Source organism: Bufo bufo, chromosome 3 (genome assembly GCF_905171765.1).
Source record: "Bufo bufo chromosome 3, aBufBuf1.1, whole genome shotgun sequence".
Taxonomy (NCBI): domain Eukaryota; kingdom Metazoa; phylum Chordata; class Amphibia; order Anura; family Bufonidae; genus Bufo; species Bufo bufo.
The window spans coordinates 123,680,484-123,968,841 of NC_053391.1; the positions used below are offsets into that span (position 1 = coordinate 123,680,484).

Consider the following 288,358-nt stretch of genomic DNA (forward strand, 5'->3'; position numbering starts at 1 on the left):
CCCTCAATAAAACATTCCTGTTTGACTTTCAAGACGGAGCTTGGTCTCATTTGTGGAGGGATTTATTATTGGGACAGCGCTTTCGTATATTGCTAGCTGTGGAAGGAGTTCGACTGAATTGCTGATCGGGAGTTGCCACTTCGTATGCTCCATTCGGGAGTTTGACGATCGGCTGGATTAAAAACTGCATTTCTGGAGAAAGGGGCTTATTCACTAAACGGCGGCTTCATCTACCTGGCGGTGGGTGTCGTAACAATTGGTGGCAGCAGTGGGATGAATCCCACCGCCCAGAAGGCCAGCTACAAATCCCAGGGTGGAAATGCAGTATGAGGAATTAAGGCGTGCTACCCTTAAAGATATATTGGAACGCAGAGGACGATCAGCGAGTAATCTCAAGAAGAGAGAGATTATTTCTATATTATTGGAGATGGATGCAGCACAGGGAACGGAGAGAGCTAATGTGCCTGGCATACTGGATTTAACACCCGAGGAGGTACAATTTAACCGGGCAGTCCAGATAAGGCTGGCACACTTTGTCCCCAACCCTGCAGCAGATATTGTGGTCCAGGTGCAAGCAGTAGTAGCAGCACAACAGGCGCTCCAGGGAAGAGGAGCTGCAGCAGTAGAGGTACCCCATAATAATAATGGAAGGAGAAAGGTACCTTTTGCTGCATTTAGACATTTTGTGGAAACGGAGGGAGAGATTGACTGGTTCCTGGCCGATTTTGAAAGGCAGTGTGCCTTACACCAGGTACCCGCAGAGGAATGGGTCACTATCCTCTCTGGGAAATTATCCGGCCGGGCCAGTGAGGCTTTTCGGGCCATCCCAGAGGAGGAAATTACAAGTTACCGGGCAGTAAAAGATGCCCTTTTGGCCAGATACGCTGTCACCCCTGAGGCGTACCGGCGGCGATTCCGGGACACTAACAAGCAGGCTGGCGATTCTTATGTGGAGTGGGCATGCAGGGTACACCGCACCGCAGCCCACTGGATGGCAGGGTGTCAAGCGGTAACTGGGGAAGAGGTGCTGCAAGTATTTTTGTTGGAGCACTGCTTTGATCGGTTACCTGCAGGAGTCAGAGAGTGGGTTAGGGACCGCAAACCCGCTACCTTACCTGAAGCTGCTCGTCTGGCCGATAAATACACAGATGCGCGAAGGCTAGACCAGACAGCAGCCAAGGTCCCTACCCGAGTGGAGTACAAACCGGCAGCACCTCCAACCACTACTGTGTATCACCCCCCAGCGCAACGCAACCCCACAATACCACCAGCAAACAATTATGTTCAGCCAGCTCGGTTCAACGCCCGGGATTACTCTCAGCCTATCCGGTGCTATGGGTGCAAACAGTTGGGGCACAAGAGACCGGAGTGCCCATTGAACAATACCAACCAAGCGCAGTCGTGGAGAAAACCAGCCGGCGGACATCAGCAGCCACCCCTGCCTTCCGCTCAATGTCTTGAGCAGGAGGAATTTTGGGATATACTACATGAGGCGGATCCAGTACAAGCAGCCCAGCAGGATAACCGGCAGCAGCACAGGCAGACCGTTAGACTAAATAGCAAAGTGGTCACTGGTCTGAGAGACACCGGAGCCACTATGACCCTGCTCCAAAAGAACCTTGTTTCGTAACACCAACACACTGGAAATACTGTGGCAGTGAGGGTAGCAGGAGGCGCCGTGTTCCGTCTACCTGTTGCCCGGGTTCATTTGGATTGGGGAGTGGGCTCTGGACATGTGAATGTGGGGGTTATGAAAGACTTGCCTGCTGATGTCTTGCTCGGGAATGACCTGGCCCCTTTGGTTTCTGCTTATGCTCCAATGGGACCTGCTGATGTCAACCCAGTGACTACCCAGGCCCAGACCCGTGCTGCTGGAACCAGCCCACCTGCTGCTGAGACCCAGGTAAGACCCGATTCCCCGACTGATACCCTAGGACATACCTTTGCTAGCTGGGATTCCCCAGAGGAGTTTGGGAGGGAAACTCAGGCAGATCCGACTCTCCAGAAGTATAGAGACAGAGCAGATACTGGAGAGGTAGGAGTAGATGGGGAGCGGTATGAATGGGTGGGGGACAGGTTATATAGGATCCCTAAACCGTCCCAGAAAAGGGTTGCCCATCCGCCGAATTGACAGCTGGTGGTGCCCGCAAAATACCGGCAGGAGATTCTGCGGATAGGGCATGATGTTCCATTAGCCGGACATCTAGGGTCCCGCCGCACAGCCTATAGGATCATGCAGAACTTCTTTTGGCCAAATTTTAATCAGGCTGTGCGGATATATTGTAGTACGTGTGACACTTGTCAACGGGTAGGAAAGCGGGGGGACCACCCAAGAGCTAGGCTTATGTCTATGCCTATCATTGGGGAGCCCTTTGCCCGCATAGCCGTTGACATTGTGGGTCCACTGGCCAGGGCTAGTCCATCCGGTAAGAAGTATATTCTCACCGTGGTGGACTATGCCACTCGCTATCCAGAGGCAGTAGCGCTGTCTAATATAGAGGCAGAGACAGTTGCTGATGCCCTGGTTAGAATTTTTACTAGGGTCGGGTTCCCTAAGGAGATTCTCTCTGACCAGGGAACCCAATTTACCGCTGTACTCACCCAGCAACTGTGGAGGGTGTGCGGCATTAAACCGATACTTAGTTCCCCGTACCATCCACAGACTAACGGCCTCTGCGAGCGATTTAATGGCCCCCTTAAACAGATGTTGAGGACCTTTTCTGACACTTGCAGAGACTGGGAGCGATTCCTGCCTCATCTGTTGTTTTCTTACAGAGAGGTGCCCCAGGAATCTACTGGGTTCTCCCCCTTTGAGTTGCTCTATGGGAGGAGGGTCCGCGGACCCCTAGATCTCATTAGAGGCCACTGGGAGGGGGAGACAGAGCAGGAAGGGACCCCCATAGTACCGTATGTCCTGGAACTCTAGGACCGCATGGAGAAACTGTCCCTGATGGTAAGAGAAAATCTCCAGGTGGCCCAGGGGAGACAGAAGAGGTGGTACGATCGGGGTGCCCGGCAGCGAGTCTTCCAGGTTGGGCAGAAAGTGCTAGTGCTCAAACCTGTGAAGGCGAACAAGATGCAAGCATCTTGGCAGGGCCCGTATAAGGTGGTAGCTCAGGTGTGTGATACTACCTACCTCATAGCCAGCTGTTCAGATGAAAGGATCCAGCGATCCTTTCATGTGAACATGCTAAAGGAGTATCAGGAGAGACCGGAGGATGTCGCTGCAGTATGTGCCCCTGCTGCAGACGATACAGAGAGTTTACCCTTACCCGATTTGTTAGAGAGGGACTCCCAGACTGACCTTACTAGTCTTGTACAGCTAGGGGATAGATTAAGCCCCACAGAGAAGGGACAGGCAAGACAGCTTCTGTGGGAGAAGCAGGCAACGTTCTCCCAAGAGCCTGGCTACACTACCCTAACTGTACATAAGGTAGAGACCCCTGGACAGAACCCCCTGCGACAGCCCCCTTACCGTATCCCTGAAGCAGTCCGAGAAGGAATGCGGAAGGAGATACAGGAGATGACCCAGCTTGGGGTCATCGAACACTCCGATAGCCCTTGGGCTTCGCCTGTAGTCCTGGTGCCTAAGAAAGATGGGACCACGCGGTTCTGTGTAGACTACAGGCGGCTCAACGAGCGGACCACCACTGACGCCTACCCGATGCCCCGGGTAGACGAATTATTAGATCGTATTGCCAGGGGACGCTAACTGACCACCATAGACCTGTGTAAAGGCTATTGGCAGATTCCCCTGGCCGAGAATGCTATCCCCAAGTCGGCCTTCGTCACCCCATTTGGCTTGTACCAATTTAAGGTCATGCCATTTGGGATGAAGAATGCCCCGGCTACCTTTCAGCGTATGGTGGATAGACTTCTCGATGGATTCCAGGAATTTGCGTGTGCATACCTGGATGACATTGCGATCTACAGTGGGTCCTGGGAGGAACACCTAGTACATGTAGGGGTAGTTTTGGACAAAATTCGGGCTGCTGGCCTGACATGGAAGCCAGAGAAGTGCCATCTAGGCATGGCTGAAGTGCAATACCTGGGTCACAGAGTGGGGTGTGGGAGCCAGAGACCGGAGCCGGCTAAGATAGAGGCAGTAGCTAACTGGCCCACACCTATCACTAAGACCCAGGTGTTAGCCTTCCTAGGGACAGCAGGGTATTACAGACGCTTTGTCCCAGACTACAGCACTATTGCTAAGCCCCTGACTGACCTGACTAAGAAAAATCTCCCTAAGCAGGTCCTGTGGTCTCCGGCTTGTGAAGCTGCGTTTCAAGCACTCAAACAGGCTCTTGTAAATGCCCCTGTCCTGGCTGCCCCAGTCCCTAACAAACGTTTTCTCGTCCATACAGATGCTTCCATGTATGGACTGGGGGCTGTGCTGAGCCAGGTCGGGGAAGATGGAGGAGAGCACCCTGTCGCATATCTCAGTAGAAAGCTGTTACCCCGAGAAGGGAGTTATGCGGCAGTGGAGAAGGAATGCTTGGCCCTGGTCTGGGCATTGAAAAAGTTAAGCCCTTATTTGTATGGACAGGAATTTTCCCTTGTGACGGACCACAATCCCCTTGTCTGGCTTAACCGGGTCTCAGGAGACAATGGTAGACTGCTGCGGTGGAGTTTAGCTTTACAATCGTATAACTTCACCATCAGCTACCGACCCGGTAAGCAGAATGGGAATGCAGATGGATTGTCCCGGCAAACCGACGTTCTTGCTACCTCCTAGTCCGGTCATCCCCAAGTTGACCCGCTAAAGGGTCAAGCCGGGTCTGCCGCAGTGTCCCACAAGGGGGGAGCCGTGTGACAGATCCATCTGTATAGACCTATATTGCTGGTTCGTCTGTTTGCCTTCATTTCGCTGGATTTCCTGTCCGTATGCCCCTGTTCGTGTGTTTCCCCAAATACCGATTGGAACTACTGAACGGACGGCCACCCAGGAGAGGAGTGTGCTGCTAGTTAACCTAAATGGCCTCATTGTTCACAAAGGACTCGAACTAACTTGAACTCCTGGTCTAATGCGTGCCATTTTGGGATGTTAAATGTCTGTGTATTGAAAAGGGTTGTGACATTGTATGTTTAAATGGTGATGTCTGTTCTGTTGTCCCCACATGTGTATTGTGGTTTCCCTCTGTCTTGAGAGATAATGGGATTACTCCTCGGGTGTCTCCAGGGCAGAGAGAAGGAGACCATGATGCATTGTGGGGATGTATTGTCTCTGTAGTGCTGCATGTCTGTCCTGTGTCAGTCTCCATTCTGGTCCCCTAGGGGCGTGTCCACCAGATGGAGACCTGCATAAATACGGGCGGGTAGCCCTCAATAAAACATTCCTGTTTGACTTTCAAGACGGAGCTTGGTCTAGTTTGTGGAGGGATTTATTATTGGGACAGCGCTTTCGTATATTGCTAGCTGTGGAAGGAGTTCGACTGAATTGCTGATCGGGAGTTGCCACTTCGTATGCTCCATTCGGGAGTTTGACGATCGGCTGGATTAAAAACTGCATTTCTGGAGAAAGGGGCTTATTCACTAAACGGCGGCTTCATCTACCTGGCGGTGAGTGTCGTAACAGAGTCTAAAAAGGAAAAGACGTCGGAGCGTGAAGAAGAAAATCTTTTTTATTTTCCAAAAAAGAAAGCCTCTGTGTTTCCTAGTCACCCTATATTGAATTCCATTATGTGTAAAGAATGGGAGCAGCCAGTTGAAAAGATAAATCTGGGATCCAGATTTAGGGCGGCATACAAGACAGATCCTGCTGAATCCACCAGCTGGGAAGCCCCAGCAAGAGTAGACACTGCTGTTACCCGTTTGGCTAAGAAGTCTCTTTTCCCTAGTGATGACTCCTCCTTGCTGAAGGAGCCTATGGAGAAGAAAGCGGATGGGCTCCTAAAGAGGCTTCATACCTACCTGGCCTCCTTAAGCAAGGCTGCTATGGCAACAGTCCCTGCAGCTCGGGCTCTCAGGGTATGGCTAAGCCAACTCGGTAGGGATATAGAGGATGGAGTGTCAAGAGAGGAATTGCTGCAGCAACTGCCAACATTGAAGATGGCGGCGGAGTTCCTTTGTGACTTTCCTGTGGATACCATAAGATTGACGGCAAAGAACATGGCCCTGTCAAACTCAGAAGAGCATTCTGGTTGAAGCTATGGTCCGGAGATCCTTCTTCTAAGAGTAATCTCTGCTCCTTACCATTTGAGCCTGGGAGACTTTTCGGCTCCCAGCTGGATAAGCTTCTGGAGGCTAACATGGAAGAGAAGACGTAGAGAGAAACGAAAGTTTTTTAGTCCCTATAGAGGACAGGATTATAGGAGGTCAAGTTTTAGGGGACGCTCAACCAGAGGAAGATCTGACCAAAGATTCAGACCAGCTTCTGAGAAGCCAGGAAAGAAACCAGATGATTCTAAACAACCAAATGCGGAGTTCTGACACCACAGGTCAGGAAGTGGGAGGCCGCCTTTCAAATTTGAGGCCTCAGGCGATACTAATAGCGCCATTCTGGCCGAGAAGGTCATGGTTTCCCCTTCTTCTCCAGCTGTCCAAGGGGGAATTCTGGAAGCTCCCTCTAGTTCCGGATCTTTTACTTCAAGAGGGTCTGTATCATCAGCATCTGGACAGACTACACCTCACAGCCCGGAGGCTGAAAGATCTGCGCTAGAAGAAAGAGGACTCTCAGACTCAGTAATTACTACGCTTCTCTGCTCACGTAAGGAATCAACCAATAAGAAGTATGCCAAGATCTGGAATAAATTCTCAGAGTGGCTCTGTGAGTCGAATTGTTCAGTCATTAATATTTCTTCTATACTACAGTTCCTTCAAGACGGTTTTCAAAAGGGTCTTAAGCCCAACACATTAAGGGCACATATGACGGCGATCAATGCCATGACCGAAAACAAATTCATTCATCACCCCCTCAATGTCAGGTTCTTTAAAGCAGTAAAAAAGTTAAGACCTACTTTCCGAGAACCCATAACAGTCTGGGACCTGTCTGTGGTACTCAGAAGATTAACAGCCTCTCCATTCGAGCCTCTCCAGCAAGCTGATTTCAAATGGCTTACCTATAAGGTGTCTTTTCTAATTGCAATTACGTCTGCAAAGCGGTTGGGGGAGCTACGAGCCCTTTCCTCTAAACATCCGTACCTAAGAATTCTTCCAGATGGAGTGCTACTTCGTACCATGCCATTCTTTCAACCTAAAGTCTCATCTTCATCTAACATTAACAGAGAGTCTTTCCTTCCAGCGTTCTTTCCTGATCCTTCTGATGAACAACAGAGTGCCCTACACACACTTGATGTTAAGAGGGCGATTGAGATCTATCTTCTCAGAACCAAGGAGTTCAGAAAGGCAGAGAACCTCCTCCTGTTGTATGCTGGCTCAAGAAGAGGTCAATGTCCATCCAAAGATACCATTGCAAGATGGATTAAAGCTACGATTATAGAAGCATATGCACTTGAGGGGATCTCCCCTCCGTTTCCAATCAAAGCACACTCTACAAGAGCCACAGCAGTATCATGGGCAGAACAAGCGCAAATATCTCTAGAAGACATCTGCAACGCAGCATCTTGGTCTTCAACACTGACCTTTGCAAATCACTACCGCCTGGACATCTATACTAAGAGCTCAGCCTTCGGCACTGGGGTATTAAGTGCAGTACTAGATGCGGAAACCCCCCCTTTGGGATCTATGCAAATCCCGTGATGTGCTGCCGGAGTACGAAAAGGGAAAGGAAAAATACGTACCCGGGATAGTACGGAGGCAGCACATAGATACCCTCCCTAATAAATATTTGTTAAGGAATTTTGTGTCTGGATCTATTTTTTTAACACAAGGAGGCATGTGGGTAGCTGCCTTATATTGGGAGCTAATTGACTAATTGATTATTCTGATTTATCTAGGTGGGGGGTCCTACAAACTGAAGGGAATGGGATTAACCCGTGATGTGCTGCCTCCGTACTCAAGGAAAGTAAAATCCCAGGTACGTATTTTTCCTCTCCAGGGCTTCCCGAGAGAAGGCTTGTACGATGACCTTCATGTGCTTGTGCTGGCTGTCATGCAGATTGAAGAGGCAGTCGGCCCCCAGGAAGGTACGGATTGATTCTGGCCAGTGCACGGACACCAGCTTGTGCTCCCCCAGGATCTTCTGCACATTTTCAGCTCCCATGATGCGCAAGGTCCGGATTCCAAACAGATGCGTCTTGTAGATGAGTCCGTACTTTCTGCGCTTCACTTGCAGCATTTTACGTCTCTGTAGCACCATGGTATGGAGGGGAGCCACTGTCACTTAGCCACTACCATGGAGCTGTACACCCTGGTCACCAGGGCCCTGTGCACCCTGGTGCTGCCAGTCTTGCTGCTGCTCACAGCAGTCAAGCTGTGGGAGCTGTACTGTTACAGCTGCAGAGACCCCGGCTGCCAGTACCCGCTGCCCCCTGGCACTATGGTGCTGCCTTTCTTTGGAGAAACCTTGCAGATTGTGTTACAGAGACATAAATTCCTGGAACTGAAGCTCAGAAAGTATGGACACATCTACAAGATGCATCTTTTTGGAACCCGGACTGTGCGCATCATGGGCGCTAAAAACATGCGGCAGATCCTCCTGGGGGAGCACAAGCTGGTGTCCGTGCACTGGCCGTAATCAGTCCGTACCATCCTGGGGGGCGACTACCTACCTCTTCAATCTGCATGACAGCCAGCACAAGCACATGAAGAAACACATATATACATGTATATATTTATTAAAATTTACAGGGGCTCTGTAAATTATGGCCAGGGGATCCGCTCCTACTAGGCTCCCCGCTCCAAACTCTGACAGGAATAAGCTGTACGGACAGAACAAGCATAGTTGGAGCAGGGAGCGTGCCAGTGGCAGACTGGGCATGCGCTGCTCTTAGGCAGATGAGGAAAAGCAGTGCATGCGCAGTTACACTACAGGCATGGACAAGCTTTCTCTATAGCTCCTCCATGTCGCGTGCAGCCATGGATGAATTCGGCTGCAGGGCAGAGCGGGCTACGGGAGTGTGGCTTCAGATAATAGAAAATACAGGCAGATCTGCTTAATGACATATATTAGGAAATTTACTTTTTCCCTGCCTCCCACACAGTAGTAGCAAATTCATGGAGAGTGACCAACCTTCAAATAGCTATGGAAGCACGGGAACTCCGCCAAGATCCAAACACCAGCCATCCACAACCAGGCTGAAACTATACACCACACAGCGTGGTGGGAAAAGTCACAATAAATAGGGAAGGTTAAATGACCACATAAGCAACACCTGAGGCAAGTTGTGTGGCCATTACCTGAAACAACACAGACACAAACTGATCCACAAGGAACCTCTCAGATCAAACCACGTGTTGCCAATCTCGCTGATCCCCTGGCACCTGTCACAGGAACATTCATGACAATATCATGTAATATTTTTATAGATCAGGTTGTTACGGATGCAACAATCCCTAATATGTCTATTTTTTTATTTTTGTTAAAGGGGTTGGCCACCCTAAGTATCAAAAATCCAAAAAGCCCCAGACAATAGCCAAAACCATGAAGTATTTCTATCATGTGAAATGTACTGGCTATATGTCATTTTTCTAACCTGTTCACCATGGCACACTTCCCTGGAGGAGCTCCTGAGACTGGATGTGTGGGAGGAGCAGCTGTAAAGTGAAAGTAAAAATCCCAGCATGCACTGCAGCAAGTATCTTCAGAGGAGCAGTCACATGACATCCCCGCCCACCTGTGTTCCCATGGAGACAAGAGCCCCTCCGACATTATAAATATCTCAGTCATCAGTGAATAACTGCAGACATAGTAATAGCAAGAACACCCCAGTCCCAGCGATAAAGAGAGGTCACTACCCGTCCCACGCAGTCACTACCATGCATCACACATTTGTTGTTGGGGGAGTTACCCTGTTCATAAACTTGCTGTGGGGCCTAGTAATTTCTAGTTGTGCCACTGGATGTAAGCCATGAACAGAATGAATAGAAGGGGAGATTTATCATTTGCCTTGTTTCTGAAATGTGGCGTTAAAAAGTTGCAAACTATGTGTTTGTGACTTTTCAACTGTGCCTTTAAAAAAAAAAGGGGGGGGGGGCATGACAATGGCCAGGAGGGGGCGTGACCAGTCGCCTCAACAAATTCATGTTCATTTTCGCCAGTTTTCTGACTCAAATGAAGCCAGAAGTACAAATTGATCTGCTGACATAGCGAGGAGCATCCTGTCTATCATCACACAGCCTAGAAATCATCTATGAGTATATGATTACCCTTCACCTGGGGAAAAAGAGAAATGAGTCTAGTCCGACATCTCTGTATACAGTGTACAGGGGGGTCACACATCTGTATATACAGTATAAAGGGGATCCCAAATTACCAGTGTACACTGGTACCTTATAAACAGTATATAGTTGTATGTGTCCTACCTGTACGCTGTATATAGAGACATCCCCTTCCCTGTACACTGTGTATTATGATAATAATGAGATCCTCCGGTGCAGGGGACACACATCTCTATATATAGAGTGTACAATGGTGGTGGGGTGGGGGTCACATATCACTGCATACAGTATACAGAGGGTCACACATCTATATACAGTATACAGTGGTGGTGATGGGAGTGGGGGGTCACATATCACTGCAAGCAGTATACAGAGGGTCACACATCTCTATATACAGTATACAGTGGTGGTAGGGGTCATATATCACTGCATACAGTATATAGAGGGTGGCACATCTATATACAGTATACAGTGGTGGTAGGGGTCATATATCACTGCATACAGTATATAGAGGGTGACATCTCTATATACAGTATACAGTGGTGGTAGGGGTCATATATCACTGCATACAGTATACACAGGGTGACCCATCTCTGTATACAGTGGTGGGGTGGGGGTCACATATCACTGCATACAGTATACAGAGGGTCACACATCTATATACAGTATACAGTGGTGGTGATGGGAGTGGGGGGTCACATATCTGCAAGCAGTATACAGAGGGTCACACATCTCTATATACAGTATACAGTGGTGGTAGGGGTCATATATCACTGCATACAGTATATAGAGGGTGACACATCTATATACAGTATACAGTGGTGGTAGGGGTCATATATCACTGCATACAGTATATAGAGGGTGACACATCTATATACAGTATACAGTGGTGGTAGGGGTCATATATCACTGCATACAGTATACACAGGGTGACCCATCTCTGTATACAGTGGTGGGGGTCACATATCACTGCATACAGTATACAGAGGGTCACACATCTATATACAGTATACAGTGGTGGTGATGGGAGTGGGGGGTCACATATCTGCAAGCAGTATACAGAGGGTCACACATCTCTATATACAGTATACAGTGGTGGTAGGGGTCATATATCACTGCACACAGTATACACAGGGTGACCCATCTCTATATACAGTATACAGTGGTGGGGTGGGGGTCACATATCACTGTATACAGAGGGTCACATATCTCTGTATACAGTGGTGGGGGGTCACATATCACTGCATACAGTATACAGAGAGTCAAACATCTCTATATACAGTATACAGTGGTAGGGGTCACATATCAATGTATGGGGGGGGGGGGGGGTCACATATCACTATATACGGTGTGCAGGAAGGAGAGGGCACACATTTACAGATGAGACCAATGACTGCTGCTGATATCACTGACCTCAGCCATATTGACAGCTCAGAAGGGGTTAAACTCTTGGTCTGGCTGTAATAAACATGTCTATGATAAGATCACAGAGCAGAGGGGCCATAAACAGGACAGACACTGGGATTGCTCACAGTTTGTGTTCCACAGCACCTTCCTGGCTCTGCTACATCCTCACATACAGCAGTAGCCTCTCAGTACAGGAGACAGAGTGGATGGAGACTACAGACAATCAGCTTCCATCAGCCATCACAGCTTCTCCTCAGTCTCCCTTTCTCCTGCAAAAGTTTCTTTATTTCTGCTTGAATCTTCCTGCTAAGCCCCTCCAGCCCTGCACAGCCAGGAGTGCCAGTCACAGGAGGAAAGCACATCTGATACAAGCAGGGTGCTTTAGGACCCAGGGAGCAGCACACTCCTTCAGGCATGGACGAGTTTGCTCCTCCATGGCATGTGCAGCTATGGACAAGACAGGCAGCTGTGAGAGCAGGACAGGAGGGGGCGTGGTGAGAGCAGGACAGGAGGGGGCGTGGTGAGAGCAGGACAGGAGGGGGCGTGGTGAGAGCAGGACAGGAGGGGGCGTGGTGAAAGCAGGACAGGAGGGGGCGTGGTGAGAGCAGGACAGGAGGGGGCGTGGTGAGAGCAGGACAGGAGGGGGCGTGGTGAGAGCAGGACAGGAGGGGGCGTGGTGAGAGCAGGACAGGAGGGGGCGTGGTGAGAGCAGGACAGGAGGGGGCGTGGTGAGAGCAGGACAGGAGGGGGCGTGGTGAGAGCAGGACAGGAGGGGGCGTGGTGAAAGCAGGACAGGAGGGGGCGTGGTGAGAGCAGGACAGGAGGGGGCGTGGTGAGAGCAGGACAGGAGGGGGCGTGGTGAAAGCAGGACAGGAGGGGGCGTGGTGAAAGCAGGACAGGAGGGGGCGTGGTGAGAGCAGGACAGGAGGGGGCGTGGTGAGAGCAGGACAGGAGGGGGCGTGGTGAAAGCAGGACAGGAGGGGGCGTGGTGAGAGCAGGACAGGAGGGGGCGTGGCTTCCAATAGCAGGAAAACCAGGCAGATCTCCTTCAGAAGATATATTAGTAAGTGTAATATCTCCCTACTTTCTTTACAGTTGTAATAAGTTATAACAAAGTGGCCAACCCCTTTAAGTTTTACACAGTAAAAGCATTTTTGAAAAGAAAAAAGTCTTGTTTTTCTGTTGCCATTTTCTGAGAGCCATATATATTTTTTTATTTTATTTTTTTGAGCTTTGTCTTATGCAGATTTTTTTTCGGGATGAGATGACTTGATGAAATGGTTTAATTGGTACAATTTTGGGGTACATATGACTTTTTGATCACTTGGTATTACACTTTTTGCGAGGCAAGGTGAGCGAAAAATTTATGTTTTGGCACGGTTTTTTTTTTTGGTTTTTTTTTACGGCATTCACCTGACGGGGTGTATCATGTGATATTTTTATAGAGTCAGTCGATACAGACACGGCTATACCGAAAATGTCTATTTTAATTTTTTTTTTACAATTTTATATGACTTTTTTTTCTTGGAGCTTTTTTTTTTTATTATGTAAAACTATTTTTTTTGTCCCATTGTGGGACTTCAACTTTTGGGGGTCTGATCTTCTCTACAATGCATTATATGTGTATTGTAATGCATTGGATCTCAAAGGCTTCCGTAGCAGTGCAGCCTGATGGAATGGACTGGGCTGTCTTCCCAGCCATCAGGTCCCCGTCACCGCAGCACGGGGACCCGATGGGGAGGGAGCCCCCTCCCTCCACCAACCCTGCACATGCCTCGGTCAGTGCCGACAGCTGTATACAGGGGGTTAAAGCAAATAATCACTGATGCCGGCGTGAACAGCAGGGTCTCGGCTGTCAGTGACTGCTGGGGCCCCGACCGCTGATCAGGCGGGTGCAGTTCCTGCACCCACCTAATCAGCGTGCAATACCTGTACAGCGCTGGCATTTAAGTCACGTGTACGGCACCGGTCAGAAAGGGGTTAAGAGGACCTGTCACCATGAACTTTCAGTGCAATCTGCAGCCGGTATCTTATAGAGCAGGAGTCAGCATTAGTCCTCCTGCACACGAATGTATTCGTTTTGCAGTCCGCAAATTGCGGATCCACAAAATCCGGATGAGGTCTGCGTGTATCCTACATTTTTTGCAGCCCCCATTGTAAAAATGCCTATTCTTGTCCGCAAAGCAGACAAGAATAGGACAGGTTCTATCATTTGTGGATGCGGACAGTGCATGGATGACATCCCTTTGCTGTCTGCATTTTTTTAGGCCCATAGAAATGAAAATTTACTGCAAACGTTTTTTAAAAAAGTATACAGTTTTTTTTTTTACATTGGAACTCTATGGTGAACGGATGCTATTGTATGGCATCAGTCTGAGGCATCCGTTATACGTGAACCATGCCAAACTTTAAGAAAAACTTTAGCTATGTCATAGAGGAATATCAAAAGTTTTGGTTGGTGTGGGTCTGAGTGCTGAGACCTGCACTGATTGCTAGAATGAAGAGACTGCACCAGGGGCGTACAAGGATCTCACAAAACTTAGTATGGGCCCCCTGCCCCAAGTTTACCAGTACACATGCATCAAATAGGCAACATGGAACATAAAGTGTGACTACCCAGATTTTTGACATTTACATTAATTTTTTTTTTTTTTTATTAAGGGCACTTTCACACTAGCGTTTTTGTTTTCTGGTATTGAGTTCCGTCACATGAGCTCAATACCGGCAAAAAACTGATCAGCTTTAGGGCTCATTCAGACGGCCGTATGCTGTCCGCAAAAATACTGAATGCTATCCGTTTTTTTGCGGATCCGCAAAAAAACGGATCTGCAAAAAAACGGATAGCATTCAGTATTTTTGCGGACCCATAGACTTCAATAGGGCCATGTCCTGATTTTCACGGACAAGTATAGGACATGTTTCATTTTTTTTGCGGATCCGCAAAAAAACGGATAGCATTCAGTATTTTTGCGGACAGCATACGGCCGTCTGAATGAGCCCTTATCCTAATGCATTCTGAATGGAGAGCAATCCGTTCAGGATGCATCAGTTCAGTCCCTCTTACGTTTTTTTGGACGGAGAAACTACCGCAGCATGATGCAGTTTTCTCTCCGGCCGAAAATACTAACCACTTGCCAGAATGCCGGATCCGGCATTAATTTACATTGAAGTGTATTAGTGCCGGATCCGGCATTAAGTGTTCTGGCAAAAAACAGAACCGGCTTTCCGGTCTGCGTAAGCACAGACCTTGAAAAATGCAAAAAAAATAATACCGGATCCATTTTTCCGGATGGCGGATCCGGTATTGCAATGCATTTGTGAGACGGATCCACATCCGGATCCATCTCATAAATGCATCCGTTTGCATTCAAATTTTTCAGCTGAGCTGCTCCTAGGCCATGTGACCGATGAATGTGATGTCACTGGCCTAGCAAGAGGCCGCAGTTTTCACCGGAGCACTGCGGTCTCTTTAAACACCTGATTGGCAGGAGTGCTGGGAGTTAGACCGCCACCAATGTGATACTCATGACCTATCCTGAGGACTCTGTACTCTATTTTTGGCAGTTGCATAGAGCATAAATCAAGCGGATTGGCACATGCTCAGCCAGGCGCTCCATTCATTTTGGGGTACAGGGCCCGCATTTATTTATTTATTTTCCTTTATTCATAAAGAAAATAAAACAAAATGTACAATGAAAGTACAAAAAACACAACCAAAGAAACAAAGGTCCCAAGAAACATTGACATAGACCTAGCCAATGTTGCATATTTCATGGTGAGTGACAACGAAAACTGGGCCCCTGTTCTTGTGATCAGTGATAGTCCAAGCGGTCGGACTCCACCTCGTAGTGATCTCCTATCTGCAGGATCATTGCTATAAGATCGCACCTCCTGAGAGTCTGATATGACTAAAAATGCAATTGTGAAACCATTCTCCTTTAACATAGCACTACAATGGTGTCGGACAGTTCAGTCTCTGTGGAGTACCACAGCCCCATAGTCTGGGGTCCAAGGTCATAAACCCCACTGTAGTTGGTCTGTATTGTTAATGGCTACATGGTATTGTGGATGCCGAGAGGCCATTAACAATGCAGACCAACTAATCATGAGGTCCAAATCAGTTTAATTAGAGCCCATTGTGGCTTGTACGGCTACGAGGTGCTTAAGGCTGGGTTCACACTTGAGCGTTTTACAGCGCGTTCAAACGCGCTGTAAAATGCTCAACACATGAAAACCAATGCTTCCCTATGGCCCTGGTTCTCACTTGAGCGTTTTACAGCGCTGAAAAACGCGCTGTAAAATGCCCTACGCTCAAACAAGTACTTGAGCTTCTTTGGGGCGTTTTGACGCGCGTTTGTGGCCATAGGACATTGCAGTCAATCACACAAACGCGCGTCAAACGCGCGTTTACTATTGCAAAAAACGCTCGTCAAAAACGCGCGTTAAACGCGCATATCAAAGACGCTCAGGTCTGAACCCAGCCTAAAGGTTTTCTACCACCAGAAATACTGTTATGTAGCTGACTGATATAGCGATGCGCTAATGTCAGCACTACATAACAGTGTGTTTTTTACCTTTCTACCTGCAGCCGTTTTGGTTAAAAAAAAGCACTTTTATAATATGCTAATGAGCCTCTAGATGCTATGTGGGCGTAAAATCAGCACCTAGAGGCTCTGTCCACTCACCCATTAACCCGCCCAGGTCCAGTGTTCTGCCCGCCCCGCTCCTCTTCATTGATGCCACTGTTCCCTGCATCGTTGGCGAAATCCCGCGCCTGCGCCGTTCACTTCTGTCTTCGGCGCAGTGAGTGAATGATGCGATCCTGGTGCCGGATTCCTCACTGCGCCTGCGCCGACTACGTCACAGTGAGGAAGCCGGCATCAGGAGAGCGGCCTTCACTCACTGCGCCTGTGCCGAAGTGAACGGCGCAGGCGCAGGATTTCGCTAACGATGCAGGGAACAGTGGCATCAATCAGGAGGAGCAGAACACTGGACCTGGGCGGGATAAAGGGTGAGTAGACGGAGCCTCTAGGTGCTGATTTTACACCCACATAGCACCTAGAGGCTCATTAGCATATTATAAAAGTGCTTTTTTTTTTAACAAAAACGGCTGCAGGGACTAATGTTAGAAACATACTGTTATGTAGTGCTGACATTAGCGCATCTAAGGGGGTCACTGGATATGCGAAATTGCTACATGATGATGTGTTTCCCTCTTTATGCACTGAAGCTGGCACGTTCCCTTAGTTTTTCCAGCAAGATGGTGCACCACCACATTATGGGTGTCAGGTCCGAGCATTCCTAGATGAACAGTTTCCTGGAAAGTGGATTGGTCATCGTGGGCCAGTTGAATGGCCCCAAGGTCTCCCGATCTGACCCCCTTAGACTTTTATCTTTGGGGTCATCTGAAGGCAATTGTCTATGCTGTGAAGATATGAAATGTGCAGCACCTGAAACTACGGATACTGGAAGCCTGTGCTAGCATTTCTCCTGCAGTGTTGCTATCAGTGTGTGAAGAGTGGGAGAAGAGGGTTGCATTGACAATCCAACACAATGGGCAGCACATTGAACACATTTTATAAGTGGTCAGAAACTTGTAAATAACTCATGAAAGAATAAAGTTACGTTAAAACCAAGCACACCATTGTTTTTCTTGTGAAATTCCCAATAAGTTTGATGTGTCACATGACCCTCTTCCTATTGAAAAAACAAAAGTTGGATTCAAAATGGTCGACTTCAAAATGGCCGCCATGGTCACCACCCATCTTGAAAAGTTTCCCCCCTCACATATAGTAATATTCCACAAACAGGAAGTTAATATCACCAACCATTCCCATTTTATTAAGGTGTATCCATATAAATGTCCCACCCTGTAGAATAGTCCCTATTAGACTTGGCTGCTGCTCCCCCTCTTAACCCTTTCATTTTTTTGTCTGGGAGAGTTGAGCCCTTTTCTTTCCATAGCACATTATTTAGGTGACTCATATTGTAGGTTATGTCCTGCATATGTGATGTTCGCTGATTTCATGCCTCTGCAGACTATATTTGACGTTATCCATTTATATCGGAGGCCTATGTTCATTTCTTACGTATTCCCCCTCGTTTTGTAAATTTCTCTTCTTTTTTTGCTATTATACCAATAAATACGCTTTGAAACATAAATATGTAATGCCGACACATATACGCCGGGCCTATGGAAATGTTATGGTATGTGCCGGCAGCTTTTCTCAGCGCACACATTAGGCTAGGTGCACAGATGCAGCGTGCGGACCTCCCAACCGTCCCGGATCCTGCAGAACAGTCCCAGATTTTGGCCACAGTCCCGGGACGGCTGAGGTATGTCCCCACTTTCAACGCAGATACAGTTGAATTATACAATGGTGAAACTGAGATCCAGTCACCTTCTCCAGCCTGTGCGTTCCCTGGCGGCAGGCGTGATGCGATGACATCACAGCACAAGCTGGGAAGGATGTGCCCTGTTCGTCGGGGGAGCAGGGCTAGGTGATGGAGCACTTTTCTAAGGGGACAGCTCCTTGGTATAGGGCACTTTTGTAAACGGTGGGACACAAAGGGGATTGGGTCCAGTTTAAAGGGGTGGCTTAGCCAACCCCCCTTATAATGGGGAGGTATGGCAGTGTGCACTGTACAGATATCTTCTACACTGCAGTCCATGAGGCCGGACTACCAGCTCCTCACTAGAATGTACAAGGTTCACTGTGCTGCTCAGAGGTGTCAGGCCCGTCACTAGAGCACCATGGCGGCCTCTCAGGCTGTCTCCTAGTGATATCACGTCATTGTTATAGTGTTCTCCGGCATAGACGCCCCTACAAACAGAGCGCTGAGTCTATGGCCGCTTCTCATCCTCCGCGCACAACTCCCCCCCCAGCCACCTACAAGAACCTCAAGGCCGAGCCTCCTTTGCTCCCTTATAAGGGCCGCCATTTAAAGGCCACGCCCTGGTTCTTGCTGACGCAAGAAGCTCCTAGACACGCCCTCTCCTGCCGCGCCTGCTGCTGTTGCTAGGGAGCTGTTGCTATAGTGTTGAGCGATTGTCCGCGTGCGCAGGCGGAAGTTCCCGGATCAAGGAGCCGCCATCTTTCCCGGGCTCAGCTAGAGAGAGACAGAAGCGCTGGGAGACGGAGAGAGATACAATCGGCTTCCATCCGCCCAGTAGATCACCTCTAATCCCCGCTAGCTACAGCCATGGAAGAGCGAGAGGATCTAGTGTACCAAGCTAAGCTGGCTGAGCAAGCTGAACGATATGACGGTAAGAGGAATGTGCGGCTTTTCCCATAGGTCGGCGGGCGGAGAGAATGGAGGCGAGACAAAATGGCGGCTGGGCTGGAGAAGGGAGGATAGGACAAAGGAGAAGCGCCTAGTCTTCCGCGGGTCTAGGGAGCTGCTCTGGAAGGGCGAGGGGCGCCGCTGGTCGGGAATAGCGGGGGGTCCGGGCCGGAGGGGGCGAGGGATGCCACGGAGAGGTGGGAGGGCGGCGGGCAGGAAGGGAGACGGCTGCAAAATGGCGACCGCCGAGTAGGGCGAGACCCCGGGGAGGTGGCGGGGCAGGAGCGGCTGTCAGCGGCGGGGGGAGCGGGTTACTCGGGGCGGTACCGGGGCGGCTGTCACGTAGCCGGTCACCGGAGCGGCTGTCACGTAGCCGGTCACCGGAGCCCATCACCCGGCTCATTCATTGGCAGCCCCGGGGGGCCCCGCCGCCGCCATTACAGGGGGTTCCTCCTCCATTCGGCCTTGTCACAGTGATGGAGGACGTGCGGCACCGCAGCCTCCGCCCGGGCTCATTCATTCTGTGATGGCGCACAGGCGCCGCGACATTTCCCGTGCAGAGGGCGCGTCCTCCTTTGTTGGGCGGAGGCGCCGGGAGCCCCCTCCATGGGCGGCCGAGCCCCGCCGCCTGCATTGTCCTCTGTTATCAGCCTGGGGGCGCCCCCTGCAGTACCACAAGGATGGGGCGCATCGGGCTGGCCTGGCTGTGCTCCAGAGACGGGTCTGACCAGCAGAGCTCACAATCTACATTCCCTATCAGTGGACACAGACCCCATGGATTCGAACTCAGCACCCCATCCGCTTGGGCGGCTCTCAGCGCAGTTGTCACAGATGGGACCGCCCACAGGACTCCTAGGTTATAAGAGGGCGGCGGTGCCGACGCCCTTCCCTCAGCGCGGCGTCCGTCCGCTCCTCCTGCTGATCCCCAGTTTCATTAAAGGGGTTCTGCAGTTTGTTTAAACTGATGATCTGTCCTCTGGAGAGATCATCAGCATCTGATCGGCGGGGGTCCGACACCCGGGACCCCTGCCGATCGGCCTTCTCACTGTTTACCGCTGTCCCAGTGACATCACGACTAGTATCAACTGGGCGGGGCTAAGCTCCATTCACGTAAACGGTAAATGACTGTGGGGCGGCGTTGTCTTCCAGTGATCTGCAAATGAGAACAATACTGTGGGGGGCCGACCTCTGGCGCCGGTCGCGTGGACGGAGCGGTGGTCACACGTGCTCTGCTATGGCCCTAGGATCGGTGTTGAGGTGGGACAACCCCTCTGAAGAGGACCTGCTGCCTCTCCTGAAAACTCGTGGCATCCCAATCTCGGAGCATCTGTTCTTATGACTGTGCCGCTCCTCTGTTACTCCTTCTAGAAGTTTATGAATGAATTGCTAGCAGTTTGCAGTGACCGTCGAGATGGGTGTTACCAGTTGGGGTGTGTCCCTATAGAGTCTAACACTATCCAATCGGTGCTCCCAGTGGACCCTCCCCAACTGGTCACACCCATCTGGACCTTCAATGCAAACTGCTAACAATTCAATTGTAAACTTTTAGTAGGAATAAGGCTAGGTCTACAGGACGACATTTGTCATAATGGCAGTCTATGGTGTCGTAGTGCAGCGCGGCAGTCGCAGAAAAATCCACCTCGAATGGATTTTATGCGACAGTCGCAGCGTGTTGCAGTGCGACACCATAGACTGCCATTATAAACATGTCGTGGCGTAGACCTGGCCGGATAGTGGAATGACACGACCGTTAGGATAGATGTTCCAGAATGATGACATTACTACAGCAGACCTGTCAGGAGAGGGGGCGGCTCCTCTAGAACTACCTCTTGGACCGTTCCATCAGTCAGTATAGCAAATGTCTAGGTGCGTCGGCCACCTACCTGCTGGGGCTGATGTGGGGGCACCTGCAGTAGCTGACTCCTGAAACGGTTGGGATTGTAAGGCCTCATGCACACGACCTTGTCCGTATTGCAATCTGCAAACCACGGACCCCCGAAATACAGACTCCTTCTGTGTTAAATCCGAATTTTCCTCACTCCCTTTACTAGAAAGAACTATTCTTTCTGCAGTGCGGACAGGAATAGGACATGTTCTATAATTTGCAAAATGGACAGCACATGGATGGCGTTTTTTTTTGTGTGGCCCCATAGAAATGAATGGATCCATGTGCAATCTGCAAAATACCGTATGCGGATCAGCCACGGATACGAAACTCTATCATATCCGTGAGGCCTGAGGAAAGCGTGTAAAGAGGACCTATGGGATTTTTGCATTCCCAATCAAAACAATGTTGGGTCAACATTTCTTAGAGCTGTAGATTGTGCTGTTCCTCTGTAATTCCTCCTAGAAATACATGCCTGAACTGGGCTTTACCATTGAGGGTCTGTTCCTACACGCTAACATTGTCCATGCAGAGCTGAGCGCGCCACAACCTTTGCTAATCAGGGGCCACATTGTCAGACTGAACCAGTCCCAAGGGCCAAAAAGAAAACCCGAAGGGTTATTACCTCCTAAAATACGTTTGGCAACGTGTATATTATAAATGTCTGGTTGCATTTCCAGGACTCCCATCCGATGGAGACAGACAGCTCGGCCACACACACCGGCATTGAGGGCTGCAGGTTGGGCACTTCTCTCTGCATCCACTGCTGTTTGGTTATACGTTTCCAGAAGGAATAATAGAGGAACTTCACAAGGTAGTTTTGAGACTAGGTGCTTTGAGGTTATTTCTCAGGGAATTCAATGATCTGAACCAGACAGGTCCGGAATGGTGGCAGGTCGGCTGATCTGTTTGCATAGTTGATCGTAGTAGTAATAGAGTTCAGCAGAAGAAATCGGAGGTCAGTCCGTCTAGAGCTTCGTGTATGTGGCCCTTAGAAATCCTCCAGTTCAGAAATCAGACTGGTTGGGTGGTATGTAGGGATGGCGGTCTGTGGGCAGAGCTTGTAGCTTCACCAGCTGATGGGGGGGGGGGGGGGGGGGGGGGTGCCTTTAGTAACAATTCTTCTCTCCTATACATATTTAGTAAGCGGTTTGTGCCACTATTTTGATGACATGCCCAAAATTTGTGTTAAGATTTGACTCGCCAATTTTGAGAGCTTTATGGGTGTGTTTTTGCGTATTCCAACATGCTTGCCCTGTTTTTTTTTATTCATTTTCTTCCAGTGTGCCTCAATTTAAAGGGGGTGTCCCAGCCCATGGATACTGATGACCTGACCTCAGGATAGGTCCAGCTGGGTGCTGCCAGTTTGGGGTGTGCCCCTGCACAGTCCCACACTGTCCAATCAGAAATGTCACGGTCCCAACTGGTAACTGCATGCTCAACCAGAAGTGGGAATGAACTCAGCTTGCTGGTGGCATAAATGCGTATGTGATAGGTGGGCACCCATTCTAAAAAAAAGTCCCAAAACTTGCATTAGATTAAAGGAGTTGTCTGGGTTCGGAGCTGATCCCGGACATACCTCCATTTTCACCCAGGCAGCCCCCTGACTTGAGCATTGGAGCAGTTCATGCTCTGATGCTCTCCTTTGCCCTGCGCTAAATCGCGCAGGGCAAAGGCATTTTTAGGAGTTCGTGACGTACCGGGCTCTCCATGGGGCTGCCAGGAATCCCAGTGACGTCACCGGCTCTGATGGGCGGGATTTAGAGCAGCGCTAGAGCCGGTGACATCACCGAACACACTGCCGGGCTTGTGTTGTGATAAACAAAAGAGCCCTTGCCCTGCATGATTTAGCGCTGGGCAAGGGAGCGCATCGGAGCACGAGATGCTCCAATGCTGGCCTCGGGGGCTGCGGGGTTCAAATTCTGGTTATGTCCGGCTTCAGCTCTGAACCCGGACAACTCCTTTAAGAGTGGGGTTGAGTCATTGTAGCTGGAAGCACTGCAGTCCTCTACTGGGTTAGGGGGCCGCTCAGTGCAGACACCGGTGGACCTCGTGAACAAGAGCCCTACTGAAGAAGCAGCCTCCCCTGGAATAGCCATATCTACAGGAATACACCGGTGGAGCCACAATCAGAATTCTTATGTTTTGGGGGTAAACTGGCCAAAAACAGGTCCCGATCCTGGCTGCGCAGAAGGTAGGGTCTTCTAGGTCAAGGTGGAGCTCTACACGTGCTCCCAGTTTACAATGTTATAGTATTTGTCCTGTGAGAGGAAATATTTTAATATGTAATGTGGCCATACACGGTGGAGTAGATGGCGATATGATGAGCGACCCGGTGGTTGGTGTGGAAAGGTTGCACTGTGTGACGGCATTGAGCGAGCCCTGACAATGGCAGACTGATCGGGGGAGGGGGCCGTGGATGAGCTCACAATAGGAGCCGGATTCATATTGGTCATGAATTGCTCTCTTATGCCGGTGGCTGAACCCAATCTCTGAAGACTCAGAAGCCCACCTGCTGGACTTTTCCTAAAAAAAATTCTTGCTTACAGTCAGTGTGCGGCACAATCTGCGCTGGGTTTTTCATCCGACTGGAATTGCTACTCTATGGTCATCTAGTCTGTGTGAGAGGCAGGGAGAGGGGAGGTTTCCGCTATATTCAAGGGGTTGTCCAGGCTCCAGATATTGATGACCTCCGCACAATAGGTCGTTAATATTCGGTCAATGAGGGTCCAGCGCCCCCCACTGATCAGCTGCTGGCTGCCGCCTCTGGTGCTGGATCTAGTACTGTGAATAGAACAGGAAGACAGCGCCGTTCAACGTTTAGTGGCCGTACCCGGGTACTGCTGCTCAGCTCCCATTTGTTTGGGCATAATTAATGACCTATCCTGAGGATGAATCGTCAATAAAAGGAGCCTGGAAAAAAAAAAAATAACTTTAATGCTGCTTGTATTGATTGCATTTTTCTTGCCAAAAATCTTGAAGATACCGTCACAGGAAAGGTTTCCAGGATCTGTTCCTGTTTAATGCACTTAATACCGGCTCCGTACACAGAGGTGATTGCATTGGCGCAGGATAGGGCTGGACTTGGGTGTCTTTCCTGGGAAGTGGATCGCCTCTGCCTAGACTGCATCATGGTTCCCGTTCACAAGGAAAGCCAGTGCTCTGCCAGATCCATTGTACATCCACTCACAGCAGCATGTAATGGCCCACATGGACATTATGATGGTAAGAATAGTTCTCCACGGTGCGTTATTCTTGCCGTCCCATGTGGCATCTGCTGGCCATGTCCTATGGGCTCCATACTGAGTGCCCATCTACAGTACTGTCACTTCTGACACCATGCATTGCTGTTCTTGTCATTATGCTCAGAATGCTGTTAGACCCCCCCCCCCCCTCCCCATTGTAAGTCCGCAGGGTCCAGCACAACGCCGTAGCATCGGATATCATCAGATGTGACCAGCTCCTTAGAGGTTGTATTTTATATTGTAGCAGCTCCCCGCTGTTCGGAAGCATTGGGGAATAGAGCAGCAGGACCCAGGACAGGTGAGTGGCGGTTGTTACTTAAAGGGAACCTGTCACCGGGATTTTGGGTATAGAGCTGAGGACATGGGTTGCTAGATGGTCGCTAGCACATCCGTAATACCCAGTCCCCATAGCTCTGTGTCCTTTATTGTGTAAAAAAAAAACCACTATTTTATATATGTAAATGAGGCTACTTGCATTTCTGGAGCCCAGCCACACCCACTGTGGAGCCCAGCACCGCCCCGCATCCTCCGAATCTCCTCTTTGCTCCCCGATGTCACAAAGCTAGAGTGCCGTAATCTCGCGATGTGCGAGCTAGCGCATGCACAGTGTGGACATAGTGTTCCTTCTCTGCTGGCATCGGCCTCGGGGGATAAACTGCGCATGCGCCAGCTTGCGCATCGCGAGATTACGGCACTCTAGCTTTCTGACGTCTGGGAGCAAGGAGGAGATGCGGGCGGTGCTAGGCTCCTTCACAGTGGTCGTGGCTTGGTTCCGGAAACGTAAATAGCCTCATTTACATATATAATCGTTTTTTGACAGAATAAAAGCACACAGAGCTATGGGGACTGGGTAATGCGGGTGTGCTAGTGGCCATCTAGCAACCCATGTCCTCAGCTCTATACACAAAATCCAGGTGACAGGTTCCCTTTAAGGGGCAGGGCTTGGAGACAGGACAACCCCTTTTTAAACTTATTTTTTTTAGTCCCTCATCTGGAAGACTTTCTTCCCTTTCTGTGGGTGGGCAGCAGCTCATGAAGCGCCTGCATCTCCCTCACAGCCCCAGAGGTACAGATGGTTTGTTGTGCACCCCCAATTTCCTTCTCCGCGGTCTAGAGGGTCGTATAATTCTAGGAATTTGGAAGGCTGAATGAATAGTGTCTGGACAGGTTCACCTTTATTAATGAGATCAGTACGTCAGCAGTGGGGGAGGGGAGCAGGGAAGTCACCGAGCATGCTAATCCTCCACTGAATGTAGGAGGAGGGAGAATAAACAGCAGGGGGCGCTACATAAAACACCAATAATATTAATATTGCAGTAATTCATTTTCTATGCCCTATTCATTGCATAGTGATGCTTTTCATGGGATAACCCCTTTGAAGGAGGCTTAGGTGGAGTTTCTGAATCAAGCTTCCATAATACGGCCGTCTTTCTGCTTTCCACTTGCCATGTCTACAACTCGACAGGCCGTGTGCGCTCTGTTCTTTCTGCAGATCGTTAGTCCTTTTGTAACTGATTCAGCATTTTCTGCTGCCGAATCCACATTGCAGACTTGGAACAGTTTCCCATCGACTTCAACCTAAAGAACGTGATTTGGAAAAACTTTGTGACCTAATGTTTCTTTGAAGCGGATTTAATAATTTCTATAGAGCCAACATATTCCGCAGCGCTTTACCATCGGGGGTTTCATGTACAAACAGTCATAAATAAGGCTACTTTCACACTGGCGTTTTTTTTGCGGATCAGTCATGGATCTGCAAAAACGCTTCGATTACAATAATGCAACCGCATGCATCCATCATGAGCGGATCCGGTTGTATTATGTCTTCTATAGCCATGACGGATCCGTCCTGAACACCATTGGTCAATGGGAGACGGATCTGTTTTCCATTGTGTCAAAGAAAACGTATCCATCCCTATTGACTTACATTGTGTGTCAGGACGGATCAGTCTTGCTCCGCACCACATGGCGGACAGAAAAACGCTGCAGGCAGCGTTTTGGTGTCCGCCTTCAGAGCGGAATGGTGACGGATCGGAGGCAAATTGATGCATTCTGAGCGGATCCTTTTCCATTCAGAATGCATTGGGGCAAAACTGATCTGTTTTGGACCGCTTGTGAGAGACCTGAACGGATCCCAGAAACGGAAACCAAAACGCCAGTGTGAAAGTAGCCTAACCTAGCAAGAGACAAACCTCAAGTAGAAAAATGTCATGAAGGTCACAGGTTGTTCTTTAAGCTTGTCTGCAGCACTCTGTGGTGGCTGCGCAGGGTTTTGTCTCCACCAGAGCGCTGCAGCTCCCTGCGCGGTGAGTGACGGGCCAGTATTGTGCAGGGAAGTACTGAAGTTCGCTTCATTCTGAATATCTGCAGTAGGAATACCTGTCCTTGGGTTCACATAGCTCGTGCATGTAGCCTTAGGGTCCATTTTCACGTCTGCAAAATGGGTCCGCATCGTTCCGCAATTTTGCGGAACAGGTGCGGACCCATTCATTTTCAATGGGGCCGTAATGTGCTGTCTGCATTTTTGTTCAGCAAGAAAATAGAAAATGCCTTTTTTCATCCGCAATTGCAGACAATAGGACATGTTCTATGAGAGTGGCGGCGATGTGCGGTCCGCAAAATGCGGAACGCACATTGGCGGTGTCTGTTTTTTCGGATCCGCAAAAACATACGGATGTGTGAATGGACCCTAAAGGAGAGAAAATAAAAGGCCTCTTTCACACAAGTGAGTTTTCAGTCTGGACACGCTGCGTGTTGTGAACGGACAGCAATCTCCAGCAATCAGCAGTGAAAAAGCCTCTGCAGCCGGATGTCGAGTGGTGTTCTTCAGTTTTTCTTCACTCCCATGAAAAATGCATCAAAACTGATTGCATCTATGTTTTTCCTGAACAGACCCCAACTCATTCCATATCTAAGGCCTCTGACACGTGCTGATTGCACTTTCCATGGACAGTACACTCATCTATTGACTTTTAATGTCTGTTCACCTATCAGTAGTATCATTACTTTTTTTTGTAACTAAATTTTGTGAGCAAAATAAAGTAGATCGGAGACATGCACTACTTTGGTCCGTGATGTGGACCAAACGCCAATTATAGTCTATGGGTCAACGAAAAAACGTGCGGATGGTATCTGTATTGCATCCGTGTTTGGTTTACTTCTCACCGACCACTGATAGTAGATGCTTATACGGATGACGCATGGAGGGCAAAAGATGGACACATGGATTCTTCACAGATGAAGTATGGACTTTTTTATTTTTTTCTCCACGAACGTCAAACGGACACGGGAATGTGAGCGAGGTCCAACAGTGCCACTGAGCGCTTGATGAACGGACAAAGACTCATTGGGTGAAAGTATCTTTGATATGGCCCCCAAAACCATCAATTCTGTGATGCAAGAATGGACCGTTCTTGTGGGCTGGGGCTTAGTATGTCAGGAGCGACATGTGACCATGTTATGGGCTTCGATGGTTTAGGGCAGGGGTCAGCAGCCTTCGGCACACCAACTGTTGTGAAACTACAATTCCCAGCATGCTCCATTCATTTCTATGGGAGTTCTGAGAAGAGCAGAGCAATTATGCATGCTGGGAGCTGTAGTTTCACAACAGCTGGAGGTTAGGATGTCTCATCTGTTTTGGGAGGGGGGGATACATTTGGTGGTCTGAGACCACCCTGAAAAGGGTCTGTTTGCTGTTTCACGATTTCCTGCTCCTGACCAGTCTCTACATGGCATGGTGCTTTGCGGTTTTGAAGGTGCCGCGAGATGGTTGACCTCTTCAGACAATCTCCATGTTAATGAGCTGCCAGTAGTCTGCTTTTACTAGAAAGGCTTAGAATATAGGATGATGATTAATAAATTAGCAAAATGGCGAGTAATATCAGATTTTATAGTTACCTCCTTTGCAATGCCTGTTTGCTTTGCATATACCGGTAATCTATCCTTGTCAAATGGTAATCAAAATGCACTTGTTTCTTGCAGGCTCCAGATATTGATAACCTATCTTAAGAATAGATCCTCAATATCTGACCTGTGGTGGAGTGGCCCCATCCTGTACCCCCGCCGATTAGCTGTGTTCAGGGTACTAGTGGCCATGTCGGCGGGCTGCAGTAACCTGGCATGGCTGCTACACTTCAAGGAACAGCTGATCGTGGGGGCGCCGGGTGTCAAACACCCACCGATCTGATATTGAGCTATCCTGAGGAGCCTGGAGAACACCCATAAGGCTCTTAAGATAATTAGTATCCTCGTTACGTATACCTGTCAATCAGAATGCATCATAGATCTTCCATTGCAGCCGGAAATGTGATGACTAAAAGGGCAATTGTGCCACAATTTTTTTTATCACCAGTCTTGAGTTAGACTATTCTGTTCTCCAGAGCTGTATTTATAGTTCTGCTGGCTGTTACCCTGTCAGTGGAGGTTGATGGCAGCTATTTTAATGGCCATAGAAACTTGTGAAACCTGCATTGTAATAGCACTTGCATGTTGCATCACTGGCCCTCTTACCCCACAATGGGACGTTATAGGATTCATCCTAAAAGGCTGTATTAGATTCTACCTTGTAGCTTATTGCATCATCTGACCCCGGTAACTAATGTCCTGAAGGGCACCCCTGTGAAAGTAATTTAAAAGGGTTGTCTGGTATTTTACAAGTGATAAGCTATCAATGCCTGATACCCCACACGCCCTGCTGATTGGCCGTTTCGGGACTGCACCAGAATTACATGACTGTCCGTTTAGTAGAGGATAGAGCTAGTTATTGCTGCAAGGCTCCCCTTCAATTAAATGGGTTGTCGGAGATGATTCAAAACCTCACACAACCCTTACACCTCATTCACACGTCAGTGTTCGGTCAGTGATTTCCATCAGTGACTGTGAGCCAAAACCAGGAGCGGATCTAAACACCGAACAGGTGCAGATCTTTCCCTTATACCTTATTTCTGTCTAGGCTCCAGTCCGGGTTTTGGCTCACAATCACTGATGTGTGAATAAGGCCTCATGCACACAGCCGTTGGGCGGCCTTGGCCGTATTGTGGCGCGCAAACAGCGGGTCGGAAATCCACGGCCACCAGCTATGTGCACCCCGCATTGCGGATGTGGACCCATTCACTTGATTGGGTCCGCAATTCCGGAGATGCGGAACACCTGAAGCACTACGGAGTGCTTCTGTGGTGTTTCTTTCTGTGGTTCTGCACCGCAAAAATACCACGGAATGGGTCCGGCTGGCTGCACGGATGTTTCCAGTGCATTGGGGACCGTAATTGCGGTCCCCAATGCAGGGAACGGCCGTGTGCATGAGGCCTAAGGCTTTACGGACTGTTAGAATAAAAAAAATTTATATACTCGCCCCTTAGGCTTGTATTAGACCAGAGGATGTCTTGCTGAGAACGATTATAGATTTTGCGACTCATTAGTGACCGCAATTGTACTAATTACATAGAGCAATGTTAGTTTGTACTTTCGCTCGTTAATCGTTCCACGTACCACGCCTCTGTGATCTATAAGCGAGTGGACGACTCCATATTATACAAACAGATCTGTGACAGGAGGAGCGATAATTATTTAGCAGGATGAAAGATCACGATTGGCGATAAACCAATGTACTGTGATCGTCCATATTGCTTCCTTTGCTGGCAGGATTCATTTTTTCATCACATTATACATTGCTCGTTTCCATAGTTACGACCACCCAGCAATCCAGCAGCAGTTGCTGGGACCGTAGGCGCGCACATAGGCCGGTGCTTTTTCCTGTAGTATGCATGCATGACCACTGCTGCTGGATTGCAGGGTGGTCATAACCATGGAAACGAGCCATGTATAATGCAAAGGAAGCAATATGGACAATCACAGTACATTAGTAAGTGGCTTGTATTAACGTTATCTACATAATAAATGCTATTTGCTGATGTGAGACAGCCCCTTTAAGATGAGTAGAAGTCCTGGGACAGAATTGGCTGCCATGACCTGGGGGTGGTGATGTGGAAATGAGTGGATGAGTATGTAATGTGCGGAGGTGATTATGTGGCACGTGTAAATGCTGTGAGGCTATGGCCACGTGGACTGGGATTTCTGCGCTGATTTTCCCAGTGTTTTGACCCAATGTGTTGCAAAAAGCGAAATCTGCAGTGAATTTCTGCAACATAAATTGGCATGCATCTGATATTAATTCCGCACCGCGAGTCAGTTTGCGCTGTGCTTATGCTTCAGGTGGACAAAGGGGTTTTCTGGGAATAAAATATGATCAATCGGTCACATGGCCTATATGCAGCTCAATCCCATTTCAAAAGAATGGGCCTGGGCTGCATTACCAAACAAAGCCACAATACAATGTACAGCGCTGTGCTTGGTAAGCTGTGGGGAGGCCGCGGTACTCACCCGAAATGCAGGAGTCCGACCTTCACCAATCTGGTATTGATCAGTTGTGCAGTGTTCATACAGGGTTTTGCACTCTGAATACGGTGCTGGTTTGCAGCGAATGGTAGATCGGCACCCAGTGTGTCCTCCCTAGAGTTGCCGCGGTAAATTTGGCCTCCGCAAGTGTTACTTGATTTGATCGGATGCGAGCTGCTCTTTGCTTCCAGCCCGCATGTGAACGATGCTCTGTTTACTCTGGCAAGAAGTCTAACGCCGGCCATTGAGCGTTTGTACTACCTGTGTAGTGGATAAACTGCTTCCAAATGGGCGAAGGTACATTTTTTTAAAGGGGTTGTGCTAAGTTTTGAAGTCGGTACTTTGGGATATTCCCATAGAGAATGACAGAGTGGCAGGGCGGCATGCTCAACCTGCAGCTTCATCAGATCAGGACCAGCGGTTGGACCCCCACCAATCAGTTATCCCCTATCCTGTGCATATAACCCCTGTAAAGAAGACTTTTCTGCTCTCCTGACTTGTCTTAGTAAAGAATTGTTTTCCCAATGAATAACAATTCTGAAGCACCTTTTCTAGAACCCTTCAATGTTCTGTTCCTCTCTTATTCCTCTTAGAAATGTTTTGCAGAAAGGACAGCTGGGGGTTTGGGGTGCATCCAGACAGTGCCATCCTCGTTAGACCATGAGGAGAGTGGTAACACCCATTGTCAATGGCTTTGTACATTTTTGGAAAGCATAATCGGGGTATTTAGTCACAGACCTGACAGGTGACAGCTCCTCTTTAAAGCCTATTATATGAAGACATTTATAGAATGACATGGCCAGGCTTTCAGCTGTGCATGCCATAATTGGCAACTTTGAGTTTCTCGCCACTTCAGAAAGGGCGTGGGGCTCATCACAGCTCTCCTCCAGATTTACTATGTCTTACACCAGCCCCTGACTTGCATAGTTTTGCGTTTCTGTCGCTCGAGGTGCCAGAGATGCGCCTGATTTATTAAGAGTATGGGATTACCAGTCTTTATAAATGGGAGTGCTGATTGTATAATGACGTGTATATTAAAAAAAAAAATTCTACTTCTTCCCACTCTTAGAAATGGTTGAGTCAATGAAGAAGGTGGCCGGGATGGACGTGGAATTGACAGTAGAAGAAAGGAACTTGCTGTCTGTCGCATATAAGAATGTGATTGGAGCTAGAAGAGCGTCCTGGAGGATAATCAGCAGCATTGAACAGAAAGAGGAGAACAAAGGCGGAGAAGATAAACTCAAAATGATCAAGGATTATCGGACAACGGTGAGCCCTCTTGTCTTCGTAGTTGTGATTAGGTTGTGGCTTTAGAAGGTTGGAGTGATTTTATATTATTTTTTTTAAATAACCTGGCAGGTTTGTTGCAGAAATTTTTGCAGCTTTTCCCATTTGTTTGCTGCTTGCAAAGATCCATGTGCATTCTGCTGAAACAGCCAGTGCTGTGGCTTCCATCCATATCGTATAAGAAGTGATTACGTTCCATATCAGCCCATGTGATTGCTGTAGCCAATCGGTGACCTCTGTGGCCCCGTGCCTTTTGTGCACACATCACCTCTGAGACCTTTGGCTGCAGTGGTTCCATGAGCTGATACAGAATGTCCTTACTTCCAGTATGGTGGAGACGGGCGCATCGTGCTGCTGGACTTTAAGATTTTCAAAAGGTTAGTGAGGGAGGTTTTTTTCCCCCCCCCCCCCCCCAAACCCTTTCCACCCTCTCCTTTTTCGTGTATGTCTGACAGCACCTAAAATATGGCCCATTAAGTACATGGTGCACTACCTGCTTGTGAACGTCCATCTTTGGCTGCAGTTCTTGCTCTGCTACTGGTTCTGGAAGGGGTTATGCCATGTGAGTGACTAAGTATGGAAAGAATGAGGTGCCGAAAAGGGAACAGTCTTCCAGGAAATCAATGACAGATGTGCCTGTTCTCGTGCACACGCAACCCATTCAGCAGTAACTCTCCAGGATTTTTAGAGGAGCGAGTGTCACCCGATGTAAATGTAGATTGTGTGATATGGCGGGTGACGTTTTGTGATACCTTTTTTGTCTTGTAGGTTGAGACGGAACTGAAATCTATCTGTAATGACATTCTGGATGTACTGGATAAGCACCTCATTCCAGCTGCAAACAGTGGGGAGTCTAAGGTTTTTTACTATAAAATGTAAGTAAAGCGCTCGTGGCTCCTGCTCATACAGAGCTGTTCTGATGGGTGTTATCCTTCTGATGGGTGTTACCCTTCAGTTGTCATGTGTGGGTGAAAAGGGGGTACAGTTCCATACAAAGGGACAATGCACCTTGGTTGAAAGCTGTGTAGGTTATTACTTTGTGTGTCACATTCATCTTGACTCCCTTTTTGTATCTTTAGGAAAGGAGACTACCACCGATATCTGGCAGAGTTTGCCATAGGCAATGACCGAAAGGAGGCTGCAGAGAACAGCTTGGTAGCCTATAAAGCTGCAAGTGATATTGCAATGACAGAACTTCCTCCAACACATCCCATTCGTTTAGGTCTCGCTCTCAATTTCTCTGTGTTCTATTATGAAATTCTTAATTCTCCTGACCGTGCGTGCAGGTAGGTTTTTTAGCAGCTCAGGTACTTACCTGTTACTGATGTCAAGCAACTAACGCTTTGTGTATTGGTTTAGGTTGTACTGCTGTGGTAGATTTGTCATATAGGAACTCCATTGGGGCCATTTTTAACATTTCATTTTACTCATTTTGGGCTAAAAATCATATTGTCAATTGGTCTTTATTGAAACATTTTCAGCAGGGTTTGTTCTATAGCCTTCCCTTCCAGTGAATCTGCAGACTGGGTGGTTGTTTCACATTGAAGCTGTCACTCACAGCTCTGTGTTAGGCCTCATGCACACGGCCGTTGTTTGGGTCCGCATCCGAGCCGCCAAAACGGCAGCTCGGATGCGAACCCATTCACTTAAATGGGGAGGCAAAAGATGCGGTCCGCATCCGTTGCTCCGTTCTGTGGCCCCGCAAAAAAAATATATAACTTGTCCTATTCTTGTCCGCTCTTTGCGGACAAGAATAGGCATTTATATTGAAGACGGTCTGTGCCGTTCTGCAAATTGCGGAATGCGCACGGACGTCATCTGTGTTTAGCGGATCCGCGATTTGCGGACCGCAAAACACACCACACGGTCGTGTGCATGGGGCCTTACTTTGATCTCCTGACACTCATTTAAGCCATATTCTTGCCAAACTGATAAGATTTAACATGAGTGTTAATGAGCTGTCAGGAGGGCAGAGATGAGAGCTGTTCTCTGAGGGATTCACTGTAAAGGGAGAGCCGGACAGTCTGCCGATACACAGAAACAGCTGTACAGGAAAAGATATTGAAATTTTTTAGTTTTTTTGTAATGACTGATTAAAAATAGATTTTTAGCCCAAGAAGTCTGACCACTTTGGCTCCTATTGATCTGGGAAACGGGCATCCGTATTCCCCTTTTGTATGCATACATGTCTGCCACTCTGTTCAAATCTCTGGAGTTGCTAGAGGTAGCCAAGTACAAGCGTTTGGCGGAGTCCGGCATGGCCACCACCTCATTGAAACGAGAGAGCACGGGGCCCTTTCTCTTGGTTGGACCCCAGCCGATCAGACACTAAAAGGGGTTCTGCACTTTGTTTAAACTGATGATCTATCCTCTGGATAGATTATCAGCTTCTGATAGGTGTGGGTCCAACAAACAAAGTGCAGAACCCCTTTAATCCCCGTATTCACAGGATAGGTGATAAGTTGTCATGATCGTGTTGTCCCAGAATGACTACTGTCTGCTTTTCAATCAAATGGGGAACATGGGGCTCCAGTTTTTTGTGATGGGTAGTGGACTAAACTGCCTTACCCCACCGATTAGGAACGTATCACCCATCTTTTGGATAGGTAATATGTTGCCTCTGACAACCCTGTTAAAAGTGTTATCCTATGATTAATGTAAAAATTTAAAATTGTACATAATATATTATATGACAATCTCTAACAAAGCCCTGTACCTCACATGGATCCAGAGATCTCCCCATTCATTGCTCCAATTACTCTGCTAGATTTATTACAAGGCAGTTCAGGGGGCTGTCTCTGGGACTGTACATGTACATCCACCTCAGGTTGACAGAGAAATTAGAAAAAGCAAACAGCAGGTGGCGGTATACAGATACATTTTATTGAATAACCCAGTGCTTATACTAAATTGTGAATTGCATTCCATTAAATTATTGAGATCCAGGTGCAGGCTTGAGAACTGTAGAACATTTTTCGTGGGGCAACCTCTTTAAGGTACAGAGATCTGACATTTAAAAGGGTTTTAGGATAGGTCATCAGTATCTGACCGGTGGGGGTCCAACTCCTGGGACCCCTGCCAATCAGCTGTTTGAGAAGGTACTGGTGCTTTTGTGAGCGCTGCGGTTTTTTCGCAGCTCACCAAGCACAGTGCCATACATTGTAGAACGGCTGTACTTGGTATTGCAGCTTAGCCCCTTTGGAGTGAATGGGCCTGAATGCGATACCACGCACAGCCGCTATACTATGTATTATGGTACTGTGCTTGGTAGCACTGCAGCCTTCTTGCAGGTTCACAGGCGCACCAGTGCCTTCTCAAACAGCTGATCAGTGCAGGTCCTGGGTGTCGGACCCCCACTGATCAGATAGATATTGAGAATAGGTCATCTGTATCAAAATCTCTGAAACCGCCTTTAAGTTGCCCATTCTGTATGAAAGATCTGAATTGTAAGTCAAGCTATGTGTTTGCTATTGTAGATTACACTTGAGATGAGGAGGGACAACTTAAATTTTCTAGTTAAGAATTAATAGAGATAAATAGAAAGTAACGTAAGAAGTTAGTGTTGGTAGAAAACTTCATTGCACGTTGGTCACCTGTTAAGACTTTCTAGAATTCTTGTAGATGCCTCCTAAAGGATAGTGAAGCATCTCCGTATTTGAATTTGGTCCGGTTATACTGTTAGAAACAGGCTGTTACATGATTAGTGGTGTGCAGTAAGTGTTCTCCTGCAGACCTGATGGGAACGTCTTGACGAACAACGCTCCTCCTCTTTCAGGTTGGCAAAAGCAGCATTTGATGATGCTATTGCAGAACTGGATACACTGAGCGAAGAAAGTTACAAGGACTCCACGCTTATCATGCAATTGTTACGTGATAATCTGACACTATGGACTTCAGATATGCAAGGTGATGGTAAGTACAAACATTGAGTACCTTTTAATAAAAGCGGATTGCCCTTTGTCATTTAATAGATGACCATTCAGCTGGAATATTTACCCCCCTCTAGTTCTAGAAAAATCCTTGTATCCCTTAGGCCAGGCACACACGAGAGAGTTCAGTGCAAGAAACTCGCAGCGTGTCAGTGTGAGGTACCGTTCTGACCCTCTGCTCTTCTGACATGATTGCACAGCATTGGGCTCTGTTCACATAACCGTATTTTTGGTCCGATCTGCATTATGAGTGGATCGGATGCAGACTAATTTGTCAATCGGACTGCAGAAAATGCAGACTACACACTGTGTGATGCTGTCTGCATCATATGTCCGTTCCACAGTCCCTTAAAAAAGATAGACAAGAGTAGACATTGTTGCAATGGGTCCGCAAAAAACAAACAAACACAGATACAACATGGACGTTACATGCATTTACGGTTATGTGAATCCACCCTTATAATGATACCTCACACTGACACGCTGCGAGTTTCTCTCATTGAATTCCGTCGTGTGTGTGTCTGGCCTTACTTGTCTGCCGCTTTCCTGGCACAGACTGGGAAACTGGCCAGTACTAGAACAGTTGGCTGGAGAATGTTCACTCTCTGTAGCATCTTTATGGCATAGCGTGTGCTTCTCCAATAGTTTCGGGTTAACCCTTACTATACTAGATGCACAGACTAACGGCAGATATTTGTATGTAGACAGTTTATCGCATACTGTGTCTTACAGATATTACATTCAAAGCCTATCTCTCTCTACTACATCAATCACGCGGCTGATTCCTCCCTTTCATGCTTTTAACATCACTGTCACTACATGATCCTGTTCTTCCCTTTCTTGTATAGATTCCTAAAGGAAACCCACGTGTCCCTTTCCTAAATATTCTTTGTAAGTTGCTGTCTGGATTGCCTGACAAAGCAGGCTTGTGTTTTCCATCATAACCTCTGCATCTGTTTGCTCGGCGTGACCCATCTACTAGTTTTATACCGTGTGTGGAGCACCGAGTAGCAGATCTGGATTGTGCTAAATGTTTTGGCATGGACTCACCTCTAAGGGCACTTTCACACTAGCGTTTTTCTTTTCCAGTACCGTCCTAGGGGCTCTATACCGGAAAAGAACTGATCAGTTTTATCCTAATGCATTCTGAAAGGAGAGCAATCTGTTCAGGATGTCTTCAGTTCAGTCTTTGACTTTTCAGGACGGAGATAATACCGCAGCATGCTACGGTTTTATCTCCGGCCAAAAAAACGGAACACTTGCCTGAATGCCGGATTTTTTTTTCCCCATAGGAATGTGTTAGTATTCGGAATACCGGATCCATCATGAGCAGACCGAAAAAAAAAAAAATGACTGATCCAGTATTTCAATGCATTTGTAAGACGCATAGGGGTCCTGATCAGTCTTACAAAGGCCATTAGTTTGCATATGTTTTGCCGGATCACTTTGCCGCAAGTGTGAAAGTAGCCTAATGTTGTGTTAAATGTTTCTTGTTGATGCGAAATCCACATGTTCTGTGAAAGTGCCTTTTCCTGGGAGATCTTTCCTTCATCGGATAACCTTTGTAAGAGGGGCCAGCAGTGATGCAACTTTTGAGGAGACTAGAGCGATTGTCTAGGACAAGGATCAGCAACTTCCAGCGCTCCAGCTGTTCTAAAACTACAACTCCCACAATCCTATTTTCAGTTCTTGGCACTCCCATCGAACAGACAAGTGGGCATGCTGGGAGTTGTAGTTTCGCCGCAGCTGGAGTGCTGAAGGTTGCTGACTGCTGGTCTAGGAAATTCACTTTGGTTATTTCCCCCTGAGATTAGTCGGCATATAGTTGTCTCCCGGTGCCACTGACATGAGTTCCTCACTCCCGCCAGCCACATATTGGCAGCGATGTAGTTCAGTACGTGGCGTATGCTGCGCTGTGGAAATATATAGGGCAAGGGGCAATGCGTTTCTCCCTCTAAATGGTAGCCGGAACCTTGTCGTTTCTTCTGTCGTCAGTCTCTTAGACGTTTTTCTGCTTGTCCAGAAGGGACATGGAAGTACAATGTACAGTAAAATGAGTGCTGGATTATCACACGTCCTGGATGATTGGACAGTAAGAAGCGTGCAGAATGATTTGTCCTGGGATAGTGCGCCATCATGAAATGCTATTCTGGTTTTGTGAAATTCCAGATTGCGGTTTTGACCCAGATAATAATGTTGACTTATCATAATTTTTGACAATGTTACGTTGAATTAAATGGGTTGTCCCATCTCGCCGTTACCAAAGCTAGGCGAGACGGTCCTGACCGCCGGCTGGGAAACAGCGGAGTGAGCTGGTGCTCGCTCTTTTTGTGGCTCACATTGTGGTGCATGGGAGCTAATGAAACGGGAAGTGTCGGAGCAGTCTTTTCTTTCCCGATTAGTTGGTGTTCAGGACTGTCTTTCATCTCGCCTTAGTGACGCAGAGATCGGACAACCTTCTTTTCTTGATCCTATCTGGGACCTGCATTATGTGGATTCTAAATACTTTCACACTAGCGTTTCTATTTTCCGGTATTGAGATTTGTCATAGGGTCTCAATACCGGAAAAAAACTCTTCCATTTTGTCCGCATTCATTGTCAATGGGGACAAAATGTAACTGAACAGAACGAGTGCTCCAAAATGCATTCCGTTCCATTCTCATACAGGAGAGCAAACTGCAGCATGCTGCAGTTTGTTTTCCGTCCTGGAGTGCAAAGCAAGACGGATCCCTTGTGACACACAATGCAAGTCAATAGGGACGGATCAGTTTAACTCTGACACAATAGAAAACGGATCCGTCCCCCATTGACTTTCAGTGGAGTTAATGACGGATCCATCTTGGCAATGTTAAAGATAATACAACCGGATCCGTTCATAACAGATGCAGACAGTTGTATTATCAGTAATGGAAGCGTATTTGCTGAGCCCTGCCAGATCCCCCCTCCTCAAAAGCATTGTTTTTTAGCATACAATACAGTACAGTTTTTCATGTTGAAATGTGTTGTGTGCATGAGGCTTCACAAAATGGTTGTCAGTTTTGCGTATTTAGGTTCCAAAAATTGCACAGAAGTGGTGCTGCACTTTAAAGTAAGGTGATCGCATAACTTGTGCCAGTAGTGTTGCAGTCCTTTGTGTATTTGTTCTGTGGATTGACTTGTGTGTTGTTTCACTAACATTACTAATATGAAGTTTTAAATAAAAAAGTGACTAAAGCTTTTTGAAGTTAACTACATCTTTCCTCTTCCATCTACTAAACTTTAACATAGGATTTGTCTACTAAACTGTTGCATGTTGGACACAGGTGTTCGTAACCAAAACGGAGGTTTTTTTGTTGCTTTGAGTATCTGTAAATGACGTAGCTGCTTTTATTTTTTTTAAGAATGTTTTATCTAAAGGTTAGTTGTCTGGACCTAGTAAATTGTTTCCCATAACCAAAAATCTGTGTGCCACAGTGAGGGGATACTTCTGTTCTTAGGCTCCATTCACACGTCCGCATCCGTTCCGCAATTTTGCGAAACAGGTGTGGACCCATTCATTCTCTATGGGGACGGAATGGATGCGGACAGCACAGTGTGCTGTCCGCGGAGCGTGGCCCAGATCTTTCTATAGGGGGTGCCGGCCGGGTGTGTTGCGGGTCCGCAACACACCACGGATGTGTGAATGGACCCTTATAGGTGCTACGTTTAGAGCTTGGTGGTTTGAGGCCTCCAGGAGAACCTAGGGCACGGTTTTTCATGACCCCTGACACAACTGTCCAATCGGCACGCGCTCTTTCTCTTCCTGCTCGCTACTGTATGTCTATGGGATAGCATTAGCGGACAAGATCAGCTCAAACAGCTGATCGGCCAGTGTCGGACCCCCGCCCATCTGATATTGATGCTGACCCACAGAATAAGGTTGTCATGTCGCTTTTGGCTCACAGTAAACACCAGTAAAACGCACAAAAATGGTGCAATTACTTTTATATAGTTCTGAGTGGATTTTGATGACATCCCAGCATAAGTGTGTTTACATCCCAGCATAAGACCCACAGGGAGGATCTGTAGCATCAGATCTCTGCCTCTTTTCCCCTCCCAGCTTTTTTAGTAATAGTATCCACTTAAGTAAATACTAATGGGTATGAGCGAACTTGTGTTTTATGACCACAGGCCTTAATGGAATTATAATAAAACCCAAACTTGTAAAACACAAGTTTGCTCATCCAATACTAATGAAGCGGTGTTGGATGTGGATTGGGAGAGTGGTCCTCTTTCAGCAGATTTTTACTAAAGATATTCTTACAGGTCTTTAGTGTATAACAGGCAGAAAAGTTACTATCGCACTACAGACCTGCTCTGTTTTATAGGATGAGTTTTCTATGCTTAAAGGGGTTATCCAATACTAAATACACCAATGGCAGGCGGGGACGAGCCTCCCTAGCATCACCCGCGATGCCAGGGAGGCTCCCCCCAGACTGTTTCATCTGTGCACAGGAAAAAGCGGCGGCGCGGGGTAAGTATATTCCCTGTGAGAGGCCCGACATATTGGGGGGGGCGGGCAGTTTTTAGTATTGGATAAATAAAGGGCTAAGCAGTGTAATTACAAGCTGTCCCATTTACTTCAATGAGATGACTCGACTCGTTCCCATGCAAGTGTTTAGGAACGAGCTGTCCCATAGAAGTGAATGGGATGGCTTGTAATTACACTGCTCACCGCTACAATGTGGTTGGCCTGTAGACAGGATTTTTTTTCCCATCCTGCATAACGCAAACCAGATAGTTCCGGTAGGCATACCCATAGACCTCTATTATGACGGATCAAAACGGAATGCTTTTAAAGTCCGTCTTATGAATTCCGTTATTTTCAGTTATGACAGAAAGCAATAACGGAATTCATAACATTGATGTGAACCTGCCCTAAGCCACATTCTTAGCAGTAATATAAGAACTGAGCTATGAGTGTTTAGGAGGTCAGAGATAAGGAGCCTTCAGCTGAGCTGCCTGACGGGAAATAGTAAACATACAGAGCAAGCTATTAGAGAATCTCAAGGCTGTACACAGAAAGGGGCCCAAAATTTTTAATAACTACCAATTGAAAAAATTCTTTTTAGTGTGACTAGAGATTTTGAATAATTAGATTTAGATGGTCTTGACTATGAGGTAGTATTATCAGGAGGATGTTGAAGTGTTGGTAGGCAGTGTACAGTTGCATGAATTGTTTAAAAAATTCCAAGTAACGATGACCAATTTTCAATCTTTACAGGTGAAGAACAGAATAAAGAAGCACTGCAGGATGTGGAAGATGAAAATCAGTGAGACCTTAAAAGCCAAGAAGAGACCCTCTCTAACCAACTGCCCCTTCCCTCCAAATATCCCGTCTCACTCTGAGGACCATCAAAATTTGACTTTTACACTGGTTCTCAGGATTTAGGTTCCTGCCCAGTTGGGTGTATCATTTTTACACAGTTTAAGAATTCTTAAAGGCAAGAGTGAATGACTGTGGATTTTGCTGCTGCTGCTGCCAGCCATCTTAGGTTCTTTAAGACACTAACAGGACTGCATAGAGGCTTTTTCAGCATTAGATATGTCTCCGTGCCATCCAGCACTATAACCTCTTAGAAACACATAGAACGGGCAAAAGACGTTACTCCTTAGGGCAGACCAGAGTCAATCGCACTGTAGAATTTGTGTGGTGGCTTTTTTTTTTTGTTTGTTTGTTTATTATTTTTGTTTTTTATTTTTTATAAATGTTTGAAACTGAATTTAATTGTTTGAGATGTGGTTAGAGCTTGACGTCGCAGATTGCTTCAGAATGTCCTTGTAGTGGTTTTGCTGTACAAGTGTTTTCAAACTGTGCAAAAAAAAAATAATAATGTTGCTGAAAACTCTGGTGCTGGTATCACGTCAGCAGTCCGTGTTTATTCATTCTTGCCTCCTTTTTACTTTCCCTCCTCAGAGCAGGTTAGCATTGGAGCTGGTGTTGAAAAGCCTGCATGCGTGTTTAAAAATTTTCGTTTTTCTATCTTCTCCCTCCCTACCTCCGCCCCTTCTTTCTCTTGCTCAACCTATCTTTCGTTCAGTATGTGTAACTTGAAGCTAATTTGTACTACTGGATATCTGACTGGAGCCACAGATACAGAATCTGTCATTGTTCTTACTGAAACACAGCATGGAATTAACATTAAACTTAAATAAACAAAACCTAAATTAAAAATGCCAAATATTACCGTTACTTGACCTCTTCTTGTCTGTGTAAGGATATTCTATCGGTAGTCAAAGTAGCCTTTAAGGACCAGCTTTTCCCTTCCTTCTACCAGTTTTACACAAGGAGTCGTATTCTCTCCGATACGTAAATTGCCATTAAATCGTCCCGGTTGCCTGAATTACACGGTGGAAGCAGCAATTTTGTGGGTGAAGCCATTGCTAAGCAGGGCATTGATGTCACTAGCACTTTAGCGCAAGGTTGCCGTGTTATAATGGACCTCCACTGCATGCGGGAGCCGGGTCTACGTCCGCAATCCCATTCAGAAACCTAGTCTCGTGTGTGGCTGTGTTATTGGCTAAGCATAAACTGGAGGTACATGCTCTGCTTGCTTCTATGGGTATTTAAAACTTTCATGAGAATTTGCCAAAACTTGTCAATTTATTGAAGTTTTGAGTTTGTTGGAATGGGGTACTATTGATCAGTATAGTAATGGTTTCGCTTTTAGTCTCAATGGTGTGTTTTTATTTTAGTTTTTTCCATTTTTGTCTTTTTTTTTTTTTTTTTGTTTTTTTTTGTTTCCAAGATAAAATGTTGCCCAAGTGTAATTAGCTTCATTAAAATAAAGGCATCCATATAAAGCGAACATTTTACCTTTTCATTTTGTCGGAACAACAGCTACAACTTGGCTAATACACCCTCACTGCACACGTATTTGTTTCATTCAGCTTTATGTACAAAAGACCATTGAGGACTATTGATGGCGCTATAGATCTTTCCCTATTTTATTTAAAGCCTTTGCTTGTCAACCTAGGGCTACTTTCACACTGGTGTTTTGGCTTTCCATTTGCGAGATCCGTTTCAGGGCTCTCACAAGCGGTCCAAAACGGATCCGTTTTGCCCTAATGCATTCCGAATGGAAAAGGATCGATTTAGAATGCATTAGTTCAGTCTCCATTCCGCTCTGGACACAGACGGCAAAACGTTTTGGTGTCCGTCTGACGAAACTGAGCCAAACGGATCCGTCCTGGCACACAATGTAAGTCAATGGGGACGGATCAGTTTTCTATGACACAATCTGGCAAAATAGAAAACTGATCCGTCCTCCATTGACTTTGAATGGTGGTCAAGACGGATCCATCTTGGCTGTTATATACACTGCTCAAAAAAATAAAGGGAACATAAAAATAACATCCTAGATCTGAATTAATTAAATATTCTTCTGAAATACTTTGTTCTTTACATAGTTGAATGTGCTGACAACAAAATCACACCAAAAGAAAAAATGGAAATAAAATTTTTTAACCCATGGAGGTCTGCATTTGGAGTCACCCTCAAAATTAAAGTGGAAAAACACACTACAGGCTGATCCAACTTTGATGTAATGTCCTTAAAACAAGTCAAAATGAGGCTCAGTAGTGTGTGTGGCCTCCACGTGCCTGTATGACCTCCCTACAACGCCTGTGCATGCTCCTGATGAGGTGGTCTCCTGAGGGATCTCCTCCCAGACCTGGACTAAAGCATCTGCCAACTCCTGGACAGTCTGTGGTGCAACGTGACGTTGGTGGATAGAGCGAGACGTGATGTCCCAGATGTGCTCAATTGGATTCAGGTCTGGGGAACGGGCGGGCCAGTCCATAGCAACAATGCCTTCGTCTTGCAGGAACTGCTGACACACTTCAGCCACATGAGGTCTAGCATTGTCTTGCATTAGGAGGAACCCAGGGCCAACCGCACCAGCATATGGTCTCACAAGGGGTCTGAGTATCTCATCTCGGTACCTAATGGCAGTCGAGCTACCTCTGGCGAGCACATGGAGGGCTGTGCGGCCCTCCAAAGAAATGCCACCCCACACCATTACTGACCTAATGCCAAACCGGTCATGCTGGAGGATGTTGCAGGCAGCAGAACGTTCTCCACGGCGTCTCCAGACTCTGTCACGTGCTCAGTGTGAACCTGCTTTCATCTGTGAAGAGCACAGGGCGCCAGTGGCAAATTTGCCAATCTTGGTGTTTTCTGGCAAATGCCAAACGTCCTGCACGGTGTTGGGCTGTAAGCACAACCCCCACCTGTGGACGTTGGGCCCTCATATCACCCTCATGGAGTCTGTTTCTGACCGTTTGAGCAGACACATGCACATTTGTGGCCTGCTGGAGGTCATTTTGCAGGGCTCTGGCAGTGCTCCTCCTGTTCTTCCTTGCACAAAGGCGGAGGTAGCGGTCCTGCTGCTGGGTTTTTGCCCTCCTACAGCCTCCTCCACGTCTTCTGATGTACTGGCCTGTCTCCTGGTAGCGCCTCCATGCTCTGGACACTACGCTGACAGACACAGCAAACCTTCTTGCCACAGCTTGCATTGATGTGCCATCCTGGATAAGCTGCACTACCTGAGCCACTTGTGTGGGTTGTAGACTCTGTCTCATGCTACCACTAGAGTGAAAGCACCGGCAGCATTCAAAAGTGACCAAAACATCAGCCAGGAAGCATAGGAACTGAGAAGTGGTCAGGTCACCACCTGCAGAACCACTCCTTTATTGGGGGTGTCTTGCTAATTGCCTATTATTTCCACCTGTTGTCTATCCCATTTGCACAACAGCATGTGAAATTGATTGTCACTCAGTGTTGCTTCCTAAGTGGACAGTTTGATTTCACAGAAGTGTGATTGACTTGGAGTTACATTGTGTTGTTTAAGTGTTCCCTTTATTTTTTTGAGCAGTGTATAATACAAACGGATCAGTTCTTACGGTTGTATTATCTGAACGGATCCGTCTGTACAGATCCGCACCAAACGCGAGTGTGAAAGTAGCCTAAGCCCTAGTTTTCTATGTCCCCACTCTTTACCCTGGCTTTTTTTTTTCTTTCTTGTCAAATTTCATTAACCTTCTCTCAGTATCTCTTTAAGGCAGGGCCTAATGTGCATGTCAGACGTGAAATTCCTCACTATTAAAGGCCTTTTCTGAGACTTTTATACTGATGACCTGTCCTGGATAGGTCATTAGTTTCTGATCAGCTGGGGGTCCAACACCCAGGATCCTCACTGATCAGCTGTTTGAAACCTCACCGGCTTGCATTAGCACCATGGCCTTCTCTCAGCTCACCAAGCACAGTGGCTTGTACCCATTCATTTCAATAGATTAAGCTGCGCTACTACAAGCATCGGTGCCTTCTCAAACAGTTGATTGGTGGGGGTCCCGGGTGTTGGACCTCCACTGATCAGATACTGATGAAGTGCCAAGTCAGCTGTATACCCAAGCAGCAAAAAAGGATCCAAATCAATAAATAGGACTGGTTCTGCATAGTATCACGAAGTGTATAAAGTATATGCAAAAATGTATTAAGTTGCCAAAAGTATAAATAGCACATATATATCATGATCGAATATTAAGTGGTAGAGGTATTCAAACAATAAAATATCACAAATTGATACATAAGTCAATAAACATCTCACCTATATGACTATTGTTTGTATAATAGATTAAATGTTTGCAGATATTGCACTAGAACAGTTTTGCTACTATATAAATTGGTGCTACGCTGGTATCTGGATCACCACAACGCTCTCACGCACTCCCATAGAAATTAACGGAGCTTCAAGGCACTTTTCCAACCAGCTTCTTCGTTTCAGGGGGTCTCCAGAGCCCCTATCCTGTGCATGGGGGCTAATGTTCTATAACCACCAGCATATCCCTTTAGGCCCCTTTCACACGAGTATTACAGGTTCTCTCAGGATGCATTCAGTGAAACTCGCACGATTTCGAAAGCACGCCCAGTCAGTTTTGTCTGTGATTGCATTCAGTGTTTCTTTTTCCGCCCGGGTGCAATCGGTTTTAATGCGTTTTTCACACGTGTGGGGAAAAAATAATAATAAGAAGAATTACAAGCATCTAGCAACCATCTGTAAAAAACAAAACTAAAAAAACCCCTCTGCATTCAGGTTACTTCCAGATGCAATGTTTTTCACTGAAGCCCTATTCACCTTTATGTGGCCTGGGCTGCTGGAAAAACCCAAAATATAGTCATTTGTGGAAAACAATGGTCATGTGCACAGATGCACTGAAATGAATGGGTCAGGATTAAGTAAGGGCGCTACGCGTTCACTTCACGCATTGCATCCACCCAGAAAACTCACTTGTGTGAAAGGGGCCTTAAAGCGCTTCCTACCCCAGTCCTGGACAGTGTTGAGTACATTCAGAGTTTGAGATCTGCTTGTAGTTTGGCTTTACCTGCATACATGAGTTGGGCTACTTTCACACCAGCGTGTTTGCTGGATCCGTTATGGATCAGCAAAACGCTTCCGTTGCTGATAATACAACTGTCTGCAGCCGTCATGAACTGATCCGGTTGTATTATCTTTAACATAGCCAAAATGGAGCCGTCATGAACTCCTTTGAAAGTCATTGACTTAGCTTGTGAGTTATGACGAATGCGTCTTGCTCCGCACCACATCGCGGACAGAAAAATGCTCTTCTATCTGTGATGGGGATGCAATGGAATGCATTCTGTTTCATTCAGTTTTGTCCCCATTGACAATGAATGTGGACGAAACTGAAGCGTTCCCCCACCCCACTATTGATTTTATGACGGATCTCAGTGGAAAGGGAAAGCGCGGATGTGAAAGTAGCCTTAAACTGGACCGCCAATGGCTTGCTATAGAAGCGATATAGTTGTTATTCAAATACTGCCCTATCCACTTTCAGACATGTTTTGGGGCCTACTTTTCCTTCCACAGTGGCAAAATTCTGATATCAGATCTGTTGTGCAATGTCTGCTAATCATACTTTTGGTAACTTAATAAATGTTTGTATACCTCGTACACTTTTTTTAATATATTACTTGCAGAGCCAGAACTATTTATTGATTTGAAGTCGTGAAATACAGTAAAGCAAGCTTCTGTGTAACATTTCCAGAATTGTTGGGCATGATCCATACAAGCCCCTCTTATGCCTCCATTTAGAACCCCAGGTCTGGATGCCGTATAGTGAAGAGATGTTTTAAGATTTGTTAATTCTGCATCCTTCAAAGTGCGGCAAAATCTGCAGCTTCCGCCCATTGTTTTTTCCCCCCCAAGTATTTCTTTTATTGAACAGCACAGAAGATACCAGCAAAATAGTCAGTATGACAGGATAAAGGCAAAGACACAAATGTAGGATTGGCTTCCTAAATACAGGAAACGGCCGCCAGCAACAATGGGCCTCATTTAGCAAGACTTAGAGAAAAGCTGCCCAGAGCTTGAACAGGTTTTCAATTTTTATAAACAAGACCCAATGGAATGGAAAATGGGGACAACACACTGCCCAGAAACAATATCTATAAAATAGCAAAAAGGCAGCACTCCACATCAAATATCTATAGTTCTGCAAACAGTAAGGTAGAGTAGACACTGAACAATATACTAACAAATGAGGCTAATCGGGAAGACTCATCTTCTTTGCATGTTAAAACGTGTGGGTGGTCCGACATACACTGGAGAAGTGAAAGACCACTAGGGACACAGGAATATTGCACACCCAAATGTCTGTCTCTTCTCCCTGACCCTTTGGCGCTACAAGTTTCCACTGGGATCACTGTGAGATTGGTTTCCAGTTTTTCCATAGGGTAATTAATGTGAATGGGGCCAATTCTTTAAGGCCTCATGCACACAACCATATATATTTTTTTTTTGTCTGTCAGCACTTTTTGCGTATTGCACTCAAACCCATTTATTTCTATAGTGACAGCGCACCAATGTCATCAGTGTGCGGTCTTGCCACAAATTATAGAACACGTCCTGTCCTTTTCTGTTTTACGGACAAGAAACCGTGTTCTTTTCCGTTTTGCGCACAAGAATAGGCATTTCTATATTAGGGACTAAGGAAAGTGCAGGATGCACACGGCCGCTATCCGTATTTTGCGTATCAGTGGTTTGTGGACTGCAAAATGGATACAGTTGTGTGCAGGAGAACTAAAGTAGATAAATTCTCTGAAACAAAAACTGTACATACAGCATTTATAGAAGACATGAAACCTGGGCTGCCCAAATGCATTGTTTTTCTGCCCTACCTGGCACTACCAGGTGGTGGGAAGATCACATGTACTATGGTGACATCTACTCTTTAATGTAACTGGAATACCCTGGTAGTTAAAGAGGACCTTTCATATTCTTTTTTTTAGTTTGGATAAATACCACTGATGTTGCCATCCTGCCTGTTTTTTTTCAAATATCGCTCCTACGTCCCGCTGTGCCCCCCCCTGCAGTTTTCCCGCTCAGTATGTTAATAGGGTTTCTCAATGGATGTCTCCTCCCTGGCTGTGCCGCGATCCAATCACAGCACAGCGTCACAGCCAGGGAGAAAAGAAAGCTCTCCTTTTAGACCACAATTTGTGCAATGCAAAAATGGCTACGGCCGCGTGCATGGGGCCTAACCACTCTACCATGAGAAGATGTCAACTGATCTCAGGCTTGTGTGTGGTTGCTTAAACATGGAAAAAACTCTGAATTCCTGACAAAACTTCTATCAACATCCAAGAATCAACTATGGGCACCATTTTCACATGCATTATTTCTAGTTAATGTCATTGGGGGACACAGCACCATGGGTATATGCCCAGCTACCACTAGGAGGCGACACTTTTTCGGCCACTTCATAAATCGAGGCCCCGGCTTTTCCTCCATCTAGACCGCATTCTTCTCCCGCCCCCCCAACCCGCTTCCCGGGCTTTTTTCCGGACCCGTCTCAGCAGCTCATGTGAGGGGTCCCCTGCCATTCCTATTACAGTCAAGAGTGGGGCTTTGCCTGGGGGGGTGGAGTTTTTGCTTCTCTGCTCCTGGGCCCTCTATTTTGGAGGTACTCTTCCAGTACTCTGGGGATCTCCTGGTATCTCTCCTGCAAGCTTCCTGCATGTTCTGTGGCTGCCGCAGCAGCTCTTCGGGGGGACAGCACCTGGGCTCCAGTAGGGCAGCCTCTGGCTGGCAACTTTTTTTCTTTTCAGACTTCCCCTCAGCCTCCATGTCATCTTCCTGAGTAGACTGTCCGTCCCAGCCTTTCCCCGGGGTCTCCACGTACTTACGTGCGTCCCGTTACAATAGGAGGTTGATATGCGGTTAGCCTTCCCCTCTTTATACGCAGTGCCTTGTCCCCAGGCTCCCTCAGGGCTCCCCCCTTCTGCGTAGGTCTTTCCTGAATGGACCCCTTCCCTGTCCCGGGCCATAGGGAATCTAACCCTAACCTCCCAATCCATGGTGGAGTTATTGGACCGCTTGCCTGCCCAATTGCGGCCGCCTCTGGCCCCCCAGAGACTCCTCTGCTGACGGGGTACGCTCACGCTCAGACACCATGTTCAGTAATCGACCTAGGCTTGTCTCAACTAGATCCTGCGCCTCTTCTGTGTCCTCGGGTCACTTCCAGGACAGAAATCCTGCTCTCATATGGCAACATCCGGTCCTTTGCTTCCTGCCTCGGTCCATATCAGGGGGCAGAGTCCAATAGCGGCCTAGGTTCTTCCCTCATAGGTCCCGCTCACCCACTGCATCCTGGCTTCCTCCCAGGACGGGACTAGCACTGAGGGAAATGCCTCAGGTTTCTCCTGCCTCATCGGGGGACTCCTCTGAACCGATTCTGACTCGGAACAGAGCATTAGGCGGTCTTCCACCATACAGAATCTCTCTGGGTGGTCAAAGACAAATGTCCACTGAGGAACCTCTCCTCTCCAGGGTTGGTATCCTCTTTTGTGGATTTTCAGATGGCGCTCCCATGGTTGCACAGGTAATTATCCATACAGGTAAGTCAGCTTGCCGCCTCTCCACTAGGTGGTGCTTTACCCGCCACCGTGTTCAGCACACCTATGTGGTGTCCCTGGTATGTAAGCCTTCCCCTTTACAGGGGGGTACTTGTACCACTGCCAAATGCTGTATCCGGCAGACTTTCCTGGTTCCAATGTATCTCCTTTTCAACTGGAGTAATTTTGCTATTACCAGGGGCTTTTTTCAACACACCCTCCTAGTCGGAGAGTGTTCCAGGCCACAGTATTACTTCTCCAGACGCTGTAGCAAATACACCATCCTGGTGCTAGTGTGCACCACGCAACCAAATTACTCCCTTATTAAGCGGAGTACCTGTACCATCTTCAGATGCTATAGCTATTTCACCTGTCTGGTTCTAATGCGCCCCATGCACCATATTACTCCATTATTCGGTGGGGTACCTGTACCATCTCCAGACACACAGCTATAGCCATTATACCTGTCTGGTTCTAGTGTGCACCATGCAGCCGTACTTCTCTCTTATCAGGCGAAGTACAGATGCCATCTTCAGATGCTGTAGCCATTGCACCTATCTGGTTCTAGTGTGCACCATGCAGCCACATTGCTCCTTTCTTAGGTGGAGTACCTGTACCATATCCAGATGCTGTGGCCATTACACCTGTCTGGTTTTAGTCTGCACTACACAGCCGTATTACTCCTTTATTAGGTAGAGTACCTGTACCATCTCCAAATGCTGTAGCCATTACACCTGTCCGGTTCTAGTGTGCATCACGCAGTCATATTATTCCTTTATCAAGCGGAGTACCTATACCATTTCCAGATGCTGTAGCCATGTCTCCACTCTCATTATAGTGTGCACCATGCAGCCAGATTACTCCCATTCTCAAGCGGAGTATTTGTAGTATCTCCAAGTGCTGTGCCCTATTGGTACAATCTGTGGCCCATACGGCTCCTGTATTGCCCTTCCCTGGCTCTAATGTGTGCTAGGCAATCATGTGGCCCCTCTTTATGCGGAGTGATGGCACCATCCCCAGATGCTGTATTCATCACTTTTCTGGTTCTAGTATGCATCTGGCACCCATTACCGTCGTCCTCGGCAGTGTACTTGTACTATCTCAAGGCGCTGTATCCGACAAATCATCCTGGTTGTAGTATGCACCTGGTAACCATAGTATGCACCTTGGGCAGAGTAGAGTTGCAATTGTTAGATCCAGTATATGGCTGGCCTGTTCAGATCTGACACACGGTGCAGTACCTCCTGAACCAGGCCCTCTGAGTGCACCAAGTCTTCTAATTGCCCCTGTACTAGGCATGATTTTTACTTTATTGCTTGATGCACTATTTAACATGACTTCTCAGTCCTGTTATGCACTAGACAACCACACTCCCTCCGCCATGGGCAGGTTGTTGGCTATCATGCTAGGTTTGTTCTTTGTCAACCCTATAAAGTGCTACTGTATTCCGCACAGCCGCATTACCCCCATTTCATGGATGGAGTACTCGCGTTGTTGTTACTGCCTCTCTGCTTTGTTTTCACAGAGTTACATGGCTCAGTCCTGGCAGAGTACCTGGATCACCACTGGATTGTTCTATCCTGCAGGGTTACGAAGCATTGTGACCACCAGCTGCCACTGCAGTTTCTGGGTCATCGCTGGACGTCCTCTCTGATATGACTGTGACAGGACTAGTGAGCGCCACACACCTACTTGGTGGGTGAGATTTTACACTGCTCACTCTGGTATCGGACATGGTCCCGTAGTTCTTCCATGGTCCGGGCGTTCTTGGTACTCCCTTATGTTCTCTGATTAGTTGTGCTACATGACAGAAGTGCCGTTCCCTTGGGCCATGTCATTGTCTGACCCCTGTCGGTTTCTTCCCCCTTCCTTGGGGGTTTCATTGTGCTCTGCTGGTAGCTGGTTTCTACATGTCAGTGTAGTCTCTCCCGGCTTCCCCTGGCGAAATCTGCATCCTTTTCTGACATATGGATGTTTGGCGTTTCTTTTACAAAATCCAGGGTGCTGTACTTGCCCTTTCCAGTAGGTTAGTCACTACACTTGGGATGTTTGGTTAACCATGGCTGATGTTTTTTGTCCCTATGGTTGCTACATTATATTTTTCCTTTGATAATCTGGCTATTATTGTCCTCATGTGGTCCAGTTCTGTGGACCCTTCTTGAGCCTCTGACTGGGTAATCCTGCTTGGAGTCCCTGCCCCAATGATTCTTAGACCATCTAGCTGGCCAGTTCCCTCTGGGGAAGCTACTCATGGCATCTCTGACCACACATGCTCTGTATGACAACTGCTTCTTTAGGCCCGGTTTGGTTTGTTTCCCTCCTGGGTCCCCATAGGCTTGTTTCCCTCTTAAGATTCAAACCTCTCTTCCTGTCTCCCCAGGTTCAGGTCCTGGTACCTGGGAGTTTGTTGCTCCAGTTTGCAAGTTACATTCGTATTGGCCACTTCTGGGATGGAGCTTTCCCTCGATTTGAGAACTGTTCCTCCTTAGGCTGTTTGGAGTCCTCTCTCTTCTACTCCGATATCTCTCAGACGAGTGTGTCTCCACTTGTATTACCAGGACCTGTGACTGGTTCCTTTTTTCCTGAGACTTCATGTGGCCAGGGATGTCTCTGGTCTTCCATTTCACAGTGATATTTCGTTCCAGTTTTTCTGAGGCTCGATTCTCGCCTCCTTTGTATGGGAAGCATGTCATTACATTCCCTTCTCCTGGCCATTACCAAGGACCCCCTTCTCCCCCAGAGGTTGGCTGCTTTCTCTGGCATGGGGGATGTTTTTGGTCTAAGACAATTTAGAGTTTTTTCCTTGGTGCATCCTCTTACTGGTATGGTTCCTTTGCTTCCAGGCCTTATGGAATCGCCTTCCTTTTGCCGAGGGGTGGTCCACAGGTTCTTCCTTTAGCTTGTCTTGTGGAAATTTTATTATGCGGACATTTTACTTTAGGATGTGGGTGTGTTTTATAGATTGTCATCTGTCTCCCTGTGTCTGATTTAGCCAGAGAGCGCTCTAGCAGAGGGTACTTTGGCTGAATTGAGACCAGTGGTAAAACAGTGAGTATGAAAACCTTCTCATGGGCTTGGAGACATATCTGCTTTTAAGACATGCATATCTGCCTTGTCGGTATACTAGTACCGTATACTGACAATAGCCGTAGAAATGTCTCGCAGATAATTTCAAACCTATGGGAACCAGTAGAATGATCTTTATTAGATACTGATCACCTTTGAGCAATATTGAATGAGGTCCATGCTGACAGTGATGGGGGGTGGGCGGCCACCTGGCTGATCAGACAATGGACATGACTCATCCTTCCTTATACAGGGATGGGGAGTGTGCATTGTCTGCCTAGCCACATTGATTGCCCCGCCCTGTCCTTTGACATCACTTCCTGCATGTTATAACTTCCTGTATCCTTGTCTTGGGCCAGCCCCTTTTACACCTTTTGTTAGTAAATAAAGGTGAGCAGACTGAGCAGGGCGGAGGGAGTTGCTCAGAATTTTCAATCAAGATGGTAACACCTGGGTTTGTCTCTGACTGGGGCTGAGAGAAGGGATTCACCTTTTTCCTTACACAAATTTTGATGCGAACGGATTACAACTATTAATATTTACCACAACACTTTTCTCCAGGAAGTTTTTTCCTTGGTTCAGGACTCCTCTTGTCCTTTTCCCAGGCATTTTCTCTCCTGCCAGGTTCCCTCAGTCTAATTTTATTTGTTGGGTCTGTCCTCTTATAGATCCTCCTCCTGGAGCATCCTTCTATATGCAGAGCACTAGGCCATTACCAACAGACGCCTTCCGGTTGTGCTGCTCTCCTGTTCTTCAGGGGGAGCCCTGGCTCTTCCAGATCCTTCCTCAGACTCTCTAGTGCACACTTGTTCAACTCTTGGTTCTTGCGCAGGACATCTAGCCCTGCTCTCTATTCTCTGGCTTCTTATTTTTCCCACCTTGGGTGGAGCTGGGTGTTTCCCTTTGTTCCTTTCTTGCATATGGCCTTTTTTCCCAGGCACTTGTCCTTGGGATCCTGGCGGTCTCCCATCATTTTTTTCTTTGGACTCTTTCTGACCCTGGAGCCTCTCGGCTCATTTCCTTAGTTTTCTATCTACCATTTCATGCTATGGCCTCTCCTGGTCCTGTTGGGCCACATGGTCCTCCTGCACCTGTGCGCCCAACTTTTGCATGAGATTTCCTTTCCACGGTGCTGTGTCCCCCAATGATATTAATGAGAAAATTGATTTTTGTACTCACCGTAAAATCCGTTTCTCGTTCAATTCATTGGGGGACACAGTTCCCACACTTTGTTTTAATTTCTCTTTCTGTCACCGGGCTGCTGTTCTTCTTCCTTTCCCGCTCCAGGACATGTTGGTTCTTTGCTTTTGTTTCTCTCTCCTACTGCTATTGGTACAAACTGATTAGCCTAGTGTCTGTGGAGAGGGTATAGCCCACCTGGACGGAGCCAAACTTTTTTATATCTAGTGTCGCCTCCTAGTGGTAGCTGGGCGTATACCCACGGTGCTGTGTCCCCCAATGAATTGAACGAGAAACAGATTTTTCGGTAAGTACAAAAATCCAATTATTTTGTATACCTACCTCTTTACTGCTGAGTTACAATTACACTTAAAGTGTACCTTTTTACAAGAAATATTTTTTATACTGTTAAAATAAAACATTTTGTAATATACTTTATTGATTTTTATTGTTCTACAAGCAAAAGTTGCCCCGAAGATCAGGCCTTCCTAAAGCGCTCTTCGTGGCAGTGCATACAGACTCCATACACCATAGCCATGTATGCGGTGTATGTATTCTGATTTCTACAATATGCTCTGCAGTGATCTGGCAAGTGCCTGCCTGTGCCCTGAGATGCGCTATGTCAGGCTTTAGCGGAGCTGAGCGAGGACAGGCAGGAGCAGTGATGTGCTATGCAGAGCTCCCCCCCTGTCCTCACTCTGCTCTGAGCGTACAGGTTCTGTATGTGCTGCAGTGAAGAACTCTTCAGGACAGCATCAACTTTGGGGCCTTTTTTGCTAATAAAACGTTTAATAAATAAGTATGCTATAAAAATTATTAGGATATTTCAGTTTCAATTTCTTGAATGTTTAGGTACACTTTAATAAAAACACTTAGGATGAAAAACACTTAGGATGAATTCATACCAGGTTTGTTGCAGAAAGTTGTGTGACAGAAAATAGTTATCTGCAAGACCCATTCAAATTAATAGCAAAATGGCAGACGCTTCTGCCTACATTTCTGTTAACCTTTCTCATTGAAGTAGACAATCATTCATCATTCAAGATCTTTCCATTTCCTAAACTCAAAAATCACATTTTCAAATGCAAATGATAGGTATTAGGATTGAGCGAATTGAGCTTTGGATCATAGATCCGAAGTCAATTCATTAAAAAACTTTGTTATGCTGTTTCCGTGTACAGCATTAAAATGTATGGGTTCGATGTAGGAAAACTTTGCGGCCGAAGTTGCGCGAGACTTGGGTAAATGACTTCAGTATTCCTATCTGCGCATTTAAAAACATTTTAAAATAGGAATTCAAAGTCGACTTCGGTACCGAGGTACCCACCACTACTGAACCCGATTTCGGATTTATATTTTAAAATGTTTTTACATACGCAGATAGGAATACTGAAATCATTTACCGAAGTCTCGTGCAACGTTGGCTGAGACAAGACAGGTCTCTTTATCAGGCATGGTATCACAAAGTATCTGAAGATTCACATATTTATTCGCACAGGAATAGATGGCAGATGAGACCAGTGATGTAAAGCAGATCAGTATGAGTGGAGGAGTGAACAAACTGCCGTGGCAGTAAAATGTTGTAGCAGTTATAGATAAGCAGTGTAGTATAGAGCTGTAGTCCATGAATGTAGACATCTGTTCTGGAGTGTTTGCCCCTTATACAGAGTAGGATTCTAGTTGGCTTATTGTGATACCCTGAATGCAGCTTAGTCAGGGTACCGAGATGGATATCTCCCTGAGAGATACCTCTTTGCATATATTTTTCCCATGGATCATTGCCAATAAGTCTTTCTACCCTGGAGCACTCCTAAAAAGTGTCCGCTGGTCTCTTTAAAGGCTATGTACACCTCCAGAGGGATTTAAAAAAAAAAATATTTAATTCTGCTCATTTTGGGCTAAAAATCATGTTTTGAATTGGTCTTTGTGACAGAACAGCTCAATATGTTTAATAAAGGGTTACCTTAACTGTTTTTCTGGCTTTCACTTTCCCAGGTCATCTGATAACCCTTATCTGTAATTTCCTAAGAGGTCATAAACACTTATTTAAGCCACATTCTCATCAGTAAGATAAGAACTGAGCTATAATGAGTGTCTATAAGGTCAGAAAGCAGAGATAAGGAGCCCCTCAGATTAGGCTACTTTCACACTTGAGTTCCGTATGCCGTATGCCAACTGATGGCATTATTATAGACTGATCAGGGATCCTGATCAGTCTTAAAAATGCCTGATCAGTCAAAAAAAATGCAGCGCGATGCCTTCCTTAGGCAAAAAAACATGATTTTTTTTGTTTAAAAAATGAAATCATTGTGTAAAACTTACATAAAAAAAATTGTATACATATTGGGTATCGCCGCGTCAGTGACAACCTGGTCTATAAAAATACCACATAATCTAACCTGTCAGATGAATGTTGTAAATAACAAAAAATAAAAACGGTGCCAAAACAGCTATTTCTTGTTACCTTGCCTCACAAAAAGTGTAATATAGAGCAACCAAAAATCATATGTACCCTAAACTAGTACCAACAAAACTGCCACCCTATCTCGTAGTTTCTAAAATGTGGTCACTTTTTTTGGAGTTTCTACTCTAGGGGTGCATCAGGGGGGCTTCAAATGGGACATGGTATCAAAAAACCAGTCCAGCAAAATCTGCCTTCCAGAAACTGTATGGCATTCCTTTCCTTCTGCGCCCTGCTGTATGCCTGTACAGCAGTTTACAACCACATATGGGGTGTTTCTGTAAACTACAGAATCAGAGCCATAAATATTGAGTTTTGTTTGGCTGTTAACCCTTGCTTTGTAACTGGAAAAAAATTATTAAAATGGAAAATCTGCCAAAAAAGTGAAATTTTGAAATTGTATCTTTATTTTCCATTAATTCTTGTGGAACACCTAAAGGGTTAACAAAGTTTGTAAAATCAGTTTTGAATACCTTGAGGGGTGTAGTTTCTATAATGGGGTCATTTTTGGGTGGTTTCTATTATGTAAGCCTCACAAAGTGACTTCAGACCTGAACTTAAAAAGTGGGTTTTTGAAAATTTCTGAGAAATTTCAAGATTTGCTTCTAAACTTCTAAGCCTTGTAACGTCCCCCAAAAATAAAATGTCATTCCCAAAATTCTCCTAACATGAAGTAGACATATGGGGAATGTAAAGTAATAACTATTTTTGTAGGTAATACTATGTATTATAGAAGTAGAGAAATTGAAACTTGGAAATTTGCTAATTTTTAAAAAATTTGGGCAAATTTGGTATTTTTTTATGAATAAAAATGATTTTATTTTACTCCATTTTACCAGTGTCATGAAGTACAATATGTGACGAAAAAACAATCTCAGAATGGCCTGGATAAGGCAAAGCGTTTTAAAGTTATCACCACATAAAGTGACACTGGTCAGATTTGCAAAAAATGGCCTGGTCCTAAGGTGAAAATGAGCCCGGTCCTTAAGAAGTTAAGGAGGTCAGCATGCTGCCTAAGCTATTGCTACCGTAATATATACAAAAGCCCTAAATCCCTAGGGCCTATGCTATTGCCTACAATTCTAAGTATCCCTTACAATGCACAAAACAGCTATGGCTAACCCCCTATACCTTTGAACTTTTGGCGGGACCAAATAAAATGATATTTATCAGTATGTGGAAAAATTTAGTAAGGAGGTGATTGTTTAACCTTTTCAAGGGCTTATACTGTACAACTTAGATAAGCTTAGATTTTTTTCATAGCTTCTTGCCCAGGGGCAGTGAAAAGAATGTAAGAACACGCTTTACTTATAATGGTATTTAAAAAGAACCATTGTTTTGTTGCTAGTAGGTTTCAAAGATGGAATTCAAAAGTAATTAAACATAATAAATTCCTTTGTTGAGATCTTATGAGTGGGAAAAAATTAAATATCTTTAAATGAACCAAAGCTTAAACAAATGGCTGATCCATTTGAAAAGAATTCAGCTTAAAAGAGGATATGTTACGGTGACATGTCTGTTTTAGTAACTACCGTCTTTCCCCGAAAATAAGACATCCCCCGAAAATAAGACCTCTCTCTAGTTTTGCCTATCGCTGTAATATAAGGCATCCCCCCGAAAATAAGGCCTCCCCGATAATAAAGCATCCCCCCGAAAATAAGGCCTCCCCGATTATAAAGCATCGGCCGAACATAATGCCTCCCCGATTATAATGCAAGCCACCCCAGAATGTAAGGAGCTCACTGATTGGCCGCAGCCGCCGCCAGGACAAGCTGCCGCCTTCTTCCGCCCGCTGCTCGCTCTGCCCTGATGGAGTCTCACAACTTGGCTGGCACGGACACACAGGGTACGGGGTGACAGGTAGGGGGGGGAATATCTGATGGACGGTGGGGGATGTCTGGTGAAGATGGGGGGGAGAGACTAAAAACGGTAATTAAAATGACACAGGGTGATCAGAGGGGGGGAATCAAAATGACACAGGGTGATCAGGGTGGGGAGGGGGATCATTTAAAATGACACAGGGGGATCAGAGGGGGGAATCAAAATGACACAGGAGGATCAGAAGGGGGTACTAAAATGCTATAGTAATCCCCCCCTCTGATTCTCCTGTACCATTTTGATTCCCCCTTCGTCATTTTAAGTGATCCCCCTCCCCACCCTGATCACCCTGTGTCATTTTAAGTGATCCCCCTCCCCACCCTGATCACCCTGTGTCATTTTGCTTCCCTTCTCTGATCACCCTGTGCCATTTTAAGTGATCCCCCTCCCCACCCTGAATTCCTTTTTTTTTGTTCAACAATAAATGTGTACCGTATTTTTCTTCATAGAAAAATAAGACATCCCCTGAAAATAAGACCTAGCGCATCTTTTGGAGCAAAAATTAATATAAAACACTGTCTTATTTTCGGGGAAACAGGGTACTTACATTCCTCATGTAATAATAATTCTGGAGGATCTATTCTTATAACCCTATGATGTGTCATTCCTTTATTATTCCTACTAGAAGTCATGAATTAATTACTAGCAGCTTGCAATCAAGGTCTATATGGGTTTTATCATTTGGGAGGAGGGGGGGTGTCCCAGCGCAGTCTGACACTGCAGCGCTGATTGCAGGGACACACCCTCAACCGGTAACACTCACCTAGACCTTCATTGCAGACAGCCAGGAATTCATTGGAATCTTCCATAGACTCATTTATAGTCGGTATTGTACCACTTTTATGTAAAATGACCCCCGTTTCTTAGCTCTATTGTTTGTATGTATAATGGTGTGCAGACATTTTCTTTTTATAATGATGCTTGCTTCATGGATATGGACCTGTGATTTCTGAAGGTTCTAGTCTAAATTTCCTTGTAGTGTTATTACAAAGAGACACATATCGATAGGAGATGGCATACATATATCATAGGTGTAGGTCCCAACTCTGGGACCCACTCCTATCTGAAGAATGGGGCCTACTGCTGTGGGACTTCTAAAAACAGCCAATCAAGGGCGATTGTATTCTTTGGATAGATCATCAATATGCTGGCCCTAAAAATCCCCTTTGACCCCTTTGTGACGTTCACCATTGGGTCTTTAAAGATGGCACCCACTCAGGAGCTGATATCTGCTGTCTTAGGCCCCATTCACACAACGTATGTATTTTGCGTATACGCAAAATACAAATGATGTCCATGAGGCATCAATTTTTTTTTTACAGAGCTATTGTAACAATGCCTATTCTTGTCCACAAGGGGTGTGAAACGGACAGAACAGGTCGGCTATTTTCAGCAGTCCCATAGAAATGAAAAGAGGGCCGCTATACATGTGCGGTGCGCCCTTCCAGCACTTTGCAGGCTCCATTCTAAGTATATGTGTGTGGGTCCCAGGGGTGGGACCCGCACCTATCAGACATTGTGGGCATATCTTAGTGATATTCCCCCGATGTCCAAGATGGGACAACCCCTTTAAGTCACCTCTTTAGGAATATTAGTCCTATTATGCTGTAGCTACCAGTTCCAGGCTAAGGGATACAGATGTGGCTATGGATACAGCCCAGATATTAGTATGTGTCTTCCTGTCAGCACAGAACTGTAAGCTGTACTATGGCGGCTGCTTCAAATATGTTTTAATAGGAACTGGATGGTGACAGGTGTCACTGCCATATTTTATGATCTAAATATGTGGTGTGGTGATGGTTTATGAAGGAAGGCCTGTGTGACTGAAACCTCGCCTGTTTATGTTCTTTTCTCAAATGGAACAATAAAGTTTCTTCCATTTTACATTTCTGGGAATGCTTTAGGCTAGGGCTACACGGCGACACTGGTCGCGGCCAGGATCGCTCGCTGAGCAGCGTTGATCCCATAGAAATGAATGGGATAGCCGCAGCAGTCGCAAGAAATCCAACATTTCAATGGGATCACGGCTGCTCAGCGATCCTGGCCGCGACAGGTCTGTAGCCCTAGCCTTAGGTTTATACAAATTCAGTAATGTGGAAAGTGAAGTGCTCCTTTCTCTGCTATAAATGGCATAGGAGTTTTAGGGTGTTCAGTATTGTGGCCTACCATCAGCATAGGTCATTAAAATCTGATTGGTGGGGTCCAGCACCCGGGACCCCTGCCAATTAGCTGTCTGAAGAGGCTCCTCACAGCACTGTCCACTGTATAGTGGCCGTGTTTGGAATTGCAGCACAGGCCCATTTACTTGAATGAGATTGAGCTGCAAACAGACCGTGTGACGGATGAATGTCATTCGTGTTCAATCTTAGGCCTCATGCACACGACCGTGCCGCTTTTTGCGGTCCGCAAACCGCGGATCCGCAAAAAACGGAAGCTGCCCGTGTGCCCTCTGCAATTTGCGTAACGGAATGGCTATTCTTGTCCGCAAAACGGACAAGAATAGGACATGCTATATTTTTTTGCGGGGCCACGGAACGGTGCAACGGATGCGGACAGCACGCGGAGTGCTGTCCGCATCTTTTGCGGCCCCATTGAAGTGAATGGGTCTGCACCCGAGCCGCAAGAAATCCGGCTCGAATGCGGACCACAACAACGGTCGTATGCTTGAGGCCTTATACTGCCAGAAAATGCTTTTAGGCCTCTTTCACACGAGCGAGTTTTCCGCGCGGGTGCAATGAGTGACGTGAACGCATAGCACCTGCACTGAATCCTGACACATTTATTTCAATGGGTCTGTGTACATGAGCGTTTTTTTTTCACGCATCAGTTCTGCATTGCGTGAAAAACGCAGCATGTTCTATATTTTGGAGCTTCAGTGAAAAACGCAAGCATCTGGAAGCAAGTGCGGATGCAATACGTTTTTCACTGATGGTTGCTAGGAGATGTTATTTATAAACCTTCAGTTTTTTTATCAAGCGCGTGAAAAACCCATCAAAACGCACTGCACCATCGCGGAAAAAACTGAACAACTGAACGCAATTGCAGACAAAACTGACTGAACTTGCTTGCAAACTGGTGCGAGTTTCATTGAATGCACCCTGAACGCATCCGGAGCCAATCCGCCACGCTCGGGTGAAAGAGGCCTTAGGCTAACTGAACATGTTGTTTATTTGTGTGCAGAAAATCTGCAGCAAAACACATAAATCCGCACTATCTATTGTGGTTTTTTTATGTGGTTTTTGTTGCAGATTTTGATTGAAGTCTATGGGAAAAAACAACTCGGCAGAATCACACAATTTACATGCTGTGGAATTTAAAATCCGCACAGCTGGTCCATTTCCATACTTAAAAAATATGCAAAGTGTACATGAGATATGGTGAGATATCCCATGGTAAAATGGTTTATTAGAATGTCACACTCTTAGGTTACTCAAATTTATGAATTTAATTGCAGTAGCACTACAGATTGTCTCAGTTATTGGGATTTATTGTGCTTTATATTTCCCATGTTTCTATGATCTGCTAACCTGTGTCCAGTTTTTATTTATTTCCATATGCATTCAGACTGCCTATGTAAACTGGTTAGCAGCAGTAGTTCACTCCTGGTATCACTAAGGGCATGTAGCTTGTCTAAAAGGTGTCAACGCCGTATCAGGGTGCTGTCTCCTCATATGTGTGTATTGCTGTGAGTACAGTTGCAAGAAAAGTATGTGAACCCTTTGGAATGATATGGATTTCTGCACAAATTGATATATTGTTTACTGAGTATGCCTTATTATTCTTAAGTTAAGATTTAACTTTTATTTCTATCATTTAAAATAAAGTGAGATGATGGAGTAAAGTAAACTCCTGCACTTATTGATTAGAGGGGGAGAAAAGGGTCTGGGTGCCACTGCCACATGATCGAAACGGGCGCAGAGCCACTGCCTCCAGCGCCTGGACATCCTTTCTCCCTGAAGAGCCATACCTGGCGAAACACGTCGGAGGATGACACAGGACATCAATCTTAGAGAGGTAAGAGCATAGGGATCTTTAGTACAGGGCCGAGGTTCCTGAGGCTGGAGGTCGTCCTTTTAAAGACGAGTGCCCCGACTACAGCCATTTAGGTAATCACACTGACTAGACTAGGTCAAGTAGGGTAAGTGTATAGGGAGATTTAGAAAACTCAACTAGGCTCCTCCCCTATACATTTGACCCGCCTACCATACGGGAACACTGCTAAAGCCCACTACTTTGCACCCAGACCCTTTTCTCCCCCTCTAACCAATAAGTGCAGGAGTTTACTTTACTCCATCGTCTCACTTTATTTTAAATGATAGAAATAAAAGTTAAATCTTAACTTAAGAATAATAAGGCATACTCAGTAAACAATATATAATTTTGAGACCACTGAGAGTATTTAATAGTGGGTCTACTGTACTTAGACACCGACTATAAACGTCTGCAAAAATTGGTCATAAAATGTGATCTGATCTTCATCTAAGTCACAACAATAGACAATCACAGTCTACTTAAACTAATAACACACAAAGAATTAAATGTTACCATGTTTTTATTGAACACACCATGTAAACATTCACAGTGCAGGTGGAAAAAGTATGTGAACCCTTGGATTTAATAACTGGTTGAACCTCCTTTCGCAGCAATAACTTCAACCAAACGTTTCCTGTAGCTGCAGATCAGACGTGCACAACGGTCAGGAGTAATTCTTGACCATTCCTTTTTACAGAACTGTTTCAGTTCAGCAATATTCTTGGGATGTCTGGTGTGAATCGCTTTCTTGAGGTCATGCCACAGCATCTCAATCGGGTTGAGGTCAGGACTCTGACTGGGCCACTCCAGAAGGCGTATTTTCTTCTGTTTAAGCCATTCTGTTGTTGATTTACTTCTATGCTTTGGGTCGTTGTCCTGTTGCAACACCCATCTTCTGTTGAGCTTCAGCTGGTGGACAGATGGCCTTAAGTTCTCCTGCAAAATGTCTTGATAAACTAGGGAATTCATTTTTCCTTCGATGATAGCAATCCTACCAGGCCCTGACGCAGCAAAGCAGCCCCAAAACCATGATGCCCCCACCACCATACTTCACAGTTGGGATGAGGTTTTGATGTTGGGGTGCTGTGCCTCTTTTTCTCCACACATAGTGTTGTGTGTTTCTTCCAAACAACTCAACTTTGGTTTCATCTGTCCACAGAATATTTTGCCAGTACTGCTGTGGAACATCCAGGTGCTCTTGTGCAAACTGTAAACGTGCAGCAATGTATTTTTTTGGACAGCAGTGGCTTCCTCTTTGGTATCCTCCCATTAAATCCATTCTTGTTTAGTGTTTTCCGTATCGTAGATTCGCTAACAGGGATGTTAGCATATGCCAGAGACTTATGTAAGTCTTTTGCTGACACTCTAGGATTCTTCTTCACCTCATTGAGCAGTCTGCGCTGTGCTCTTGCAGTCATCTTTACAGGACGGCCGCTCCTAGGGAGAGTAGCAGCAGTGCTGAACTTTCTCCATTTATAGACAATTTATCTTACCGTGGACTGATGAACAGCAAGGCTTTTGGAGATACTTTTCTAACCCTTTCCAGCTTTATGCAAGTCAACAATTCTTAATCGTAGGTCTTCTGAGAGCTCTTTTGTGCGAGGCATCATTCACATCAGGCAATGTATCTTGTGAAAAGCAAACCCAGAACTGGTGTGTGTTTTGTATAGGGCAGGGCAGCTGTAACCAACACCTCCAATCTCATCTCATTGATTGGACTCCAGTTGGCTGACACTTCACTCCAATTAGCTCTTGGAGATGTCATTAGTCTAGGGGTTCACATACTTTTTACACCTGCACTGTGAATGTTTACATGGTGTGTTCAATAAAAACATGATAACATTTAATTCTTTGTGTGTTATTAGTTTAAGCAGACTGTGATGGTCTATTGTTGTGACAGATGAAGATCAGATCACATTTTATGACCAATTTGTACAGAAATCCATATCATTCCAAAGGGTTCACATACTTTTTCTGTATAATGATCTTCGATAAAGATGTATTTAGATTTTAAATCAATGCTGGATCCACCCCTTGGTTGTACATAAGATATGTCAAATTTCATTCAATTGCGTTGTCATATGGTCACATGACACAAGGGGAGCAGGTCAGGGCTGCAGCAGCGTCAAACCAGAAGTCTACATCTTGGGACCCGAGCGGAGTAGCGTAGGCCAGTGTCGGAAAGCAGGATAAGGCTACTTTCACACTGGCATTTTGGCTTTCCGTTTCTGAGATCCGTTCAGGGCTCTCACAAGCGGTCCAAAACGGATCAGTTTTGTCCTAATGCATTCTGAATGGAAAAGGATCCACTCAGAATGCATCAGTTTGCCTCCGTTCCATCTCCATTCCGCTCTGGAGGCTGACACCAAAACGCCGCTTGCAGCGTTTTGGTGTCCGCCTGACGAAGCGGAGCCAAACGGATCCTTCCTGACACACAATGTTAGTTAACAGGGACGGATCTGTTTTCTCTGACATAATCAAGCACAAAAGAAAACGGATCCGTCCCCCATTGACTTTCAATTGTGTTCAAGACGAATCCGTGATGGCTATAGAAGACATAATACAACCGTATCCATTCATGACGGATGCATGCGGTTGTATTATTGTGACGGATCCGCAAAAAACGCTAGTGTGAAAGTAGCCTAAGTATGCTTCCATTCGCAAGTCTGCACAGGAGGAGTGTTTGTAAAATAAATGGCACAACCACTTTAAGATGCTGTCCTATGTGAGGGCCAATCATGGAGCAAAGCGGTTCCTGGCATTTGCCCATTTTGGGTCTATCCAGAGCAGGGGTGTAGCTATAGTGGATGCAGGGGAAGCGACTGCTATGGGGCCCGTCCAGGAGGAAGACTAAAAGATTTTATTGTCAGTGCCCCTCAACAGTATTATACAATGACATTTTATACAGTGACATGACATACAGTATATACATGTAGGAAACAGACAGAGCCGCTGCCGGGCCTGGTCTGAGAGAGTGATCTTGACTAGCTACAGGAGTGAGGGTGGAACAGGAGGTGGTGGATGCAAAGGAATTGCTGGAGGGAGGCGTTAAAATGTTTTCCCTGAGCTCCTTTTCACCTTAAGGACCAGGCCATTTTTTGCAAATCTGACCAGTGTCACTTTATGTGGTGATAACTTTAAAACGCTGAGATTGTTTTTTCGTCACATATTGTACTTCATGACACTGGTAAAATGGAGTAAAAAAAATTCATTTCTATTTATAAAAATTTACCAAATTTACCAATAATATGCAAATTTCCATACCCAACTACCTCGAATGTTTGTTGGCGATGCCTATCAGCCACTGGAAGCTTACTGCACATCTGGTGGACTTGTCCCACTGTTCACCGTTTCTGGTCCAACATATTGTCACTTGTGGATGCTGTAATTGGGGTGGCACTCCCATTCTCCCCGGAAATAGCTTTGCTCTCCTTGGGGCTGGAATGTTTAAGTATAGCAGACCTTACTGTTGCTTTTCATATACTAACGGTAACGAGAGTTGCAATAGCTAAGAGGTGGAGGAGCAGGGAACTCCCAGCCATACCAGAAATTATTGCTAAAGTCCACTATAATTATGGCATGGAACTACTGATTGCGAAAAAACTATGCCGGTTGTCTTGTGTCAGCGTCAGGTGGCAAAAATGGGCATCTTACATATCCAGAAACTATCCTTCTTTTCTGGATCTGCAATTGTAGGAGTTAGATATTTCATTTCTACTAATTGATGTTAAATGTGGTTCAGTTTTAATTACTGTTTGTTGGCCGTCTCTTCACGGCCTTGTTTCTTCTTATATAAATGTAAACTCCTCATCCAATGTCTTCTATTTTATGAGTCTGTACTGTGATGCGCAAATTATATTGTATTTCATTGTACTGTGACACTATGGAAGATGTTGTATGCTCTGATTTTCTAATAATAAAAAATTTGTGAGTAATAATATGCAAATTTCCAAGTTTCAATTTCTTTACTTCTATAATGCATAGTAATACCTACAAAAATAGTTATTACTTTACATTCCCCATATGTCTACTTCATGTTTGGATCATTTTGGGGATGTTACAAGGCTTAGAAGTTTAGAAGCAAATTTTTTCTGAAATTTTCAAAAACCCACTTTTTAAAGACCAGTTCAGGTCTGAAGTCACTTTGTGAGGCTTACATAATAGAAACCACCCAAAAATGACCCCATTATAGAAACTACACCTCTCAAGGTATTCAAAACTGATTTTGCAAACTTTGTTAACCCTTTAGGTGTTCCACAAGAATTAATGGAAAATAGAGATACAATTTCCGAATTTCACTTTTTTGGCAGATTTTCCATTTTAATAATTTTTTTCCAGTTACAAAGCAAGGGTTAATAGCCAAACAAAACTCAATATTTATGGCTCTGACTCTGTAGTTTACAGAAACACCACATATGTGGTCGTAAACCACTGTACAGGCACACGGTCGGGCGCAGAATGAAAGGAATGCCATTCGGTTATTGGAAGGCAGATTTTGCTGGACTGCTTTTTTGACACCATGTCCCATTTGAAGCCCCCCTGATGCACCCCTAGAGTAGAAACTCCAAAAAAGTAACCCATTTTAGAAACTACGGGATAGGGTGGCAGTTTTGTTGGTACTAGTTTAGGGTACATATGATTTTTGGTTGCTCTATATTACACTTTTTGTGAGGCAAGGTAACAAGAAATAGCTGTTTTGGCACCGTTTTAATTTTTTATTATTTACAACATTCATCTGACAGGTTAGATCATGTGGTATTTTTATAGACCAGGTTGTCACGGACGCGGCGATACCTAATATGTATACAATTTTTTTATTTATGTAAGTTTTACACAATGATTTAATTTTTGAAGCAAAAATAAATAAATCATGTTTTAGTGTTTCCATCCATAGTCTAAGAGCCATAGTTTTTTCAGTTTTTAGGCGATTATCTTGGGTAGTAAATGATTTTTGCGGCATGAGATGATGGTTTGATTGGCACCATTTTGGGGTGCGTATGACTTTTTGATCGCTTGCTATTACACTTTTTGTGATGTAAGGTGACAAAAAATTGCTTTATTTTTTACACATTTTTTTTTTTTTTTTACAGTATTCACCTGAGGGGTTAGGTCATGTGATATTTTTATAGAGCAGGTTATTACAGATACGATGATACCTAATATATATACTTTTTTTGAATTTACTGAGGTTTTACACAATAACAGCTTTTGTAAAACAAAAAAAATGATGTTTTAGTGTCTCCACATTCTGAGCCATAGTTTTCTTTATTTTTTGGGCAATTGCTTTAAGTAGGGGCTCATTTTTTGCAGGATGAGGTGACAGTTAGATTGGTACTATTTTGGTGGGCATACGCCTTTTTGATCGCCTGCTGTTGTACTTTTTGTGATGTAAGGTGACAAAAGAATTGTTTATTTAGCACGGTTTTTATTTTTAATTTTTTACGGTGTTCATCTGAGGGGTTAGGTCATGTGATATGCTTATAGAGCCGGTCGATACGGACGCGACTTTACCTAATATGTCTACTAATTTTTACCAATTTTTTTATTTTTACTTTATTTGGGGAAAATTACGTTTTTGTTTATTTTTACTTGAAACTTTTAATTTTTTGGGGGGAAAACTTCATTTTTTTCAACTTTTTTTTTCACTTTATTTTTTGTCCCACTTTGGGACTTCAACTTTTGGGGGTCTAATCCCCTTTACAATGCATTCCAATACTTCTGTATTGGAATGCATTAGCTGTATGAGTAATACAGTGTGTATTACTCATACAGGTTCCTGCCTGTGAGATCCAGGGGGCTAGATCTCACAGGCTCGTCACCGGAAGGCATCACGCTGCCTTCCATGCCATCGGGTCCCCCTTACAGCCGCACGGGGACCTGATGGCAACGCCGACCGCCGCCGCAGCAACCTGTTAAAGCCGCAAACCGCAGGTCTGAATTGACCTGCGGTTTGTGGCGATCGCATGGTCCCCAGGTGCCTGCTCAATGATTTGAGCAGGCACCTTGTTCTGATCACCGGCGGCGGTGATCGGAACTACCCATGACGTACTGGTACGTCGTGTGTCCTTAAGTACTGGGACATCATGCTGTACTGGTACGTCATGTGTCCGCAACAGGTTATAAAATAAAAAATAAAAAAAGCATAGCCATTTGATTGTATATTTCACTGATGCACATTGCATATTGTATAAGGCCTCTTTCCCATATGCGTTTCTCGTTTCCGGTATTGAGATCCGGCAGAGGATCTAAATACAGGAGAAAAACGCTTCCGGTTTGACCCCACTCCTTATCAATGGGGACAAAACTGAACTGAACAGAACGGAATGCTCCAAAATGCATTCCGTTCCGTTTGGTTGCGTTCCCATACCAGACAGAAAACCGTTGCAAGCTGCGGTGTTATGTCCGACATGGGATGCGGAGCAAAATGGATCCAGCATGATACACAATGCAGGTCAATGGGATCGGATCCGTTTTCTCAGACACAATAGAAAAACGTATCCAGCACCCATTAACTTACAATGGTTTTAGTGGATCCATCATGGCTATTTTAAAGCTAATACAACCGGATCCATTCATAACGAATGAAGTCGGCTGTATTATCAGTAACGGAAGCGTTTTTGCTTATTCCTGCCGAATCAGGCAAAAACGCTAGTGTAAAAGTAGCCTTACAAGAACATAGAAGGCAAACATTCTCTTGTACGTGTCAAGAGATAGACAGAGCTAGAAACCAAGCCCAGTAAATGCTTTTCAATCATTTTTTTGTGCCTGATCTTATTTTAGACTTTCACGCCTTGTGATTTTCTTATTTCTAATTCTGACCTATTTTAGGACACTTTAGTCCTATTTTTACCCATTCCCCTTTTCTCAGTGTACCATAGTGTATCCTTTCACACACTGCTTGCATTGATACTAACGGCCCTTATCCTCACCCGACCTGCCTTATTTTACAAGCTCTCTCTCTAAATGTCTGCCCTGCTCTCCTGTTTAGATGTGTAATAGCCAATGTCTCCAGGAATGTTCTGTGGGAATTAAATCTTGCAATACTGAATCCAACCAAATTTAAACCCATTTGACTAAGAACATCTTCAAGGCCTCATTCACACATCCATGTCTGTGATGACACCCGTGACAAGAGGGTTAGTGGCTCATCCGTGAAGATGTCCTTGAGTGAACTAATGGCCCGAGAAAGTTACAGACCATACACGGATGGCATCCGTGTTGTGTTGTGGTTCTCATGGACCCGTATATACAGCGTCCCACAGCCGAATAAACAGGGATTGATCATCACTAAGGGATTATTCACACAAGTGATTTTAAACTTACATTCTGACATTTTTTTTATGTTTTACTTTAGTCTTTCTGCATTTCTGTTATGTTTTTAGTTTTTTTTGGCTTGGGTGTCATTTTTTCATGCACGTGAGAAAAAAAAATGGAAGAATAAGGCCTCATGCACACGTTTTTTTTTTGCGGTCCGCAAAACGGATTTCCGTTGTTCCGTGATCCTTTTTTCTTCCGTGGGTCTTCCTTGATTTTTGGAGGATCCACGGACATGAAAAAAAAGTCGTTTTGGTGTCCGCCTGGCCGTGCGGAGCCAAACGGATCCGTCCTGACTTACAATGCAAGTCAATGCGGAAGGATCCGTTTGACGTTGACACAATATGGTGCAATTGCAAACGGATCCGTCCCCCATTGACTTTCAATGTAAAGTCAGGAGTCCCTATTAATATACCATCAGATCGGACTTTTCTCTAATCCGATGGTATATTTTAACTTGAAGCGTCCCCATCACCATGGGAACGCCTCTATGTTAGAATATACCATCGGATTTGAGTTAGATTGTGAAACTCAGATCCGACAGTATATTCTAACACAGAGGCGTTCCCATGGTGATGGGGACGCTTCAGGTTAGAATATACTAAAAGAACTGTGTACATGACTGCCCCCTGCTGCCTGTGTGGCCGGACCCCCCTCCCTCCCTTGTATTTAACACATTGGTGGCTAGTGCGGCCGGCCCCCCCTCCCTCCCATGTATTTAACACATTGGTGGCCAGTGCGGCCGGCCCCCCCTCCCTCCCTTGTATTTAACACATTGGTGGCCAGTGCGGCCGGCCCCCCCTCCCTCCCTTGTATTTAACACATTGGTGGCCAGTGCGGCCGGCCCCCCCTCCCTCCCTTGTATTTAACACATTGGTGGCCAGTGCGGCCGGCCTCCCCTCCCTCCCTTGTATTTAACACATTGGTGGCCAGTGTGGCCAGCCCCCCTCCCTCCCTTGTATTTAACACATTGGTGGCCAGTGCGGCCGCCCCCCCCCTCCCTTGTTTTTAACACATTGGTGGCCAGTGCGGCCGGAAACCCCTCCCTCCCTCCCTTGTATTTAACACATTGGTGGCCAGTGCAGCCGCCCCCCCCCTCCCTCCCTTGTATTTAACACATTGGTGGCCAGTGCGGCCGGCCCCCCCCCCCCCCCCCCCCAATTAAAATGACCGACCCCTTATCATTGGTGGCAGCGGAGAGTTCCGATCGGAGTCCCAGTTTAATCGCTGGGACTCCGATCGGTAACCATGGCAACCAGGACGCTACTGCAGTCCTGGCTGCCATGGTTACTTAGCAATTTTAGAAGCATTATACTTACCTGTGATGTCTGTGACCGGCCGGGCGCTCCTCCTACTGGTAAGTGAAAGGTCTGTGCTATAAGCAATGCACCGCACAGACCTTTCACTTACCAGTAGGAGGAGCGCCCGGCCGGTCACAGACATCGCAGGTAAGTATAATGCTTCTAAAATTGCTAAGTAACCATGGCAGCCAGGACTGCAGTAGCGTCTTGGCCACCATGGTAACCGATCAGAGCCTCAGCGATTAAACTGGGACTCCGATCGGAACTCTCCGCTGCCACCAATGATGGGGGGTCGGTCATTTTAATTAGGGGGGGAGGGAGGGGGGGCCGGCCGCACTGGCCACCAATGTGTTAAATACAAGGGAAGGGGGCGGGGGCTTTGGCCGCACTGGCCACCAATGTGTTAAATACAAGGGAGGGGGGGCCAGCTGCACTGGCCACCAATGAGTAAAATACAGGGGAGGGAAGGGGGGCTGCACTGGCCACCAATGAGTTAAATACAGGGGGGGAGGTCTGCTGCCTGGCAGCACCTGCCAGGCAGCAGGTGGCAGTCATGTACACAGTTCTTTTAGTATATTCTAACCTGAAGCGTCCCCATCACCATGGGAACGCCTCTGTGTTATAGAATATACTGTCGGATCTGAGTTTTCACGAAGTGAAAAATCAGATCTAAAAAGCTTTTATGCAGACGGATCAGCGGATCAGTCTGTGTGAAAGTAGCCTACGGACAAGGATGACGGACGCGGATGGCAATCTTGTGTGCATCCATGTTTTTTCACGGACCCTTTGACTTGGGGTCTCTGGGTCCCCTCAGGCTCCTGGGCCCGGTAAGGCCTCATGCACACGACCGTTGTGTGCATCTGCGGCCGTTGTTCAGTTTCCCGTTTTTTTTCGCGGACCCATTGACTTTCAATGGGTCCGTGGAAAAATCGGAAATATGACCTGTCCTATTTTTTTGACGGACAATGGTTCAGGACAAGTGCTTCAGTTTTTTCCCACTGACCCATTTCCTTCTTGGCATGCCCTGCCTTTGGTTTCATTTTTCATGCAGATCCATTCATTTCTATGGAGTCCTTTTTGCGTTAAAAACAGTAAAGACAGAAGATGCTGCATTTTTTTTAATCCAGAGCAATCTTGCATGAGGAAATTTTTTTGCATAAACCCATTGATATTAATGGATTGCTTACTTGGTTTGAAATGTGGGTGCTGTCTGTTTTAAACATGGACAGCACCCATGCATGAAGCTCGCTCCTGTGCTTGAGCCCTAAAGCTCCAGACTTTGTTCAAAAATAGGTAAACCCAGGGGTGTAGCTTTAGGGGGTGCAGAGGTCGCAGTCACTACCGGGCCCAGGAGCCTGAGGGGACCCAAAGACCCTTGTCCCGCAAAAGAAGACACCGGTATTATAGAAATGCTTGTCAAGTTACACCTCTGGCTGGAGAGAAGGGGTCAGGTCAAGAATTTAGCATTAGCAAGGGGGGGGTGACGTTTCAAGGGGGGCTGAACTATTGCTCCAGGGCCCATGAGCCTTTAGCTACGCCTCTGGGTAAACCCTTTAGACTCATTAACTCCTAAGCTCCCTAAAGGGGTTGTCCTATCCTCAGGATAGGTCCTCAATATCAGATCAGTGAAGGTCCAACTCTTGGTACCCCTGCCGATCAGCTGTTTGAAGGAGCCACAGCACTTGAACAGCAGCCTGTTCAGAGTATACCAAACACAGCACCGTACATTGGATAACAGCTGTGCTTGGTATTACACCTCAATCCCATTCACTTGAATAGGACTGAGCTGCAAAAAGGCTATGTAAGGCTAGTTTCACTCTAAGTGTACTAATATTCAGTGGCTCACTCACCTACTCCCCAAACGGACCCGGTGCTCACTCCACGGATTCACCCAAATCCGGTAAGGAAAATGCAAAAGGAATAAGTAGTTGGAGGGTACTCAATTATCTTAAAACATCCAGCAGGATATCAATAAACCTATTTATTGCACATAAAATCGCAGCAATGATCACATATGTTATTCACATAAAATATTCGTATAAAATTTTCGCATAAGAACACACACAATCTATAAAACCAGTTGGACCCTAATATACATCTCATACAATAATCGATGCACAAATGTCCATATATCCAATGGATGGACTAGATCCTGATATAGGCAGTCCGAATCAGGCTAAAGTATTATGCGATCTATTCACCACACTTGACCATGTGTGGCATATAGCGTGTATAATCGCAAATTGTAGCGTATGTGAATACAAAGATGTATCAATATAGCACATAAATAAATAAAGTACATTACCCCTCTTGTGTTTGCGTAGGTAAGTCCTTACTTACCTACCAATTCGACTCACACCGGCGTCCCGTGTGGTCTGAAGGTCTCAAACGCGGCGTCCCACGTGACCTAGGCTGCGTCCCACGTGATGAACACTGCTCTTTTGGGAGACTGTTAAGTAGGTTCGGTCCTAGAGTCCGGACTGTATGATTGTTGTTCGCACAAACGAACCACTTGACAGGGGTCCAGGGGGCTGCCTTTTAATATCGGCACCTTGGGATTCCGTTAAAGACTTTAGCTGTCATGAACCGGACGCGTTTCGGGGATCAAGCCCCTTCCTCAGCGGTGATGAATCCCTCCCCACAATCAGATATTGATGACCTATCCTGAGTATAGGTCATCAATACTTAAATCCTAGACAACCCCTTAAAAATACTAGTACTAATACTAGTAGTGGGAGCCAGAAACTTCCTAATCCAAAGTAAATCCTAAACAATGTAATGAACGCCTGTCAGTTCGAAAAGAACGGGCATTTCCAACTCAGATATCTAGTGACTATGGGCATATTCCTGCCCTAGGATTATCCCCCCGGAGGTTTACGATCCTCCAGTATTTACACCACCATTTTGAGTTCCTTAGAGAGCTTACTCCACAGTTCTTTTGGGGATTATAGATGAACTCATACAAGGGACCTATTTTTTAATATATTTTTTAACTCTTTAAAACTCCTTTATTGTGGTAGTCCATAGATTCTCCAGCTGTGTCTCACTGGGTTAAACTGGTCAATAACTATGTTCCAATATCTAAAAGTTTATAGCTAAATAGGAAATAACCCTATAAATTTGATAAGGTGTGGTAGTGGTGGATAGAGAGACAGAGGACATGGCTTTGTAATAAGATGATAACCATGATATTAGGCCGCTGTGCTCCTGTTTATTGTGCTCCCATGACAGGGATGGGGGGAGGGTGTGCATTGGAACATGAGTGAAGTTTGTGTGGGACGTGGCAGTGTGGGATTTCATGTTGTACATGACTTGAGAATTTATCCGGCGCCTTTCATTCTCCTCCAGACTATGAAGGAATGACTCTGTATTCTGTTATGGTTGTTTTGTATAACAGCTGTATTTAGGCCTTATGTTATATTGTTCCTTTTCATGTCAAAATTAGCTTAGGCAGGATACTATCTCCTTAAAGAGACCAGCCCTGAGTGGAGACATACTGGAAATGCTCCATGGTCTGGAGACTTATTGGCCAAGCTCCAAACAATATGCAAAGAAGTATTTTCTGAGAAAAGAGAACCATCTCGCCAATACCACTTTTTAACAAGTCTTGGGGTCTGACAAGGGAATATAGCCAGGCCAGATATCCATCCGTAGACAGATGTTTTGTGGTGCTTGCCCCTCACCAGTACAGAGTAAGATTCTGGCTTGCTGGGCATAATACCTTGGAAGCAGCTTAGACAAGGTACTGGCTCTCCTTATAGAGACCAGTACTGAGTGGATACTTACCAGAAGTGCTCCATGAAGACTTCAACAATTTTTTGTGATTTTAAAAAAAGTCTCAGTTGATAAGTTCGTCTTACCTCAGCTCGACAGGCTTAACCATGCCCACCATCCCACCTACATTTTAAAACTGGAGTGACTAGTGGAAAAATGCAAACTGTTGCAATTTGTCCACAGATACAGCCAAAAGTAACTTATTTTATAATGGAAACCAAGACTGAGTGTCACGGGATGATATCACCAGCTCTGAGCGGACACCACTGACTGATAACGAGCTCCGTCAGCGCTATATGTCAAATCTGACAACTGTTAATCCCTCCTCATACTATGCTCCTCATTATTACTCTTCATAACTACGCCTTTGCTTGCTGGATAGCTCGTGTAAAATACTTTGGCATCCAGCTGTTTGTTGAAGGCAGTATAAATAGACGTCTATGTTGGAGCAGAATAGTGAAGTATCTGAGACCAGCTTTAAATAACATCACGGTATCCTTAAATATCCCAGATTTACTCATCCTCTCATGGGAAAGTGCCCAGTAGGCCATGCAGCTATTCTGTTTATACAAGATCTTTTTAGATTTTATGATAAAAAATGTCAGAAAATGTGGGAAATGTACATCCAAGGCCATCCTCTTTATGGACAGCATTTTAAAGGAAATCTGTCAGCAGGAACAAACCAGGCACAATAGGGGAGATGCCATAAAAATAAAAGCTTGAGATGTTGCATTAATGTGTTTCTATGACGTGTTTGGTAGCACCAGAAGAATTAGCTTGTTTTTTTAAAGAAATATATAAAAAAATGCTCTGAAACGCGTGTTTTCATTTTTCTGGAGGTGCGTCCGATATTACAGAAAAATGGTGTGGACAGGAAGTCAGTTTCTCTATTCAATCCTGTGAGACTGCCATTGAGTTTCTCGCAGGAATGAACAGATGAACTGACTTCCTGTCCACACATAAGACACTATGGGGGTCACTTACTAATCTGAAAAACACCTAAATCAGGCAAATTTCAGGTGCAGATGGTGCAACGGTTATTTGAGCCGCTATCTGCGATTTCTCCCCGCTCACGCCAGGTCTAAAATAGCGGGTGGGGAAGGGGACAGGACGGCAGGCCTGTCTCATTCATCATTTTCTACACCTCTTTTAGGCGTAGGAAATGGTCTAAAATGTAAGACAGCGAGGAAGCTGTCTTACATTTAGAACTGGCGCTGGATGCGCCAAAGTTATGGAAAGGCCGGCGCCTCTTCATAGCTTTGGCGGATCCACCGCCACTGCACGGCCTTTATTCAGGCCGGTGTCTAAAATGAAGGTCTTAATAAGTGTGCCCCTATATGTAGTGCACTCAGTCTACTGTGTTATGTGCCACTTGAGCAGTGGGTGGAAGACCAGGGGCCCACCAGAGGATTCATTTGTACTCCTGTGGGGCAGTCCGAGCCTGGGTCCCACTGACTTAAGCCTCATTCACTCATCAGTGTTTCACAGACGTGTGCTGTACGTGTTCTCCCCGGACAGCACGCGTCCACATTCATTTTAATGTGTGTATCCACACATCAGTATTTTGCCACGGTCCGTGGGTCTGTGTTTTTAGCACGGGTGCATGCTCTATTTTGTCCGTGTTCACGGATCCATCACGACTATTATAGTCTATGGGTCCGCGAAAGCCAAGGATGCCATCCATGTTTAATGGATCATTAAGAAGAGATGCTTTGAAAATTATTTTTCAGCTGTGCAGGGTCAGTGAAACACAGATGGCACACGGACACAGGGGCATTGCTAGGGTCTCAAACGATCCAGGGCCCAAGCCCCAATGAATATTGCCCAATTCTCGAAGTCAACCAATCGCCCCCTCCCCAACCCCTCCCCCTGCAAACACTAGCACTGAAGACATTTTACTGTACTTGCTATACAGCTATAACAGCAGCACGTACCTTTCACATCCAGTGCCTCCCAGGTGATGTCTCCTCTGATGTAGATCTTCTCTGACATCATCTTTTCCATTCAGTCCGGACAGCTACTCTCAGCCGTGCCTCGTCTCTGCAGAGTGTGAAACACAGACATCTTAGCTTCCTCACTTTTCTCTACCCCAAATACTATCCTGAAGGAAAATGAGTGCCCCCCATAGTAATAGTGCTCCTCATAGTCCCACCAATAGTAATTCCCTTCTAGAATGCCCTCATTAGTAATACTGCCCCCTACAGTGCCCCCAACAGTGATAGTGCTCCCTAAGAGTGCCTCCATTAGTAGAAGAGCCCTCCAGTATTAATAATGTCCTTACAGACAGGGATGGCCAGTTCGCATTGTTCGCCCGCGAACAAATGCAGGCTGCCATCTTAACTCACAAGTCCGGCGAGGCACAGGTAAGCCCTTACCTGGGCCTGCGCCGCGAGCCGGTCTGAAATAAATGCGGTCAGTTCCAAGAACAGCCCGATAAAGGCCCCCGGCGGCTGTTCTTGGAACTGCCTGCTCCCGGTGACCGCATTTGTTTCAGAGCGGCTCGCGGCGCAGGCACAGGTAAGGGCTTACCTGTGCCTCGCTGGACTTGTGAGTTAAGATGGCAGCCCGCATGTGTTCGCGGGCGAAAAATGCGAACTGGCCATCACTGCTTACAGAGTCCCTAGTAGAAATAAGGCCCCCTATTGTTATCCCAGTGGTAATAAAGATCTCTATAGACCCCTCAGTAGTAATAAGGCCCCCCATAATGCTCTTAATAGAAATAAATGTGGATCTATAAGTACCTCCTATAGAGCCCCCAGTAGTAATAAGAACTATTAATGTCCCCTGGATTTAAAATGTGCCCACAGTGCCCCCAGTATTTATAATACCCCCTACTGTTATAACGCTCACCCTGAAGTGCCCCAGTATTTATATCGCCCCCTACTGTTATAATGGCTGCACAGTGCCCCCAGTATTTATATTGCCCCCTACTGTTATAATGCTCACCTTGAAGCGCCCCCAGTGTTTATATTGCCCCCTGCAGTGACCACTGTAGTTATATTCCTCTGTTTACTGTCCTCAGAAATTATAATTCCTCAGCCCCTCCACCATACAGTCCCATGTAAATAATATTATTTCCCTCTTCCGCCAGAGTCCCATGTAAATACCATCACACCATCTCTCCAGCCCCTCCAATATACAGTCCCATGTAAATAACATCCCTCTCTATCTACAGCCCCCCCAAAAATACAGTCCCACGTAAATAATATCACCCCCTCCCCAGCCACCTTCAACATACAGTCCCATGTAAATATCACCCCTCAATATTCAGTCCCATGTAAATAACATCACTCCACCCCACTGTCCACGTAAATAACTTCAGCCCTAACATACAGTCCCAGTTAAATAACTACAACTCCCAACATTGCTCTGCCTCTCACACTGAGTAATCTACCCCTTCACTTACCTCTCCTCATGTAGCAGACCTCACCACAGCTTCTTACCAGGACTTCTCTTCACTGCTGAGCCTCCTCTCCTGCACTGGTCACATGATGGTGACATCATCGCAGGTCCTTTTCAGCTACTGCATTTAGAACTGATCACATGGACTGTGATGTCATCAGAGGTCCTTCAGCTCTTGCAAGGCATTAGATTCAATTGTATTGCCGTCCTGAGGATGGCAATACAGTTGGATCTATCTGGCAGCCAGTACATTCGGGCCTGGGACAAAACATCAGGGGCCCAGGCCCCGAATGTTTTAACCTAGCAACGCCCCTGCACGGACAGCAAAAAACGTATATACGGACCCAACATGAATCCATCATGGATTTTCATGGAGGCATCACTGACCACCTTTTCACGGATTTAACCAAGGGCACAGACGTGTGAATGAGGCTTTAGAGGGCCGAAATGCACATGACACTAATATTCAAAATGGTACATAAGTTAAGACCATGTCAAAAACTATGCAGTAGTTACACCTTTGAACTTTATCAGTCAAGCAACATTTCTTATGTAACAAGCAACAGGAACCTGCTTAACCCATTAGTGACCACTAATGTTCCTTTTTTATGGTGGTCATCCAGGCTTCTGATCTCCAGTCTGAGGTGTCTAACTCTAATAAAGACTGCAGCATCTGAGTGGCTTCAGAGGGGGCTCGGTCTGTCATCCAGCAGCACATCTGTGAATGCAATCACACAGTGCAGCTGCCTTTATATGGCAGCCAGGGTTCTAGTGAAGGCCCCCCAGGTATGCCTAAGTAGTGCAGTGTAGGACTACAAAATGTTACAAATATTTTCCCTGGAAAAAAAAATGTTGTTTTTTTTTTTTCATGGAAAAAATTATAAAATAAAAACCCTCCACATAATTGTTTTTGCTGTATTTGTAACTACTGAAACTATACAGTTATTACATTATTTATCCTGCATGAGCAGTACACCAGAAGAGGGTACTTGCAAATTGTTTATTTTCAAAGGCAACCTGTCATGTTGAACATAATGAACTGCAGTTGCCATGTTATAGAGCAGGAGGAGCGGAGCAGATTGTTATATAGTTTTAGAGGAAAAGATTCATAAAACATGCATTTCATCCATTTATATTCTTGTTAATTCTGGGCTTAGAAGTTCAGGCGGCAATCCTATCAGTGATTGACAACCTTCCCTCTCTGACTCTGTATACACAGATAGCTGCAGGGACGGTGCAAGAATTTTTGCCAACACAAGCGAAGCTACATTTTGGTGCCCTCCCCCTCACAACTCACCTGGCCCTGGTCCCGTCTGCAGCAGCTGGCTTCTCCTCTGTGTGGTCCTGGTATCTTCTCTCTGCTTCAGACAATCGCTGGTTTGAGGACCGTATTTTTCGCCCTCTAAGATGCACCTAGGTTTTAGAGGAGGATAATAATAAAAAAAAAAAATTCCATTACACCTCAGGTGAGACCAGCAATCAGACCCCCAATGTTAATCAGACCTCAGATTAGACCCCCAATGCCTCAGATCAGACCCCCATGTCAGACATCAGCCCCCATCCATCAGCCCCCATGTCACATTTCTCCCCCTCCATGTCAAATCACCCATGTCACATCAGCCCTGCATGTCACATTTCTCCCCTCCTTTTTGCACAATCCCCTCTGTCACATCACCCCCATGTCACATTTCACCCCCTCCATGCCACATTTCTCCCCCTCGTTGTCACATTTCTCCCCCTCCAAACCATGTCACATCACCCCCTCCTTTTTAGTTTACATCACCCCCTTCGTGTCACACCATGATCACATCATTACCCCCTATTGTGTCACATTCCCCCCCCCCCCGACACATCACCCCCCCCTTCCCCAGGCCGGCCCTGGCCCCATCCCCATGTCACAGACTACAGACATTGTGCCCCCCCTCCCATCATGTCACGGTCACCATCTCCCCTCCCATTTATGATTGTTGTTTGTGTAATAATTTTTTTAAAACACATTTATGCCGTGTACTCTGGCGCTAGTGCGCTCATCAGTGATCACCTACCCACCTGTATCTGGCTGTGTGAGAGTCAGACTCACAGACACAGTCAGCTCCAGTCCCTGCTGCCGTCCGCCGCCGCTGTGCCAGTCACACCCCCCTGGCCTGACCCCGTGACCGTGTTGCCAGGCCCGTGCCGCTCTGTGAGTTAGGGCCGGGGCAGCTTGGTGCACGTAGGCTGGGGCGGGCGGCCAGCGGCGCAACTCACAAGTGATAAAAAAAAAAAAAAAAGGTTCATTTTTCCGCCCTCCCCCAGGGTGCGCCCTAACGCAGCCGCTTGGTCTGCCTTATGGTAGAGCCGGCCCTAGAGAGCTGTCAGTCACTGATAGGACCGCCTCCTTGATTTCAAAGCCCAGAACGAGCACAGATATAAATTAATAAATAGTGACTATTTTTCCCATAAAACTACACATCAATCTGCTCAGCTCCTCCTGCTCTATAACCTGCTGTCTGTAGCTTATATTACATTTTCATTGTGACAGGGTCCTTCAATGTATATATGGATTAGTCAGGGGTTAACAATCCTGATTCTGCCCCTGTAGGAAGCTAGAAGAGGGACTTAGGTCTGCCCCTTGTTCAGTCACCTAGTCGTTGTGGCAGGTAAGTGGTGGTTGTTCCGGTGCATGTCGTTTGCGCTGGGCTCTTACCACAACGACTGGGTGGAACAACTACAGCTTGCTGACTTGTGGTTCACCCCTCCGGCAAATCATGGAGCCCACTTCTGCAGGAACAGACAGACAGACGGGAAATGTCAAACAACCATGCTGGACTACAAACACCAAATAGACCAGACATGGAACACCAAATGACATACAACAAACACCCTGTACATAAACCCACACCAAACATCATAAACAGGTGAGGAAGGGTAAGGGGACACGGGGAAACATCGGAATAACATTGCCAAAGACCTTGATGTTCCACAAGGAGGCCCTCACAGACAGGTGACACATCCAGAGAGGAGCAAAGCTCCTACTCATACAAAGGCAGACATACAACTCACCTGACGCTCACAACTCCAGTATAAAAAGAGCCAAGAGGCCACACCCAGCTCCACTTTGCACACTCCTTTAACCCTAAACAAACCAAAATGGGAAGGAACACCAGCCTTAAAGGGGAAGTGTAAAATCATGCCAACAACACGTTGCCACCAGCAACAAGCATGCAAGGCAAAAGTGGCACGGTCCCCTACCACCAGACCGTGACAGCTATTTGGGAAGATTTGCATTCTTTGGCATGTACTACAACTCCCATTCTGCACTGTAGTAAAGAGAGACTTACTGACTACAGCACTATTCGCCGACATCTCCGACCTTGCACCCATACAACACCAATGACACTGCAACTACCATCGCCAGGAGCCCCACATCAGGGGGTTCCTTGAGGGAAGAAAGGGTGTGCCCTCCTGTCTCTGCCTGGCCCTAGGGAGCATCGAACGTAAAGATTGCCACTGTGAATAACTGTTGCAGCCAGAGCTAATACCACTCTTCTCCTCTGCTCCTCCGGGGCTTGCAGGACATGGTGAGTATCATAAAATAAAATAAAAAAATCTGAACTGCTGTTTTTCCTATATAAAAATAAAATAAAACCCTCACACAGCTCGGTAGAAAAAAATATAAGAAAGTCATGGGTATTACAAACCTAACAAATACTTGAAGGCTATGACTTTGTTGAGTTTATCTTGCAGCGGTTATTTGCACAGACGGACCAAACACATCAGGGCAACTTATGCGTACAGGTGCAATTACCTACATTTTTATTTCATTCCGTGGAACAGGTATTGAGTGCCGATCGATTTTTTCTACTTTTATTATTATATTCTGCTGATCTAGCCCTACAAGATATCTAGCCCTACAAGGCTGGTTTAATAGCGAATCTCCTGGTGACAGATTCACTTTAAAAAGTAAAACAAACTGTGGAATTGCTATTTTATTTTCAAATCCCCCCAGAAACTGTTTAAAGTTACAGCTCTCAACTGTATCAGCATCCTCAGGGATAGCAGCAAGAGCAGTTTGGGATAAGCCAGGGAGGCAGGGGCGGACTGGGAACTTAAAGTGGCCCTGGAAAAAATACTAAAAGTGGCCCCATTTTGTAGTCAGATCAAAATTGATGGAAGACAGAGCCAGCAATACCATATTGTGGCACATTATATCTCCCCAACAGAGCCAAATACCAGAGTCCATCATAAAATACTGCCCCAGCAGAAACAAAATGCATCCCCAAAAACTTCCACTGGCTGGCCGTGAGGAAGGCCCAGTGCGACTGCCGGTCTTGTTCTTCACGAATAGCCCTAGGAGTAGTGACAGGGTCTGAGACCACTGGTTCCTTCCCAGATGAACAAACCAACGTCTCCCTGAGGCCTAGTAAACAACGAGTAAATTGGAACATCAAAATATGAAGGGAAGTACACTTATCTTCAATAGAAAATGGATGAGCAGGAACTCTGATGAGGACCACACACCAGCACTTCCAACTCCAGGCAGATAATATCAACCGCATGGTATGAAGTGTGAGTCCAGACTAAATAGGGGAGCAGTAATAACCACAAGCTACACCTGAGACAACAGGTGTAATCATTACCAACAACAACATTGCAACAAGTGAAAACAGATAGGCTGTCAGATATCCTAACGTGCAGATCCTAACGTGCAGCCAGTCTCTCAGATCTTCTAACCTCTGTCACAGGAGGGACCGTGACAATGAGCTCACAATTTTGCACAAGGAAGCCTTGTGTATGTCATATCTCAACTATTTCAGGAGGTGGAAATCATTTTACAATTGATTATCTTCAAGGGATTGTTCATAGTGCATCTTCACTTCTTCTTAGAAACATCTGATGGTAAACTGATCAGCGACCCCCAAAGTGATCAGATGTAATCAGTGTGGGAACCTGGCAGAAAGTGCTCAGTTCTTCTATAGTGTTGCCTCCGGATAAATGAAATATTACACAGTTTCCATTGACTTCAATGGGCCATTTATGTAATGTATGGATGAGAGAGGGGGGATGCTCTTTGTAGCCACTCCCTGGTATGATTAATAGATAGGGGGCCTGAATATAGGGATCCTTTTATAACTCAGAATTTCATCATAGGTATATTTTTCTAAACCAGACAACATATTCATTTTGTTTGCTCTTCTTTCATATTAACCACTTGTTTATAAAATTCACGTAGCGGGTATTCCCTATACAGCACATTTGAAAGAATATGGTATATTTATTGACAGCACCAGCTGTATAACTACATTCTTGTATAGAGACATCATCATACACTATCAACTCTGCATAGCTACATATCTGATAGATTACGCATCATGTCATTTCCACAATATGCCCCCATCTTCATTGTAATATGGCGAATAGTCTTCTGACAAGCTCATTTTATCTATCTTGTCAAGGCAATGATGAAAGCATTAACAACCAAGTTACCATGGTGATAGCCCATTATATTCCACACTATTGAAAGTGATGTGTAGGCCCTGAAAGCTTCCTTTTACATTTGGAAAGTTGTCTGTCTTTCCCAGAAAACCCCTTTAAAGAGGACCTGTCACCATTCCGGACATGTCTGTTATTTTAAAGTCAATGATGCATACACTTTTTTTTTTAAGTGCATCTGTCAGCAGATTTGTACCTATGGGATCGGCTGACCTGTTACTTGTGCACTTGAAGACATCTGTGTTGGTCCCATGTTCGTATCTGCCTAGTTGGGGGGGTCTCTGCACGGTCTGACATTGTCCAACCAGTGCTGCCAGTGACAGACTCTGCAGGGACAAACCCCAAAGTGGCAATGCTCAATTGGCAATTAATTTCCAAACTTCTAGCTGGAATAAAAGAAGGATGGCACAACAGAGTCGTAGGAATAGATGCTCCAGAATTGCTATTGCATGGAGAATGCAAGCACTTACTAAAACAGACATGTCAGGAATGGTCCGCTTTAAAGGGGTTGTCTAGGAAGGACAAACAATTTACCAAAAACCAAGGGCAGCTTCCAAGGCCTATACATTTTCTCTGTAGTGATGAAGCAAGGCAAATGAGTCATAACACGTCACACTTTGAAATCAATGAGTGACAATTCACTCGTTGTAGTGGCTCTCCGCTCTAATAGGGCTTACGTCATGAGAATGGTAGGACTGTTGTGACTCATTTCACAGTACTGGACCCACTAAATCACACTAGATCTATCTAATCAATCTATTTCACCTATCTATCTATCTTACCTATTCTATCCTTTTTATCTATCTATCTATCTATCTATCTATCTATCTATCTAATCTAACCTTATCTGTCTCATTTATCTATATAATCTAATCTAACCTATCCTATCTATCTATGTAATCTATCCATCCATCCATCTATAGAAACAAAATAACCACAGCACAAGTCAAAGTCGATCAGTATGGGTGCAATCCCTGGGTTCTAAGGCGATATGTACTAAAACAAAAGATATGGCAGCATTCCAAATAAGGTGAAGAAGTTTGGGGTGAATAAAGCGGTCCACAACTTCTTCACCTTATTTGGAGTGCTGCCATATCTTTTGTTTTAGTATCCATCTATCTAATGTATCATAGAAGTGGACAGCATAGTCCTTTTATTCTTTTCTTTCAGTTTACTTATTCTTCTCCTTGAGGCAAAAGAGCAAAGTAAGTGGAGAAAGGAATTAAAAGTGTGAAAAAGGTTTGCGATTATGGAAATATGACACATTTAAGTGTCGTTCCATTTCTAACAAAATCTCAGAGTTTACATTTACATAAAAAAAAGGACTCATTTTGTATCACTGATTTTACGCTGTCTTGTGTTATTTTATCCCTTTTTCTCTATTCACATATAGCTACTTCACATATAGCCCCCCCCCCCCCCCCCCCCCAATACTTCAGTTCATGACTTGGTATCGGACATATGATCTGACAGGTGAGAATAGTTGATTCCTAAACTGAAGATCTTTGGAATTACTGTTTCTGCAGAAGTATTCTCTGACATGTTTGATGTATCAGGATGGATGGATAAATCTTTGATGGCAACAGTTATAATGAAGGAAAATAGTGATGGTGATTCTTCACTTTACCTTCCCCTAGCAGACATTTGTTGCTTGCATGAACCACACAGAAAGAGTTGTAGTAACACAACATGTAATCTGTTGATCCAGTTTGTAACAATGGATCACTTTCTACACAGGAAAGGATTTTCATCTGAAGGCATGAGCAATTCATCATTCATTCATTACTGAAGAATTTGTCCCACATAAGACCATACAATCTGAGATGTTTCTCTAAGTTATATATGATGCCCTCACGCTGCACAGGATCCATATACATGGTAAGAATGAGGACGGTATTAATGTCTAGAATAACATAACTCCACATGCAGTAATCGCACTATTATGCAGTTTAGAGAATTCATTGAACTTCCTCATTGCCCACCGACAATGTAGGGGCATGGCCACAGTCAGGTTTCTGATGCAGTTTTGGAAGCCAAAATCAGGAGTGATTCATAAAAGGAGAGAAAGTATAAAGGACAGATACAACTTCTCTTTTTTTGATTTGCTCTTGGTTTTACTTTCCAAAACTGCATCAGGAAACCTAAATGTGTGTCGGTACCGTAGGCCATTTTCAGATGGTCAGCATTTGGTCAGTGTTTTATCAGTGGTTTCCATGAGTGATTGTGAGCCAAAACCAGAAGTGAAGCCTACACAGAGATAAGGTATAATGGAAAGATTTTAACCTATTCTGTGTTCATGACCAGCACCTGTTTTTGGCTCACAACCACTGATGAAAATCACTGATCAAACACTGACTGTGTGAAAATGGCCCAACAGTTCTTTTTAGGACTCATGCAGGCAGCAGAACCTGTTCAGCGCCTTTATTACAGACCCATACAAGCTCCATTAGACTATATGCTTACAGGGGTAGTCTCCTCTGGAAGCAATGCATACAGAATTCAAAACTTCTGTATGCTTCCATATGAAATCAGAGGTCTATGGAGGTTCAATCAAGGGGTCACGCACTTCTGTGAGAACATTATTACTACTCCGTACAATTGTAATGATGAGTTCCACCACTAGATGGCTCATTCCGACTACAAACACAATCGTTGTCTTAGCAACAGGGTTAGCTGAATGGGATGATGGGATCCTAGAATGTTTCAGGTCATGTGTGACATCATTATTGATGTCATAAAGTGTTGATCAGGCTCCAGATGTCGCAGTTTGGCTCGTTTTGCAAGAGGAGGACAAGACAGTAATATGTTACTTTTGCACATTACTCTTGAAAAAAATAGTTCTCTGTTGCCATTTCATGAGAGCCATAAGTGTTTTTTTGTAGCAGGACAAGCTGTAGTTTTTATTGGTACTATTGGCCCAATTTATTGATAGGTTGAATTAACCCCCCCCCCCCATGCATTCTGAAGTATAATTTTTTTTCCTTCAGAGAAACAAATTTCTGCATTTATTACTTGCAATCCTAATAGAGACATGTACATCACCATTGTTAGGTCCCCCGGTTGCCATAACAACCCTCTTTGCTATATAATAGGCATAGGTCTAATACCACATGTAAATGGCAGACCGGGTAAAATTGTTAGGTCCCGGCTGCCATAGAACCATTGATGCCCAGCAATCGAGTCACAGGGAGGGACAATTGCGCAGAGGGACCCCCTCCACCTGTCTAATCTGTTAGACAATGTGGTCGCTATGGGGTTAATTGGCTAGGATCAGCGCTGGCTTTGCTCTCTGTGGTTGTAGCAGAAGCCCATATGTATATTACAGCCATCCCCTGCTGTTCCCACTCCATTCTTGCATCAAAACTCCTGACGTTGCTATGAACAGTCAGTGCCACGGCCTTCTCGCAGCTGACCCTAGGCCAGTGACGTCACATTCATCGGTCACATGCCTTAGGCGCTGCCGTCTCATTTAAGTGATATATACAATGTACGGCGCCGTGCTTGGTAAGCTTTGAGGAGGTCACAGCACTCACTGGAGTACCATGGCCTCCTCAAACAGTTGGTCAGTGGGGGTCCTGAGAGTCGGACCCCCACCAATCAGATACTGATGACCTATCCTGAGGATGTCATTGGTATAAAACACTTGGAACACTCCTTTAAAGTATGATGTAATAATAGCATAAAAGGTACAGTCGCTTGGAGCTCTACCAAATTTATGCTGTGGTTACCACACTATGAATTGCAATGATTGAAATCCATGGTGGAAGCCACAGCATAAATTGCCTTGCTTTTGATTTAAAATCCACACTGCAGGTCAATTTATACTGTGGATTTTATTTTCAGTATGTGGTTGAGATTTCTTTACATCTTATCCACTTAGTCAGTACTGCCCCCTACAGTGCCCCCAATCGTGATAATGCTCCCCAAGAGTGCCCCCATTAGTAGAAGAGCCCTTCAGTATTAATAAACCCCTCACAGAGCCCCCAGTAGACATAAGGACCCTATTGTTCCTCCAGTGGTAATAAAGCTATCTACAAACCCTTCAGTAGTAATAAGGCCCCCATAGAGCTTTTAGTAGAAATAAGGCGGATCTAAGTCCCTCCTATAGAGCCCCCATTAGAAATAAGAACGCCTATAATGTCCCAAGTATTTATACTGCCTCCTACTGTTATAATGGTCACCCTGAAGTGCCCCCAGTATTTATAATGCCCCCTGCAGCTATATTCCTCCTTCCACCATACAGTCCCATGTAAATATCCCACCATCTTTCCAGCCTCCTCCAATATACAGTCCTATGTAAATAGCATCCCTCTCTATCTACAGCCCCCTCCAAAATAGAGTCCCATGTAAATAACCACCTCCTCCCCAGCAGCCTTCAACATACAGTCCCATGTAAATAATATCACCCCCTCCCCAGCCGTCTCCAACATGCAATCCGATGTAAACATCACCCCCTCAACATTCAGTCCTATGTAAATAACATCACTCCCTCCAGCAGCCGCCTTCAACATACAGTCCCACGTATATAACACTCCCTCCCACAGCTGCCAACATACAGTCCTGTGTAAATAACATCACTGCCTCCCCCAGCCCCCTCCGACATACAGTCCCATGTAAATATCATCCCCTCCCACAGCTGCCTTCAACATAGAGTCCCATGTAAATAACATCACCCTGCCCCAGCCCCCTCCAACATACAGTCCCATGTAAATAACATCACTCCCTCCCACAGCCCCCTCCAACATACAGTCCCAGTTAAATAACCACAACTCTCAGCATTCCTGTGCCTCTCCTTTCACAGCAGAGATCTCCACTGCTTCTTCTCCTCTTCACTGCCATCCTCTCCTGCACTGGTCACATGACTGTGACATCACAGGTCCTTCTCAACCACTGCATGTTTTACTTGGTCACATGACCTGTGATGTCATCACAGGCACTTCAGCTCTTCCAAAGCATTAGATTCAATTGTATCTCCAAATATATACTGATAGGGACCTTAGATTGTGAGCCCCATTGGGGACAGTTGGATGCTAATGTCTGTAAAGCGCTGCAGAATATAGTAGTGCTATATAAGTACATTAAATAAATAAAATAAATTGTATTGCCGTCCTGAGGACAGCAATACAGTTGTATCTAGAGGCAATAAGGACCATACCGGTTTTGCTTCCTGCTCAAAAAGGCAGTTCATGTTTCATCTTAAAGGGCATCTGTCAGCAGATTTGTACCTATGAAAGTAGGTGACCTGTTGCATGTGAATTTGGCAGCTGAAGACATTTGTGGTGGGACTATGCTCATATGTGTCTGCATTACTGGGAACAATTAAGTTTTAATATATGCAAATGAGCCTCTAGGAGCAACAGGGGTGTTGTCATTACTCCTAGAGGCTCAACTCTCTCGGTAACTGCTGCACCCTCTGCACTTTGAGTGACAGGGCCAGGCAGTGAAAAAGTCATCACACCTGATCCTGTCAAAGGGGAGAGGGTGCGGAAGTTGCAGAGAGAGTAGAGTCTTAGGTGCAACAGCAACACCCCTGTTGCTCCTAGAGGCTCATTTGCATATAAAACATTATATTTTTTTTATTAAACAAGAAAAAAAACACTAAATATATACAGAATTAGGTACAATAAGGCCATATTAAAGCATCCATGGAAGGAGACCTTTGACAATTTTTCAAAAGCAGTATGTCCATATGGTAAACATGCAAAGGTTTACACATGGAAAGTTTTCCAATGCAATAATGAACTGAGCCAAATGCGTAACCCAGATAAACAGTAAACGTTCAGGAATAAGGGGAAAGGGAAAAAAAAGGGGAAGGGTAAAAAGGAAAGAGGGGGTTACATTAGCGTGGACTATAGATCTCGGTCACCTTTTAAGACTTATTTATTTAGAGCAGGATAATTGCCTCAAACAGAGGGATATAGCCCAAAAAGAAAGCACAGGGCTCAACTTTTCTTTGAAGTAAACAGATGCCATGGCCCCCAAAAGTGCTTAAAAGCTTCATGGGTATGTATCCGCCAGTTGGTTCATTCCTCTAGGGTGACAAATCTGATTTATCTTCTCTACCCATTGGGCAGTCGAAGGCGGGCGTCTCTGTAGCCACAATAGCAGAATGAGACATTTAGCCTCTTCCAATAAATGTGTGATTAAAAGGGGTATTCCGGTTACCATAAATATAACTTATGTTTTAGACTAATCAATAATTACCTAATATAATGTAAATTTCACATATTTACCGTTCAGTAGTTAAAAAAGTAGTTTTCTTCCTGTGTGTTTCCTCATAAATTACCATAACATCGACCTGTAATTCTGAGCCTTTGTTAGGTCGAGCATGCTCAGTGTGCTGCTATCAGCTCTCTAGCTAAATGTCTTGTGAAACAAAGGGAGTGTTAGTAGAGGGGGCATGACAGGGCTGTATATCAAGCAATCAAACATCAACACTCAAACTAGTCCAAACGCACAGCAGGAAAGCTAGGGATTGTGGGTAGTGTAGTCTTTCTAGTTTTGTGAGGGAAGATCAGGCGCCATGACACTCTCAGTGTGTTGCAGGCTCACACAGGAGCTAGACAAATGGATTACAAGGTAAATTGAAGCTCTGGTTATATGTATAGGTGTGGGTTCTGGTTGGGTGGTCACAGCTTGCAGCCTTAATGCACTTTTTCAAAAATCAAGTTACTTTACCGGAATACCCCTTTAAGTTACCATTCGAGGGACGAAAAGTAGAGGCCGGGGAGCCTAATGTTACCATCGCCACTGATAGAGTGAAGGTGGGTGCACAGATTGTTTTAATCTGTGATTTAATGTCTTTCCAAAATGGGGCAATAAGTGTACAACGCTACCATATATAAGACAAAGATTCCACCTCCATGCCACATCTCTAACACATTTGACTATCAAAAGTCCCAATTGGTACAATAGCTCAGGCATCCCATCTGTATAGAGCTTATAAAGGATTCTCCTTAAGTTCTATACATCTAGAAAAACTGTGTGAGTTTCTAAGTACAAAGTATCCCTAAACTCTTCCTCCCAAAGCCTTAGGAAAGAAGGTGTGGGAGAAACATTCTGTAACAGCTGGGAATAAAGTGTAGAAATCCCGTGCTTGGAGGATTTATTTTAAGTATCAGCTTTTCAAACCACTGAAATTCCCTAATAACTGAATGTTGTTCCAATAGACATCTTCTAATGTGCTGAATTTGATTAGTAAGTAATAAAGAAACGGAGAGGAATTTGGCAAGAGCATGAAGAAGTTCCACAGTAGGCGTACAATTAGGAGTTAGACCCGACAATGTACTAGCGGAAAGGAGATTCCAGAGGTCTCCTGTCCCCAAAAGTATCCACATTTACCAAGTGGGGGCGCAAACAAGCCAGGGTCAAAGGAGAGGGAGGCTGAAATAAAATCGAGGATTAGACAGGGTGCCTGTAAGAAAGGGGTTGGAGAGTGAGGCAACATCTGCTGGTTTGGGAAGCCAGAGAAATGTCAAAGTTATCCTTCAAGAAAGCAGCTTCTCGGGAAACAATATCTAACCATCTTTGGAGGTGTATAGCATGGTAATAACTTTCAACATCAGGGAGGCCAAGGCCCGCACCTGTTTTCTCTTGCATTAAGAGGTAAAAAGGAAGCCTGCACCTCCTCTGCTTCCTAAGGAAGGAGGAAAACAATCTCCGGATAGAAAAAAAGTGTTTTGGAAGGTAAATAGGAATCATCTGCATAATATAAAGTAAATAGGGCATGACACGTTTGTAGATATTTGCATCCCATCCAGGTGAGATAGGGGATGTTATGAGAATGTAAGAGGGAGAAACTTTTTGATATGAGGGTGAAAATTAAAATTAATCAGATTTATTATAACAAATTTTAAAATTAGAAAGGGAACCAAAAAGTTCAAACTGGTAAAGTACTTGAGGAAGGGCCTCATGCAAGTTTGTCAATAATAAAAGCAAGTCATCAGCAAATGTCGAGGCTAGGCTAGTAGAGTTGCCCACAGCAAAAAACTATTTTTCTGAGCAATACGGGCACATACAAATATCTGCCAAGCACACATGTAACAGGTCAGCCAGGTAGAAAGCTGTGGACAGATGCCCTTTAACTTTTTAGTGGGTAGCTATTATTTCAAGAGCATCTTCTAACTTGCTTCACATTTATGACCATGTGGTTCTTACCAGTTATTTTATGACTGTATGCTCAAAAATGCTTAAGCAAGGTACAGATGGAATACAGGCTAACCTTTATGGGTAAAGCAAAAGCTGGATCTTGTTTTCTTCTATATTGTATGATCAAGCATACGGTGGCAGTTTTCATGCTTTGGAAGTGCATATGATAAGTGCTGAAGTGATTGTCCTGGTAAGTGTCTTTATCCAACTGTCATGGAGGTTCATCCTGTAATAACTGTGGGCTGTTGTATTATGACCTCTACAGGAGAATTCTCCATCTTTAATGTCTAAAAATTATTTGTAGCCAGAATATTTGCTGTGGTCGACCCCTCGGCCCTCCCCTGGCTCCATTAGTCCTTTACTGTCTGTTCTTATCTGCTGCTTACTCTAGTATTTAATTATGCTGTTCTATATGTTTGATATAATTTTTTAATAAAAATTTAGCTTAGATATTTGCCCTGTGTACCACAGTCTGCTGTTGCAGACATTTTTTATGATATTATCTTCATTAAATTACTATGTTTGTAAAATATCTATGTGTGGAGGTGTCCAATGTCTGTTTGGTTTAGTGACTATGTATTTTGTCCTCCCGACATTATTACACATGTATATAATTGCCCGGCCTTTCTAATAGGTGTGTTGTTCCATCTTTAATGTGTATCCTGCTTTAAAAATCACCCTTCACGCCGAGTTCACATATAAGACAAACACGCCCACAACACTTAATAAAACTATAGCCATACAAAACATAGAACCACCAGGATACGGAGGCAAAACAGAGTAAATGAGATGACACATTGGTATTAACTGCAGATTTATTGGTGGAAAGGCACAAATGCAATCACTGGCGTTAAAGCATTTTCTCTTACACCTATTCAGAAGTAAGAACAGTATGGTGGTAACCATTCTACTTAAACATATCTATTGCCTGCACATAAGGAAGTCGGCTTTTTATGCTGAATGAAAAGCAATTCTCTAATTCGCACGTCATTATGGACATCTGCTTTTTGTCTCAAAGCTGAAGCAATTGATATGATGAAGAGGTTAGATGTTCTAAATCTGGAGGCCTCGGCTGTATAAAGGTGAAGGATATACTTTAAGTCACAGTATCTGAAATGTGAAGATAAGAAGATGGCACCACCAATCTGTAGTGTGTCAACATTCGGTTAAAAAGCAACAGATGAGTAACAAGTTAAAAACAAAGAACTGAATAATAAATGTCTCTGTAGCATTGCAATGTTCTGAAGTCCTGGTTCTCTTTCAATTGACATGGCAGTGTATGGTATGAGACTTTAGTTCACAAGCTTAATAACATCTCATCATGAGGCTAAACAAAATATACAATGAATACCAAAGCTAACACAAACCGTATAAAAAAAAAAAATCCTGTTGGTCAAACATCAGTGGTGAAGCATGGCTACTCATGACAGCTTTTGTACAACTACACGTAGACAAATGTTATGACTTGGTCTGTTCAAGTAAAGATACCAATACACATACTTTAGTCCATTGATCAACTCTTAAGACCTTGAGTGCTGTTTAAATTTAAGGAGGATCTGGCAGCAGTCCTGACAAGTCCCTTTTAGAAAATATTTTGTACTCCCCATGAAATAATTCTGGAGCGCTGCACTGGGCTGTTTCTCTGTTCTACTGCTTGGAAATGTATGAATACCTCTGCGTTACCATTCCCCTCGCCAACAGGGGGTGATGGAAAGACTTACAGTTTTAGGCGTCTTTTTTTTTTTTTCAGTCACAGACAGAAGTGGATCCAACAGGAAGGAGAAACTGTGTGTGTGGGTCTACTAGCATTTTCCTAATGGTGTTTTTTCGTCGTAAAATATCAGGAAAAACAAAACAAAACCTGCTACAACATGCTGCATTTTTTAAAAGAACCCCCAAAAATAAAAAGCTTGTGTGTCCACATTTCTTATTTCCTATAAACCTTCAGCTAACTTTTTTTTTGGCAGTAAAAACAAGTACAGAAAAAAAAAAGCCAGCAAAAACCTGTGTGTGAACCCACCTTAAGAGCTTTCAAACATGTCTTGGTTTTTGACTGCTAGAAAAAACACCATAACAGCCACTTGAGGTTTTTTCCATACCTCATGCATTTTTATGGCTTTTTTTTCAAGCATTTTTTTCTGTATAGAGAAGGAGGTGGAGACATGCTGGAAAATGCCAATAAAAACATGTGAATGCACCCTAAAAAATGGAACTGTGAATACTAACAGTATCAGACTGTGTAGGACAGTCCCTACTGAGAACGAGAAAGTTGACACAAATTGGCCATGTAGGCATAAATTTCCAGAAGGACTAACAGAGGGTCAGCATAACACAGGACACTCCAGGATTGTGCTGTCGTGGGGAATACAAGGATTTAAGATATCTGACATGTCAGGATTCTGGACAGGTCGCCTATAAGAGGTCTACGCATGAAAATGGTGCACATATAATGTAGCTGCACTCCTATTTCACTTCCCTTTCCTTTGGTGTGCACATAAACATGCCTCCAGCAGACAATTCCACTACTTCCTATTAAATATATGGATCTTTGTGAATGGGGAGAGAACTATACCATGTTAACATACAGACCTCTCTGGAATAGGCAGTCTAGAATAAATTATGCAGTAAGGGTGGGTTTACATCACGTTTTATGCCTCCGTTTCACGTATACGTTACAAAAGAAAAAAGAAAAAGGATACAAAAACGCAGCACACCACGTACTTGTATCCTGCACAGTCCAGAAAAAAACAATGTATACTTTTTTTTTTTTTTTACTACAATGGAACTCTATGTTGAACAGATGCCACTGTCTGCAGCATCCGTTTAACGTATACGTTTTTTGTATACGTTAAAAGGATGGGAAAAACGTGACCTGAATCCACCCTAAATTCAGCATCTGTGAAGCCTTTAAGTCTATAAAGTTGAATTGCAGATATGAGAAGACAACTGGTGAAAGAGTAACGAGTGTGAGCGAATTAGGATTTCTCCATGTAATAACAGTTAGTTAAGGTGCCCTACACAATATATATATATTGCACATTTTAGTATTTCTTACATTTACAAAACATTAACTCTTGCAATGGACGTCACCTCTAAAAGACAGTGACGAGGGTTTGTCCACTCATTTACATATGGCTTTGGATTTCTCTTACAACACAAAGGCATTGTAAGGCTTTTCTGAGAAATGTTGCACAATATATCTTTTAGTAGAATAAAAGCTATAAAATCTGCTTAATATACCTCAATACCTGAAATTAAGATTGCATAAATAAGTTTCCATTTACTTAGTGCAGACTTCCATTTTACTTTATGAAGTCTGTGTTTGAACCATAGCCTGGTATGTCTGCAAAGTGGAAAAGGCCTCTCTGGCATTAGAGTAAGAGACTAATAATATTCTATCATCCTCCTCCCACTCAGACGTGTACAGAGGCTAGAGCCCACCACCTTAGTGGCAAAATCCCAATATGCCTACTGCAGAAAATGCATAAATATACCATAGGAGCGGGGGCGGGGTGCAACTGTGCAAAAGCAAGTTAAAAAATAAAATATTTGACTTTCACAAATATATAAAATGATTTCTTTCCTTATTTTAAGCAGCGCAGGTCTTTGGTAACTATCAAATATAAAAAGCAGGCATTGTTCAACAAGTGGGGGAAATGGGTGAAGGTGAAACTGTCAGTTCGGTTGTAGTCCAGATTCCTACTGAATTGCAAATTTTCATCATCGGGAATTCAGCCGTGGCGCAACCTTTAAAAGAAAAGAACACTTACATATTAATACTGGAAACATTCTCGTTCTCTGCTTACTAAAGAGAGACTTCCATCAAAACTGTTTTAAATCACTTATTAACAACCTCTAGGTGAATATTCTAGTCTATTATAGACAATGGGTGGAAGAGTTTTCTGGATATAATACTATGTGTGCGAGATCCAGTACAGTCTTTAACTTCCTCTCTGTCTGGACTGTTAGCACAGCAGAGAGTCTCACGTTATACTGTCAGACCAGTGAGGAGTGATGACTCCTGACTGATGCCATCCCAATGGTGTGGTTGGTCAAGGCTTCTCACATTGCACTGCTCAACAGTTTGCTGCAAGTCTCTCTGTCATTCCAGTCCCCCGCCTACTATTCTAATAAGGATTGCCTCGTAGATAAAACCTTCCCTGTGTGGCAGAGGCAGAAACTGAGATTACTCTGCTCTCTGAGAACTTTCCTCTCTCTGAAAGAAGACACTATTTCATATTGGATTTTTACTAGCATAATACGGACAACATTTTTCTATTAAAAAGGGGTTGTCAGAGACAATTAAAAATCCCAGACAAGCCCTAAAATGACATAAAATAAAAAGACAGCTCCGAGGACAGTGATTGACTGCAGACACTGTACCCCAGCATGTCACAGACACTGAGGTGCACAGTGACATGCAGGTATTCAGAACTTCACTGCAGCAGTCGATCACTGTGCTTAGCGGTAGACTGATGAGGGCAGAGACTGGCTGCAGCAGTTGCGTCTGACTTGCTGGGATATGACGTGTAACCTCTGCAGAGACTGGCTGCAGCAGTTGTGTCTGACTTGCTGGGATATGACGTGTAACCTCTGCAGAGACTGGCTGCAGCAGTTGTGTCTGTGATATGCTGAGATACGACGTGTAACCTCTACAGTCAATCGCTGTCCTCCGCTCTGTTTTTGTATTTTATGGCATGAGTGTGTATAATTTTTTGTAACTTTAAGCCATTTTGGGGATTGATCCAGATTTTAAGCAATAAGCAGCACCAGTCAGATGCCTCTGGCAACTTTGAGGAAAAAAATTTAAATGGACAACTTTAAATTTCTCCTCACATCTATTGTAAGCATCAGGATTAACTGTTATATTCATGCTGGACCATAAAAGAGAAAAACAACCAAAAAACAGGACAATAACCACTTACAAACACGATTCTCCACTGCTACATGCATCCTTCTATGCCCAAAAACCTATTTTAGCTTTATTCACCACCCCTGTTGTACTGCTATTTCTGGTATTGGACAGGACTTGCACTTTCAGCACACTGAATATTACAAATCCAGCCATCCCCTTTTTTCCCCTGAGCTTCTGTATACCCCTAGCCAAACCTCTGGTCATGCGAGGCCATGACAGCGCTGTGGAAGAGGAGCTGACCCGCTTCTGCTCCATCATCACAATGCCAGCCCCTATCAGTTACATGATATGACGATGTGGTGACAACAGACAGCAAAATAAAGTAAAGGAATACTGGACTGCCAGATTCACGTGACAGCATTCACAAATGGCGAATTGGTGCACTACACGCAGGACAAGAATACTGGCATTTCTCCTCTTTTTATGCAGTTAGATGATTGCCATAAAATGTTCTTCCAAATACACTCTTTAGAAACAACGAAACAGAAAACAGAGCAGTCATATGAGAAGATGAGTCCTTACCACAGACAAGTGTCCGTTTTTGGCTTTAGCTATCAGCAGTTCTGAGCCTGGTGTAAAGTCGATGATGCCTTCTTTACCCTGACCCACAGTAAACTTGATGCTGAGAAAAACAGTAACAACATAATGAGATAGAGTCTGGCCGATAAAAGATACATAAAGAACAGGTCCTCTCACACTGGTGACATTGTATTAGACTGTACGCTGCGGTGACATGCATCCCAGATACAATGATGCCTGTATGCCAGCACACCAAAGGGGATAAAGGAACATTCACAAAACAAAGAAAGGAGTTACTATAGAAATAAAAAAGTAGTACCAGCAATTGTTAAAGAGAACTCCCAAACGTTCCCCCCACAAAATCAAAATTCTGGAAAATCTTTTCTTAGAGCTCTGCATTGTGACGTTCCATACACAGTCTGACACTGTCCGATCAGATCGTGCTAAAGATATCATGTTGAAAAAAAGGGTGATGGCAATGCCCACTTATCAATCCATTCATATATTTCCAGGAGGAATAATAAAGAAACATCATAAAGCAGAGCTCTAAGTTCTCAGCTATTTTTAGAGGAATACAAGTATTTAGAAAAGAACAGACAAATCAGGAGAGGTCTCCCTTAAAAGGAATAAATGCACTGATCTCTATTGCAAATTAGCGAATTGGCCTGTATTTAACACGCCGATTGAGTAAGCGATTGTCGGAGGGAAGTGTTCCCTCCCGGCAATCGCCTGCTAGCTAGCGGAAGAGAGCGCTGCTATTACATGCAGCGATCTCCTCTACAGCATGAGGAAGAGTAATCACTAATGCCATTGCTCGTCCCCATGATGTCTAGTGGTTTGCCAGCGGCAGATCGCAGAATCAGCACCATCTGTCAACCGCAAACGATTATTTTTAAACATGCTTATAAATTACAGTTGCCCAATGAACTAGTGTTTGCTCGTTTATCGGGCAATCAGAGGCAGAATTATACTGCAAGATGATTGCTAACGAACTTTCATCGGCAGGTGTAATACAGCCTTAATGCTGGGCCTGCAGAATGTTAAAAAGCAGCAACCAAGAGCTCATGTTTAATGCCAGTGCATCTGCCATGGTGAGTGGAACAGCACGGGAATGGTTAAAATCACAGCATCAGACTAGAATATAAAGGAACTGTTTACAATTGATCAAAAATGGAGGTCTTTGTAAAAAAAAAAAATATATATATATAATTACAGAGTGCAATCTGTGACCTCAACTGCAAAAAAAAAAAACAAAAAAAACAAACACACATCCACATACCTGCCCTGATTAATGTTGATATTGTTGAATTTCTCAGCTACTATGGCAAGTTTCGTCAGTGTCTCAATCACGTGATCGCTCTGCAGCACCACATCTCCCTGGAGACAAAAAAACCACTAATGATAAAAGATACGCCACACGCAGCACCCCGGCAGGTCTGCTTTCAAAAGGGAACAATAACACAGAGCTTAAAGGGGCTGTCTCACTCAGCAAATTACATTTATCATGTAGATAAAGTTAATACAAGGCACTTACTAATGTATTGTTATTATCCATATTGCCTCCTTGGCTGGCTTGATTCATTTTTCCATCACATGCCCCCATTCATAGAATGCAGTGACAACCGTTTGGAGTTCAAGGAGTTGTGCAGGGGCTTTATATTGATAACCTATCCTCAGGAGAAGTCATCAGAGTCAGATAGGCGGGGGTCCGACTCCTGACACCTTCACTGAAGGGCTGTTTGAAGGGGTAGCAGTACTCCTGCCAGTGCCGCTTCCTCTTCAGTGTTTATCTGCACATCATCTGCTTTGCAGTAGAGGTCCAATGGAATTACAATACATTCACTTGAATGGGATGGAGCACATATCGTTACACTGTGCCCTCGCTGCAAAGAGGACACGCAGGTCATTTTGAAGAGGAAGCAGAGCTTGCAAGAGTGCTGCTACCCCCTCAAAAAGCTGATCAGCAGGGGTGTCAGGAATCGGACCCTGTCGATCTGATGTTGATTATTATTATTAAAGAGCCATTCATTCCATAGCGCTGTACATATGAAAAGGGGTATACATACATAATACAGACAATTACAGACTGGTACAGAAGGAGAGAGGGCCCTGCCCGTGAGGGCTTACAATCTACATTGATGACATATCCTGAGGATAAGTGACCACTAATGCGCCTTTTTACCGACGTAAACAAAGGGGGTTTTAGCTAAACAGCTGGCTTTAATCAATCATTACAAGTAGCAAAATGGTGCCTTAAAAACTAGAACTTGTCCTGCAAAGAATAAGACCTCATACAAGTACATTTCATTTTGTAGTGGAAAAAAATAAAATGTAACATTTTTGCAGACTTTGCTTACGCCCCGAGTCTCAGTGATATCTTCTCTCTGCCAAATTTCAAGAAGATTGGGTATTTGGAGGTTGCACACTTTGATCAGTTTTGTAAAAGTAGGCAAAAAATACGATTTTTCAATGTTAATTACTTTTACTGGGAAAACTAGAAATCACAAACTTAAAATAATATTAAAACTAGACCCGAAGATTAATAGGTAGTATGATCGGCAAAACGTGTGTTATATTAATCCACTTTGAATGATGCAATCCCTTCTTTTGTTAGCTTGGTGACGACTTTTCAGTGATGCTCGATGACCCTCAACAAGAACTGTTTTTGTTGCTCGTCCCTGACCGATTCGTTACACTTTTTTATCAGAGCAATTCCTCTTTCTGCGGTATCACTGACCACCTTAAGAGCGTTCACATGGCTTATTCTGCAGTATTCTGTCACGTTGTGGACCCCAAACAATTCAAAGAACGTCTTTGTTTTATTAGTAACAAAATGGCTCAGGTCTTTTCCTTCAAAAACTAGGTTTTTACCCTCTAATCGTTTCATTTCTGTTTTCTTTGCAGGTTTGGTTTCTAAATTATTAGTCAGATTTTCCTTAAAGGGAACCTGTCACCTCCCAAAACCATCCCAAGCCGCCAGCAGTACCTGCCTGTAGACAGCAGTGTGTTTCTGATGATGCCTTTCTTCCTGAAGGCAAATGCAGCAAAAGTACTGAAAAGGTTGTTTTATCCCCTGCCGACGCGCTTCTCCACACATGCTGGAAGTCAATGGGGCAGCGGCCTCCTTGCTTCAAGTCACGGTAACCGCGCTCCCTTCCCTGCCCCTTCGCTGTGCCTGACAGCCGGCAGTTTGGCTGGCTTTGCCAAACTCTCTGCATAAGCGCTGTCAGTCACAACGAAGGGGCAGGGAAGGGAGCGCGGTTACCATGACTTGAAGCAAGAAGGCCGCTGCCCCATTGACTTCCAGCATGTGTGGAGAAGCGCGTCGGCAGGGGATAAAACAACCTTTTCAGTACTTTTGCTGCATCTGCCTTCAGGAAGAAAGGCATCATCAGAAACACGCTGCTGGTTACACACAGGTACTGCTGGCGGCTTGGGATGGTTTTGGGAGGTGACAGGTTCCCTTTAACAGCCTGAGTAATAAGCTCGTCCAAAAAAGCCAATCCTACGTTTGTTTTAGCAACTGTGAGAGCACTTTTTCTTTACGTATGCTTCTGGGTAGGTTCTCAGAAGCTGTAGACATATCTAAATCATTCTTTGGAGACCATCGACTTACAATTGCCTCGTGCAAAAAGCGAATATATATAGGAGGCTGACAAAATGTGCAACCTGTATCATTACTTTCAATTCTCGTTGAGGAATATTCAACTGTTTAGTGAAGAGGACAATTTTAAGTGCATATATTGCCTTTGCCATCCACCTTGCTTGATGCAGAGCCCCTGGGATCCTTAAGTCGTTTTTAGACCAACCTATTAGGTACAGGAGGGAGAGGAGTAATAAAGGTGATCAATGTGTGCAACCCCTAAATATTATCCAATCTTCTTGAAATTTGGCATATGTATCTTTTACATCACTGAGACTCGGGGCGTAAGCAAAATCATATGAAAATCACATCTTTGGAAAAATGAAACACCCTAAAGTACATTGATGAAAAAACAAAAAAAGTTATAGTTCTTGGAATCTGCGTGGTCACTGCGTGGTTAACCCACTGCACAACCCCTTTTGGTTTAAAGGAGATAGCTGGCCACAATGCAATCCTCTTGTAAATTATTAATGTGAAGCTCTGAACCATAGGGGGAGAATTTATCATTCCCTCCACACCACTTTTGTGGTGTAAAAAAAGTCACAAAGAATTCAGAATTCAGCTTATTTTACGACAGTTTTCTGGCGCCAAAGACGACTGAAATTTGTGGTAGGTCCAAGCTTCTGTAGGTTTCAGTCTAGGCCAGGGATCAGCAACCTTCAGCACTCTAGCTGCTGAGAAACTACAACTCCCAGCATGCAAACTTACTCGGCTGTTCTTGTAACTCCCACAGAAGTGACAGGAAGATTCTGGGAGTCGTAGTTTCACAACAGCTGGAGTGCCGGAGGTTGCTGATCCCTGGTCTAGGCACATGGGCTGCCCCTAATTAAAGGGGTTATCCGACTTAAATAAATCTATTCTAATTGCATTTATTGTAGACCAGTGAAAGATTCTTAAAATCACTTTCATCACCTATCTATCACTGTTTGGCCAGTTTAGTTCAGGGTCATGTTACACCTGACGTCCGTAACCCTGCTCTGCTGATGACGTTTCGTTTACAAGCTTCTCTCTGCTTGAGGGAGTGTCCAGGCTGTGTAAACGAGACGTCAGAGCCTCTGGTGCCCTTCCCCCTCCAGCTCTTGTCACTGCCTCGGCTCTGCTATGCGATCGCTCATGTGCAGTATTACCCACCGACAACCAGAGCCGAGGTGATCTCTTCTCCAGCAGCACAGGGTATGTTTGTCCCTCCTGCATTCACTGGGGCTAGAGGTGGCAGTTTGTAAACGTTCCCCTCTGCATCTGGGGATCGTTATTACAGCCCTGGTCCCCCCCCCCCCCCCACACACTAGTACACATTGAACACCCCCTGGGAAATATAAATAAATTATTGGCCATCATCATTATGATCATCATCATCATTATTCAGCTATATAAAATCCTTATCTGCCACCAATATATGGATTTATCTAAGCAATATCCATATTGAATATATATTTGAATAATATAGATATTGCTTAGATACAGATAATGCTAATGATATTTTCACACTAGCAGCAGGACGTATCCGACAGGCTGTTCACCCTGTCGGATCGGCCCTGCCGCTATTTGACGGTGCCGCTGGACGGATCCCTCTGTCAGAAAAAGACTGACAGAGGGATCCGTCCATCCACATGACAAGCGGATAGACGGATCCGTCCTTCCGGTCTACGCATGCACAGAACATGAAAACTGTGAAAAAGACTGAAAGAGTGATCCGTCCATCCGCATGACAAGCGGATAGACGGATCCGTTATTGCAATGCATTTCTAGACGGATCCGCACCTGGATCCGTCTACAAATGCTGTCACTTGTCACACTGATCGGCGCATCCAGCAGGCACGCAGCTCCGACAATGGAGCTGCCTTGCGGATCCGGCGTTGCAAAACTGAAGGACGGATCCGCCCTTCCGGTCTGCGCATGCGCACAACATGAAAACTGTGAAAAAGACTGCCAGAGGGATCCGTCCATCGACATGGCAAGCGGATAGACGGATCCGTTATTGCAATGCATTTCTAGACGGATCCGCACCTGGATCCGTCTACAAATGCTGTCAGTTGTCACACTGATTGGCGGATCTGGCGGGCAGCTCCGACGATGGAACTGCCTGCTGGATCACACTAACGCTAGTGTGAAAGTACCATAAAAAGTCGAAAATCCAGGACTTTTAGTCAAGTGGCCGCTCGCTGTGCACTGCCGTGCTGCGCCATAGCTCCACCACCGTCCCCTTTATAGTCAATGGGGACAGAGCGGCAGTCCAGCGGCACGGCAAAATAGCGGCTGGCCGGATCCGACAGGGTGAACAGCCTGTTGGATCGATCCTGCCTCTAGTGTGAAAGTACCCTTAGGCTCCATTCACACATCCGCAAATGGGTCCGCATTTGTTCTGCAATTTTGCGGAACGGGTGCGGACCCATTAATTTTCTATGGTGACGGAATTTGGAATTAGTGCAAATACGTCCTCCTTGATATACTGTAATAACAGAAAGAAAATTTTTAGACTAGAAACAAAACCAAACATGAAAGAAATGTATGTAAAATAACATAACTAAGGGCTCTTTCACACCTGCGTTCTTTTCTTCCGGCATAGAGTTCCGTCGTCGGGGCTCTATGCCGGAAGAATCCTGATCAGGATTATCCCCATGCATTCTGAATAGAGTGAAATCCGTTCAGGATGCATCAGGATGTCTTCAGTTCCGGAACGGAACGTTTTTTGGCCGGAGAAAATACCGCAGCATGCTGCGCTTTTTGCTCCGGCCAAAAATCCTGAAGACTTGCCGCAAGGCCGGATCCGGAATTAATGCCCATTGAAAGGCATTGATCCGGATCCGGCCTTAAGCTAAACGTCGTTTCGGCGCATTGTCGGAGCCGACATTTAGCTTTTTCTGAATGGTTACCATGGCTGCCGGGACGCTAAAGTCCTGGCAGCCATGGTAAAGTGTAGCGGGGAGCGGGGGAGCAGCATACTTACCGTCCGTGCGGCTCCCGGGGCGCTCCAGAGTGACGTCAGGGCGCCCCAAGCGCATGGATCACGTGATCGCATTGAACACGTCATCCATGCGTATGGGGCGCTCTGACGTCATTCTGGAGCGCCCCGGGAGCCGCACGGCTCCCCCGCTCCCCGCTCCTACTATGGCAACCAGGACTTTAATAGCGTCTTGGGTGCCATAGTAACACTGAACGCATTTGGAAGACGGTTCCGTCTTCAAATGCTTTCAGTACACTTGCGTTTTTCCGGATCCGGAGTGTAATTCCGGCAAGTGGAGTGCACGCCGGATCCGGACAACGCAAGTGTGAAAGAGGCCTTACACTGTACAGCTGCAATGTGACAGGGAGGTCTTCTGCCCTGTGTGTGTATTTATTTATTTTTATGCAAAGTGCAGAGCAGGGGGCGGGAAAGGTCAGATTGTTCACGCCCAGAAATATTCATGAGGCAGAGCTCAGGCTTTGTTGTTATACGCCCCCTCACCTTGTACTTCAGCATGTAAACAAAGCAATGACAGGACCATGAAAAGGTGCAAAAATGGGTTTTAACTTGATGAAATCAAGCTTAACCAAATTATATGTATATCCTGATGGATTTTAAGTGTTTTTTTTTATTTTTTTATTAACTCGGATAACCCCTTTAATGACAAGGAGTGAGCCTCATAATACATTAGACGCATCTTCCAGCATCACAAGGGATATTACAGACTGCCGCAAGACGCCAGTATATATCTCTATGTGCACAAGTGTCCACTGTATGATCACATGCACGGTAGTAAAAGAACAATCTATACCTAGTAAATATTACCTTTTGTTTGTTGTCTTCACATTTTACATGGAGGACAAAGAGGTTATCACTGAGACTGCTGACAGAGATTCCTGAAAAACAAGAGCACAGATACGAGTCTGAGGGAACAGAGACGTCCTCTTCATATACAGTAGCTGCTGATTGTAAAGTAGTGCTGATCAATCAGGTTAGAACATGCATCATCCTGTATGGGGGACCAACTGCTGGGACCACTGCTGCTCACGGGAACAGGGGTCCAGTGTTACCAAGTATGAATTTTTTATTTTGTGTACATGATTATGGGGGCAGCCATCTTGCATGAGCAGCTGTTAACAGCATTTAGAAATCTGATTTATAACAGACCATAGGCCACAATGGGAGCGTTTTCTAGACATGCTCTGTGACCTGTGCAGAGGTAACTTAACCTCTTCGCGACCCCTGACAGTAGGTCCACTGGGCGCGAGAGAGAGAGAGTGGTGTATGGAGCAGGTGGATCAGCTCATCCCACTTCATATGTGTTTACTACAAAGCCAGCACTGGGCCGCAATGACCAGGAATGGAGACATATATATGACTGGGATCAGAGTTGTTATCTTCCATTGCAATCCTGCTTATGATATTGCGATAACATAACTGCTGAAAAGTGATCTGACCCGACCAAGAAGTGGCGTCTATTATAATTCTCTAATAGACAGTGTGGAAACTGCAGGATAAAAAATAATAATAATAATTAAAAAATATATATAAAATCACCAAAAAAAAAAAGGTATTGCCCCATGAAAAACTAGTGTTTTCAAACCAGCACCTGGATCTGAATACTTTAGTAATTGCATGTAATTAAAAATGTATTATAGCTACTCAGTTATTCAATGAATTTTATCTGTATAGCGCCATCTGTTTGCTCTTTTTCTAATTTCTCTGTCCTGCTCACTGAGATTGAAACACATGTTCAGTTCCATTCTTCAACTGCCACCAGCTGCAGCAGACAGGACACAACCTCTGAACTGCAGCAGAAAGGACATAACCCCTGAGTGCGCTCGCCGTCTTAACTGACAACTTGAATGGGGAGATCTCAGGATCCATGTGAGGTACAGGACTGGTTCTAATTTTGTTAGAAAAAGGGTTGTCATAGACTAGATTATATACAGTTGCAAGAAAAAGTATGTGAACCCTTTGGAATGATATGGATTTCTGCCCAAATTGGTCATTAAATGTGATCTGATCATCTAAGTCACAACAATAGACAATCACAGTCTGCTTAAACTAATAACACACAAAGAATTAAATGTTACCATGTTTTTATTGAACACACCATGTAAACATTCACAGTGCAGGTGGAAAAAGTATGTGAACCCTTGGATTTAATAACTGGTGGAACCTCCTTTGGCAGCAATAACTTCAACCAAACGTTTCCTGTAGTTGCAGATCAGACGTGCACAACGGTCAGGAGTAATTCTTGACCATTCCTCTTTACAGAACTGTTTCAGTTCAGCAATATTCTTGGGATGTCTGGTGTGAATCGCTTTCTTGAGGTCATGCCACAGCATCTCAATCGGGTTGAGGTCAGGACTCTGACTGGGCCACTCCAGAAGGTGTATTTTCTTCTGTTTAAGCCATTCTGTTGTTGATTTACTTCTATGCTTTGGGTCATTGTCCTGTTGCAACCCCCATCTTCTGTTGAGCTTCAGCTGGTGGACAGATGGCCTTAAGTTCTTCTGCAAAATGTCTTGATAAACTTGGGAATTCATTTTTCCTTCGATGATAGCAATCCGTCCAGGCCCTGACGTAGCAAAGCAGCCTCAAACCATGATGCCCCCACCACCATACTTCACAGTTGGGATGAGGTTTTGATGTTGGTGTGCTGTGTCTCTTTTTCTCCACACAGTGTTGTGTGTTTCTTGCAAACAACTCAACTTTGGTTTCATCTGTCCACAGAATATTTTGCCAGTAATGCTGTGGAACATCCAGGTGCTCTTGTGCAAACTGTAAACGTGCAGCAATGGGTTTTTTTTGGACAGCAGTGGCTTCCTCTGTGGTATCCTCCCATTAAATCCTTTCTTGTTTAGTGTTTTACGTATCATAGATTTGCTAACAGGGATGTTAGCATATGCCAGAGACTTATGTAAGTCTTTAGCTGACACTCTAGGATTCTTCTTCACCTCATTGAGCAGTCTGCGCTGTGCTCTTGCAGTCATCTTTACAGGATGGCCCCTCCTAGGGAGAGTAGCAGCAGTGCTGAACTTTCTCCATTTATAGACAATTTGTCCTACCGTGGACTGATGAACAGCAAGGCTTTTGGAGATACTTTTATAACCCTTTCCAGCTTTATGCAAGTCAACAATTCTTAATCGTAGGTCTTCTGAGAGCTCTTTTGTGGGAGGCATCATTCACATCAGGCAATGCTTCTTGTGAAAAGCAAACCCAGAACTGGTGTGTGTTTTTTATAGGGCAGGGCAGCTGTAACCAACACCTCCAATCTCATCTCATTGATTGGACTCCAGTTGGCCGACACCTCACTCCAATTAGCTCTTGGAGAGGTCATTAGTCTAGGGGTTCACATACTTTTTCCACCTGCACTGTGAATGTTTACATGGTGTGTACATGATAACATTTAATTCTTTGTGTGTTATTAGTTTAAGCAGACTGTGATTGTCTATTGTTGTGACTTAGATGAAGATCAGATTACATTGTATGACCATTTTGTGCAGAAATCCATATCATTCCAAAGGGTTCACATACTTTTTCTTGCAACTGTATGATTTAATTTTTTTACATGACCCCTGTAAACATATGTTTAGGATGAAAACTTGATTTAAACAGTAGGTCATTTTCTGATGACACATTCCCTGTAAATCTGCCAGAATAACTACAGGGTGGTAAATCTATAGGACAAAACCAATCAGTTATCTTAGGAGTCAACAATTTGCACACATTAAGGGTCCATTCACACGTCCGCAAGTGGCCGGCCCTGTAATAGAAATGCCTATTCTTGTCCGCGGCTATGGACAAGAATAGAACATGCTCTATCTTTTTTGCGGGGCCGGGGAACGGAAGTACGAATGCAGCCCCATTCATATGGACGTGTGAATGGACCCTAAACCCTGGTAGTGGGAACAGCAACCTCTGAACAGTAGCTATATACCAACAATAGGACAGAACAGTCTTTCATGAAAACCCCCTTAACCCTAAAGATGCCAAAAATGAAACGTTTAGCGATTGGAAACAACAATAAAATGGCCCATTATGATCAGGGCTCATCTGAGACCAGATGATAACTACAGGAGAATATATTGTTCCAGATTTACAGATGAAAGACGTTCCCACAAGGACAAAATATTCATAATACGTCAAACGAATGATCCAAATCTCTCAGACATTAGAGGTGGGCCAACTGCAATTAACAGTCTAGATCACCAATTAGCAACTGGGGAATAACAAAAGAGCTGCTTCTAATGAACATTATGCAACCAAGTTGCACATCATCGACCTCCATTACAATTACATAGGCCAGGGTGGTGCAGACCATGCATGGGCCAAGTACAGTATAATGCACAGGAATAGGGTTTGAAAGCAAGTGGGAGATTTTGGAATCCACAACAGCTCCTGACAGCAAATTTCCATTCTGAGGGTTTGTGCAGTCTCATAATTTTGATGACCCATCCAAAATATTAATGTTCTTTCATATTTACCTGCACACTCCCTTGTAGCGGAGGTGCAGTGTAATTACAACTGCTCCTTCTATTCACTTCTTAATACAGCTGATTGGTGGGGGTGCTGGCAATCAAACCTTCACAGATCTGATATTGATGGCCTATCCTGACAATAAGTCATCAATATTATGCTGCTGCACAACCCCTTTAAGGCACACCTCTGAGCCCTGCTCCTATCTCACAAACGTGGACCAATGTGAATGGAGAGCAAGTCATGCATGTGCCGCTTTCTCCAGTCACTGCTATGGGACTTCTGAAAATAGCCACATGCGCTCCCCTGGCTACTTATGGAAGAACCAAAGCAGTGGAAAGATATAAGAGCACATCCTACTGAAATGCCTACCGCTGAGGCCACCGATTATCAGGAGAGGTCACACGTTATCAACGTGACGTCACAAGACAGATCCCAGCCAGGGCAACTGTAGCAGCGCAGGATCTGGCAAGTAATGATCACTGCTTTATTGCAGGCAGATCCTCTGTGTTGTCTGGTTTCCACCTGAAACCGCATAACCCACTTAATGCTCTCATTCAGGCAATTACTGCAACCAAAGATAGTCACTCTATGGAGACTCAATTAGAGCATCATACATTATACCAATCATTGCACTGCTCTCCTGTGAAGTACAATACAGCAGAACAATAGAGCTGTCATACCGTTATCCCAATTCTATACCTACTATTAACATGAAGATTACCCCTAGTGCAATTAAGACATAACAGAGGTGATGTTCATAAGAAACTGATGAAATTCAAACCTGTCAAATTGGCATAATCAATCCTCTGCTTTAGTTTAGCTTCTTCCACAAGGTAAGCAGCATTCTGAGCGAGCAGAAGTTGTCTCCTCCGTGGCTTGTATCCCTTTCGGTCATACTTGACCACAGGCACTGCATACTGTAAAGAGGTATGAGTGTCAGGATAGTGCTATAAATGGTAGATCCATACATGAACGAGTAAACGCAGGTACGGTAAGAGGACCCGTCAGCAGTCCTCTTGCCTGTTCTAGTAAATGCTTACATTTCTAATAAAATAATTATGGAGCAACGTTAGGGATATTTGGGTTAAAGTTGAGACAAGAAAGCATTGATTTCTAACAAGGTATGTGCCTGCTTACACACCTCTTGGCGTTTGTATGCTCTCCCTCTTATGTGGCATTCATGCTGCGGTTTCCTTTCACACTCCAAAAACAATTCTGGTTGTTCACCTGTCCCTAGTGTGGGTATATTGTATACGTGCAACTGTGTTAGTCAAACTGGGTTGTGAGCTTCAGTGGGGACACCAGATGATGTGCATGATTACAACCTATTTACAGAAATATTGCTGCAGCATGTGTGATGTGTAATACAAAATATGTCAAATGGAATGTTGCCGTATTAAAACAAAAAAAACTTGACAAACCAGAAAGTAGAATGCAGTAAATACCGTTAATGCCTGGTTTTCTAATTGTTGAAGTATTTTAGTGTTGATCTCATCATTGCCTGGAAAGAAAACAGGATGGAGAGAGGCTGAATGATTTGGGTAGTAATAGTAACTAGTCACTTCTCACCCTTTAGTTAGCTGCTCTTTGTCCCGCATAATCATATACAAACATCCAGATTATTTGCAGAGGGTACTGCTTATAGTATCCTAGCGAAGCTATAGCTAAGCTAGAGAGATCCCTGTTCTGATGGGTTCCAAAATACTAGGAAGAGGAACAGCATAAGGCTACATTCACACGACTGTGTTTCGGTCTGCAAAAAAAACCAAAAAAACGGATGACGTCCGTATGGCATCCTTTTTTTACGGATCTATTGTAACAATGCCTATATTTGTCCGCAAAACGGACAAGAATAGGACCATGTTCTATTTTTTTTTTTTTTTTTGGGGCTATGAAGCAGACATACGGATGCGGATAGCATTTTGCGGACCCATTGAAATGAATCGGTCTGCATCCTATCCGGAAAAACACGGAAACAAAATACGTTCGGGTGAATGTAGCCTAAGGCTACTTTCACACTGCCAAATGCGCTGGAAAAGCTACTGAAACATACTATATACCGGGCTTGTATACCTTTCTTGTCTTCTGCAATACTGCAGGTGACTGCACTATTCAGTGGCATAGTGGCATCCAGGAGAAAAAACAAACAAAAAAAACCCCTCTATAGCCAACGGATGTCACAATATGCATATACAGTGACAACCATCAGAGGTATACATCAGGGAATCATATATCAATGTACACCTACGACTGACACAGAAAATACAGTGGGAAAGTAGCCCACAGAAAAGATACTGGGGGTCATTTACCAGATGTGTACCAGTTTTCTGCTGTACCAAAGTCACAAACTGCATTTTACATACAAATTTGAGACATTTTACATTTTTCACGCTGCTCTCGCCACTTTCTTCAAAAATAGACAGGGGACGGCCCCAGAAAACTGGTGTAAATCATAACTAAAATCTATGTCTGCTCCTAGCTGGTATAGGCTTCAGTTTCTGGAGCACGGACATCACAGATTTAACATTTTATGTGAGTGAGATTTTTTATTTTTTTTTTCTACTAAGACTGGGGTGTATAAGGCCAGTCTTTAGTAACTGGGCCCCTCAGACTTTATTCATGGCTACTATGATCCCAAAAATGTATAACTGCTGTCAGATTACCGTGAGAATACAAGTCTCAGGAATTATGAAGTATACAACCAAAGCCAGAAGTGTGAAGAAGGTTAAAAGGAACCAAAAGGCTCTATTAGCTCAAAAATTCTCTGTTGATTGGATGTGTGCAAGTGAGCAATAAAATACCTTCCGTTTTAAAAAAAAGAATTGGTGGTGTTCAAAGCACAGCAACCATCAACCAAGAGAAAAGCAGAAAGCGGCCTTGCAAAAAAAACAACTCTATTCTGAAAATTTGAGCTCAGAAGAAGCGATTTTTTTCCAATGAAGTGAAACACAGACAAAGAAAGCCCCAGAGAGGGAGAAGCAGGAGCTGAAGATCTCCGAACATATAAATCACTCACCAAGTCGAGTGTTTATGAAGAGTCTTGGAACGCTCTGCGGATAATTGTCTTTTTTGTCCTTGAATATTTCACTTGCGACAACTTTCTGTTCAAGCTGTGGAAACAAGAAATGTCTATATTTAGACACATATGCATTTATCTACCGTTATGTGCAAAATAATAGCAGCAAACAACCGAGAAAAAGCTCATTCCTCGTGATAGCATTTCCGTAAACACAAAGGCACTGGGAGCGCTGCACATTCAATTCCAAATGAAAACATGAACACAATATCAACTTCTAAACTGAAAATGAAGAAAAGGGAATAATGGGCTGTTCAAAAAATAAAAGGGTTTGCATTTTCAGTTAAAAACTTGAATATTTACACTATAAGACCTCTTTCACGCGACAGTTTATTTTTTACGTTTCCAGGCCGTTTTTTGCAGTCCGTATACGGCACCATTCATTCCAATGGTTCCAAAAAAAAAAAAAAAAAAAAAAAAGAAGAATGTACTCCGTATGCATTCTATTTCCGTTCCTTTGAAAGATAGGCATTCTATTATTGCCCGCAAATCACATTCAGTGGCTCCATTCAAGTCAATGGGTCCACAAAAAACACGGAACAAATACGGAATGTACTCCGTACGTCTTCCGTATCTGTTCTGTTTTTGCAGAACCATCTTTTGAAAATGTTATGCCAGCCCAATTTTTTCTAAAAAAGTAATTACTGTATACTGTATATGCCATACATAAAAACGGAACGGAAACGGAAATACAACGGAAACAAAAAAAAATAAAAAATTAACAACGGATCCGTAAAAACCGGACCACAAAACACTGAAAAAGCCATATGGTCGAGTGAAAGAGCCTAAAGTGATTCTTTACCAGCAGGTACAACATTTGCTGCCCTCCTTTAAATAAGGGCCATATTTAACACCCATTTCTTCACAGAATGAATTACCTCACTAATTGAACGCCACACTGCTATTCATTTGAATACCCGCCTTTCATTAAATGAGTCGATTACACCCAATTAGCAGTGTGTATGTCATTACTGTTGATTTTGTTGGCTTCCCATTACTTGGCTACACCTAGTCATGCATTGTTTCTCATGTTGTATTATCTTTTCTGCCAAAAACACATTAGTGATGTTAGACTTCTACTATTTTGCACATAACTGTATATACGGTAGTAAGAGGGCTGTCTGGCGGAAAATTTATGAATTGGTATCAGTCAACAAAAGGATTTTGTGTTGTGCCATGGGTGAGGGGCAAAATGTGGGTGGCACGGCACACGACCGGAAATAGTTTTCAGGTTCAGTCTTAGGCCTCATGCACACGACCGTATTTTGTTTCCTTGTCCGTTCCGGGTTTTGTTGCCGATAGGATGCGGACCCATTCATTTCAATGGGTCTGCAAAAAATGCGGACAGCACACCATGTGCTGTCCGCATCAGTATGTCCGTTCAGTAGCCCCGCAAAAAAAATAGTGCATGTCCTACTTTTTGCTAGTTTGCGGACAAGGATAAGCATTATTACAATGGATCCGCAAAAAACCTGCTTATATCTGAAATAGTCATGCCAATGTGCTGCTCCTCCATCATGGTATAAATATTTTAACATTTCATAGGCAATGCATGTAAACTACTTTTATAATATATTTTCTGTAAAAAAATTAAAAATAAAGTAAAGTAAAGGGAAGAAATGCATAGGGTATTCGGTTAGAAGAAGATATCTCCTAGAACTACGAGATCAGTAGGAGTCTGACCTCTGGATCCCCACTGATCACAAGAACGGGGACCCCCAAAATGAATGGAGAAAATAGTTGAGCATGTGCAATGCTGGTCCATCAATTCTCTATGGGACTGCTAGAAATAGCTTATTAAGACTACTTTCACACTCGTGGTAGCCTTTTCCGGCAGAGGAACAGCCTTTTATCGGACCTCTGGCCCACCCCCATTATAGTGAATGTGGCCGGAGTGGACTTCCCACGGCACGGTGGACTTGTGGTAGCACAGATCCGACAGGCTGTTCCCCCGCCGAACAGCTTGCCGGAAAAGGCTACCGCAAGTGTGAAAGTAGCCTAACAGCTCATATTGATAAAAGTGACATGGCGCATGCAAGCAGCCACTCCATTCAATTGGGTATTGGGACCCCCCCTCCCCCTGTTCTCATGATCTGTCGGGGTCCCAGCAGTCAGACCCCCACCAATCTAATGGTAGCCTATACGGTGTAGCTTCTTCTAACTAGAGTTTTTAAATTAAGCTATTTCCATTCAGATTTACCTGTTGTTTCCACTCAGGGCTGATTCGTCTACAATACTTCCACACCATGTTCTTCATGCACATCTCTCTGAGGAGCTCAGAAGCCTAAAGGAACAAAACTCCATCTAAGCAATCTTCACATTCCAAAAAGTTGAGGCAAAATATAGATACATTAAACATATACATGTGTCTACAGTCATTCAAGTCAAATAAAGTAATACAAAAAATTGTAACAATTTTTTTTTAAAATAAAATAATAATGTATAATTAATGTGCAACTGTGGGGCACAGAAAAGAAAATATCAGAAGGTGAAAGACATAACTGAAAATTTATATTTTTCTGAGTTGGTGATATGCTTATGCCAATGTGAAGGTCCGTAATGAAACGTAGTTTAAAAGACTGGTCCTGAAAATTTGATGCGTATTTCCATTATAACAATCCTCGCTGCCAGGCCATCAGGCAAGAAGGGTCATTTCAATGCCTTGTGTAGATAAGTCAGATAGGTCACTGCGACCCATTCTGCTGAAGGATGTGCATCACAGACGTGGGTCCTTAATCTATTCGGCATCTTTGGAACGTATGCGCAGCACGGTGGCTGAGTGCTTAGCACTGGTGCCTTGCAGCGCTGCGGTCCTGAGCGCATACTGTGGTTTCCTCCCACACTCCAAAAATATACAAACAGGCAAACTAGCTTCCTATGAAATTGACCCTAGTGTGTGTTGGGGTTGAGCGCCTATATGGCAGCCAATGACTTCCCAGGGAGTTGCCTGAGCCACACAACTATCCCTGCACTTCAGGTTCCTGTGAGAAAAGCACATGATAACAGGACTGCAACCAGGCCCACCAGTCCTAGATTCTGGGGAGTGCCACTTTTAGCTGGATCAATGTGTTGAAAACACTGCTCCAGTTAAAATGAATGTCACAACAGAGAGCCACTGGGTCCATGCTACTTAACCACAGGCTGTGGAACAGAATGATAACACCCCTCAGCCTGCACCAGGATGCTGACGGCCTTTAGTGTGCTCCTGACATCTTGTAGGCTACAGCCTACAGCAACCACCCTCTGTAGATCCATAGAGCTTCATCATGAGATGCATAATTCCCATCTACATGAAGGTTGCACATATGGCGGCTATCAACACTTTTGTTCTACTAAAATTCACTGATCATTCAGATGTTAAAAGCCAGCAAGTTACCACAGATTATTCCCTTCCCCATCTGCTTACCTCTCGAAGGGATGGGGGTGGGACAGGCCAAGCCTTATCTAACACGCTTTTTGGTACGTTGCGATGAAGGTTCATCAGGAATGAGTAACGCAGATAATCCAGGAAATATTCATTCTCTGGGCAGCGAGGCTGATTGCGGTAAATGAAGCCTTTGATGAATCTGGGCAAAAAACATAATCTTTTACTTGACAGTTCTCAAAATACCAGCTTATCAATCAGAACATTGTCTGTCAGACCTTTTTAGACTAAAAGTTTTATTTCCTATTTAAATAAACTATTTAAAATATTTAGGAAAAAAAAGCCAAAAGGGAAACCAGTTGTCTTTACGAAAGAACCCCTTTAAAGGGGATGTTCTATTTTGACAACTTATCCCCTATCTACAGGAAGAGAGCTAAGGGGGGCATTTACACCACAGATCTTTTGTTTTACACACCAACTATTGGTCTGATTGGACAGATATTGGTCAGATAATCTATTAGTGTAAATGCACAGCGTCTGATCCCAGCAGTCGGAACCACAGTGATCCCGAGAACTGGGCCGGTGCTCCTCGTTTGAATGAGGCCGCAGTCAGGAAAGTATCTGTCACTGCATTCAGTTTTATGGGACTGCAGGAGATAGCAAAGTACAAGCGCTCAACTGTCTCAAGCAGCATACAGCTGAATGGAGTTGCAGCACACATGCATGACCGCCACTCCATTCAAACAGCAGACCATGGGCACTGTTCTCGTGATCAGCATGGGTCCAACTGCTGGGATCATACATGTATCCCCCTGTCCTGTAGATAGGGTATACGTTCTTGCAATGGGACAACCCCTCTAGTGTGCAACTCATCAAATTAATGGGGTTCTTCACCACTGCTGAAGTAAATAATTGGTTCTCACAAGGATACTTCTTACACAAGGCCCTCTGCATAGGGAAGAGGGCAGTGATGTTGTATTCGCTTTGCATGGGATAGTTAGCATCACGTATGAATAACCGTGGATCAGCTTGTCATGCCAGCAGTGGACTGAGCGTCCAAACATGATGGTGGACCTATTTACAGACCTGTCGTTATCTTGAAGTGTAACTTGGAGAGGATAAAATGGGGGTCACTTCCTTTCACAGGAAGTTCAAGTCTTCCCAAAAATATTTTTAGTCTTTCTAAATATAAAGCAAATAAAGACCCTCCAACTGTTTCTATCACCACTGTGATTTCCTGCTCATCTCCTGTTGATTCCTTCCAAAACCCTGCAGCTAGTGGGAATGAAAACAACTATGGAAACGACAAGCTGTGCTGAGGTGATAAGGGAACCAGTGAGACAATTTAATACAAATAAAATACCTGCCTGATGAAGGCCAAAAGGACGCTCTTGGTCTCCCTTGGGTGAATGATGCCCTAAGGCAGGGGTCAGGTACCTCCAGCACTCCACATGTTGTGAAACTACAAATCTCAGCATGCTCCATTCACTTCTATGGGAGTTTTGAGAACAGTCGAGCAACTGTGCATGCTGAGAATTGAAGTTTCACAATAGCTTGAGTGGCGGAGGTTGCCGACTCCTGCCCTAAGGATATTAATGGTGTATACCGGGATATTTTCCCAGCATATAAGCCAAACGTAGACTTTGAAAGTAATATGAACAGAGTTTAGAGGGGTGTCCGCTCTCATGATCAGCGGGGGACCCAGCAGTAGGACTTCCAAAGCTCTAACAGTGAGAATGTCAAATTACTGGAACACCCTTTTAATTAACGATAGTTCTCTAAGGAAGCAATATATGATAGAACACTATATATCAAATAATTTAAGCAATGTCAATTATGATGAATACTTAACTCCAATTATGTCATCAGTCCATGACTGTGTGGGGTGTTATCAGTCAGAGGTGACCTCACTCAGGCTGGGTTCACATCTGCGCTGTGAACTCCGGCACCTGTATCCAGCGTACATGTCGGCTTTCAGCCAGAAAAACGCTACACACAAATTTTTTTCGGCAGATATGCAGGAAAGCGTCGGATTACCGCCAGATCCCATTACAGTGAATGGAGAACTGGCGATGGATGGTGGCATCCGGATGTGCCAGATACAGTGAACTCCGGCAGTCTGTTCAACCGCCGGTACAGATTGCTGGAGTTCACAGCTCAGATGTGAACCCAGCCTCACTGGGATTCATCTTGGGAATACTAGATCATGACCATTAAAATATTTATGGCATAATGTATGCATGAATGAATGATCATGATAATTGCCCAGGAACAAAAGGCAGAAGAAAACCCTGACCATGCATACATGAAATTCACTGCCATCAATGGTAGTACTGGTGTAAACTGTCCTTCATAGCAACTAGGCCACATTGACACCTGCTCCTGCTGAGCCTCAGATTAGTATCTGAAGAACCTTTGGTGTCTGTTCTGACTGAAATGTCCAATCAAATGAAATGCGTATGCTAAAAATAAAAAAACATGTAGTCAGAAGTATACAGTGATGAATAAAACACAAAAATGGTACAAAAAATGTAATCTAGGAAAATCAATTGATTTAACCAATGACAACTAAAGACAATTTCAACCGGGAATTTATTTTCAGATTGCGAAGGGTTATCCAAAGAAAAATTATATCCAACTGCCCAGGTCAGTGGTTCTTCACTCTGCTCTTTTTACGGCCTAGACAGACCCCAGAGATAATCAGTTAATCTGCCTCCATTACATCACACATGTACACACTGCATAATCTACCTCAAAGACGCACGTCTACAGTGATGTAGGTCATTAGTATCACAAATGAAAGTTCAGTAATGAGGCATCTGGTGAGGTTTTATTCTTTTATCTGAAGTCAAGAATACATTTTTATGTGTGTCCAACCTCTTAAGGCGAGTCCATAACTATATTAACGCAATAACTAGATGTAGATTGTAAGCTCTTGCGGGCAGGGTCCTTTCCCCCTCTGTACCAGTCTGTTAATAGTTTCAGTATTTTATACTATGTATGTGTAACCCTCTCTTGATGTACAGTGCTATGGAATTAAGGGAGCTTTCAAATAAATAAAGAAGAAATATTATTTCCTGGTATACAGTTTAGTTAGGTACATCATAGGGCAGCACTTTTGTTTTATTAAAACCATTCATTTTGCACCCAAAACATTATGGACAGTATTTACGTTTACTGATCGTAATGAAACTAAATTAATTCGATTTACTGCTCAGGCAGTTGTAGATGTGCAGTATATTAGATGTATAGTTTTTTTTTCAATCAGATATTTTTTTTATTAATACAGTTTTTCCATTGACAGGCAAATTGCACATCAAAATCATACGGTCCAGTACAATTTGGACCCACAAGAATGTCTCAGACAAACCAATCACAGTTAGTCAAACAGTAAGGGTCCATTCACATGTCCGCAAAATGGGTCTGCGGACCCATTCATTTTCAATGGGGCCGGAATGTGCTGTCCGCATTCGCGGATCCGCCAAAAAATAGAACATGTCCTATTCTTGTCCGCAATTGGCATTTTCTGAGAGTGACGGCGATGTGCGGACCGCAAAATGCGGAACACACATTGTCTGTGTCCGTGTTTTGTAGATCCGCAAAACACATACGGATGTGTGAATGGACCCTAATTCATGAGTGCATTCCGTCAACAATTCCCCCCCCTTTGCGTCTATTGAGAGCCAGCCAAGGACTGCATACTCCAGATCTATCTATCCATAGGCCTCAAATAGCCTCAAATTGCAAGACACAGTTTCTTTTACGATAAACCCCCTTTTCCAACCGAATCACTACATTCAATCTTGCAATAAACTCTGCTACGAGCGGAGGAAGAGGTTGAATCCACTTTGCCGCCAATGTTTTACGTGCCTGGTATAGCATTCTATTTATTCCTGTAATAACAGGTGACTGCAAATTATCCGTATCAAAAATGCCAAGCAGGCTCATTTTGGGATCAGGAGAGAAATTTCACACTATATAGAGTATTTATCAAATGTATCAAGGCACTACGAAGTTCCATAGCATGTGAAAGAGATCAGCCTCCGCCTCCCCACACTTCGGACAGCAGGAATCTCTTCTATACCAGGTTTTAAAGAGAAATAGTGGAGTCTTATATACTCTATGTATCATGAACAGCTGTGACCGTCGAGCTGCTTCACCGGTAGACTTTCGAGATAGCTCCCTTTACTGCTACTATTGCCACCACAGTATCAAGCGTCTGATTAGATGTGTACTGTAGCGACGATGATTTGGATTGTGCATCCAGTGCGTGCCTCAGCTGCAAGTATTTATAGGAGTGAGTGGAAGGGAGGTCAGACTCCCAGTCCCTGAGAATATAACTGCCCAATATTCCAAATTCCTCTTTTTTCCCCATTGGGAAAACCCAGTCAATCGGGACAGTTCTGGTAGTGCAGGATTGTTCCATATAGGAGAGATTTAACAACCCTGAAACACCCAAAACCTCTTTGGCCTTTGCCCATACCCTCCTCATAAGCCCTACAATCGGTGCAGATTTTATTCCAGAAACCACATCCCCCTCCAGAACCGCCAATGGTGTCGAATATCCCAATGCCCATTTAACCAGCTCTCCCCCCCTCCCCACACCCCGCTACCTTGCTCCATCCCTTCAAGTGTTGCAGCTGGGCTTAGGGAGTTAGGCAACGCAAGGCCGCCTGCATCCTTGCAGAGTTTCATATTTGATTTTGCTCCTCTTATTTTTCCAGAACAAAAATCAAAAGATTTGTTGTATTTTATAGAAGTAGTGCATGGGTATCCATACCGGTGAATTATGGAACACACATAGAAGTTGCAGCATTAACACAATTTTAATCAAATTGCCCCTACCTACCAGGAATATGGGCAGCTTATGCCAGGAGGCAGCCTTAAGTTTGAACTTGGCCAGTAACGGTACTATATTGCACAGACTCTGTGAGAGCAGGGACAGTGGAAGTATCACAGACTTATCCAAGTTAATGAGCAGCCCGGACTGTCTAGAAAATTCAGAGATGAGTGAGATAACAGGGTCTATGGATGAGGCCAGATCGCCAACATACAGCAACATATCATCTGCGTAGAGCGATACACGCTCCTTCATATCTCCTCTTCTAAGGCCCCGCAGCACCGGCGTAGTTCTAAATAGGCAGGCCAAGGGTTCAATAGCGATAGCAAATAAAAGAGGGGATAAGAGGCAGCCCTGCCTGGTTCCCATCTCCAGTGCCAGAGTCTACCTGTGAAGGATCCCTGCCTGGTTTTGGATGCACTACCACAATCGCCTCTCTCATCGAGCTGGGTAGAATACCATCCCGATAGGAGTCCTTAAAAACATTGAGGAGATGTGGAAGTAAGTATTCCTGGTGCTCCTTATAAAATTCCCCCGGCAAGCCATCCCCCCAGGCGCCTTCTCATTAGGGAAGCATCTTAACGCTAACTTCTAACTGGATGTCCCCATCTAACATTTCTTCATGCTCCCCAGACAGATTGGGCACTGAAATGCCCATTAAGTACAGTTCTCTATCCATCGGGCTGACCGTCAGCCTTGATCGATAGACTTCTTTAAAGTAGGCATGGAATACTCCTAATACATCTATCTCCAGTAATTAGGTTTCCCTGCATATCCCTGATAGAGATCACACAGGAGGGGCCATATTGTGCTATAATAACAGTGGCTAGTAAGTGACCTGCACTCTCACCCTCAGTTAAGTACTTCTGGGTCCTAGTTTATCCCTGGCTCTTACGATTAGATGTTCCTTTAACAAGCCTTGAGCCTCCTTCCAGTTATTGGCCTTTTCCTGTGATGGATTTGCTATATATTTAGATTCAGTGCTCAGTGTATACTAACACTCATATTAGATGTATAGTTACCAGAAATGTGTCAATACCTAGACAGGCTCTCTAGTAGATTGTGAAAGCTGTACTATGTCGTTCCCTGTAGCTTTTTTTAAACGTATGGTATTTTTGGTGATTCGGGAGAGTTTTGGACCACTTTTCTAAGCCATATGAAGTTCAGAAAAGTTCTGGCAACAGATTCTGCGGTGAAAAAAAACCCTGCAACAAGCAATGAATAGGATCCGTTAGGACCAGGATCTGCCATTTCCAGTATTCTGCAACTAGGCCAGAACAGAATACTAGAATTTAGGCGCAGATGTGCACTTAGCCTAAGGGCTCATGCACACAAATGCATTTTCTTTCAGTGTCTGTTCATTTTTTATTTTTTTATGCAGATTCATTTCAATGGGTCCGCAAATTTTTTTAAATTCAAATATGGAAGTTACTCGGTGTGCATTCCATTTTCGTATGTCCGTTCCGCAAAGTGATAGAACATGTCCTATTATTGGTCGCATCACGGACAAGCATAGACCTGTTCTATTTGGGGCCAGCTGTTCCGTAAAATATGGAATGCACACGGATGTCATCCATATTTTTTGTGGATCCGTTTTTTGCGGACTGCAAAATAGATACGGCCGTGTGCATGGGCCCCAAGTCTCAACCATTGTGCTATGACAAAAGGTTGCCAGGACTTTAAAAGCATAAATCGGTATTGTCCTTGCAGAGGGTTTTTTTCTACTTACAAAATATATTTGCCATATTTTAATCATTTACTGGTTCTTGATATAGCAGTTGCCTGAAACAATAAAATCTGTGTACACCGCTGTCATGTACTTATGTTCTGTGAAGATCTCAAGCTAGCAGATATTGAGAGAGAAAAGCTGCATTTACAGAGGTAAATGGTTTTGAAGTAGGGATCGACCGATTATCGGTTTTACCGATATTATCGGCCGATATTGAGGATTTTGAACGTTATCGGTATCGGCATCTATTTTGCCGATATACCGATAACGTATGTGGAACACAGAACGCGCTGCTCTCAGCGCGTTCTGTGTTCCCTCCGCAGCACAGGGGAGAAGGAAGCAGTGTCTCCTCCCCCTGTGATGCTGCTGCCGCCAATGGCAGGAGAGGAGGGGAGGGGCTGTGGCCGCTGCGCCACCAATGAAGATGAGTCTTTCATTAATTCACATACAGGAGGCGGGAGCTGGCTGCAGAATCACATAGCCGGGTCCCGACCTCTATGAACGGCAGCTGCGGTCCGCGGTAGTTAACCCCTTAGGTGCCGCGGATCACAGCTACCGCTCATAGAGGTCGGGAACCGGCTATGTGACTCTGCAGCCAGCTCCCGCCTCCTGTATGTGAAAGAGAGGTATCTTCATTGGTGGCGCAGTGCGCCCCCCCCCCTCAAGCACCCTAGTATTAATCATTGGTGGCGCAATGCGCCCCCCACCCCCATTCCAATAGTAAAAACATTGGTGGCGCAGTGCGCCCCCCCCCCCCCCCCGCAGTATTAATCATTGGTGGCGCAGTGCGCCCCCCACCCCCATTCCAATAGTAAAAACATTGGTGGCACAGTGCGCCCCCCCCCACCCCCCTGCTCCTCCGATCGGAGCCCCAGCTGTGTAATCCTGGGGCTCCGATCGGTTACCATGGCAGCCAGGACGCTATTGAAGCCCTGGCTGCCATGGTAAGCTCCATGCTGCTGTGTGCACAAAGCACAGAGCAGCAGGGACAGTGTGAGATCCTATTCACCCTGATAGAGATCTATCAGGGTGAATAGGACAAGGGTTCTAGTCCCTAAGGGGGCTAAAAGTTAGTAAATAAAAAAAAAAAACACAAAAATATTAAGTATAAATGAAAAAGATTCACCAAAAAAATAAAATAATACACGTTAACAATAAATATAAATTTTCAGCAAATTTGTGTAGGAAATTATTTTTTTTTCCTCAAAAATAAAAATACCCAGAATATCGGTATAAATTATCGGCTATCGGCCTGAGAGTTGACAAATTATCGGTATCGGCCCTAAAAAATCTATATCGGTCAATCCCTATTTTGAAGCAACAGGTCTTGCAGCACTACATCTAATATACATTAGAATCTCACACCTGAAAACTTCCTATAATCAGTTTTGTTTCCTGTAGGTAAAAATGGCACATTGTTATAAAAGAACAGATCATTCAGAATGGTACAAAAATATAGTTGCCATCATTAGACATGAGCTATTAAACTCACCTTCGAATAACCTCCACAGCCGATTTCCTTTTGGCAGCCTTTCGGCGGCCCACTGTGCCTCGCCACCAGGACTGGATTTGTATGGCTGTAAAAACAGATTTTTTTTAAAGTTGCCTTCAAGAGCAGTTACATATATTATACACTGACACTATCGTCCATTCTTCGGTACATTCACATCTGCGGCATCCCGGCTCCGGCAGGTTGTTCCGTCAGCCTGCCCGAGTTTTCCGGGCCCGTCCACTTTCCTTTGAAATGCTGGCTTTTGTCCGGCCGGATCCCATTATAGTCTAAGGGGTCCAGTAGTGCTTGGCACTATCCAGCTATGCTGGATCTGGAGGACTCTGGCAGGCTGTCCTCTGCAGGAACGGTGTGACGGATCCGGAATCCTGCAGATGTGAACGTACCCTTATCCATGGATGTGCACTGTAGAGACACCAAAGGAAAAATGACAACCAGAATATATCTGAACGCACAAGACCTTAAACAACCACATGCTGGACTAAATTTCCTATAGTCTATAGATGAGGTTATAAATTTTGTCAAAATTTGAGTAAAATAAAAGATCATACATATTTCCCTTGCAAAATGTAGTGTTATGATTAAGTCCTTAAAATGAAGTCCTTAAGAGCGAAAAATGCTTGTTGCTAATAGTAGGCTGTCCTGTGTGGGACCCCTATTATGTCCCAGTAAGCAAGTGGGCAACCCGTTTAATTGATATCTGATAGAACAGGATTACCTCCGTGCACCTTATGTAGACTTTACAAATGTTATATGTACGGTCAAATCTGTTACTAGAGATATTGGAAGAGGACCCCATGTTCTTCTAGGCACAAATTTACACAGCTTGTCCTGCTGCTAGAGATTTTGGGTGGTTAGAACAGAGACCCCGACTGTCCTAGCCCATGGGGCTTTACAGGGCTGAATGTTGAGACTTCAACTTTATAAAAATGAACGTCTGGTTTCATGAATGAGAGTCTCAGTGCTGTTGCAGGATGTTGGCAAAATGTAGCCTATAAATGGGTTAAGGCTACTTTCACACTGCCGTTTCTGGGTCCGCCTGTGAGATCCGTTTCAGGGATCTCTCAAGCGGCCCCAAACGGATCAGTTTAGCCTCAATGCATTCTGAATGGATAAGGATCCGCTCAGAATGCATCAGTTTGGCTCCGTTCTGCCTCCATTCCGCTCTGGAGGCGGACACCAAAACGCTGCTTGCATCGTTTTGGTGCCAAACGGATCCGTCCTGACTTACAATGTAAGTCAATGGGGATGGATCCGTTTACACTGACACAAATATGGTGCAATTGTAACGGATCCGTTCCCCATTAACTTTCAATGTTTGACCGTTTGACTTACACTTAGACTTAGATTTTTTATGGAGAGAATAATGCAGACGGATCCGTTCTGAACGGATACCAGCGTTTGCATTTATAGGTGCGGATCCGTCTGTGCAGATACCAGACGGATACGCACCTAACGCAGGTGTGAAAGTAGCCTAAGAACAAATGCAGGGAGCATGTAACCAGCGACACATATGCAACCGCAGTACCATTATAACAGCTATGTTGACAAGTTACCCAGTAACCCTGTGTCCCAGTTACAGAAGATTACAAATAAATATGTGAATGAGAGAGAGAGAGAGATAGAGACAGAGACAGAGACAGAGATATAGATATATATATATATATATATATATATATATATATATATATATATATATATATATATATATATATATATATATATATATAGAGAGAGATGCCATTTAGAGGCAAATAGAAGACATACTCACCAGAATGCTTCATGTGTAGGAATTTTTGTCGCTGATGGAATCCTTTCCATCTAGCCTGGAGGAAGGTTGCTATAATAATAAAAAAAAAAAATAATTAAAAAAAGGTCATCATCTTGTGTTAATAAGAAAGCAGTAGATGTACTTTATTTGAATACAGCACTATAAAGGATGGGAACCATTAACATACAGTAATACATGGCCGGAGTATATTCAATGCGGAAATTACTAACTAAAAAGGAGACACACAGTCATGTACACAGGAGGACGTAAGCAACAGATCAAACAAAATGAAAGAGTAATAAGACGAAACAACTAACCTATGCCTTGCTTCCTCACTTCTAAGGCATCCTCCGTGGCAAACAGGGTTTTTGGGAAACGAATAAAAATTTTCGTCCTTAAAAATAAAAAAATAAAGAACATAACTGGTACGGGTCATAATGCAAAAATGAGAATTCTGTTCCCAGAGATGACAGCAGACTAACATCTTACAATATAGGAGGAGATAATCAGTGTTATCTTCATAAAGGTACTCCCAGGAGTAAAGACCCATTTAGGCTGGGTTCACATCTGCATCCTTAATTCCAGCAATCGGTTCTGTCGGGGGAACAGACTGGTGGAATGCACTGTACCCAGTGTACATGTCGGGCCTCGGCCAGACAAAAAAAAAAGCAACATTTTTTTTGTCTGGACGAAAGCTGGGACATATGCTAATAGGCGGCCGGATGCTATTACAGTGAATGGGGATCCGGCTGTGCTGCCTGATCGTCAGAGGAGACAAGAGCTGCATTAACATGCAGCAATGACTTCTGCTGGATGGGGTCAGGGGTTACTACTGCGATAACTCTTCCCCATAGAGAATCATTGTTTCTGGGCAGCAGATCCCTGTTGGGCCTCTTTCACACTACCGTTTTTTTTTTCCGTTTTGCGGATCGTTTTTTGCGTTACGTATACGGAACCATTCATTTAAAAAAAAAAACTGAATGTACTCCGTATGCATTCCGTTTCCGTATTTTGTTCTGATGAAAGATAGTACATGTCCTATTATTGCCCGCAAATCACGTTCCGTGGCTCCATTCAAGTCAAAGGGTCCGCAAAAAAAACGGAACACATATGGGAATGCATCCGTATGTCTTCCATATCCGTTCCATTTTTGCGGAACCATCTGTTGAAAATGTTATGCCCAGCCCAATTTTTTCTATGTAATTACTGTATACTGCATATGCCATACGGAAAAACGGAACGGGAACACAAAAAACGGAACAACGAATCCGTGAGAAATGGACTGCAAAACACTGAAATAGCCATACGGTAGTGTGAAAGAGGCCTTAACAAGCATGATCTGCTGCCCAGAAATGATGATTTAGGTGTCCGCATCATTGATTCTTTCACCTGATAGGTGAGCCGGTCATAGGATGATTGGCTTCACCTTCAGGACTCATACAGATAACAGTATGTGTTTTGCTGTCTGCAAACCGCGTAAAACATGGATACCGGTGGTGTGCATGCTGCCATTTTCTTGTCCCCTTCTATAGAAATGTCCTATTCGTGTTCGCAAAACTGACAAGCATAGGACATTTTCTATTTTTGGGGGGGGGGACTGAACAGCTCGGTGCGCGGTCCGCATATTATTTTTTTTGCAGCCCCAGTTAAATGAATGGGTTCGTATCCGATCGACAAAAAATGCAGCTCAGATGTGGAACAAAAATACGATCGTGTGCATGAGGCCTTACATGGGCTGATTACTGGGAACGAGAGTTTCCCGATAATTGTTCTTTATAAAGGTACCTTAAGTCCAAAATAACCTGCCCTTGGCTTATTAGACATCATCAGGTGCATGACAGCAAATGTTACATTTAACGTACTTTCACACTAGCGTTTTTCTTTTCCGGCACTGAGTTCTGTCCTAGGGGCTCTATACTGGAAAAGAACTGATCAGTTTTATCCTAATGCATTCTGAATAGAGAGCAATCCGTTCAGGATGCATCAGGATGTCTTCAGTTCAGTCTTTTTGCCTTTTCAGGACGGAGATGATACCGCAGAACACTTGCCGGAATGCCGGATCCGGCATTTTTTTCCCAATGACATGCATTAATGCCGGATCTGGCCCTGAGTGTTCCTGCAAAATGGATCCGTGAAAAATGTGAAAAAAATAAATGCCAGTTCTGTTTTTCCGGATGTCACTGGAGAGACAGATCCGGCATTTCAATGCATTTGTCTGACAAATGCAATCGGTTTGCATACGTTTTGACGGATCCGGCAGGCATTTCCGGTGACAGAACTGCCTGCCGGAATCCTCTGCCGCAAGTGTGAAAGTACCCTTAGTTTATTAGCGTCAGGTAACAGCAGTGTTCTATTACCAACCAGGACAAAAAAAATAAAAAAATCTAACGCAAAGATCCCATCACGTTAATGTTTTTTTTTTTCTCCCAGACACACCCGACCAAATATGTAAAAGTATACTCTGAAAAACTGTATATAGTTTTATATAGCTGCCATCCGGACAGAAACCTGGCAGACATATGCCAATGGAAGACAATTTTGTCATACCTCTGCCCCAGAGAAGTTTTACAGATGCTGTACAGTATACATCCGGACATATACTGTGAACTGTGTGGAAAACATGGCGTACACTGAGCCTGAGCTGACAATGTTTTCCACAGAACCACAAATATTTGACGCCACTTTTGTGGTGTAAGAAAAATGCAGGTCACTTTTGCGGCAGAATCTGCGACTTTTCCCCCTTCACGCCACTTTTTTAGAAGTGGCAAGAAAAGGTGGAGTCACCTCTACATAAATCTGGTGCATCCTCCAGTAGCGTAGGGGAAAATCAGGACACCAGTCTTGATAAATGTCCCCATTGTTGTTAAATTTTTAGTCCAAAGATTTTGGCATGTTGATAGATCATGGTGCTGTCCAAATCTTGCAAAACTTCCAAACACACCTACTGCATGCTGGGTAAAATCCCTGACTGTGCAAAAAGGTCACCTCTTGTACCAGTCACTCCTCATGTTCTTTTCACACTGCGCAAACCTGGTCAGCTATGAGTGAAAGATGCCACAGTGGCATCCCTTAAATGCACGTGATAGAGGTTTCCATCAGGAAATCTCAGGATAGACAACGTAGAAAAATTTTGAATAAACGATTATCTTTGTGCAATTCATCACATCGTGTAGGTTACCCAGAAGCAGCTCAGAGCTCACCTGCCCATTTTATACTCCTCTGGTTTATACCCAAGGCTCTTGACAAGAACTGCCACTCCATCCATTGCGCGTCCGTCCCAATTTGGCCAGGTTTCAGGGCAAAGGGATTTGTACCTAGAAAGATTAAATCAGGATGTAAACCTGTACATATTGTTAATGGTACGGTGGAACACCGATTCACTTTAATGCCAATACCTCTGTAAGAAGATTTCATATTTTCGCCTGTATGCAAATCCAGCACGACGTACTCTCACATTCTCAATAAGCCCCAAATATTTCACCTGGTGTCTAATGAGAACCTCATCAAAGCGCGCTAGCAGAGAATCAGAGCATAAAAACCATCATCATAAAATCACAAACACAACGTAGTAACCATTTCCTAACCACATACTTTAAACACACACTTTAGGACCTTTCGTCAGTGGAGTTTAACAGGTTTGATCCCTGGGGGCCAAAGCAGAATGAAGGGGCCGTGGTGTTCACTTCAATGCTCATACAGATACAGCAGCACTGTATGGCAGCTGTGCCTGGTACTGCAGCTCTGTCCCATACAAGTGAATAGGGCTGCAGTACCAGACACAGCCGCACTCACAGGTATGTAGCTGTGTCAACAACGGAGGGGATGTGTTGCCTTCATTCTGTTGATCGGCAGTGGTCAGACCTTATGAGTATTCAATTCTAAAGATGGGTCATCCGTGTTTAAGTCCCACTAAATCCCCTCTTTTTTTTTTTTTAAATCAAACTTTTCTTCACACTTCATATATCTAAATTTTAAAACATTTTACTTTCTAACACATATTTCGTTAACACTGATTCAAGGTAGTCTGTGGTTTATAAATGAATTTCCAGCAGTCTGCAGTAAGGGTACAGATGGGTGCTACCAGTTTTGGGGGGCGTCCCTGCACAATCTGACATTATCCAATCGGTGCTGCCAGTGTCATACTGTGCATGGACACCTCCCCAAACTGTTAACACCCATCTGTACCCTTACTGCAGACTGCTAGTAATTCATTCATAATCTTCTAGCAGAAATATTAATGGAATGGCACAACAGAGTCATGGGAATAGATCCTCCAGAATTGTGACGATATGGGGAATGCAAGTTGTTGCTAAAACAGACATGTCAGGAAAGGCAACAGGTCCTCTTTAAGGGAACAAAACTAAGACATACCTGCTTGTTTGGCATCATTTGGCTTTATGCAGCGCACATAAGAAGGATGCTTAGACATAAGAATTTCCATCAGTTTTGATAAACTGTTTTTAAACTGAGTTGCTGCCTAAAATATAATAAGAATAAAACTCTAAGTGTAATGAATTATAACGCAAAACGATTTAATAAAATAGAAACCTCCCTTGGAGCAAAAGTTTGCTTGGTCACAACACTATACTGTATATAGTCCGTGAAAACTGGGCCATATATAATTTAGCAAATGCAGGCCTCTTCCTAAATGCAGACCCCCCGGCAATCAGCTGAAATCACTTGTAAAGGCTGCAGGCATCTCCATTGCATGGTTGCAGGAACTCTCCTATACAATATCTATATGCTCTGCCAAGCAGACAACTCCATTAAAAAAAAGCAATGGCTGGCAGAGGCTAAGTGAATATAGATCTTATAACACTGTCATTTTCAGGTACTAGTCTATTTCTACAATGGGGGCCTATGGGCACTGTGTGCCTATATAGTCTGAGGTATGCACTGGAGGTAAAGATTGGGAAATCCTCCCAATCTATAACCGACAGACGCTGTAGAACACAGTGTAAAAGTAGCTACAGGAACTGAAACTTTCAGTGGAAAACAAAAATAAAGTGCCATCAGGTGACTACATCTTTCATGTGCATAGGTCCGTAAAGGCCTGTAGAGGAGTACATAGAAAGAGCACAGACTGTGCCAGTTGCTTTCCCTCAGACAACTGCTCATACCGTCTCTGGCCTCTTCTTGTCAGTCAGCTCGGATCTGTCAAAGCATTGATGAGCTATTGGATTTCCAGAGTCACACATAACCTGTGACAGAAGAGAAGAACATGCATGAGTGTTCGGTGGCTGCTTCCTAGGAGGCTCAGCGTTCCTGAAACGTAAAACCATTTAACCTACAATTATACAGAGCCAGTCATTCACTTACCTCTTTCAGATTTCTAAACAGCAGATCATTGTTTTTATCCAGAAATCCTGTAAGAAAATTGAAAGACCATTTAAAGAAACTTTCAGCAACGCACGCCTGTACTTTATAAGTGTATAAGTCTGACCTTTTAATTAGTGTTGAGAGAAGCGAGCTTCGGATGATTCACCCAAAGTCGCTTAGTTCAAAACTTTGGAATAATGCTGTACGGAGATCTGTCTCCGGACAGTATTAGAATGTATGGGCTCCGATGAGGTGAAGTAAGGTATTCACAAAGTCGCACGTGTTGATTTTTAAATTGGAAAACCACTTGATACTACTCGGAACCGAAGCGCACATGCAGTTTCATAGGTACAAATCTGCTGACAGATGCCCTTTCAAGCAGCAGAGAGGGAGACAAACTGCTGCCAGCAGAACAAAAAGAAAAAAAAAAAAGACATGCTGAAACTCAACATGTCCAATCTCCCTGAAATCTGCTACTGGAGGATAGTCAGGAGGCTCCTGCACACATGACAGTCTACTGCCTGCTGGACACTAAAGGTGGATTTAGCCGAACTAATAATCGTCCAGAATATCGGGAACGAACTTGTTCCTAATAATCTAAATGTGTCTCCCATCACCAGTTGAATGAGCAAAACGCTCGTTCATCGGGTGATCCTGTTGTTCGTGCAGGCACTCGAATCATTGTTCCTGGGCAGCCGATCATGTGGTCTAAACATAAATTTTGTATGGGGACGCGGGATTGCAATAGCGATCCCTCGTTCTCATACTATGGAGGAGATCGCTACATGTAAACGCAGTGGTCTCTTTCACTGATCGAGCAGCCAACTGTCAGCAAGGAACGTTTCCTTCCCGACAATCTGCCGCACTATCGGCCTGTCTAAACCCCACCTTAATTTGTATGGGCAGAATCCAAGTTCAAGGAAGCTGCTAAATATGGTTAAATACTTCGTTTTTAGGGTTCCCCCCCACAAGCAATAGATCTGCCTGCACGGAAAACTGCCTTGCAGTGTCACAATTGCAGTTTTACATCCAGTTTTGGCTGAGACTTTTCCCCTTTGAAGTTTCTTGGCTGCACTTTGTGCAGTAGTTGGATATTTGAAATTCTTATTCACCACAACATCCACAGCCAAATGGCAAAGAAATGGCAAATGTGAACACACCCTTGTTTTTTGCAAAACAGAACATATTAAAATATTTAAACCCATCACAACACAAAGGATGAGCTGTGTGGAAATGTTATTTCATTAGCAGGACATTAAAACCAGATATGGGAATCGGGGTACATTCACATGTTACCGCAGCAGTCATATCACCATTTGCACAGTGTTGGAGGTTTGAATTAATCCAATAAAAAGGAATGAATGCAAGTTACCTACTACACTGTAATTCACTTCTCCTGCATAGTGGAGCAGGCGGAACTCATCTCTTCCAAGACATTTTCTAGTTTTCTGGTCTCCAAGTTTGTGTCTAGATAGAGAAAGCAAGTGATAGATAAAGACCAAACAATTCAGTCTCCAGAATCCAATCTGTGCACATTTTATTTTTATTTTTTTACCATTGGAGGTATATGTTGGCGTAAGTACTCCGTACAGGAAAGCACAGAGAACAGAAAAACAACAACTTTCCTATACAGTAAATTAAAGGTAACAACAAGAAACGTTGCCAGACACTAGGTGCACAGGGGCCAGAGGATGCATTCAGCATGTGCAGCAGCGACTTTCCTGAAGCATACGCCAAGCTTCGTGAAAAGGCAAAATGTGAACAGACCGTTTTGTGCAAAGGTTCACATTCACAATGTACAAAAACAAATGCATTAGCCAACGTTAAAACCTGAATAATGTAATGGACTTTCAGAAGAGAAAAGGCAGGGATGGTGGCACTTTGTTTCTAATGTAGAAGGAAGCCCAATCTTCCTACATTACAATCTGAGAAGTCCGGTACATCATAAGACTCATGTGAGCAACAAGACCTGCACTCTTAGAACACCTTTCTATCCAAAGTCTTGCATCATGAAGAGCAGGGGAAGAAGAGAATTAGGTGAAAGGCAACAATGTTATGCCCTAGGTAATAATGAAGCAGCTTAGAGCTGATAAATGAGGATGGAAACTGTTGGAAATTTGGGTCTTGTGAAGCAAACGTTTACAGATGGTATCGTCTCTGCAACAGGAAGCCGGAGTTTACACATTGCAATGTGCGGGCATACCCACCCTGTAAGTATGCCGAGTGGTTTAAAGGGGTATTCCGATTCAACTAAAAGGTTCTATAACTCAGGAAGTAAACAGTGAAGCCCCATTCAATGACTAGAAGAGGAGATCTTGAAAGTCATGTGGAACAGGTAAAAGTATAATAGTGAGAAAAATATGGAATGAACAAGCATTATTTGAGTACCCCTTGTAAGTGCCCATAAGACAAAAAACCTACATATGATAATGACACACAACACACCAATTCTAAGCCTTAATAAAATAATCATTGCAAACATTTTACAATTGGGCAGTAAAAAGAACATGTAGAATTGTGGGTTCTCACGACTAAGGCTAGTTGCACACTAGTGTTAAAATCTTCCGGCAGAGGAACAACCTGCCGTAGTTCATCGTATCCAGCACTGCTGAAAAGGGCCGGATTACCGCCGGATTCCCATTGACTATAACAGAACCCGGCAGGGATCCGGCCTGTTTCCGGCATTAGTGCCAGGATTCGAAAGGACAAAAACTTCTGCAAGCAGTGCTTTTTGTACAGCCAAATCCTGACAATAATGCCGGAAACAGGGCAGATCCTTGCCGGGTCACATTATAGTCAATGGGACCTGGCGGGGAAAGGTAGCACCCGGTTGTGCCAGATATGAACTCTGGCAGGTTGTTTGTCTGCGAGAACAGGCTGCCAGAAGATTGGCTGTTTAGTTAAAAGACAGCATGGTGTAAAATATTAAAATAAGGGATCTCTCCTTATCGATTCTCTGCTGGTCTCTACTCCCTGGTCTCTCTTGACATGTAGGAAATGACCAGGGATTGGATGACTGTTTTTTTACCTGTGCTGGAAGGGACCAGGAACCACAGTAGTGGCACAGCCATGAGCCTTCAGAAATCGAGCGGCCGAAGATCGGTAAGGCTACTTTCACACTAGCGTTCGGAGCGGATCCGTCTGATGTTTCATCAGACGGATCCGCTCCGATAATGCAGACGTTTGCATCCGTTCAGAACGGATCCGTCTGCATTATTACTTAGAAAATTTTCTAAGTCTGAAAGTAGCCTGAGCGGATCCGTTCAGACTTTACATTGAAAGTCAATGGGGAACGGATCCGCTTGAAGATTGAGCCATATAGTGTCATCTTCAAGCGGATCCGTCCCCATTGACTTCCATTATAAGTCTGGACGGATTCGCTCGCCTCCGCACGGCCAGGCGGACACCCGAACGCTGCAGGTGTCCGCTCACTGAGCGGAGCGGAGGCTGAGCGCTGGCAGGCGGATGCATTCTCAGTGGATCCGCCTCCACTGAGAATGCATTAGGGCCAGACGGATGCGTTCGGGGCCGCTCGTGAGCCCCTTCAAACGTAGCGCACGAGCGGACACCCGAACGCTAGTGTGAAAGTAGCCTTAGGTGTTTCAAAGGATATGTCCAGAGAGGTTACAGCTCACCATGCTTGCCTTGTCTCTGTTATTGGTTTTAAAGTTTGTTTCAAATTGCCCATCACTGTCCACCTATATATTTCCTTATCAACCAACCTAATTCATTCTCATTTCAACAGATACATCCAGAAAAATATTTCTTGGATTTTATAGGCACGCCGACATAAATGGGGATGTGTCTGTCAATCATTAATTATCTAGAGCTGCAATCATTCATAGATTTACTGTCTATACTCACGTAACAAAGTGTGGGTGGTTTTTCACAGTCTCTTCCAGCTTCTCTAGGAATGTCGTATCTGTGGCTTCTCCGGGACGCAGACATTCTTCATCCTACAGAAGGGAAAGGAACAGAGATAATACAACAGGTCATCAATACAGTCCCTAAACAAGGCACAAACCCATGCGAGCATCCTGCTTGCTAAGCAGTGAGCTAGAAAATAAACACACTTACCAAGATGGAAATGATGCCTTTGAACTTCTCTTCAACCAGATCACAGATTATTTTGTTATTGAAATACTGCACAGGCTCCCACTGTAATGTAAATGGGAAACTATTCAGAACCAGTAAGGATGAAAAAACCCTGCTGCCATAAACTACGTCCATACATCCGGTATTACTAGTTACAATATGCTGGCACATCATTATCTGAATTTCATTTGCAAGCAATTCCATAAAATAAAGCTACAGTTGCAGGGACCTATGTACAGATAGGAGTTAGTACATTGTCCTTGTTGCTATAGTCGAGAAAAACTACCAAAACTGTCATACAATGCCCCTTTCCTGCACGTTAAAGATGTCAGAATATACATCTTCAATGTAGTTCTGAGCTCTGGCAGTTCATACAAATATCCATATACATCAATGTACTATACACATCCTAACTACCACTTATCCAAGCTAGTAAGAATGTGATCATGGAAACAGCTGGTTACTTGGATCCATGCAATGTACCACAGTCTGGGAAAGTGTACTGTGCTTACATGGGTAACCCACGGTCAGGCAGCACCTCACAGCATCAAAAATCTCTGCATGTTCCAGGATTCGCTCCTAGATTTGGCTTACAAATAATGACTAAATACTCAGCGTATGGGCTCATGTACACAAATGTATTTTGTTTCCGTGTCCGTTCAGTTTTTTGTTGTTTTTTTTTGGGGGGGGGGGGGGGCCCATATGCGGAACCACTCTCTTCAACGGGGCCGCAAAAAAAAATAAAACATGTCCTATCATTGTCCGCATTACGGACAAGGATAGGACTGTTCTGTTAGGGGCCAGCTGTTCTATTCCGCAAAATCCGGAATGCACACGGGCGTCATCCGTATTTTTTGCGGACCAAAAAATACATATGTCCGTGTGCATGAGCCCTATGACCGTGGCCTTAGCAAAGAAAAAGGTACTTAGTTTTGTGGGGACATGAGAAAAACGGGTGCTAGCTTTGCACCTGTAATACTAATCAATGATACCGCCACAAGCCAGGCAGTGAAGTAGGTTTAAAGGGAATCTGTCACCCTGATTTTGGACTATTATCCACAGTAATGCTTAAGTAGTACTGCAGATGGGGAGTCCAGATGACATTTTTTTTTGCCTACTACCCTCCATCCCCCCGTCAGCCCTCAAATCTGCATTGAAATACAGCCTGGATTGCTGTGCTTACATAATGGAGAGGACCCCTGTGCACATGCTCAGCAGTCCTGACAATGTATTTCAACGGATATCTGAGCGCTGAGCGGAGGAACGGAGGGCAGTAGGAAAATAAAAATAGTCATCTGGTCTCCATATCTGCAGTACTACTCCTGTATTACTGTAGATAATGGTCCAAAATCAGGGACACAGTTTCCTTTTAAAGCGGTGTAGTAGCAAGTTCCCTCCATTACACCTGAACCGTTGATTGTGGGGGTGTGGGATGTCAGACCTCTGCTGATCAGCTAGTGATGGCCTATCCTGAGGATAGTCAAACTGGATAACCCCATTAAAAGAGAACATATAGGATTTCAGTTATGGCAGAAGACAACACTCTGCTTTACGCATGAAGCAATTGCTTGCAATACATTTTCTGGGTATACAGAGTAAGGGTCCATTCACACGTCCGTAGTGCATTGCGGATCCGCAATACACCCGGCCGGCACCCCCATAGAAATGCCTATTCTTGTCCGCAATTGTGGACAAGAATAGGACAAGTTATATTTTATTCCGGTACCGCGGACCGGAAGATCGGCGGCGCGCTCCGGAAATGCGGATGCGTACAGCACACTGTGTGCTGTCCGCATCCATTCCGTCCCCGTAGAGAATGAATGGGTCCGCACCTGTTCCACACAATTGCAGACGTGTGAATGGAGCCTAACAGGTGTTTGGTCAGAGAGGAGAACTGACATATCAGTTGTATATAAAAGTGAGAGGGTGTTACTTACCGCAATCCCCTCAGATTCATACTCTTCCTGTTCAGACTTTAGTGTCAGCTCAATAAACAACTGCTGAAGCTTCTCATTGCAGTAATTTATGCAAAACTGTTCAAAGCTACAAAGAAAAAGTACCACAAACATAAATGAGATGCATCACTCCGACATTTTATTTATTTATTACCAATGAGCAAATTCCTAAACATTTAAAGAGGACCTTTCACCATAATAAAACCTCTAAACTAACTATACAGACGTGTAGAGCGGCGCCCAGGGATCCCCCTGCACTTACTATTATACCTGGGCGCCGCTCCGTTCTCCGGTTATAGCCTCCGGTATCTTCATAGTTAGGCTCCACCCAGGGGAACCTGCCGGCGTCTCATTCTCCCATGCTGTAGCGCTGGGCAATCGCAGCGCTCAGCTTATAGCCTGAGAGAAAAAGAAACCTCTCAGGCTATGAGCTGAGCGCTGCGATTGGCCAGCGCTACAGCATAGGAGAAAGAGACGCCGGCAGGCTCAAATGGGTGGAGCCTAACTGTGACTTTACCGGAGCCTATAACCGGAGAACGGAGTGGCGCCTGGGGATAATAGTAAGTGCAGGGGGATCCCTGGGCGCCGCTCTACACGTCTGTATAGTTAGTTTAGAGGTTTTATTATGGTGAAAGGTCCTCTTTAAGACTCAGTTAAAGGGCTTCTGTAACCCCCAAAACCCTTCTTTTTTTTTTTGGGCTTGTTAAAATCGTTATTTAACGACTATTCCCTATATAAAGGACCTTACCTTTTTCTGTGGTTTCTTTTCATTAAAAAACGATCTTTTAAAATATGCTAATCGCTTCACTACCAGCAAGTACGGCGTCTACTTGCTGGTAGCCGCCGCAAAAAACCGCCCCCTCCTCCTGTTGATTGACAGGGCCAGCGGGGATCTCCTCCTGCGGCTGGCCCTGTCTGCATTTCAAAAATCGGGCACCTGTCTTGATTCGGCGCAGGCGCTCTGAGAGAAGGAGGCTCGCCTCCTCAGCACTCCCTCAGTGCGCCTGCGCCGATGACGTCACCGAAAAAGAAGACGTCATCGGCGCAGGCACACTGAGGGAGTGCTGAGGAGGCGAGCCTCCTTCTCTCAGAGCGCCTGCGCCGAATCAAGACAGGCAGTGATTTTTGAAATCTCAGTAACATCTCCGTAACATTGCTAACCATGCAGACTTTACAAAAGTGGTGTAAAATGGCAAAAAAAAATTGTGCCCAAATGACATGCACCAAAATGATAGATGCCCCTAATCATTTAAAAGTAAAGAAACTTCACTTTTACTGTAAAAATATAGATTGATATCTGCAATAACAATACATTTTAGGCTACTTTCACACTGGCATTTCAGGGTCTGCTTGTGAGATCCGTTTCAGGGCTCTCACAAGCGGCCCGAAACGGATCAGATTAGCCCCAATGCATTCTGAATGGATAAGGATCCGTTCAGAATGCATCAGTTTGGCTCCTTTCAGCCTCTATTCCGCTCTGGAGGCGGACACCAAAATGCTGCTTGCAGCGTTTTGATGTCCGCCCGACAATGCGGAGCCAAACGGATCCGTCCTGGCTTACAATGTAAGTCAATGGGGACGAATCAGTTTTCACTGACACAATATGGTGCATATGAAAACGGATCCGCCTCCCATTGACTTTCAGTGTAAGTCAAAACGGATCTGTTTGCATTATCATGGTAAGGTAAACGGATCCGTTCTGAACGGATACAAGCATTTGCATTATAGGTGCGGATCCGTCTGTGCAGATACCAGACGGATGCGCACCTAACGCAGGTGTGAAAGTAGCCTTATACAATTCTTTCATATATGTTAGCAGTGGTGTAATCAGAATGCACAAAATATGACATTTCTTGGGACTGGATTAATTATAGCAAACAAGTGAATTAAAGGGGTTGTCCAAAGCTAAACTTTAACAGACTTCTTCAGAGTGGCTGGACCCACCGTCAGGTTCATACTTACCTCCTCCGCTGGATTCGTGGTACATCACTCCATGGACACATCTGCGGGTCCCGGGTCTCTGGTAACCCAGTGACGTAACACATGGGTGACAAGTCACCGCTGCGTCCAGTGATTGACTGCAGAAGTCACGTGATGCCCATCAACAGAATGTGAATTCCCAGAGACCTAGGACCTGCAGCGGTCATATGATGCCCATAACCTGCCAAGGTGGCCGTGAAGCAATGCGGCCGAATTCCAGCGGCAGGGATCCTGTAAGTATGAACCCCACCGCGTGTCCGGCCTCTCTGAAGATTTCTGTTTAAGTTTAATCTTGGATAATCCTTTTAACTCTAATCCTATAAGTGTGCCCTGGGGATAAAAAATATTTCCAATGCCAAAAATTGTACATACGAGAAATATTACCTGTTATGTTGAAAGACTTCAAAACCATATATGTCCAGAAGTCCTAAGACTGATGCATTCCCCAGACTGTACATGTCTGAACCCTGAAAAAGACACACAGTGGGTTACAGCTCCAACGTCACAGTAATCCTCCTTATCCTGTTTACTTTTCACTAGTGACCCCAATGATCTATAGGGTCACATTGTGCACGCAGAACTCAAGGACAATCTCCAGACTCGCTTAGTTTTAAAATCACAAGTCCTACAGTAAATTGAAATATCATTACAATGTAAACCCTTTGGAAAAACTGCCCAAAATTGTATTAAAAAGTGGTCTTCTAGGGAATGTGGCCCGTATGTCTACCAGGTACTATATGGTGGAACTAGAAATAGGTCACTTAAAATATGGTCAGGTCTTCAGAAGAGGCTTCATTTTAGGCCTCATGCACACGGTCGTTGTGTGTTTTGCGGGCCGCAAACTGCAGATCCACAAAACACGGATGGCGTCCGTGTGCGTTCAGCTATTTGCGGAACGGCACGGACAGCCATTGATATAACTGCCTATTCCTGTCCGCAAAACGGACAATAGGACAGGTTATATATTTTTTTGCGGACTACGGAACTGAGCAACGGATGCGGACAGCACACTGAGTGCTGCGCGCATCTTTAGCGGCCCCATTGAAGTAAATGGGTCCGCATCCAAGCCGCAAAAAAAAAAAACGGCTCGGATGCGGACCAAAACAACGGTCGTGTGCATGAGGCCGCTTTTGTATAACTGTGCACAGAGAAACAACTTTTTATTAACTATACCTTATAGGCTAGCGATTTGTTAATCTTGCTGACAAGCCATGAAAAGGTGCGCCCATAAATTGCTTTAGCCAAGGCATCTCGGGCATAAGCAGCTTGCTCCAGATTCAAAGGACTATTCAGCTAGAAGGGAGAAAAAAATACAAAAAAGGCAAAAAATGAAAGCCAAATCAAACAAAAATCACATTTGGTAAAACAGATTCTGAAAGTGGTTACAGCAGCGGTTTAATGCAACCATCAATGTGCTTCCCAGCCACTTGAGAAATAGGCATGTACGCCTGGAGGGATTCCACTTCAGTTCTCTTGGGGTATTACCTAATAGCAATTGATAGGTCAGCTAACCAAGATATTGGATGCTACACAGCTTGTCCAATACAAGTTACACTACACATTCTAGACATAGTAGTCTAATAGTTACCAGACTGCAGATTTTACCTCTTCTCCTTTTGCAATGATCTTTTTGTGAATAAGAGATTCCCGTAGTACGGTACTATCTACAGACAGAAGCTGCAAAACAAGACAAGGGTTTGTTAGGTTGCACTATGTTCACTAGAATATATCTCTTCAAAAATTCATCTCCTCTGGCTTTACAGCCATAATATCCTATTATTTCAAAAGGTGTGACTGGCAGAGCAGGCATCTCCTGCCCTTTCCTTTTCGTCGAGCTGAGACCAGGAAGCAGAGACCTGGTAAGGACAGAATGGCAGCGGCAGAGGATCAGTGAGGTGAGGAAGGATTCTTTTACATTTTTACAATATTCTGTCCCCTCAATGGGAAGGATTCTAACAAGTAGTCATCACTCCTGTTATTTGACTTGTTTAATATTTTGTTACTCTGTAAGGGCAATTTCACATGAGCGTATTCAGTGCGGGAAATACACTCCGTGTAACAGCAGTATTTTACTGAACACTGCTCCTGTGACACGCATGATAAAACACCTCCTAGGAATATAGGTGATCCATTGTTCTCTGACAAGTCATCCTCATAAAAATAGGTGTGGAATAAGAATAGCAGCGACAGTGCAATTGTTCTCTTGATAGACTCAGATAAAGATGTCCATAGAAGAGTATTGCATTGATTAATGTGATATTCTAATTAAAGGGGTTGTCCCATGAAAAATATTCTACAGTTTTCAAACCAGCGTCTGGATCTGAATACTTTTGTAATTGCATGTAATTAAATAATTTGTTTAGCCATTGTGCTATTCAATAAAATGTATCTGTACAGCGCCACCTGTTTGTTTTTATTTCCTTGTCCTGCCCACTGAGATGGCCGCACATGCTCAGTTTCATCCTTCAACTGCCTCCTGAGCTGGGATAGGGCGAGCATGGACACGCCCCCCGAGCTGCAGCAGAAAAGACCCTCCCCTTGAGCTGTCAGCTTGATATAAATCCAGCAGAGCAATGAATGGGGAGATCTCTGGATCCATGTGAGGTACAGGGCTGGTGCTAGCTTTGTTATAAAGAGATTGTCTTGTACTATATGGTGTCTGAAGAGAAAGGACAGGAAGTAGAATACTTGGAGTAAAAAAAAAAATATATATATATATATATATCAATATTTTTTATTTTATTACACCAAATATTCACATATAAGTTATTAATGTGTGCTAAGAAAGGTTGATGGAAGTGTCCCTTTAAAGCTCCATGACTACTGTTGGCAGCAAATGCAGTTAGATAATATTCATGTAGGTCAAGGAGTGATGAGAGAGGCACATAGAGCTTGCCTTAGGCCGGGTTCACATCTGCATTGTGAACTCCAGCACTCTGATCTGGTCCCCGGCAAATATGACAGAAAGCAGCCGAGCAGAGGCGCAAGTGCAGCCAGTCTCCACTCACCGCTATAAGATTTTCAAAAACAGCCAAGTGCTATTTGCCACAGTCACAATGCGGTGAATAGAGAGGCGGCCACGTTTCCACGACTTGCTCCCCATTCACTGTTACAGGATTTCCAAAGACATCCAAGCACACACGCTTGCCTATTTTCGAGAGTCCCATTGCAGTGATCAGAGAGCATGCCAAGCATGCACGATGTGCTCTCCTTCACTTCAAGGGACCTAGCAATATACAACAAATGTTAAGATAGGAAAACCCCTTTAAAAGCTGTGTTCTGAGCCAGCACCCTAGTGGACGGTCCTATAAGTGATTGAATGCCATCTCTGTAATAGGGTGTATACACAGATAGAGGTCAATCACTGATAGGACCATCCACTAGGCTGCTGGGCTCAGAGAGAGCAGGGATTTAAATGAATAAGGCTTCTTTCACACTTGCGTTTACATTTTCCAGTATTGAGACCTGGCAGAGGATCTCAAAACCAGAGAAAAACGCTTCCGTTTTGTCCCTGTTCATTGTCAATGGGGACAAAACGTAACTGAACAGAACGGAGTGCTCCAAAATGCATTCCGTTCCGTTTGGTTGCATTCCCATACCATCCATACAGTTTTCTTTCCGTTATAGGATGCAGAGCAAAACGGATCTGGCATGACCCACAATGCAAGTCAATGGGACGGATCCGTTTTCTCAGACAATAGAAAACGAATCCGTCCCCCATTGACTTTCAATGGAGTTCATAACGGATCAGTCTTGGTTATGTTAAGATAATACAACCGGATCTGTTCATAACGGGTGCAGATGGTTGTATTGTATGTAGTAACGGAAACGGATCAGGCAAAAACGCAAGTGTGAAGGTAGCCTAAAACACAAGTTTTGCTAACTCTTCTAAAATATATATTAATCTGCCTATGTCCACTGGCTCTATAACATGCTGTCTGCACTTTGCACTTCCTTATTAAAATAAAAATAAAAAAATGCAAAATTTCAGTTCTCTTTAAATTTGGCACACACTTACAGCATGCAAGCTTTTGCGAAAAACACCTCCGGTAACATCCTACTACAAAACTCAAAAAAGCAAAACCCATTAAAAAACCAGCGCCAACAATGGCCTTAAAACGCTGTGTTAAACCACTCTAAATTTGTCGCCGGTCATTAAATTCCCTGCCCTCTGCTAACCCTGCCTTAGTCCACATAAGTAAGCTGCAGAAAACGTCAGCTTATTCCGTGTGCTTCAGAGGGCAATGTGAAAAGGAGAATTTCACAATTTGTTGTTTTCACAGCAATGAAAAAAATATATACCAAAAATATGTTTATAATAAAAACTTGGCTCTAATAATGTCATTTTTCCTGACAGCATGCCAACTGAAGCCAAACATGGCCTGGTAAAGATCCTTACCCTGGCAAGATATTTAATCTGGTTTTCAGTTGTAACCTGGACATTTCCTTGTTCATCTGAGGCAAACTGCACATTTCCCAAGTGCAAGACGCTGGCTACAATGCTCAACAATTCCTGAAATTAAAAATAAAAACTCACAGCACATGCATGCATTTTTAGAAAAAGATTTCAAACATAATATTCTGCCACTTACCTCCACGTCATCGTCATTGAAGTTGATCACTGACAAAGCTTTTCGAACAATCTTCCATTCATTTTTATCATTGATTGAGCTAACCCTGGCACACTGACCCTGGAGGGGGAAACAAAAAGTCCGACGTTTTGATGATTTTTACAGGACAGAAGTTTGAAAAGCAAGTAAAAAGATACGAATAATCTGCCCAATTTGCATTCTCTTGGCAGAGCAATAGTTTGATTAACCCCATGTTTATGTCAGTGTCTGCAACCTACCTTGATAAGGTATTGGTAGTTTTGTGCACTTCTGTCTAAGCCCAGCCTACGCAGAAGATCCTCTTCCCCGCCCTCGAGGAGCTGATAAAATATATGGAAATTTCTCTCTCCATGGTTCTGATGCACCACACGTGATTTTTCCAGGAGATAGTTCAGGATGTGTCCCCCAACTGGAGCTCCCTTCAAACCAAACCGATAGTTTATCAGTTTATAACTAATAGAAGTAGACAATTTTATTAACCATACAAAGTTTGTTACCAGAACTTTCAGACAGATGCATCCATCTCACCCTTTCCATACTACATCAACATTTGAGGGTCCCATCTTTCCACTAGCTAGCTATATGTGGCATCTTAAAGGGACTCTGTCACCAGTTATCTCCCTATGCAGCTGTTTGCATAGACACACAACAGCAGTTCACCTGATTAAAATGTGTTTTTTCTTTTGTTGATCTAAGGCTCCGTTCCAGAGTTATGATACATTTTCTTAACGTGCCAATTAGGACTTTGGTGCAACGAGGATGTCACCATTGCTCTTGTTGCACCCAAGCTTTGCTCCTTTCCGTGGTCAGTCGCTTCCTGACTGCATTGATTGACAGAACCAAGCAGTGGTAAAGCAGCCAGGGAGGGGCTCGCTGCAGAATGAGCGGACCTTGGGTGCAACAAGAGCAAAAGTGACTCCCTCATTGCACTAAAGGCTTAAATGCATATTAAGTAAAAGTATACTTACTCAGGAACGGAGCATCGGATCAACAAAGGAGAAACAGAATTTTAATCAGTTGAACCACAGCTACGTCTCTATGCAAACAGATGGATAGGGAGGTTGCGGGTGACAGATTCACTTTAAGGCCTCATCTAAATTAATAAAACACATTCTAAATACTAACCTTATAATCGAACTGCACATCCATGTATTTGCCAAAACGGCTGGAATTGTCATTTCGTAAGGTTTTTGCATTTCCAAAGGCCTGAAAGCAAAACAAATTATTTCAGACTGTATTACCTACTAATGTAATATGGCTTTCTAATATTACCAAAGAAATCACTGAAACCAAAGCTAGTCTGCTTCTGATACAATAACTGGTAGTGTTCCCATGACACCTTGAAAACATTTAGAGATACGCCTTTCAATAGCACCTTAAACATATTTGCTCTTTGCTACTTAATAGGAAGTTTGCTTGGCTTCTCCTACTGAAGATAACATTCACAAGCAGGGAGATCTTAAGGTGCCCATACACGTTACTGTATATAAAAGTTGACATATCGGCTGACTAATGTAGGTATCTGGGGTAAGATGGATTGTTCATTTTGGATTTCAGCATGCCCTTTCCTAAGTTCCTATAGGAGTTAACCCACCAACCGTTGAGTTTGGCAGCAGCTTATTCCTCATGACCTACTGCAAAATCATGTTTGCTTGGCCGAGTGTGTGTGTGTTTTAGACCTAAATATACCTTCTAGCGTTCTCTAAATAAAAATGATGACATAGTTATTGTGACTAACGGAGACTTTAGGACGGGTTTCTGAAGGGACTTCTATTAATTAAAAAGTTAGATTGACAGAACAGGAGTTGCTCCCACATAGTAACTCTCCGTTCTGGCTCATAGAGGGTGATCCCAAGCAGGGAACGCCTCTCTGAGTTTATGTGCCATCAGGGTATATGGACAGGGTTTGCCTTCATGAATCAATCCATTTAATGGAGAATAAGGCAGAATTACTGGTGCAGCATACACCTGGTTGTAAAGTTTATGTGAAATGTGAGGTACAGGGTAACACTCATTCTCACCTCAAGAACAGGATTGGACTGCAGCAGGCGGTCTTTCACAGTTTCCACTTGCTCGCTGGCAGGGCAGGTCACAGCATAGTACTGGAGGATCTTCTTACTAGCCTCCGTCTTTCCTGCCCCACTCTCGCCAGATATAAGAATACACTGGTCTTTTCTTTCTGTTCGCAGGGAGCGGTAAGAGTTGTCGGCTATAGCATAGCTGTAAAGAAACAGAAGATGATTTTGTATCTTGATGTGCAGGAGCATACTAGTCATACCTGCTTCTTCTGGAGCATCCTGAAAATTATCTACCAAGTACTGGAAGGGTAAATGACAAGCGAGAAGAAACCTGGAGAATATAACAGGCATGGATACCTTCACTATTAGTGTCCCTGATAAAAAAATGCCTGCTGAATTACAAGGGTTTGTAGTAGTTTAAAAACATAAAGGAAGCCATTCTCACCCCCGCCAATAGTCCACTATTCCTATTCCAATGCTGCTCTACACTTCTTGACCCAATCTCTCTTACTCATCCAAAATCAAACAGAGAGGTGTCACTGCTACAGGCAGGGATTGGCTGAGCAGGCGTCTCCTGGCATTTTACGCTGTGCAAAAGCAGAACCAAGTAGTGGAGAGAGCGGGGACCAAAGCAGTGTTAAAACGCCTGTGGATCGCTGAGGGTGGAAACTATGTTAATAGGAAAAAAAATTATAAATACCTTTTGACAACCTCTTCAACCACCTAACAGTTTTGCCTGAGATCTGCTCAGGCTTTAAGAAAAGCACTGGGCAGTTCTGCCTAAGCACATCTGTTAGTTGACATAGCTGATATCGCGGTTAGAAATCGAGTGAGGAGTGAAAGCCATGAAACCTGCTTTTACATTCACTTTCAGCTGCATTCACTGTCAACCTGATTTCTAACAGCGATATCTTCCAATGAAGGAGGAGATAATGCTGTGATTCTGGTCTTGAATGAAGGCCTGGAATGCCAGCTTTCAAACAAGGCTAGGTCCATATCTAGCTGCAACCATTCCAGAGAAATGAGCAGCTAAATCAGCCCAATGCCCCACCACCACCGCCTCTCCTCAGTCTGGAGGGGAGGACAGTAGGGGAGCAGACAGCCTGCAGGAAGAAAGAAAAAAATAAAATCACATATATAATCGTTCACAATGGCATCTAAAGAGTCCCTAATGCCGACAAGGAGCTGAATATGTGGGTCTTGTGCTTATTTATGTGGAATAAGGAATTTTCATATTTTCACATTCCTTAAAAGTACTAGAATATTCCTATAGAAAGTCACATATTACACAGTGTAAGGATGCTATTATCCTGTAATCCGTAAGAGCCGTACACATTATAGTGGTTTACAGCCGTTATATAGTGCAATAATGCCACGATACAGAAAGTATCGCTCTGCTTCGCACTGGGCAATACAGCTACACAAGTCACACAGAGAACAGAGATAATGGTCCTATTGAATTGCGCACCCCTACAGTGAGTAAAGTATGCATTTGTCTTACTGTAGTAAGTATATACAGGCCTTACTGTAAGTAAAGTACATACGCAGCGTGCAAAGCATTCAGCTAGTCAGTCTGGTGCGAAAGCGTGCCACGGGCAGCACGTCCTGGTGCAGATCACAAAGCTACTGCCTAACCAGTTACACTCCACAGTGTCCTCAGCCGCAGTGACCAACGCATAGCAGTGTCTATAAGATTTCATATTTAAAGGGTTATTCCACGAAAAGTATGACACCTATGCACAGGATAGGTGATAAATATCAGATCGGGGGGGGGGGGGGGGGGGGGGTCCGATCACTGGCACTCTCAAGAACAAGAAGTCTCCCTTATGAATGTAGCTGTCATTTTGGTCCACTGCTCCATTCACTTCTATAAGGCTAACGGAGCACATTCTATGTCAGTCCCATAGAAGTCAATGGAGCAGAGGACCAAGAACCACACTGCTCTGGGATCTCAAGTTCTCAAGATTTCTGGGGGTCCCAGTGGTCCAAATCCCTGTGATCTAATATCTAATGTCTATGGGGTGGATATGTGATGGGCACTTTCTGAGAGAGAAACCCTTCAAGCTAAAATAACCAAGTCATTAGTCATCCAGTAGGTGACCTACAATAAGGGGTGCACATTTACTGTATGCGCTAGGAAAGCTCTCAGCGCATCTGTTAAATGGATCTATAGGCCTCCATTACACTGACCCATGTCAAGTTTCTTTTGGCCTCTATTCGACAGCATTTTATTTATTTTTGCCAAATGGCACAGACTGCAATATCCCATGCAGAGGATACTGTTAAAAAACACATACCGTGCAGTTTTTTTTTTTAAACATGGACACCTATGAGGGATGGATGTCACCTAGAGGCATCTGTTTTATGGGTCCATTTAATGAACGCATAGGTAAATGGACACCAAGAGTGTGCAACGTGGTGAAAAGAGCCTTAAGGGGGAGGTCCAACTTCATATAGGTTTTTAAATACCACCCACAACCCAGCAAAACCTGTCAAGGTCATGTGACCCAGCAATGATAGGCCGTTTGGGGACATGTCACCGATGCAGCCAGTTATTATTGGCTGCAGCAGTGCATATGACCTTATCCATGCTGGAAGTTTACATACAGGGACCGAAACAGACAGAGCATCAGAGAGCAGTTAAAGGGGTTGTCTCACTTGAGCAAATAGCATTTATTACATACAGAAAGTAAATACAAGACACTTACTAATGTATTGTGATTGTCCATATTGCTTCCTATGTTGGCTGGATTCACTTTTCCATCATATTATGCATTGGTCATATCCAAGGGGTTAAGACCACCCTGCAATCCATAAGTGGTGGTTGTGCTTGCACACTATAGGAAAAAGCGTTGGCCTTCCTGATGGCCAGCACCGCGGGACCGCACATAGGCTAGTGATTTTTCTATAAGTGTACAAGCACGACCACCACTGCTGGATTGCAGGGTGGTCATATACACTGCTCGTATCCAGTGGTTAACGCAATAGAAAAATGAATCCAGCCAGCAAAGGAAGCAATATGGATGATAACAATACATTAGGAAGTGCCTTGTATTATCTTTCTCTACATGATAAATGCTATTTGCTGAAGTGAGGCAACCCTTTTAAGTATGCGTCCCTCGACAGGTCCTGCTGGGTGGGGTGAGGTATTTAAAGGGGTCCTCCAGGCTACAGATATTGAGGACCTATTCTTAGGATAGGCTATCAATGCCAGATTGGTGGGGCACCTGGCACCCCCGCCGATCAGCTGTGTCTGGCAGTCGCAGCACCAAGAACTATACAGTGTACGGAGCTGGAGGCGGATAGCTTTGTTCACTGTGTTGTCGCAGTGTCGGGGTACTGCAGCTCAGCTAACACTCACGTGAATGGGAGCAGAGTTTCAGTATGCCTGCGCTCTGTACATGGTTGGACTTTGGAGCCTCAGCCGCCCCAAACAGCAGAATAGTGTGGGTTTCAAATAGGTCATCAGCATCTGTAGCCTGGAGAAACCCTTTAAAAACCTATATGAAGTTGGAAAACCCCTTTAATCTTTTATTCCCAGTTAAGAAATTGCGTATTGCAGTATTTCTCTTCTCGGCAATCCTTATAATGTGAGATAACCCATAAACCCCCCCCCCCCATTCTGTCTGCTGGGAACTTTGGGAGAAATGCTGCCCTCTATATAAATACACACATTCTTTGGTGCTTTATGTCCAGTGTAACATAGCAACCGACGAAAAAGCAGAGAAACACTGGTCAAAAATAACACATGAAGAAGTTGTGGTATGAAAAGAACAGGCCAACTCCGAAAGAAAAAAAAAAACTTTCCAGATTTTTAGGAGGAAAAATCCCACTAAGACTAACCGTTCAGGAATTTTCCCTTTGAACAATCTGATGACTGAGGTCTGAAAGCTAAATCCACCTCTCTGCACACAGATGATGACCCGTCAGCCCCTGCACTGTGCCCTATAATCCCCAAAATCTACATAAAATGTTGAGGAACTTAAGATACTTTGATTTATTTATTATTGTACATATTTGGGGTTTGATAATGTTTACTTTGCTGGTCACATCCACAACTGGATTACTGCACTGATGGTTTCCCTTTCCCAGAGTGCAGTGCATTATGGGAGCCTAAACAACGACAGCTCCATAGATATAAATAAGCTCTTACACCACATATAACTGCAGTAAATATATATACAGTTGCAAGGAAAAGTATGTGAACCCTTTGGAATTATATGGATTTCTGCACAAATTGGTCATAAAATGTGATTTGATCTTCATCTAAGTCACAACAATAGATAATCACAGTCCGCTTAAACTAATAACACACAAAGAATTAAATGTTACCATGTTTTTATTGAACACACCATGTAAACATTCACAGTGCAGGTGGAAAAAGTATGTGAACCCCTAGACTAATGACATCTCCAAGAGCTAATTGGAGTGAGGTGTCAGCCAACTGGAGTCCAATCAATGAGATGAGATTGGAGGTGTTGGTTACAGCTGCCCTGCCCTATACAAAACACACACCAGTTCTGGGTTTGCTTTTCACAAGAAGCATTGCCTGATGTGAATGATGCCTCGCACAAAATAACTCTCAGAAGACCTACGATTAAGAATTGTTGACTTGCATAAAGCTGGAAAGGGTAATAAAAGTATCTCCAAAAGCCTTGCTGTTCATCAGTCGACGGTAAGACAAATTGTCTATAAATGGAGAAAGTTCAGCACTGCTGCTACTCTTCCCTAGGAGTGGCCATCCTGTAAAGATGACTGCAAGAGCACAGCGCAGACTGCTCAATGAGGTGAAGAAGAATCCTAGAGTGTCAGCTAAAGACTTACAAAAGTCTATGGCATATGCTAACATCCCTGTTAGCGAATCTACGATACGTAAAACACTAAACAAGAATGTTTTTTTGGGAGGATACCACAGAGGAAGCCACTGCTGTGCAAAAAAAGCTACACGTTTACAGTTTGCACAAGAGCACCTAAATGTTCCACAGCAGTACTGGCAAAATATTCTGTGGACAGATGAAACCAAAGTGGAGTTGTTTGGAAGAAACACACAACACTATGTGTGGAGAAAAAGAGGCACAGCACACCAACATCAAAACCTCATCCCAACTGTGAAGTATGGTGGTGGGGGCATCATGGTTTGGGGCTGCTTTGCTGCGTCAGGACCTGGACGGATTGCATCATCGGAGGAAAAATGAATTCCCAAGTTTATCAAGACATTTTGCAGGAGAACTTAAGGCCACCTGTTCACCAGCTGAAGCTCAACAGAAGATGAGTGTTGCAACAGGACAGCGACCCAAAGCATACAGGGAGTGCAGAATTATTAGGCAAGTTGTATTTTTGAGGATTAATTTTATTATTGAACAACAACCATGTTCTCAATGAACCCAAAAAACTCATTAATATCAAAGCTGAATATTTTTGGAAGTAGTTTTTAGTTTGTTTTTAGTTTTAGCTATTTTAGGGGGATATCTGTGTGTGCAGGTGACTATTACTGTGCATAATTATTAGGCAACTTAACAAAAAACAAATATATACCAATTTCAATTATTTATTTTTACCAGTGAAACCAATATAACATCTCAACATTCACAAATATACATTTCTGACATTCAAAAACAAAACAAAAACAAATCAGTGACCAATATAGCCACCTTTCTTTGCAAGGACACTCAAAAGCCTGCCATTCATGGATTCTGTCAGTGTTTTGATCTGTTCACCATCAACATTGCGTGCAGCAGCAACCACAGCCTCCCAGACACTTTTCAGAGAGGTGTACTGTTTTCCCTCCTTGTAAATCTCACATTTGATGATGGACCACAGGTTCTCAATGGGGTTCAGATCAGGTGAACAAGGAGGCCATGTCATTAGATTTTCTTCTTTTATACCCTTTCTTGCCAGCCACGCTGTGGAGTACTTGGACGCGTGTGATGGAGCATTGTCCTGCATGAAAATCATGTTTTTCTTGAAGGATGCAAACTTCTTCCTGTACCACTGCTTGAAGAAGGTGTCTTCCAGAAACTGGCAGTAGAGCTTTACTCCATCCTCAACCCGAAAAGGCCCCACAAGCTCATCTTTGATGATATCAGCCCAAACCAGTACTCCACCTCCACCTTGCTGGCGTCTGAGTCGGACTGGAGCTCTCTGCCCTTTACCAATCCAGCCACGGGCCCATCCATCTGGCCCATCAAGACTCACTCTCATTTCATCAGTCCATAAAACCTTAGAAAAATCAGTCTTCAGATATTTCTTGGCCCAGTCTTGACGTTTCAGCTTGTGTGTCTTGTTCAGTGGTGGTCGTCTTTCAGCCTTTCTTACTTTGGCCATGTCTCTGAGTATTGCACACCTTGTGCTTTTGGGCACTCCAGTGATGTTGCAGCTCTGAAATATGGCCAAACTGGTGGCAAGTGGCATCTTGGCAGCTGCACGCTTCACTTTTCTCAGTTCATGGGCAGTTATTTTGCGCCTTGGTTTTTCCACACGCTTCTTGCGACCCTGTTGACTATTTTGAATGAAACGCTTGATTGTTCGATGATCACGCTTCAGAAGCTTTGCAATTTTAAGAGTGCTGCATCCCTCTGCAAGATATCGCACTATTTTTGACTTTTCTGAGCCTGTCAAGTCCTTCTTTTGACCCATTTTGCCAAAGGAAAGGAAGTTGCCTAATAATTATGCACACCTAATATAGGGTGTTGATGTCATTAGACCACACCCCTTCTCATTACAGAGATGCACATCACCTAATATGCTTAATTGGTAGTAGGCTTTCGAGCCTATACAGCTTGGAGTAAGACAACATGCATAAAGAGGATGATGTGGTCAAAATACTTATTTGCCTAATAATTCTGCACGCAGTGTAGAAGTAAATCAACAACAGCACGTCTGATCTGCAAGTACAGGAAACGTTTGGTTGAAGTTATTGCTGCCAAAGGAGGTTCAACCAGTTATTAAATCCAAGGGTTCACATACTTTTTCCACCTGCACTGTGAATGTTTACATGATGTGTTCAATAAAAACATGGTAACATTTCATTCTTTGTGTCTTATTAGTTTAAGCAGACTGTGATTGTCTATTGTTGTGACTTAGATGAAGATCAGATCACATTTTATGACCAATTTGTGCAGAAATCCATATCATTCCAAAGGGTTCACATACTTTTTCTTGCAACTGTATATCACTTAACAAGATTTATGGAAGTGTATATAAAAATTTTTTTAAAAAAAGTCAGCTCTCCTGTCGCATACTCTATTAAAAATATGTAGTCTTCATAAAATAGCAACTCTGGCCAACCATTTTTTGGAGGTCTGCATTGTACTGTTCCTCCTTTCTTCCTCCTAGAAATATATGTATAAATTGACAACTGGGCGTAGGGGTCTGTCCCTACAGACTGTGACAGTGTCCCATTACCACTGACAGTGCCAGACTGTGTGGAAACGCCCTGTTTGACAAGGAAAAGGGTAAAATCCAGTTGCCTATTAAGGGTACTTTCACACTAGCGTTTTTCTTTTCCGGCGCTGAATTCCGTCCTAGGGGCTCAAATCCGGAAAATAACTGATCAGTTTTATCCTAATGCATTCTGAATGGAGAGTAATCCGTTCAGGATGCATCAGGATGTCTTCAGTTCAGTCTTTTTGAAGAAAACCGTAGCATGTTGTATTTTTACCTCCGGCCAAAAATACTGAACACTTTGACTGAACGCCGGATCCGGTCTTTTTCCCATTGACTTGCATTAACGCCGGATCCGGCGCCGTGTGTTCAGTCAAACCGGATCCGGCTTTTGCATGTTAAACCCGAAAAATGTGAAAAAAAAGTTAGTCCATAAATGGCGGAGTCGTTTTTTCCAATGCATTTTTTCATTGTGATCAAAATCCTGATCAGGATTCAAATGTAATCAGTTTTCACACGTTTTTCCGGATCCGGCGGGCAGTTCTGGTGTCGGAATTGAACGCCGGATTTAAACAACGCTAGTGTGAAAGTAGCCTTCGTTATAATATTTCTAGTGGGAATAACAGAGGAATGGAATAAAGCAGAGTTGTGAAAAATATTATTCACAACTGGTATTTCATGGGATAGTAATAGACATGTCAGGAGAGGTGGCAGGACCCACCCAGCCCAGCCATGTGTTGCATGACCAGCCTTTCATATAAATGGCAGGTAAGGGCACTTTCACACTTGCGGCAGAGGATTCCGGCAGGCAGTTCCGTCAAAAAGCATGCAAACTGATGGTGGACAAATGCATTGAAATAACGGATCCATCTCTCCAGTGTCATCCGGAAAAACTGATCCGGCATTTATTTTTTTCTAATTTTTTGCGGTCTGAGCATGGGCAGACCGCAATGCCGAATCCGGCATTAATGCATGTCAATGGGAAACAATGCTGGATCTGGCATTCTGGCAAGTGTTCTGGAATTTTGGACGGAGATAATACCTCAGCATGCTGCGGTTTTAAGTCAAAAAGACTGAAATGAAGACATCCTGAATGGATTGCTCTCCATTCAGAATGCATTAGGATAAAACTGATTAGTTATTTTCCAGTATTGAGCTCGTGACTGATCCCATGCCGGAAAAGGATAACGCAAGTGTGAAAGTACCCTAAGTAAAAATGTAAAAAAAAGAAGGTTTTTGACAGTTTACTGGTGAAGCCATCAACTTGTTGCCCCTGCAGGGGAAATGTGCGGGCAGCTTGCGTTTCCCTCAGTGGTTACAGCTGATTGTGCAGGTTTCAGGAGCCGGACCCGTGAACGGCCCCTGGTGGTGGTGGGGCTCTCTTTAGTATTGGTCTTTTTCCCGGTTTAGGTAAACCTCTATGGATAATTGTGCATCACAGCTTCCCCCCCCATATTAAACGGAAGAAACCCAATCATAAAAAGAACAACATGTACACCTTCTTCACGTCCAAGTACCCCAGTCACTGTGCGGATTTACTTACATGTGAGGAGAGACTTCATAGAAACTGACCCCACGATATCTTTCCATGTGCTGCTTACTGTAAATCTCCAGCTCCTTGTAAGGGTTAACAGACACCAAGACAGATCCAATATAAGTCTGAGGAGGAAATACAATAAAGATATTACATGTGCCATGATTAAAAATGTCATTTCTCTGTTCGATCTGGCAAAACAGAACAAATCCTCATTTGCAATTCTTAGAAGAAATGTCTCCGTTGTGCAGGTATCGCTGGGGCTGACATGATGGCACATTCTGATAAGGCCTCATTCAGATCCCATGTTTTATAGACTGTATTCTGGATGGAACACCCCGGCATCGCTGCGGTTTTACAGAACCAGACATATGACGCCATATTCAATTCAGCAGAAGTGAGCAGGCTCCGGGTGTTACATGGGGTGCGGAGGTCTGAAAGCTGAATCCACCTCTCTGCATACAGAGGATGCCCCCTTCAGCCCCTGCACTGTGCCCTATAATCCCCAAAATGAGATATCACAGGAAACTGCCAGATTTCCATTTAGGATGTGGATTTCCAGGGTGGATTTCGCTCTTTGTAATGCGTAGAGTGAAATCCACAACAAATCCGCCACAGGTTGGAACTGCAGCAAAATCTATGGCGGATTTTTATACAAATAATGCCCCATGGTACCCTAAGGCCTCATGCACACAACAGAAAAAAATTTCCGTATCAGATTCCCATTTTTTTACGCATTGGATGCGGACCCATTTCAATGGGGATACAAAACTACAGACTGCACACCGTTCATATGTCTATCCTGCAAAAAAAAAAAAGAAAAAGAAAAAAGAAAAGAAAACCCTATTCCTGTCTGGTTTTTGGACAAGAATAGGCATTTTACAATAGGGTCTGCGGAAACTGCAGGATGCACACGGCTTGCGGACCACAAAATACGGTCGTGTGCATGAGGCCTGAGACTTACAATAGAAACATAGAATGTGTCGGCAGATAAGAACCATTTGGCCCATCTAGTCTGCCCAATATTACTCTGCCGCAAGTGTGAAAGTAGCCTTAGGCTTAGGCTACATGCACATGACCGTTGACTGAGAGCAGCACTGCTCCTGGTGGTAGGAGGACATCATGGCAGCTGGAGCACACCCGCACCTGAGGGTAGAAACTATTATAGATGGAGACTGCAGGAGAAGAAAGGCGTCATACAGGGGACGCCACAGTCATATACTGCCATTCCTCAAATACACAAACATCACAGAATATTCCTAAAGTTGCTTTATATGGATATGAGAGGTAGAATAATCCCATGTGAACAAGGCCTGAAGTGTTACTTGTACCTCTATAGTATCCGCTACGATAGACTAACAGAATCCTTGAACGGAACCCCGAATTTGAGTGTGAATGTAGCTAAAAATGGAATAATAAGAATAAATGTCTTGCCAACTCCAGCTTGATACTGGCTTTACTGAGGATAACTGTACTACATTGTGTTAGCACCATTAGGTCACTGGAGAATTCACTCTAAATTTTAGGACATGTTAAAGGGAGCCTGTCATCCGTTTCATAGAGAACCATCATAGCTCCTCATTACAGGGAGCAGTCACATGAGCATATTCCGGATGGAATAACCATTACTTATGTGTGTCATGGCCGACTGCAGGTTTTACAGACTCAAACTGACGTCATCGTAGGGACCATACTCACAGATGAGTCACAACGTGGAATGGGTCCGGATCCGTTCTGCAACGTTGCGGAACAAATCCAGACCCATTCATTCTCTATGGGGCCGGAAGAGATGCGGACAGCACACAGTGTGCTCTCCGCATCCGCATTTCCGGAGCACGGCCCCGATCTTCCGGTCCGCGGCTCCCGAAAAAAATAGAAGATGTTCTATTCTTGTCGTCAATTGCGGAACGGCATGGACAGCCATTAATATAACTGCCTATTCTTGTCCGCAAAACGGACAAGAATAGGACAGGCTATATTTTTTGGGCGGACCACGGAACAGAGCAATGGGTGCGGACAGCACACGGAGTGCTGTCCGCATCTTTTGCGGCCCCATTGAAGTGAATGGATTTGCATCCAAGCCGCAAAAACTGCGGCTCGGATGCGGGACCAAAACAACGGTCATGTGCATGTAGCCTAAGGCTACTTTCACACTTGCGGCAGAGTAATCCGGCAAGCAGTTAGTCGCCGGAACTGCCTGCCGGATCAGGCAATCTGCATGCAAATGGACAGCATTTGTAGACAGATCCGTCTCACAAATGCATTGCAAGAACGGATCCGTCTCTCAGTTTGTCATACGGACAAACGGATCAGTTTCTATTTTTTTTTTCAGGACGGATGCGGCATTTCGGTATTTAATATTTTTTTTATGTAAATTAATCCGGAATTTTGGACGGAGAGAATACTGCAGCATGCTGCGGTATTTCCTACGTCCAAAACGCCGTTCAGTGACTGAACTGAAGACATTCTGATGCATCCTGAACGGATTTCTCTCTATTCAGAATGCATTAGGATAAGGCTACTTTCACACTAGCGTTCGGGGCTCAGCTTGTGAGCTCCATTTGAAGGGGCTCACAAGCAGCCCCAAACGCATCCGTACTGCCCTAATGCATTCTGAGTGGATGCGGATCCGCTCAGAATGCATCAGTCTGCCAGCGTTCAGCCTCCGCTCCGCTCGGGTGTCCACCTTGCCGTGCGGAGGCAAACGGATCCGTCCAGACTTACAATGTAAGTCAATGGGGACGGATCCGTTTGAATTTGACAATATATGGCTCAATTTTCAAACTGATCCGTCCCCCATTGACTTTCAATGTAAAGTCTGGACGGATCCGTCTGAAGCTACTTTCACACTTAGTATTTTTTCAACAATATAATGCAGACGGATCCGTTCTGAACGGATCAAAAGCTTGCATTATATGAGCGGATCCGTCTGGGCAGACCCCAGACGGATCCGCTCTGAACGCTAGTGTGAAAGTAGCCTAAAACTGATCAGTTCTTTTCCGGTATAGAGCCCCTAGGACGGAACTCAACACCGGAAAAGAAAAACGCTGGTGTGAAAGTACTCTTAGCTGAACTAAACTGATTACACTGATGTACGGATCCCTGTTCTGGGCGACTCCCATGTCATGATGCACAGCATGACTGTCCCATATTATGCTGGATAGCAATATGCTTTAAAAGGGTTGACTCACCTCGGCAAATGTAATTCATCATGTAGAGAAAGTTAATACGAGGCACTTACTAACTTACTAATGTATTGTGATTGTCCATATTGCCTCTTTTGCTGGCTGGATTCATTTTTCCATCACATCATACATTGCTCATATCTGCAGAGCAGATACGAGGTGCCCGGGACTTGAGCCGGTGCGCAAATGTGTCTATGCACAATCCCATGGTTCGTGCCACCAGAGAGATTGGCGCCTTTTCCTATAGTGCACAAGCACGGCCACCACTGCTGGATTACAGGGTGGTTGTAACTAGGGATGAGCGAATCGACTTAGGATGCTTCATCCAAAGTCGATTCGCATAAAACTAAGTTTTAAAGGGAGTCTGTCACCTCTATATGGCCATATCCAGTGCTTACATGGCTCTGTAGCAAACCTATACAGGATTGTAACGGTACCTTTGTTCTTTTCTTTAGACTTGCACAAGCAGGAAAAACGAAGTTCAATTCATATGCAAATGAGGGCTCGCAAGTGCCCAGGGGCGGCGTCCAGTGTGTAGGTGCCCAGGCTGCTCTGCCTTCTTTTCACTTTACTCCTCCCCAGTCTCTGCCTTTGCCCGCCCTCCAAGTCCGGACCCATCGATGATGCAAGAGACTTGGAGGGCGGGCAAAGGCAGAGACTGGGGAGGAGTAAAGTGAAAAGAAGGCAGAGCAGCCTGGGCACCTACACACTGAACGCCGCCCCTGGGCACTTGCGAGCCCTCATTTGCATATGAATTAAACTTTGTTTTTCCTGCTTGTGCAAGTCTAAAGAAAAGAACAAAGGTACCGTTACAATCCTGTATAGGTTTGCTACAGAGCCATGTAAGCACTGGATATGGCCATATGGAGGTGACAGACTCCCTTTAATACTGTACAGAGCAGGAGCTCCGCACAGTATTAGAATGTATTGGCTCCGATAAGCCGAAGTTATTACTTCACGAAGTCTCGCGAGACTTTGTGTGATAACGTCAGAAATTAATTTCTACTGTAAAAAACCTTTGTATCAAACTCTGGCTCGGTTCCAAGTGGTACCCTCTCCGTACAGTTTCAAAACAAAGTTTTAGGCATCCGAAGTCCATTTGCTCATTCCTAGTCGTAACCATTGATATGAGCAGTGTATAATGTGATAGAAAAATTAATCTCACCAGCAAAGGAGGCAATATGGACAATCACAATACATTAGTAAGTGCCTGGTATTAACATCCTCTACATGATAAATGCCACTTGCTGAAGTGAGACAACCCCTTTAAGGACTGGAGGGGGTTCTCCGAAACATTTTCTATTAGGCCCACTAATATATACTGTAATTACAGATGGGAAAGGTGGGTATATGCTGTGATGAAGCCACGTCTGCCACAGGAAGGGCACAGAACTGGTGCTGCAACAGGGGGAGCAGACAAAATGTGCTGTTAAAGAGGTTCTCTGCTTTGGCTATATTGATGACCTAAACTCAAGATATTGATGACCTATCAGATCTGTGGGGGCCCCCCCGACTGCTGGCACCCCCGCTGATCAGCTGTTTGAAGAGAATAACCTATGTACCAGTGCTGTGCTCTTCTCCGTTTACCTGCTGCTCCTCCGCCCCCATTCACTTCAATGGGAAGGGACAGTTACTCACACTTTATGGATGACACTAGTAATAATACTCTGCAATCATGTGCTCGTGTCAGTTTGATACCTTGACAAGGGCTATGGGTAAAAAGGAGATGTTATACAGACATAGCAGCAGCTATAGAGTAGCCATGTGAACACTGCCACAGGTCCTGGTAAGAGCAGCGTCCACACTTAGAGGCACGACCTCACCGTTCACAGTACTGCCTCCACCCTAAGGCAAGAAAGTGGGTGGTGATGGGGGGGGCGCTCCCTCTTATAATTACATGTCACATTATAATCTGTGAGCATAAAAATCTAATTAAAGAAAATTTCTGGCTCAGAGCGGCTTCACAGCTTTCATTATGGTATTACATAGATGGCAATTTGTACACTACAGGGCGGTTGTCATCTGCTGATGGGTTCCAGCTGCAATGTCAAAGAATACAGGCTGCTGTAAATGGTATTCAATTATCCAAAATTCCCTGCAAGCTATACTGGACACTTGTGGCAATTTTGAGTTTTTTTTCCCACTTTAGCTGCCTTTATTAAGCCTGCCCATGAAGAGACAGGGTCAAAAATGGAAGCAAGGATAGAAACCAAACTGTAGGAATCAATGTATATCTTCAGACAACCTCTTTAGTCCACACTGAAGCAGGTCCATCCATCTCCAACTGAAGTATCTTCAGTTACAAGTCTATGTTAGGACATTTACTAAGATATGTATACAGTATAGTCCATTACATATCCAGATTCCTGTTTAGAGATAACTGGCGCAGTTGACGGCAGCTTGTAGGAGGATAGAGGTCCTCTCCGCGCCAACCGTACCCAGTCCAAGGCTTCTCCTGCTCAGCTTAAAGAAACCAAGGGTTCCTGTGGGTACTAAAGCCTATTAGACAAAGTCTCTCCTATACTATAGTGCACCAAGGGTGTCCAGTCCCAATTCTTACAAAAGGAAGGCACATAGGATGGGTTCACATCAAGTTTTTGTCCTATGTTTAACATATACAAAAAAAAAAAAGTATAAGTGTATAAATGTGTGCCTCTGGCGGATGCCATACGGTGGCATCTGTCACCATAGATCCATTAAAAAAATTAAAATAAAATACAGTAAAATATACAGGATGGATGGAAAAGCGTTGTGTACTATGCTTTTGTATCCTTTTTTCCCCCCTAAATGTGTTAAACGTATGGCAAAAACGTGATGTGAACCCAACTATACCTGTAATAAAGTACACTGCCAACAGACTTCTGAAGTTCCACAACATGGTAAAGTTACTTGTAACTGCAGCTACGCTTTAATAGACTTAGGCCTCTTTCACACTTGCGTGTACTCCACTTGCCGGAATTACACGCCGGATCCGGAAAAACGCAAGTGTACTGAAAGCATTTGAAGACGGAGCAGTCTTCAAATTGCGTTCAGTGTTACTATGGCAGCCAGGACGCTATTAAAGTCCTGGTTGCCATAGTAGGAGCGGTATACTTACAGTCCGTGCGGCTCCCGGGGCGCTCCAGAATGACGTCAGAGCGCCCCATGCGCATGGATGACGTGATCCATGCGCTTGGGGCGCCCTGACGTCACTCTGGAGCGCCCTGGGAGCCGCATGGACGGTAAGTATACTGCTCCCCCGCTCCCCGCTACACTTTACCATGGCTGCCAGGACTTTAGCGTCCCGGCAGCCATGGTAACCATTCAGAAAAAGCTAAACGTCGGGTCCGGCAATGCGCCGAAACGACGTTTAGCTTAATGCCGGATCCGGATCAATGCCTTTCAATGGGCATTAATTCCGGATCCGCCCTTGCGGCAAGTCTTCAGGATTTTTGGCCGGAGCAAAAAGCGCAGCATGCTGCGGTATTTTCTCCGGCCAAAAAACGTTCCGTTCCGGAACTGAAGACATCCTGATGCATCCTGAACGGATTTCACTCCATTCAGAATGCATTAGGATAATCCTGATCAGGATTCTTCCGGCATAGAGCCCCGACGACGGAACTCTATGCCGGAAGAAAAGAACGCAGGTGTGAAAGAGCCCACTGTACTGCTTTGCGGATCCGCAAAAATGTTCAGTTTTTTTGCAGATCCATAGACTTCTATGGGTCCACAAAACATTTTCTGCGAACAAGTATAGGACATTGAAGTTTATTTTTGCGGAGCCGCGGTACAGAATAACAGATGCGGACACGGGGAGCCCACCGGCCTTACCCCAACACACGGGGAGCCCACCGGCCTTACCCCAACACACGGGGAGCCCACCGGCCTTACCCCAACACGCGGGGAGCCCACCGGCCTTACCCCAACACGCGGGGAGCCCACCGGCCTTACCCCAACACGCGGGGAGCCCACCGGCCTTACCCCAACACGCGGGGAGCCCACCGGCCTTACCCCAACACGCGGGGAGCCCACCGGCCTTACCCCAACACGCGGGGAGCCCACCGGCCTTACCCCAACACACGGGGAGCCCACCGGCCTTACGCCAACACACAGGAGCCCCACCGGCCTTACGCCAACACACAGGAGCCCCACCGGCCTTACGCCAACACACAGGAGCCCCACCGGCCTTACGCCAACACACAGGAGCCCCACCGGCCTTACGCTAACACACAGGAGCCCCACCGGCCTTACGCTAACACACAGGAGCCCCACCGGCCTTACGCTAACACACAGGAGCCCACCTGACATTCAAATACTATATCACCTAAAGGAACCACATTCTTGTCTAAATACAAAAGGTGTCAAAACTCGTACATGTGTGCAGAAGTCAGAAGTCATCACTGGCAGAAAATAAATGGGCGAGGTGCAATGTTAAATAAACAGTGCTTTCTTGAGCACATGTGCCACATTCCCCATGGTTCTCCTACCTGAGCTACAGTAGCACTTTTAGTGTATGCGGTACTTCTGCAAAAAGTCTAATTAGACTTGTTTGTTTGTATTTTTGTAACTGCCTGCTCTCATTTTCAGCAGAGTCTGCATCCTGCTTCCACTACTCCTCCCAACCAACTTGCTGGCAGTGGACGCACCCATACTAATGGAAAACAGAATGTACAGATGTCCTTCTGAAAATCCCAATTTCTCCACAAAAATATACTGAAATAGAACAAAAACAGCAGCAACCAAAAAAAAAAAAAAACATGAGCCATGAGTATCAGCTTTCAAAAAAGCTGGGTGCATCAAACACTAATCTGAATAATAAGTAAACTTAAGGGTGAAGGACTGCCTTTTTTTCTTTTTTTTTTACCCATTGTCATCGTTACTCAATTTTTTCCCCTCAGTTTTCATTTTATACAAATATGCTTTCAGCTTGCCAAACCATAAGGACATGATCACTAATGGCTTTCTGTACTTTAAAGAAACAAACCATTAGTTTTCCAGTCAGCTAAACCTTTAGCACATTGTGACTCACAGATATTTCTGTGTACAGTAGCACATTTAGAATTTTATACAGATTATTACCAGGTAAGGCTCTGTTCACACCAGTGACACAGGCTTTGTTAAATACCTCTGTCAGCAATCTTCAAAGATTAGAGTGTCCTGCCCACATTACTGTACGGGTACCTATAGGGTATGTTCACACAGTGGATTTCACTGCCGGAAAAGTCTGCTGTGGCATTTGAGGCTGACCCCTGAATTCCTATCGCAGTTTTGCATACCGTGGACCACGTACAGACACCTGGTCTGTGAGCAGAAGCCAGACCAAGAAGGGACGTGTCCTTTCATAACTCTGTTTGGAATCCAAGTAGAAAACATCTGTGGCTGTATGAATGGCAGTGCATATTCCCATTCAAAACCAAAGGGGTAGGATTCCAAGCCAAGAGAACAAGCCCTTGTCCAGCTTTTCTCAATTCTTTTAAATATATTTCCATGTAATGTTATTGCCTGTATGTCCCCATCTTCACATTGCAATTGGTCAAGTCAACCCATCTGCAGCCCTCTGGGTTTCTTCTTGTGATGTCTTATCCACTGACTTGCTTCTAATTTCCTCCTCTTTCCACCCGCTCCCGGCTGCCAGAGGAAGTGTACTCACGCGAAACGGCCGTCGCCGCTTGTCGTGCTTGTGTGGCGTCTTGCACCCTTTCTGCCGCTCACCTCTTGTGAGGAATAAAGAATTAATCTGACCATTTCGGCGAGTGCCGTTCCTCATTCTTATCGAGTGGCTGGCTGCATCCCATTCCATCTAATGTCAATGGCAGGGGAGTTAGCAGCATCATCAGATCTCCTGCACCAAAGAATGAAGATCTGAAGATGATGCCTACTCCCCACTAGTGTAAATTAAGGAGGCAGGGATGTAGCCAGAGCCTGGACCAGTAAGACAAGTGAAGACTCAGAAGCAAGCCAATGACTCTGGAAGAAACACAGGAGGCATCAGACGGGGTCATGTGAACGGTACTGCAATCTGAAGATAAGGCCACATACAGGTAGTAATTAGATTAGGAAATGAGAGATCGCAGGGCAGCGATATGAGAAAAAGTTGAGGTTAAACTAGACAATCCCTTTAATCATACTTTAGCCACAACATCAACTTACATATATGAGATTCTCCTTGAACCGTTTCCTCAGGTTTTCTATGAAGGCGGCTTCACTTGTATAGTTCTCCAACAGGACGAAGTCCTGGACACCAACCCGATCACGGGCTGTTAAGGCACTCTCCATGGTTATCCGGATACCGTCAATAGCCGGAGCCTAAAGACAAAACGTGAAGTGTAAATGAAACAATCAGAAAAGGCTTCACAATTTCTACTGCGGCAGTATGTGGCACATAACACCCGTTACTGGTATTGGGTCTGTAGAAGATGTATTAGATGTGTAGTGTTATTCATCAGGCTGCTGATGGACGGATCTGGTCAGGTGCCCCTCCACCGGTGGCCATACTAAGGGCTGGAGCGCCGTACAATCAGATGTAGGTTGCAGTAAACATCTGCGCTGATTTCCTACAGACACCAGATCAGTGTTTTTTCTCTTTTCTGCACTTGAAGAACATGCTTGAAAATAAAGAAACAGCAGCCCACAATTTTAAACTGAAGCACAGTCACCTGCCACAGCACACGGATACCATGTCGGGTTATGTGAACTTACACAAGATTTCAAGTGTTAGGGGGGGGGGGGGGATGTTTGAAGACAAGCCAGTGATACATGTTGTCCTGAAGGGCTGTGATGCATACAAGGCCTTCTATGGACATAGGCTATGAGCCATGTACTTAAAGGAACACCCCTGGCCTTCAAGTGAATGGAAGAGAGCTGCAGTGCCCTTCACAGCCCTTGTGCAATGTAAGGAGTGCAGTATGTTCCAATGTCTGTCTCTGAGAAATGTGGCCCCTTCAATCGGCTGATCAGTGGGGTTGCCAGAAGATGGACCCCCACTGACTCCATACTGATGCCGTATGAACATTGAAAGGCCAAGCTTCATGTGCATTACTCAGCAATAATGTCATCTCTTGCAGTGCCTGGGAATTGAATTTTAAGGGTATATGCACACAGCACTGTACTTTTTGCTGTGTTTCCACACCAGGATTTAGTTGCGGATTAGCCCCAGATCTCACCCTTTGCTTACAGTCAAATCTGCACAAAAAATCCGTACAATTGACATGCTGTGGATTTCAAAATCCGCACCACAGATCAGAAGATGAGATTTTAGAAAATCTTATCTACAGGTGAAACTCGAAAAATTAGAATATCCTGCAAAAGTCCATTTATTTCAGTAAAGCAAATTAAACGGAATTGCATTAATGCAGCTTAAAATTAGAATTTTGTGAAAAGGTTCAATATTCTAGGCTCAAAGTGTCAGTCTAGTCAGCTAATGAATCCATACCCCCTGAGCAAATGGTACCTCAAAATTGTGACTTTGGGGTTTCATAAGCTGTAAGCCATAATCATCCAAATTATAACAAATAAAGGCTTGAAATATCTCGCTTTCCATGTAATGAGTCTTTCTCATATGTTAGTTTCGCCTTTGAAGTTGCATTACTGAAATAAATGAACTTCGCACGATATTCTAATCGATCATACAAGTCAGTTCGTATGGATGCTTGATTATAAATCCCCCCCGTATGGATGCTTGTTTCCAATAATTGGCATGAGGAGACCTATAGGCCATACATGCTCCTCTGGAATTCTGAGAAGTAAGGGATGCAAATGAGCTTTTAAATGAGCTCTGTCTCTAATGCCACCAGATTTAGGGCACCTATGTAGGGTTACCGGGACATAAAGCAAGGAGGCCGCCGCCTCCTTGACTTCCAGCATGTGTGGAGAAGCGTTCCGGCAGGGGATAAAACAACGTTTTCAGTACTTTTGCTGCATCTCCCTTCAGGAAGAAAGGCATCATCAGAAACACGCTGCTGGGGGCTTGGGATGCTTTTGGGAGGTGACAGGTTCCCTTTAACTGGGTGAGAGGCTCAAGTCAGGATTTGGGGGTACTATCTCTCCTTGGGGAGAGAGCGTACCCAATTAAGCTAATACTCTGCTCTGCGCTGATGAGGGTCAATTACCCTGAAACAGCTGTCTGCAGATGAGGTGCTGGCTTTTTTAATATCAGTCATGTCTCCAGGCCTCTTTAAAGGGTCGAACATTGACTTAAAGGATAGCTGCCTTACATCTGCTGGTATTAGAGGCAGAGCTTGTTAAAAGCTCATTTGCATCCCTTTCTTCCCAATAATTGGCCTGAAATTGAGCTGTGTAATAGGGCCTTAACTGTAGCACAGCACCACACCATAACCTCTTCCAGTTTTTGCTTAAAAAATAAGGTTTCTACTTTCAATGGGAGAGGCGGGGAGCTGCGCCTGGTGGTGGACGGACCCCGGGAAACCCGGGGTCCTCCAGCCACAACTCTCCCCGGCTCCGTTCTCCTTGTAGGTGTGGGTCCCAGAGGTGGGACCTGCACCTATCAGACAATGGATATGCCCCCATTGTCTAAGATGGGATAACCCCTTATGCTTAAAAATCGCGACTGCCCGATGAACGAGCGTTACGAACGCTTGTTGGCAATGATCTGCACGATTACCTGCTGGTGTAATACAGCCTTCAGTCAGGGCTTAGACCTACTATCTGTATTTACTAAAGGGTAGGGAAAAATATTGTCACTGACCAAGTTACTATGTCTGTCTGTTACTTAGTGCTCAGTGATTGCAGGAGACGCCCTAGGGGCCAAAACCATCCGAACTGGCATACATGAGCCAAGCACAGAAGGTGCGGCGTTTAACTCCTCTGCTAGACTCCTTATGAAAGGACGGAAATGTCAGCACTGAGGAATGCAGATGAGATCACCGCACTGCTGTACTAGGAATGGACTTCAGAAGGGAACTACACAGGAGGAGATGTCAAAAGGGATCTTGATGCGCTTGTTTGGATGAGATGTCCAACATAATCAGAACTTGCAGAATAATCAATGGGCTCACAGACAAGAAGGAGGCCACCATATATTCTAATTAGCTATTTTCCAGTTCCCTCTAGGCACAACATTACTGTCTTAACAGGGATGTCAGATGATTAAAAAAAAAAGAATAAAAAGGAGGGAATGACGGGTAGGAACTTTTTTTGAAAGTCCCGCCATTCCAGCAGAACAGCTCCCATCCGCGCTAAACCTTAAGTGATGCCATTTTGCTCCCATTCACATGACCACTGCAGCCAATCACTGACCTCAGCGGTCACCTGCCATTCATGCACTGTTGAAGCAGCGATTGGTCATGTGACCACAGACACACCATCATCACTTCCAGACTGGCAGGTATCAGAAATAGTGGTGTAGGGAGCCGCAGTGCCGGAACCGTGGAACTTTCAGATGGTGGTATTTTTGTGCCATTTCCTGCCTGCCCTTAAAGGAGTTTTCTTAGATTACTATGGTTTAACAACATGTTGTTTAAGTCATCATGTACACTTTCTCCATGCTTTTTACTCTAATTTGGACTCTAGTGACCCATCTTCACCGTGTAAATAAATCCCTCTGGTTGGTTCCCCTACTGTATGTAGCACTTCCTGTTGTTGCGTCCAATCAAACCCATGATGCACTTCTCCGTTCTTTGCCACAGCTCCAGCACCGCCCCTAACCACGCCCAGCTAGTTTATAACTCCTCCAACCCAGCTAGTTACATAGACACTCCCCTATTACCGACACGCCCATGGACATAACGTCACAGGAAATAAGAAAGAGCTGAATGGACATGGTCATGTGACCACAGCCCAGAATGGAAGATAGGCGCAACAAAAGGTAAAAGAAATATATTAGAAAATTACAGCTATCCTTCATAAATGATTATTTTAAGGGATGTTAATGCAAACCAGAAAACCCCTTTAATTCTACATTTAGGTTGGACAACCCCTGATCCGTCCTGACACACAATGTAAGTCAATAGGGACGGATCAGTTTTCTATGACACAATCTGGCACAATAGAAAACTGATCCGTTCTCCAATGACTTTCAAAGGTGTTCAAGACAGATCCGTCTTGGCTATGTTACAGATAATACTACCTGATCCGTTCTGAACGGATGCAGACATTTGTATTATCTGAACGGATCCGTCTGTGTAGATCCACACCAAACATGAGTGTGAAAGTAGCCTTACCAATATACACTTGCTGTTACATTACAGTTTCTACACTGAAGCAACTAGTGATTAGTATTTATAGGAGTCAAATGTTTCAATACCAGCAAATATGCAGCAAACCCCCGCCCCCCCTTCCTGAAATGTCTGATGACAAGCGCACAAACTCACGATCCACCCAGAGCAGGCAAGATGGAAGCTGTAAACTGCCCATAGCCCGTGATCTAAGCAAGAAAAAAATATCAAGTACTACAAGAAAGTAGACCCGGCAGAGCTGTGCGCAGAAGGCGCATAGAGTCAGTGTGGCTCAGTACTGCCGAGCCATAGGCAATTTGTGTGGTTGTGTAATACAGCGCTACAGTGATGCAAACTGTTCCATAGAATAGCTCCGTAATGTGGCCTTCATTTGAGGATTCACACAACAGCATCGGTATGGAGGCCAAATTATGCATGGAAAGTAGAAACGTTATTTTTTAAGCAAAAGCAGCAAAAACTGGAAGAGGTTATGGTGTGGTGCTGTGCTACAGTTAAGGCCCTATTACACAGCACAATTTCAGGCCATATATTGGGAAGGAAGGGATGCAAATTAGCTTTTAACAAGATCTGCCTCTAATACCAGCAGATGTAAGGCAGCTATCCTTTAAGTCAATGTTCGACCCTTTAAAGAGACCTGGAGACATGACTGATATTAAATAAGCCAGCACCTCATCTGCAGACAGCTGTTTCAGGGTAATTGACCCTCATCAGCGCAGAGCAGAGAGCATTAGCTTAATTGGGTACGCTCTCTCCCCAAGGAGAGATAGTACCCCCAAATCCTGACTTGAGCCTCTCACCCAGTTAAAGGGAACCTGTCACCTCCCAAAACCATCCCAAGCCGCCAGCAGCCCGTTTCTGATGATGCCTTTCTTCCTGAAGGCAGATGCAGCAAAAGTACTGAAAACGTTGTTTTATCCCCTGCCGGAACGCTTCTCCACACATGCTGGAAGTCAAGGAGGCAGCGGCCTCCTTGCTTTATGTCCCGGTAACCCTACATAGGTTACCAGAGGAGCCAGAGGAGCATGTATGGCCTATAGGTCTCCTCATGCCAATTAAGGCTACTTTCACACTTGCGTCAGGACGGATCCGACAGGCTGTTCACCATGTCGGATCCGTCCTTCCGCTATTTCACCGTGCCGCCGCTCCGTCCCCATTGACTATAATGGGGACGGGGACGGTCCTGCCGCAAGTGTGAAAGTAGCCTAAGGCCAATTATTGGAAACAAGCATCCATACGGGGGGGATTTATAATCAAGCATCCATACGAACTGACTTGTATGATCGAGCAGCCAATTAGCCAAATGCTTGTTCATTAGCTGATCAGCATCTGTCATCAGGAAGGAAGATGCTCGGCTGTCGGCAGCAGCACATCTCCCTACGTCACCAGAGACGTGCCGCCGATCATGACTACACGAGAACGAGGTAGCAATCTCTCCCGCATTCAAAGTCTGCATCGGCACTTTCACTGCAAGTGTAATACCACCCTAACGTGCATATTTCAAGACATGACATACATCTTGTACTGACAGCTGAAGACTTACTTTATATTGGGTTCTGCACCTTCAATCCAAAAGGATTGCTACAAAACACATTTGGAGGCAACATGGCAAAAAAAACAAAAAACAGGTTTTGCTTTCTCATCTCACAGCCATCTACAGATGTGCTCATGCTTTCATGTCACATCTTGAAGACTGCATATAACCCACTGCTTTGCTAACTATTATCATGTGTATAAGGCCTCATGCACACGACAGTTGTGTTCCGTTCTGCAAAATGGGGTTCCGTTGTTCCGTGATCCGTTTTCGTGTGTCTTCCTTTATTTTTGGAGGACCACCAGACATGAAGGAAAGTAAAAAAAAGTCTAGGACAGATTTGCCATGCAAATGATAGGGAAAAAAACGGACGCACGGATGCGGATGAGAATCTTGTGTGCCTCCGCGTTTTTTAGCGGTCCCATTGACTTAAATGGGTCCACGAACCGTTTTCCGCAAAAATAATAGGACAGGTTATATTTTTTTGACGGACCGGAACCACGGGTCATGGACGCGGATGGCAAACTGTGCATTAGTCGAGTTTTCAACAGACCCATTGAAAATCAATGGGTCCGCAGAAAATCACGAAAAACGGCGCAACGGACACGGAATAACACAACGGTCGTGTGCATGAGGCCTAAAGCTGATCAAAAGATGCTTGGTTTAGGAAACTACCCTAATAGGCATTCTGAGAAAATACAGTGAACCCCTCGTTAGGGACCACCATTCATTATAAAAAGTCTCTCAATCTGCAGGACCCTTTAAATCCACGCATTACACAGATGGCCCATTGATTTCAGTGGGTTATATGTACTGCTCCATTTCTCCAGCTGCGGGGCACCCTGTGTTCGGCACATTTTCGGTTGACTCTTCAAGCAGAAAGGGATTTTCTTAAGCAAATAATAATTAGCATTGTACCTATGACACTGGCTGACCTGTTACATGTGCGCTTGGCAGCTGAAGGCATCTGTGTTGGTCCCATGTACCGTACATATGTGCCCGCATTGCTGAGAAAAATGATGTTTTAATGTATGCAAATGAGCCTCTAGGAGCAACGGGGGCGTTACCGTTACACCTAGAGGCTCTGCTCTCACTGCGACTGCCATGCCCTCTACACTGATTGACAGGACCAGGCAGTGTAATGGTGATCTCATCTGGCCCTGTCAATCAAAGGGCCCTCTAGTAGAAGAGATACTTGAGCCCCTAGGTGTAATGGCCACGCTACGCAGCTCCTAGAGGCTCCTTTAAATATATTAAACCGTCCTATTTCTCAGCAATGCGGGCACATATGAACATGGGATGAACACAGATGCCTTCAGCTACCAAGTGCACATGTAACAGGTCAGCCAGTGTCATAGGTACAAATCTGCTGTCAGATGCCCTTTAACAGTCATTTTATCTACGGACCTAAAAGCAATCATTTCAGGTGGCAGTCTGGTCACATTGACCAGGCTTCAAAAATTTTCTTGGTGAATGCCAATTTCTTAAGTACAAGTGAAAAAAATTTGAAAAATATATAAAATCTGAATAAATGCCATATTGTGGCCTAAACTTTACATCTATGACAACCTAAATGTTCCAGAATCATCTGTTCAAACCTATTACTAAACCATGCAAGACACAATACAACTACATCTGCCTAGAAGCTCTGCAAGATCCACAGCAGGATCTAATCATCTAATACAAAATGTAAGCTGCAGAAAGAAAACAATACGGATGGAAAAATACTGAAAAATGTCCCAATATAGCAGGCTTAGGGGCGTGGAATGACATTCCCTGTCACCCAGGGGTGAAAAGGAAACATTTCCAGGACCCTTAGGTCAGGTTACAATGCTATACATATACACACACTAGATGAACGCCAACATGGAGACCACTGCAATCCAACGCCATCTTGACAATTCTACAACACAACACATAACATGCTCTATAAAAGAAATGTTAACTAAGGAAGCAGATATCTCTTGAGCAGGAAGGCCAGTGATCTACAGTGATCTAAGGAGGAGTTCACACTGATGGCAGTATGCTTTACTGATCCTAAAGAGTCTGTGCCCAGATCCCACTCAATTCGATGGGATGCTGAGGGGCATCAGCTTACAGCAGTCTTCATCAGGTCATCATCCATGTTTTTCCTCTATCACAAAGGATGAAAAAACTAAACAAAAAAAAACAAACACGCAATTGGATTTTAGTTGACAAGAGATCACTAGTTTAGAGCAAATAATAGGAGAACCAAGTCCAAAATGCTCCGATGCCTGAAAACAATTGTAGCATACCTCTGGTTCCATAGTGACGATCACCTCTATCTTGGTGCCCGATGAGGAACCTGCCATGTCCTCCTCATTCTCAGATGAGGGCGAGGAGGAGGACTTCTCTTCATGCTCAGACAAGTGATAACCTTTTGGAATCAAGGAAGCTCGTTTTTCCTGCACCAGTGCCCAAAACCCCTTGGCATCCATTCTGCACAACGGCCTTTCCTTTGATGCCTTATGTCATCTACTAAGATGTGAGCAGAGCAGCACCTGGAAGGGCGGTTATATGTTCCCCGGAGACCATTACAAGCGACCAGTGCAATCTCATTCTTCATCCCTAAGGACTCGAGGCTCTTTCATCAGACAATTGAAACCTTGCCCCAAGTCATCTAGCACTACATACATTTCTGAGACACTGATACTAGGAGCGCACCCATATTGCCCTACTTCAAGAGACCTCAAATAGAGTAATAAAACTAAATCAATCAGCTTTGGCATTAGGTTGCATTCACAAATGGCGGTTGATATGTAGATAATGCCGCAACAGAGGAAAAAAAAAAAAACGCACATGGTTTGGATGTCCCTGCAGATTTTACACATTAAGGCTATATGCACACGACCGTTGTTTTGGTCCGCATCCGAGCCGCAGTCTTTGCGACCCATTCACTTCAATGGGGCCGCATCCGTTGCTCCGTTCCGTGGTCCGCATAAAAAATATAACCTGTCCTATTCTTGTCCGTTTTGCGGACAAGAATAGGCAGTTATATTAATGGCTGTCCGCGCCGTTCTGCTAATTGCGGAACGCACACGGACGCCATCCGTGTTTTGCGGACCGCAAAACACACAGCGGTCATGTGCATGTAGCTTAAATATTTAAAATGTGTTTTACCTGTAAAAAAACGTAATCTCACCAAATACCGAGGCACAACTGAGTTGCTTGATGCAGTTTTATCTGCACCTCAACCACTATGTGTGAACATATATTACTATGAAAATGGAAAAAAGACAGGTTTGGGGCTTATTCACATGAACGCGTAGGCCCATGTGCAGCGGACCACAATACATGGGCACCGGCTGTGTGCCCACCGCTTGCAGATGTAGACCCATTCACTTGAATGGGTCTGCGCTCTGCAAGATTCAGTTCGCACCGCCAACAAAAAAAATTGAATTATGTTCTATTCTTTTGCGGTGCTGAAGCATAGACCGAAATCTCACGCAAGCGCTTCTGTGGGTTTCCGCTTTGTGCTTCCGCACCGCTCCGCATCAAGTGAATGGGTCTGCATCCGTGATACGGTGCCCGTATATTGCAGACCTGCTGTTTTCAGGCCGCACATGTTTGTGTGCATGAGCCCTTACAGTAAGGAACTAGAATCATGCTTTTGTCCATGCAGGCCGACAATATACAAAATGTATGTGAATAGAGGAGTCACACAATGGTTCTCTGAGCGTCCACAGAAGTGATTTTCTTTCTGGTTCCACAATTGTGTTCATTTCAGACAGTCACCCAGGGAGCAAAGCTATCAAGTGGCAGACTGGCTCTGGCACTGGGGAGGGGGGCACTGACAGGCACAAACTGTAACGTGAACTATGGCTCTAACACTCAAAGCATTCACTAGTGGAGTCGTTTGTGAACGTAAAATTATTTTAAAAAAAACGCACGTCTCTTCTGAGAAGCAAGAAAATTTTAAAAAGGAAAAACAAATAAGATTTCCCTTTGACCAAGTCCCCGAGGACTACACATAGGCATTGTTACATCTATATTCCTTTCTGCTTTTTTGGCCATAAACTGTAATATACTGTAGGGGAGAATAAAGCAAGGAGTGGAAAGGACGTCAGACAAATGCGGAACTTCTAAGGCCTCTTGGTCTCCAAGGACCGTTCACGCATCCATTGACTTTAATGTTTATTTATACATCAGTGGTTTTCCACACACTGGGAGTCCATGGTGACACCCTTACGCATATTATAGTCCATGGTGACACCACGAAAGGTCTTTTTCTCAGAGATCCCTCACGCATATCATAGTCTATAGGTCCATGAAAACCAAAGGACACAACACAGATGGTCTGTGGTTTTCACGGATGGTTCCTAGGATATAACTGGAAACCAATTTTCCTAGCGGTGTGCATGGAATAAGAAGACACACGGAAGCCAAAAAAACGGAAACACGGAAATGTTCATGGAGGAACCACTGACCATCTTGTCACAGGACACGAACATGCGAAGGAGTCCTAAGGCTGGCCTTACACATTAGATAGCCGTCAGATAACTGCTTGTTAGACTGACAGCTATCTCCCAACACGACCCCTACACACATGCACACACTGCTTGGCAAAGCATGCGAGTGTCCTGAACAGGGAAAAGCAAGGAAGCCAATGTCAGACACCTCTGGCAGCTGCTTATATCCCCAAGAACAAAAGGATCAGGCAGTGTAAATCGAAATGCCCGATCCTTACCTCCCCCAAGATCTGCCATCAGGGGAGAGCCGTTATCTAATGTGTATGGCTAGCTTAAAGGGGTTCACCTATTACAAGAACTTATACCCTATCCCCAGGATAGGGAATAAGTGTCTGATCAGCAAGGGTTCAACTGTTGGGGCCCCTGCCAATTAAGAGAACAGGGGCCCGTGTCCACTGCAGCATTCAGTTCTATGGGACAGCTGAGGATAGCCAAGTCTGTCTCTGGCCGTACTATAGAACTGAATGGATCAGCAGTTCACATGCATGTCTATTACTCCATTCAAATGAGGTAATAAGGTCTGCTATTCTCATGATCGGAGGGCGCCCCAACAGTGGGAACCCTATCAGACACTTATCTCCTATCTTTTAATAGGAAATAAGTTCTTGTGGAACAACCCCTTTATGGCTATGTTCACACTAGCGTCGTGGCTTCCATGAAAGTGCTGAATCCATTGTACAAACAGACTGTGGCCCCCTAGAAAATGCTTCTGTGTCCTGCGTTTCATATTTCCTATAGACCTTCACCTAACATCTGGAGCTTGCATTTTTACACCAAGAAAGGCTGCCACGAACACGCGCCGCTGCCTTCTGAAACAGCTGATCAGTGGGGGGTCCCGGATGTCGGACCCCCACCGATCAAATACTGATGACCTATTCAGAGGAATCCCTTTAAAAGGAAATCAGTTAAAGAGATTGTCCAAGTTAAACAAAAACGCAGTTCTTGTAAATGTGGTCAACTAATAAAAAAAACTATATTCTGCCCTTTTCTCCCCGTTGCTTCCTGCGCTGAGCTCTGGTCCTCTGGGCAGTTGATGTCATCTTCTTGGCTGCAGTGGTGACGCTCCATGCACACAGGTCACTGCTGCAGCCAATCATTGGCCTCAGCAGTATACTGGAACATCAGCACTGTAGACAGGAAACCAAACTGCAGCAGGGAGGACCAGAACTCAATGCTGGAAGCAGTAGAGGAGATAAGGGGCGAGCAGCAATTCTTTTGCCATTTTACCCCAGTTACAGGGGTTGCATGAGTTTTTATTTAACTCGAACAAGCCCTTTAAAACAATGTGCTAGATTTACTAAGCTATTTCTGCCCCAAAAATAAATAAATGGTGGGCATGCTTTGTGCCACATTTCTCATGTGTTTTAGACACATCCACCCATGCTTGACAAGGGGCATGGCTTAGAAAGGGTTGTAGTCTCAGATGAGCAAATTTGTGCAAAACTGTACCAAAATTTTGGTACAAAGTAAGCCAATCAATAGGACGTTTAAAGGTCAGACAAACGTTTCTAACGATGCACAAAATGTATCACCTAGCATGAGCCACCTAGGCCCATCTTTAGACTGTCTAGTGCAGGGGTCGGCAACCTCTTGCACTCAAGGTGTTGAGAAACTACAACTCCCAGCATGTATATTTGCTCAACTGTTCTTGGAACTTCCACAGAAGTGAATGGAGCATGCTGGGAGTTGCAGTTTCACAGCAGCTGGAGTGCCAGAGGTTTCTGGTCCCTGGTCTAGTCTAACGTTGCACGGTCTAAAAATGAGACAGGATCAATGCATTTGCCCCAAAATATTTCTTTAAACATAGAAGACTGACGGAAGGAAAAGAGCACATGGTCCATCTTGTCTGCCCTTGTGTTATTTCTTATTTATTCTACAGTAGGATAGACATTCATTTATCCCAGGCAAGTTTACACTGTACATTTCTCATGCACATCTGATGGGAGTTTGTGCCAAGTCTCAACTACTCTTCCGCTAAGGTAAGAAGTACCAGCATATTACTAATCAGGGCCGGTCACATACATGGCAAAACTAAGGGGGGAATTTATCATCAGGAGAATAGATAAAGTCAGTTTTGCTTGAGTCCGGTTTGGAGTATTAAATGTATAAATTTGGCTTGTCCTTAAACCTAACAGTTCTGTCTAGAGAAGCTCCTCCAGTTTTTCTACTCCATCCTCCTCCTGGAGTGAGATTACAACTTTTTTGCAATAAAATTTGGAGGGAAACTCATTACCATAACTAACCACACCCACTTTTCCATCCATATTACAAAACTGGAGTGAGTGGTGTAAAAATGCAAAAAGTCAAAAAATTTTGAGAAAGCAAGTGCAAAAAAGTCCTATTTTGCAACGTTTTGATGCCAGAATTCTGAAGTGACGGTTTGATAAATCAGAGCCTAAGACTCCAAATCCGAAACTCTCCCAGAGCTAAAAATATATTTAAATTTAGGAAAAGTTGCTCCAGCTACTGCGCCCTCCACGAAAAAAAAAAAAAGGACAAACATTAGTTCAAAAGGAATGAATAGCACTGGAAAAAGGACAAGAAATGAGCAGACGAGAAAGATGATCACAAGTTTATGAGATCCAAAAAAGCCCATGAGTCACCGCGTCCAAAGTTATGGGAACAAGTCCAAGGAACTGTGGAAATGCATAAAAGGGAAAAGCGCTAATGAGGGCTGAGAAGAAAGAAAGAGGTTACATGAAAAAGCACACAAAGATCTCGAGGCACTAATGGTCACACGCCATGGTCACATTCATTCAGAGCCAGACTATATCATCAGTAAGACCTGGGTTCACATTTGACATCAGATAAGTACAGCAGGCGTGCCACTCCAATTTTGGCCCCAAACTATTCCAACTAAGAACCCCTTTTGGTCCATTATGACATTTGTAAATCCAACAACATTTATGATGGATAATGGTTCTCAGGTCGGTGGTTTCTAATCTGTCAAACCCCCCCCCCATCTGCGTTATGATGGACATCAAAAGCAACTGATGGACCTCACTGACTTATCATGGGTCTGTCGGGAATAGCGCAACATACTGTGATATTTGTGCCATAAAATATGCCGGAGCTACTAATGGAGTGTGAACAGAGCCTTCGCCTGATCAAATCAACTCCCTTAACCTGTATGTACTCTCACTACAAAGTTACCAGACACAACAGGAACTGTGCAGAGCCAAGCCTTTCACAAATGACCAGCCCAACCACAGCAATTCTCCTGAAACCAGCTCACCGCTGCTCTGTACTTCATTGCCACAGTCAGAAGGTCGGGCTCCCCAGTGAAAAGAGACTGAACTACTGCAGCCGGCAGTCCGTTTCCTGGTGATCTTCTTAATCACAACCTGCGAGGCTGCATCAGCGGAGACAGAAGATCCAATACTAATGATCCAAGCAGACGCTCATAATATATCGATCCAGCTTCAAGAGTTAACGCATTTTCCGAGTACGAAAAGACGAGCCCCATATACACGGCAGATCTGCCTGCGGCTTATGCGAACAGAGGCTGAGCAAACACAAGAGCATTACAGCCTGGAGAGGAAAAACTTAGAATCTAGAATCTGCTCCCAGACCGAGTTCAGGCGTCACTGGCAGAGAGAGACAGGAATGAAAAGAAGGAATTATTAAAGAAAAAAAAAAAAAAAAAAAAAAGGGCTGGGAATCTTGGGCTGGAGCCCAAACCTACTAAACACAGCACACAAGTATGAGAGCCTATGATTGGTGGGCCTCGCACTCCTCCAGTCCCAGCACGCTGCTGCTGCTGCACATTTCTCACTGCTGCTCTGAGCTAACCCACAGAAGAATCCTACAGGTGAAGAAGTCAGGTGGAAAGGAGCCAGAGCTGGTAAATATTCTGCATACTGCACATTCTCCACTTACTGCCATGCAACTAGTGTAAAGTGGACCATGTAACTTGTAAGGGGTCGTTGGTTTCATCAATATCAGATGAGAGAGGAATCTGACCCCTGGGGCCTCCGTTGATCAGCCTGTGTGAGCACTGTGCCCCATTCAATGTTTACCTGCCATCTATAGTGTAATTACAGCCGTTCTGCCCATTCACTGCACCCCCACTACAATGTAGACGGCTAGCAGGTATATCTTTTAAGAGGATGCAGCACTTGCACAAGAGCCACAGCCCCTCAAACAGCTGCTTGGCAGGGGCACCGGAAGTCAGACCCCCCCACTGATCGGATGTTGATGATCTATACTGGAGGATAGGTCATCAATATCACAAAACCAGAATACCCCTTTATAACAACTTATGTCTATCCACAAGATAAGCATCTCATCAGCAGGAATCTGACCGCTGGGGCCCCCACAATCACTAGAATAGGGGTCTATGCTCCCAATCTGAATGAAGCGGCAGACGCCTTTGTGTGTCCGCTGCTCCATTCAACTCTGTGGGACTGCCAGAGAGCCGTGCACTTGTACCGGGCTATCTCCGGCAACCCCAAAGAGGCGAATGGAGCAAAAGCGTGCATGTATGACCACCGCTGCATTCACATTGGGAAGCATGGGCCCCCATTCTCGTGATCACCGAGGGCCCCAGCAGAGTAGAAGATTACACACTTATCCTCTATCCTGCAATAGATGGCAGCGGTCACATGCTTCTGTGTCGACATATCAACGAAGTAGAGAGAGAGTGGCAGCATAGAAGTGGACATACATACATATATACACACAAAATGAAACACGATGGCGGCACCGGACAGATGAAGATAACGGGTGCTAGGTCCAAGGGTATAGCTGCTTACCCATTATCATAGACCGGAAACCGGAGAGCACTCCAGATAAAAAAATAAGTGGTTTATTCACCCATGTGGTGTAGGCAACGTTTCAGCTCATACAAAGCAAAGAGCCTTTCTCAAGCCTTGAGAAAGGCTCTTTGTATGAGCTGAAACGTTGCCTACACCACATGGGTGAATAAACCACTTATTTTTTTATCTGGAGTGCTCTCCGGTTTCCTGATATATCTATATATACATACACACACACACACACATACATATATACACACTGCTCAAAAAAATAAAGGAAACACAAAAATAACACATCCTAGATCTGAGTTAATTAAATATTCTTCTGAAATACTTTGTTCTTTACATAGTTGAATGTGCTGACAACAAAATCACACAAAAATAAAAAAATGGAAATCAAATTTTTTAACCCATGGAGGTCTGGATTTGGAGTCACACTCAAAATTAAAGTGGAAAAACACACTACAGGCTGATCCAACTTTGATGTAATGTCCTTAAAACAAGTCAAAATGAGGCTCAGTAGTGTGTGTGGCCTCCACGTGCCTGTATGACCTCCCTACAACGCCTGTGCATGCTCCTGATGAGTTGGCAGACGGTCTCCTGAGGGATCTCCTCCCAGACCTGGACTAAAGCATCTGCCAACTCCTGGACAGTCTGTGGTGCAACGTGACGTTGGTGGATAGAGCGAGACATGATGTCCCAGATGTGCTCAATTGGATTCAGGTCTGGGGAACGGGCGGGCCAGTCCATAGCATCAATGCCTTCGTCTTGCAGGAACTGCTGACACACTCCAGGCACATGAGGTCTAGCATTGTCTTGCATTGTCTTGCATTAGGAGGAACCCAGGGCCAACCGTACCAGCATATGGTCTCACAAGGGGTCTGAGGATCTCATTTCGGTACCTAATGGCAGTCAGGCTACCTCTGGCGAGCAGATGGAGGGCTGTGCGGCCCTCCAAAGAAATGCCACCACACACCATTACTGACCCAATGCCAAACCGGTCATGCTGGAGGATGTTGCAGGCAGCAGAACGTTCTCCACGGCGTCTCCAGACTCTGTCACATGTGCTCAGTGTGAACCTGCTTTCATCTGTGAAGAGCACAGGGTGCCAGTGGCGAATTTGCCAATCTTGGTGTTCTCTGGCAAATGCCAAACGTCCTGCACGGTGTTGGGCTGTAATCACAACCCCCACCTGTGGACGTCGGGCCCTCATATCACCCTCATGGAGTCTGTTTCTGACCATTTGAGCAGACACATGCACATTTGTGGCCTGCTGGAGGTCATTTTGCAGGGCTCTGGCAGTGCTCCTCCTGTTCCTCCTTGCACAAAGGCGGAGGTAGAGGTCCTGCTGCTGGGTTGTTGCCCTCCTACGGCCTCCTCCACGTCTCCTGATGTACTGGCCTGTCTCCTGGTAGCGCCTCCATGCTCTGGACACTACGCTGACAGACACAGCAAACCTTCTTGCCACAGCTCGCAATGATGTGCCATCCTGGATAAGCTGCACTACCTGAGCCACTTGTGTGGGTTGTAGACTCCGTCTCATGTTACCACTAGAGTGAAAGCACCGCCAGCATTCAAAAGTGACCAAAACATCAGCCAGGAAGCATAGGAACTGAGAAGTGGTCTGTGGTCACCACCTGCAGAACCACTCCTTTATTGGGGGTGTCTTGCTAATTGCCTATAATTTCCACCTGTTGTCTATCCCATTTGCACAACAGCATGTGAAATTGATTGTCACTCAGTGTTGCTTCCTAAGTGGACAGTTTGATTTCACAGAAGTGTGATTGACTTGGAGTTACATTGTGTTGTTTAAGTGTTCCCCATGTCCACGGATGATACTGCAATACCTGTACAAATTGTGGATCATTATGGGGTGCAGCAGACGACCACCCCAAACTGCGGTGCAATTGGCCACTATGCATAATATATGGTGGAACCGAATATCAGTCAGAGCAAATCTGCTCTGGACACAAGGGTGGTCTTCTTGAAGAAGTGGTCTTTTGGAGAGGTTTTCTTGTAGTTCCTACTAAATGGACCATTGCAGGGGAGTGCAGTGGTCAGACCTCTGTCTCAGCCTGACTGGATCAGGGTGCCAACCTAATAATTTCTTCTTTTCTAGACATTTTATCAAGAGATCCTGGACAGCTATTTTTTACATAATAAAGCATAAAAATACGTGAAATGTGCCAAAAGGTCAGAATGCTGATATGCACATGAACACATGTAAGATGATGAGAATTACAACTATTATATAAGAATGTGATAATCTGCACAAGCTCCTCCGGCTCCAAGGAAAATCATAGCCGCTTCCTTTTATTTTTTCACAGACTCTAGGAAGAAGTCCCATATTATTCTGGATTGTCGAGGAATTTTCAGACTGTTGGTAACCCTGGACCCGATCACTCATTTCTACAGATAAACCTGGAATTATCTGCCAGAAAAACTTTTTCATGACATTTATCAAACTTGACAGCATTGCTGCGCATTGGCTTCTGTCCGTTCCATCTGTGGTCACAAGACTGCTGTGATGGATTGCAGCAGTCTTGTGACCGTGGATGGAAAGTCACCAGGTCCGCACATCTGGGGATGGTGACAGTGGCTCTGGAACAGCAGGACTTTCAAAAGAAGGCTTTTTATTTTCCTTTTTTACACAGTTTCCTCTCTATCATCTATTTTTTTGAGGCAGGGCAACAGTAGACTCTGTCTTGCTTTCATTTGATTTTGGCAAAAAAGCATTATGACTACAACATGACAATACCCACAATGGGGGGAGATCCATGTGCCAGTCTGCGCTGCCGTGAGAGGTCTCGTAACAAAATCAGGCGCATCTCTGTCCTGCCATGTGCCAAAACGGAAGTCTCTGCCAGCTACAGGATGGCGTAGACTTCAGCTATAACCTCTGCCACATACTGGCAAAAGTTATAGTAAATGAAGCCGCCGTGCAAAGCCACATCCCTTCCGTTAAGCCACACCCCCTTTCTCAGCAAGAGAAGCGCAAATTACAGAGTACACATGCCTTGCGCCATAATGTGCGGCTTTTTTTCTTTTTTACGCCACAATTGTGGTATATAGGCCTTTGTCCCTCATTGGGGGACATCAATAATGGTGTAATTTGCGGCCCAAAAAATATTAACATAAATCAAAAGTGGTGGTTTGTTTTACCTCATATCAAAAGGAGCACGCCACTTTTAAAATGTGACTTTTTTAAAATATAAAACTTGATTATCCGCCTATTTCTCTTGACTTTTTCAAACTGAAATGAGCAGTTTCAGCCAACCCTACCAGACCGCACTTGCGACTTTTGAAACATATTTGCCACATTTCCAGTGGTAAATTGTGACTCTTGTCTCAGACTCGGGACGTTTTTGTCGACAATTTACTGACAGAACCCTGCTGTTCAGGTCACTTATATTAGATGGAAATAAATGCGTCCTGTTTTAATACTTACTGATCGCTTGTTCCCACGACAAGTTGGTTTTTCTTTTCATAAGTGTGACTGACAAAAAAAGTCCCATCTTTCTGCCACAACTGCGACTTTTTATAAAAACCACCACCACATAAGCTGGCTTAATTGTCCGCAACAATTGGAGCCATTTCTGCCGAAAGAGGATGATAACCAAGGCGTAAAATGCGTCACTTTGATAGCCCCGCCCACTGACATTTATAAGTCATTTCTGACGTGGTGCAATCTTTATGGTAAAAATTCTGGAGAAAATAGTTTATATATTTGGTGCAAATCAAAATACCATTCTTTTTGATGCCATAATTCTGGTGCAACATGCTTAGTAAATTCAACCAGCAAGTAATTTTTTGACAGGAAATGACATAGGTGCCTCCCAAAAGATAATAAGATAATGTACAAGAGGCATTATTGTGGATGGAAAAAAATTCTCAGCTTTTATTTACATTTGAGCAAAAAATACAAGCTGTTCCGCTCTGTGGAAAATCACAGAGGACGTGGTCGGAAGCCAAAAGTGACACCTGTGCTGGCCAGGAGGATAGTTAGAGAGGTGAAAAAGAATCACCACCAAGGCCATCCTGGTGAATCTGGGCTCTGCTGGTGGCAACGTCTCAAGGCAGACAATCCAACGGACACTGCACAATGCTGGGTTCCACTTCTCCAGATAAGGCACACAAAAGCTTGCTTAACCTTTGCAAAATCTCATATGGACAAAAGACGACTTCTGGTCTTCTGTGTTATGGTCAGATGAAACAAAAATTGGTTTGGTCACAATGATGTTTCCTTCATTTGGCGTAAAAATGGAGAAGCCTTCAACCCAAAGAACACCATCCCCACTGTCAAACATGGTGGTGGGAACCTAATGCTTTGGGGGTGTTTTTCAGCCAATGGACCAGGGAACCTAATCACAGTAAACGGCACCATGAAAAAAGAGCAATACATGAGGATTCTCAACGACAACATCAGGCAGTCTGCAGAGAAACTTGGCTTTGGGCACCAGTGGACATTTCAGCATGACAATGACCCAAAACACACAGCAAAAGTGGTGAAGAAATGGTTAGCAGACAACAACATTAACGTTTTGGAGTGGCCCAGCCAGAGTCCAGACTTGAATCCAATTGAGAATCTGTGGAGGGAGCTAAAGATCAGGGTGATGGCAAGAAGACCCTCCAACCTGAAAGATTTGGAGCTCATTGCTAAAGATGAATGGGCAAAAATACCTGTGGAGACATGCAAAAAGCTGGTCTGCAATTATAGGAAGCGTTTGATTGCTGTAATAGCCAATAACGGCTTTTCTATTGATTATTGAGAAGGGGATGAATAATTTTGGACTGGACACTTTTTGATCAAATGTAAATAAAAGCTGAGAAATTTCTCTTTTCCACAATAATGTCTCTTGTACGTCGTCTTATTATCTTTTGGGAGACACCTATGTCATTTCCCGTCAAAAAAGTACTTGCTGGTTGAATAAAAGTAACTAAGTCAAAATTTGCCTGGGGTATGAATAATTATGGGCAGCACTGTAAAATATATATATATATATATATATATATATATATATATATATATATATATATACATATATACACATACATACATACATACATACATACATACACAAATACATACAACTTTATTAGCAGATACAACGTATAGATGAATGCATAAACTGTTGCTAAGCAACTAGGCAAATTCTTGTAAACATGTTATTCAGAATTTCAGGCCTTGTCCCTTTTGTCCAGCGAGGGAAATGCACTAAATAAGACAAGGGAATAACTGAAAAGGGTTTCCTGGATTTAAAGGGGTTATCCATGAATGATTACCTATTCTCAGATTGGCAGGGGTCCGGGTCCTGGTACCCCCACTGATCAGCTGTTTCAGGGAGACGGCACGCTTGCCGGATCTCTGGTGACCGCAGCCAGCTCTCCAGCAGGCACAGTGCTGGATATTTTACCATGGCTGTGCATGGTATTGCAGCTACTCAGCTGCAACTAAGCCACGTGTACGGTAATTTCACATGACCTAGGAGGATGCAGCGGTGCTCACAGAGTGACGGTCTATTCTAACAGCTGATCGGCACCTGGGACCCCCGCCAATCTGATATTAATGACGGTACATGAGATTTATCTACTCTCATTTACTTTGCTGGTGCTGTACTACACAACGGTTTTTCCATATGAGAATCTGCATGAAATTATCTGCCAAGCGTGCAGGGGGGCTAATGGTCAGTGTTGACAGGACGCTGTCTGTTCTACACTTGGAAATGACTCGTCTGAATCATCTCTTAAGCCTCTTGCACACACACTTTTTTTTCCCGTTTGCGTCCGTATACGGAACCATTCATTTCAATGGATCCGCAAAAAAACGGAAGGTACTCCGTATGCCTTCTGTTTCCGCATTTCCGTTCAAATATAGAACATGTCCTCTTATTGTCCGCATAACGGACAAGGATAGTACTGTTTATCAGGGGCCGGCTGTTCCGTTCCGCAAAAACGGAATGCACACGGACGTCATCCATATTTTTTGCGGATCCGTTTTTTGCGGACCGCAAAATACTGAAAAAGCCATACGACCGTGTGCAAGAGGTCTTAAAGGGATTAGGTCACCGCAGACCACTGTTAGATAGCCTTTACTCTCCAGTATAAAACATTTCTATCCTCTTTCCAATCCGAGGCTCTGTGGCTGTGATGTCAAGTTTTTCCTAATATGTAAATGAGCTGTGTGGTGCAACAAGGGGGTCACCATTGCACTCGTCACACCAAAGCTCTTCTAGTGCCCGGCCCCCCTATTACTGGTTTAATTGACAGGTCCAGGCAGTGGTGATGCACTTTTGTTGCCCCTGTCAATTAAAGTAGTAAGAGAGGGGCTGGGCACTAGAAGAGCTTTGGTGCGACAAGTGCAATGGCGACAGCTTGTTTCATATTAGGAAAAACGTGACCTTGCTGCATTGGTGCCTTGGATTAGAAAGGAGATAGAAACGTTTTATTCTGGTCTATAAAAAAAAGCTGTCTAAGGCTACATGCACATGAACGTTGTTTGTTGCCGTTCCATTTTTTTTGCGGACAGGATGCGGACCCATTCCGCATCAGTATGTCCGTTCCGTAGCCCCGCAAAAAAAATAGAACATGTCCTATTCTTGTCCGTTTTAGGCATTGTTACAACGGATCCGCCAAAAAAATAAAATAAAACCGATGGCATTCGGAAGTCATCAGTTTTCTTCTTTTTTTTTTGCAGACCACAAAACACATACGGTCATGTGCATGTAAGCCTAAGGCTGGGCTCACACTTCAGCTATGTGATCAGTTATTTCAATCAGTTATTGTGAGCCAAAACCAGGTGTGGGTCAAAAACACAGAAAAGGGGGAAATCAAATACAGGGAGTGCAGAATTATTAGGCAAGTTGTATTTTTGAGGATTAATTTATTATTGAACAACAACCATGTTCTCAATGAACCCAAAAAACTCATTAATATCAAAGCTGAATATTTTTGGAAGTAGTTTTTAGTTTGTTTTTAGTTTTAGCTATTTTAGGGGGATATCTGTGTGTGCAGGTGACTATTACTGTGCATAATTATTAGGCAACTTAACAGAAAAACAAATATATACCCATTTCAATTATTTATTTTTACCAGTGAAACCAATATAACATCTCAACATTCACAAATATACATTTCTGACATTCAAAAACAAATCAGTGACCAATATAGCCACCTTTCTTTGCAAGGACACTCAAAAGCCTGCCATCCATGGATTCTGTCAGTGTTTTGATCTGTTCACCATCAACATTGCATGCAGCAGCAACCACAGCCTCCCAGACACTGTTCAGAGAGGTGTACTGTTTTCCCTCCTTGTAAATCTCACATTTGATGATGGACCACAGGTTCTCAATGGGGTTCAGATCAGGTGAACAAGGAGGCCATGTCATTAGATTTTCTTCTTTTATACCCTTTCTTGCCAGCCACGCTGTGGAGTACTTGGACGCGTGTGATGGAGCATTGTCCTGCTTGAAAATAATGTTTTTCTTGAAGGATGCAGACTTCTTCCTGTACCACTGCTTGAAGAAGGTGTCTTCCAGAAACTGGCAGTAGGACTGGGAGTTGAGCTTGACTCCATCCTCAACCCGAAAAGGCCCCACAAGCTCATCTTTGATGATACCAGCCCAAACCAGTACTCCACCTCCACCTTGCTGGCGTCTGAGTCGAACTGGAGCTCTCTGCCCTTTACCAATCCAGCCACGGGCCCATCCATCTGGCCCATCAAGACTCACTCTCATTTTTATCAGTCCATAAAACCTTAGAAAAATCAGTCTTGAGATATTTCTTGGCCCAGTCTTGACGTTTCAGCTTGTGTGTCTTGTTCAGTGGTGGTCGTCTTTCAGCCTTTCTTACCTTGGCCATGTCTCTGAGTATTGCACACCTTGTGCTTTTGGGCACTCCAGTGATGTTGCAGCTCTGAAATATGGCCAAACTGGTGGCAAGTGGCATCTTGGCAGCTGCACGCTTGACTTTTCTCAGTTCATGGGCAGTTATTTTGCGCCTTGGTTTTTCCACACGCTTCTTGCGACCCTGTTGACTATTTTGAATGAAACGCTTGATTGTTCGATGATCACGCTTCAGAAGCTTTGCAATTTTAAGAGTGCTGCATCCCTCTGCAAGATATCTCACTATTTTTGACTTTTCTGAGCCTGTCAAGTCCTTCTTTTGACCCATTTTGCCAAAGGAAAGGAAGTTGCCTAATAATTATGCACACCTAATATAGGGTGTTGATGTCATTAGACCACACCCCTTCTCATTACAGAGATGCACATCACCTAATATGCTTAATTGGTAGTAGGCTTTCGAGCCTATACAGCTTGGAGTAAGACAACATGCATAAAGAGGATGATGTGGTCAAAATACTCATTTGCCTAATAATTCTGCACGCAGTGTAGGTACACTTGATCTTTCAGTAGACGTCACTACTGGTTTTGGCTCACAATCACTGATGGAAATAACTGACCAAATAACTGAAGTGCGAACTCAGCCTAAGGCCTCATGCACGCGACCGTTGGCGGCTCGGATGCGGACCCAAACGTTTTGGCGGCTCGGATGCGGACCCATTCACTTCAATGGGGCCGCAAAAGATGTGGACAGCACTCAGTGTGCTGTCCGCATCCGCGGCTCCGTTCCGCGGCCCCGCTAAAAAAATATAACATGTCCTATTCTTGTCCGCGCTTTGTGGACAAGAATAGGCATTTATATTGCCGGCTCCCGTTCCGTTCCGCAAATTGCAGAAGGCAACACTTGCGGCTTCCTTTTTTTGCGGATCCGCGGTTTGTGGACCGCAAAAAAACGTCACGGCCGTGTGCATGAGGCCTAACAGTACACTGTGTTTAATGATCACTCTGTCACTATTTACTCCCTTTTTAGCAAGATGCTTAGTAACCCAAGTATAGCAGGATAAAGATCTGCGCTACAGACTCATCTAAGATACAAATGGCTTGTCTTCAGATTGGTAGGTCTAAAAGGATAGAAAACGCTGGCCAAGGTAGCACAAGATATAACCAAAGATATATAAATCTGAATATACAGAATAAAAAAATTTAAATCCTAATTACAGTCCAACAGTCACAAAAAACACACCCACTTGAAACTATGAAGAAATCAGCTGCAGGATTAGAGTAAAGCAGCGAATGACTAATTACTGCTGACGTCATGAGTATTAGAGAGGTGGGCAGTATACACCCGGCAGTAGGAGTCACTCAGGGGGCAGTCTCTCGGTGTCAGCTCTGCACGGCACCTCCACTGCCTTTTATGGGGAAAATATGTTTGCACTGGAAAATGTGAGTGAGGGGAGAGTGGAAAGATCTGCATCAAGCCTGGGCTATTGTCCCTACAGTCAAACAGATATAGACAGGAATACAGACTTAGCTTTGAGGTAGAAAAGACGACAAAATCAAGGATAGAGATTATATAATACAATATATCTCAATATAAAATCTCAGCAATGAAATGACAAAGCAGATGACAAGTGGGCTTATACAGCTTGATGAACATGTACACTAAGAACCTCACGTTCTTGCTTACAAGCAATAGATTAATATACAGCACATGGATGTACAGTCTAGGACTAGTCTCCATAAAACTTCCACAGGAGTAGGACGTAGCACATTTATGAAGAGGCGCAAACCTCTTAATATAGTGGTCAGTGCATCAGAAACAGAAATCCCCAGCAGCCGGGAGCAGAAGCAGATGCTTTGTACATGTGCTAATAGTAAGAATGACAGCGCAGGCGCAAGAACACGCGGGAATGGGGAGTGGCATGAGGTGCAGGGTATTGAAGATCTGATACTCTGAGGGGCTTGGCCCACCAAGGAGTTAGTTTGCATAAGAAAAAAGAAAATGGGGATTTCAGTAATGGCCCCACAGAAATATTTAAAGAAGGAATCCTTCTACTAAGCAGGGTCGACCCTACCAGGCATTATGCTTCGTTTAAGGAGGTTGATCCCGCTGACAGATGCTCTTTATGTTGCAGTTACATTAGCGCTAAACTCTGATACCCATTTGATAGATGTCAATATCCAAACAGGTTATAAACATACAGTGCATTCGGAAAGTTTCAGCAGACCCTATCACTTTTTTTTTTACATTTTGTTATGTTGCGGCCTTGTGTTAGAAAAAAAAAAAAAAAAAAAGAATCAAGTGCTCCATCATTCTGCACTCAGTAATGTTCCAAATCTTTGCCAATTTATTAGAAAGGGAAAACTAAACTCTTGCATTGACAAAAGTGTTCAGACTCTTTACTCAGGACTTAGTTGAAACAACCTTGCCAGCGACTACAGCCTCCAGTCTTCTTGGGCATGATGCCACAAGTAAGGGAAAAAGTGATGTGTAATTATTAAATATTAAAACTTAGCTTTTAATATGAACCTGCTGATAAAATAAATGCCCCTCAGAACGATGCCACAAGGTTTGCACACCTGGATTTGGGGATTTTCTGCCATTCTTCTCTGCAGATCCTATCAAGCTCTGTCAGGTTGGATGGGGACTGTCGGTGGACAGCCATTTGCAAGTCTCTCCAGAGTTGTTCGATTGGGTTAAAAGTCAGGACTCAGAGTTGTCCCTAAACGACTCCTGTGTTGTCTTGGCTGTGTGTATAAGGTCATTGCCTTGTTGGAAGGCGAACCTTCAGCCCAGTCTGAGGTCCAGAACACTCTGGATCAGGTTTAAATTAATAATATCTCTGTACTTTGCTCTATTCCACTTTCCCTCAACTCTGACCAGGTCTTCCTGTCCCAGTCGCTGAAAAAAAAAAAAAAAAAAACACACAGCAAGTCGCAGCAACCATGGTATTGGGCAGACGATTAGCAGTGCCTGGATTCCCCAGACATGATGCTTAGAATTAAGACAAGAAAGTTCAAACTTGAGTCCATCAGACCAGAAAATCTTACAATCTGAGAGTCCTTTAGGTGCTTTTTTGCAAACTCCAGGAGGGTTTTCATTTGTCTTTTGGAGAGGATTCTTTCTGGCCATTCTCCCATAAAGCTCAGATTGGTGGAGCGCTGCAGTGATGGTTGACCTTCTGGAAGTTTCTCACATCTTCACAAAGGATTGTTGGAGCTTAGCCAGAGTGACCACTGGGTTCTTGGTCACCTATCTTATGAATTATGGAAGCCACTTTCTTTTTGTACCTTTCTCAAGATCTGTGACTCCACACAATCCTGTCTCTGATCTCTAGAGGCAGTTCTTTCCTCCACATGGCTTGGTTTTTGCTCCGATAGGCATTATCCGTTGTGAAACCTTATATAGACAGAGCTGAGTCTTTCCAAATCATGTCCAATCAACTGAATTTACCACGGGAGGATTCCTATGAAGAGAAACGGAAGACCCCCAGAGCTAAATGTGAAGCGTCACAGAAAAGGGTCTGAATACTTACATGCATGCAAAATTTTATTTTGCTCTTTATAATAACTTATCAAAAATTTCTAAAATTCTGTTTTCACTTTCTCATTATGGAGTATTGAGTGAAGAATGATGGGAGAAAACTTTTTTTTTTTATTAACTTTTTTTAATTTATGAACAAGGCCGCAACCTAACAAAATGTGAAAAAAAAGTGAAAGGGTCTGAAGACTTTCCGAATGCCCTGTACATATATAGACAAATGACGTGATCTGGCAGAATGCTGGCCATAAATTGTTCTCATCCTCTTGTTCCAGAGTCAAACTACTATGGTTCAGCCACACATGGAAGTCCATGGATTGAATTCAAGGATTCATGTTTTTGGTTTAAAAAAAAACAGTATGTGGCGGATACTAATCTGGTATAAAATGCAGACAGTGTAAATTTAAAGAGGACCTTTCATCTGTTTTACTTATAGGAGCTAAATACCTGTACACCCGTTTTTTTTTTTTTGTTTTTTTTTTAAACATCGCTGCACCCTCCTGAAGTTTTCGCGCTCAGTATGCCAATACCGAGCATCGGTAAAGGGAGGAGGAGGAGTCAGGGTTTCTCAATGGGCATCTCCTTCTCCCTGGCTCTGCCGCGATCCAATCACAGTGGAGAGCGTCACAGCCAGGGAGGATTTATAAACCTGTTGAAAGATTTGGATTGCCTGATGAACAATTGTTTGCTCATTCATCAGGTAATCGGCAGCAGTATTAGGCCCCTTGCAGACGAACGAGTATTCCGCGTGGGTGCAATGCGTGCGCCCGCACGGAATCCGGACCCATTCATTTTTATGGGGCTGTGTACATGTGCATTGGTTTTCACACATCACGGGTGTTGCGTAAAAATAATAAATAAATTGAAAAAAATAATAATAATAAAAAAATAAAAAATAATAAAAAATCGCAGCATGTTCTATATTCTGCGTTTTTCACGCAACGCTGGTCCCATAGAAGTGAATGGGGCTGCGTGAAAATTGCAAGCATCCGCAAGGAAGTGCGGATGCAACGCGTTTTTCTCAGATGGTTGCTAAGAGATGTTGTTTGTATACCTTACGTTTTGCACGTGCGTGATAAAAAAACGTATCAAATCGCATTGCACCCGCGCAAATAAAACTGAACAACTGAACGCGATCGCAGGCAAAACTGAATGACTGCTTGTGAAATCGCGCATTTTTCACTGAACACATTCGCAACACATCTAGACCTAATCTGCTCACGCTTGTCGGCAAGGGGCCTTACACTGCCAGATCATCGCTAACAAGTGTTACTACGAACACTGGCAGAAAATCTGCCTAATACAGCCTTTAGACAGGCAGCCTAAAAGCCCCTAAATAAATTGGTGTATTCTAAGTTGATGACAATCTAAGGCTACTTTCACACTGGCGTTTCTGGGTCCGCTTGTGAGATCCGTTTCAGGGCTCTCACAAGCGGCCCAAAACGGATCAGTTTAGCCCCAATGCATTCTGAATGGATAAGGATCCGTTCAGAATGCATCAGTTTGCCTCCGTTCGGTCTCCGTTCCGCTTTTGAGGCGGACACCAAAACGCAGCTTGCAGCGTTTTGATGTCCGCCTGACGATGCGGAGCCAAGCGGATCTGTCCTGACTTACAATAGTCAATGGGGACGGATCCGTTTTCACTGACACAATATGGTGCAATTGAAAACGAATCCGTCCCTCATTGACTTTCAATGTAAGTCAGGACGGATCCGTTTTGACTTAGACTTTTTTTTTTTTTTAAAAGAATAATGCAAACAGATCCGTTCTGAACGGATACTAGCGTTTGCATTATCGGTGCGAATCCGTCTGTGCAGATACAAGACGTATCAGCATCGAACGCAGGTGTGAAAGTAGCCTAATACGTATACGGATCAGGTAAAATGAATATTATTGCTAGAAGCTTTTTAGAACTTTACACCAACTATTGGTTGGATTACTTTATCACAGAATATTGTGCCAATATTTTGGCTCAAAATGTTGAATGTTAAACCACCCCCTTTTCTTGCTAAGCCACACCCCTAGCCCGGAGTCACCATGGATTATACTTTTTGACTCATTTGCTCCATAAATATATCTAAAATAAGATTGTCAGATTTTAGTGCCAAATTAACCAGAATACAGGTATAGTAACAATAGTAAACATGGCCTTTATCAGACAATATTTGTCAAAAATATTTGTATGCCTGTTTTTTTTGGAGTTCTGCATAGAAAAAAAACACGAGCTCCAGATATTAAGTGGAAGTTTATAGGAAATATAATATGCAGCTCAAAAATTTTTTTTTTTATTCACAGTATTCACCGGCTGTGGCCTTTCTCCCCCCCCCCCCCCCCCTCATTTTCTAACACTTTTGTCCCATAGGCAGCCCTTGATTTTTTTTCTGCCCTGCCTGCAACAGGCAATGTAGGTGCCATTTTTCAACAGAGTTTTTGCATGATGTTTCTTTGTACCAATATATTTTTCCCATACTGTTCTAAGACAAACTCACATGAGGTACGGTACATACTGTCCAACTGAAAAACACAAGGCATTTAAAAAAGTTCAAGGTACTCAACCACACAATTTGGCCAAAAATCCCACACAATTTTTTTTTTTCAAAAACTGCCACTCGTCAGGCGTTTTTTGGAGGCAAAAAAACAAAAACAAAAAAAACACCATGACTTCATTCACCTATTCCGTTCTTTTCCCTGCGTAAATTCTGCCCAAAAATTATACAGTCCCTAAACTTCTCATCCGCCACGCCCGATGCCAAATTAATTTGGTCTCCAAGAACTCTGAAGATGATTTTTAAACTAGTGTGGGCGGCTCTAGCGTTGAGCGCCCGCCCCCGCTATGGTCACATGGTATACCTGCACTGTTTTGATTGGCACACAGTACAGAACTCTTTCACAGCTTGAAGCAGATGCGGTTGAAACAGTGCCGGTATACCATGTGACGGCATGGTGCGGTGAATATGTGACAGTAGCGGGGACAAGCGCTCAACGCTAGAGCCGCCCACAATAGTTTAATAACAGTCTTCAGAGTTTTTGGAGACGAAATTCATTTGGCAGCGGATGACAAGTTTAGGGACTGTAACAGATGTTTTTCTGGAAAAGAACAGAACAGAACAAGTGAATAAAGTGTATTAGTATATTACAACTATGTACTTACATGGTACCAGAGTTAAAAAAAAAAAAAAAAAAATGTGTTACTCTTTAAGACAAGCCAGCTAGCCTGAAGTAGTTTCTAGGAAGATACCGCAGAGATAAACCATGCAAGTGACCTTAATAGGCTTCACAGGCCCTATGCGGTATGATGTTGGGAATCATTGGCATCAAAAAGGTTAAAGAAGAGATGCCCTTATGGCCAATGCAGCTCAATTCCTGCTCCAAAGCTGAAGGAAACAGGATTTCCTCCCTCCCCTGTGAACACAATTGCAGGGGATGGTATCTAATCATGGGAAATTGCTATATAAGGCCAGGTCAGGCACAAACGCTTTGCAATCTGGATCTAAATGACTATTCAAGACATTAAACAATTCCTAATGATACATATATCAGAAAATACTGTATCTTATACAGAAAATAAAACCATTTCGGAGATTACCAAGTAGATGGGGAAGATGTACATGAGGTACGCAACCACATGAGAATATCTGTTCAAAAAAACATAGAAATGCCGAAGAACTCCTTAAGGGGTTGGCCGAGATTTTTTTTTCTTATTGATTGTGTATCGTCAGGATCGGCCATAAGCAGCAGATTGGCGGAGGACAGACACTACCAATCAGTTATCATCGAGTAGCTCTGGTGCCGGAAGTAGACTCTGAACCTGTGCAACAATATCTACAGTGTACTTCTACTTTTTTTTGGCTGTTCATTTCATCAGTACTATACCATTGAAAATGAAATACAAAATATTGTCCAAATTGACAAATGATAAGACCTCCTATACAGATATCCATTGTCCGTTTTCTGCTGCTGGAAGAAGATCTTTATTATAATAGTAGGTGCAGTAGTATGATATCTATTGTCCTCTGGATAGGCCTAGATAGAAATGCTTACAGAAGACCCTGCACATATCAATGTGATATGGAATGCTCTAATTCAGTCACGAAAGGGGGGGCTCCTGTTTGACAACTGATGGCCTGACTGAAAACGTTTAATATATGAAAACGAGCCTCTAGGAGCAACAGGGGTGTTGCTGTTACACCTAAAGGGTCAGTTCTCTCTGCAACTGCCGAGCCCTCTGCACTTTGACAGGGCCAGGTGTAACGATGCTCCCTTGTTGCTCCTAGAGGCTCATTTGCATATATTAAAGGGGTTCTGCAGTTATTTTAAACTGATGATCTATCCTCTGGATAGATCATCAGCATCTGATCGGCAGGGGTCCCTGCCGATCAGCTGTTTGAGAAGGCAGCGGCACTGGCAGTAGCGCCACAGCCTTCTCGCTGTTTAGCGCAGGCCCAGTGAAGTCACGACTAGTATTACTGGCCTGGGCGGGGCTAAGCTCTGTTCACTTGAATGGAGCTTGGCCCCGCCCGGGCCAGTGATGACGTCACTGGGCCTGCGCTAAACAGCTTGAAGGCCGCGGCGCTACTGCCAGCGCTGCTGCCTTCTCAAACAGCTGATCGGCAGGGACCCCCACCGATCAGATGCTGATGATCTATCCAGAGGATAGATCATCAGTTTAAAATAACTGCAGAACCCCTTTAAAACATATTTTCTCTCATTAATCAGGGCACATATGAACATAGGACCAACACAGATGCCTTCAGCTGCTGAGCGCACATGTAACAGGTCAGCCAGTTTCATAGGTGCAAATCTACTGACAGATGCCCTTTAATGTTCACTTAAGTACTTTAATATGCTCGATTCTTCAGCCATGCTCTCCTGACTCCATAGAAACAGATGTTAGAGGCTGAAAAGGTTATGTTTGATCACATTCTGCAGATCTACTGTAAGCGATCAGGTTTAACCCAATTGGAGTCCACAAAATCAGGACAAGCTTTCTTTTCCGCTCCTGCTAGGCAGTGGGGGGGGGGGGGGGGGTAGATATAGTTCTACCTAGTAATATATGAATTGGATATCATATCGATGACTTCAAGTGCATAGATACCAAAGAGGCAGAGGGCCAAGTGGAGAGAGACCATGTCCATTACTCCCAACTCTAGAGGAAAGGCACCGGCACAAAAGGTTGGCCCAACGTCCTAAGAAAACAGGTAAAGAAACATCAGACCATTTTGATCTTTGCTACAATGCCTCCCTTCCATGTAAGCCATCAGATAGTCTAAAAAAAACAACCTATTAGCCTGACAAGGTCTCTTGATCCCCTTTTTGCACTTGTATGCGCAGTATATACATTATACTGTACTATTACATGTGGATTCACATGTGGCGTATTTTCATCGTGGGGGACAATCTGCTGTGGAAATTCATACCATGTATTCCAATGGGTTTCAATTTCCGTGTGGAATTTTTTAGCGGCAGAAATGCTTTTCTAGACGTCTTGTGCACTTTGACTACAGGATGGCATCACAGACTTCAATGTTGAGTGAAATTCCGCATTAAAACCTGTAGCAACCAAAATGAATAAAAGACACACGCTGTGTACACGTCACTGCTGAGGCCACTAAGTGGCTGGCAGTGGTCACAGGAGTAGAACATCCAGAACATCATCACTCCCGAACCAGCAGCAGCCAGTACAGTGCTGGAACGGCAGATCTGGAGTGTTTATTTATTTAATTTTTGGTGGTTTTAAATACCACCTGGGTTTTTTTTCTTAAGCGTCTACCAAGAGTTAAGAACCAAAACAGGCAATTATTGTACATTACTGTGATTAGTCAGCTCTTCCATGAGGTCTCCGCTATCTGTTTCATTAAATGCCCAGCAATATGTAAGCCAACAGGAAGACTTGCAGTGCGCTTCCTCTGAGAGCTATCAGCTCGGCTCCAAATGTTTGGCGTACACTTCTAGCTTTCCTGGCTGGCCTGGGCAACTGGAATTTCTGTAGTCCTCAGCTGCAACAACAAAACCCTGCTTCAAGAACGAGAGGCTCGCGCCCTCCTAGGTATGGGGGAGCCCTGGGAGTGCAACATTAATCTTTCATCCCCACAGAATATGGAAAGTATTTGTACTTCCCACAAAATATATTCTTAACAATAGAAATGGCCACGGCCAGGCTACAAAAGAAGGAAAAATAGGTCATTAAGTAACACTGTAGACACAAGATGTCTTAGAAAAAAAAAATGAACACTTTCCATGAGTGTAATATACGCTTCTCCATGCCAATACACCATTGTTTTACAGATCAGATCCATAGAATCCGAGGGGGGGGGGGGGGGGGGGATACAAAAACTGTAGTCCCTGGGGAAAGCCTTAAAGTGGACATTCTCTGATGGCAGCAATGCTTCGACTACTAGAAGGCATCGTTCATATTTGCATCGGCCAAACCGAGCGTTCCAAAAACTTTTGATATGTCATAGTAATACATCAAAGGTTGCGATCGGTGGGGGTCTCCGTGATCGGTAGAACAAGGAGAGAAAAGAGTTTGCAGGATACAATTGAGACAGGTCCATGGACTTTCTATTGAGCCCGTCTCCTGCAGCGAGGAGACAGAGCACGATATGCAAGCACTTCTCTCTCCTCATACTAGCAATCGCACTCAAATGCCCACAAATCAAAACTTTTGGTATGTCTCTACGACATATCAGAAGTTTAAGGGGTTGTGTCATCTCATACATTGGGGGGTATATCGCTACCCGCACCCATCTCTAAAACGGAGCCCACAAACAGATGGAGAGCAGACTGTGCATGTGCAGCTGCCCTCCATTCGCAGCGGGCCAGACCCATTCAACTTGAATGGGTCCATGGTCAGTCCGCACCGCAATAAAATATGACCGGTCATATTTATTTGCAGTGCGGAACAACGGAAAGAAACACCACGGAAGCACTCCGTAGTGCTTCCGATGTTCCGTGACTCCGTTCAGCATCTCCGGAATTGCGGACCCATTCAAGTGACTGGGTCCGCATCCATGATGCAGGGTGCACACGACCGGCGGCCATGGATTGCCGACCTGCCCAACGGCCGTGTGCATGAGGCCTTAGGTGTGTGCTAGATTGTGAGCCCCACTCGGATATGGACTGATGTAAAGGATCAGCAGCAGCAGCTTTGGGTTACCACACAGTCATTATCCCCTTTGAATAGGGAGCAGCGCTGCAATGTACTACACAGTGGACAGAGATACGCAGTTCAGGAGCCAGAACTACTGCAGAAAAGCTGATCGGCAGGGCTGCTGGGAATTGAACCCCTGCCAATCAGATTTAGATGAACCATCCTAAAAATAGGCCATCAATAAAACAGATTAATAAAATGAAGTCAGCAGGTCTATTAGACTGGCAGATAGTCTGCCTGATCATCGCTAATGACCGTTCATATAATGATCTGACAGCGTAATACTTCCGCTGATTAACCGATGAACAAGCAATCCCAATCTTTCAACAGGTTTAATAAATCATTGTTTGCCGCCGGCAGATCGGGGTGAATAATGATTCAGAATAGGGGCAAACAATAAAATTAGCCATCCCTCCTGCCCATACTGAGGAGGAGATCGCTGCATGTAATAGCAGCGGCCTTCTCGGCTTGTCGTGAGGGAAGCTTTCCATTCGGACAATCACCTGCATAATCTGCCTGTCTAATACCAATCTGAGCAAAACAGCAGAGAACAATGAACAGACAGAAGCCCAGTAAGCGGGCCCTTGTGTATAAAGGCAAGTAGGTACAACTCCCAATCTGCAGCAGCAGAAGTCGGCGCGCTGCATTCCACATGCACTTATTATGTAGCACGTCCACAGAGACTCTAATTGCTTGTTATGTTCGTGCCACAATCTCTGAACCCTTCAGAAATAGGAGGGGAGAGTTCACCATTATCCAGGGCAGGTGTCGAATACCATGTAAAGCAATGCAGTCAATCCTATTTAGCAACTATGGTCAGAGGTGAAGAGTTTTCATTGCTTATTTTTTCTTGCTTTAGGGTACTTTCACACTAGCGTTATTCTTTTCCGGTATTGAAATCCGGTAAAGGGTTTCAATACCGGAAAAAAAACGGAACAGCTTTGTCCTAATGCATTCTGAATGGAAAGCAATCCGTTCAATATGCATCAGGATGTCTTCAGTTTCATTTTTTCCAGCCAAAATCCCGGAACACTACCCCACTTGCCGGATCCGGCATTCATTTCCATAGAGAAGTATTAATGCTGAATCTGGTACCAAGTGTTCCGGAAATTGCCACGTTGCCGAATCCGGTTTTCCGGTCTGCGCATGCGCCAGGACATAGGAGGAGCTATTTTCCCTTTTGATCTTTGAAAAAAATTCAAACGGATCCGTTATTCCGGATGATACCAGATGAGACGGATCCGGATAAACCAGATTTCCATTTGCATACTGCCTGCCGGATCTGAACAACCCTAGTGTGAAAGTACCCTTAGGGCTCAGGCACATGATGCAACCCTGCGACTTGTAGAAAGCCACTATACGGCACCTACACAGCTATGTATGCCTCTGATGGTTATTTTCCATCAGATTCCATAGGAAGCCCAAAGCCTCCCAAAAATAAATGAGAAAAAAAAAAGCATGACCCATTGAATGCCGTATTACGGAGGTAAAACTTAGGGCCAATTTACACGACCGTGGTCAGCCCGGGAAATATGGTCCGTGTATCGGCTGCATCTCCAAGGCTGACCGCGGCTGCCCTGACCCCAACTGACTGCATCACAGTGTTTTATGATACAGTTATTTCATATGTGATTGCGGATCTGTACTCTCATCATCATTTAAGCACAGAACAAGACCCACGGTCACTTATGAACTCACTGCAGTCCGTTCGGGTCAGGGCAGCTGCAGTCAGCCCGGGAGACGCAGCCGATACACAGGACATGTTTCCTGGGCCGACCACGGTCAGGTGCATCAACCCAATGGATGTCAGCAACCTAATATCCAAAGCTAAGGGTACTTTCACACTAGCGTTTTTCTTTTCCGGCACTGAGTTCCGTCATATGGGCTCAATACCGGAAAAGAACTGATCAGTTTTATCCCCATGCATTCTGAATGGAGAGAAATCCGTTCAGGATGCATCAGTATGTCTTCAGTTCAGTCACAGTACAGCGTTTTGGACTGAGGAAATACCGTCCAAAACCATACAGCGCTCCTTTCCTTCTGCACCCTGCCGTGTGCACATACAGCGGTTTACAATCACAAATGGGGTGTTTCTGTAAACTACAGAATAGGGTAATAAATATTAAGTTTTGTTTGGCTGTTAACTGTTGCTTTATTACCGGAAAAAAATTGATTAAAATGGAAAATCGGCCAAAAAAGTGAAATTCGGAAATTTAATCTCCATTTTCCATTAATTCTTGTGAAACACCTAACGGGTTTACAAAGTTTGTAAAATCAGTTTTGAATACCTTGAGGGGTGCAGTTTTTAAAATTGGGCCATTTATGGGTGGTTTCTCTTATGCAAGCCCCACAAAATGACTTCAGACCTGAACTGGTCCTGGGTTTTGGAAATTTTCGAAAAAAAATTCAAGGATTTGCTTCTAAACATCTAAGGCCTCTTTCACACGGGCGTCATGTTTTTGGCCCGGATAAGATGCGGGTGCGCCGCGGGAAAATGTGTGATTTTTCCGCGCGAGTGCAAAACATTTTAATACGTTTTGCACGCGCGTGAGAAAAATCGGCATGTTTGGTACCCAAACCCAAACTTCTTCACAGAAGTTCGGGTTTGGCTTAGGTGTTGTGTAGATTGTATTATTTTCCCTTATAACAAGGTTATAAAGGGAAAATAATAGCATTCTTAAAACAGAATGCATAGTACAATAGCGCTGGAGGGGTTAAAAAAAATAAAAAATAATTTAACTTACCTTAATCCACTTGTTTTGCGCAGCCCGGCTTCTCTTCTGTCTCCATCTGTGAGGAAAAGGACCTGTGGTGATGTCACTGCGCTCATCACATGGAAAACAATCTCAGAATGGCTTGGATAAGTAAAAGCGTTGCAAAGATATTACCACACAAAGTGACACGACACGTCAAATATCCCAAAAAACAGCCTGGTCCTTAAGGTGAAATAGGTCAAGGTCCTGAAAGGGTTAAGGCTCAGGCTATTTCGGTTGCTGCCTGCATATCATTATGTTTACATGCTGCAGCTGTTTTCTTATTCTCTTACCCATTAAAAACTGTTTAGCAACTTCCCCTCCCTGCTACAAGCTATGCGTGTGCCCAGTCACACAATAAGCAGGAGGCATGTCCTATGGAAAATGTCATTTATACACAACTGATTTACAGCCTCATTGTTATACTGCAGCTTTAATCAGTGATCCCTAAGGGAAGATGCAACCCTTCGCTGAATAGAAACCTGCATCGTGATAGACTTGTGTACATCAGGGCATCGTGAAGGTGGCTCCATGGCATCCAAAAGCACTGATCACTCTGCATATAGTACCCCGGTATGCACACAGAGGCTCGAGGCTCCACATTATGAAGCCACAGGTTCATCACATGTAGAAGGCCTCTGTGTGGTAAGGCATTAAAGGGGTATTCCCATCACATACAATGGGGGCATATCGCTAGGACCCGCACTTTCAATCGAGAACCTCTGGGACCCACATCTACAACGAGAACAGAGCGGGAAGAGCTGTTGCTGGATTTCCCAGGGTCCGTCCACCACCAAGCGCTGCTCCCATAGAAGTGAATGGGAGTGCATTCATTTCTATAGGGCAGACTGAAATAGCCGGCTATTTTTGGCAGCCCCATAGAAATGAATAGAGAGTGGCTGCGCATGCGCAGTGCGCCCTCCGTTCATTTCCCAGCTCCGTTCTCATTGTAGGTGCGGGTCCCAGAGGTAGAAACCCAAACCTATCAGACAATGGGTGCATATCCTAGCGCTATTCCCCCATTGTCTGAGATGGCAAAACCCTTTTAAAAAAATTTTTTTTTATTATTTTTATTTACTGATGACCTAGGCCATCAGTATCTGATTGTGGGGGACCCCCACCGATCAGCAGTAGCGCCAGGGCCTTCCCTTAGCTCACCAAGCACATTTCAGCACATTGTACAGTGGCTGTGCTTGGTATCACTTGAATGGGACTAAGCTGCGCCTAGGTCAAGTGACCGATGAACGTGATCCTCACCAATCAGATATTGATGACCAATCTAAAAGGAGAGGTCATCAATAAAAAAAAATAATAATAATAACTCTCGAAAAACCCCTTTAAAAAGGGGTTGTGTCACTTCAGCAAACGGCATTTACCATGTAGTGAAAGTTAATACAAGGCACTTACTAATGTATTGTGCCTATATTGCCATTTGCTGGCTAGATACATTTTACCATCACTGCTCGTATAAACTGCTAGTTTCCATGGTTACGACCACCCTGTAATCCAGCATTGGTGGCTGTGCTTGTAAGATACCAGAAAAAGCGCCGGGCCTTTTTTTTCTCTAGAGCGCAAGCACGACCACTGCTGTTGGATTGCAAGGTGGTCATAACTAGGGATGAGCCAATCGCATAAAACTTATAGTTTTAATACTGTACAGAGTGGGAGCTCCGTACAGTATTAGAATGTATTGGCTCCGATAAGCCGAAGTTATTACTTCGCAAAGTCTCACGAGATTTCATGTAATAACTTCGGGATTTAATTTTTACTGTAAAAACCCTTGATACAGAACTCTGGTTCGGTTCCAAGGTACCACCAATAACTTTGGCTCATAGGAGCCAATACATTCTAATGCTGTACAGAGCTCCCTCTCTGACAGTATTAAAACTAAGTTTTATGAAGCATCCGAAGTCGATTTGCTCATCCCTAATCGTAACCATGGAAATGACAGTGCATAATATGATGGAAAAATTAATCTAGCCAGCAAATGGCAATATGGGCGATCACAATACATTAGTAAGTGCCTGGTATTCACTTTCTCTACATGATAAATGCCATTTGCTGAAGTGACACAACCTGTTTAAATAAGAATTCTTCCATACAGTTATAAGTTTTAACAGAACGCCTCCAGAAGAAATCAGGAAGCACACAGAGGTACAGTATGGGCCAATAGATTTCTATGGTACTATAATACAGCTCCACACAACGTGGAGGTTACCTACTGCCATAGTATGGTGGGGTGCATGAACCCCACAACTGACAAAGCCATTGAAGTCTTTGCACAAATGGGTCCGAAGACTTGGCTTATAAAACATATAGAACTCCTTTGAATGTAATTGAGCAGGACAGAGATAGATAGATAGATAGATATACACACACTCACCTAAAGAATTATTAGGAACACCATACTAATACAGTGTTGGACCCCCTTTTGCCTTCAGAACTGCCTTAATTCTACGTGGCATTGATTCAACAAGGTGCTGATAGCATTCTTTAGAAATGTTGGCCCATATTGATAGGATAGCATCTTGCAGTTGATGGAGATTTGAGGGATGCACATCCAGGGCACGAAGCTCCCGTTCCACCACATCCCAAAGATGCTCTATTGGGTTGAGATCTGGTGATTGTGGGGGCCATTTTAGTACAGTGAACTCATTGTCATGTTCAAGAAACCAATTTGAAATGATTTGAGCTTTGTGACATGGTGCATTATCCTGCTGAAAGTAGCCATCAGAGGATGGATACATGTTCTCATTCTGTTTAAGCCAAATTCAGACTCTACTATTTGAATGTCTCAACAGAAATCGAGACTCATCAGACCAGTCTTCAACAGTCCAATTTTGGTGAGCTCGTGCAAATTGTAGCCTCTTTTTCCTATTTGTAGTGGAGATGAGTGGTACCCGGTGGGGTCTTCTGCTGTTGTAGCCCATCCGCCTCAAGGTTGTGCGTGTTGTGGCTTCACAAATGCTTTGCTGCTTACCTCGGTTGTAACGAGTGGTTATTTCAGTCAACGTTGCTCTTCTATCAGCTTGAATCAGTCGGCCCATTCTCCTCTGACCTCTAGCATCCACAAGGCATTTTTGCCCACAGGACTGCCGCATACTGGATGTTTTTCCCTTTTCACACCATTCTTTGTAAACCCTAGAAATGGTTGTGCGTGAAAATCCCAGTAACTGAGCAGATTGTGAAATACTCAGACTGGCCCGTCTGGCACCAACAACCATGCCCCGCTCAAAATTGCTTAAATCACCTTTCTTTCCCATTCTGACATTCAGTTTGGAGTTCAGGAGATTGTCTTGACCAGGACCACATCCCTAAATGCATTGAAGCAACTGCCATGTGATTGGTTGACTAGATAATTGCATTAATGAGAAATAGAACAGGTGTTCCTAATAATTCTTTAGGTGAGTGTAAAATAAATATAAATATATATATATATATATATATATATATATATATATATATATATATATATATATATCTGCGCATTTTCTGCCATCCACATACATGTTAGACGTAAGAGGATTTTAATTATTCAGAGGCTCTCGCATTGTAGTTAAAAGAAATACTTAGGGAAAACCAAATTAATTATTAAATTGGCACTTGGGAGCCGTATAATGACAAAGTAATAGGCTTTGTTAGATGGATGTGCAGTCAACCGTAATCCGACCTGTGCCCAGTGCAAATAAAAACAAAACCGACCAAACAAACGTAAAGGGAACAATATCCCACTAAAATGAGGGGGTGTCTATGAATTCCAGAGAGTCTATGTAATTCAGGAAAATATTCTGAAGTCATTCACTGAATGCTGCCATTGATTTTATCCAAGTCTCACACTTGGATGCGGATCATGTATGCTCATAGAAAAAATATATTTTGCTTTATTTATGCTCAGTAAGTAAGGGTCCATTCACACTGGCTTATGGTAATTCATCAGGTTTCCATTCACATCAGCATCAGAGGATGCATTAGAGTGCTTTCGTGGGTTCCGTTCCATGCCTCCAGGCGAACGGATGGAGGGTTCAAGTGAATGGGGTCGCAATCTGCATGCGGCAGCCCCACAGCTAGTGCCGTGCATTGCGGACCGCAATTTGTGGTCTACAGAACAGACACAGAGGGGCAACTGTTGTGTGAACGAGCCCTAATACGCAGGAAAATTATGTAGAAAATCTGCAGGGTAAGGCCTCCTGCACACAACTTTTTTTTTTTTCGTTTACAGGCAGATTTTTTTGCGTTCCGTTGAAAGATGTCCTATTATTGCCCACAAATCATGTTCCGTGGCTCCAGTCAAGTCAAAGGATCCGCAAAAAAACGGTACGCCGTATGTCTTTCGTATCCGTTCCGTTTTTGCGGAACCATCTATTGAAAATTTTATGCCCAGCCCAATTTTTTATATGTAATTACTATATACTGACAGGCTCGGACTGGCCCACAGGGGTACAGGTGAATCCCCCGGGTGGGCCCCTGAGCAAGGTGGGCCCCTAGTCTTGTAGGGAGGATTGTCCATAGGCCTTACAAGGAAATATCCCGGTGGCCGATGCCCAGGGGGCCTCCTGGGCCCTCCTCACGGCGGGCCATTGTAAGTTTTTGGGATAAATTTTGCTGGCAGTATTTTGTGATGGACTGCAGTATTTGGCTCTGATGGGGTGGTATAATGTGCCACAATATAGTATTGCTGGACCTGCCTTCCATCAATTTGGACCCAACAATTTTTTCCAGGACCACTTTTAGCTCCCATTCATCCCCTGCTAGTCTCCCACTGGGTACACAAATGGCACATAGCACAGTAGACTTACTGCACTACATACATATATTCAACTTAACCAGCCTATGTTCACATAAAAAACTTGATAGATTTATTAAATTTGAATTTAGTGATACAGTGGGCCCCAAAATAAATTTTACTGGTGGGCCCAAGGCACCCCAGTCCGACACTGTATACTGTATATATGCCATACGGAAAAACGGAACTGAAACACAACTGAAAAACGGAACAACGGATCTGTGAAAAACTGACCGCAAAACACTGAAAAAGCCATATGGTCGTGTGCAGGAGGCCTAATACAGGACCAGGACAGTACGTAGATGAGATTTTAAAAATACAAACTACACTAACACCAAGGAACACATATCGGATTTATACCTTTGGTTTTTTAGTTATAGGCAATTGTGGCAGATGGAACAATTTGTATTTTTGAAACAAGTCTGTTCTAGCTGCAAAGTAAGGAATGGGTGCCAGATCCAAAAATATCACTGATAGGACGTGCCCTTTTTCAAACAAACATCTGAAATTCCACATTCCACTAAGATGGGGAAGGGCAGAGAGGAGTTAGAGTTTACCCAATAACTTATCATTTACAGTTAGGAAACTTCCACTCCCTGACTAGTACCAATGAAATGCAAAAAATATATAAAAAAAATGCTTTAGCAATGAGCAATACATCTGTTCACTGGGGAGTCTCCTAAAATACCTCAAGGGTGCTAATCACAGGCACAGTGCTAACAGGGCCTTTGGCATTGCAAGCATTCCCGACACACTGTTAGCCCACAGCTTGCAAAAAAAAAGCCTGGGTGTGAGATGACGAAATGCAAATTCCAGTCCGAGGAAGCTCAGAAAGAAAAAAAAAAAGTTTTTTCAAGGCACCAATAACGGGACCATGACCCCACATCACGAAGGGGCTAATTTTTTTCTGCCAGAAAACTGGTGCAAGCTGCATAATAGTCTCTACAGTAGCCACATAGAGACACATTTTAGGGCAAATGAATGCTATGTGCCTTGGTGACACTGAGGTCTCTAACTGGTGGTTTGTCAAAGATTCTGTGCCCTCCAGCTTTCTTCAGACATTCACTTAGGACAATACTGATGCCGTGCTTCCATTCACCTCTGGCCCCTGCCTGTGGGACCTGTGGGGAACAGGGTGTAATATAAAGGCTGGCCAACAATATGTAATCAGGAAGGAAACCTTACAAAAACCTGGTGTGTTTGTTTCAGTATTTGTTCTGCATTTTTAAGTATAGAAAAAAGAAATTTACACCAGGTCTTCTTATTAAAGTCATACAGTACGATAAATAACATCTGGGTATACTCTAGGGAAGCACCGTCAGACTGAAGCATTCCCAAGTGCTGCAATCAGACTTTAAAGGGGTTATCCGATATCTAAAATACCCCCATGAGGCTGGTGACCGTTGCGGCCTCCTATTGGCTGCTCACCCCATTGCCGGATGGGATCCGGAGCTTTGCGGGTGCCGGGTAGGAGGCAAGTATAAACCATACAAGGTGCCAGGGCATTGGGGGGAATATTTTAGATATCAGATAACCCCTTTAATACTGATGACCTATCATCAGGACAGGTCATAAGTATCTGATCGGTGGTGGTCCGACACTGGAAACCCCCGCCGATCAGTATCGCTGTGGCTTCTTGCAGATTTTTCTAGGCCAGTGGCGACGCATTCATCTGTCACATGACCTAGGCGCAGCTCTGCCCCATAGAAGTGAATGGGGCTGAGCCATGATACCAAGCATAGCCGCTATACAATGTACAGCGCAGTGCTTGGTGAGCAAGGAGAAGGGCACGGTGCTCACAGGAGCGCCAATGCCTTCTCAAACAGCTGATCGGCAGGATTACCAGATGTTGGACCCCCACCAATCAGATACTGATGACCTATCCAGAGGAAAGATCATGAGTATTAAAGTCTCGTAAACCCCCTTTAAACGGGTATTACCATCTGAGAGATTAACAGCATACATAAAGTACATGCCATGAATGTCAGAGGTGGTAGTTCCACCTCCATATTGGGAGAAAGTCACCTTGTCCCCATTTTGCACCCAAGAAAGGGAGTCTCCATATGTCACTACTCCCATAAATTTCTATGAATATAGCAACATGCAATTATTTTAATGGGGCCGCAAAAGATGTGGACAGAAAACAGTGTGTTGTCTGCATCCTTATGTCTATTCCGCAGCCCTGCAAAAAGATATAAAACATGTCCTATTCTTGTCTATTTTGCGGACAAGGATAGGCATTGTTACAAATGGGTGTCACATGGACATCATCCATATTTTTTCTGGATACGCATTTTGCAGAATACATACCCTAAACTGAACAGACCCTCACACACTGTATTCCTGACGGACATGGAAAATATATGTGATCAGGCACAGACGAGCATGTCGGTGAATAGATGGTCGGGGGCTGCACAGAATAGCATCGCGGGCTGCAATTGACCCACAGGTTGTGCACACCGGCTTTAGATCAGCTGCAAAGCATTTGCCCTGCAGCAACCCCTGCAAAGGAAATGTGGCATTACCCGGCAGACATGTCGTACAAGGATAGCCTGAGCCAGAACGGGAGCTGCCTCTTCAGTGTCCATAAGCCTCCGGACTCCGACTGTCTGCATGAGAGAACCCCCTTAATTTCAACTCTATGATTGACCTCAACTCTCAGCACATGATTGGCTTGAACTGAAAAACAAAGTGCAAACCAGACCGTACCTCACCACCTTTCTAATGCTGTGCCCCCCGAATATAATGGAAACCCCTAAAGTCATCTTCTAAATACTAGTGAGAAGCCTTCCCAGCGGGGCACAGATTACTGCCCTTGGTTTTGGAAGGTAAAGTTCAACGAGCTCATATGGGGAATAAAGTACAGATGTCAATTTACTTTTGGCCCTGTGGTATGTACATATTCTTCCTTCCTACAGGACCGTGTGAGTATACCTAGCCTGGAAATCAATATTCACAAAGCTGTAATATTCTTCTCTGCTGAACGCACAGGGTCACAGCTGTCACCATATCCAAAGGCCAGGGGACCCAGGTCCCAGAAGAAGACTCACTGCAACCACAATAGATTATTGGCTTTTCCTTGAGGATTTCTCATTTTCGAATAGGTCACAAAAAAATAAAATAAAAGCATCCTGTAATTTTTTTTTATAAAATACACAAAAATAATATATACAAAATTTGCAAACAAGACATGCTTGCCTGTATGTAGGAAAGCTAGCCGCCTACTACCTTCAGGGGTTAAAGGAGTATTTTAATTATATCAAGTTAAATTATCATAAAGAATAGTTGCTATGTTTACCGTCACTAGCAGTTTTGTGATTTTCTTTTAACCGTTCCTTTAGGCAGTGAGCGGTTATATCAAGTTACCCCCCATATCTACTGGATGGGGGAGAACTCTTCGATCGGTGGGGGTCCTACGGCTGGGAGATGAGCACCATCTCCGGAAGCCCCGTAGAAACGAATGGAGCTGACGAGTGCATGCCCGACCGGCCACTCCGTTCATTTTGCGGTGGGGCACCAGCGATAGTACCTACACCAATCTTACAGTTCTCCCCCATCCTGTGGATCGGGGAAAACTTTATATAACCGGAATACCTCTTTAAAGGAAGCACTGGGTGATCTCTCCATGTACTCTGGAAAAACAGAACAACCTTATAGCTTAGGCAAATTGCATTCAAAACACATGCAGTAAAGCTGACGGCAGTGGCAAAGCCACATAGCATTTAGCATAGCACATAATTGTTTGCCTTACAGCAGTTATTATTGCTAGGGGGCATATTAGTTATAGGGTGGTTCCACATATTTCTTTGTTTAAAAAAAACACAAAAACAAATCTAGTTTTGATGCAGTTTTGGAGCCAGAGCCAGGAGTGGATCCAGCTAGAAGGAGAAGTCCCCCTTTACGTTTCCCATTCCTTTTAAGTCCACTTCTGGCTTTGGCTCCACCGTGGCTTTAAAAAAAAAAAAGCCATATGTGGATAACAAGTGTCTCCTGGGATCCCACATTATATGAGTTTCTGCAGACGTTACTGTAAATGACATTTCTTGGAATCCAAATGGATTTCTGGTCCACACTTCACAGGTGACATATGTCTTATAAGGGTAAGTTCACACAAAGATTTTTGGGTGGATGATTTGAGGTAGGTCTTTCTGATGATTTTTCAGCCAAAGCCAGAAGTGGATTTGAAAGGAATTGGAAATACAAAGGAAGGACTTGTTCTTCTCCTTCCTGCTGGATCCACTTCTGGCTTTGGCTGAAAAACCTGCAGGAAAATCTGCCTCAAAACCTCCTTCAAAAAACGCCGTGTGAACCTAGCCTTATGTAGCAAGATGTTCAGGACTCAAGTCAGCAATACATGTAAGGCTACTGCCACACTCGCGTTTTGGCTTACGTTGTGTCCCAGGACGGATCAGTTTGGCTCCGCTACATCAGGCGTACAGAAAAGCGCTGCAAGCAGCGTTTTGGTGTCGGCCTCCAGAGCGGAATGGAGACTGAACGGAGGCAAACTGATGCATTCTGAGCGGATCCTTTTCCATTTAGAATGCATTAGGGCAAAACTGATCCGTTTTGGACGACTTGTGAGAGCCCTGAACGGATCTCACAAACGGAAAGCCAAAACGCCAGTGTGAAAGTAGCCTAAAACAGGAAATTAAAAAGGCTTTCAATTTTTTTTTATATACTGATGACTATTGATGAGTGAAGCGAGCTTCGGGTGTTACATCCGAAGTCACTTTGTTCAAAACTTTGGATTAATATATACGGAGATCCATCTCCGTACAGTATTAGAATGTATGGGCTCCGATGAGCCAAAGTCAGTTATTCACGAAGTCGTGCGAGACTTAATTGAATAACTTCAGTAGTATATTTTTAAAGTGGAAAACCATTTTAAAACTTAGAACCAAACTCTGCTACGGTTCTGAGGTACCAGTCACGTGCAACTTCGCGAATAACTGCCTTCATCTCATCGGAGCCCATATGTTTTACTACTGTAAGGAGACAGATCCACACAGTATTAATCCGAAGTTTTGAACTAAGCAACTTCGGATGTAGCACCCGATGTTCGCTTCACTCATTACTACTGATGACCTATCCTCAGGATAGGTCATCAGTATCTGATCAGAGGGGTTCTGAAACCCAGTACCCCCCACCAATAAGCCGTTTGAGCAGGCGAGTACATACAACTTTTTGATAGCTTTTTATTCAACTGTTATGGGGTCAACGTCAAAACTGGCCTTTTTTCCGTTATGGCATTCACTGCATACAAAAAAAAAATTTCAAATATTTTAATAGTTCGGAAATTTTCAGACACCGATACCTGTTTATATATATATATATATATATATATATATATATATATATATATATATATATATATATATTTTTTTTTTTTTATTGTTCATTTATTTTTGTGTGTAAAATTGGGGCAATTAGATTTTTCGCTTTTTTATATTTTTCAAAACAATTTTTTTAGTACCTTTGGGGGACTTGTACTGTACATGCAATCTGATCGCTTATCCCGTAGACCGCAAAACTATACTATTGCAGTCTATGGGATTTGACAGGCTGGCTGTCAGGCCATGTCTCGGGCATGGCTTTTCAGGAAGCACACTATGACAGCACTGGGAGCCTTCACAAGGCCCCAAGCTGTCACAGCAACCAATCTGAGACCCATGATTTTGCCGCAGGGGTCCTGATTGCAGACCAGAGGGAGCCTCTCTCTCTGTCTAACCCCACACATGCTGCCGTAATTATTGACAATGATATTTGAGGGGGTTAAATGACCGGGATTGCAGTCTCCTTTGTTCCCAGTCACTGCCGGCGGGTGTCAGCTGTATTATACAGCTGGCACCTCTGTGTACTGAGCAAGCCAGCTCCATACAATCTTTTAACGTAAATTATGTACAAGTCCGTGCTGTGCCACAGTATTCAGTCATGTGCTGAGGTGCTTCTCCCAAGGCCCCAGGCTTGTACACATCCCACTGCTGTAGTGACAGGATGCTTACATAGCAGGAAAATGGGCAGTCAGGGGCCTTGTGACAAGTTGATCAGGTTAGCTAAAAGATACATGCCCGATTACTGTGGCACAGCATGGACTGGCATGCCCATTTAGCCAAAGGACAACCCCATTAAAAGGGTTTTTCAGGATAAGCACATTGATTGCCTACCCGTAGCCATCAACATAAGACTGACAGGGATCCGACTCATGGCACCCAAGCTAACAGAACAGATTCGCTCACCTGACAAAAAATATGGGAGGACAATATAAAAATATTAGAAATTTTTTGGGCTGGAACCACAGCAACACTCTAGTCTATTTTTAAAAAATTAAAGGAACATGAAAACAGCAGGTCAGTAACACGTAGCACACAGCAGCTGCCGCCTTAGCAAGACGGAGACATCCCATGCAGTTGTGGCACTTACCTTCCGCATGTTGCCGGATACCTGCAGCTGAATGGACCGGACACAGGTTAGTGACAGCCCTTACTTTTAATACAGATTGCGACAAATAGTAAGAAGGTTTATTGCAGTCACTGCTTTTCAGTCTGCATCCATGTCATGTAACTGGCTTTGTAATACAGAAACCACACTGATTCTCACTGCCCAAGCAGAGCCACTGAAAGGGATACAAATGCTATTAATGGACACTATAAAATACGAGAAATCTCTCTGCACTGATTTATGCAGATCAATAGCTGACAAACCAATAAGTCTGTAATTACACTGAAAAAGGCGACTTAAAAGCACATTCCCATCTCATTAAAGGCGTTTTACTGGAGTTCAATACTGATGGTCTGTCCTCAGGAGAGATCATCGATATCTGGTGGGGGTCCGACTCCTAGCACCCCCGCCGATCATCTGTTTCAAGAATCGGCGACACTAAGGCGAGTGCCGTGGCCTTCTCAAAGCAAACCAAGTGCCATACACTGTATAGCGGCTTTACTTGGTATTACAGCCCAGGTCCATACACTTGGATGGGACAGAGCTGCACATAGGCCACCTGACCAATGAACGTTGTGTCACTGGCCTAGGAGCAGGCCGGAGCAATCACAGGAGCACTGCAGCCGCTTCAAACAGATGCTTGGTGGGATGCCAGGACCCCCAACGATGGGATACTGATGACCTATCCTGAGGAAAAGCCATCAATAGCAAACTCCCAGAAAACCCACGTTAGTGATGGCACAGTGCTAGGATATGCCATCACTTTATAATGAGCGGGTCCGACCTCTGGGACTCCTACCGATCCTGGGAATGAAGGGGCCACAGCACTGATTCAGCACTGTAGTCTCTCTATTGTTTTTCCCTGCTCTGCGGCACTCCCAGTCTTGGGAGCAATGGGGCCCATAGTGGGAGCCCCATGAGCATAAAGTGATGGCATATCCTAACAAGAAGGGAATACCTCTTTAAATGAGGACCAACTCAGAACAAGCTCCTTTCCTGAAGAAGCTTGGCTCAAGGTTGAGCTAATGGTGTCCATAAGGCCTAATAAAGCATATCGACATGGGCTGCCCTGAGTGGACCTCTCTAGGCTTCCCACAGACATGGTCATTTTTTGGAAGCTTCTGTCAACTGTAAACCCCATATCACATCTATAGGGGAGATTGAAGGAAAATGAAAGGTCATTTAGTAGTGTTGTGAAATGTAAGTGCGTATCACAGCAAGGATGCCCATCAGGGTCTGACAACCCAAGTGTGCTGCTGTCAGTGGTTGTCAATCCCCTGTGTCACCCGGTCAAGGACTCGAGTAGAGCATTATGCGCCACACTCTGTATCATAACACTAGTGGCAAACAACTAGCGCCACCTAAAGTTTCCAAGAAGCCTCTGCAGCTATATACAAATATTTCATTCAAAAATATAAAAAGGGCACACCTAACAACGATGCAAACAGCTCAATAACAGGACAATAGAGTGTGACTTGGAAAACATACAATGGGTAGATAGATAAGAGCTGCTCCTCCCAACTACCCCCCTTCATATATATGCATAGTCAGCTTGGCAGAGCATGCATGTGTTCCTAATAGGGCGAGGGGAATAAACCGCTGTCAGACGCCCTTGGAAGAATTTCATGTCCCTTGAGAACAAAAGGATCGGCCCGGTTGAAATCCAACTGCCCAATCCTTCTTTGCACAGGTTGTCAGACCCCCATAAACAATGTATGGTCAGCCGATCCTGCAGAGATTTATGGTTCATCTGATGTGTAGATCCGCATCGAGTCCAAGAGGTAAAAGCTAACTGGCTCCTCCACACCGAAATCCCAGTAGCCTGCTAGCCAATATGCTGTCGGTGTACTGTGGCTTCTGGAGTCCTCTGTCTGTATTGAAGAGGCTACAGAGACTCCTCCATTGCTGTTGGTTACATTTGGACTTTAGAACAATTTATTATAATGAACAAAGAAAAAACATTTGCTTCCATTTTGCGCACACTACTCTGACCACAACCACCACCACGGCTGAGGCCAGGCAGATAAGTGTCACCCGGGGCACAGTATCAGAGCGTGCAGGGGGTCAGTTTCGGCTCCGTCATCAGCTCATTGTGCAGACGGAGATGAACCGTCTCAGCTGAACACATATCCCCTACATAACAAACACCTCTCTCCTCCACCTACTCAGTGGTACTAGAGGAACTCCCTCCCGGCGTGAAGAAGACCAGACCCTCACATCTCAGTGACACATTCTACTTTATACGTTTGATCGTTTAAGAACATCTTATCACTACGATAAGAAGTGATAGGAGTAATGATCCAGCCTCTAAAAGGCTGAAGACTTAACTTTATGGTTCCACCCCGCAGCACACAAAGATATAGGTCTGGACAGCACGCAACTCAAAGTACCGCACCTAAAATCTTACTGAATTATAGGACACGTGACGGATCATACAGAATAAAGGCTCGTTACATCACCGTTGTTTCCATTGCAGGACTTTTTTCCCCAGCAAAAATAACGGCTCAAAATAAAGGATTCATATTTTTTTTCTATTTCTGAAGAACAGGAAACATAACGGTGATGTGAACGAAGTCTAATCCACGGTTCTTGCTGTGTTTTTCCACAGAACAATTCTGCAACACAAACCACTTGTACCACATGCAGTTTTAAAGGGAACCTGTCACCGGAATTTTGGGTATTGAGCTGAGGTCATGGGTTGATAGATGGCCACTGGCACATCCGCAATACCCAGTCCCCTTAGCTCTGTGTGCTTTTATTGTGTAAAAAAAACGATTTGATACATATGCAAATTAACATAAGAGTCATATCTTACTTGTGTGACCAGAGAAGAGTCATATTTTCAAGCTCTGACTCATCTCAGGTTAATTTGCATATGTATCAAATCGGTTTTTTTACACAATAAAAGCACACAGAGCTATGGGGACTGGGTATTGCGGATGTGCTAATGGCCATCTAGCAACCCATGTCCTCAGCTCTATACGCAAAATCCCGGTGACAGGTTCCCTTTAAGGCCTCATTCACACATACATGGATTTTCACGGACCACGGTCCGTGAAAGCCCGGCCTGCAAAGTGCATGGCGTCATTGGTTGCTAGGACGCCGTGGGCTTTGTACCACCGCTGCTGTACAGTAATTCACTTTTATAACCGTGGTCCGTGAAAATCCATGTATGTGTAAATAAGGCCTAAGGGCTCATGCACACAAATGTTTTTTGCGTTCAGTATACTGGCCGTTTTTGAGTTCAGTATGCGTTACTTATACTGAACCATTCATTTCAATGGGTCAGCAAAAAAAACTGAAGTGTCTCCGTGTGTATTCCGTTTTTCTGTACTTCGTATCCGTTCAGTTTTTTGCGGAACCATCTATTGGAAATATTATGCCCAGCCCAATTTTTTCTAATTACTGTATACTGTAAATGCCATACGGAAAAACAGAACCGGAAACACTACTGAAACAAAAAATGGAAAAACGGATCCGTTAAAAATGGCCTGCAAAACACTGAAAAAGCCATATGGTCGTGTGCATGAGCGCTAAGGGTAAGGCCACACAGTCAGGTTTCCTGATGCAGTTTTGGCAGCCAAAATCGGGAGAGGATCATAAAAGGAGAGAAAGTATAAGGCTGGGTTCACACCTGACGTTTTACAGCGCGTTCCTACGCGCTGTAAAACGCTCAACAGACAAGAACCAATGTTTCCCTATGGGAATGGTTCTCACCCGAGCGTTTCACAGCGCGTACGGTCGCGCTGTAAAACGCCTGACGCCCCAAGAAGTACAGGAGCTTCTTTGGGGCTTCTTGTCGCGCGTTCCCGTACATAGACTTCCGGGAACGCGCGACAATGGGCGTTTGCTTGTTCCGGAGCCGCGTCTGTAAACGCGCATAAAATCGCGCATACAGAGCGCTCCATCCCGTACGCTCAGGTCTCAACGCAGCATAAAGGACAGATAAGGACCTCAGCTCTATACCTAAAATTCTGGTGACAGGTTCCCTTTAAGGCAGAAAAGCCAACGGGCTTCACCTTTTCCATTGTAAATGTGAAATCGTCACCGTAGGTCAATTTACGCTATGTTTTTGTACGCAGCATGTGGAACGGATTTCTTAAAACCTCATCTGCTTTGCCGATGCTGTACAACACTACAGACTTGGCGCAAAAAAAAAAAAAATCTGTTACAAGAAATCTGCATCTAGTCAATTACATGTGAACACTGCCTTAGTCTCCTGTTAGGCCTCATGCACATGGCCGTGTCCGTTTTGCAGTCTGCCAACCATGGATCCACAAGATACAGATGTGGTCCATGTGCCGTCTGTATTTTGCAGACGTGCATGCAGAAAGCACACAGATAATTCTGCAAAAAGATAGAACATGTCCTATATCTGGCTGCAAAATTTGGACTATCGACCCACAAAAAATGAGGACCAACACGGACAGTACCTGCATTTTGCGGACCCGTAATTTGCAGATGGCAAAATACATATGATCATATGCATTCCAGTTGCCAACCTCCAGTACACACATTCGTTGTCTTCCACCTACTTGGAGCAGCAGAACTAAGACTCTAACCCATGGCAGAAACTACCCCACAGCTCGGCCATTATCATTACTGGACAGAATACAATAGCCAGTGCACTGAGAACATAAGAGAAGCAGATCTCCGAGCTGTAAATATATTGGAGACTTAGCAAGCCCCTCCTTTTCTGCGCTGGTATTGATATCCCCTGCAGTGCCTGAGGATGCACCTAATTTATGACGAGGCCTCCCATAGTCCATGTGCCTAAACAGAAATCTACAGTAGCTCTGAGCTGCCGTAGATTTCAGCCTTCATTGGCACCAAAAAACTGGCATAAATGAAGATAACTTTGTTGCGGATGCTGGCCACGCCACCTTCCATCCTTGCTACGTTCCCTTTCTGAAAGGTAGTGAGGGCAGCGTAAAAACTGGGAAATGTGACAATTTGAAAAAAAAAAGTAGTTTGTGACTTTTGAATGCCACTTTTCAGGCGCATAGAAGACGATAAGTTTCCCCACTTAAAGGGGATGTGCCAGTAGTGGATAGGTGACAACTAACTGATTGTGTGGGTCCCAACCCTGGGACCTCCACCTATCCCAAGAAAAGGGGCCCCATGTACTAGTCCTGATGAGCGGCAGGCTGAGTCGTTCTGCCACTCCATTCTCTATGGTACTGTAGGAGGTAGTCTGGGGGGTGCAGGGTGACGGGAGGAGGATAGCTCATCACTTGTAAAGAACCACTTTAACCAGATGCGTTTTGGCATGAAAGGAGTTGTTAATTTTTATGGGATGTCCTCTAATCATACCCTTTGGCAGATACTCAACGGCTAGAGGAGCAAAACACAGTAAAAGGATAAGGCCCCCTAGGCTATTTCCCAAATCCAGCATGAAGTTAGTAAAAGTTCTAAAAATCTGTGGAATCTGGTGGGAGGGAAGGAAGAGTAAATAATATGATCTCTTAGCATCTTAGAATTGTACCAAATACTTTGTGGGTAGAGAAAACCAAAAACCGATTGGGGGTTGTGAAGTTAATGGGTCCCGTGTCTGCTGGTCATTAAATGAGACCTGTTAGTATCAGTATGGCTGCACACTAGAGAATATGATGATCGCCGCCTGCTCATGATACAAATGAACATGACAGATGCCAACCCCAAGTTTGGATTTTTTGTGACGTTATCCAATTCTGGAGTTGAAAAGTTGCTCATTCTGAATGAAAGATCTGCTTCTGATGGACGCCCCGACTAGGCCACAGATCATAGCAGTCATGGCACTGGCATCCAAGATGACACCCTTTAGAGAGCCACTATACGTGACAAGTTGTTCAGAAAACAGCTGTCTGAAAGGACTCATCTATTACCAGATTAAAATCGACATCATCGATATCGGGAGCCTGGAGAATCCAACATCTAATAGGTTGAGATTTACTCATCAGCGGAGTCCCCTGCCAATGTCTATGTCTCTGAATGGAGGCAGAGTAACATAGATAACCGATAAATGGGTAAGAAAACGTTGGCTTGCAGAAAGATACTAGGTTATTACATCTGAGGCCACATGTTCAACCGTCTCAATAAGTTCAATATGCAAAGAGAACCTATGGAGCATGGCCAGTAAGTCTCCATACAGGACTGGTCTTCTTAGGCCCCTTTCACACGGGCGAGAATTCCGCGCGGGTGCAATGCGTGAGGTGAACTGAATCCGGACCCATTCACTTCAATGGGGCTGTTCAGATTAGCGGTGATTTTCCCGCATCACTTGTGCGTTGCGTAAAAAAATCGCAGCATGTTCTATATTCTGTGTTTTTCATGCAACGCAGGCCCTGTAGAAATGAATGGCGATGCGTTAAAATCGCAAGCATCCGCAAGCAAGTGCGGATGCGGTGAGATTTTCACGCATGGTTGCTAGGAGATTATAGAGATAAAAGCAACCCCAGACCCCATTAAAGTGTATTCCCTGTATTATTTTCCCTTATAAAATGGTTATAAGGGAAAATAATAGCATTCTTAATACAGAATGCTTACTAAAATTTAAATTGAGGGGTTAAAAAAAAAAAATAATAAAAAAAAAAATAATAATAACTCGCCTCATTCTCTTGTTCGCGCAGCCGACATAGTCTTCTTTCTTCTTTCAGGACCTTTGATGATGTAATCGCGGTGACGTCAGTGCAGGTCCTGCTGAATAAAGATAGACGATCCACGTGGTGAGCGCGATTACGTCACCAAAGGTCCTTTTGCAGGTCCTGCAAGAAGAGGATGCCAGCTGCACGATCAATTGGAACAGGTAAGTTAATTAATTTTTTAACACCTCAATCTACAATTTACTAAGCATTCTGTATTAAGAATGCCATTGTTTCCCTTATAACCATGCTATAAGAGAAAATATTAAAATCTACAGAACACCTAACCCAAACCCGAACTTCAGTGAAGAAGTTCGGGTACCACACGCGTGCAAGACGCAGTGCACCCGCACGATAAAAACTGAACATCGGAACGCAATCGCAGCCAAAACTGACTGCAATTGCGTACCTACTCACACGATTTTCCCGCGACGCACCCACATCCTATCCGGCCCTCACACGCGACGCCCGTGTGAAAGAGACCTTAAGAAGATTCTGCACCCTGCCTTAGCCACTTCCAACGCATCGCACTAAACCAGCCAGAATTCTACTCTGTACTGATGAGGGGCAAGCATTCTGAAAAAGTTGTCTACGGATGGATATCTGGCCTCCCTTGTCAAATCCCATACAGGAGGGGTCACTTCAAGAAGATTCAGCACGCTGTCTTAAAACAAGTTCAATGGTATTTGACCAAGAATTTAACCTTTTCCTCTTCCCATTACTGTAAACTTCAGGGTAGTATGGCAAGCGTGCTACAAGCTCACTTAGTCACTATAATATAATAAAAACACAATACATGAAGTTACAGTGAAATATTTAAAGTATGGCAAACGTGTAGCAATAAAAAGCACACACTGTAACAATCCCAAAGTCTCAGAGTAAAGCTCTGCCAGACTGCGGCCAGCAAGGTGTCGGCATCCAGGAGGGATCACTCCACGGATTGAGAACCAAAGTCGTTGAGAGATCAGGAATTGTACTACCGTGCAGGTCCCTCTGCCACCGCCGTGCCACTATAGTGCTGCTTACATCCTCACTTCTCCTTAGCTTCATGAACCCTAGTAGCGCGAGGGGTACCAGAGAAGGAGACCTGTGCAAGCCATGGGGAGATATTAATAAGGCCTCGTTCACATCACCGTTTCTCCTTTCCATTTTCCGGCTCCGTGGGGACTTTCGTCTCCACTCAAAAATCATGTTCTGAGCGGACACCGAACGGACTCCATTATAGTCTATGGGGTCTTTAGGCTCTGTTACGCTCAGTTAGGTCTCAGTTATCTGCAGAATCCTTCCTTTCCGTTCTCCTGCTCAACGGAGCCGGAGAACGGAAAGGAGAAATGGTGATGTGAACGAGGCCTAAGAAATATTTGATGAGGTGCAAAGAGTTTATCCAAAGATGGAGTCTTCTACAAAAGCGGTTCTAAGCAGGACACCCTGGATGTGATGTACTTTCCACATGTTTGGTGCACTATTTCAGGAACTGCACATGTAGTCTGTTGCTGATAATGACTCATAGTCCTCAGGTAGGAAGGATCTAGGTGGAGTAACCAAATTTCCTGAAATAAAGTCCAGATCAATGGGAAAGATTACAGAGAGTGAAAGTTTAAGAGACGGTGGGGGAAAAGTTCATTACAACATAAACCACTGCCGTAACTGGTTTGACTAGTACAGTATTAGAATTTCTCCAGCACAAGAGGACCGGTCCTATAAATATATGCTTCATATGAATATGGAAAAGCTCAAAGCGAAAGCCGATTTATGAGAAATGTACTAACATAATATTACTGGAGTGACTTTCCTTTATGGAAACGGTCAGATATGAACCAGCCTTTGGAGGAGCGGTAACATCCATAGAATAGGCCATCAATATGGGAACAATTCTGAGACCAGGGCCGCAGCCCTTTTCATAGATGGCATTGGTCCGTACTGCAGAGCGCCCCACTTTTTGCAGTGGCTATGCTTGGTATTGCAGCTTTGTTTCATTATGCAATTCTCCATATATAAGCAATGGAGGGCTGGCAGGCAACCACAACAACAATTACTGGTATTTTCACTCCTAACCATAGTGACTAGGGCAAACCCATCATAGAGGCGGGCGCCTTTCAGCTGTTACTGAACTATGCCCAGCTGAATATCCAGCTGCCTGATGTATTATTGCACCAGCTAAGTATCCACCATAGATTAAAGAACCTAGCAAGGATTATATGGACATTTCTAACATCTAGAGCAAAGCAGAAATAACGCATTGTGCACGGGTATGCATCTAGTGTAACTGGAGAGATAAGAGATCTGGTTAATATTTATAGCATGCTGGGAGTTGTAGCTTCACAACAGCTGGGGAGCCAAGGGGTGCCCATTGTATGCCCTGAACACATGACCTCCCAGTCCTAGCCTGGCATTGCCCTAGCTGTAAACCAGTTTGAAGACAAGCATGTCACTTATCTTGTACTGTAATTCAATAAGTCAAATGACACAAACTATTAAGCGGAGAGGAGCAGAACAGCAGCCATCAAGTACTTCCCGACCACAATCATATTCATGATCAGCCTAGAATTAATACTGTGCTTAACGATCACATTGCATGACAGGAACGTCTAATAAGGTCAGTCAACATTTTCAGAGCAAAATAAGAATGATATCCTGGTAGAAGAGATTTGGGGTAAGAGAAGAGAAATGATACAGGATTTGTTTTTACCATGACCGTATCATCATCATCATCATCATAAAGGAAAGGGACCTAATGTTTGGCAAGAGTGATGAACTGCAGAGAAGACAAGCTTCCCGGTGACCATGTCTTAGGGTGCATTCAAATGCGTCCATGTATCCGGCATAGACTCTGGTGTGGTTGCGTCCGACCAGAAGATGTGTGGCTCGGAATCACCGGATATATGTAATCGCACCCAGTGTCAGGCGAGCGCATTTACTCTAGTGAACACGCTCCGTGTGATGGCCGCATTTCCCAGACTATAACCGAGCTCCTATCTGACCGTGGGTCTTCTGTAATCTACTCAAGGTATTACGATTCAGAATTTTCTGGAAACTGATTTTCAGTTACATTGTGATTAATGGGGCACGCATAAAACCTTGCGATTACCACTGAGACCTCATTCATATGAATGGAACCGCTTTTCCAATCTGCCACGTGTGAAGGCACCCTTACATGGTACCATACAATTGGGTGCGGTCTAAGGCTACTTTCACACTTGTGGCAGAGTGATCTGGCAAGCAGTTCCGTCGCTGGCAATCTGCATGCAAACGGACAGCATTTGTAGACGGATCCGGATGCGGATCCGTCTTACAAATGCATTGCAAGTACGGAGCCGTCTCTCCGGATGTCATCCGGAGAAACTGATCCGTTATATATTTTTTCACATTTTTATCGGTCTGCGCATGCGCAGACCAGAAGGACGGTTCCGGCATTGTGGTATTTTTAAAGCTGGATTCGGCACTCCGGCAACTGATCTGGAATTTTGGACGGAGAAAATACCACAGCATGCTGGGTTATTTCCTCCGTCCAAAACGCCAGTGACTGAACTGAAGACATCCTGAACGGATCTCTCTCCATTCAGAATGCATCAGTTCTTTTCTAGTATTGAACCCCTATGACGGAAAAGAAAAACGCTAGTGTGAAAGTACCCTAAGACTAGATTTCAGGGCCATTCATAGTTGGAAGAAGCCCTTTAAATGTTTCCTGTAGGATAGGGATCCTGGGCAGAGATGTGGCTACTAGTGTTGAGCGAACATGCGTTTCAAATTCAGCGTACAAGGTTCGGGTTGTCTAAGAATTCTGTCATGGGTTCCGCTACCACGAACCATAAGTTATGATCCGTGGTAGCGGCCGAACTGGTACTAATAGTAAAGGTGCATCTGCAGGAGCTGCAAAGCAATGCTCTCATAATCAGGGCGGACAAATCTCAGAAGTCAGGTAGTCAACCTGCTGCTAGCATTTACAGGTGGCCATATACCTTAGATAGCTGGTAGCAAAACACTTGTTCCATCGGCAGCTATTCCTCCTAGCCAGCATACATACACCTAATGTGTAGGGCCACCTTTAAAGGGCATCTCTCAGCAGATTTGTACCTATGAAAGTGGGTTACCTGTTGCATGTACGCTTGGCAGCAGAAGGCATATGTGTTGGTCCAATATTCATATGTGCCCACATTGCTGAGAGAAATGTTTTAATATATGCAAATGAGCCTCTAGGAGCAACGGCGGCGTTACCGTTACACCTAGAGGCTCAGCTCTCTCTGCGCCTGCCGCCCCCTGTGCACTTTGAGTAACAGGACCAGGCAGTGAAAACATCATCACTCCTGATCCTGTGAAAGTGCAGAGGGTGCAGCAGCTGTAGAGGAAGTGGAGCCTCTAGGTGTAATGCTAACGCCCCGTTGCTCCTAGAGGCTCATTTGCATATATAAAACTTCATTTTTCTCAGCAATGCGGGCACATATGAACATGGGACCAACACAGATGCCTTCATCTGCCAAACGCACATATAACAGGTCAGCCGGTTCCATAGGTACAAATCTGCTGACAGATGCCCTTTAGTAGATTGTTTGATACTAGAATCTATGGAGATTCCCAATACCCGGCTACTAGTAAACTCACACCAGCTACTCCTGCTAAATATGCACTTTTTTTTCTCAACTTTTAAAATGTATGCACAGTGTATAGCACGGACCCTACTAGGCAAGTGCAACCACACAATAAAAGTAGGAGCCCGTTATCTAGAAAGCACCAGAGAGGTGCACAGGTGTCTGTGTGCTGCAGGTGACGGGTGCCATGTTTGCTTCCTACAACACCTACATTATTATGTTGGTAAGGATGTGCGGAGGGTGCGGCTCTAAAGTCAATATAACTCCAGCAACCCTGTAAATGTGCAAATACCGATCCCCGATATAGATAACGCCATCCTGCCGTACTCCTAACATCTCGCAAGGACTGTGGAATATGTCAGCAGCACACACTGAGATATGTTCATAGGCGCAAGACCGTAATAACGTGGAGGCGGTACTGCCCAGGCTGATAAGGGCTTATGCACATGACCGTATGTATTTTGCAGTCCACAAAAAACGGATCTGCAAAAAATACGGATGACGTCCGTGTGCATTCTGTATTTTGCGGAACAGAACAGCTGGCCCCTAATAGAACAGTCCTATCCTTGTCCGTAATGCGGACAATAAGGGTCCATTCACACGTCCGTAGTGTATTGCGGATCCTCAATACACCCGGCCGGCACCCCCATAGAACTGCCTATTCTTGTCCGCAATTGCAAACAAGAATTAGGGTCCATTCAGACGTCCGTTGTTTCTTTCCTGATCTGTTCCGTTTTTTGCGGAACAGATCTGGATCCATTCATTTTCAATGGGTCCTGAAAAAAATCGGACAGCTCAATGTATGATTTTTTTTTTAGGACCCATTGAAAATGAATGGGTCCAGATCTGTTCCGCAAAAAACGGAACAGATCAGGAAAGAAACAACGGACGTGTGAATGGACCCTAAGACATGTAATATTTTTTTCCGGAGCCACAGACGAGAAGATCGGGGGAGCGCTCCGGAAATGCGGATGCGGACAGCACACTGTGCGCTGTCCGCATCCATTCCTAACCCATAAAGAATGAATGGGTCCGCACCTGTTCCGCAATTTGCGGAACGGATGCGGACCCATTCTACGGACGTGTGAATGGAGCCTAATAGGACATGTTCTATTTTTTTTTGTGGAACAGACATACAGAAACAGAATGCACACGGACTAGCCGCCCTCTTTTTTTTTTGCAGACCCATTGAAATTAATGGTTCCGCATACGGTCTACAAAACAAAAAAAAAAAAAAAATGTATTCACTACTTACGTTCTATTCTGTGCCTGAGGGTGGGCCATTAAGGTGAGCACCTTATCAAGGTGAGAGGTTGAGCTGCTGGGATTTTCTATTCAAAAAAATATAATAATGTATTTTCTTTCCGTGTCCGTGTGCCCTAAAGGTAAGTTATAGCACACATACCAGTCCTCTACGGACTCTGAAATGGACCCAAGTCGTGCAAGTCTCACTTTTTGGATTGTGGAATATGGCACAAGCAAATGTATACGTCATTATCCACGAGTATTAGAGAACCATCGGCAGAACTGCTCAGAGCACTATAGGACGGCAATACAAAGTGCTGTATATCATTAAAATTGGTTCTAGTCATGCAGACTTTGTATATTTTAAGTCAAATACCATGTAGATATAGTAACTGCAAAGAAAACTGACAAATCAGCGGCAGAAATGCCCAGCTATCTGCACCCATTACTGGCACAGGAACGTTTATACCAGCTTCCTTCTTGTCAGATAAAACAAGGGTACAATGCCACAGTAAAAACAAGCATGACCAGGACAGAGCTTGCCCCGTGGTGAGGGAACAGCCGGGGACAAGCACAGCTGCCGGACTATTTCTGGAAGTCAGAATAACAGCGGAGGCCCACACAGGCCTGCCCGCATACCACCGGCGTGCCCCGTGCCAGCGTAGGAAGTGAGCAAAATGCAAGCAACAAAGACGCGTGCCCGGCTGCCTATTGTATAACACAAACAGCATGGGCAACAAAAGACTGCTACCCACTGCCACATCTCGCCCGGCCCCTAGCTATAGACATGCACATGGCGCATAACGCGGGCAGCAGCCGCACACTCAGGATCTGTGTTGGCACAGTGGCCGGGCACACCTCACTGTCCTGTTAATAAGCAACTAACAGGAGACTCCGAAACTTCACCAAGGCTTTTACTCAAATAAAAAAAAAGTAAATAGCAATATAAAAATCTAGAAGAAAAATTATATAAAAAACAAACAAAAAAAACACTATTATTCCTACTGTTACAAGTGACGGCGACTCCTTCACAAGGCTCTCCTGGCAGTATTAACAGATAGTACCGCCCCGGGCACTGAGGGTGGCACCTATGAATGCTGCACGCTGTATGATAAGGGGTGTCAGACGGCATAGAATACAGCGCACTTTGGGAAAGTCTCTCACGGGTGCCCTGACTGGGACGTGACCTCCATTTTTCGGTAGGAGCACCTATCTTACCACCTATCTTTTCCCTGCAGACCTTCAACCTAAAATACACCAAGTAAAGGGGGGGGGGCGCTTTCCAAAACCTCATATGAAACAGAAGAAAACCGACTAGGACATGTGAACACTGCCATAGGGTGCCCAATACAATCCACACTATGTAGTTTCCCATTAATGTAATTACCACCATTCATTCTATGGCACTGGACATAGGATAGGGGCACATGTAGAAAGCAGACAGCCTCCCCTCCTTCTCCAGCACCCCCAGCCTCACACTGACAGACTGGGACGTAGCCATTACATGTATACACCCCCCACCATGGTATAAGTAGGTGCGGGGCGGTTATGCTGCGACTTGTAGTCCAGCTAAAGACTCCTACCTGACACAAGCCGAACCCAGCACACGACTCGCCCCTCTGTGAGAGCCGCACTGGGGCTCCATTCACACAGTCTCTCACAAGCTCATGCGCTATTTTAAACGTGGCTGCTCACCATAGCTCCCGGCACCCGGCCACTGTGCCCCCAGTTCCCCGGCATCTCACCTGAGTACAGGTCACTATGAGGCTCCGCCGGGAGAGCACAACTCTTTCTCTGGGACAGTCCCGGCCTCTCAGTTACAGCGCATGCGCAGCCCGGGTGAGCTTCCAAATGGACGGGGTGTGGCCTCCGCTAGCTCCTCCTGTTTTGACCCCGCATATAACAGTGAGAATGTACATGACGTGTATACACCCACTGCAGTCCGCAGGAGCTCTCATTATGTAGTCAGGCAGTGCCCTCGTCACTGGGGCATTGCCCCATCTCTAGTAAGTGGCATGCAGCCCCCACAGAGGTGGATACTGTTCCACAAGCCTCTTGTAACAGTAAAAGCTAGTAATGGTGGATACACCACAGAATTTACATCGTTTTGGGTACAGTTCATACGGTCAGGTTTCCTGATGCACAAGTCCTTATCTGTCCTTTATACTTTCTCTCCTTTTATGATCCTCTCCCGATTTTGACCGCCAAAACTGCATCAGGAAACCTGACCGTGTGGCCTTACCCTTAGCGCTCATGCACACGACCGTATGGCTTTTTCAGTGTTTTGCGGGCCGTTTTTAACAGATCCGTTTTTTCATTTTTTGTTTCAGTAGTGTTTCCGGTTCTGATTTTCCGTATGGCATTTACAGTATACAGTAATTAAATAGAACAAAAATTGGGCTGGGCATAATATTTCCAATAGATGGTTCCGCAAAAACAGAACGGATACGGAAGACATACGGAGTACATTCCGTTTTTTTTTGCAGACCCATTGACTTGAATGGAGCCACGGAACGTGATAATAGGACATGTTCTATCTTTGACCTGAACAGAAAAACGGAATGCACACGGAGACACTTCAGTTTTCTTTGCTGACCCATTGAAATGAATGGTTCAGTATAAGTAACGCATACTGAACTCAAAAACGGCCAGTATACTGAACGCAAAAAACATTTGTGTGCATGAGCCCTTAGGCCTCATTCACACATACATGGATTTTCACGGACCACGGTCCGTGAAAACCCGGCCTGCCGAATGCATGGCGTCATTGGTTGCTATGACGCTGTGCGCTTCGTGCCGCTGTACAGTAATACACTTGTATAGATCATACAAGTGAATTACTGTACAGCAGCGGCGGTACAAAGCCCACGGCGTCATAGCAACCAATGACGCCATGCACTCGGCAGGTCGGGTTTTCACGGACCGTGGTCCGTGAAAATCCATGTATGTGTGAATGAGGCCTTAAAGGGAACCTGTCACCGGGATTTTGGGTATAGAGCTGAGGACATGGGTTGCTAGATGGCCACTAGCACATCCGCAATACCCAGTCCCCATAGCTCTGTGTGCTTTTATTGTGTCAAAAAAAACGATTTGATACATATGGAAATTACCCTGAGATGAGTCCTGTCCCTGAGATGAGTCCTGCCCCTGAGATAGTCCTGTATGTGAGATGAGTCCTGCCCCTGAGATGAGTCCTGTCCCTGAGATGAGTCCTGCCCCCGAGATGAGTCCTGCCCCCGAGATGAGTCCTGCCCCTGAGATGAGTCCTGTCCCTGAGATGAGTGCTGCCCCTGAGATGAGTCCTGCCCCTGAGATGAGTCCTGCCCCTGAGATGAGTCCTGCCCCTGAGATGAGTCCTGCCCCTGAGATGAGTCCTGCCCCCGAGATGAGTCCTGTCCCCGAGATGAGTCCTGCCCCCGAGATGAGTCCTGCCCCCGAGATGAGTCCTGTCCCCTGAGATGAGTCCTGCCCCTGAGATGAGTCCTGTCCCTGAGATGAGTCCTGCCCCTGAGATGAGTCCTGTATGTGAGAGGAGTCAGGGACAGGACTCATCTCAGGTTAATTTGCATATGTATCAAATCGGTTTTTTTACACAATAAAAGCACATTCAAGTGAATGGGTCCTGTGTCTACAATTCGCGGTCCGCAGCACGGGCCCGGCCCTAAAGGGTTTGTCTCACTTTGGCAAATGGCATTTATCATGTAGAGGCACTTACTAATGTATTGTTATTGTCCATATTGCATTCTACACTGCTCGTTTCCATGGTTACGACCACTGCTGCAGTGCAGATATGAGGTGGCCAGGAGCTGCTACGCATGTGAGCTTATGCGCACCCTCATGGTCACCGGGATTTTGGGTATAGAGCTGAGGACATGGGTTGCTAGATGGCCACTAGCACATCCGCAATACCCAGTCCCCATAGCTCTGTGTGCTTTTATTGTGATGAGATGAGTCCTGCCCCTGAGATGAGTCCTGCCCCTGAGATGAGTCCTGTCCCTGAGATGAGTCCTGTATGTGAGATGAGTCCTGTCCCTGAGATGAGTCCTGTATGTGAGATGAGTCCTGTCCCTGAGATGAGTCCTGCCCCTGAGATGAGTCCTGCCCCTGAGATGAGTCCTGTCCCTGAGATGAGTCCTGTCCCTGAGATAAGTCCTGCCCCTGAGATGAGTCCTGTCCCTGAGATGAGTCCTGCCCCTGAGATGAGTCCTGCCCCTGAGATGAGTCCTGTCCCTGAGATGAGTCCTGTATGTGAGATGAGTCCTGTCCCTGAGATGAGTCCTGTATGTGAGATGAGTCCTGTCCCTGAGATGAGTCCTGCCCCTGAGATGAGTCCTGCCCCTGAGATGAGTCCTGCCCCTGAGATGAGTCCTGCCCCTGAGATGAGTCCTGTATGTGAGAGGAGTCAGGGACAGGACTCATCTCAGGTTAATTTGCATATGTATCAAATCGGGTTTTTTACACAATAAAAGCACACAGAGCTATGGGGACTGGGTATTGCGGATGTGCTAGCGGCCATCTAGCAACCCATGTCCTCAGCTCTATACATTAAATCCCGGTGACAGGTTCCCTTTAAGGCCTCATGCACACGACCCTTTTCGGGTGTGGAATGGAGGCACAGAACTACGGAGTGCTTCCATGGTTTTCCATCCTTGTATGCACTACTTTTTTTGCGAAGCAGATTTCGGACCCCATTCAAGTGAATGGGTCCTGTGTCCACAATTCGCGGTCCGCAGCACGGGCCCGGCCCTAAAGGGTTTGTCTCACTTTGGCAAATGGCATTTATCATGTAGAGGCACTTACTAATGTATTGTTATTATCCATATTGCCTCCTTCATTTTTCCCTCACATTCTACACTGCTCGTTTCCATGGTTACGACCACTGCTGCAGTGCAGATATGAGGTGGCCAGGAGCTGCTACGCATGTGAGCTTATGCGCACCCTCATGGTCCCGGCCGCTGGAGAGGCTGGCGCTTTTTCCTATAATTTGGAGGCACGGCCACCGCTGCTCAACTGCAGGGTGGTCGGTCATAACCACTGCATAAGGTCTAAGGCCTTATGCACACGACCGTTCCGTTTTTTGCAGTCCGCAAATTGCGGATCCGCAAAACACGGAAGCCACCCGTGTGCCTTCCGCAATTTGCTGAACGGAACAGGCAGCCCATTGTAGAAATGCCTATTCTTGTCTGCAAAACGGACAAGAATAGGACATGCTATATTTTTTTTTGTGGGGCCACGGAAGGGAGCAACGAACGGAGTGCTGTCTGCATCTTTTGCAGCTCCATTGAAGTGAATGGGTCCGTACCCTAGCCGCAAAAACTGCGGCGAGGATGCGGACCAGAACAACGGTCGTGTGCATGAGGCCTAATTCACATAGTCAGTGTTCGGTCAGTGATTTTCATCAGTGAATTTGAGCCAAAACCAGGTGCGGCTCTAAACAAAGAACAGGTGCAGATCCCTTATACCTTATGTCTGTGTTGCCTCCATTCACTGGCCAAATACTGACTGTGTGAATAGGGCCTCATGCACACGACCGTTGTGTGCATCCGCGTCCGTTCCCTCATTTTTCACAGTTTAGCGGAGGTCCCATTCATTTCTATGGAGCTGTAAAAAAAAAATGATAGTCCTCCATTTTTTCTCCGCGTCCGTGGATCCGTGATTCCAGTCCGTCAAAAAAATATAACCTGTCCTAGTCTTGTCAGTGGAAAACGGAGGACGGACCCATTCAAGTCAATGGGTCCGTCCAAAAAAACGGATGCACAACTGGTATGTCATCCGCGTCCGTGTCCGTTTTTTTCTACAAGACCTTGGTGCAATAAAATTACACTTTTCATTAACCTTCCTTTTTTCCCCCTGTCAGACAAAAAAAAAGGAAGACACAAGGAAACACAACTGAAGCAAAATCAGACACGGACCACTGAAGCCAAATCACGGACAGTGAAAAAACACTGTCATGTGCATGAGGCCTTAGGCCTAATGTGATGGAAAAATGAATCCAGCCAGCAAAGGAGGCAATATGGACAATCACAGTACATTAGTAAGTGGCTTGTATTAACTTCCTCTACATGATAAATGCCATTTGCTGAAGTGAGACAGCCCCTTTAAGGGTATGTTCAAATGGTGGATGGTGACGATGTCAATATCGAGTGTGTATTCTGCGGTTGTTCACTTTGGATGCCACAGATCTATTCACGGCTTGGCTCCATTGAATGGACCTAAACTACAAGCAGACCCCCGCCATGACATTTGTCCGCCCACCACACCAAGAAGGGACGTGTGCCATCTTGGCGCAGTCATAACTTTAAACCACAGGCCACGCAAACTGCAGTGTTGCCCCCCATTGAAAACTATGGGAGGCAGACCACCACGCAGCAGCCGCCGCCAGGATTCTGGAGTGGCGTTTGCACCAAAATTTTGGTTGCATAAACTGCACATCTTTTTGGTTGCATAAACAGTTACATCCACAGAAAAGTCTGGAGAGTATGATTACCTTTCATGTCAATTTATGATCCGGATTTCCTTGGCGGATTTCACCCTTTGCTTGTAATGCATATGATAAAATATGTGACAAATCCATATGTGACCCCTTGTGACCGTACCCCTAGGGTATGGTCACACTTAGCGGGTCTTGCAGCGAATTGCCGCACGGAAACGCTGCAGATTTCACCCTCTGAATTTCAAAGGGGGACATCCGCAAAATAAACTGACATGCTGCAGATTTAAAATCCACACCACGTCACGTTGCGTGAGAACTCCAGTGTGGACTCCACAGCAAGTAGATGACAATTTGTAAAATCTCCCCCACTTCACTGCTGCTGTAAGGGTCCTCACACACATGAACCTGGCTCTGGCGTTTTCCCCTATACAGAAGGTATTGGCAAAGGAAGCCGGAAAGACAAAAAATTCCAAGACAAACGTCAGTAGCAACAACCGCCTGTGTGTCCTTTATTTCACATTTCTCATAGATCTTCAGCTAATGTCTCGAGCTGGCATTTTTACAACAAAAAAACTGCAAAAAAGCCACTAAAAACACAAAAGTGCAGAAAACCGGCAGGGTAAAAGCACCGTAAACGCTGTGGATTTTCTACACACAATTCTTCTGCAAAAAATCTGCAGGTTTTACGCCACTTGTGGATTTTTTTTTGTTAGATAAAACAAAATTTTATAAATTTTTTTGAAACTGATTTCATTAGTTAATTTACTAAGGCTACATGCTTACAAACGTTGTTTGTTTCCGCGTCTGTTCGGTTTTTTTTGCGGATAGGATGCAGACCCATTCATTCCAATGGGTCTGCAAAAAATGTATGTCTATTCCGTAGCCCCGCAAAAAAAAATAGAACATGTCCTATCTTGTCTGTTTTAGGCATTGTTACAATGGATCCGCAAAAAAAAACGGATGGCATACGGATGTTATCCGTTTTGTTTTTTTGCGGATCTGCAATTTGAGGACAGCAAAACACATACGGTCGTGTGCATGTAGCCATAGTCCTCATGTATGCAAGATTATTATGGCTTGAGTTGTACAGAGCTGTAATAAGGCACCCATGGCACTTCCACGGGGTCCTGCTGTATCTCCATGTCCTTCTGAAGTGCCCCAGCCCCTGATGGATCCTGCCTCCGGCAAGTTGTGTTGGCGTGCCTGTCTGAATGACTATGTGCTGTAATACAAGAGGAGACATAGCATAGCTAACATGACACGGTGTGGAACATCTCAACAGTGTCTACCAGAAGATTCCATCCCTAGTGGAGCAGAAAAGTCCAACCTTGTAGCCAAATGTCTGAAAGTTCTGTAGATGAGGTAGCAGACTATGGGATGCTCAACCTGCAGCCCTCCAGATGTTGCAAAACTACGACTCCCACCATGCTCTGCTGTAGGCTTTCCGGGCATGCTGGGAGTTGTAGTTTTGCAACATCTGAAGAGCCGCAGGTTGGGCATGCCTGCAGCTCTGGCCGAACGCAGGACCCTATGTACTGTAGTTTGAAGCCCCTGAACCCCAATGGAAAATTTATTACAGATCTCCCAACAGATTATAATGAAGCATTATTTGTAGCATTGGTCGCCTCATCTGGTACAGAAGCTTCTTTTTGGCCACCTTAGTCATCAAGGTCTGATAGCTCTGTTCCTGTCAGAACCTGAAGCATCAAAAGGGCTGAGCGATAGAAAGCACAGCCGCTATACAATGTACTGCGCTGTGCCGGGAAAACTGTGAGAAGGCCGCATTATTCACAGGAGCACCGGTGCCTTCTCAATCAGCTGATCGGCAGGGGTCCTTGGTGTCGGACCCCCACCGATCAGATACTGTTGACCTATCCAGAGGATGGGGCCCAATAAATAACAGGTAATGAAATGGAGCTACAGTAGCCCCACCAACACCCGTTGACGAAGCCGTGCAAAATGTGCATTGAGTCACTGGGGCTCACGATCTAGCCCATTCTCAAAGGGCATCTGTCAGCAGATTTGTACCTATGACACTGGCTGACCTGTTACATGTGCACTTGGCAGCTGAAGGCAGATGTGTTGGTCCTATGTTCATATGGGCTCGTATTGCTCGTAGGTGCAAGACTGCTGACAGATGCCCTTTAAAGGGGTTGTGCAGGAATAGCACCACTCTCAGCCGGACCTGTAAAGTAAAGATAACTTACCTCCTCCCCTCTCCTTCCTCTCCAGGCCTATGATGCTCGACTTGGCTCCCTTGATGTCAATATCCAGTTTGACATCATTGCAGCCATTTACCAGCCACAGCGGAGACCGTATCCCGTTGCATCATGTGACTATTTGTCACAATGTAAGAGGAGTCGGTCACTGCCTCAACGATGTCAAACCAGATGTTGATATCAAGGGAGCCCAGCGGAGCAACACAGTTCTGTTCATCTCAGTTATGATCCGCCACTCACGTTATTTTCATGGTTCTGCTCCTCTAACGGATCAATGGAAATACACAGCAGTGCTGTGAACTCACCCTTAGGGCTCATGCACTCGACATACGGTCCAAGAGTGGGCCATATGTCCCGGAGCGGCATACATCGTGCGCACAGGAGCGCACAGCATCATAGGTTACTATGATGCTGTGCGCATCTGGCCACCCGCGGGGCTATTGTCCCGCACTCATAATATCATATGAGTGCAGGACAATAGTCCCGTGGGCGGTCCGATGCGCACAGCATGAGCCCTTAGTCGTAATACTTAAAAGAGTTTTCCCGGGATTTTAATATTGATGACCTATCCTCAGGATAGGTCATCAATATTAGATTGGCGGGGGTCCGTCACCCGACACTCCCACAGATCAGCTGTTTGAAGAGTAGGCGTGAGCGCTGCCTTCTCTTCATTGTTTACCTTCTCGCCGTCAACGTCGCAGCGGTGATCACGTGTAACTACGTAACTACAAGCTGTCCCATTCCCTGTCCCAGCAAATCGTCAGGGGTCTCGGATGTTGGACCCCCGCCAATCTGATATTGATGGCCTATCCTGAGGATAGGTCATCAAAATTTATATCCCAGAAAACACCTTGAGTTTGTGGCTGAGCTCTTCATTCTTTTGTGTGATCTTATTAAGTAGAGTTTATAATTCGGAATAAATAAATGGCTATTTAGTGAGAAGTAGAGTTTTTTTTTTTTTTGTTCTAAAATATCTATTTTATCACATAATTGGTCTCCATGAAATCATAATGCTGCAGTTTAAGGCCTATTGCACACGAATGTATGGATTTTTCAGTGTTTTGCGGTCTGTTTTTCACGGATCCGTTGTTCCGTTTTTTGTTTCCGTTGTGTTTCCGTTTCCGTTCCGTTTTTCAGTATGGCATATACAGTATACAGTAATTACATAGAAAAAATTGGGCTGGGCATAACATTTTCAATAGATGGTTACGCAAAAACGGATACGGAAGACATACGGATGCATTTACGTATGTGTTCAGTTTTTTTTGCGGACCCATTGACTTGAATGGAGCCACAGAACGTGATTTGCGGGCAATAATAGGACATGTTCTATCTTTCAACGGAACGGAAATAGGGAAACGGAATGCATACGGAGTACATTCAGGTTTTTTTGCGGAACCATTGAAATGAATGGTTCCGTATACGGACCGTATACGGAACACAAAAAACGGCCCGTAAACGGAAAAAAAAAACTGTCGTGTGAAAGAGGCCTAATATTGATGGCCCATCCTCGGGAATCAGTATCTGACTAGTAGGGGGTCCAACTCCCAGCACCTGCTCCATTCAGCTGTTTGAAGAGGCCGGGGTGCTCCGATGAGCTTGGTGGCCTCCTTACAGCTTAGTAAGCACAGCGCCGTACATTTCATAGCGGTTATGCTTGGTATTGTAGCTCAGTGAATAGGACTGAGCTGCGCCTAGGCCATGGGACCAGTGAATGTGACGAGACTGGCTTGAAAGAAGCTGCTATTCTCAACGGAGCTCACAGCCTCTTTAACCACTTCACATCCGGGCCATTTCCCTCTTCCTGACCAGGCCTAATTTTGCAAATCTGACATTGTCACGTTATGTGGTAATAACTTTGGAACGCTTTTACTTATCCAAGCCATTCTGAAATTGTTTTCTCGTGACATGTTGTACTTCATGAAAGTGGTAAATTTGAGTCGATATATTTCACCTTTATTTATAAAATAATCCAAAATGTACCAAAAATTTAGAAAAATTCGCAATTTTCAAAATTTCCATTTCTCTGCTTTTAAAACAGAAAGGGATACCTCATTAAATTTTTTAAACAAAAAAAAATCATGTTTTAGTGTCTCCATAGTCTGACTAGCATAGCTTTTTTATTTTTTGACCGATCTCATTTTTTGCAGGATAAGGTGCCGGTTTGATTGCTACTATTTTGGGGGGCATACGCCTTTTTGATCGCTTGGTGTTGCACTTTATGTGATGTTAGGTGACAAAAAATGTTTTTTTTTAGCACTGTTTTTATTTTTATTTTTTTATGGTGTTCACCTGAGGGGTTAGGTCATGTGATATTTTTATAGAGCTGGTGATACCTAATATGTATACTTTTTTTTATTTATTTCACTTTAACACAATAATAGCATTTTTTAAACAAAAAAAATAATGTTTTAATGTCTCCATGTTCTGAGAGCTATAGTTTTTTTTATTTTTTGAACGATTTTCTTATGTAGGGGATAATTTTTTTCAGGATGAGGTGATGGTTTTATTGGTTCCATTTTGTGGGACATACGCCTTTTTGATCACTTGGAGTTGCACTTTTTGCGATGTAAGATGACAAAAATGGCTTTTTTGACACAGTTTTTTTTTGTTTGTTTTTTTAATGGTGTTTATTGAACGGGGTGGATCATGTGATATATTTATAGAGCCGTCATTACGGACACGGCAATACAAATTTGTCTATTTTATTTATTTTTTTACCTTTTTTTTATTACTTAATTGGGGAATTATTATTTTTTTAAACACTTTATTGTTTTATTTTTTTATTTTGCACTTTGCGTCCCCCATAAGGTCATACAAGACCTCTGGGGGAAGAGGGAAGAGAAGTGATAAATGAGTTAAGTACTCTGAGGCACATTTATTAAGACTAGCGTTTTAGACGCTGGTTTTAATAAGGCCCTGCGCTGGCGGTGGTACAGCTGAAGTTATGTAGAGGTGCCGGCCTCTCCACAACTTCGGCGCATCTAGAACCAGTCCTACGTGTAAGACATCTTCCTTGCTGTCTTACATTTAGACCATTTTCTATGCCTAAAACAGGCGTAGAAAATGATCAATGAGACGGGCCTGCCGGCCCATCCCCTTCCCCACCCATAATTTTAGACCTGGCATGAGCAGGGCGAAAATCACAGATAGCAGCGCAAATAACCGTTGCGCCACCATCTGTGCCTAAAATACGCCTAATTTAGGCCTATTTCAGAATAGTAAATGACCCCCTATGTTTTTTTGTGAAATCCACAGCAGTTCTACAATGCGTCCAAAATTTTCTGATTGTCATCCACACACCCTCATATTCACAGAACTTAAAAAAAACACCTTTAATATGATTGATTAATAATATATATGATTTCCAATTTTAGAAAACGATATACATACATGCATTAGGCCTTACTGAGCCCCAAAGAAGTAACATACTTCATTCACAGGATATTTTTTTTTTTTATTGAAAAGCCAGTGGTAATTCCAAGGAGACAAACCCACACAAAAAAAAAAAATAGACCTCATTTGGATCAGTACCCAATTTTGCTTAAAGGGGTTGTCTCATCCGAGACACTGGTAGCATATCGCACCACCCCCTTTGAGACCCACCCCTATCTCAGAACAGGACCCCTGAAGTGAGTGAAGAGCAGCTGCGCATGTGAGCTATGAAAATAACCAGGCCAGCTATCTCCGGCAGTCTCATAGAAGCGAACGGAGTGGTAGCTGCGCTTGCACGGTGCATTCATATCTATGGGACTTTTGATAATAGCCAAGCAAGCTCACTCATCTATTTTCAGAACTCCCATAGAAATGAACGGAGGGCATGCACGGTGAGCTCTCCTTCACTTTCAGAAGCCTGTTCTGGAGATGGGTCCTACGCCTATCTGACGTTGGCGGCATATCCTAGAGATATGCCACCAATGTCTCAGATGAGACAACCCCTTTAAGGAAAAAATTATTTTATTGTAAAGCCTAAAAATAGAGACAGCTTTTTGTGTTCAATGCTTGGGAGTATAAAAGCCTACAACAGATACATGCAAAAGGCACATTCCCCATGTAAAGGACGTGTTGGACCCTATAACTATATGGATATCTATATCTGGGATATATAAGGAGAATGGGGTTCCTTGCCCCTTGTATGGAAATCCTTAAAAGAGTATATGCGCCAGAGAGGGGGGTGTCTATGCATGCAGCTCAATACTGCAGGTTATGAGAGTTGCTAGGGTGTATCGCAAGACTCATAATCTGCATACATTGATGATCTCCTCTTTTCTGGAGTCCAGATTGGGTTAGAAGGGGACCCCCATTCTCCTGATAGTGAAACCTGCACATTTCAGGCATTAATGGCATATATACATTTTAGTGTGGTCCTTGGAAGTTCAGTATGACAGTGTAGCCCTCAGACCAGAAAAGGTTCTTCACTCCTGCCTTAAATTAATGATTTCCAACTCATGGCTCTGCAGTTGCTGCAAGACTACAACTCCAAGCATGTCCTGTAAGCCACAGGCAAATGTTTATTCTAAGCATAACATTGAAATTGATGGGAATTATTCCCATGTCGTCTTTGTAGGCACAAACTAAAATGAAATATGCATGGTAGATATTGCTCATGTTTATAATGCCCTTACTTATTTGCATCAAGTATTTATAGTGGGCACCCGCATGCTCAACATAGGCCATACATTTGTCAACTCATTATGTCTGGATATACGATTGTTGCCTTCTTACAGGTAAGAAGCTCAGTATCTGGACATGTAGACCTTAGCTCTCCAACCAGCTCCTCTCTAGAGACTGATACATACCAGTATGTTGCACATCACTCTGACCGGTTGTTTGACTAACGCGTTTCATAATCATTCCTAATCTCTACTATCCAGACAGCATCCATAAGCGGAAGGTAGCATTAAACAATAACAGGATTGTGCTTAGAGTCTCCTAATTTAAGGTGTGCAGGAATAACAAATTACGACATATTGCAGACGGAGAAGATAGAAATATCACTGGATATCCAACGGTGTGATACAACAAACCGTTAAAACACATAGTAACCAAACAACATTGATGCTCCAAAACTAAGCAAGCAAATAATATAAAGAATTGCAGAGTCTTACCATTTTGCAGTTGGGGCACACAGAGTCTCCATCATGGTTGACGAGGCGAATGATCTCTCCAGTAGGTATACACTCTATTTTGAGTTCCATTTTTTCGAGAATAGAAAAGACTTTGCACTATCCAGAAAATGGATTCCTGTGCAAATACTGCGAGCAATTTAAACATGCACTGTACTCCTTGTCAACCTAGAAACCAACTGCGGCGTCTTGACTATAGCCAGTGGGTTTTAGGGAAGTTAAGGAAGAACTGGAAACCTCATTTCTCTGAGAATGGTTATTTTAAGTGGATAATCCGGAATTATATGTTTATACAAAGTCAAGGTGAGAATGCTGACAATGAAAGTTCATGAGCGTTTTCCAGGAGGTCACAGATGATTCCTAGGAGTGTGAAGACTCTCAGAAGCTTCTAATTTATTTCCCTGCTGCATATACAGAAAGGGCAAAGACTCCTTAGAGGCACCTCAGGAGGTCAAACCGCATTGGACACAAGTTTCATACTTGGCATGTGTCCACACATAGATATTGTTAGATTTTATACATGTCCATTCTACTCTACTAGTAAAAGGAAAGGGGAAAAGTTCAGTTTTGCAGGCCAGGAAAAAGGTGCTCCTAGAGCTTCCATCAACTACCTATATATAGAATTATTTAAAGTTACATTAGTATATTGGATATGTAGTTCCAAACATTGTTTCCTGTTAGGCAAATGAATGCACAATGTACTTCTTTACGTCCTGTACGACATCTGTTTATTCTGTTTGCACCATCTATTTGGGAATGATCACAATTTATTGACCCATTATTAAAATGTAACATTGCGTATTCTGCATGGAGAGTGTGTAAGGGTTTGAGAAATATCTGTCAAATCTTTGTAAAATCTTTAGTCCAGAAGGCTACAAAATAAGGGTACTGGGTGTTCCTTTCCATATGGTTGTAAGAGGATGGAGAAGTCAAGGGGCACTAGAATAACTTCCTCCATGAATTAACTAGGAATGTGCTGCAAAAACAATGTTAACTCATGTACCTTTATACGGAAAACACACCCAACCATGAAGTAAGAATTTGTGATGTCAATGACAATACAACTAACAGAAATACAAGACATTTCTGGGTTTTATGGATTATAAATAACATTAGACAGATACCCTTCAATGATAGTGCCCTACAAACCTGCAGGGGGTTCTGCATGATCCAAGGGGATCTCCAGGCAGATAAAAATGTGTTTCAATGTATTTGAAATTAATTAAACCTACTAATATACTTTCATCGGGATAGCTGCCCAATGTCCTGGTATCACCACCAGTTGGCTCCACTTCCAGGTTCGCTCTGACACAAAAAGGTAAGTTCTCTCTGTGTTGGCACGTGACTAGTGATATGCTTGTTGGGAGCTGGCTGGTTCACTTCAATAGCTTAGCCAACCAACTTCTCTGTCTACACATCAGTATTTAAAGAGGCTCTGTCACCAGGATCAACCCTATTAAACCAGACATACTGGCTGGTAGTAGGGCTCAACATGCTGATTAAAACAATACCTTTCTTTTGTCTGCAACGAAAAAGGGGGTCAATCAGCACATCCCAATGCGCAGGGGCACGTTGCTATGGCTGAAAACAACACTGTAAAACAAAACATGCAATGCAACAGCTCTCTGCAAACCAAATAAAATACAAAAATGCATAATAATTGCTAGTGCTATACTTATAAATTAGAAATGCTTGGCAAATACATTTTGTACAAAATTATTTGAGCCCGTCTGCTGCACGTCAAGGCGATCTCTGTAAGACGGGTCCTAACACTAAATACTACCCTTTATGTGCCATGACAGCTACCATACAATTCAGGGAGTGTAGGTCCCACATCCATGCTGGGCCTGCTTTAATTTCTGTCATCTAAGGTGCCAAAATGGCCTCCATTATATCCAAGGAATGCAGGTACCAACATGCATGCCGAGCCCACTCCACACCACTTCTGGTGCCAAATGGCCACCAAAGAATGCAATGAGAGTCCACACTATACCTCTCCTGGTGCCAAATGGCTTCTAGTGAATGAGGGGGAGCAGGCTAAGCTATGAAGGGCACGACTGAGGTGTCAGCCACACCTCCAGTACAAACTGCAAAGAAACAGGGGGTCAGTCAGCACATCCCACTGCGCAGGGACACGTTGCTATGGCTGAGAACAACACTGTAAAACAAAACATGCAATGCAACAGCTCTCTGCAAACCAAATAAAGTACAAAAATGCATAATAATTGCTAATGCTATACTTATAAATTAGAGATGCTTGGCTTTCTTTTGTCTGTTTGATAAGCAGCTGCAGAGAATTTGCATCATTATATATATATATGCAAATGAGCAATTGGAGCACCAGGAGGTGGGCCTGACTCATTTGAGCACTGCTTTGTAACACCCCCTGTGCTCTGCACACTCCCCCTCCCCTTGATTGACAGGGCGAGCCATCAGGTTCTGAGGGCAGAGCTGTGTGCTAGAGCTGTGTGCTAGCAATATCATATCACTATGTTCTATAGCTTCACCACACTGAGATCTGCTCAGAAAGCTAATCTACATATTTCTGCTCGATTCAAATGCACAGTGTATGATTAGAAAGGCACCAATAATATGCAATAGCATATAAACATACAAAAAACATACTAAAAAACATGTCTATGTATGTGTGTTATAGCTTAGTGGTTATCTGTTTGGTTTTGCGTGTAGAGATCCCAGGTTTGAATATTGGGAGAGACTTAAAAATAGTTTTCTTCAGAAATTTTTTTTTTCTTCTACATTTATCCCATAAGAAAATTCTATGTCCTTATCATACTGAGAATATATATATATATTATTTTTTTGAAAGCTAATAAATATTACTGGTTTCTTTATAATCATATTTTGTATCTGTGAATAAACCAGTAATAGGTTTTAGCAAAATAAAACCTTATTATTCTCAATATATTAAGTTCTTATTATTATATTGATTATATATTATTTTTTATAGTATAGCCTTTTATTAGGGTTTTAAATAAGAGAGAAAAAAATAACTTATATCTCTCCTGGGACTTGAACCTAGGATCTCGGCATGCATGGATGGTAGACCACTATATTACCAAGACATGTAAGTTTTTTCTATGCTTATAAGCTATCACTAGGGTTGAGCGAACCTGAACTGTAAAGTTCGGGTTCGTACCGAACTTTAGCATATTTGGACCCCGAACATTTCAGTAAAATTTCAGGTTTGGGTTCGGTGTTCGGCGATTTCTCGCCGCTTTTTGAAAGGCTACAGAGAAGCCAATCAACAAGCGTTTAACTGTCTGACCTTAGAAGCCATCACAGCCATGCCTACTAATGGCATGGCTGTGATTGGCCAGTGCAGCATGTGACCCAGCCTCTATATAAGCTTAAAGGGAACCTGTCACCAGGATTTTGTGCATAGAGCTGGGGACATGGGTTGCTAGATGGCCACTAGCTCATCTGCAATACCCAGTCCCCACAGCTCTCTGTGCTTTTATTGTGTTAAAAAAAACGTTTTGATCCATATGCAAATGAACCTGATGTGTGTCCTGTGTCCGGAGATGAGTCCAGCGGAAAGGAGCCCAGCACCGCCCCGCGTCACAGAGCTGGAGCGCCGAAATCTCGCAATGCGCGAGCTAGCGCATGCGCAGTGTCGGCATCATGTTCATTCCCTGTGCTGGCATCAGCACAGGGAACGAACTACGCATGCGCTAGCTCGCGCATCGCGAGATTTCGGCGCTCCAGCTCTGTGACGTCAGCCAGCAAGGAGGAGATTCGGAGGATACGGGGCGGTGCTGGGCTCCTTTCCGCTGGACTCATCTCCAGACACAGGACACATATCAGGTTCATTTGCATATGGATCAAAACGTTTTTTTTAACACAATAAAAGCACAGAGAGCTATGGGGACTGGGTTTTGCGTATGTGCTAGCGGCCATCTAGCAACCCATGTCCCCAGCTCTATGCACAAAATCCTGGTGACAGGTTCCCTTTAAGTGTAGGGAGAGGATGCTGCTGGACTGGTGATTTCAGGGAGAGAATAGGAGAGAATCTAACTCAGCGATCTACATACAATTAGTTGTGTGGGTGCAGGGCACAATCTTTTTACCCTGCCCTGAGCCCATTGATCAAAAAAAAACACATTTATCCGGCTGTTAGTTAGGTGGGCGGCAGCGGCTATTTTATGCAAGCTCAGTGCACCAGCACTGCATCTGAGCTTTTGTGACATTCTAATCCAAGCTTGAAAAACTGCACTAATAATCTAGTTGTAAAAAATCACCCTTTTTTGGCAATATACAACATCTAGTTCATTTGCAGGATTAGTCAGTTTGCAATTTTAGCTAGAAATACAGGCATAATTTTCTAGGTTTTTTAAAACACCCTTTTTGTGCAAAATACACTATTTTACATCCCTAGCTGCATCTGGACGTGTGAAATTCAAACGTTATATACAGATTTCATATTCTGTTAGTAAAAAACCCACTTTTTTGGCAATATACAACATCTGGATTAGTCAGTGTGCAATTTAAACTAGAAATACAGCCATAATTTTCTGTTTTTTTTAAAAACACACTTTTCTTGTTGCCAAAAAACACTATTTTACAGCAAGTGTGAAATTCAAGTTTAATATATACAGCTTTCATATTCTGTTAGTAAAAAAAACCCACTTTTTTGGCAATATACAACATCTGGATTAGTCAGTGTGCAATTTAAGCTAGAAATACAGCCATAATTTTCTGGGTTTTTAAAAACACACTTTTTGGCCAAAATACACCATTTTACAGCCCTTGCAGCATCAGCACGTGTGAAATTCAAGGGTTATATACTGCTGTCATATTCAGTTATTAAACAAACACAACAAGTTTATTTGGCAGCCTTTGCTGCATATGTCATTGTGAGATACACCCTTTATATATTTGGGTTATATTCAGATATTTGAAATACCGCCATTTGGTGCACAAATCTTTAATTGCGGCCTAGTGTAGGTCAGGCCGTGTTAGATACACCCTTTAAATACAGGGGTTCTATTCAGGTTTTTGAAATACAGCTATTTTGTGCACAAACATTTAATTGCGGCCTAGTGTGGGTCAGGGCGTGTGAGATACAGCCTGTATATACAGGGGTTATATTGTTCTATTAATAAAACACTTTTTTTGGGGCAAAATACCCAATTGTTGCGCCCTTGCATTATCAAGACATTTGAAATTCCAGGGTTATATACTGCTGTCATATTCAGTTATTAAACAAACACCCGTTTGGGCAAAAAAAAAATAGTTGGCAGCCTTTGCTGCATATGTCATTGTGAGATACACCCTTTATATATTTGGGTTATATTCAGATATTTGAAATACCGCCATTTGGTGCATAAATCTTTAATTAAGGCCTAGTGTGGGTCAGGCCGTGTGAGATACACCCTATATATACAGGGCTTATATTCTTCTATTAATAAAACACCCTTTTTGGGCAAAATACACAATTTTTCAGGCCTTGCAGCATCAAGACGTTTGAAATTCCCTTTAAATACAGGGGTTTATTCAGGTATTTGAAATACAGCCATGTTTGGCTAACAAATTTAATTGAGGCCTAGTCTGGTTCAGGGCGTGTGAGATACACCCTTTAAATACAGGGCTTCTATTCAGGTATTTGAAATACAGCCATTTTGGGCAAACAAATTTAATTGAGGCCTAGTCTGGTCCAGGGCGTGTGAGATACACCCTTTAAATACAGGGCTTCTATTCAGGTATTTGAAATACAGCCATTTTGGGCAAACAAATTTAATTGAGGCCTAGTCTGGTTCAGGGCGTGTGAGATACACCCTTTATATACAGGGCATCTATTCAGGTATTTGAAATACAGCCATTTTAGGCAAACACATTTTATTGAGGCCTAGTCTGGTTCAGGGCGTGTGAGATACACCCTTTAAATACAGGGCTTCTATTCAGGTATTTGAAATACCGCCATTTGGTGCACAAATCTTTAATTGAGGCCTAGTGTTGGTCAGGGCGTGTGAGATACACCCTTTAAATACATGACTTTTATTCAGGTATTTGAAATACAGCCATTTTGGGCAAACAAATTTAATTGAGGCCTAGTCTGGTTCAGGGCATGTGAGATACACCCTGTACATACTGTCGTTCTATTCTACTATTAATTAAACACCCATTTAGGGCAAGATCCTAAATTCGAGAAATATGAGGAGAGCGTCAAATAAGGGACGTGGCCTAGGTCGTGGTGCTGCTGGTGGAGCTCCTGTTGCAGGGAGAGGACGTGGTCGATCTGTGCCAGCTACACACACAAGTGAAACCCCTTCCTCAGGTGCGAGTAGGCGACAGAACCTGCAGCGGTATTTGGTCGGGCCTAATGCAGCTCTACGAACGGTGAGGCCTGAACAAGTACAGGCGATAGTAGATTGGGTTGCTGACAGTGGCTCCAGTTCCTTCACATTGTCTCCCACCCAGTCTCATGCTGAAAGACCACAGTTGGCACCTGCAGGCGATGTCCATCAGTCTTTCACCTCACCCCCTTGTAAATCAGCCAAGCAGTCTGAGCCCTAAGTCATGCAGCAGTCTCTTCTGCTTTTTGATGACTCTGTTAGCAGGGTTTCCCAGGGCCATCCACCTAGCCCTGCCCCAGAAGTGGAAGAGATTGAATTCACTGATGCCCAACCACTTATCTTTCAAGATGAGTACATGGGAGGACCATCGCAGCACGTCTCGGATGATGACGAAACACAGGTGCCAACTGCTGGGGCTTTCGAAAGTGTGCAGACCGAAAATGAGGGCAGGGGTGAAGACTGGGTGGAAGATGATGTGGAGGATGATGAGGTCCTCGACCCCACATGGAATCAAGATCATGCGAGTGACCTATGTAGTTCGGAGGAAGAGGCGGTGGTCGCACAGAGCCACCAGCACAGCAGAAGAGGGAGCAGGGTGCAAAAGCGGAGCGGCCATACTCTAGACAGTACGTCTGCTACTGTCCACCGCAGCAAGGGACTGAGCACACCAAAGCCAGCTCCAAGGAGTTCCCTGGCGTGGCAGTTCTTCAGACAATGTGCTGACGACAAGACACGAGTGGTTTGCACGCTGTACAATCAGAGCCTGAAGCGAGGCATAAACGTTCTCAACCTGAGCACAACCTGCATGACCTGGCATTTAAGTGCAAAGCACGAGCTGCAGTGGAGTAGACACCTCAAAAACCAAGAAAGGTCTCTGGCTCCTCCTGCTTCCTCTTCTGCTGCAGTCTCGACCTCTTCATCCACCTCTGGAGTGACAGTGACACCTGCCACCCCGCAAAAAGAGGATCTTCCAGCAACACCACCACCTGGGTCACCAAGCAGCTCCACAATGTCCCACGGAAGCGTTCAGCTCTCCATCTCCCAAATGCTGGAGAGGAAGAGGAAGTACCCCCCTACCCACCCGCGATCACTAGCCCTGAATGCCAGCATTTCTAAATTACTGGCCTTTGAAATGCTGTCATTCCGTCTGGTGGAGACGGATAGTTTTAAAGGCCTTATGGCGGTGGCTGTCCCACAGTACGTCGTGCCCAGCCGCCACTACTTTTCCAGGCGAGCCATCCCTTCCCTGCACAACCAAGTAGGGGACAAAATCAGGTGTGCACTACGGATACGTGGACCAGTAAGCACGGTTAGGGACGTTATATCTCCATAACAGCACACTGGGTAAATGCAGTGGCGGCTGGGCCTAAGGCGGATAGCAGTTTGGCGCATGTCCTTTCACCACCGAGGATTGCAGGGAGCTTCAGTTTGCCTCCTGTTGCTTCCTCCTCCTACTCTGCTTCCTCATCCTCTACCAGCTCCTCATCCGGTCAGCGTAACACCTTCACCACCAGCTTCAGCACAGCCAGGGGTAAACGACAGCAGGCAGTTTTAAAACGTATCTGTTTGGGGGACAAACCCCACACCGCGCAGGAGCTGTGGAAGGGCCTTGAACAACAGACCGATGAGTGGTTGGTGCCAGTCAGCCTCAAGTCCGGCCTGGTGGTGTGCGATAATGGACGAAATCTCGTAGCAGCTCTGGGACTAGCCGGTTTGACGCACATCCCTCTTCTGGCGCATGTGCTGAATTTGGTGGTGCAGAGGTTCCTTAAAAATTTCCCCGATATGTCAGAGTGCTGCATAAAGTGCGGGCCATCTGTGCGCGCTTTCGGCATTCTCACCCTGCTGCTCGCCTGTCAGCACTGCAGTGTAACTTCGGCCTTCCCGCTCACCGCCTCATATGCGACGTGCCCACAAGGTGGAACTCCACCTTGCACATGCTGGAGAGACTGTGCGAGCAGCAGCAGGCGATAGTGGAGTTTCAGCTGCAGCACGCACGGTTTAGTCACTCGGAGGAACAGCACCACTTCACCACCAATGACTGGGCCTCTATGCGAGACCTGTGTTCCTTGTTGCGCTGTTTCGAGTACTCCACCAACATGGCCAGTGCCAATAACGCCATTTTCAGCGTAACTATCCCATTTTATGCCTCCTTGAAAAAACACTGCTGGCGATGATGGATAAGAATGTGGCACAGGAGGAGGAGGAGGAGGAAGAGGGATTATTTTGTAGGGTTTCCGGCCAGTCATTCCCAAGTGGCTCCGAGGGTGGGTTCCTGCACCCACAAACCCAAGGTACACAATTGTCCAGCCAGGGCACAGTTCTGGAGGATGACGAGGTGGAGGATGAGGAGGAGGAGATGGAGGAGGAGGAACCATGTTCACAGCAGGGTGGCACCCAGACCAGCTCATGGCCATCACTGGTGCGTGGCTGGGGGGATACAGAGGACACAGACGATACACCTCCCACAGAGGACAGCTTTTCGTTGCCTCTGGGCAGCCTGGCACACATGAGCGATTACATGCTGCAGTGTCTCTGCAACGACCGCCGAGTTGCCCACATTCTAACTAGTGCCCGTTACAAGGACAACGTACCGTGCAGAGGACGAGGAAGAGGTCGCCAACGCAGCTGGGGCACCGCCAGCACCTCAGAAGGCAGAGTTAGCATGGCCGAAATGTGGAAAAGCTTTGTCAGCACGCCACAACAACCAGCACCACCAGCTGATATGGAACGTCTTAGCAGGAGGCAGCATTTCACCAACATGGTGGAGCAGTATGTGTGCACACGCCTACACGTACTGAATGATGGGTCTGCCCCCTTCAACTTCTGAGTCTCCAAATTGGGCACATGGCCTGAGCTTGCCCTTTACGCCTTGGAGGTGCTGACCTGCCCTGCAGCCAGTGTATTATCTGAACGTGTGTTTAGCACGGCAGGGGACGTCATCACAGACAAGCGCAGCTGCCTATCCACAGCCAATGTGGACAAGCTCACGTTCATTAAAATGAACCAGGCATGGATCCCTCAGGACTTGTCCGTACCTTGTGCAGAATAGACATGTATACCGGCACTAACCAGCCATTGTTATACTGCAGCACAATTGCTCATTCTTGTATTTTGGATATTTCACACTCTTTTAGAGTGTACCCTAATTTTAAAAAATAAAATTAAAACCAAAACCTGTGTTGGCTACCTCGTCCTTCTCCACCACCGCTTCCACCTACACAGCTACGTCCACCGCATCCTCAAACTCCTACTTCATATCGAACTCCACCTGATAAATAAAAAAAAAAATATTATTTGTACGTATTTTATTTCATTTCATTTCACTACTTTGTCAGTTACATTTTCTGGTGAAATTCACCAATTTTTGGGTGTGATGTATCACTGATATACCTAGTAGACGGGTAAAAAAAAATATTAAAAATTTGTCTGTTACATTTTCAGGTGAAATTCACCAATTTTTGGGTGTGAAGTACCACTGCTATACCTAGTAGACCGGTAAAAATAAATAAAAAAGTGTCTGTTACATTTTCGGTTGAAATTCACCAATTTGTGGGTGTGAAGTACCACTGCTATACCTAGTTGACAGCTTAATAAATTTCAATAATTTTTCTTTAACATTTTCGGGTGACAATAAACAATTTTTTTCTGTCATAGACCCCTGCTCTACCAAGTAGACGGTTAATAAATTTCACACATTTTTCTGTTACATTCTTGGGTTGACATTGTACAATTTTAGACGTGAATAAACCCCTGCTCTGCATAGGTGACAGGGAATAACATTTCTGAAATTATTCTTTAATTGATGCGCGCCACCTCCTTTGATTCAATGCTTAAACTTTAACAAGTTGTACCACATTTGCGCTTCAATAATTTGTCCCACATTTCCGCTTTACTCTTTTGGCCAACATTTGCGCTTCAATACTTTGTCCCACATTTCCGCTTTACTCTTTTGGCCCACATTTGGGCTTCTGTAATTTGTACCACATTTGCGCTTTAACAGCTTTTCCCACATTTCCGCTTTACTCTTCTGGCCCACATTTGGGCTTCTGTAATTTGTCCCAAATTTTTGCCTCATTAATTTTTCCCATAATTCCGCTTTACTCTTCTGGCCCACATTTTGGCTTCTGTAATTTGTCCCAAATTTTCGCCTCAATAATTTTTCCGCTAATTCCGCTTTACTCTTCTGGCCCACATTTGGGCTTCTGTAATTTGTCCCACATTTGCGATTTAACAGCTTTTCCCACATTTCCACTCCCAATTTTTTTTAATTAATTTATCTCCCTTAAATTTGGTCTCTTTTTCTCACACTCCCTCTCTGGCGTGGAACCCTGATTCGCCGATAACCGTGATCAACATGGTAGGCTCAGAAGAGAACATCGAAAGTTGATAGAGAAGAAATCCAAATGGATGGTGGATGTCACTGGGGCACCTCTACATAGGTGACCGGAACATACATTTAAAAAAATCGTCAATTACATTGTCAGGTGACATTTTTCAAATTTTGCCGGATAGAAACCCCTGCTCTGCATAGTTGACAGGGAATAAAATTTTATAAATTCTTCAGTAATTAAAGGGGTTGTCCGGGACCAAATGTTTTTAAAAAAAACACGTTTACTCACAATGTACATCTAAGTAAAGGCCTCCATACATTTTCAGCTATTTTTGCCACTTCTATGTAGCTCCAACGGTCCCCCACTCATTGTTTATATATCTGTTTATCTTTACCTGACTTCCGGCTGCACTCCCCTGTGGGTCCTGGGGCAGCGCAGCATCAGGTGGTTACAGCTGTCTCTCTGCTCCGCTGTAACTCCGCCCCCTCATCAATATTCACCTCAATTCATTCAGAAGCGCACCTGACTGGAGGGGTGGGGCTTAGTGGATTAAGGGGCGGGGCTTAGCGGGATGGCCAGCCGCTGTAACTCCGCCCCCTCATCAATATTCACCTCAATTCATTCTGAAGCTCACCGGACTGGAGGGGCGGGGCTGAGCGGGTTGTTAAGGGGCGGGACTTAGCGGGATGTCGGCCAGCCGCTGTAACTCCGCCCCTCATCAATATTCACCTCGATTCATTTGCTGCCAGTGACGTCACCGGGCTCCCTGAGCAGGAAGAGGAAGCTTTGCTTGCCTGCAAGGGACCCGGTACGTCACTGAGGAGAAGAAAACAGTAACTTCCGGCCATGAATTTCAAAGATGAAAACGGGGCTGCAGAAATCTGTGACAAAGGTACTACCTGCTTGTATGTAATGTGTATGCCACACTTGTACTATTAAAGCAATGTTCCCAATCCCGGACAACCCCTTTAATGCGTGACACATCCTTTCATTCAATGCTTAAACTTTAAAAGTTGTCACACTTTTATGCTTTAATAATTTGTCCCATAATTCCACTCTATAATTTTAAATTTGAAAAAATGAATCCTCCCTTGGATGTGGTCTCTCTTTCTCACGCTCCCTCTCCGGCGGGGAACCCTGATTCCCCGCCACCCGTGATCACCATGGTAGGCGCATAAAAGAACATCGAAAGTTGATATCAAATTAGATCGTGAACATCACGGGGACGTGCGACATGGTGGGGCAGTGAGTGAGCACATGCCTACACGAACTGACTGACAGGGGTCAGCCCCTGCAACTTCTGGGTCTCCAAATTGGGCACATGGCCAAACTTGTCCTTTACCCCTTAGAGGTGCTGGCCTGCCCTGCAGCCAGTGTATTGTCTGAACGTGTGTTTAGCACGACTGGAGGGGGTTATCACAGGTTATATTTCCCAATGTTTTGGGGTCTACCCTTATTGAAAAAAATAAAAATACTATTTAAAACAAAAAAGCGGTGTAGGCTACCTCCTCCACCGCCGCTTTAACCTACACCGCCACATCCACCGCCTCCTCAACCTCCTACTCCATATGGACCTGGTCCTCCTAGATCAAGATTATTATTTTTTTTTTTACGTATTTTATGTTATTTTAAGTCATTTCCCTATCCACATTTGTTTGCAGAACACTTGGCATGCTCTTAACCACATTTTGATGCCATTTTCAGCCCTCTAGCCCTTTCAATGACATTTTTACAGCCATTTTAGTGCTCAAAAGTTCGGGTCCCCATTGACTTTAATGGGGTTCGGGTTCGGGGTCAAGTACGGGTCAAGTTCGGGTCCCGAACTCAAACTTTTTCCCGAAGTTCGGCCGAACCCATAGAACCCGAACATCCAGGTGTCCACTCAAATAGGCAGGTTGGCAATGGAGTTTTCAGCCCGTGCATCTGCTTCAACTCTACTTGAGGGTATGCAGGGTCAGACTGAGTTTCCTTGGCCCTCCAGGGGAAATTATTCAGGCCCAAACACCAGATCATCAATAAAGTCTAACGGGGTTGGATTTAAAGAAGTAGACCCTAATGGCAAGTTATTGGCTTCAAAGGCAGCATCAAACAAGCTTTTTTTTTCTCCTTGACATTTGTAGTCCACTACACGTATCTGAGCACGTACGCATCTGAGCCTGGGCCCACCAGAGGATCCTCTAGTACTCTGGTAGATCAGTCCAAGGCTTAGGGTATGTTAACAACATGTCACAGATACACTGCATATTTCCTGATGCAGAATTGCAGATGGAAAATCCAACTTTTTTTAAATGTCATCCACACATTGTAAAAAATATTATCGACCTGTGGTGAGAATTCTAAAGGAGTTTGCTGGTTATTTTATATTGATGACCTATTGCCAGTGTAGGTCATGAAAGCCTGATCGGTAGGGTTCTGACACACCGCACCCTGACTGGTTAGCTGTCTGAAGAAGCCATGATGCTCAGATTGATAGGCTATCTTGAGGATAGGTCATCAATATTAAACACCTGGACAGCCCCTTTAAATCTACAGCAAGTCACTTTATGCTGCAGATTTCCCTCCTTTGCAATATATAAGAAGAAATAAATACATGACAAATCTGCATGTAACGTGCAAATTCACCATGGATTTTGACACAGAATGCAGGGCATGGCCGCACCACCAGTCAAATACTTTTTGCAGCTCTTTGAAAACTGAGACAAGCTTCTATGTGTACTAGGTGATAATAGGTTTACAAACTGGAAAATGGCAACCAAGCAGCAAGGAATTTAATCTACAACAATATATCTTAACTGTAATTCAATCTTTCTTTGCAAACAAAATACATGTAGAGACCGCGTGCTTCCTGCTGTATTTCTGACATTGCTTTTTAGTTTTTTTAAAAGACAACCTCCATGTGGGCTGAATGGATCTGGGGACTGCAGTGCTGCTCCCACCACACAGTGGACCGAGGTTTGTAGTTCCTGCGTCTGTTTTTGGCTTCAGAGTTACTGAAAAACAACTGATCGGCAGGGTTGCCAGAAGCTGGACCACTACTGATCTAATATAGATAACCTAATGTTAGGAAGACCTGGACAACCCCTTTAATTCACAGAACAGATTGTTAGGGTAGCAGCAATACCAGTTATGTGTATTTATTTTTTTATATTATTCTTTAATTGATACAATTTATTATAAGAGAAACAAAGTGTTGATTTTTTTTTACTTTGTAATATATATATATATATATATATATATATATATATATATTAGCAATATTAGTTCCATGTGATTGTTTGATCACTTACATAATACACTGTATTAGGTTCTCGCCTGGTGGGGTGGATGCACAAAGGCTCGGGTCAGAAGAATAGGTCTTATACAACATGGACAAGTGGTACTGGTTCAGCAGGCTGAAGAACAGTTGCTACAGAGCCAGTAATATCACGAAGTAACAGTGCTGGTAGTGTAGCAGGTCCAAGGTTGTAGAAGAACTCCAGATGTGGCACTGATGTAGCTGGATTGGAGATATAGTGGGGTTTGTCATGTAGCTAAATTGCAGGTGCAGCAGAGCCAATGATCTTACAGAGTTGGTGGAGAAGGAGCTGAAGATGATGCAGGGTAGGTGGTATAGCAGAGCTGACGATGATGCAGAGTTGGTGAAGTAGCAGAGCCGGAGATGTGTAGAGCTGGTGGAGTAACACAGCTGAGGATGGTGCAGCGTTTATGGTGAATACTGTAGTTGAGCTGATGATATGTAGCACTAATTGCGACAGCCAACAGAACAGGTAGCAGGAATGCCATATACTACCTGAATAGTCAGGCGGTGTCCCACTACCTGAGCTGGGTTTGAATAACCCGCCGTTGCTATCAAGAATAACTAAGCATGTAGCATTACTAGATATAACCCTGAAAGCTCTGCACTTCTCACTTTAGCGCAGTCAGGACAAGTGCTAGATGGAAAAGGAGGCTGCCAAGGTCACCACTAAGTAAGGGGCTCCATTTACAGATTATAAATTCCATATCAATTCTCTACCTATATTTCTTGCAGTAAACAATTAGACTTTGTGTCCGAGCTAATAATCATGCTTTAGGTGCCCATAATGAGCTTGTTTCTTGTGTGACGAGACAAAATGTGTTCATCCGGGGGCCATCACACTGAACAGGGACAAAGGGGGCCACATTCTGTAGCGAGCTCCTCTCACCACTGATTGAATAAAAGGTCCAGAAATATTAAAAGGGTTGCCCAAGTTATAGACAAATGTGGCCAAAAGCAGGGACTATAAAAACATAGCAAAAAAAACTAAAAACTATTCTCACCCATTGGATTCCCACCACTTCCAGCACAACAGTTCCTCTGCCTCCCTCCAATATTTTTTACCTGGCTGCAGCAGTGATGTGCTCATATACACACATGACCACTACAGCCAATCACAAGCTTCAGCAGTCTTAATTGGCTGAGGCAGTCACGTGTGTATACAAGACTGGAGGGGCAGAGGAGTTGCGGCACTGGTAGCAGTGTGGATCCAATGGGAGAATATTATTTGTTTTTTTGTTATGCTATTACAGTCTCTTTCTTTGGCCACATTTTTCAGTAACTCAAGATACCCCTCTAATGATTACTACACAATCTGTCACACACCATGACACCACATCCAGTAGGCTGGACAGTGAGCACTATGGCTTTGTCACACCAGAAACTAGGACTCATCAGACCAGTAAACCAGGGAAGCGAATGACGTCTCTGGAAACTAATTCTTGAGACTCATGAATGATGAGAAAAGAAAGGATGAGTTGGTTGGATTACCTGCACCTCACAATAGTCTTAGTAGTAGTTGTGTTTGAAACTAACTGGAATTCTTTATGCCCAGGCCAACAATCCTCCCAGTAAAATATTATAGTTATATAAGGGTGAGTTCACACATAGGTTTTTAGTGGCGTTTATGGCACTTGCGATTTTTGGTGCATTTTTTGTTTTGTTAAAAACTCCATCTCCAGATATTAACTGAAAGCCTATGGGAAATATGAAACACGGGCCACACAAGCATTTTTTTCCTTCTTTCTTTTTCTACTGTTGAAGTTTTTGTTAATTAGGTGCCACTTTTTGGGGGGTTCTGCCCTTGTTGAAGACTTTGGCGCTTTTCTGGAATTCGGACATCTTCTTCTGTATAGTGAAAACAACAAAAAAAAAGTGGTTCCCCAGCTTGTTTGAAAAAATGGCACTAAAAATTGTCATAAAATCTGAATACAGTATGGAACAAGATGCAAGTGGTTTCTATTACATTTTTATAAGTGAGCAAAAAACACCAGACCACAGTGTGAAGGAGCCCTATTACTAGATATAGCGCACCTATACCAAACTGACAATACTTTGCTCTGTCCACATGACCACCTTTTATTTTCTACTTGTGTACAGTAATGTACAGTACAGACCAAAAGTTTGGACACACCTCATTCAAAGAGTTTTCTTTATTTTCATGACTATGAAAATTGTAGATTCACACTGAAGGCATCAAAACTATGAATTAACACATGTGGAATTATATACATAACAAACAAGTGTGAAACAACTGAAAATATGTCATATTCTAGGTTATTCAAAGTAGCCACCTTTAGCTTTGATTACTGCTTTGCACACTCTTGGCATTCTCTTGATGAGCTTCAAGAGGTAGTCCCCTGAAATGGTTTTCACTTCACAGGTGTGCCCTGTCAGGTTTAATAAGTGGGATTTCTTGCCTTATAAATGGGGTTGGGACCATCAGTTGCGTTGAGGAGAAGTCAGGTGGATAGATAGCTGATAGTCCTACTGAATAGACTGTTAGCATTTGTATTATGGCAAGAAAAAAGCAGCTAAGTAAAGAAAAACGAGTGGCCATCATTACTTTAAGAAATGAAGGTCAGTCAGTCAGCCGAAAAATTGGGAAAACTTTGAAAGTAAGGGCTATTTGACCATGAAGGAGAGTGATGGGTGCTGCGCCAGATGACCTGGCCTCCACAGTCACCGGACCTGAACCCAATCGAGATGGTTTGGGGTGAGCTGGACTGCAGAGTGAAGGCAAAAGGGCCAACAAGTGCTAAGCATCTCTGGGAACTCCTTCAAGACTGTTGGAAGACTATTTCAGGGGACTACCTCTTGAAGCTCATCAAGAGAATGCCAAGAGTGTGCAAAGCAGTAATCAAAGCAAAAGGTGGCTACTTTGAAGAACCTAGAATATGACATATTTTCAGTTGTTTCACACTTGTTTGTTATGTATATAATTCCACATGTGTTAATTCATAGTTTTGATGCCTTCATAGTCATGAAAATAAAGTAAACTCTTTGAATGAGAAGGTGTGTCCAAACTTTTGGTCTGTACTGTACATTTGACCCATAGTTCATGCATGCCTTGTCCCAAACTATACCGGGACTGGGAGGCTTTTTCCATAATTAGTTCCTGTCTTCAAACTTGGACCCCCCCTATCCTGTTCTCGCTCAGGGCCCTATATGAATTATTGTCTGTGAATGCCATGGTTATATAGGGAAGAGGTAAAGAGAGAAAGAAGGGGCACACTCCAATATAATGTACTGATGTACTGTATTATTATTCGTATTTATTAATTATATAGTTATACCTTGTGGCATTAGTTGTTTATTGGTATGTATGGGATATAACTATGAATTTCAAGTATTTGACCAAGTATATTTATTACTTTATCATATTTCATTACATGCAGTATGTTACACACCAAAGAATGACCGTTATTGCAGTGTGTCCATGTTCCATTTTTTCTTACCATTTTCATATGTGTGGTTTTTATTGTATAACACTAACGAGTTCCATAGATTTTTTGGGATATATCATATTTGGATGTGCCTGTTTTCTTGCCCTATTTACCTTCTTCTTACACATGAATTGTTTAGGTTATATCTGGAGTTTTTCTAATTTGTAATGTGTATTTGTTATGTCTCACCTGGTCAATGGTCTGGAGGAGAATGTCTTGAGGAACACAGACAGGTGGCACTACAGCAGGTTGGAGGCACAAAGTCCTGCCACTGGAGCTGGGTTCAAATAACCGGAGAGCGTGAAGTGACTGCTGGGTGTCAGGTTGCGATGGAAACCCCACGCCCAGTGGATTTGGACCAAGGAGATGAGCAGGACAGCAAGAAGTGCTGGATTCGGGAAGGGTGAGTAACAGTATTCTTAAGGCCTCCATATACATTAAATGAATTGTCCAAGACCTCAAGATAGGTCATCAATATCAGATTGGCGGGGGTCCAACACACAGCACCCCTGCCAATCAGCTGGTTGTTTACCTGCTCGCCGTCGCAACCGCAGCGGTGAGAAGTGGTAATTACAAGAAGCCGTCCCATTCACTTCAATGGGACGGCTCACTCTTATACACTTGAATAGAAACGAGCCATCCCATTGAAGTGAATGGGACAGCTTACATGTAACTACACCTGTTTACCTCTGCAGTTGAAACAGCGAGCACATAAACAGTGAAGGGACCTCCGCCCATCTGATATTGATGACTTATCCTGACGATAGGTCATCAATAAAAATAACCTGGACAACCCCTTTAAACTATTGTTGGGCAAACCCACTCTCTCCTGACAAATGATATTGGGGGAGAGAAGGATCAGGTTATTGAATCTCACCAGGGAGATAAACTGCCGCTAAAGGTGTCCACCAACAATAACGTTCTCCTCTCGCCCCATTGGAAATGCATATATACGCAAGCATGACAGTTTTGGGAGAATCGGGAGAGGTAGTTGTCAACTATTGAATATTTATGGGTGCCCTACAACCGGTGCCCCTGTACAAGATTGTTTTGCACTACCGTTAAGATGGCTAAGGAGAGGGGAAGAAGCCAACATGCCTAATCCTTTCCTTAACATCTGCTGCATGTGAACCGTTTTGAGGCTTATAGTTTTGTTGGCCAAACCCTTGTTCTCAATAGGAGAGAGGAGTTATGGTCTTTTTACACAGACCAATATTACAGGTAATTATATCAGGAAACAACCAAACGTTCCCAATAATTGCTTGACCGCAACAGAGATGAAGCTGCATTTACGTGTAGCAATCACCTCCATTGTATGGGAACTAGTGATCTCTACTGGGATCGCTGGTCCCCATAGAGCAGGCATGCTCTACTTGAGGCCCTCCAGCTGTTGCAAAACTACAACTCCCATCATTCCCTGACAGCCTACAGCTATCATCCTATCGAAGGGCATTGTGGGAGTTGTAGTTTTACAACAGCTGGAGGGCCGCAGGTTGAGCATCCTTGCCATAGAGCGACATTGTTTCTGGGCAGCAGATCCCTGTTCATACAGAACAACTGCTGCCCAGAAATAATGATTTTTAGTGTCGCCTGATAAACACAATCACTCGATGTACATACGTTTGCTAGTTCATTGGGTCATCACCGGTACCTTCAATTATCTAGAACAATTATCTGGAATGAGTGTTTCTACAAACACTTATCTCTGATAATTGGCCCAATGGTCGTCTCATGTAAAAGGACCCGAAGCTGCTGCCAGACACCTCTGGTGGTGACTTATCTCCCTTGATAACAAAATGATCGGGCATGCTGAAATCCTACATGCTTTTGATTCATTATTTTAAAGGGTTTGTTTTTCTTCCCTGGGTACCTTTTTCTGCAGATGTCCCCAGAGTGGTCGGACCCACTGTGAGAATAATACTAGATCCCCGTTGGTAATGCTCAAGGGGGAGCGATGGAGCTGGAACCCAGCAGTGGGGATCAAGTAACTATGATTCCCATCGTGGTCCAGCCACACTGGGGAGTCTTCAAAAAAAGGTACCCAGGGGTGAACAACCCATTTAATAATAATAATAATAATAATCTTTATTTATTTAGCGCCAACATATTCCGCAGCTCTTTACAATTCAGGGGTTCATGTACAAACAGTCATAAATAACATCGCAACAGACCAAGTTAATAATTAGAAGAAGAGGAATGAGGACCCTGCTCGCAAGAGCTTACAATCTATGAGATAGGGGTGACACAAAAGGTAAATGTGCTTGTTTTGTTCAATGGTCCAGCCATGTTGGGAAAATAGGGGAATAGATATAAAGCTGCATGAGCCGGTCACAGCTGATATCTGTAGTGCTTTTGAGTGCATGGGTGCGGTGGAGAGTTTGGTTGAGGATCAGGTCCAGGAAATGATGATACATGGGCTATATATAGAGAGGAGTTAGATCAGGGGATATGATAGGCCACCCTAAAAAGATGTGTTTGGAGGGAATGCCTAAAACTGTGTATATTGTGATTTAACCTAATTTCTTGGGGTAGGACATTCCAGAGAACTGGTGCAGCAGTTTATTTAAGAATAAAAAATGCCAGTATCCATTTAAAAACTTCTAATTGTACCTGGGTTTAAGTGACAGAACTACATGTGTGGATGTAAGTTACTGTGAACCTGAACATATTAAATTCCAAGCATCGTACTGTTCAGTATGTTATTGCTGATGGTTTCCTATAAGGCAAAATACAGACGTCACAATGTCCTTTATCCCAATAACTTCCAGATGCAGGGTTAAGTTTGTGGGAAGAACGGCTTGAATATTTTTGCGATGTGCTGTCATTAATATTAAGATGAATATAAATGAGTTTCATCCCCGTGTCACCATTAGGGCTGAGTAAGGAAATGCTGGGGATGCAGACAATAGCTCTTATCTGACAGTATTTTTAAGATTCCAAACTATTTCCTGTTTATGGAGGACACAGAAATAACTTTATCTCACACACTAGACAAGATTATAAATGTCCAAAACCTAGGTTAAATAGGGAAAGTGGAAGCCAATGAAATATTTGCGACAGAACCGCTTCCTATTGTAAAAGAAAATGACATAACACTTACGTCTCTGAAGCCGCTGTCACCCCTAAAGGAAAGCAACACCCAAGAAAATAGGTTAAAAATCATGATCTTTAAGCAAATGGTTCAAAAAAACAGTTAGGGGGTCATTCATGAAGAGGAAGGACTGTGTTATACAGCCATGTGTTATGTATAGGGCACATATGTAGTACAGTATTATGTACGAGTGTATACACATTACATTAGTTACGATTAATGTCCAAAACTGATGTGTGACACTGTTATTTAAAGGAGTTCTCTGCAACTGATGATCTAACCTCAGGATTAGGGATGAGCGAAGCGAACTTCAGATCCCAGATCCGAAGTCGCTTTGCTCAAAACTTCTGTTTAATGCTGATCAGTCTCCATACAGCATTAAAATGCATCGGCTCTGACGAGGCAAAGTCAGTATGTGCCGGGCACCCCACATGGAATATACTTACCCCGGTCCCCGCTCCCGGTGCTGCTCCTGGTCCCCGCACCTCCGCTGCTGCTTCTCCCTGCACACGGATGAAAACATCTGGTATCGGGGGGGACCAGCCAATGGCAGGCAGGGACTGGGACGAGCCTCCCTCGCCCAAGAGGCGCCGCCTCTTCCAACAGCTAATAAGTGGGGGAGCCAGGTTTGGACACGCACCTATCAGATATTGCTGACCCATGAGAATCGGTCATCAGTATTTAACTCCTTGAAAATCCCTTTAAAGGGTTTGTCCGGGTTCAGAGCTGAACCCGGACATACCCTTATTTTCACCCCGGCAGCATCCCTGAGGCTAGCATCGGAGCATCTCATGCTCCGATGCGCTCCCTTGCCCTGCGCTAGATCGCGCAGGGCAAGGGCTCTTTTGTTTATCATAACACACTGCCGGGCGGAAACTTCCGCCTGGAAATGTGTTCGGTGACGTCACCGGCTCTGATGGGCGGCTTTTAGCGCTGCCCTAGCCAGTAGCTAGGGCAGTGCTAAAGCCCACCCATCAGTGCAGGTGATGTCACTGGGCTTCCTGGCAGCCCCATGGAGAGCCCCAGTACGTCACCGGAACTCCTAAAAATGCCTTTGCCCTGCGCGATTTAGCGCAGGGCAAAGGAGAGCATCGGAGCATGAACTGATCCGAGGCTCAAGTCAGGGGGGCTGCCTGGGTGAAAATGGAGGTATGTCCGGGTTCAGCTCTGAACCCAGACAACCCCTTTAATGCACCATAGGTCCTTGCAAAAGGCTAATGCCCAAGGTTCCAGCGAACCAACGTTCGAAGTGTTTGGTGATAGATGTTAGTTTTTTTGTTAGATTTTTCTATGGAAATATCCAGAGTTTAAGATATTATTAACATATCACCCACAGCTCCACAGGTCAGACCCTGCAGCTCGTAACATTGGCTTCCACATTAGGAACTTATATTAGATCGGTGAATATCTCAACCATTCTGTGTGGTTATTTGGGAGCTCTTTACCTTTTAATACCTGCCACATGAAATGAAAGAATGCTTTGAATGCACACAATCAGACTATAATTTGGGGGGACCCTCATCACCCACTGCATGTTTGATAACAGATGTATAATTAATATTATGTACCATGTAAATGAAGAAGACCTTGAAGCAGTGAAGGAAAAGTTAAAGGTGGTCATAGATATTTGACATATGTTGGCAGGGGTGGGCTGGCCATAGACTATACAGGAAAATTTCTCGGTGGGCCGATGCCCAGGGGCTATCACAATATGGATTGTTTTTCATTTATTATTCACTGTATTATGTTTATTGTATCATGTTGAGTAATTGATTGTCACTATTTTATTACTTGTGATATATGTATATAGTATTTTTTATATGATATTCTTTTTATCACTGAGCAATTGTGTACGAAATTATGGTCTAAATATTTTAAAATTTACATTTGCACATTCAGATTATATTTTCTAATTTAATGAATATCTTCTTTATTTTCACTTATTTTTCTGTTTGTGGGTTGGTTAATTGGCATGTAGTTGTGATGAGCATAATATATTTTGTACTCTAGGGTCCTTTCTCCATTGTGATACTTGGTTGGTCCTGGTATTACTCTTTCTTTAGTGTAGGTTATGTTCCTGAGTTTGGACGCGCTCTGCGCATGTGCTAGGACGCGGCATCGCATGGTGCTCCGCTTTATTCGTCTCCAGAGTGACGGCCGTGAGCGTTGTCTCGCGTATCACCGCGCGATATTCAAATGTGAGATGCGCATGTTGATGCGTGGGGCACGCTTGGCGTCGGTCACGTGGGGACGACTTGGCGCGCTGTTGTGATGTCGGCGTCCTAATCATGTGGGGAATGCGACCTATATTGAACTCAGGTGTCTTTTTAGTATTTACATCCCTACTTTTGCACTTACCTTTGCCTCCTGACGAAGCCAGTGGGTTGGCGAAACGCTCGTCGAGGTAGCAACAGTTTCAGGTGGACCAGGCCACGTATTAACATGGGTATTTGATTTTTTCATTATTTTGACTTTTCCCTACATCTTATACTTGCTGTGGAGTTTATATTTATAGTCAGCTTTAGACATTATTTGCAGAGGTATATATATAACCCAGTGATTATATCATTACGGGTTGCTATTTGGGGATATCTTTTATATATCTCGCATTATTATTATATAAGACCTTTTTATTTACTTCACACCTTGTATTTTATTTATTTAGGGGTGTGTTGATCGATACATTTCTCAGTCTTTATGTAGAGATTGTTGTGTACTACTTAAGTCTACTTTCACACTAGTGTTAATATTTTCCAGTATTGAGATCCGTCATAGGGTTTTGTCAATGGGGACAAAACTCAACTGAACAGAACGGAGTGCTCCAAAATACATTCCGTTCCGTTCTCATACCAGAGAGCAAACCGCAGTATGTTTCAGTTTGATTTCTGTCCTGGGATGCGGAGCAAAACGTCATGATCCGTCATGACCCACAATGCAAGTCAATGGGGACGGATCTGTTTTCTCTGACAATCTGACACAATAGAAAACGGATCTGTCCCCTATTGACTTTCAATAGAGTTCATGACGGATCCGTCTTGGCAATGGTAAATATAATACAACCGGATCCGTTCATAACAGATGCAGATGGTTGTATTATCAGTAACGGAAGCGTTTCTGCTGAACCCTGCTAGATCCAGCAAAAACGCTAGTGTGAAAGTAGCCTTATATATATTATCTCCTATGTGTACCAAGGCTGGCTGATATACCTGTGCAAGTCTCTGTTCTGCAGGGGTAAAGTGTGGGGCTTTTTACATTGTGTCCCCCTGGGCTTTTCATCGTTTTATATTTTGTATTATGATGTCTCAATAAAATATTTTTGATATATTTTATACAATAATCTCTGATTGAGTCGAGGCTATTAGGCAGATGGCATCTTTTGGAGTGTGATGCCCAGGGGCTGCCTGAGCCCTCTTTATGGCCTCTGGCTGGGTTCATAATGATCTGAAGCTCTCAGTGTTAATTAATGCTGAGGACATCACATATTTATGTACCTGGCCAGCGGCCACAGGTTCCCTCCTGAATTCAACTGTATGAGAGCCCATGGCTTCTTGTCCCGCCATTTTCCCTCATTAGCCACAGGCCACTATATGAGGCAGTGTACAAACGGCACAGGGACACAGGCATCTCAGACTACTGGCTGGATAAGGCCTGTGGCCTGCACCGCAGACGTCGGGCTGGAACAGAACTCAGGTATTTTATTATTTTTCTTTCCTCGCTCACTTAGGGAGCAAACTACTAGAGGGACTATAGGGGTCATTACTAGAGGCATTATAGGAGGCCTTATGGAGAATTTTTAATCATTGGTGCACTATGAGGGCATTATTACTGGGATCCCGTAGGGGGAATTATTATTGTTGGAGGCACTATAGGGTCATTATTATTACTGAGGACACTATATGGGGCATTAATACTATTAGGGGGCACAACAGGGGAACTGATTACTATTGGGATACAATTTTTTCTGCAGTATAGTATTTGGAGACACTGGGGAGAACAGCTTGCTTAGCATTGGTGGTGGTGGCAGGATGATACAGTTAGGGCGCCCGAATGGGCAGTTTGTGTTGAGAAGGTGGGTACGATGAGCGAAAAGTGAGGAATCCAAGATGTCTGTGTCGCAAACTCTGCAGAGATGAGATGTTTTGAAAGAAGTCATCATGGCGGTCTGGTCTGAATGGAGAAGATAAGAAAAGAGAATTTCAGAGGAAACATCACTGGATGTGATAGGTATGTAGTGCTGTATTCTCCAGTATATTTGGTAGCACTGAAAGACCAGGCAGCATGTTGAAGGCAGGGCTGGCTTAGTGTTGTAGCCCGCTTCTCACCTCCTAAATTCCCTGCTCCATATCTTAATTAGAGACTACGAGAGGAGGACAGAACGTGGCATGTTGTTCATGCACGAACAATGTTTCTTTGAACAGAAGATCTTTTCGTTCGACTATCAGGCGAAAATTTCAAACACAGCCAACTTCTTTTCAGGCGACGATAGTCTGTCATTGGCCGACTAAAACGATCACTCTATGTTACATTTCACCAGACGAACAATCATTTTGGTTGAAATCATCCATTTTGACCAACTTTATACTAATGTGTATGGGTACTTTAAGGCTAATAAAACATTTTATTAAATTAAATTAAACAATTTTGAGACTTTCTCAGAATTCTGTGTTGTGCCATTCTTCTGTTATACCTTCTGGAAATGTATGAATAAACTGACAGCTGGGCACCACCATTCCCCTTGTCAGTGGGGCCTGTTGCTGCATAGTCTGACACTGTCCAATCAGACTCACCCTATTAACGGGAATGGAAACACCCAGTTGTCCGTATATATACACGTTTCCACTCTCTATCACCTTCTGGCTGGGGGCCCTTCTCTTGCTTGTGATAGACCGCATCCTCGTGCACTTTTTTGTGTGGCACACTGCACGTTTTTGCACTTGGAAGAAGAAAGTCACCTTCCTCATGCTTTCGAAAAAATGTATCATTAGAACAAATATTTGTAATACGACCATGTGCGTGAGCCTTTAAGACTGCCAGAGATTTTTCTTAGCAGATCCTGTTAATCGTATCTAGCAACATTCATTGGAGACTGGAGGATGACCAACTGTCCTCTGAAACAAAGATCTGACACTTTTACCTATCCTATTCATGATACTTCCTGTGGATGAGCAGTGTCCTGGGGACATACCATTGATGCAATCTCTACTGCAGCATAGAGGCCCTATAGTAAAAGGGGGCCATATCACAATAAAAAATTGATTCTGAATCCTTAGATAAAGGATATAGTAGAGAACCATTGTAAGGAACAAGAAGTATAATGATTAACAGCAAAGACCTCACATACTATCTTTGCATGGGGCCTTCTACTGAGTATGCCCGCCCGTGGCAGTGCCAGAGATGTGCTGCAGTTGCCCTGTCCTGCCCTCTACTGAAAAGTGTTGGAAAGGTGTGCTTTGAACCTGGAAATATAGGACAGATCACCAGGTGGAGGTGCGGGAGGTAGGTTCCCAACCCAGTCACATGTAGAGATAAACCTGCGCACACTTTTAAATTCTTAGTCAAATGCATTTTATTAAGATAACAGTCAGTCTAAAAAAACGGTCAGTCGACCTTCTGCAGACCTTCTGAATGCAAAGAATTGGAGGAGGAATGGGCTGAAGGATGGAGCTGTAGTATGGAGGATTGGAGTTGTACATTTTTACCTGTCTGAATTGCTGTTATGAGTTATCGTCAATAAAATACATGTGACTAATGGCGCATGTACACGTTCCGACTGAGAAGGCAATTATTGGGAAGGAACCATTCCATCCCTATAATTCCCTGCTTAGCAGAGGAGAGGAGACCTGCATTGACATGTAGCAATCACCTCCACTGTATGGAGAAGAGGGATCGCTACTGCCATTGCTCATCCTCATAAACTCATTGCTTCTGGGTAGCAGATTGCTATTCACACAGCACAATATGCTAGCCAGAAAAAAAAATTTTGGTGTCTGCGTAAACGATGAACTTAACTAAAGTGTTTGCTCATTCATCGGGTGATCAGCAGCATCTTTACAAGACTGATTATCTGAAATGAGCGTGAGAACGTTTGTTCCCTATAATCGGCCCAACAATAGTCCCATGTAAAGCGACCATAATTATTTATTGGTATGCAGAACCATATCTACAAGACCCTGTAATGATTTCCTCTTCCAGCATGGCACTGTACACAACAAACTTTCACGCCTACGTAGGGAGAGAAGGAAATATCTAGATATGTATGATTCAATCTTCATATTGTTTCATGGATCATTAGTCTCATTTACATGATGCCTGTTATCTACACAAATGGCTGAAATCTTTTGCATTATAATGACGTTTTATACAGTAAGTGCGCCTTTACACTATGACCAAGCCATATCTACACAAAGTAGATAGTCAAATTGTTGGGTGTCCCCCACCCTTCCTGAGCAAACCTGGAAGTTCTCTGGTGAACATACACTGAACTCACGCTAGGAAGAGAACAAACAGTGGTCATACAGGTTCTTAGGTCTGCAATAAACAGCGAAGGACTGCACAAAAGGGAAGAGGAGGGAGGCCGGGATCAGCATAGTGACCTTGAACCTGATCTGGCTCTGTTCCCAGGCTTTGAAAGTGGAGCAAACAGGCATATACAAAAAATCCTGGAAAATGCCAGTTGTGCTAAAAGCGACAAAGCAAATCTTCCTCCAGTGCACAACAGACAGCTGAGATTTGGCACAACTGCTTTACCGTATATTTAACAGCATCACTGAGACTATTTTTTTTTAAGTATTGGGGGGGGGGGGGGGGGGCCAAAGAAAGGACCCGTCCCGGATGCCAAACACCCTAGGCACGCCACTGCTCTGCACCACTGGTCGAGTCCTACTAGTGCTGCTTGTTTACAAAGTGCGGCAGTGATTTTCCAGTATACACCATGTGATCACTGCAGCCAATCACTGTCCTGAGCGGTCTACCACTAAGGAAAGTGATTGACTGCAATGGTGATGTGAATATTGACATGCAGATGTACGGCATATCACCGCTGCAGCCAATCACTGTCCTCAGTAGTCAGCCACTCATGACAGTGATTGGCATTACGTCAGGGGATCCAGTCTCTACCGCGGCCAGTGATTGGCTGCAGCGATGAAAAATTAGATGTTGACATTGAGGGAGTCTAGTGGAGCATCACAGGCCTGTAGGGAGCCAATACCGGGAAGAGGTAAGTAATCTTTCCTTTACAGGTCCAGATGAATGGGAGGCACACCCTATTCTTACACAATCCCCTTAAGGACACAGTCTAATTTAGCAAATCTGACGTATCACTTTATGTGGTAATAACTTTAGAATGCTTTTACTTTTCCAAGCGATTCTGAGATTTTTTTGTACTTCGTGTCATACACGCACTACGTCCTGAAACAGTACGCTGTCAGGACCTAGCGCCGGTGCCGGGTGAAGAGGACCAGGGAGCAGTGAGTAATGTCAGCGCATCACTAGTGGTGACATACGCACCATTCCCTGCAACTCCTGTCCTGTACTAATGAGCACTTCTACAATGAAAGTGCTCATTAGTTAGGAGCTCGCCATACACTCACCTAAAGAATTATTAGGAACACCATACTAATACGGTGTTGGACCCCCTTTTGCCTTCAGAACTGCCTTAATTCTACGTGGCATTGATTCAACAAGGTGCTGATAGCATTCTTTAGAAATGTTGGCCCATATTGATAGGATAGCATCTTGCAGTTGATGGAGATTTGAGGGATGCACATCCAGGGCACGAAGCTCCCGTTCCACCACATCCCAAAGATGCTCTATTGGGTTGAGATCTGGTGACTGTGGGGGCCATTTTAGTACAGTGAACTCATTGTCATGTTCAAGAAACCAATTTGAAATGATTCGAGCTTTGTGACATGGTGCATTATCCTGCTGGAAGTAGCCATCAGAGGATCGATACATGTTCTCATTCTGTTTACGGCAAATTCGGACTCTACCATTTGAATGTCTCAACAGAAATCGAGACTCATCAGACCAGGCAACATTTTTCCAGTCTTCAACAGTCCAATTTTGGTGAGCTCGTGCAAATTGTAGCCTCTTTTTCCTATTTGTAGTGGAGATGAGTGGTACCCGGTGGGGTCTTCTGCTGTTGTAGCCCATCCGCCTCAAGGTTGTGCATGTTGTGGCTTCACAAATGCTTTGCTGCATACCTCGGTTGTAACGAGTGGTTATTTCAGTCAACGTTGCTCTTCTATCAGCTTGAATCAGTCGGCCCATTCTCCTCTGACCTCTAGCATCCACAAGGCATTTTTCCCCCACAGGACTGCCGCATACTGGATGTTTTTCCCTTTTCACACCATTCTTTGTAAACCCTAGAAATGGTTGTGCGTGAAAATCCCAGTAACTGAGCAGATTGTGAAATACTCAGACCGGCCCGTTTGGCACCAACAACCATGCCACGCTCAAAATTGCTTAAATCACCTTTCTTTCCCATTCTGACATTCAGTTTGGAGTTCAGGAGATTGTCTTGACCAGGACCACACCCCTAAATGCATTGAAGCAACTTCCATGTGATTGGTTGACTAGATAATTGCATTAATGAGAAATAGAACAGGTGTTCCTAATAATTCTTTAGGTGAGTGTAGAAGCTGCTCCACATTGCAGTTTAAAGGGTAACTGTCATGTTTTCATAAAAAAAAAATATTTTTGCATATGTAACTGCTGCAGCAGCATTATGCATAAAGCAATCTTTAGTTTCTTAACATACCACTGTTTTCCTTGAGTTTTTCCCTTAGTTACGGCTGTTTAAATATTTACAATATGAGGACATTCTCAAGATGGCTCCTCTGCCAGTTCTCTGAGGCCAAAACTGCCTTCCCTCACTTCCCATACACACTTGCTGTAGCCAGCATCTCCCTGCCAGCCAATCAGATTGGATTACTGAGAGACACGCCTCCTCACTCTGAAGCCTAATGCAGTCATGCAGTGTGAAGGACTGCCCCTTTAAGGGAACACTTGCTGGTGGTACATAACTGCCTCAGGGGCAGAGTTTCAAATTATAATACAGGGATACCAACCAAACAGGATGCCCAGGAGCCCCAATGAATGTTTCGTTTAGATGCTTTCTGGGAAGGGGTTGAGGTGCTGGTTAGGAAAACCTGTTTACCTGTGATGTAACCTATTTTGCAATCTTCAGTTTCTCACAAGGTTGTGTATTCTGAGGAGAAATATATGTGACAACTGAAAAATATTTCAACTCTGCTGAATGTTCTAATATTTCAGTGAGTTGTCAGATGATAATATTCTTCTTGTCTGCTGTGATGGAGCTGACTGGATACAGGAAACCTGTCCATAAAATTGTGCATCCACTGCCAGACTACCTACCTGGCACTAACTACCTGGTTCAGCAACAGCTGGTGAATTTCCCTTGCAACAAGCCTATTACTACAGGGCCTCTGTCTGCAGAGGAATAGATGCCACTGATAGGGGCAGTCCTAGTGTCATGAACCTATCTAGTCTACCCTGAGTGGTCCCTGCGAGTGATATGAAATACTATCTTAAGACACAACTAAAAAAGCCAGAGGTTCAGAGATGCAAAGGCAAGAGAATGGTCACTAAACAGTCCAAGGTCAAACACAGTAACAAGCAAGAAGAAGGCAACGAATAATCGGGTAAACAAGCAGGGTAAAAAAAAAAAAAAGAAGAAAACTGCACAGAGTAGTCTAGTAAACACGGGAACCTGATCTCAGTAATTAGTTCTCAAGCCAAGTCCTCTTCTGCTTCTCTGCGTGTTAGAAGCAAGAAAAACTCTCAGGCTATGACGTTTTCTACCTTTTTGCCTGGCTTTTGGAGCAGAGATTGTTACATCTGCAACTAGATTTTAAAGGGTTTGTTTGGGTGATAGAATTTATTTACAAAAGCCTAAGAATTATATCATACCTAATTAATCCCCCTCTGCTACTGTTTCTCTAGTCCCCTGTTGGTTTCTTCTTGCTGGTATCCCTTGACATGCAGTAAATAGAACTCAACCAACCACTGGCTAAGGTGGGTCAGCACTGTAGTTAGTGATAGGCTAAAAGGGTATTTTATGTGTGTTGACAGGCGCCAGGAATTAGAGACCAGCCTAATGGCAGTAGTAGGGGATCAGTGAGATGAATATGATCTTCTACATCATTCTGGGGCTTTTGAAAATATTTCTATTTCCTGGGCAACACGTTTAAGAGTTATTGAGCTCATGATAATATCTATTGGTATGTGTAAAAATAAGGAAGAGTTATATGGATATCAGCGTTTGCATACATTTTTATATATCCCAATAAAAAAGTTTTAAAATACATATACATTGTAAGGTAAAACTGAAGAACACTCAAGGTCATATGAAGGTCATTAAGAAAGAAAAAGAGAAGACAGATTAAGTGAACTGACAGCAATAGTTTTGGTACCAGGTAGAACTGCAAGATATCTGGAAGGAATTTTTATATACCCTATATTAATCATGTGGAATCCATCCCTGCCCACACATACTTCTCTTATGTAAAAGCTAAAACACTGGAAAGTTTTAACATCTATACAAGTCTTGTGTTGATGTTGCCTGCTATGTGTCTTAGTATACTAACTGACAAGAACTGATATAAGTTGCATACCACAAAGTCCAATTCTTTCAAATTAATACAATTCAAATTTAGTCACCAAAATGTATTCTTAGTCCCGAAGCAGCAAACTAAAGGGTTAATCTTCCTTTCTCCCTACTAGCACAGAAGAAAAAAACACTAAAAGAACCACACTAAGATAACCCTCACATGTGTTAGTATGCAGCAAAAAAGAAAAAAAATATTTAATGGGTGGGATAAAGTTGTCCTGCTTCGAGACTCATGGAAAGAAGAAATTTCGGTGAGTAAATTTGAACTTTCCATATCGTCCCTCAGCAGCACAGGTACATTGACATACTGGACCTTCCCCTTCTTTCAGTTTATTCGCGTTCTTTTTTTTTTCAAAACCAATGAAAAAAAAGTTTGCAGATATAAATGTATACAGTGGAGAAAAAAGTGGCACACAATAGTACAGTGTACAGATTGTATTTCCAATGTGGACATGTCTTGGAGGATGTGGTTTCCCAATTCCATGAAAATACATGTTTGAACATAGCCTTGAGTAATACACAGTGGTGGATGTGTCATTGCTGGAAAACATGTGACTTATTACTGACTGGGAACATATTTGGTTTCGAATAAGAGACAGAGATGCTGAGTGAAAACAGGGCAGTGAATCCAAATAGAGCTAATGTGAACCCTTTGAGGGTGGCGCAGGCGCAAATAGATGGGTAATATGTGATTGTGTGAGATTTCAAGCACCGGCTTTCTGACGTCAGGAGCATAGGGATGTAGTTTCTGGATGTAAATTTTTTTAAGTCACTCCATGTATTCAACTTTATGCTACCCATACTAACGGGATCATAAAGTAGAGACGGGTGAGTTGATTTCAGCAGTCTGTCATTCAAAAGTTAAAAGTAAGTTTTAAAGCTGAGAACCAACATCACAATCCTTGCAGACTGGGCCTGGAAAAGAGTCAAGGCCACCTGAGAAGAGTCCTGGTTATTCATGAATTCCTGCTCCCCCGGCCCACCTGCTGATGATTGATAGGCTTCTACCTAGTTTTCTCCCTTTCTCTCTAGGAGAGAACTGACAATCATCAGCAGATGGGTGAGAGAGCAGGAGATTAGGAATAACCAGGACTCGTCTCAGATAGATTTGACTCTTTTCAAGGTCTGGGCTTCAATGATTATGATGTTGGTTCTGAGCAACCACTTACTTTTAGCTCATGAGTGACACAATGCTGAAATCAACATTTCTGTCACTATTTTATGCTGCCCTCAGTGAGGTCAGCATAAAGTTGATGACAGGTTCCCTTTAACTTCCTCCTTTGTTTGGACTTTTAGCGCAGCAAATAGCTTCGCCTGATTTTTCCGGTCAGACCATTTACCACAACCATAGAGGGAAGGGGGATTTGAGCACCACACATTACACTAATAAGTGCAATGCTCTTCTGTGGATATCTTTAGCTAGACCCATCAGGAGAACAATAGATCTGTTATCCTATTTCTACTAATCTACTATTATACTAACATAACATCTTCCCTTCACATCAGCAGTAAACTGACAATGAATTCCCTATCTACCGTATATATAAAGTTTTATCTCTCTCTCTCTGTTCTGACTGCTACAGAAGGACTATATTTTGTACTTATGGTAATTTTCAATGGTTTTAATATATGGTATATAATGGTAAAGAAAAAAATTATTTCTATAAATATTGAGTTTCTAAAAAATATCCTTCTTATGCAATTCTTCTTTTAAGAAAATGTATTTTTAGAAAAAAAAGGACCAGATAATTCAAAGATCAAAAATGTAATATATAAAAAAAATATATTACCCAGTGGTATATATACCAGTGGTAAATAAAATGTACAGTTCACAATTAATAAAAACATAAATTCATGGACCGGAAATTAATGCGGTATTATAGGTCAAATGTGTCCACATATGCTATTATGTTATAGTTAGTTGGTATAAATTCTGCTGCCCAGATACTACTACTTGCAATGTCCCAGATAAAATGGATGCTCAGATCTCTCTCTGTAACCGATCTCTTCTTATCGTTAAAGTGGTTATCCAACCCCTATATTGCCCCACCCCGCCAATGCCCAGGCCCATTGTGTAGATTTATACTTACCTGCTCCCCGGCACCTGCGTTGCTCCAGATCTATGCACAGCTGCGGCTGCATCTGCACGGGGACAAGCCTCATAGCAGGTGACTCTAGGGAGGCTTGTCCCTGTTGTGGCCTACTATTGGCTGCTCCCCTCGTCGCTACGTGTTTTGAACCTCGTGACGGGGAGATGGAGTGGGGGCTATGCAGGGATCCGGAGTGACGTGGATGCCGGGGAGCAGGTAAGTATAATGCATACAAGGGGCAAGGGCATTGGGGCGTCATTATAGGGGTTGGATAACCCCTTTAAACGTTTCACCCCATATCTTCTGCAAGTGGTGTAGGGTTATACAGTCAAGCTAGATGCGTTTCGGGGTACCTGACCCCCTCCTTAGTAGCATGAATAGTATTCATAATACTTATTTCTACACTAGTGGGCCTAGGTCTGTCAGTATACTTATATTGTTTGTGTCCTTCATACTTTTTCTCTTTGCTTCAGAGATCCTAAGATGAGTGGCAGAAGATGACAGAAAATGTCAGAAGGCTAGTGTGGCTGCAAGTGCTGAATGGACATCATAGAGTTCAGATCCCCTTTAGAGATGTCACATCTGACATGCTGTTCAGCAGTATGGAAATCATAGTGTTAACAAGGTCATTTGCTAGGGAAAGCCTTGTGGTCTAGCTCCTTAGGGTGGAGCACACATTCGCCTGACCTTCTGAACACTTTCCAGATTGCTTAGCTTACAGAGAGCAATAATGTGAACCTTATAAAGCCCCATGTTGTCCACCATTATGGAGTTACATGAAACAATGAATTCTTTATTTGATTTCCAACATTCTGCTGCTTCATGAGCAATTTACTGCCATAATGGCCTAAGGTCACCTCATTATAGGATTTGTGTCTAATGAAAAAACGAGGGAGATAATAAATATGGCCACTACATCGAAATATATTCGTTATTTTTACTGCCTGCAACACTGAAATTTTCCATGCAAAAAGGATCCTTACCTAAGAAGGGTTCTGTAGAGCAGACACACCTAGAAGGAGACTCATACTGAAGAGACAATGCTGACCTCTGCTGGTCACAGCTATGCTGACAGTTGTGCAAACCAACGCATGACCTTACAGGTACAGCCACACAGGGCGGATTTTTATATATATTTTTTTAATCACAATATGACCATCTGATCACATGTATTTATTATGTGTTTGCTTAGGCATCCTCTTCATTTAGTGCAAATACTATGATAAATTGTCATTCCGCTATACCATAAGATTTAATAGAAGGATGTTCTTTCCCCAAATGAAGAAACCTTATTTATTAGCCAGTGTAGAGAGTAGATACGAAAAGCATCTCTTGTGCTGGGGACACAGGAAGTTCATCTTAAAATTGGGAATTTTGTACTGCTTTCTTTCCCCTGTGGTTTGCGCTCTAGAGAAACTGAACATATGAGGCTGGATTGATCTTTGGTAACTGTGTGACACTCTATAAACAGGTTATTATTGGAGCCTCTCTGACCAGAAAAGAGAGGGTCTAAAATTAACAACACCTTCAATCATTTTAACTAGTTATATATCATTGCAATAATATTAATATTGATTTTATGATAATTATATTATTTTAATAGATATAAAATATAAAAATAGAAGAGTAGTAGGGCACACCTACACTTAAATACACATAGGAGATTTTGTGTAATAAAATGTAATTTATTCAAACAGACACTGTGTATAATAACACATATGTATAATAACACATAAAACCTAATTAAACAAATATTCACATGCTATATATTCTTAATATTACTAATAAAGTTAATAAAATCCGTAAAAATGCACACTAAAACACACACTCGTATAGATAATCCTGGAAAAGAGATCCTAGTAAGAACAGAGAAGGGTAAATCCTTCCTATAGCTCTGTTTGTCCGTAGTGCGGTGCTCACATAACAAGTCTAGTTGCTCAACTATTTGGCACAGTCCGTGATATTCAGGGACTGCAAGGCAAAGTTCACAGGGTGGCTTCAGTCTAATCAGATAAGGATAAATAGTCTAATCACTCGTGTTCCTTTTGTTTGAATTTTTAGTGTCCCAAAGCTCACTGTTTGTATATACACTGGTTCGGCATTAGTTTTCTACTCACGGTTTCGTAGAATTGTGCCGGCTGTGTTGCGGTTAGCGTGGCGTCCCACGTGTGATACGCTTACAGGCAGTGGTATGGCTTCCAGGGTATGGATTCATGGACTTTGTGTGGCTATCATGGCGACCACTCATAGAGGCGACCTTGACGTGGTGAGTGGCTTATTACGCTTTGGCCAAAATGTACACCAATGCCTCATTCAACATCCAGCATAGAGGCAGGGCGGAGTGCTGGTTGCAGAGTGCTCTTGCATTTGTGTTTTTGCGGTTATAATTTTTTTCTGCCAGTTAAAACTAGATAGTGACACATATCATTTTTTTTCTAATCTGTTTTTATTATCTGGTTATAGCGCTGTTGTTAACAGCATTTAGGGATATTCTTTACAGCAGCCACCTTGGGCCATAGATACAATGGGCAGGAGGGGACTTCATTGACATTTATGGCAGAGTTTTCTAGACTTGCTCGGTGCAGATGTCAGGAGGGAGTAGATAAGCTGTGATATCCCTTATTGTGAATGGTGTGTGACATATATCTATCTGTATATATATATACATACATACACTCACCTAAAGAATTATTAGGAACACCATACTAATACGGTGTTGGACCCCCTTTTGCCTTCAGAACTGCCTTAATTCTACGTGGCATTGATTCAACAAGGTGCTGATAGCATTCTTTAGAAATGTTGGCCCATATTGATAGGATAGCATCTTGCAGTTGATGGAGATTTGAGGGATGCACATCCAGGGCACGAAGCTCCCGTTCCACCACATCCCAAAGATGCTCTATTGGGTTGAGATCTGGTGACTGTGGGGGCCATTTTAGTACAGTGAACTCATTGTCATGTTCAAGAAACCAATTTGAAATGATTCAAGCTTTGTGACATGGTGCATTATCCTGCTGGAAGTAGCCATCAGATGATGGATACATGTTCTCATTCTGTTTACACCAAATTCGGACTCTACCATTTGAATGTCTCAACAGAAATCGAGACTCATCAGACCAGGCAACATTTTTCCAGTCTTCAACAGTCCAATTTTGGTGAGCTCGTGCAAATTGTAGCCTCTTTTTCCTATTTGTAGTGGAGATGAGTGGTACCCGGTGGGGTCTTCTGCTGTTGTAGCCCATCCGCCTCAAGGTTGTGCGTGTTGTGGCTTCACAAATGCTTTGCTGCATACCTCGGTTGTAACGAGTGGTTATTTCAGTCAACGTTGCTCTTCTATCAGCTTGAATCAGTCGGCCCATTCTCCTCTGACCTCTAGCATCCACAAGGCATTTTCACCCACAGGACTGCCGCATACTGGATGTTTTTCCCTTTTCACACCATTCTTTGTAAACCCTAGAAATGGTTGTGCGTGAAAATCCCAGTAACTGAGCAGATTGTGAAATACTCAGACCGGCCCGTCTGCCACCAACAACCATGCCACGCTCAAAATTGCTTAAATCACCTTTCTTTCCCATTCTGACATTCAGTTTGGAGTTCAGGAGATTGTCTTGACCAGGACCACACCCCTAAATGCATTGAAGCAACTGCCATGTGATTGATTGACTAGATAATTGCATTAATGAGAAATAGAACAGGTGTTCCTAATAATTCTTTAGGTGAGTGTATATATATACAGTCAGGTCCATAAATATTGGGACATGGACACAACTCTAAAATGTTTGGCTCTATACACCACCACAATGGATTTGAAATGAAACAAACACGATGTGCTTTAACTGCAGACTGTCAACTTTAATTTGAGGGTATTTACATCCAAATCAGGTGAACGGTGTAGAAATTACAACAGATAAAGAGAGGTGACGCACTGGATCTGGAGCAGATTATGGTAGAGGTGCTCTCAGTAAAAAGGAATCACCCTTCCTTTGATAAAATGTGCAAATAAAAAAAGATACTGGGCACTCTCTAGAATACAAGGAACCTCACAATTTATTATCAATAAGACATATAAACATATAGACAGTTCATTTAATACCATTAAAACACCATAACATAAAATCCGGATAAATATACTAAAATATGGATATAAAACTAGATTCCTAATAGTCTAAAAATATATATAGGAATAAGACCGCCTCTGATTGTTCGGGGATAAAAAGTCTTTGTAAATAAATGTTCCTCCAACTTTGAGTTTGGATATACTGTAGAAATATTCTTTAGGGTATTGATAGCCCAAATATAACTTCTCCTCCACAAATGAAATGAAATCTCAGTTTTTCAATACAGTGATTTAGTTGTGCGGCGTCCCGCTATTACTCACTGTTCAGTTGAAATGCTTTATTCCGCTGCTATGCCGGTACTTTGAGTTCAGGGATATCACATATGAGTTTCGTGGGGAACTAAATCACTGTATTGAAAAACTGAGATTTCATTTCATTTGTGGAGGAGAAGTTATATTTGGGCTATCAATACCCTAAAGAATATTTCTACAGTATATCCAAACTCAAAGTTGGAGGAACATTTATTTACAAAGACTTTTTATCCCCGAACAATCAGAGGCGATCTTATTCCTATATATATTTTTAGACTATTAGGAATCTAGTTTTATATCCATATTTTAGTATATTTATCCGGATTTTATGTTATGGTGTTTTAATGGTATTAAATGAACTGTCTATATGTCTTATTGATAATAAATTGTGAGGTTCCTTGTATTCTAGAGAGTGCCCAGTATCTTTTTTCATTAGAAATTACAACAGTTTGCATATGTGCCTCCCACTTGTTAAGGAACTAAAAGTAAAAGGACAGAATAAAAATCATAAATCAAACTTTCACTTTTTAATACTTGGTTGCAAATCCTTTGCAGTCAATTACAGCCTGAAGTCTGGAACACATAGCAGTGCTCCAGACAAAAAAAAAAATGACCAGGAGCCATTGGCTCCTAAACTAAAAAATTTAGGAGCCAAATTAAATTTTTTAGTCGCCAAGTTTAAAATGCATATACTTAAAAAAAAAGGACTTTGAGAAGATGAGACGCAGGTCACAGTAGTGAGCCAGCACTACATATAGGAGAAAACAGCACCACATACCTCTCACATCCAGGCACATCTTCTGGGGGACAAGGTGACTAAAAATGGCGAATTGCGTGGTTTAGAGGTTTTTTTTCTGTTACGGCCTTCACCGAGCGGAAATATTTTTAAATATTTTAATAGCTCACACTTTTTGGGACGAGGCGATATGTAATATGTTTATTCTTTATTAGGGATCGACCGATATAGATTTTTTAGGGCCGATACCGATACCGATAATTTGTGAACTTTCAGGCCGATAGCCGATAATTTATACCGATATTCTGGGAATTTTCATTTTTGAGAAAAAAAAAATTTCCTACACAAATCTGCTGAAAATTAATATGTTTATTGTTAATGTGTATTTTTTTGTTTATTGTTAATGTGTATTTTTTTATAAATCTTTTTCATTTATACTTAATATTTTTGTGGTTTTTTTTTGCTAACTTTTAGCCCCCTTAGGGACTAGAACCCCTGTCCTATTCACCCTGATAGATCTCTATAAGGGTGACTAGGATCTCACACTGTCCCTGCTGCTCTGTGCTTTGTGCACACAGCAGCATGGAGCTGACTATGGCAGCCAGGGCTTCAATAGCGTCCTGGCTGCCATGGTAACCGATCGGAGCCCCAGGCTTACACTGCTGGGGCTCCGATCGGAGGAGCAGGGGAGAGGGGATCCTGTGACCACTGCCACCAATGAGTAATACTGGGTGGGGGGGGGGGGGGCGCACTGCGCCACCAATGTTTTTACTATTGGCCGGGATTGGGGTGGGGGGCGCACTGCGCCACCAATGTTTAATACTGGGGGGCTTGGGGGGGGGGGCGCACTGCGCCACCAATGAAGATAAGTCTCTCAATCATTCATATACAGGAGGCGGGAGCTGGCTGCAGAATCACATAGCCGGCTCCCGACCTCTATGAGCGGTGGCTGCGATCCGCGGCACCTGAGGAGTTAACTACCGCGGATCGCAGCTATCGCTCATAGAGGTCGGGAGCCGGCTATGTGATTCTGCAGCCAGCTCCTGCCTCCTGTATATGAATGAATGAAAGGCTTATCTTCATTGGTGGCGCAGCGGCCACAGCCCCTCCCCTCCTCTTGTCTTCTCTTCTGTCATTGGCGGCAGCGGCAGCACAGGGGGAGGAGACACTGCTTCCTTCTCCCCTGTGCTGCGGAGGGAACACAGAACGCGCTGAGAGCCCAATACGTTATCGGTATATCGGCAAAATAGATGCCGATACCGATAACGTTCAAAATCCTCAATATCGGCCGATAATATCGGCCAAACCGATAATCGGTCGATCCCTATTCTTTATTGTTTGTACATTTTATATGTAAAACTGGGAAGGGGGCCATTTAAACTTTTAGTATTTTGGTGTTTTTTTTTGTTTTTTTTAGCTTTTTATTTAATAACCATTTCTTCCCTTAGGGACTAGAACCCGGATCTTTTCATCCCTTGTGCTATTCACCCTGATAGAGATCTATTAGGGTGAATAGGATCTCACACATCTCCCTGCTGCCCTGTGCTCTGTGCACACAGCAGCAGGGAGCTGAACATGGCAGCCAGGGCTTCAGTAGCGTCCTGGCTGCCATGGTAACGATCTGAGCCCCAGCAGTGTAATCTGCCACTGCCACCAATGAAGGGGATGGGACCCTGTGGCCACCATATAACAATGGGGGGGGGGACTTGTGGCCAGTGATAAGGGGGGGGGACTTGTGGCCAGTGATAATGGGGGGGAAGAGGCTTTGGGGGGGCGCACTGCACCACCAATGAATGTAATTAAAGAGGACCTTTCATGGGTCCAAAGAATATGAACTTAGTAGCAGGCTGCATAGAGCGGCGCCCAGGGATCTAAGTGCACTTACTATTATTCCTGGGCGCCGCTCCGTTCTCCCACTGTGGCACCCGGTATGTTCAACATTCCAATCACAGCGCAGAGCTCAGAGCCAGGGAGAAAAAAAAACTCCCTCGCTTTGAGCTCTGATTGGACAGCGCTGCTGTCAGGGAGAAGGGGAGACACTGGCGTCTCCTCCTCCTTGCTCTGAATGTTGAAAATACTGGGGGCCACAGCGGGAGAACGGAGCGGCGCCCAGGAATAATAGTAAGTGCACTTAGATCCCTGGGCGCCGCTCTATGCAGCCTGCTACTAAGTTCATATTCTTTGGACCCACGAAAGGTCCTCTTTAACTCCTTTATACAATTGTCTGCAGCGGTATCACAGACCCGGCAGCCGGCCTCAATAACAGGGCATGCGATCTGTGGCACATGAGGGGTTAATTGCCGCGGATCGCATGCCCTGTTATTGAGGCCGGGTCTGTGATACCGCTGCCTATACTTATGTTTTACATTTATTGGTGGCGCAGTGGCGACAGCTCCTCCCCTCCTCCTCCCCTGCTATCTCCCCATTGGTGGTAGTGGCGGCCGCGTCACAGTGGAGAGGGAGAACTTAGGCTGCGCAGGATCGCGGCGGTACAGTCGCAAATGGCGACAAGACTAAAAAGTCTTGTCGCCATCTGCAAATTTTAAGGCGCATTGGCGACCGTTTTGGTCGCTATCTGGAGCCCAGCATAGACATCACCAGACGCTGGGTTTCATCCCTGGTGATGCTCTGCCAGGCCTCTACTGCAACTGTCTTCAGTCCCTGCTTGTTATTGGGGCATTTTCCCTTCAGTTTTGTCTTCAGCAAGTGAAATGCATGCTCAATCGGATTCAGGTCAGGCTTTGGTTGCTTTTGCAGTATGCTTTTGGTCATTGTCCATCTGCACTGTGAAGTGCCGTCAAATGAGTTCTGAAGCATTTGGCTGAATATGAGCAAATAATATTGCCCGAAATACTTCAGAATTCATCCTGCTGCTTTTGTCAGCAGTCACATAATCAATAAATACAAGAGAACCAGTTTCATTGGCAGCCATACATGCCCACGCCATGACACTACCACCACCATGCTTCACTGATGAGGTGGTATGCTTAGGATCATGAGCAGTTCCTTTCCTTCTCCATACTCTTCTCTTCCTATCACTCTGGTACAAGTTGATCTTGGTCTCCTCTGTCCATAGGATGTTGTTCCAGAACTGTGAAGGCTTTTTTAGATGTCGTTTGGCAAACTCTAATCTGGCCTTCCTGTTTTTGAGGCTCACCAATGGTTTACATCTTGTGGTGAACCCTCTGTATTCACTCTGGTGAAGTCTTCTCTTGATTGTTGACTTTGACACACATACACCTACCTCCCGGAGAGTGTTCTTGATCTGGCCAACTGTTGTGAAGGGTGTTTTCTTCACCAGGGATAGAATTCTTCGGTCATCCACCACAGTTGTTTTCCGTGGTCTTCCATGTCTTTTGGTGTTGCTGAGCTCACCGGTGCGTTCCTTCTTTTTAAGAATGTTCTAAACTGTTGTTTTGGCCACGCCTAATGTTTTTGCTGTCTCTCTGATGGGTTTGTTGTGTTTTTGCAGCCTAATGATTGCTTGCTTCACTGATAGTGACAGCTCTTTGGAGCTCATCTTGAGAGTTGACAGTAACAGATTCCAAATGCAAATAGCACACTTGAAATGAACTCTGGAGCTTTTATCTGCTCATTGTAATTGGGATAATGAGGGAATAACATACACCTGGCCATAGAACAGCCGAGAAGCCAATTGTCCCATCACTTTTGGTTCCTTAACAAGTGGGAGGCACATATGCAAACTGTTGTAATTCCTACACCGTTCACCTGATTTGGATGTAAATACCCTCAAATTAAAGCTGACAGTCTGCAGTTAAAGCACATCTTGTTTGTTTAATTATTATTTCAAATCCATTGTGGTGTTGTATAGAGCCAAAAATTTTAGAATTGTCGACGTAGCAATAATTTATGGACCTGACTGTATATATATTTTTGTCATTCTAAACCTACCTGAAATGATAAGCAGAAAACTGCAGCAAAGTGATCTATACATACAAATAAGTGGTGCCTATTATTTGGCCAGTGTGAAAACCGCAGGATTTTATATATATATATATATATATATATATATATAGAAAGAAAGAAAAATGGCGGCACTGGCTCCAAAGGGAAATGGCGGGTGCACGTCCCAAAGGGAATGGACTGGTTTCCCTGACGGATAAATTCAGAAAAATGAGCGGCACTCCAAATGTAAAAGCAGCTTTTACATTTGTAATGCCGCTCATTTTTCTGAATATATATATATATATATATATATATATATATATATATATATATAGACATGGAAAATTAAAAATGGCCACCAAATTTTTTGAAATATATCTTTAATATAAATATATTTTGATTACATCCCCCTCCCTTTAAGGCTAGTTCTTTCTTTTTAGTGTCTACTGTAGGAAGGCGCAAAGGTCCGCCATTGACGGAAGGTACGTGTCACCAAGGTTCCTGGCCTCGGTGAGATAAGAACCGGTAATTTTGTGTCAGAGGCAGCTAGTTGTCACGGGTGAAGTTGCAGATAGCTGGAACTTATAAATGAACAACTGACTGGCTTGATCCCAAACTAAGGAGCATATAGGTGAGCCCTTTAAAACCCTAAGAGCTCTCCCTGACTGCTATGCACATGCAAGGGTCTCAATGGTAGACGATTGCATGCCCACGTACCTAAGACTGTGTGACACCTGAAAACCCTATAATAGTGAGGGGACACGACCACCGGCTCCCTGCACTTAATACGGACGGAGTCAGGGTCACCTAGAATCAAGCCAGCAAGGAAACACAATAAAGGAAAAGACTTATCTGTACAAACAGCAGAAGCAGCCTCCAGCAGTGAACACTTCATCCAGGAAGTAGTATAAACCGCAAAGTGAGGCAGTATGGGAGGGAATATAAAGGAAGATGATTAGTCTAAATAAGTGACACCTGGCAGAAGGAAAGGAGATGACAAAGTGAAACCAAAGCAAAGAACGTCATACAAGAGGTAGAGAAGAACGTCTGTCAGACCTGCTCACAGAACTGGCGGTGACAGTACCCCTCCCTCTACGGGTGGACTCCGGACACTCAGAGCCCACCTTCTCAGGATGAGACCTTTGAAAAGCCCTGATGAGACTAGTGGCCTTAATGTCCGCCACTGGGACCCACATCCTCTCCTCAGGACCATAACCCTCCCAATGAATGGGGTACTGAAGAGAACCGCGGATAATGCGAGAATCCACAATCCTAGAGACCTGACATTCAAAATTACCATCAACCAAAATCGGAGGAGGAGGCAAAGAGGAGGGTACAGTGGGTTGGACATAAGGTTTTAATAGGGACCTGTGAAAAACATTATGGATCTCCCAAGTCTGAGGAAGATTAAGACTGAAGGCAACGGGATTGATGACGGACAAGATCTTGTAAGGCCCAATAAACTTAGGAGCCAACTTCCAGGAGGTAACTTTCAGTTTGATATTCTTTGTAGACAACCACACCAGATCACCCACATTCAGGTCCGGACCAGGCACACGTCTCTTATCCACCACACGCTTATATCTCTCACTCATCCTTTTCAGATTACCCTGAATCTTTTGCCAAATAAATGACAAAGACGAGGAAAATCTCTCCTCATCAGGTAAACCAGAAGACCCCTCTCCAGAGAATGTCCCAAACTGCGGATGAAACCCATATGCACTAAAAAATTGTGACTTATCAGAGGACTCCTGGCGACGGTAATGCCGACGCTACTCTGCTGCTCTATAAGATCGGGACGCAAGACGGGCAACCCCTGTGCAGGCTTTGTAAGCAGCAGGCCACAGATACCTTGGTGAAGGGAACTACATTGATCTCTTGCAGTCTGGAACCGCTCTGTTGATTCTGATTTATCGACCGACTGAATCCAGGACTCCAGGACGGGCAAGTTTGGTGAAGCCACCTGTTTAACTGTACCATTAACATTAATATTGCTACTAACTGAACTTTAGGCCAAATAGGCCATCATTTGCGGGGTACACCGGCTAGCTTACTAACAATATTAACAAGCTGAATATTTTTGAATAATTGGTACTATAAAGAAATTGCTTGGATACATTCTGAAACTTCCTTGACTTAGGTGGAAGGGACCACCTATATATGTGTTAAGTGTCACCCTGAATGACCCGCGGGTCTGGGGGGGATTTTTACGTTTCACGTAGAACTGTATTTGGGGGTTATTCTCCCAAGTGACTGATCATTTTGTCAGCTAAAAGCTGGAATATGGCCCCCAAAACACAAAATCGAAAATCTCTGGGCAATACGTCTCCGAAAGGCTCAGAAAATAAAAGCCCTAAACCTAACATAGAGAGGTATTTAAGATCCTCCCCCACAAAAACAAGAGGCACACTTAAACCCCTCGCCCGCCCAGAGGAAAATGAAGGGCCCAGAAATACTTTACAGCCCACCGACAATAGCGGAAAGGAGGCTATGGATAACGGATACATTTGAGCAAAAATTGGGGGATATCTTGGAGACTTTAAAAATCACTAATCAAGCCTTAGGAACACTGACAACTACTGTGTCTTCAATGCAATCTGACATCTCTCTTATTAGGGATGATATGGATAAAGTTCGCTCCAGGGCCCATGAAACGGAATTATCCCTAATCGACACTAAAAATTAAGTTTCCTCACTGGGCAAGAAAATTGAGAGGATTGATTTCCTTAGGGAAAAATTAACCATGTGTAAGAGGAGCATGGGTTTTTCACTGTTGCGGGACCCGATGTAGAACCGGGGAAGGGAGCGGATAATCTTGACCATCCACTATTATTGGATAAATGCCACGTATTTTGACATGGAATGTCCGCGGACTGGCGGACAAGTTTAAACATTTAACTGCTGAAAAACTGTATTATATGCGAAAACCTTGGACGCAGTACGAGTACAACTCCCACTACTCGGCCTATGCGCGTGGAGTAAGTGTCTACATCCATAGAAATGTAGATTATGATCCATATGATCAATGGATTGACAAGGAGGGAAGATTTGTATTTTTATATGGCCGATGGATGGGACTGGTATGCGTACATGCGTTTGTATATATCCCGCCTCCCTTCTCTTCTGAAGTTTTGAGGAAGCTTGCGGAATATGTATGTAAGAGAGATGTGTGTCCTATATTAGTGCTGGGAGACTTCAATGCAGTTATGGACAATAAGGATAGAGTATCTGCACTTAGTGGAGGGGGGAGCCTTAATGGTCAGCCCACGATCCTTAGCAGGATCTGCCAGGAGATGGGTCTCACGGATGTGTGGCAGTATCTGTATGGAAAAAAAATCGCCTTCTCCTGTTTTAGCAGATCTTGCAAGGCTATGTCTAGAATAGACCTATCCTTGGCGAGTTCAGAATTCCTGGAAAGGATCCAAAAAATGAAATACGAGCCACATGGTATCTCTGACCACACCCCAATGTTGTTGTCGACAGTTGACTCTGTGCCTTCAAACGGTAGAAAACCTTTTAGGTTAAACCCACATTGGATCCATTGTGGTTGGTGAACAAGAAAGGATCGGAAATGACATCTCAGAGTTTTGGGCACTAAACTACGGATCTACACATGTACATTATGTGTGGGATTCCCTGAAGGCTATGATACGAGGGTTATACTGTATGAGGATTAGCAGAAAAAGGGCAGAATATGCTAATACTGAAAAGGAACTGGTTGCGAGGGTTGAGGATCTAGAGGCAGACCTGGCCAGACAGAATGGGGAAAATGCCCGAGTATCATTAATGGAGGCTAAGAGGAAATATCAGACCTTCCTATATGAAAAATCACAACATAAGTCCTTTTTTGCGAGTCAGTAAGCCTTTTTTCAAAAAGGTAAAACAGGTAAAATGCTGGCATCTGTAATTGATAACCAAAAGAGTCAAACCCCAATAAAGCAAATTAAACTGCCCTCCCGCGCCTTAACTAACAATCATTTAAATATTAAATCAGCTTTTATAGAACATTTTACAAAACTGCATCAGTCGGACCTCGGGGAGGATGATGGAGCCCTGGCTCTCTTTTTAGACAGCGTGGTGCTCCCTCGCCTCTCCGATCAAGACTGTTCCAGATTAAATTCACCAATTACTCTCGATGAGCTGGAGATTGCCGTCGATAGCATAAAAGGCTATACGGCTCCAGGCAGAGACGGCCTGCCCTTTGAACTTTATAGAGCATATCGCAAAGTTATACTGCCCTTCCTTCTTCAAACGCTTAAGGAATCTTGGAGGAGTGGTCTACTCCCTCCTTCTTTGAGGGAGGCTTCCATTTCTCTGATTTTGAAAAAGGATAAAGATAAGACTGAAATTGGGTCGTATCGCCCAATTTCATTACTCAATACCGACTACAAGATATTAGCCAAATTGCTTGCTAATAGGTTGAGGGGGGTTATTCACTGTCTGATCCATCCGGATCAGACGGGGTTTATTCCAAAACGAAATATACAATCTAACATCCGTAGAGCCTTCCTTAACATCTATATTGGGGACGGGGAGGACCGCTCCATCCTGTCCTTGGATGCTGAGAAGGCTTTTGACAGGGTGGAGTGGTCCTTTCTGTGGGGAACCATGGACAGAATGAACCTGGGTGAACACTTTATTAAATGGGTGCAATTGCTCTATTGTGGATCTACCGCTAGCGTTAAGATTAACGGGATTGATTCCGAACAGTTCCCCTTACAGCGAGGCACTCGGCAGGGCTGCCCTCTTTCACCTCTGATCTTCGCCCTGGCCTTAGAGCCCCTTGCATGCAGAATCCGACAGTCTAATAAGATTATTGGCTTCGGAGGAAGAGAAGAGGAAGATAAAATTAGTCTTTATGCAGACAATATTCTAGTCTTTTTGAAACAAGGATGGAAGGCCGTTCTATCTGTTATGAACATCTTGGAAGAATATGGCTAACTATCGGGATATAAAGTAAACTGGGATAAGTCTAAACTTCTCCCCCTTGTTCGATCACCTCCTGATGGCCCTCTAGGTATTAGGTCACTTGAACCCACCGACACTATTCGATATCTGGGTATTAGAATTAGAGCGGATTTGACTAGATACAATCATTTAAACATTACCCCTATGATCAACAAGGTGAGGGAGAAGATCCACACTTGGCAGAAGCTGCCTCTGTCACAGGCGGAAAGGATCGCATTGGTCAGGATGGTGATCCTCCCCATCGTTCTATACCCTCTGACTCCGTGTCCGATATGGATCGACGACTCATTCTTTGGTCTGTTGGAGAGACTGCTGAATGAGTTAATCTGGGGGAGGGGTAGGGTTAGGATCAAACAAAAATATCTTTGGCTCTCTGAGCGAGATGGTGGTCTCTCCCTCCCCTTCCTTCAGGGATATTATATTGCAGCTCAGATAATGTGGTGGGTGGGACGGGGGGGGGGGGGATCACCAAGTAAATCACCAAGTAGGAGGGGGGGGGGGATCACCAAGTAGGATGTTAAGTATCCTGTCAAAGGACTTTTAGGGGCCGTATGGGGATATTTTTTCTATTTTGGAGACCGGTCCCCCGGGGAAAAGGAAAAAACAGTGTCTAATTAGTGATACGTTAAATAAGGCCTGGAATAAAATTAAAAAGATACTAGGTGTAACATATCCCACTCACTTTACTCCACTTTGGCACAATCATAATTTAAATGAATTTATGTTAATTGCAGATTACAAATATTGGAATTCACGTGGTATCAATCGTTTAACTCACATTTCATCACATGGCAATATTATCCCCTTAGATAAATTAATAAAAGGCACAACTGCCACTTTTTTAGATAGGTATAGATATGCACAAATCAGTCACGCATTTATGAGCACTCAGGATAAATGCCTTTTGACTATTAGGGCAAACTCCTTTTTGGATTATTGTTTTAAATTTAAGGATACACAACTCACACTTTCCCAAATATATCACAGATTTCGGGACTCTCTTGATGAAATAATAACATTTAAAAGCGAGGGAAGCTGGGAAGCTGAACTGGGCAATGGGAGTATCTTGGATTGGGATATAGTATACAAAAATATTTAAAAAGTATCGATCTCCCAGAAATATAGACTGATCCAGTTCAAGATTGTACATCGCCTATACTACTCCCCCGCCTTCCTCACCAAAATATATAAAGAAAAAAGGATGAGTGTTGGAAGTGTTTGGTAGAAAATGCCGATCTGAGTCACATACTATGGAAGTGCCCAGAAATAAGTCGTTTTTGGACCTGTATCTATGAGGAATTATCTAGAAGACACAAGGTCCAACTGGACCGTTGCTTTATGCAGGCAATACTGTGTTTCTTCTCCCCTAGTGATTTAACATCTCACCAGATACGAATTTGCTTGGAGGGTTTTTTGGCCGCAAAGGCCCTGATAGTCAAATATTGGGGCACCAATAATAGCCCTAGTTTTTCCGAGTGGCTGGCCCTGATGGACACCATCGATGTCTATGGTAGAATAGCAAGAAAATTAAAGCGTAGCTAGAATGGGTTGGATCTCCGCCCCTTAATCCCCGGTCATTTGTAGTATTGGTAACTGAAATAAAAGTATCAACAAAGGTATGGTCGGACCTCGCAACAGTGAATTAGGGGGGTGGGCGGGTAATGGCGTTAATTGTATCAATCTTGTATATAATCATGTTTTATTATTTATTATTTGCAAACTGTACGTCACAAAAAAAAAAACTCAGCAAGGGACAAAAAAGAATACCAATCCTCCTGATTCTCCGCCACAAAACAGCGCAAATATGTCTCCAGATTCTGATTGACGCGTTCGGTCTGACCATTCGACTGCGGGTGAAAAGCAGAAGAGAACGACAACCGAACCCCCAAGCGAGAACAGAAGGCCTTCCAAAATCTGGAAACAAATTGCGTGACCCTCAGAAACGATGTCTGAAGGAATGCCATGCAATTTAACAATGTGATCAACAAACGCTTGCGCCAGCGTCTTAGCATTGGGTAACCAGGAAAGGGAATGAAATGCGCCATTTTGCTAAAATGGTCCACTACCACCAGAATCACAGTCTTCTCCGAGGAACGAGGCAGGTCCGTAATGAAGTCCATGGACAGATGCGTTCAAGGACGGAAAGGAATGGGTAACGGGAGGAGAGAACCCGATGGCTGTGAATGAGGGACCTTGGCACGAGCGCAGATCTTGCAGGCTGCCACAAAACCCTCAACCGTCTTACGAAGAGCCGGCCACCAGAATCTCCGAGCAATGAGATCCACTGTGGCTCTACTCCCCGGGTGCCCAGCAAGGACAGTATCGTGGTGCTCCTTAAAAACCTTGTGTCGTAAAGCGAGAGGCACAAACAACCTCCCAGGAGGACAAAGATCAGGAGCCTCTGCCTGGGCTGCCTGAACCTCTGCCTCCAAATCAGGATAAAGAGCAGAGACGACCACCCTATCAGCCAAAATGGGACCCGGATCTTCAAAGTTCTCCCCTCCCGGAAAACAACGTGACAGGGCATCTGCCTTCACATTTTTAACCCCAGGGCGGAACGTAACAACAAAATTAAACCTAGAAAAGAACAAAGACAATCTGGCCTGTCTCGGGTTCAGACGCTTGGCCGATTCCAAGTAGGCGAAATTCTTATGGTCGGTAAACACAGTAATAGGGTGTCTGGCTCCCTCTAACCAATGGCGCCATTCCTCAAAAGCTAATTTGATGGCCAACAACTCCCTATCTCCCACATCGTAATTTCTCTCTGCAGAGGAGAGTTTCCTTGAGAAAAAGGCACACGGTCGCCATTTGGCAGGAGAGGGACCCTGATATAAGACCGCACCCACACCCACCTCAGAAGCATCCACCTCAACAATAAAAGGTAGAGAGACAACAGGTTGTACCAAAATGGGAGCGGAAGCAAAACTCTCTTTGATACTAGAAAAGCCTTTAAGAGCATCTACCGACCACGAGGAAAAATCCACCCCCTTTTTAGTCATATCAGTGAGTGGCTTAACAACAAAGGAATAATTCAAAATGAACTTTCTGTAATAATTGGCAAAACCCAAAAACCGCATCAGCACCTTCTGATTCTCAGGAAGCTCCCAATCAAGCACAGCGCGGACCTTCTCAGGGTCCATCCGAAAACCAGAAGCGGAGAGAAGAAAACCAAGAAATTGAATCTCTGGAACCGCAAACACACATTTTTCCAGTTTAGCGTACAATTTATTCTCCCGCAGAATCAGCAAGACCTGATATAGGTGGTCCCGATGAGTCTTGAAATCAGGAGAAAAAAATCAAAATGTCATCTAGATACACCAGTACAAATTTCCCCATTAAATTATAAAAAATGCTGTTCACAAAATGTTGGAAGACGATTAGTCTAAATAAGTGACACCTGGCAGAAGGAAAGGAGATGACAAAGTGAAACCAAAACAAAGAACGTCATACAAGAGGTAGAGAAGAACGTCTGTCAGACCTTCTCACAGAACTGGCGGTGACACTAGTGCTCGCTGACACTGTTTTACTTAGTGTGGCTGTAAAGCCGATCCGGGCCGGTTCTTATTGGGAGCAGCCAAAGAGCAGGGTGGGTGTCCAGGCCAGGTTTTGGGCTGAGGTTTAAAAACCCAGCCAGCAGCTCAGCTGGGTGTGGTATGATCCTCCAAGTGATAGTGGAGATGTGGGAGCTCTGTGTTTTTGGGAGCTGAGGAGATCCGCCATACTGCAAGGCTGAGAGCTGCATGAGAGCCGCCTGCTGGGAGTCAGGCGCCCTAAAGCCTGCTGTGGTCTGCCAGGTGATTTATGTTATTTTGAGAACTCTTGCTGTGTGAACTAACACCAGGACCCTGTAAAGCATTGTTTTTCTTTTCTGCCTTCTCTGTGTGAATAAACACTGGACTTTTGTTTTTTTCAACCGTGGTCTTGCCTCTGTATTGCCTCCGCTTACCCTGCCTACCAGAGCAAATCCCTACACTACTTAGTCAGAGGGAGATTCCAGAGTATAAATATAGATTGGTGCTGCGGCCAGAGACTAGTGAGTCAGATTGTAGAGTGGCTGAGATGAGTAAGCAGGATGCTATGTACATTACACATTTTATGCATTTCTGGGCCTAGCCATAAGCAGTCCACAACTGCATTGAATTCAGGAATGCACATAGTAGTACAACAATCACTGAACATACAGTATAACATCAGATTTTAATACAATGCACTGAAGACTTACTGACAAGCAGTGATGGCCAATTCGCCGTGTTCGCTAGCGAACACATGCGGGGTGCCATCTTAACTCATAAGTCCGGCGATGCACAGGTAAGTCCTTACCTGTGCTTTTGCGCGAGCCGGTCTGAAATCAAATGCGGTCACCGGGAGCAGGCAGTTTCGAGAACAGCCGCCGGGGGCCTTCATCGGGCTGTTCTCGGAACTACCTGCACCTGGTGACCGCATTTGATTTCAGACCGGCTCGCGCAAAAGCACAGGTAAGGACTTACCTGTGCATCGCCGGACTTGTGAGTTAAGATGGCACCCCGCATGTGTTCGCTGGCGAACACGGCGAACTGGCCATCACTGCTGACAAGTGCATAGTAATATAACTTACAAACATGAGGTCAAATCATCACTACAATCATTTAAAGGGATTATCCAAGACTGAAAAAAGCTCCCCCATATGCCAGGCCCCTCACAATGAATATACTTACCTTGCTCCCTGCGCCGCTCCTGACAGCTGTGAGAAGATCCCTTCAGATATTCCATGCTACTGAATATTTCTTCCACTGAACTGAAGGAAAATGCTATGAATGATGATTACAGGCTGTGTGATGAGCATTAAGGGGGATCAGGACAACAGTGACAAGGAATGTATGGCCACGGGTCCATCATGGCTGAACAGTAGGGAATGATGGGAGAATCCCACTGTCTGGTTATAGATCAGTGCTTAGGCAGGATTTGAGGAGCATGC

At 44.3% G+C, this 288,358-nt stretch overlaps 2 protein-coding genes across 5 annotated transcripts; one reads left to right on the forward strand and one right to left on the reverse strand.

Annotated features, from left to right (window-relative positions):
* Window positions 1-18,738: 18,738 nt before the first annotated feature.
* Window positions 18,739-41,916, forward strand: YWHAE (tyrosine 3-monooxygenase/tryptophan 5-monooxygenase activation protein epsilon). 2 transcript variants are annotated; one of them, XM_040423536.1, is made up of 7 exons: window positions 18,739-18,949; window positions 31,559-31,758; window positions 32,545-32,651; window positions 32,856-33,062; window positions 35,552-35,688; window positions 36,554-36,596; window positions 40,948-41,916. In XM_040423536.1, exons 1-6 carry the CDS (start codon window positions 18,886-18,888, stop codon window positions 36,559-36,561), a joined length of 723 nt encoding a protein of 240 aa, XP_040279470.1. In that variant the 5' UTR covers window positions 18,739-18,885; the 3' UTR covers window positions 36,562-36,596; window positions 40,948-41,916. The 2 variants fall into 2 exon arrangements, with proteins under 2 accessions (XP_040279470.1, XP_040279468.1); XM_040423534.1 differs by lacking the exon at window positions 36,554-36,596 and having other exon boundaries at window positions 18,740-18,949.
* Window positions 41,917-92,466: 50,550 nt separating this feature from the next.
* On the reverse strand, window positions 92,467-224,299 carry MYO1C (myosin IC). 3 transcript variants are annotated; one of them, XM_040423539.1, is made up of 32 exons: window positions 224,193-224,299; window positions 162,673-162,828; window positions 153,368-153,483; window positions 144,445-144,643; window positions 143,549-143,629; window positions 142,663-142,842; window positions 142,406-142,504; window positions 142,213-142,326; window positions 139,419-139,490; window positions 138,987-139,106; window positions 138,198-138,280; window positions 135,816-135,921; window positions 133,861-133,941; window positions 133,648-133,739; window positions 131,156-131,250; window positions 129,784-129,830; window positions 129,585-129,665; window positions 128,836-128,941; window positions 127,860-127,977; window positions 127,665-127,778; window positions 124,782-124,858; window positions 124,465-124,533; window positions 122,676-122,760; window positions 114,657-114,816; window positions 113,451-113,534; window positions 111,191-111,284; window positions 109,620-109,675; window positions 108,956-109,091; window positions 104,512-104,582; window positions 98,379-98,476; window positions 97,103-97,202; window positions 92,467-95,412 (listed from the first exon to the last, which is right to left on the reverse strand). In XM_040423539.1, the coding sequence occupies exons 2-32, from the start codon at window positions 162,796-162,798 to the stop codon at window positions 95,386-95,388; spliced, it is 3,087 nt and encodes a 1,028-aa protein (XP_040279473.1). In that variant the 5' UTR covers window positions 162,799-162,828; window positions 224,193-224,299; the 3' UTR covers window positions 92,467-95,385. The 3 variants fall into 3 exon arrangements, with proteins under 3 accessions (XP_040279473.1, XP_040279471.1, XP_040279472.1); XM_040423537.1 differs by having other exon boundaries at window positions 224,143-224,271; XM_040423538.1 differs by lacking the exon at window positions 224,193-224,299 and adding an exon at window positions 175,972-176,342.
* Window positions 224,300-288,358: the final 64,059 nt, after the last annotated feature.

Coding starts and splice junctions, on each gene's coding strand:
- YWHAE (XM_040423534.1), top strand. CDS start 18,886: ATGGAAGAGCGAGAGGATCTAGTGTACCAAGCTAAGCTGGCTGAGCAA. Junction 18,950..31,558: donor GCAAGCTGAACGATATGACG/GTAAGAGGAATG, acceptor TCCCACTCTTAG/AAATGGTTGAGTCAATGAAG. Junction 35,689..40,947: donor TTCAGATATGCAAGGTGATG/GTAAGTACAAAC, acceptor CAATCTTTACAG/GTGAAGAACAGAATAAAGAA.
- MYO1C (XM_040423537.1), bottom strand. CDS start 224,187: ATGCCGGGGAACTGGGGGCACAGTGGCCGGGTGCCGGGAGCTATG. Junction 153,484..162,672: donor TCAAGGAGAATCTCATATAT/GTAAGTTGATGT, acceptor TTTCCTCCTCAG/ACTTATATTGGATCTGTCTT. Junction 135,922..138,197: donor GAAGTCTTTCAACATAACAG/GTAATATTTCTC, acceptor TTTTCTTTGTAG/CTTTGAACAGTTTTGCATAA.